This window comes from Jaculus jaculus, chromosome 3 (genome assembly GCF_020740685.1).
Source record: "Jaculus jaculus isolate mJacJac1 chromosome 3, mJacJac1.mat.Y.cur, whole genome shotgun sequence".
Taxonomy (NCBI): Eukaryota; Metazoa; Chordata; class Mammalia; order Rodentia; family Dipodidae; genus Jaculus; species Jaculus jaculus.
In genome coordinates, this window is record NC_059104.1 from 109687573 (window position 1) to 109975930 (window position 288358).

At 38.9% G+C, this 288358-nt stretch overlaps 2 protein-coding genes and 3 pseudogenes across 2 annotated transcripts; 3 read left to right on the plus strand and 2 right to left on the minus strand.

Annotated features, from left to right (window-relative positions):
• The first annotated feature begins 4319 nt into the window (after window positions 1-4319).
• On the plus strand, window positions 4320-81784 carry Alkbh8 (alkB homolog 8, tRNA methyltransferase). The gene is made up of 12 exons (XM_045145690.1): window positions 4320-4536; window positions 9730-9865; window positions 14108-14345; window positions 33364-33495; window positions 34436-34531; window positions 38158-38262; window positions 38658-38728; window positions 57455-57561; window positions 62180-62331; window positions 64534-64790; window positions 71701-71850; window positions 80870-81784. The coding sequence occupies exons 1-12, from the start codon at window positions 4523-4525 to the stop codon at window positions 81425-81427; spliced, it is 2016 nt and encodes a 671-aa protein (XP_045001625.1). The 5' UTR covers window positions 4320-4522; the 3' UTR covers window positions 81428-81784.
• An 11493-nt stretch (window positions 81785-93277) lies between these two features.
• LOC101616093 lies at window positions 93278-96464 on the minus strand (annotated as a pseudogene).
• Window positions 96465-97060: 596 nt separating this feature from the next.
• Window positions 97061-106906, plus strand: LOC101615800 (annotated as a pseudogene).
• Window positions 106907-109140: 2234 nt separating this feature from the next.
• Window positions 109141-208675, plus strand: Cwf19l2 (CWF19 like cell cycle control factor 2). The gene is made up of 18 exons (XM_045146331.1): window positions 109141-109240; window positions 111050-111160; window positions 113032-113154; window positions 121079-121192; window positions 121871-121990; window positions 126404-126497; window positions 137376-137491; window positions 141586-142232; window positions 158124-158220; window positions 163505-163591; window positions 174433-174549; window positions 176437-176574; window positions 187064-187276; window positions 193035-193151; window positions 194217-194372; window positions 197298-197378; window positions 204939-205040; window positions 207827-208675. The coding sequence occupies exons 1-18, from the start codon at window positions 109148-109150 to the stop codon at window positions 207968-207970; spliced, it is 2670 nt and encodes an 889-aa protein (XP_045002266.1). The 5' UTR covers window positions 109141-109147; the 3' UTR covers window positions 207971-208675.
• On the minus strand, window positions 118535-119855 carry LOC101613982 (annotated as a pseudogene).
• Window positions 208676-288358: the final 79683 nt, after the last annotated feature.

Genomic DNA, 288358 nt, shown 5'->3' on the forward strand with positions numbered 1-288358 from the left:
CATCACAGATACATTAAGAGAAGGATCACCTAATTATCAGTCTCTTTTGTGCCTTCGTTTGTCACCAAATATTTCCTTCCTGTTACTACTGCCTGAGTATTTCCTTACTTATTTTACCACTGCTGTTAGTTGTTTCGCTTATAATCTTTCCTACCTTCTTCCACAAGAAGCTTTGGTGATATCACTCCATTTCTCTCATCTTTTTGAGACTTCTGGGCCTATATAGTGTGACAACGGTCTAAGCTGAAGGACATAAGTGATTCCATATTGTGAACTTATACAAGGAAGTTCAGCTTAGCTAGTGCCTCAGGATATGGTCTCACCTATACTTGAACTTTATGCTTGGTTCGCTTTAACAAAATGGGTCACCACAAGACAAGATGATTTTCTTGCTATTGCTAAATGCAAGTTTTAGCTTCTGTATTAACTGCTGCTTGCTTGCAGTTGCAGGAGAGGGAAAATGCAGGGAGGGAAGATTCTGGAAAAATTCCTGTTTTTTCTAAAATAAACAGACATTAACTCTTGTTTTTGTAAGATTATGATTACTGAACTTCTGAACTATGAAACTAAGATGTAAAATCTAATGGTTTTCTCCTATCAAAGGAGCTGACGTACAGCCTGGTACTGCATTCAGGTTCCTGAGTTTTGCTGGCTGGCCAATCAAGATTCCTGCTTGCTAGTTGGTATCCAAATGGTCTTCCCTGAGAGTCCTCACCATAACATCTGGAGGCCTCAGCAACATCCCTAGTTGGGGGTCTAACCCCACCCCCACACTTAGGGACAGTGCTCTCGAGGCCATTCTGAGGGGAGGTGCCACCTGAGATGTTGCAGGTTCCCCAGAACTCTTCCAGCACCCATTAGTCAGCCCCCTTTCACACTTTAATGGACTGATCCTGAGGGAGGGTGTGCAGGCCAGCTTACTTGGACTAGACCACTCTATTTAATGAGGCCCTGAGTGCAGACCTCTTGGAATTCTACCAAAAGCACCCAGGGAGCACACTGCTCCAATATGTAGATGACCTGCTTGTCACCTCTGAGACAGAGGGGGAATGCAGGAAACCACTGAGGGACTTCTGGAAATACTGCAAGCCCTGGGGTATCGAGTGTCTGCGAAGAAAGCTCAACTCTGTTCACCCCAAATGACCTATCTGGGATACAATCTAGAAGGAGGAAGATGTACATTGTCTCAAAGCCACATCTCAGCCATCCTGCAGATTCCTGTGTCAAAGACCAAGAAACAGGTACGTGAGTTTCTGAGGACAATAGGTTACTACTGCTTACGGATCTTGGGATTTGAAGAAATAGCCAAACCCCTGAATGCCAGTCTCAGCGGGATAGAATTAAGATAGACTGAGACAGAACAAGAGGTTTTTAAGACCCTAAAAGAGGGGCTGGAAAGATGAAGCGCTTGCCTGTGAAGCCTAAGGACCCCAGTTCGAGGCTCGATTCCCTTGGACCCACATTAGACTGATGCACAAGGGGGTGCACTCGTCTGGAGTCCATTTGCAGTGGCTGAAGGCCCTGGCGTACCCATTTTCTCTCTCTCTCTGCCTCTTTCTCTGTATGTTGCTCTCAAATAAATAAATAAATAAAAAGTAACAACAACAACAACAAAAAACCATAAAAGAGACCTTTGTGTCTGTGCTGTTGCTAGCCCTCCTAGACGTCACCAAGGCCTTTCATCTGTATGTACATGAAAACAACCACACATTGAGACCTAGGAAGCGACCAGTAGCTTATTTATCTAAAAGACGGGATTCTGTCTCAGCAGGCTGGCCAGACTGTCTGAGAGCTATGGCTGCAACAGCAATATTGGTGAGAAAGGTTGATAAGTTAACTCTGGGACAGGAATGCCTCCTCACCACTCCACACTTGGTTGAAGTCCTTCTAAGAGGTACCTCTGAATGCTGGATATCAAATGCCCAAGTAACTCATTACCAGGCCCTCCTTCTGGACCAACCCCACATAAGGTTCTGCAAAACTTCAGCCCTTAACCCAGTCTGCTGTCAGATGATACGCTTTTGCCTTGGCCCATGTGCATGGGGAATTATACTGAAAACGGGGCTCTTCACTTCACTTGGGAAAGAAATTTAAAAAAAAAACAAAGAAGAGATTTTGGCCCTGTTAGGCCATTTGCCTACCTAGAAGGATGGCCACTGTCTATCGTAAAGGTCATCAAAAAGGTCATCAAAAGGGAGATTCCTCCAAAGCCCATGGAAACAGAACAGAAGGCTTAGCCGCCCCGGAGGTGGCCCTAGAACCAATAGGGCCTCTCAAGATCCTTGTCATGATACCAGAACCAAGTCTGCCTCATAAGCCCACCTATACCTCAGAGGAAGTAACCTGTGCTCAGCAAGAGGGTACCAATTGAGCAGATTGGCTGCTGTTACCTGGTGGGAGACCCATTTTCCCCACAGCCTTGGGAAGACAGTTAGTGACCCAGCTTCACCAGACTGCTCATTTGGGAGTCCCAAGGATGACTGAAGTCCTCAGACTCAGGTATTACATTCCCCGACTGAACCAGATCATGAAGGACACTGTGTCCAGGTGTCTGTCCTGTGCCCAAGTAAACCAAAAAAGGGGGGAAAGGGCTCTGGAAGGAATACAAACAAAGGGTGCTGCACCCAAAGAACATTGGGAATTGGACTTTATAGAAATGAGACCTATTAATTTTTTTTATTACTATTACATACCTTCTAGTTTTTGTAGACATGTTTTCCGGATGGGTGGAAGCCTTTCCTACTTGAACAGAGACTGCTTCTATAGTAGCTAAGAAATTCTTTCAAGAATTAGTTCCTAGCTGTGGCTTGCTCCTTACTTTGGGGTCGGGCAATGGCCCAGCCTTCACAGTCAAAATCTCTCAAAATTTGGCAAAGGCACCAAGTATCAACTGGAAATTACATTGTGCTTATAGACCACAGAATCAAATCAAGTGGAAAGAATGAACAGGGTATTTAAGGAAACTCTCACTAAATTAGTTATAGAAACAGGTGAAAGTTGGGCCAAGTTCTTACCTTTTGCTCTCCTTAGAACCAACTGCATGCATCTCATATCGGGAAGGTTTTACACCTTATGAGAGGTTTGGAAGGTTGCCCTCCATTCTCCCTAAACTAAGAAACATAACTGAGGGAGAAATAATTAATCAATCCTCTAACCAATGAAGATGAGTCTATGATTGGACTCAGGCCCATAGAACCAGTGAGGAATATGACAAGGGCCTAAACTGAAGGACATAAGTGACTCCATATTGTGAACATACACAAGGCAGTTCAGCTTAGCTGGTGCCTCAGGCTATGGTCTCACCTACATTTGAACTTTATGCTTGGCTTGCTTTAACAAAATGGGTCACTACAAGGCAAGATGTTTTTCTGCTGTTGCTAAATGCAAATTTTAGCTTCTGTATTAACTGATGGTTGCTTGCAGTTGCAGGAGAGCAGAAAATGGAGAGAGGGGAGATTCAGGCAAAGTCTGTTTTTTCTAAAATCAACTGAAATGAACTCTTCTTTCTTTTCTTTTCCTTCCTTCCTCCCTCCCTCTTTCCCTTCCTTCCTTTCTTTCTTTTTTGTTGTTGTTGTCCGAGATAGGGTCTCACTCTAGCTCAGGCTGACATGGAATTCACTATGTAGTCTCAGGGTGGCCTGGAATTCATGGCAATCCTTCTACCTCTTCCTCCGGAGTGATGGGATTAAAGGCATGCGCTACCACACCGGCTAACTCTTGTTTTTGTAAGTAAGAGTACTGAACTTCTGAACTGTAAAACTAAGATGTGAAATCTTGTGGTTTTCTCCTATAAAGGGAGCCCTGAAATACAGCTTGGCACTACACTCAGGCCCCTGAGTCCTGGCTGGCTGGCCAATAAACATTCCTCCCCACTAGTTGGTGTCCGAATGGTCCTGGGGGTCCTCACCATAACACTAGTGGAATGGTGTTAGGTCACCTGATAATTTGGAGGCACCCTACCTTCCTTGTCCCAAATGTTTCCTAAACATTCTTGCTCTGATCTTCCTAGTACTCTGTGGCACGGTCACACAGTCAACTTCTTGGCTCCTGTCATTCCCTTTCAGACTTTAAGATCTTCCCTCATACCTCTAATAATTTTCAGGACCAAAGATACAGAGTCCCAGATGGAGGAGGACCACTACTAACGAGAAACGACGGACTCGTTTGGTCTATTTGGGGAATGAGTAACGAAAATAAACCGAACTCTAAGCCGGGCGAGGTGGCGCACGCCTTTCATCCTTCATGTAGGAGGCAGCGGAGTTCCAGGCCAGCGACAGAGTGAAATCCAGGTCAGCCCGGGCCTCAGTGAGACTCTGCCTCGAAAACCCAAAACAACAACAACAAGCCGAACTCTCAACCATTACTATTCACCCACCTAAGGCAGCAGAGTTCTCATTGTTAGAGAGTTCACGAAAATGGTTGGCAGAGAAAGGGTCAAGAAGACGCGGAGGGTGAAGGGGATTGTGGGAGAGCTGGTCGTCCCGCGCAGCCTCATGGGAAACGTAGTTCAAGGATCTCCGACATGGCAGCGCCCAGGTGAGGTGGTGTGGAACGCTGCCCTCGGCTTCCTGGGGCTTGAATGGGTCTGAATGGTGAAGGAGAAAGCAGCCGAGGGCTGAAAACCTTGCCCGAGCCGGAGGAGAAACGCGCGGCACTTCTTGGGGCGGGAGATAGGTCGCGCGTCCTCGCTGGCTCCCGCCCGCTCCCTCAGGTCTCGTCTTTCCTCCCCGCCCGCGGAGACCCCGAGCCTCGAGCGCGCGGTGGCCGGGCCGCGCCCCCGCCCCCGCCCCCGCCCCCGCCGTGCGTGGGGTCCTGCTCGGGTTGACTGTGCGCCGGCTGTGGTGGGACGGTGCCCCAGTGGTGTCGGAGAGCCAAGGGTGTGGAGCTGACGGCCCCGGGCCCTTCCAGCCGGTGTCCACCGGGGAAGCGAAAGGCTCGCGTGGGCCGTAGGCGCGCTCTTCGGTCCTCGCGCCTGTTGGTGGGGTGGCGTCAGTCTCTGGTTTTACCAGTGTTGTGCACTGCTCAAGTAGACGCCAGTCTTCCGAAGCCAACACACACACCTGATGATAGTACAGTGTAAAACTCCGGAGACATATACACTAGGTGTTAATGAAAACGTTCAAAGGGCTGCCCAAGTTGAAATTCTGGAGAATTTTTAGTAGCCAAGTTGGCAATTCTTAGTTTTATTAAACAAATGTTCAGTGCGTGGCTCATCGCTACCAGATTCTGTTTAGGTGCTGAATGCTGCAGGGTAAATAATGTAGAAAAATTCCTGCTTCATGGAGTGTACTTTCTATTCAGTTATAGGAAGAGTAGAATAAGCAAATTAGTATACAAAGAAAAAGAATTCACTACTTCGTGGAGTGTACTTTTCCATTCAGTTATAGGAAGAGAACAGAATAAACATTAAATTAGTATAAGAAAATATGTACAACTTGTTAACATGATATGAGAACTACAATGAATCTTTTCTAATTGCTTAGAACCTTTGCTTTCTTTTTAATAGGTAATGCAGTTTCAATACTACTAAATTCAAAAGTCCTGAAAGAGGAAAGCTTGTTGCAAGAAAGATAAAGCAAGACACTGGGAATGTTCAGGAAGCAGGTTTTATTCAGGCCGCAGCCTGGTTCGGAGGATGCAAGTCCAGATTCTGAACCTTGAGTTGAGGGAACACAATTTTATACTTTGGATTGTGAGTTTTAGCAAAGAGAACATGTTAATTGGCAGAAAAGAAAAGAAAAGAAGAGAAGAAAAGAAAAAGCAGAGGGGAGGGAAGGGAAGGGAAGGAACAGATTGCAAGGAGTGAATTTCTTTTGGAAAGGAGGGAAAAAAATGCAAGAGGTCCCTGTCTGCAATAGACGTGACAGGATGGATGCCTATAGCCAGCTGCAATCCTGTTAACAGACAGCATTTGTTGACAGATGTACAGAAAGAGAAGATCAAATCTGCTTAAGTCTTTGTTTTCTTAATCTTTTCCTGTTCAGTATGTCTTATATCATGCTTATTGTCATTCCTGTGAATATCTAGGCATTTCCCCTCCTTGGAGCCAAAGCATGTCACCATTTCCTCATGTGTTTTAAACATTCCTATGTTTTAGGTCTCATTTGCTAGGGATTTAGGGTCTTTCTAGTCTCTGCTAGCACAAGAATACTATTGTTGTTGGTACTTCCTGTCATGCCTGTGTGAAGATGACGCCCGTGCTGTTGTCACAGAGACAGTGTCTGGTAGGGTGTACGGGGAGGTAAATGCAGCAGAGCCTGTTTCCTCTCCAGAATGGCCTTACCTCTGAACATATGCTCAGGCTGGAGGTGGCTGAACTGGGTCCAGCATGCTAGTGTCCTAGTGAATAGGGACCTGACTCCTATCACACGGTAACACACATGCAAGCAACTCTCTCACATTGGATATCACCAAGGCCTTTTCTTCTACCTTTGTCCCCTCCTTGCTTTCTTTCCTGCTATGCCTCCAGTGTAGATCAAGTAGTATTTCTATTTCTCAAGCTGTGTTTTGCAGGTCTTCTTTCTTCCCTATATGCTGTTCAACTTTTCTGCTTCACCTAACATATGTGCTGTGTTCTAGGAAGCAGGACTGCTGGTCCCCTTGAGACCTTAGCAGCTGTGTCAGCATGCTCCTTGTTGAAGTGACTCAGATCTGCTGTACCATTATATTGCACTGAAGTGGAGGAAAATGAGCCCTAAAGGCTATCTGGATTTGTCTTTCTTCACATGCAGATACATTGTTTCACTGAGGGAGGGAGAAAGGAAAAGGACAGTTCTGGGGCTCCATCTGCTGGTGCCAGACTTACTGGCAAAATTTTCAAATGACGTATGTTACAAATAATCTGTTTTGTTTCTTCCACCTTGCTGTGTTTTTTCATGTGAAATATTGAGAGAAGAAATTCTTCAGTATCCTTGTTCTTCAAGACATATTTCAGAGTTGTTTTAAAGATGGAGCCCTTGGAATGGCTATAGAATAATGCATTTTTAAGATTAACAGCTGGTCCTTGTCTTGTTAAGTCAGCCTGAACTGGCTCTTGAAAATTGACAGTAATGTAATTATAATTTTAATACTCTTAACAAAGCTATCATAGGCATTGTTAATATTGTTTCTATTTACATAAACGGAAGCACTCACGATCATCTATTTAATAAGGGTTGAGGCTGACCAGTGAACATGGCACCTAGACTCCTAAACACTGTTATACTGTCTTGTAGCATTAAATGAGACTCTAGAGAAGCACAAAAATTATGATGTAATTCTTGTTCCCAAAGAGCTTACAGTCTAGAGAAAGGGTACAAATATTAGTAACAATAAATATACCTAATACAGTGTTATAAATCTCTAATTATTCTCTTCTATAGTGTTGACTCTTAAAAGCCATCTAACCTCAGTCTTTAAAAACCACTTCATATTGTCACCTGCTAGCCAGACATTCAAACTGTATGTTTCACCAGTGCCTTAAACACATCATGTCTGACATCTGACTCATGGCTTCTCTTCTCAACCTTCTTGACTTTCCAGTTGTGAGATGACATCACTATTCTCTCAGTCACTCAGTCTTCTGTTAGTCAGCAGTCTTTGCTTCCTTTTTTCTTCACATTTGGGTAGTCACAAAGGCCTGTTGATTCTGCCTGAACTTTTACACATGTGCTCTGTGTTCAGGGAAGCTGGACTGTTAGCGTTTTTCTTCTGTTCTTAAAGACTAATAGAGTTTTGACTGTGTTTATAAGTTTTTTTAAAAAATAATTTTTATGAGCTGGGCATGGTGGCTTTTTCTTTCTTTGGTTTTACGAGGTAGAGTCTTGTTCCAGCCTAGACTGACTTGGAATTCACTGTCTTGTCTCAGGGTGGCCTCCCTCTGCCTCCCAAGTGCTGGGATTAAAGGCATATGCCATGCCCGACTTAGGTGCTACCTTATGCGTCTGGCTTATGTGGAGCCTGGGAATCAAACCTGGGTCCTTAGGCTTTGCAGAAAAGTGCCCTAACTGCTTAAACATCTCTCCAGCCCTGTTTATGAGTTTTGAAATAAAATTTTACTTAATTCTGAATTTATATCTTTTTTTTTTAACTTTGGAGAATTTGAAATGTACAGAATGGGTCAGTAAACAATCTCTGCTCTAAAAAGTTTGTGTCAGCTGGGATGGTGGTACAAATCTATAATGTTGGCACACAGGAAGCTGAAGAAAGTAGATTTTCATGAGTTTGAGGCCAGCCATCACTACATAGGGAGACCCTGTTTCAAAGAACAAACATACAAAATGATGCCTATATTTTACTATTTTTGCTAGACATGACCAGTTTTATTTTACCATCTGCTCTTGATCACCTTACTGAATACTTTTTGAAATGGTGGTTTTATCCTGAGTTCATATGAGGCTCCTTCCAGTTTGCAGTTATCCCAACTTTTTCTGTTACATCAATTTCTCTTTTTGTTTTGGTCACTAGTTCATGTAAGTAACCAACCATTTGCACTTAATAGTATGTGTGATATTCTTTCATTGTTTGTTTTCTTCTACTAACATAAACTTGCTTAAAGCATGTGCGATGTGATGTGGTTGTGTGTTTCAGGGTGCTGAGACCATAACAGGTATGTGTGCTCAATCATTTAACATTCATTAATCCCTTCTACAAATATTTACTGAGCCCCTACTGTGTGCTAGCATTCCTGCTCTACTGGAAGTTACTTTGTGGTAGAGGGGTTAAGCAGCCAGATGAATCATCATAAATTGTGTTACATTCTGTGAATAAGACAAAATTGGCTACTGTGATAAAGCATGATGTAGGGGCTGATTGGCAGTGATAATAAAGGCCATTTGAGAGTTCTTTATAACAACTTAATGACTGATTTATTTCAGTAAGATCAAAACAATTTAAAAAATATTAATTGCAAGCAGGGGGAGACAGCGAAGAGGAGGGAGGAAGGGAGAGAAAGAAAATTACTGAGAATGTGAATATTTGGGTGCACCAGGACCTCTAGCTGCTGCAAACAAACCCTAGATGCATGCACCACATCATGCATCTGGCTTTACATGGGTTACTGGGGAATCAAAGCAGGGTTGTTAAACTTTGCAGGCAAGTGCCTTAACCACTGAGCCATCTCTCCAGCACTCCAAAAAATTTATAGAGTTCTTGTTTCTGTTATTTAAATACTATAAATGTGAAAACATGATATGCTGAGTTCTAAAAATAATAAAACAAACACCTATACTCATTAGATTAAGAAATACCATTTAATATTCCTCTGACGTTTGGTTTATTTTTCTTTCCCTTTTCCATAGAAATAACCTTTTTAAAAAATTGTGATTATCATTGTCTTGCTTTTCTTTATTCCTAAACAATATTTTTTTGCTTTTGGGCTTCAAACTGTAGGATTATAGCATATATGATTTTATGAATTTTTTGCATTGTTTCTTCCTTCTCCTCCTCCTCTTTGCTTTACCTGATGATAGTGAACTTGGACTGTGGATATCTTATGTAGGACTTCTTGAAGAATGCCTGTAGGAAACTGTGACCTTTATGAAGCTAAGACATTAGAGCCCTCAGAGATATCACTAGATGTTTCTACTTCTTTGTTACATTTTTAGGTATTTATCTTCTGTTTCTTCTCACTAGAAAGGTAAAATAAGAATTAAGGAAAATTATCACAGAAATTTTTATGAACTATGGAATATATGAGTAACATTATTCTTTTGGGACTTTGAAGGTTGACCTCTATATTTTATTTTGTAGTACTGCTGTGAACATCAGTAATCACCTTGGTCTGAAGCTCAATAAAACTGAGAAGAAATTTTTAAGGAAACAGACTAAAGCCAAGCATACTTTGCTGAAACATGAAGGCATCAAGGCAGTGTCCTATGCCACTCAGGTGAAATAAAGATGTAGATGTATTGATGTGTGTTGCAGTCAAGTTCACAGTGCTAGTAGAAATCACCCAACCAAGAGCAGCTTGTGGGAAAAAGAGGTTTATTTTGGCTCATATGTTTGAGGGGAATCTCCATGATGGTAGGGGAAAATGATGGCATGAGCAAAGGGTGAACATCACCTCCTGGCCAATATAAGGTGAACAATAGCAACAGGAGAGTGTGCCAAACACTGGCAAGGGGAAACTAGCTATAGTACCCATAAGCCAGCCCCAACAATATAGTACCTCCAGGAGTCATTAATTCCCAAATCTCCATCAGTCGGGAACCTAGCACTCAGAACACCTAAGTTTATAGGGGCCACCTGAATCAAACTACCACATTCTGCCCCTGACCCCATAAACTGGTAACCATACATTATGTAAAATTCAATATATTCACTCATTTTTAAAAGTCCCAATAGTTTTTATGAATCCTAATGATGTTCAAACAACCCCATAATCCAAGATCCTTTAACTGAGCCATAATACCAAAAATTCCGCCCCCCCCAAAGCTTCATAATAGCACAGAATAAACATTCATACTACAAAAGATGGAAATGGGCATAGCAAAGAAATATTCAGCCAGCACAAGATTTAAACAATCAGGGCAAACATCAAACTCTGTAACTTCCATGTCCAACAACTCTAGTCAGTGACAAATCTCTAAGTCCAATAATTCTAACCAGCAACAAGTCTCTGGCATTCCAATTCTGCCCTTCCAACAAGGCTACTCACAGTCCTGGAAAACTACATCAGGCCAGCAGCTCTCCTTGGCAGCCATCTCATGGTTCCAGCATCTCCACTGGGTCTCCACTGCAATCCATGGTTCATCCTCATGGCCCCATGGGGTCTCCATGCAGGCATCCAGCAAACCTGCTTCACACTGCCCAGGGCCATTTCCAAAACACAAGACCATATTGCAAACTCAAAGACCCTCTCTTTCCTGCATTTTTTTACACCACAGTAATAGGTAGGGTGCCAGTTTGTTAATCCAGAGGGGAATAAAGCAGACTTTGAAGAACAGGACACTCCTTGAACACTCAGGGCCCCTTCAAAAGAGTTTTCATTCTTCCTGTTGCCCTAGTGCAGATCAGCTGGCCCTGTCTCATAGGTTGTAATCTGTCAATTGCAGCTGAACAGACAGAAGTTCACCCAAAGAATTTTCTGTGCAATGTCCCTCTGCTCACACTAGTTCATTTCTACGCAACTCTGCACAACTTCTCAGGACATGGGCGTAACAGCCAGTTTCTCCCACAAATGGCTAGCCCAGTCCAAGGAAAGCTCTTTCTCACCCTCATAAGCCAAACCTCACAGTCCATAGTTCTTACTGCATTCAGGTCTTTCAGCTCTGACCAGAATAGTCCATCAAGCTTTATTTCCCGCACTGCAAGGTGTCTTCTAGGCCAAGGTTTCAAATCCGTCCACATTCCTCTTGAAAATTGGCTCCAGGAGGCCCAAACGACACAATTAGGTGTCTAGCAGCAAGATACCACTCCTTGGTACCACTTTAGTGTTGCAGTCAGGTTCACATTACTGGTAGAAATCACCCAAGAGTAGCTTGAGGGAAAAAAGAGGTTTACTTTGGCTTATAGGCTCAAGGGGGAAGTTCCATGATGGCAGGGAAAATGATGGCATGGACAAAGGGTGGACATCGCCCCCTGGCCATCATCAAGTGGTCAACAGGAACAGGAGAGTGTGCCAAACAATACACTGCCTCTAGGAGGCATTAATTCTCAAATCTCCATCAGCTGGGAACCTAGCATTCAGAACACCTAAGTTTATGGGGACACCAGAATCAAACCACCACAATGAGTTAATGCAGCATATGAATATGTTTAAGTAATAGTTTAAGGCTGTAATTGTTTAGTGGATTGTTGCATCCCATAGCAAATATACATGTGATAATATATGCTAACTTCCCACTTGGGGTTTTTCCATTCTAAGCCTAATCTAGAGCTTGAATTTCAATTGTTAGTATTGGTTCAGCTAGAACAAGATGTGTATATGTATTAATAATAACATTGTACAAATCTTTTCAGTTGATGTTATGCTTAATATTCTAAAATTCAGACAGAAAACTATGTTTTGAGAGGTTATATTTCTTAATATAAACTGCTACGTGCTTGCACAGAACCTGCAAGCTAGATCTGTGTTTTTATGTGATCTTCCTTGTTCTTACCTTTGTCTATGGTTTAAGTTTTGTTTGGTGGTATGCCATGAGACACTGTTTACTTACTAGGCCTATTTAAAAGCTCTTTGGTTATCTGATGGCAGTAATTAAACAAGGCAGTAGGAGAGCCTGAAGTTTCCTGGGCTTTGAATCAAAATTCAGCTTAAGGCTTCACTTCTCTTATTTTGATGCAGCACTACTTTAAATATTTGTTTCGTTTTATTTTGTTAGTTAATTTAATTTTATATTTTGTTTCTTTGACGTAGGGTCTTGCTCTAGCCCAGGATTACCTGGAATTCACTATGTAGTCTGAGGCTGGCCTCAAACTCACAGCAGTATTCTCCTATATCTGCCTCCCAAATGCTGGAATTAAAGGCATGTGCCACCACACCTGGCTAATTTATGTCTTAAAAATATATTTTTTTATTTGAGAGAGAAAGAGAAAGAGGTAGATAGAAAGAGTGAGTATGAGCACACCATAGCCTCCTACCACAGCAAAGAAGCTCTAGACTCCACTTTGTGCATATGGCTTTATGTGGGTGCTAGGGAATTGAACCTGAGTCATCAGAGTTAGTCTTTGCAAACAAACATCTTTAACTGCTGAGCATTCTGTCCAACCTGATTTACTTTTTTATATTTTATTTTTAAAATTTATTTATTTGAGAGAGAAAAAGAGGCAGATAGACAGGGAATGGACATGCGAGGTCCTCTAGTCACTGCAAATGAATTCCAGATGCATGTGCCACCATGTACATCAGGCTTACATGGGTACTGGGGAAACAGAACCTGGGTCCTTAGGCTTTGCAGGCAAGTACCTTAATCACTAAGCTATGTCTCTAGCTCCTAATTTACTTTTGAAATAATTTTAATTGAGAGCTTTGAAATATGAACATACTGCAACTTGGTTGTGTTCCCACCAGATTATCTTCTTATGTCCCTTCTTCAAGCCCCACTTCCACTGAGGACCCTCCTTAGTGGGGACCTCCATCAGCACTGTGGGGTCATGAATATACTAGTCAGTTCCTGTGAGACAGGTCCTCACAGTACACATTCCCACCTTGTGGCTCTTACATGTTTTCTTCTTCCTATTCTGCAGAATTTCCTGAGCTCTGGAGGCAAGCTGACTAAATTGCTTTAACTGAATTCATTTTTGTGAGCAGGAATATTTTTTATATTTTGTGTTCAATAGAACCTGTAATTTATTTTTTTGAGCTACTTTCTTGATTTTTACGTCTTGGTAAACATTTTAATAATGGTTATTTTCAAAGTATAGATTCTGGAAAAGTATAGAAATAGTTCTGAAACCCAGCCATCCAGTCACTACCTTAACCTAATTACTCTGATCTTCAATTTATTGTATAAAAGGGGGGGGGGGGCTCATATTACCCAAATCAGTTTACTCTGTTACTATGCTATTTAGGACTAAATAGGTAAAAGAATATGGATCATATTACCCAAATCAGTTTACTCTGTTACTATGCTATTTAGGACTAAATAGGTAAAAGAATATGGACCATTCTCTGGTAAAAACTATTATGTGACAATGGCTCGCTTCTTCCCATTCTTACTTTCTTCCTTTTCATTATGTTAAATTTATATTTTTGAGCTGTGAGTTATCTCCCCCCGACCCCCAAGGTAGGGTCTCACTCTACCTCAGGCTAACCTGGAATTCACTGTGTTCTCAGGGTGGCCTCAAACTCTCAGTGATCCTCCTACCTCTCCCTCCCGAGTGCTGGGATTAAAGGTGTGCGCTACTACGCCCAGCAAGTTATCTTTTAATTTACATTTATGGTTATTAGGAAATGAGTATCTCACTGATATATTGGCTAGTTGAAAATAAATATTTACAGTATAGGAATACTTTTATTTCACAAATATTTAGTATATTGGTGTACATACTTCGACCACCACAAAGAAACCTTTTCCAGTTATGTCTTTGTAGAAATATTTACAATATTCCAAATTATTTTAAAATAAACAGGTTCACATCAACTGCTTATGTTTCTTTCTTTTCTTTCTTTTTTTTTTTTTTTAAGAGCCTGGTTGTTGCCAATGGTGGTTTGGGTAATGGTGTGAGTAGGAAGCAGCTGCTCCTGGTTTTAGAGCCATGTGGGCATGTGGAAGCTCTCTTCATGCCACCTAACAAGCCCTACTCACTTGTAAGATACAAGACTGTGGAAGAGTCCAGAAAAGCCTATACTACCCTCAATGGAAAAGAAATAGTGGACGACTTGGGACAGAAGATCATTCTGTACTTCAATTTTGTGGAAAAAGGTATCTTACAGTCATCATGTAAAGGGTGGCTCATGCTTTGGTGTGGGTTTTCTCTTCGTAGACATGAGGTAGGGTGGGGTTCTGTTACTGTGAAACACAAAGGATGTCAGTTAAGCAGGCTGTATCAAATCTTTTTTACAATTATTTACTTTCAAGCAGAGAAACAGAGATAGAAATACATGTATATACATATATATATGGGGGGGAGAGGGAGGGGCGGAGGGAGGGAGGATGGGAGGATGGATTGAGATTGGGCACACCAGCCCCTGCAAACAAACTCTAGGTACATGGTGCCACTTCTTGCACCTGGCTTATGTGAGTACTGGGGATTCGAACCCGAGCCGTTAGGCTTTGCAGGCAAGCACCTTAATAGCTGAGCCATCTAACTGGCCCTGTCAAATCTTCTTTAAGCACCTGTTTGTGCCACATATCGCACTAGTAGTCCAGAAGTGTTGAATCAAGGCCCCAAGAATGAACTGTAATGGGTTACAGTGCTTATGTGTCAGTCGGCATCATTGTGGCGAATACCTGTAGCTGTGAGAGATCCTTCAAGCCTTATGTGGGGACTGTCCAGCATATGCTGTGAGTGTGGAAATGTTCATATCTATCTAATACATGAACATAAGGGAGTGTAATTGAATGGATGAATAATTAAGGTATTAGAGATTTATTTACACAGTGGCTATAAAGATTATTAGATTTTGTTTTTTACCTCCACCCCATGGGAATGAAGTGCTTTGAGTTGAATTTGATGTAGACATCAAATATCATGTTTATTTACCACTAATTTAAAGCAATAAAAGAGTTCTGTTTGGATATGTTTGGGACAAGTGATTGAAATATCAAATTTATGGTTTTGTAAATGGCATTCAAAGGAAAAACTTTATTTTTTTAGGTTCTGAACTTTATTATTATTATTATTATTTACATCAGGGTCTCTTCTAGCTCAAGTAGATCTGAAACTCACTCTTTAACCCAGGCTGGCCTTGAACTTATAGCAATCCTCCTACCTCAAACTCAGCTTCCCAAGTGCTGGGATTAAAAGTGTGCACCATCATGTCCAGCTTCATGGTTTGTTTTTGTTTTGGTTTAGTTTTTTTTTAATTTTTATTTTGTTTTTGGTTTTGGTTTTTTTGAAGTAAGGTCTTTAGCCTACGCTGACCTGGAACTCATTCTGTATTCCCAGCTTGACGTTGAATTCACAGTGATCTGCCTACTTCTGCTGAGTACTGGGATTAAACGAGTGTGCCACCATGCTTCTTCATGTTTTTTTTTTTTTAAATTATTTAATATGTATTATAACAGGATATACTCTCATCCCCTCACCCTGGATCTTGTTACTTTGGGGGCCCTCCTCAGTGGGGTTATGGTATTCATTGTGGGGTCATGAAGGCCTTAGTCAGTCCCTGTGGGTTAGGGGTAGGGGTGGAGACTGTGCCTTAGGGTATTCCTACCCACTTTGTGGCTTTTAACTGTCTTTCCACCCCCTCTTCTGAAATGTTCTCTGAGCTATAACAGGGCTGTTGGCAGTCTGCTTTAGTGTTGAGTTCTTTGAATCCTCTAGATTTCTTTTTTTTTAAATTTCTTTTTTAATTTTTATTTATTTGAGAGAGACAGAAAGAATGATGCAGGGAGAGAGAGAGAGAGAGAGGGAAAGAGAGAGAGAAAGAGAATGAGCACACCAGGTTCTCCAGCCACTGCAAACGAACTCCACATGCATGCGCCACCTTGTGCATCTGGCTTTTGTGGGTACTGGGGAATCGAGCCTAAAACTAGGGTCCTTAGGCTTAACTGCTAAGCCATCTCTCCAACCCACTTTCTTTTTTTAAATAATTTTTTTAAAGTTTATTTTTATTTATTTATTATGAGCACACCAGGGCCTCTAGCCATTGCAAACATACTGCAGACATATGTGCCACCTTGTATAACTGGCTTATGTGGGACTTAGAGAATTGAACCTGAGTTTTTAGGTGTCATAGGCAAGTGTCATAACTGTAAACCATCTCTCTAGCCATACCTCTGGATTTGTGTTTTGATAGGTTTCGATTGATCACTGTGTCTGTCAATATCAGCGTGGAGCAGTTTTCAGGCTGGCAGTAAGAGCAGTATTCATATCGCCACTTCCTCTGCAATTTCTCCTGGGCCCTAGCAGATGTGGTAGACGTGGAAAGTCTCATGGTAGACAGTTAGTTCTCCACTTGTCTTATGGATAGATCCTGGCTCTCCTCTGTTTTCTCTGCCATTTGTAAGATAAAACAGATTCTCCGACCAGTAGTAAAAGTATCTTGCATTAAAGGGGTTAAGTTATTTGAGAATTTTTCTGGTGTGTAAGCCCACTGTTCTCCAGAGAGTAGTGGGGGCTTCTCTCTGAAGTCTTCATGGGTTTGTGAATTACATTTTTATACATGTATGCCATTGTACTGTGCCCATATCTTCCCTCTTCTGAACACCCTCATTTTTTACCTCTCCCTCTGTATTTAACAGGGTTCTCTTGAGCAGAGCAGATAGAATGAATATATGTATTTGAAAAGGATTTATACAGGCTGGGCAGACCCAACACTGGCTGTTTGCAGGCTGGAGAACCTGGTGGCTACTCAGTCCACAAGGCTGGATGCCTCAGCAGTCCTAATTTGGCACTGAAGGCCTGGAGGAGTCCTGGAGAGCTCCTGGGCTTCTGTCCACCCTGAAAGGCTGATGAAGTGGTTTTAGTGTCTGTAAGAGATGGTGAGAGGGTAGCTGTATTCAGTTATAAGTAGCATGGGCAGCCAGGCAAAAGGCTCTGTGCCCTGAAGTTTCTTTACATATAGTCCACCACCAGAAGGGCTGCCTACTCTGCAGGGGGAAGTTTTTCTCTATCAGTCCTTAGAAATACCCTCATAGAGCCACCAAAGAGGCATATTTCTTACTTAATGCTAAGACTTTAAGCACTACATTGAGTAAGAGTAGAGAGAGGGCACCCTTGTCTCTTTCCTGATTTTAGAAAAAAATGCTTGCAGTTTCTCCCCATTTAATGTAATTTTGGCTGTAGGTTTGCATATGTAGCCTTAATTATGTTGAGGTATATTGCTTCTTTTTCTAGTTCTTTTTTTAAAAATTTCTGGAATTTTATTGTGAAGGAATCTTGAACTGTTAGTGGCCTTTTCTGAATCTAATTTCTTTTCCTAGTTATGGGCTCCCTTATATTTATTGATTTGTGGATGCTGAGCTATACCTAGACTGAAACGACCTTGATCATGATGCATAGTCTTTGTAATGTTGAATTCTGTTTGCAAGCATTATATTGAGAGTCTATATTAATCAGATAAGTTAGAAATTTTTAAAGACTTTCATAAAGATATATTTCTTTTTTTTTTTCTCTCCAAGGTAGGGTCTCACTCTGGTCCAGGCTGACCTGGAATTAACTATGTAGTCTTAGGGTGGCCTCGAACTCTCAGTGATCCTCCCATGTCTGCCTCACGAGTGCTAGGATTAAAGGCGTGCACCACCACGCCCAGCCATAAAGATATATTTCTATGTGGATATGGTCCTGTTATCCCAGCACATAGAAAATGGAGACAGGGGCTGGAGAGATGGCTTAGTGGTTAAACGCTTGCCTGTGAAGCCTAAGGACCCCGGTTCGAGGCTTGACTCCCAAGGACCCACGTTAGCCAGATGCACAAGGGGGCTCATGCATCTGGAATTTGTTTGCAGTGGCTGAAGGCCCTGGCATGCCCATTCTCTCTCCTTCTATCTGCTTCTTTCTCTGTCTGTCGCTCTCAAATAAATAAGTAGAAATATTTTTTAAAAATTTAAAAAATAAAAGAAAATGGAGACAGAAAGAATAGAGAGATTCAGGCTAGCCTGGGCTACATTGTAAGACCCCCCTATCTTAAAAAAAACGGTATCTTTAGGACTGGAGAGATGGTTTAGTGGTTAAGTGCTTGCCTGTGAAGCCTAAGAATCCCAGTTCAAGGCTTGATTCCTCAGTACCCATGTGAGCCAGATGTACAGGGTGGCAAATGTGTCTGGAGTTTCCTTGCAGTAGCTGGAGGCCCTGATGCACCCATTCTCTTTGTCTCTGCCTCTTTCTCTCTCTGTCTGTTGCTTTCAAATAAATAAATAAATAAATGAAAATAAACCAAAATAGTTATCTTTAGAAATTATCTCATTATTCTCTTTATTTATATATGTTTAATTTAAAATCTGACAACCTTTACAAGTGTTAAGAACTAGGTTACTCGCACATTTTATGTACTTCTGGTCAGTTTTTAAACCAGAATGGTTAGAGATTGAGATAGGGTCTTGCTGTGGCCCAGATTTGCCTCAAACCCTCAATCCTGGTGCTACAACCTCTTGAGTAATGGCATTACAAGAATATACCCCCTACCCCCAGCAGGAATAAGTTTTAATTAGAAAATACTGTCCTTGAGCCGGGCGTGGTGGCGCACGCCTTTAATCCCAGCACTCGGGAGGCAGAGGTAGGAGGATCGCCATGAGTTCAAGGCCACCCTGAGATGACAGAGGTAATTCCAGGTCAGCCTGGACCAGAGTGAGACCCTACCTCGAGAAACAACAAAACAAAACAAACAAAAAAAGAAAATACTGTCCTTGGATAACTCAATTGAGTATATGAAACATTCACTATAAAAAAATTGCATTAGCCAGGCATGGTGGCGCACGCCTTTAATCCCAGCACTCGGGAGGCAGAGGTAGGAGGATTGCTGTGAGTTCAAGGCCACCCTGAGACTACAGAGTTAATTCCAGGTCAGCCTGGACCAGAGTGAGACCCTACCTCGAAAAGAAAAAAAAAAAAAAATTACATTAAGTATTTTTAGGACCATTCTGTATATAAAACCCTTCCTTAGATTAAATTACACTTCTAAGACTATACAAACCATCTTAATAAAATTTAATAATATTAAAACAATTGTAAATTAAGAATAGAATCATGGTACTAATATTTTGATATATGCTATCTCCTGATAGCAAACACAAGAGATAGTTTTTAATTCTTCTTTAAAATAATCTGGGGGCTGGGCTGGAGGGATGGCTTAGTGGTTAAGGCATTTGCCTGCAAAGCCAAAGAACCCAGATTTGATTCCTCAGGACCCATGTTAGCTAAACGCACAAGGGGGGCACATGTCTGGAGTTCATTTGCAGTGGCTGGAGGCCCTGGCATGCCCATTCTCTCTCTTTCTCTCTCTCTCCCCTTTCTCTGTCAAATAAATAAATAAATAAAATAGGGCTGGAGGGATGGCTGAGTGGTTAAGGCATTTGTCTGTAAAGCCAAAGGACCCAGGTTACCCAGGACCCATGTTAGCCAGATATACAAAGGGGTGCATGCGTCTGGAGTTTGTTTGCAGTGGCTGGAGGCCCTGGCATGCCCATTTTCTCTGTCTAGTCTCTCTCCCTTTTCTCTGCCAAATAAATAAATAGAAATCTGGGGGCTGGAGAGATGGCTCAACAATTAAAAGGCACTTCCTTGCAAAAAGCCTGATGGCTTAGGTTTGATTTCCCAGTATTCATGTAAAGGCAGATGCACCAAGTGGTGCATGTGCCTGGTATTTGTTTGCAGCAGCTGGAAGTCTATGGTGTGTCCATATTCATACTCATTATCTCTCTCTCTCTCTCTTTCTTTCTCTCTGTTTCTAAGACTCTCGAATAAATAAATATAATACTTTTTAAAGTTTGGGAAACGGAATAAATTACTTGTATAGACTACATTTTAAGTATTTTTTCAAAAGTTTTCTTTTATAATTTTTTTATTAACAACTTCCATGATTGTAAACAATATCCCATGGTAATGCCCTCCCTCCCCAACTTTCCCCTTTAAAACTCCATTCTCCATCATATCCACCCCCCTCTCAATCAGACTCTCTTTTATTTTATTCTTTTATTTTATTTTCTTTTATTTTATTTTATTTTCATCATCTTTTTCTCCTATTATGATGGTCTTGTGAAGGTAGTGTCAGGCACTATGAGGTCATGGATATCCAGGCCATTTTGTGTCTGAGGGGAGCACGTTGTAAGGAGTCCTACCATTACTTTGCCTCTTATATTCTTTCTGCCACCTCTTCTGCAATGAACCACGAGCCATGGAAGGTGTGATAGAGATATTGCAGTGCTGAGCACTCCTGTCACTTATTCTGAGTCATCCCAAGGTCACTGCCATCTGAAAAGAGAAGGTTCTCTACCAAAAGTGAGAGTAGCATTAATATATGAGTATGAACATTAAGAGAAGTGCTTACTGGGCAGTTTGATGAGCATATATATATATACATTTAGCCAAACAGTATCAGACATTACACCCCGAGGGCTCATCACTACCCCTGTTGTAGGTTTTCAGTATCAGGGATGTATTCCCTCCCATGGAGGGCAGTTGGTTTCCACCATGACAGGCATGCCACTATTGCATCCATTGGCTCATTTGGCCTAGCTGGCCAAATACAAGGCTTTCAGTATCCACTGTTGAGTATCTTCACAGGTGATTTTTCTCTCTTCCATTGAACTGCATGCAGTATGGCTTCTTCCAGCTTTCTGTCAGTTGGTCTACATGGAGGAGGTAATCAGCTCAGTTCCAACAGGATGTCTCAGTGGCCTGGCAGCCCAAGTATGTGGAGTCTTCAGCAACAGGGTGTTAACATCTATTCCTGGTGGGAAACTAAGGGCCTCGACAATGGCCTGTAATATATTGGGGGCATCAGAGACCCCCTGGCCAACAACTTGTGGAAGGTATCCCATTCCTGGCACTGAAAATTTTCTAGTAACAATCTGTGGCTTCTGTGTGTTCCATTGTCCAAAAATGTAGGTTTCCATGTGATTTATTTATATCCTCTTAGATTTTGATTAGCCCTCCCTCCACCTTTTCTTTACTCATTCACTACTGCTAACCTCATTTAGGCCTTTTGACCCCCATTAATCTATTCTTCTACTTACATATATACAATATCATCCTATTAAGTAACCCCTCTCTTCCTTTTTATTCCCTTTATTTCTCTTTCCTAGCTTACTGGCCTTTGTCACTGAGTTTCTTCCTACTCACACAGAAGTCTAATCATTTGTAGCTAGGATAGACATATGAGAGAGAACATGCGGCGCTTGGCTTTCTAGGCCTGGGTTACCTCACTTAGTATGATCCTTTCCAGATCCATCCATTTTCCTGCAAATTTCATAACTTCATTTTTCTTTACCGCTGAGTAGAACTCCATTGTATAAATGTGCCATATCTTCATTATCTACTTATCAGTTGAAGGATATCTAGGCTGGTTCCATTTCCCAGCTATTGTGAATTGAGCAGCAATAAATATGGTTGAGCAAGTATCTTTAAGGTAATGAGATGTGTCCTTACGATATATGCCTAGGAGTTCTATAGCTGGGTCATATGGTAGATCTATTTTTAGCTGTCTTAGGAATCTCCACACTGATTTCCACAATGGCTGGACCAGATTGCATTCCCATCAACAGTGTAAAAGGGTTCGTCTTTTTCCGCATCCTTGCCAGCATTTATGATCATTTGTTTTCATGATGGTAGCCAATCTGACAGGAGTGAGATGTAATCTCAATGTAGTTTTAATCTGCATTTTCCAGATGACTAGGGATGTAGAACAGTTTTTTAGATGTGTATATGCCATCCCTATTTCTTCTTTTGAGACTTCTATTTAGTTCCATAGCCCATTTTTTAATTGGGTTGTTTGATTTCTTATTAGTTAATTTTTTTAGTTCTTTGTATATCCTAGATATTAATCTTCTATCAGATGTATAGCTGGCAAAGGTTTTTCTGTAGGTTGCCTCTTCACTTTATTCACAGTGTTCTTTGCTGTACAAAATCTTTGTAATATCATGAGATCACAGTGGTTAATCTGTGGTTTTATTGCCTGAGCAATTGGGGTTATATTCAGAAAGACTTTGCCAAGACTAATATGTTGAAGGGTTTTCCCTACTTTTTCCTCTAGCATTTTCAGTTTCAGGTCTGATATTAAGGTCTTTAATCCATTTGGACTTAATTCTTGTGCATGGAGAGAGAGAAGGATCTATTTTCATCCTTTTACAGATACATACCCTGTTTTCTCAACACCATTTGCTGAAGAGGCTGTCTTTTCTCCAATGACTATTTTTGGCATTTTTGTTGAATATCAGGTGGCTGTAGCTACCCGTATTTACATCTGGGTCCTCTATTCTGTTCCATGTCTGCTTTTGTGCCAGTACCATGCTGTTTTTGTAACTATGACTCTGTAGTATAGGTTAAAATCAGGAATGGTGATACCACCAGTCTTATTTTTGTTGCTCAGTATTGTTTTAGATATTTGAGATTTTTTTGATTCCAAATGAATTTTTGGATTGTTTTTTCTATTTCTGCAAAGAATGCCATTGGAATTATGATGGGAATTATATTAAATGTGTAGATTGCTTTTGGTAAGATTGCCATTTTCACAATATTGATTTTTCTGATTCAAGAACAAGGGATGTCTTTCCATTTCCTATTGTCCTCTGCAATTTCTCGCTTGAGTGTTTCAAAGTTTTCACTGTAGAGATCCTTCATTTCCTTTGTTAGGTTTATTCCAAGGTGCTTTTTTTTTATGATGCAATTGTGAATGGGAGTGATTCTCTGATTTTATCCTCTATGTGTTTGTTGTTAGCATTTAGGAAGGCTACTAATTTCTGTGTGTTTATTTTGTATCCAGCTACATGGCTATAGGTGTCTATCAGCTCTAACAGTTTGCTTGTAGAGTCTTTAGGGCCCATTATGTATAGAATCATATCGTCTGCAAATAATGCTGACTTGATCTCTTCCTTTCCAATTTGTATTATGTGTGTCTCTTGCCTTCTTGCTATGGCTAAGACTTTCAGTACTATGTTAAATAAAATTGGGGATAGTGGACACCCTTGTCTTGTTCCTGATTTTAGTGGAAAAGGTTCCAGTTTTTCCCCATTTAGTAATATGTTGGCTATAGGCTTGTCATAAATAGCCTTTATTATGTTGTGATATTTCCTTCTATTCCCAGTCTCTGTAGGACTTTTGTCATGAAGGGATGTTGGATTTTGTCAAATGCTTTCTCTCTATCTAATGAGATAATCATGTGATTTTTGTCCTTCATTTCATTTATATAATGTATTACATTTATCAATTTGTGTATGTTGAACTATCCCTGCATCTGGGATAAAGCCTACTTCGTCGGGGTGAATGATCTTTCTGATATATTCTTGTATTCTGTTTGCCAATATCTTGTTGAGAATTTTTGCATCTATGTTAATGAGGGAGATTGCTCTGTAATTTTCTTTTTGTTCTATCTTTGCCTGGTATTGGTATCAGGGTGATGCTGGCTTCATAGAAGGAGTTTGGTAGGATTCCTTCTTTTTCTATTTTATGGAAAAATTTAAGAAGCAATGGTGTTAGTTTTTCCCTGAAGGTCTGGGTATAATTCACCAGCAAATCTACCTGGGCCTGAGCTTTTTTTAGTTGGGAGATTTTTGATAACTGCTTGGATCTCCATATTTGTTATAGGTGTATTTAAGTGATTAATCTCATCTTTATTTAATTTAGGTAGGTCATATAAGTCAAGGAAATCATCCATTTCTTTCAGAATTTCATACTTAGTAGATTGTGCTTTTATCGTATGTCCCTATGATTCTTTTGAATTTCTCTGTTATCTGTGGTGATGTCACCTTTTTCATCTCTAATTTTAATAATTTGTGTTTCTTCTCTCTTTCTTTGCATCATATTTGCTAAAGGCTTATCAATCTTGCTTATCCTTTCAAAGAACCAACTCTTTGTTTCATTGATTCTTTGGGTTTGTTTTTGGTTTCTATTTTATTAATTTCTGCCCTAATCTTTATTATTTCTTCCCGTCTACTAATTTTCAGGTTGCCTTGTTCTTCTTTCCAAGGATTTAAGGTGAAACATTAAGTTCTTTTTTTTTCAAAATTTTTATTAACAGTTTACATGATTATAAAAAATATCCCATAGTAATACCCTCTCCCCACCAACTTTCCCCTTTGAAATTCCATTCTCCATCATATCCCCTCCCCATCTCAATCACTCTCTCTTTTGTTTTGATGTCTTGATCTTTTCCTCCTCTTGTCTTGTGTAGGTAATGTCAGGCACTATGAGGTCATGTATATCCAGGCCATTTTATATCTGGAGGGAGCATGTTGTAAGGAGTCCTACCCTTCTTTTGGCTCTTACATTCTTTCCGCCACCTCTTCCGCATTAGACCCTGAGCCTTGGAAGGTGTGATCGAGATGTTAGTCAGTACTCCAGTCACTTCTTTCCAGCACTATGATACCTTCTGAGTCATCCCAAGGTCACTGCCATCTGAAAAGAGAAGATTCTCTACTCAAAGTGAGAGTAACATTCATATAAGGGTATAAATATTAAGAGAAGTGCTTACTGGGCAGTTTGATAAGCATAGTATATACATTTTTCCAGACACCAGCATACGTTACACCCCTAGGGCTCATGACTACCCTTGTTTTAAGTTTTCAGTATCAGGGATGTGTTCCCCCCCCCCCCCATGGAGTGGGCCTCCAGTCCAATTGGAGGGCAGTTGGTATCCACCATGACAGATGTGCCACTATTGTGCATTATGTTCTTTACTTGCAACCTTTCTAATTTCTTAATACAGGCACTTAACATTATAAATTTCCCTCTTAGGATTGCCCTCATTGTATCCCAAAGGTTTTGATATGTTGTATTCTCATTATCATTTGACTCTATGAATTTTTTGATTTCCTTCTTGATTTCTTCATTGATCCATTCATCATTTAGTATTGTATTGTTTAGTTTCCATGATTTTGTGTATGCTCTATAGCTTTTCTTGCTATTGATTTGTAGTTTGATCCCATTGTGATCATATAGAGTTCAAGGAATTATTTCAGTTTTCCTGTATTTGTTAAGATTTGCTTTGTGTCCTAATATATAGTCTATTTTAGAGAATGTTCCATGTGCTACTGAAAAGAATGTGTATTCTGCAGCATTTGGATGAAATGTCATGTATATATCTGTTAGGTCCATTTGTTCTATGACCTCATATAACCCAGATGATTCTGTGTATTTTTTACTGGGATGACCTGTCAATTGATGAGAGTGGAGTGTTGAAGTCTACTACAACTGTGTTATCTTGGTTTGGTGTTATCTGTAACCTTAGTTCTAGTAGTGTTTGTTTGATGAATTTGGGAGCCCCCATGTTAGGTGCATATATGTTTAGGATTGTAATGTTCTCCTGTTGGAGTGTGCCTTCAATCAGTATAAAGTGACCTCCCTTATCTTTCCTAACTAATGTTGGACTGAAGTCTACCTTGTCAGATATTAGGATAGCAACCCCTGCTTGTTTTCTAGGCCCATACTGTTTTCCAACCTTTCACCCTATGATAGTGTCCATTCTTTGTAGAAAAGTGAAGGCGTTTTTTTGGAGGTAGTTGTTTTCCCCCAGAGCAGACATGCCACAATTGCACTTTTCAGTCATTTGGCCTGTCTGGCCAAACTTGAAGTTTCCAGTGTCCACTATTTTCACTGCTGATGACTTCTGTCTCCCATAAGACTGCAGAGAGTGCAGCTTTTTTTTTTTTTTTTCTTTTTCAAGGTAGGGTCTCACTCTGTTCCAGGCTGACCTGGGATTCACTATTTTGTCTCAGGGTGGCCTCGAACTCATGGTGATTCTCCCACCTCTGCCTCCTGAGTGCTGGGATTAAAGGCGTGTGCCACCACTCCAGGCCCTTTTTCTAGCTTTTAGTTGGCTGGGCTATAGGGAGAAGGTTTTCTGCTCAGCACCAACTTGATTTCTCAGTGACTTTGCCTCTCAGGCATGTGAAGTCTTCAGTTATAGGGTCTTAACCATCTCTTTCTCATGGAGAACCAAGGGCCTTGGCAATAGCCTGTAATGTTTTGGAGGCAATGGGTACCTCCCTGGCCTATGACTCACTGGAAGGTATCCCATCCCAGGCACTGAAATTTTTGTAGTAACAATCTATGGCTACTTTTAAGAAAGTAGATTTTCATATGTCTTATGCAGAATATCTTGAATTTTGATTGGCTTTCCCCCTTTGCCCTTTTATACAATCTCTTCTCCTGACCTCACTTAGGCCTTTCCTCTCCCTGTAATCTGTTCTTCTACTTACATACATACAATACCATCCTCTTAAGATCTTCTCTCTCCTCCCTCCCTTATAGCCTTTTTCTAGCTTATGGGCCTCTGTTACTGATTTTTGGTTCCAGATCACACACATCTATACATTTGTAGCTAGGATCCACATATAAGAGAGAACAAGTGACATTTGGCTTTCTGGGCCTGGGTTATCTCACTTAGTATAATCCTTTCCAGATCCACCCACTTCCCTGCAAATTTCATAATTTTATTTTTCTTTTCTGCTGAATAGAATTCCATTGTGTGGATATACCACGTCTTTATTATCCATTCATCTGTGGATGGACATCTAGGCTGGTTCCATTTCCTAACTATTGTGAATAGAGCAGCAATAAACATGGTTGTGCAAGTATTTCTTAGGTAATGAGAAGATTCATTAGGATATATGCCTAAAAGTGCTATAGCTGTATTATATGGCAAATCTATTTTTAGCTGTCTCAAGAACCTCCACACTGATTTCCACAATGGCTGTACCAGATTACATTCTTACCAATAGTGCAGAAGGGTTCCCCTTTTACCACATCCTCTCCAACATTTATTGTCATTTGTTTTCTTGATGGTAGCCTTTCTGATGGGAGAGAAATGGAATCTCAAGGTAGTTTTAATTTGCATTTCCCTGATGGCTAAGGATCTGCAACACTGTTTCAGATGTTTATATGCCATGTGTATTTCTTCTGGTGAGAACTCTCTATTTAGTTCCTTAGTCCATTCTTTGACTGGGTTGTTTGATTTCTTATTGTTCTGTTTTTTGAGTTCTTTGTATATTCTGGATATTAATCCCCTGTCAGATGAGTAACTGTCAAAGATTTCCTACCATTCTGTAGGTTCTCTCTTTGCTCTATTCACAGTGTCCTAGCAATTTCAGAGTTTCAGGTCTGATATTAAGGTCCCTGATCCACTTGGATTTGATTCTTGTGCATGGAGAAACACAAGGATCTATTTTCATCTTTTTACATATAGATTTGCAGTTTTCCCAGCACCACTTGTTGAAGAGGCTGTCTTTTCTCCAGTGAATATTTTTGGCAAAAATCAGATAGCTGTAGCTGCCTGCATTAACATCTGGGTACTCTATTCTGATCCATTGATTTACATGTCTGTCTTTGTGTCAATACCATGCTGTTTTTGTTACTATGGCTGTGTAATATAGCTTAAAATTGGGTATGGTGATACCACCAGTCTTATTTTTGTTGTTCAAAATCGTTTTGGCTACTTGAGGATTTTTTCTGCTTCCAAATGAAATTTAGGATTTTTAAAAAATATTCCTGTGAAGAATGCCATTGGAATTTTAATGGGGCTCACATTAAATGTATAGATTGCTTTTGGTAAGATTGACATTTTCACAATATTGATTCTTCCAATCCAAGAACATGGGCTATTATTTTCTTTGTGTCTTCTGTAATTTCTCACTCGAGTGTTTTAAAGTTCTCATTGTAGAGCTCTTTCACTTCCTTAGTTAAGTTTATTTCAAGGTTTTTTTTTAAGGCAATTGTGAATGGGAGAGATTTCCTGATTTCATTCTCTGCACGTTTGTTGTTAGTATGTAGGAACACTACTGATTTCTGTGTATTTATTTTGTATCCTGCTATGTTGCTAAAAGTGCTTATCAGCTCTAACAGTCTTTTATGTATAGAATCATGTCATCTGCAAATAGTGATAATTTGATCTCTTCCTTTCCAATTTGTATCCCTTTCATGAGTGTCTCTTGCCTTATTGCTATAGCTAAGACTTCCAGTACTATGTTAAATAAAAATGGGGACAGTGGACACCCTTGTTTTTTAGTGGAAAAGCTTTTTGAGTTTTTCACCATTTAGTATTATGTTGGCTGTAGGTTTGTCATAAATAGCTTTTATTATGTTGAGATATGTTCCTTCTAGTCCCAGTTTCTGTAATACTTTTGCCATGAAAGGGTGTTGGATTTTGTTGAATGCCTTTTCTGCATCTATTGAGATGATCATGTGATTTTGTCCTTCAGACCATTTATAATGATGTATTACCTTTATTGATTTGTGTATGTTGAACCATCCCTGCATCCCTGGGATAAAGCCAACTTGGTTGGGGGTGAATAATCTTTTTGATATATTGTTGTATTCTGTTTGCCAATATTTTGTTGAGGATTTTTGCATCTATGTTCATGAGGGAGATTGGTCTGTAATTTTCTTCTTTTTTTTTTTTGTTGTTGTTCTATCTTTGCCTGATTTTGGTATCAGGGTGATGCTGGCTTTATAGAAGGAGTTTTATAGGATTCCTTATAATTTTCTGAATTTCTTTGGCATCTGTTGAAAAGGTGCCTTTTTCATCTCTAATTTTATTAATTTTTGTCTCTTCTCTCTTCTGGTCAGATTTGCTAAGGGTTTATCAATTTTGTTTATCCTTTAAGAACCAACTCATTGTTTCATTGATTCTTTGGAATGTTTTTTGGTTTCTATTTCATTAATTTCTGCCCTAATCTTTATGATTTCTTATCATCCACTGCTTTTTGGTTTGTCTTGTTCTTTTTCCAAGGCCTTAATGTGGAGCATTAATTTGTTTATTTGTGAACTCTTCAATTTCTTAATATAGGCACTTAGAGCTATCAATTTCCCTTGTAGGACTGCCTTTATTGTGTCCCAGAGGTTTTGGTACATTGTATTATCATCATCATTTGATTCTATGAATTTATTGATTTCTTCAATGACCCACTGATCATTGAGTAGTGTACTGTTTAGTCTCCATGAATTTCTGTATGCTCTGTAGCTTTTCTTGTTGCTTATTTGCAGTTTAATCCCATTGTGGTTAGAGTGCATGGGATTATTTCAGTTTTCCTGAATTTGTGGAGATTTGCTTTGTGTCCTAATATATGATCTATTTTAGAGAATGTTCCATGTGCTGCTGAGAAAAATGTGTATTCTGAAGCATTTGGATGGAATGTTCTGTAGATATCTGTTAGGTCCATTTGTTCCATGACATCATTTAATTCAGATGTCTCTGTGTTTATTTTTCGCTGGGATGACTTGTCAATTGATGAGAATGGGTTATTGAAGTTTCTCACTACAATTGTGTTTGATGTTTTCTGTGACCTTAAGTCTAATAGTGTTTGTTAGATGAAATTGGGAGCCCCCATGTTAGGTGCATATATGTTTAGGATTGTAATGTCCTCCTGTTGGAGAGTTCCTTTAATCAGTATAAAATGACTTTCTTAAGCCGGGCGTGGTGGCGCACGCCTTTAATCCCAGCACTCGGGAGGCAGAGGTAGGAGGATCCCTGAGAGTTCAAGGCCACCCTGAGGCTACATAGTGAATTCCAGGTCAGCCTGAGCCAGAGTGAGACCCTACCTCGAAAAACCAAAATAAAATAATAAAATAAAATAAATAAAAAATAAAATATAAAATGACCTTCTTTATTTTTCCTCACTAATGTTGGTTTGAAGTCTATCCTGTCAGATATTAGGATAGCAACCCCTGCTTGTTTCCTAGGCCCATTTGCTTGAAATACCATTTTCCATCCTTTCACCCTAAGGCGGTGTCTATCTTTTATTGAGAGGTGAGGTTCCTGGAGGCAAATGGCAGGATACTGCCTTTTAATCCAGTCTGCAAGCCTGTGTCTTTTGGATGGTGCATTGAGGCCATTGATATTAAGAGTGATTATTGAAAGTCATGCATTTATTCTCACCATTCCTCTTATTTTGTAGTGGGTGTTTCCTGTTTTCCTTTGACTTGTTTGTTTCAGCTGTTATTTGAGTGTGGTTCATTTTCCCCTATTTCCTCCTGTGTGTGTTTAAGAATTCCTTCAAGTAAATTCTGTAGAGTTAGTTTAGTTGTCATAAATTCCTTTAGCCTGTTTTGTTGTGCAATGTACTTCTTTCTCCATCAGTTTGGATAGATAGCTTTGTAGGATAAAGTAATCTTGGTTGACAATTGTTACCTTTCAGGGCTTGGAATACATCATTCCAAGCTCTTCTGGCTTTTAAAGTTTGTGTTGAATAATCTGCAGTTATTCTGATGGGCTTACCTTTGTAGGTGACTTGCTTCTTCTCTAACTGCTTTCAATATATTTTCTTTGGTTTGTGTGTTTAGTAGTTTAATTATAACATGGTGAGGAGATGTTCTTTCCAGATTTTTTCTGTTTGGTGTTCTAAAAGCTTCTTGTACTTGCATTGGCATTTCTTTCCCAGTTTGAGGAAATTTTACTTGTATGATTTTGTTGAAAACACCTATTAAGCCTCTGGGTTGAAATTCATCTCCTTCTGTTATACCCTGAATTCTTATGTTTGATCTTTTCATAGTGTCCCAGATATCTTGAAATTCCCATTCATACCTTCCTATTAGCTTGTCTTTCTCTTTGTTGGACTGTATTAAATCTGCCACCTGGTTGTCTAGTTTAGATATTCTGTTCTCTTCTTCATCCATTCTATTGGGGAGACTTTCCACAGTTTTTATTTCATTTATTGTATTCTTCAGAGCCAGGATTTTAGCCTTGTTGTCTTCAATATTGCTATTTCCTTACTCATGTCTTGTAATGACCTCTTTATTTCATTAAGCTGGTTTCCTGTGTTCTCTTTCAGAAGTTTGTTTTCTTCTTTAATTCCTTTGTTTTCTTCTTTGATTCCCTTCATTTCTTCTCTGATTTCAAACTCTGTAGCTCCAAATCCAACAACTCTAGCTAGCGAATAATCTCCAAGTCCTATAATTCTAACCAGCAACAAGTCTCTGGAGTTCCAATTCCACCCCTCCAACTAGGCTGCTCACAGTCCTGGAAAACTTCATCTTGACCAGCAGCTGTCCTTGCAGCCATCTCCTGGTCCTGGCATCTCCCTTGGGTCTCTACTGCAATCCATATTTTATCTTCATAGCTCCATCGGGTCTCCATCCAGGCATCTAGCAACCCTGTTTCACACTGCCCATGGCTGTTTCCACACACAAGACTATTTTGCAAATTCAATGACCCTCCTTTTATTGCATTTCTTATACTCCATAATACCAGGTAGAACCAATTTGTTAATCCAGGGAGGATTAAAGCAGACTTTGAAATACAGGACACTCCTTGAGCACTCAGACCCCTTCAAAAGAGTCTACATTCTTCCTGTTGCCCCATTGAATGTCAGCTGGCCCAGTCTCAAAGGTTGTAATCTCTCAATTGCAGCTGAACAGGCAGCAGTTTTGGCCTAAAGATTTCTTTCTGTGAAATATCCCTCTGCACTCACCAGTCTGTTTCTATACAAAGCAACCCTGCACAACTTCTTAGGACACAAGCATAACAGCAAGCCTCTCACAAACTGCTCCTATCCCAGTCCAAGCCAAGGTCTTTTCACCCTCATAAGCCAAATCTCACAGTCCAGAGTTCTTACTATATTCAGGTCTTTCATCTCTGACCAGAATGGTCCATCAAGCTGTACTTAGAGCACTGCAGGGTGTCTCTCAGGCCAAACTTTCAAATCCTTCCACATTCTTGAAAATCAGCTCCAAAAGGCCAAAGCCACACAGCCAGGTGTCTAGCAGCAATCCCACTTTCAGTATCAACTATTACTGTTGCAGTTAGGTTCGCATTGCTGGTAGAAATCACCTGACCAAGAGCAGCTTTGGGGGGAAAAAAAAAGTTTTATTTTGACTTACAGACTCCAGGGAACACTCCATGATGGCAGGGTAAATGTTGGCATGAACAGAGGGTGGACATCACCTCCTGGCCAACATCAGGTGGACAACAGGAACCGGAGAGTGTGCCAACAGTGACAAGGGGAAACTTGTTATAATACCCATAAGCCCGCCCCCAACAATACACTGCCTCCAGGAGGCATTTATTCCCAAATCTCCATCAGCTGGACACTAGCATTCAGAACACTTAAGTTTATGGGGGACACCTGAATCAAACTACCACAGATATGAATTGCTTTTGTCAATTTTTTGTTTTTGTTTTAAATATTTTTGTTTAATTAATTAATTTATTTGTAAACAGAGAGAGATAGAAGAGAGACAGATTGAGAGAGTGGGTACGCCAGGGCCTCCAGCCTCTGCAAGTAGACTCCAGACACACACACTATTATGTACATCTGGCTTTATGTGGGTACTGGGAATAGAACTTGAGTCATTAAGCTCTGAAGGCAAGTGCATTAACCGCTGAGTCATCTCTCCAGCACTGTTCTGGTTTATTTATTTATTTATTTTATTTTATTTTTGAGTAGAGTCTTGTTCTAATACAGGATGATCTGGAAGTCTCTATGTAGTCGCAGGCTGGCATTGAACTCACAGCAGTCCTCCTATCTCTGCACCACCATGACCAGCAAATTTTTATACTAAATAATTTGAAAGTGGAAATGGCCTAACTGAAAAAAACTCAGAGATTTTTGTTACATGAATGATAAGATCTGTAATAGTAAATGTGATTACAGTCTTCCTTTTATCTGGTAGAAAACTCTTTTCCTTTAGTTTTTTCATAAGGCCTTTAAAAAGCCAGAATTTCAATTATTTTTATATTAAGATCAGAATGATAAAATGGTGTTTTCATAAGGGTTGCTTATTTTAAATATTTTATTTTGTATTTTTCTATAATTTGGTTATAATAAGAGCCTAAGAAGAAAAATGGGATTTAAGTTCTTATGTTTACTATCTAGAGATAGTCTTGGCATTTTTAAAGTTAGAGATGCATAGTATAAATATGAAACCTTGTTTTTGAGAGATGTTTAAAGAGTGACTCAATCATGTGCAAGCAGAATACAAAAGTACTATTCTGTTTGCGGAAGGGAATTGAAAGGGGTGAAATGCATCATAGCTTTCACCTTGGTCTCCATTTTTACCCTTTGTTGTGTGCCTATCAGCATTATTATTTCTGAACATGCAGATTTGGAGTTTTATGGCTACTGGGAAAAATTGTTTGTATATATGAATTTAGGTTTTGCACTGTGACTACTTTAATTTGGTTTCCCATAGCACAGTGGAAAAACCTGGAGCTTCAAGCCTTACCTCCAGACCTCAAGATAGTAGAAGAAATTATTTCTTCTGAAGATGAGAGAGTGCTTTTGGAAAGTATTAATTGGACACAAGACACAGATAATCAGAATTGTAAGTAAAACTTCCAAGATTTGATAGTTACATTTTTGTAAAATGTCTTATCATTGCTCTTCCTTTTGTCCACACTATGTGGGTGTACTATAATTCTATTGTTTTTCCCCAAGATCATTCAGGGCAGCTTGGACCCAGTGGTGGGCAAATCATACTAATGAGTCTTAAGAATGTTAATAGTAGCTAACACATATATACCTATCATGTTTAAGCTCCAGTTTGATGACTGTTTACTAGCCAGCATTTGTGTAGGTAACTTTTTTTTTAATGTGAGAGAGTGAGGGAGAGAGAGAGAGAATTGGCATGCCAGGGCCTTCAGCCACTGTAATTGAACTCCAGATGCATGTATCCCCTTGTGCACATATGTGACCTTGTGTGCTTGCATCACTGTGTGTCTGGCTTACATGGGACCAGGAGATTAGACCATGAGTCCTTAGGCTTTGCAGGCAAGCATCTTAACCACAAAGCTATCTCTCCAGCCCTATGTAGGTAACTTTTTAAAAAATCATATTTTATTTATTTATTCATTTGAGAGAGAGACAGAGAGAGAAAGAGTCAGATAGAGAGCATGGGTACCACCACATGATGTGATCCATTATAAACTTATAGTTGAGGGTATATGTTTTACTTGTCATATTTCAGCAAGCTTGCAAGATGATTAAACTAAAAGCATTTCAGTTAGATCAAAGGCACAGTTTTATTATAAAAATTCAAACATACAAGGCTCAAGTTGCTGTTGACCACTGTGTTCCTCCCACACTTCTTCCTTTCAGCAGTATGTAATATAATAATATAATTATATATTTTAATTATAATAATAATTATAATTAAAAGAAGTTACCATTAGTCAGTAAATCCTTATCTATAATGTTGATTGAAATCTATGAAGGGCTGCCATTCTTTTTTCTCCCAAGTAGTTTGCTTTTTTCTTTGTATACAGTTGAAAAGTCCTTGAAACACAGACGAGTAAAGCATTTTGGGTATGAATTCTGCTATAAGAACAACAATGTGGATAAAGATAAACCATTACCAGGAGGTAAGTTTGCTAATATACAATAAATGCTGCTCAGAAAGAACAGTGTGGTGCTGGGGAGATGCTGGCCTGTGTTCAGTTCCCCAGTACCTATGTATAGCCACATACACAAAGTGGCTTGCAGTGGCAAGAGGCTCTGACATTTTCTCTCTCTCTCTCTCTCTCTCCACACACATGCACACACATACACACCCAAAACTATTGTGTTACAATTCCCTTTTCATGGCAGAGACAAACATCCCACCAGAAGCAGCTTATGTGGGAGGAAAAGGCTTATAGATTTCAGGAGAAGCTGGCTCACTTTAGCATACATCCACAGCAAAGAGACAAAACTAACAGCAAGCAGCCAGAACTCAAGCTGGCTCTCTGCACACCTAGTAAGGCTGAACTCAAGATTCACCCCCAGTAATGTACCTCCTCCAGCAGGGCTCTGCCTGCCTGCCAGAGTCTTACGTAGGAAACTTCATCTTAATCTAAAATACCTTGGGCTGTGGTGGACATACATTTACATTCAAACCACCACATGATGTGATCCATTATAAACTTATAGTTGAGGGTATATGTTTTACTTGTCATATTTCAGCAAGCTTGCAAGATGATTAAACTAAAAGCATTTCAGTTAGATCAAAGGCACAGTTTTATTATAAAAATTCAAACATACAAGGCTCAAGTTGCTGTTGACCACTGTGTTCCTCCCACACTTCTTCCTTTCAGCAGTATGTGCAGTGATGAGTTTAGCAGATTCTCTAACCTTTTACAAATGTGTTTACATGCCAGTGTATATACCTGTTAGAACACATAGCGTAACACTGATAGTATTATATAGCATGATACAATACATTTCATATATTATATACAATGCAAATCCTATATTACATGTATCCTTTCAACTTACTCTTTTTCTTTCATAATAGGTCTTGTATATCTTATGTAGTTTTTCATTTTACTGAGTGTCCCATGCTAGTTTATTAGTTACCTATTGTTAGACATTCAGGTTATTTTTAGCATACAGGTAGCATTATAGTGAGCATCTTTGTACGTACTTTTTTTTTTTTGAGAGCAACAGACACAGAGAGAAAGACAGATAGAGGGAGAGAGAGAGAATGGGCGCGCCAGGGCTTCTAGCCTCTGCAAACGAACTCCAGACGCGTGCGCCCCCTTGTGCATCTGGCTAACGTGGGACCTGGGGAACCGAGCCTCGAACCGGGGTCCTTAGGCTTCACAGGCAAGCGCTTAACTGCTAAGCCATCTCTCCAGCCCAGTGTACATACTTCTTTTATGTGCTTGCTATGTAAGAGATTCTTAGGAGAAATTTCAAAGAATACTTTGTTGTGTGAGAGGATATGCTTACTTACCAGTGTTAACATATGCAAATTGCTGCAAACTGCAGTGCCGTTATATTCTTACCAGTATGCACCCTTTCCACCTTCTCTCTTCCCAACATGTGGTATTGTACAATGTTGTTTGCTTTCCTTCCTTCCTTCCTTCCTTCCTTCCTTCTTTCCTTCCTTCCTTCCTTCCTTCCCTCCTTCCCTCCTTCCCTCCTTCCCTCCTTCCCTCCTTCCCTCCCTTCCTCCCTCCCTCCCACTTGCTTGCCTGCCTGCCTGCTTTCTTTCTTTTCTTTTCTTTTCTTTTCTTTTCTTTTCTTTTCTTTTCTTTTCTTTTCTTTTCTTTTCTTTTCTTTTCCCTTCTCTTCTCTTTCTTTTCTTTTCTTTTCTTTTCTTTTCTTTTCTTTTCTTTTCTTTTCTTTTCTTTTCTTTTCCCTTCTCTTCTCTTTCTTTTCTTTTCTTTTCTTTTCTTTTCTTTTCTTTTCTTTTCTTTTCTTTTCTTTTCTTTTCTTTTCTTTTCTTTTCTTTTCTTTTCTTTTCTTTTCTTTTCTTTCTTTTCTTTTCTTTTCTTTTCTTTTCTTTTCTTTTCTTCTTTTCTTTCTTCTTTCTCAGTCTAAGCATTTACTATGTAGTCCCAGGCTGGCCTTGAAATCATGGTGATCCTCCTACGTGCTGGAATTACAGGCATGCAGTACCATGAATGGCCTTTTTTTTTTTTTTTTAAGCAGGATCTCACTGTAGCCCAGGATAACCTAGAACATACTTTGTAGTTTTGGCTAGCCTTGAACTCATAGCGATTCTCCTACTTCAGCCTCTCAAATGCTGGGATTAAAGGTATGCACCACCATACCCAGTTCCTACAATCTTTAAATGGGTTATCTAATTGATTACTCTGTATTCTGGACAGTAATCCTCTGTCGGTTCAAATTTGTTTTTTGTGAACTTGATTATATTTCAGGCTTTCATCCAGTGTGAAATCACATTCATAAGTCTGTAAAGTTCCATTTTGAAAGTTTTTAATAAAAATAATCTAAAAATTGGGCTGGAGAGATGGCATAGTGGTTAAGTGCTTGCCTGTGAAGCCTAAGGACCCCGGTTTGAGGCTCGGTTCCCCAGGTCCCACGTTAGCCAGATGCACAAGGGGGCGCACACGTCTGGAGTTCGTTTGCAGAGCCTGGAAGCCCTGGCGTGCCCATTCTCTCTCTCTCTCCCTCTATCTATCTTTCTCTCTGTGTCTGTCGCTCTCAAATAAATAAATAAAAATTTAAAATAAAAAAAATAATTTAAAATAAATAGGATACCTTAGCAAAAAATTGTCTGCATGAATTTCTATCATATATTACTCAGGTTGAACATCCCTTATGTGGACATCCAAAATCTGACTGATCTAAAATCTGAAGCTGTTTGAGAGCTGACATGATGCCACATGTGGAGAATATCCACATCTGAGCACATGTGATGAGTCGCTCACAACACAGCACAGTCAGTAAGGAGATGGCACAGCAGTTAAGGGTGCTTGCTTGCTGGGTTTGATTCACCAGCGCCCAGGTAAAGCCAGATAGCTCATATGTCTGGAGTTTGCGTGTGGCAGCAAGAGGCCTGGACCGCCATGTCTCTCAAATAAATAAATAAATAAATAGATAATAAAAATAAATAAATTAAAAGAACCATAGCATATTAAAGCTTTACATAAAATTACCTCCAGGCTGTGTGTGTATAACGTATATATGAAACATTAATGAATTCTGTGTTCATACTCGGATCCCATCTCTAGGATTTTGGTTATGCCTGTGCCCATATTCCAGTATCTGGAGAAGACTCAAAGTCTGAAACACTTTTAGTTTCAAGCATTTTAGATAGGATGTGTATTGTCTTGTTACCATTTTACAAAATAACAAAGTTTTGTTATTAGTAAAAAATTTCCTTTGGAGTTTTTAGTTTCATAGACTCAATGATCTAAAATCTTAAAGATTTTATGAAGGTTTTTAATTTTTTAAATTCTTTTATGCATGTGGGTTTATCACCATTACTGGTTTTGATGACTGAGTTAAGAACTGCATAAAAGCTGTCATAATGGTTTTTGTTTTTTTGAGATAAGGTCTCACGCTGGCCCAGGATGACCTGAAATTCACTGTGTAGTCTCTGGGTGGCCTCAAACTCACAGCAATCCTCCTACCTCTGCCTCCCAAGTGCTGGGATTAAAGGCATGTGCCACCATGCCTGGCTTGTTGTAATGTTTTTAATTCTTATGTAGAATGTGAAAATATTTTAATGTTTTGCTATTATGTTTACTGATTTTAGGTCTTCCTGATGTTTGTGTCAGCTTTTTGGAGAAATGGTTGAAAGAAGGTTACATTAAACATAAACCTGATCAATTGACCATAAATCAGTATGAACCTGGCCATGGTAGGTAGTTCATCTTTAAAAATCCCAGTTGTCTCAATACAAAGGTTTTCAAAATCCCATTTGTATATTTCATAATAGGACAAAGAATGACTTGTATTTCTTTTCCACAGGTTTCTTCTTGGCTGGGGTTAGGCAAGTGTCCTACTTAAGTACTGACTCCCTAGCCTTGGTATTATAGCTTCAATGGCACTTTAATAGGAAGTTAAGATATATTTGTCTAGATTTAGTTTAATTTTGTTTAGTTATAATCAGTGTTTCCTTTTGATTAAAATTATAGTACCTTCTTAAGAACCAAACAATGTTTCATTGTAATTAGTGTGAGGTTCCAAGTACAGTAATTTCAGATCTGCTGAAAAGGAGCATGAAGTGACCTGTACCTGTGTTTGCCTTCCTAGGAATTCCTCCTCACATTGACACACATTCTGCTTTTGAGGATGAGATTGCTTCTCTCAGTTTGGGATCAGAGGTAACTGTTCAAGTGTTTCATTAGCTTTCAGCATTCCTTCCCTTGTACAATTTCCTTTTCATAGGATTAACCACATACTTAATTAAAATTGATTAAAAATTTTTAATGAAAAGTATTTCATAAGGCACTTTCATTTCTGATAGAATGTGAATTTTTCACAACCCTTCCATTTAATTTATTAACAACTTCCATGATTATAAACAATATCCCATGGTAATGCCCTCCTTCCCCCCCACTTTATCCTTTGAAACTCCATTCTCCATGATAACCCTTCTTCCTCTCAATCAGTCTCTCTTTTATGTTGATGTCATCATCTTTTCTTCCTATTATGATGGTCTTGTGTAGGTAGTGTCAGGCACTGTGAGGTCATGGATATCCAGGCCATTTTACGTCTGGAGGATCATGTTGTAAGGAGTCCTACCCTTCCTTTGGCTCTTACATTCTTTCTGCCACCTCTTCCTCAATGGACCCTGAGCCTTGGAAGGTGTGATAGAGATATTGCAGTGCTGAGAACTCCTGTCACTTCTTCCCGGCACCATGATGACTTCTGAGTCATCCCAAGGTCACTGCTGTCTGAAAAGAGAAGGTTCTCAATCAAAAGTGAGAGTATCATTAATATATTGGTATGAATAGTAAGAAAAGTGCTTAATGGGTAGTTTGATGAGTATAGTATATACAGTTAGCCAGACAGCAGCAGACATTATACCCCTAGGGCTTATGACTAACCCTGTTTTAGGTTTTCAGTATCAAGGCTTTATTCCTTCCCATGGAGTGGGCCTCCAGTCCAATTAGAGGGCAGATGGTTTCCACCATGACAGACTTGCCACTATTGTACCTGTTGGCTCATTTGGCCTGGCTGGCTAAATATAAGACTCACAGTGTCCACTGTTGAGTGTCTTCACTGGTGATTTCTCTCTCTTCCATTGAACTGTATGTAGCTTCTCTCAGCTTTCTCTCAGCTGGTCTACATGAAGGAGATTATCAGCTCAGTTTCAGCAGGATTTTTCAATGGCCTTGCAGCCCAAGAATGTGAAGTCTTCAGCAATAGGGTCTTAACATCTATTCCTGGCGGGAAATCAAGGGCCTCAGCAATGGCCTATAATGTTTTGGGGGCATCAGGGACCTCCCTGGCCAACAACTCACTGGAAGGTATCCCAACCCTGGCACTGAAATTTTTCTTGTAACAATCTATAGCTTCTGAGTGTTCCATTGTCCAAAAAAGTAGGTTTCCATATGATTTATTTATATCCTCTTAGATTTTGATAAGCCCTCCCTCTGCCTTTCCTTTACTCAGTCTCTTTGCCTGATCTCACTTGGGCCTTTTCACCCCTATTAATCTATCCATCTACTTACATATATACAATACCATCCTATTAAGTACTCCCATCCCTTCCTTTCTCTTCACTTTACATCTCTTTTCTAGCTTTTCTTCCTACTCACACAGAAGTCCAATCATGTGTAGCTAGGATCCACATGAGAGAGAACATGCAACACTTGGCTTTCTGGGCCTGGGTTACCTCACTTAGTATAATCCTTTCCAGACTCATCATTTTCCTGCAAATTTCATAACTCCATTTTTCTTTACCACTGAGTAGAACTCCATTGTATAAATGTGCCATATCTTTATTATCCACTCATTAGTTGAGGGACATCTAGGCTGGTTTCATTTCCCATCTATTGTGAATTGAGTGGCAGTAAATGTGGTTGAGCAAGTATCTCTAAGGTAATGAGATGAGTCCTTAGGATATATGCCTAGGAGTGCTATAGCTGGGTCATATGGTAGATCTATTTTTAGCTGTCTCAGGAACCTCCACACTGATCCACAATGGCTGGGCCAAATTGCATTCCCAACAACAGTGTAAAAGGGTTCCACTTTTTCGGCATCCTCGCCAGCATTTATGTTCATTTGTATTCGTGTTGGTAGCCAATCTGACAGGAGTAGATGGAATCTCAATGTAGTTTTAATCTGCATTTTCCAGATGACTAGGGATGTAGAACATTTTTTTAGATGCTTATATGCCATCCATATTTCTTCTTTTGAGAACACCCTATTTAGTTTCATAGCCCATTTTTTAATTGGGTTGTTTGATTTCTTATGATTTATTTTTTTGGGTTCTTTGTATATCCTAGATATTAATCCTCTATCAGATGTATAGCTGGCAAGGATTATTTCCCATTCTGTAGCTTGCCTCTGTGCATTATCCACATTGTCCTTTGCCATACAAAATCTTTGTAATGTCATGAGGTCCCAGTGGTTAATCTGTGGTCTTTTTTTTTTAAAATCTGTGATTTTATTTGTTTTTTCTTTTCACAATTTTTATTACATTTTCCATGATTATAAAAAATATCCCATGGTAATACCCCACCCCCGTACTTTCCCCTTTGAAATTCCATTCTCCATCATATTACCTCCCCATCTCAATCATTGTACTTACATATATAATACCAACCTAGTATGTATCCTCCTCCCTTCCTTTCTCTTCCCTTTATATCTCCTTTTTAACTTACTGGCCTCTGCTACTAAGTATTTTCCTTCTCATGCAGAAGCCCAATCATCTGTAGCTAGGATCCACATATGAGGGAGAACATGTGGCACTTGGCTTTCTGGGCCTGGGTTACCTCACTTAGTATAATCCTTTCCAGATCCATCCACTTTTTCTGCAAATTTCGTAACTTCATTTTTCTTTACCGCTGAGTAGAACTCTATTGTATTATGTGCCATATCTTCATTATCCACTCATCAGTTGAGGGACATCTAGGCTGGTTCCATTTCCCAGTTATTATAAATTGAGCAGCAATAAACATGGTTGAGCACATACTTCTAAGGAAATGAGATGATTCCTTCGATATATGCCTAGGAATACTATAGCTGGGTCATATGGTAGATCAATCTTTAGCTGTTTTAGGAACCTCCACACTGATTAATCTGTGGTTTTATTGCCTGAGCAATTGGGGTTATGTTCCAGAAAGCCTTTGTTGAAGGGTTTCCCCTACATTTTCCTCTAGCAGTTTCAGAGTTTTGGGTCTGATGTTAAGGTCTTTAATCCATATGAACTTAATTCTTGTTCATGAAGAAAGAGAAGGATCTACTTCATCTTTCTACAGATACATATCCAGTGTTCCCAGCACCATTTGCTGAAGAGGCTGTCTTTTCTCCAATGAGTATTTTTTGGCATTTTTGTTGGATATCAGGTGGCTATAGCTACCTGGACGTACAACTGGGTCCTTGTTGCAGTTCGGTTCGCATTGCTGGTAGAAATCACCCAACCAAGAGCAGCTTCTGGGAAAAAGAGTTTTATTTTGGCTTACAGGCTCGAGGGGAAGCTCCACGATGGCAGGGGAAAACGATGACATGAGCTGAGGGTGGACATCACCCCCTGGCCAACATAAGGTGGACCATAGCAACAGGAGAGTGTGCCAAACACTGGCATGGGGAAACTGGCTATAAAGCCCATAAGCCTGCCCCCAACGATACACTCCCTCCAGGAGGCATTAATTCCCAAATATCCATCAGCTGGGGAGCTAGCATTCACAACACCTAAGTTTATGGGGTACACCTGAATCAAACCACCACATTCCGCCCCTGGCCCCCATAAACTGATATCCATACATGATGTAAAATACAATGCATTCAGTCTGACTTTAAAAGTCCCCATAGTTTTTATCAATCCCAATGATGTTCATACATCTCCATAGTCCAAGATCTTTTAACTGAGCCATAATGCCAAAAAATAACCTCAAAAAACCCATAATGGCAGAGAATAAATATTCACACTGCAAAAGATGGCACTGGGCTTAGCAAAGAAACATTCAACCAATACAAGATTTAAAACAACCAGGGCAAACATCAAACTCTGTAGCTTCAAGTCCAGCAACTCTAGCCAGTGACAAATCTCCAAGTCCGATAATTCTAACCAGCAACAAGTCTCTGGCATTCCAATTCTGCCCCTCCAGCTAGGCTACTCACAGTCCTGGGAAACTTCATCAGGTCTGGCAGCTCCTTGGCAACCATCTCATGGTCCTGGCATCTCCACTGGGTCTACACTGCAAGCCACGGTTCATCCTCATGGCCCCATGGGGTCTCTATGCAGGTAACCAGCAAACCCGCTTCACACTGCCCATAGCCATTTCCAAAACAAGACCATGTTGCAAACTCAATGACCCTCTTTCCAGCAATTCTTATACTCCACGATACCAGGTAGGGTGCCAATTTGTTAATCCAGGGGGGCATAAAGCAGACTTTGAAGAACAGGACACTCCTTGAGCACTGGGGCCCCTTCAAAAGAGTCTACATTCTTCTTGTTGCCCCTGCGCAGGTCAGCTAGCCCAGTCTCAAAGGTTGTAATCTCTCAATTGCAGCTGAACGGGCAACAGTTCACCCAAAGAAATTTCTTTCTGTGCCATATCCCTCTGCTCACACCAGTTCATTTCTACGCAAAGCAACCCTGCACAACTTCTCAGGACATGGGCATAAAAGCAAGCTTCTCACACAAACTGCTAGCTCAGTCCAGGCTCTTTCACACCCTCATAAACCACCCCTCACAGTCCATAGTTCATACTACATTCAGGTCTTGCAGCTCAGACCAGAATAGTCCACCAAGCTGTACTTACAGTGCTGCAAGGCATCTCTTAGGCCAAGGTTTCAACTCCTTCCACATTCCTCTTGAAAATCAGCTACAAAAGGCTGAAGCTACATAGTCAGGTGTCTAGCAGCAATCCCACTCCTCGGTACCACTCTACTGTTGCAGTCTGGTTTGCATTGCTGGTAGAAATCACCCAACCAAGAGCAGCTTCTGGGAAAAAGAGTTTTATTTTGGCTTACAGGCTTGAGGGGAAGCTCCACGATGGTGGGGGAAAACGATGACATGAGCTGAGGGTGGACATCACCCCCTGGCCAACATAAATAAGGTGGACCATAGAAACAGGAGAGTGTGCCAAACACTGGCATGGGGAAAGTGGCTATAAAGCCCATAAGCCCGCCCCCAACGATACACTCCCTCTAGGAGGCATTAACTCCCAAATATCCATCAGCTGGGGAGCTAGCATTCACAACACCTAAGTTTATGGGATACACCTGAATCAAACCACCACAGTCCACTATTCTGTTCCATTGATCTACATGTTTGCTTTTGTGCCAGTACCATGCTGTTTTGTTACTATGGCTCTGTAGTATAGGTTAAATCAGGTATGGTGATACCACCAGCCTTATTTTTGTTGCTCAAAATTGTTTTAGATATTTGAGATTTTTTTGTGCTTCCAAGTGAATTTTTGGATCGTTTTTTCTATTTGCATGAAGAATGCCATTGGAATTTTGATAGGGATTGCATTAAATGTGTAGATTGCTTTCAGTTAGATTGACATTTTCAAAGTATTTATTCTTCTGATCCAAGAACAAGGGATGTTTTTCCATCTCCTAGTGCCTTCTGCAATTTCTCACTTAAGTGTTTTAAAGTTTGCATTTAGAGATCCTTCACTTCCTTAGTTAGGTTTATTTCAAGGTACTTTATTATTTTTATTTTTATTTTATTTTATTTTTAATTTAATTTATTAGTTTTCTTTTCAGTAAATACAGGCAGTTTGGTACCATTATTTAGGCTCATCTGTGATCTACCCCTTCCCATTAGACCCTCCTTGTTAATGAAAATGGGTCGTGCATTGTGGCATTAGCCCCCAGTTATTGGTATGATAAATGTCTCTGCAAATCATGACCTAACATGTGACTCTGACATTCTTTCCGCCCCCTCTTCCGCAAAATTTCCCTGAGCCATGTTGGGTTCATTTTTGGTCTGCTTCAGTGCTGAGGTGTTGGGGGCCTCTGAGGCTCTGGCTCTCTGATTTTTCAGAGTTGATTTTTCTCTGTGTTGATCTCCTTCCCCTTTGTGCTGGTATCCTGTTCACAGGAAAACATCACCCTTGCTTATTTCGCCAGTTGTCCTTAGTTTCAGTTGGGCCCCTTTTGAGGTATGTTGGGGCAGCTCTCTTCTTAGGATCTGCATCTATCTGGATGCAATTATGAATGGGAGTGATTCTCTGATTTCATCTTCTGTGTGTTTTTTGTTGTTATCATATAGGAAAGCTACTGATTTCTGTATGTTTATTTTGTATCCTGCTACATAGCTATAGGTGTCTATCAGCTCTAACAGTTTGCTCGTTCAGTCTTTTTTTTTTTTTTTTTTTTTTGAGGTAGGGTCTCACTCTGGCTCAGGCTGACCTGGAATTCACTATGTAGTCTCAGGGTGGCCTCGAAGTCTCGGCGATCCTCCTACCTCTGCCTCCCGAGTGCTGGGATTAAAGGCGTGCGCCACCACGCCCGGCATGCTCGTTGAGTCTTTAGGGTCCTTTATGTATGGAATCATGTCATCTGCAAATAATGATAACTTGATCTCTTCCTTTCCAATTTGCATCCCTTTTATGAGTGTCTCTTGCCTTTTTGCTATGGCTAAGACTTCCAGTACTATACTAAATAAAAGTGGGGACAGTGGACACCCTTGTCTTGTTCCTGATTTTAGTGGAAAAGGTTCCAGTTTTTCCCCATTTAGTAAGTTGTTGCCTGTAGACTTGTCATAAATAGCCTTTATTATGTTGAGATATGTTCCTTTTATTCCCAGTTTCTGTAGGACTTTTATCATGAAGGGATGTTGGATTTTGTCAAATGCTTTTTCTGCAAAGATAGAACAAAAAAAAAAAAAAAAAAAGAAAAGAAAAGAAAATTACAGACCAATCTCCCTCATCAACATAGATGCAGAAATTCTCAACAAAATATTGGCAAACAGAATACAAGAATATATCAGAAAGATCATTCACTCCAACCAAGTAGACTTTATCCCAGAGATGCAGGGATGGTTCAACATACACAAATCGATAAATGTAATACATTATATACATGGACTGAAGGACAAAAATCACATGATCATGTTATTACATGCAGCAAAAGCATTTGACAAAATCCAACATCCCTTCATGAAAGCAACAAAGAACAAGCCCAAAATAGAACTTATTTAAGAATGGCAGGTCTGACCATCCTTCAGATTCAACATATAATTTATCTTGATATGGAAGGTGCAATTAGCACTTCCAATGAAGCCTATATACCAGGCTTATTTGGTGGGTACTGACCTGGTGTAATCCCAGTTACCTTTCTGGATGATTTTGATCTTAGTTATGCTGCACTCCTGCTTGGGTCCCTCTTTGGTGCACTGTGAGTTCAAGTGGGCTTGCTGGGTTGCTGGATCACTGCTGTGGTCACCAGTGCTATATGCCATGATCTCCCTTCCCCAGGTTTCCTGTGCTTGCTGGCACTTGCACTGGTGGCGGGGGAGGGGAGGCTGTGGATGGTGGCTCTAGCTTTCCCGCTGGTCCACATGATTCTCTGTCTTGTGATCTGGCCTCCATTGGTCCCTGTGGTCCTACCTTCACATTTCTTGATTTTGCAAGGAGCTCTGGTGTAAGAGTACAATCCCCTCATCTGGCTTTTGCTGTGGCTGAAGCCAAGCCTTGCAGCTGTGGCCCCGTGGACCTAATGCTGCTGCTCCTGGAGCTGCTTCTGCCTGCCTCTGTGGGCTGCCATTGTTAATTTCTTATACACTTCACTTTTTAGTGGAAGAGTTTTTTTTTTTTCTTTTTCTCCCTTACACTGCTTTAACCAGAAAGTCACAATCCTTCCCTTTAAATGTTTGCACTTGTGTGTTTCATATTGTGAGATGCCAGGAAAACACCAGTCCTTTTTTTTTTTTTGTGGTGGTGTTACACATTTCATTTTAGCATTTAAATGAATTTTTTAATTTTATTTTTATTATTTATTTGAGAGGTAGAGATACAGAAATAGGAAGGTAGAGAGAGAGAGAGAGAATGGGTGTGCCAGGGCCTCTAGCCACTGCAAATGAACTCCAGATGCATGTGCCCCATTATGCATCTGTCTTACGTAGGTTCTGGGGTGTTGAACTTGGGTCCTTTGGTTTTGCAGGCAAGTGTCTTAACCACTAAGCCATCTCTCCAGCCCCAAATCCTGATTGTTTTTAGGGCAACTTCGGCAACCTTACTTTATGGCCAAGTTTTGACCTGATAATACAGCATTGCCACCTGGTGGTACAAGATGGTAGATGCAGAAACTGAAATAGACAAAACCAAAATGTATTTATCTGGAATGCTAAACTTTTTCATGTTGCTTGATTCAGTACCATTTTTCTATAGTTAAAATCCTTGAGTCTTTATTTTACTATTTTCTTCTTCCCTTTCTTGGGAAATTCCTCTTTTAATTATTATTTTTCTTTCTTTCAAGGTAGGGTCTCACTCTAGTATAGGCTGACTTGGAATTCACTATGTAGTCTCAGGGTAGTCTTGAACTCATGGCAGTCCTCTTACCTCTGTCTCCCTCTACACCACCACATCTGGCCTTTTAATTCCTAAATATTCCAGCTCAAGGGATTCCTATGAGGTGTTCTTAATTTTAATGTCTTATTTAAATGCCTTATTATTAGGACTACTCTAAGTATATTATTCATAAAACTCTTGTAATACCCCTAAACAGTAATTCCAGCACTCTGGAAATTGAGGGAGGAGGGTTGGTATGAGTTCAAGACCAGCTTGGACTAGAGTGAGACCCCCTTTTCAGAAAATGTCTCAAAAAAGGAGAGTCACTGGGCGAGGTGGTACATGCCTTTAATTCCAGCATTCAGGAGGCTAAGGGAGGAGCATTGCCAGGAGTTTGAGTCCAGCCTGGGACTATAAAGTGAGTTTCAGGTCAGCCTGGGGTAGAGTGAGACTCTGCCTCAACTCCCTTCCCCCAAGAAAAGTATCATACATTTTATAGAAAGACAAAATAGTTTTTATTTTTGTGTAATATATGTTTGCTTCCATATATAAGTTATGATTATCTTTAGTGTTTTATACCTCCTCATACATAAATACATTTCATAATTTGTATCTGAGTGAGTTTGCTGTTAGCTGCAGGAAAAAAATTAAAAGAATGCTTTTATAATAAACCAGGTTAATATCTCATATCACAAGATGCTTCATGGAAGGCTAGTTCTATACTTTTATGTGTTGGCTTAGCTCAATGATTTTGTCAAAGAACCAAACATATTCTTTCCATCTTAAATTTAGTCTGCTACAGGAGATGTAGTTTAGGTAGATATCCAACAAGAGTAGGATGCATCAGGATATATGAGAATAATATATACTCATGTAGTCAGTGTTGCTTTTGTATGAGGTGAACGTGATAACCACTACACTACGGAAACTGCCCTTAGTGTTGCTTTTGTATTTAGTGATCTTTTACTAACAGCTTTGTTCTCTGTAAATTGCAGCCTGTATCTTCTGTCCAGGTATGTTTTGAGAGAGCTCCTTGTGATGAACTAAGGTCTTTGGGCAGATATCAGTTCACTGAATGCCACAGGGATGTGGTGGATGAGGATGACCATTTAATGTACAAAATAAGTACCAAGTTTCCATTGTAAGCAAAAGGAACAATCTCAACTAAGACTTACCTGAAAAAAAGAAACTAAAATTTATGAAGATGGCTTTAACAGTATTTAGTTAATATCACTATGTACTAATTTTTAGAATACTGAGTTATATGATCTTAGATTTAATATTTTTCTGTTGAAATGTGACATGTAAAAATTCCTTTACTTTACATTTTACAGCTTGATTTTACAGAGAGACTCTTAGCCCCACAAATTAATGAAGTCTTGGTTCGCCTGAGGAATTTGTTATTTCTTTCTGATTTTCAGTACGAACGAGAAAAAAAAAAAAAAAAAAAACACCATCCAAGCATTTCCTATATACAACTTTAATAGAGTCCAGGCTCCAGACACACTGACTTCATGTCCAACCTCAAATGTAGCCTCAGTATTTGCATTTAGCAGCATGTTTACAGCTTTAGAAGCCAATGTTCTCATTTTCAATCTTGATTTTAAGGTTTAACTGGTTTCATTCAAGCTCATTTTCTTGTCAGCCACTTCTCATCCCATGCCATTCTTCTGTGCACTGCAAAGCACGTCTCAGGGTTTGTTCTCTCTGGGCTTCCTATAATGGGAAGTGATCGTTTAAGACCCTGGGAGTATTGTGGACATGTCTTCTTCAGACTGTGAGTATGTGTGGCACTGGGATTTGTGGACATGTCTTCTTCAGACTGTGAGTGTGTGTGGCACTGGGTTTTGTGGACATGTCTTCTTCAGACTGTGAGTGTGTGTGGCACTGTGATTTGTGGACATGTCTTCTTCAGACAGAGTTGTGTGGCACTGGGATTTGTGGACATGTCTTCTTCAGACTGTGAGTATGTGTGGCACTGGGTTTTGTGGACATGTCTTCTTCAGACTGTGAGTGTGTGTGGCACTGTGATTTGTGGACATGTCTTCTTCAGACAGAGTTGTGTGGCACTGGGATTTGTGGACATGTCTTCTTCAGACTGTGAGTATGTGTGGCACTGGGTTTTGTGGACATGTCTTCTTCAGACTGTGAGTGTGTGTGGCACTGGGTTTTGTGGACATGTCTTCTTCAGACTGTGAGTGTGTGTGGCACTGGGATTTGTGGACATGTCTTCAGACTGTGAGTGTGTGTGGCACTGGGATTTGTGGACATGTCTTCTTCAGACTGTGAGTATGTGTGGCACTGTGATTTGTGGACATGTCTTCTTCAGACAGAGTTGTGTGGCACTGTGATTTATGGACATGTCTTCTTCAGACAGAGTGTGTGTGGCACTGAGATTTGTGGACATGTCTTCTTCAGACAGAGTGTGTGTGGCACTGAGATTTGTGGACATGTCTTCTTCAGACAGAGTGTGTGTGGCACTGGGATTTGTGGACATGTCTTCAGACTGTGAGTGTGTGTGGCACTGGGATTTGTGGACATGTCTTCTTCAGACTGTGAGTGTGTGTGGCACTGTGATTTGTGGACATGTCTTCTTCAGACAGAGTGTGTGTGGCACTGAGATTTGTGGACATGTCTTCTTCAGACAGAGTGTGTGTGGCACTGAGATTTGTGGACATGTCTTCTTCAGACAGAGTGTGTGTGGCACTGAGATTTGTGGACATGTCTTCTTCAGACAGAGTGTGTGTGGCACTGGGATTTGTGGACATGTCTTCAGACTGTGAGTGTGTGTGGCACTGGGATTTGTGGACATGTCTTTAGATTGTGAGTGTGTGTGGTACTGGGCTTTGTGGACATGTCTTCTTCAGACAGAGTGTGTGTGGCACTGAGATTTGTGGACATGTCTTCTTCAGACAGAGTGTGTGTGGCACTGGGATTTGTGGACTTGTCTTCTTCAGACAGAGTGTGTGTGGCACTGGGATTTGTGGACATGTCTTCAGACTGTGAGTGTGTGTGGCACTGTGATTTGTGGACATGTCTTCTTCAGACAGAGTTGTGTGGCACTGTGATTTGTGGACATGTCTTCTTCAGACAGAGTGTGTGTGGCACTGAGATTTGTGGACATGTCTTCTTCAGACAGAGTGTGTGTGGCACTGAGATTTGTGGACATGTCTTCTTCAGACAGAGTGTGTGTGGCACTGGGATTTGTGGACATGTCTTCAGACTGTGAGTGTGTGTGGCACTGGGATTTGTGGACATGTCTTCTTCAGACTGTGAGTGTGTGTGGCACTGGGATTTGTGGACATGTCTTCTTCAGACTGTGAGTGTGTGTGGCACTGGGATTTGAGGACATGTCTTCTTCAGACTGTGAGTGTGTGTGGCACTGGGTTTTGTGGACATGTCTTCTTCAGACTGTGAGTGTGTGTGGCACTGGGATTTGTGGACATGTCTTTAGACTGTGAGTGTGTGTGGTACTGGGCTTTGTGGACATGTCTTCTTCAGCCTATGAGTGTGTGTGGCACTGGGATTTGTGGACATGTCTTCTTCAGGCTGTGAGTGTGTGTGGCACTGGGATTTGTGGACATGTCTTCTTCAGACTGTGAGTGTGTGTGGCACTGTGATTTGTGGACATGTCTTCTTCAGACAGAGTGTGTGTGGCACTGAGATTTATGGACATGTCTTCTTCAGACAGAGTGTGTGTGGCACTGAGATTTGTGGACATGTCTTCTTCAGACAGAGTGTGTGTGGCACTGAGATTTGTGGACATGTCTTCTTCAGACAGAGTGTGTGTGGCACTGGGATTTGTGGACATGTCTTCTTCAGACTGTGAGTGTGTGTGGCACTGGGATTTGTGGACATGTCTTCTTCAGACTGTGAGTGTGTGTGGCACTGGGATTTGAGGACATGTCTTCTTCAGACTGTGAGTGTGTGTGGCACTGGGATTTGTGGACATGTCTTTAGACTGTGAGTGTGTGTGGTACTGGGCTTTGTGGACATGTCTTCTTCAGCCTATGAGTGTGTGTGGCACTGGGATTTGTGGACATGTCTTCTTCAGGCTGTGAGTGTGTGTGGCACTGGGATTTGTGGACATGTCTTCTTCAGACTGTGAGTGTGTGTGGCACTGTGATTTGTGGACATGTCTTCTTCAGACAGAGTGTGTGTGGCACTGAGATTTATGGACATGTCTTCTTCAGACTGTGAGTGTGTGTGGCACTGAGATTTGTGGACATGTCTTCTTCAGACAGAGTGTGTGTGGCACTGAGATTTGTGGACATGTCTTCTTCAGACAGAGTGTGTGTGGCACTGAGATTTGTGGACATGTCTTCTTCAGACAGAGTGTGTGTGGCACTGGGATTTGTGGACATGTCTTCAGACTGTGAGTGTGTGTGGCACTGGGATTTGTGGACATGTCTTCTTCAGACTGTTAGTGTGTGTGGCACTGTGATTTGTGGACATGTCTTCTTCAGACAGAGTGTGTGTGGCACTGAGATTTGTGGACATGTCTTCTTCAGACAGAGTGTGTGTTGCACTGAGATTTGTGGACATGTCTTCTTCAGACAGAGTGTGTGTGGCACTGAGATTTGTGGACATGTCTTCTTCAGACAGAGTGTGTGTGGCACTGGGATTTGTGGACATGTCTTCAGACTGTGAGTGTGTGTGGCACTGGGATTTGTGGACATGTCTTTAGACTGTGATTGTGTGTGGTACTGGGCTTTGTGGACATGTCTTCTTCAGACAGAGTGTGTGTGGCACTGAGATTTGTGGACATGTCTTCTTCAGACAGAGTGTGTGTGGCACTGGGATTTGTGGACTTGTCTTCTTCAGACAGAGTGTGTGTGGCACTGGGATTTGTGGACATGTCTTCAGACTGTGAGTGTGTGTGGCACTGTGATTTGTGGACATGTCTTCTTCAGACAGAGTTGTGTGGCACTGTGATTTGTGGACATGTCTTCTTCAGACAGAGTGTGTGTGGCACTGAGATTTGTGGACATGTCTTCTTCAGACAGAGTGTGTGTGGCACTGAGATTTGTGGACATGTCTTCTTCAGACAGAGTGTGTGTGGCACTGGGATTTGTGGACATGTCTTCAGACTGTGAGTGTGTGTGGCACTGGGATTTGTGGACATGTCTTCTTCAGACTGTGAGTGTGTGTGGCACTGGGATTTGTGGACATGTCTTCTTCAGACTGTGAGTGTGTGTGGCACTGGTATTTGAGGACATGTCTTCTTCAGACTGTGAGTGTGTGTGGCACTGGGTTTTGTGGACATGTCTTCTTCAGACTGTGAGTGTGTGTGGCACTGGGATTTGTGGACATGTCTTCTTCAGACTGTGAGTGTGTGTGGCACTGGGTTTTGTGGACATGTCTTCTTCAGCCTATGAGTGTGTGTGGCACTGGGATTTGTGGACATGTCTTCTTCATGCTGTGAGTGTGTGTGGCACTGGGATTTGTGGACATGTCTTCTTCAGACTGTGAGTGTGTGTGGCACTGTGATTTGTGGACATGTCTTCTTCAGACAGAGTGTGTGTGGCACTGAGATTTATGGACATGTCTTCTTCAGACAGAGTGTGTGTGGCACTGAGATTTGTGGACATGTCTTCTTCAGACAGAGTGTGTGTGGCACTGAGATTTGTGGACATGTCTTCTTCAGACAGAGTGTGTGTGGCACTGGGATTTGTGGCCATGTCTTCAGACTGTGAGTGTGTGGCACTGGGATTTGTGGACATGTCTTCTTCAGACTGTGAGTGTGTGTGGCACTGGGATTTGTGGACATGTCTTCTTCAGACTGTGAGTGTGTGTGGCACTGGGATTTGAGGACATGTCTTCTTCAGACTGTGAGTGTGTGTGGCACTGGGATTTGAGGACATGTCTTCTTCAGACTGTGAGTGTGTGTGGCACTGGGTTTTGTGGACATGTCTTCTTCAGACTGTGAGTGTGTGTGGCACTGGGTTTTGTGGACATGTCTTCTTCAGACTGTGAGTGTGTGTGGCACTGAGATTTGTGGACATGTCTTCTTCAGACTGTGAGTGTGTGTGGTACTGTGATTTGTGGACATGTCTTCTTCAGACTGTGAGTGTGTGTGGCACTGGGATTTGTGGACATGTCTTCTTCAGGCTGTGAGTGTGTGTGGCACTGGGATTTGTGGACATGTCTTCTTCAGACTGTGAGTGTGTGTGGTACTGTGATTTGTGGACATGTCTTCTTCAGACAGAGTTGTGTGGCACTGGGATTTGTGGACATGTCTTCTTCAGACAGAGTGTGTGTGGCACTGAGATTTGTGGACATGTATTCTTCAGACAGAGTGTGTGTGGCACTGGGATTTGTGGACTTGTCTTCTTCAGACAGAGTGTGTGTGGCACTGAGGTTTGTGGACATGTCTTCTTCAGACAGAGTGTGTGTGGCACTGAGATTTGTGGACATGTCTTCTTCAGACAGAGTGTGTGTGGCACTGGGATTTGTGGACATGTCTTCAGACTGTGAGTGTGTGTGGCACTGTGATTTGTGGACATGTCTTCTTCAGACAGAGTTGTGTGGCACTGGGATTTGTGGACATGTCTTCTTCAGACAGAGTGTGTGTGGCACTGAGATTTGTGGACATGTCTTCTTCAGACAGAGTGTGTGTGGCACTGAGATTTGTGGACATGTCTTCTTCAGACAGAGTGTGTGTGGCACTGGGATTTGCGGACATGTCTTCAGACTGTGAGTGTGTGTGGCACTGGGATTTGTGGACATGTCTTCTTCAGACTGTGAGTGTGTGTGGCACTGGGATTTGTGGACATGTCTTCTTCAGACAGAGTGTGTGTGGCACTGGGATTTGTGGACATGTCCTCAGATTGTGAGTGTGTGTGGCAAAGGATTTGTGGACATATTTTCTTCAGACTGTGGATGTGTGTGGCCCTGTGATTTGAATCTTGACCTCATTCATTGAAGTTGTGCCACTGAAGTCTGTCCTCAGCTCTATCAATGTGCGTCTTTATTATTGCTTTATTAAATGCCATGCTTTCTTTTTTAAAAACATCTTTGTAGAGGTGACGTTAATTGTGAGCAGCACAGATAGATAAAAGCTCCTGAAAGCTTTACTGCACTCAAGGTAATAAATAAATCTGTTATTTCACGAAGCTGCTCCATGTTTTCCTCAGTAATGTGAGAGAGACCAAAATATTTCTAGTCTGGATTTCCCCATCTGATGTTAGACAGAATATCCAGTGCTATAAAAGCATTTTAGCTTGTTTTCCTCAGGCACTAAATATTTCATATTCTTCTGGCTTATGCTACTGTTCATTTTTACCTTTGGAGGTGACTTTGCCCTCTCTTAAGATGTTTTTTCTTTTATCTTTGTTTTCTTTTTAAAGTTGTTCCTTGCATAGGACCGGGAAGCAGAGCTTGTTTTCTTTCTGTTGCTTTCAAGAGGAAGGTTCCAGATGATGGTTTTTAGGGTTGTTGGTGATGCTTTCATTTTAGTTTCACATGTCTGGTAACTTTGTGTTCTCAACTTTCAATAAATTTAGCCTAAGGAATTCAAACATCTATGTAGGTTTTTGTTTTTGCTTGTTTGTTTTAAATATCCCTTGCTAGTAAATACCAGAAAAAGAAAACCAATTTGTAAGCCAGGCGGGGTGGTGTACGCCTTTAATCCCAGCACTTGGGAGGATTGCCATGAGTTCAAGGATACCCTGAGACTGCATAGTGAATTCCGGGTCAGCCTGGCCTAGAGCGAGACCCTACCTTGAAAAGCCAAAAAAAAAAAAAAAAGAAAGAAAGAAAGAAAAGAAAAAAGAAAACCAATTGTTACAAGCTTGAGTTTTAATTTGCATAAAGGAGCAATTTATATGACATAGATTGAAGATTTAAAGGTGAGTGACTTCGGGTATCAGTCTCCAAACTGTCTTCAGAGGAAAATTATTATTGTTTCTCTGCTGTGGAAAAATATGGCACACCAGCAGGATTCTCTTCCGGCTTTTCTTCAGGTTAGAGATGTGTACTTCTGGGAAGATCATCCTTTACTGAGGGCGAGAAAATGCTCCAGATTCCTTATATCCTCCTCAATGGACATATTCTTTATCTCACAACATGGTATGAATCTAAATTTGAAAATTCAGGAAAACTACATAAAGACTTGTTGTTTTTTTTTTTGGCACAGCTATATTTCTTTGTAAATAGTTTGTAGTTCTCATATCCATGCTTGTTAGACTGTCTTCCTTTTCTTCTTTCCCATTTTCTCTGACATACTAAACATGTCTATAAGAAGATATGTGGAATCCCCTGTTTGCTACTTAAATTTTTTTAAAAAGCTTCATTGGGGTCAAATGAAGATAAAGCACAAGTATAAACAATATCTGGTAGTTGTGGGAAACAGGCTCACTCTGAGTTGTGAAATACTTTCTCTAGTTCACATGAGTAACTTGTAACTGCTCAGTGTTCCCATTCTCTATTCTTCACATCAGCATCACATGCCCACATAGTCTTCATCTTTTCTCTTAAAAAGTTAGTGATCTCAGCCCATTTTTGACAAGTCAGGTTCAGGACTGAGTTTTGTCTTCTTTTTCAGAATATCCCTAGAGCAGGATGGTTCTTCCTTTTTTGTTAGCCAACAGGGTGAACTGTTTACTTGACTAGAAATGTCCTCTTTCCTGGGTGACAGAGTGATGTCTTTGCCCAGGCTCTTTCCGCTACATGTGTGATGTGTAAGGGTTGTACCAGATCAGAATGTCTGCGAGGTTTGTTTGCTTGCTATGAACTGAACATTATCTTCAGTGGTGTCCTGTGAGCTTCCTCTTTTTTTGACTTCCATGTGAGGAAGTGGAGAAAATAGGTAAAGGCACAAAGAGTCACTGGAAAAACCTCCCTTGGAGCACAGCTGTCATGGTGCTGCAGTGGCAGGGGATGTTATTCATTGTGAATCACTAGTGAGGTTTTTTTTTTTTTAAGTTTTTGTTTTATTTTGTTCTGATTTTTTTTGCTTTTTTTGTTTGTTTGTTTATTTGGGGAGAGGGGCGTGGCAGAGAGAAGGAGAGAATGGGCATGCCAGGGCCTCCAGCCACTGTAAATGAACTCCAGATACATGTGGTCCCTTGTGTATCTAGCTTATGTGGATACTGGGGTATCAAACCTAGGTCCTTAGGCTTCTCAGGCCTTAACCACTAAGCCATCTCTCCAGCCCTGTTCTGGTCTTTTAATGAGGATTGTTTAAGTACAAATGTTTGAAGTGGGGACTCTAAAAATATTTTGATGATGGAATGTTGCAAAAAATTTAATTTTCATAGGATATGTACATTTATTATGTATAAAAATTATTTCCTTAAATTAAAAATGTTGTCTGATTTCATGCTAAAATAAATTTTGTAGGGGTAAAGACTTAACTGTAAGGGATGACAGAAAATTTTAAAAAAGGATTGAATATCTAATCAGGATGAAGGTTTTATAAGCACACAAGGAAAGATAGTATGTTTATTTACTTAAAAACAGTTTTCAGCTGGGCATGGTGGCACACACCTTTAATCCCAGCACTCGGGAAGCAGAGGTAGAAGGATTGCTGTGAGCTAGAGGCCACCCTGAGACTACCTAGTGAATTCCAGGTCAGCCTGGGGTAGAGTGAGACCCTACCTCAAAAAATAAACAAAAACAACAATTTTATTTTTTTTTAGTTCTGTGGCATGTATTTTGTTTGTAGCATGCAATCTTCTAGGACAGAGACATTTCCTTCTGTGTTGTATTTCTGCAGGTGTGCCTTTTAGAATAATATTTGTGTATAAGGAAAAGTTGTTAAAAATATTCCATTTTCCTTGATTATTTATTATTAACTAGCATCTAATTCCTGTATGTTGCATGTCTGTCAAAGTGTAAATGGATTGAGACTCTGTATTTAATAGTTATTTTTCTTTGGCTTATTCCTGATTAGCATTCTATGAATAATAAAAAATTGCAATCTTTTGTGCATTTGCTCTGTGCCAGGCACCATGGTTTATATCCACTATTTAATTCATATAGCAATCCTGTATTGGTTTAAGACAAGCAGGGCACACAGAGGGTAAATGGCTTGTCCTGGATTATATGGCTGGTAAGCAAAAGAGCCAGGATAGGAGTGTGTCAGCTCCAAAAATCCTTGTGTGTGGCTACCGTAGGGTTTACCAGGGTATGATCCTCAGACCAGCCGCAGTTAGATCCTCAGACATGAAGCGGTTAATAGAAGTGAGGATTCCCAAATCTTACTACATATTTCCCCAGTCTGAATGTCGGTGGATGCTTTTCTTTTTTGTAATTTGTTAGGTATAGTAAAACACGAGAACCTCAGTGTATGCTATCCTAATATTATGTGTTACTATTGCTAGCCTGGAAAGAAGGCCAGAATAAATGCAGCTTCTTGAATCCTTTGTGTATGACACTCTGCATTGGTCTTTCTGCCTTTGTTCTTCCTTCAAGGTTGTTATGGATTTTAAGCATCCAGACGGTGTCACAGTGCAAGTGATGCTGCCTCGCCGGAGTTTGCTGGTGATGACAGGAGAATGTAGATACCTGTGGACCCATGGGTATGTACTGAGATGCCCTTGGAGATAGGGCACTCAATTTTGTGAGACTTCCCATCTGAATATATCCTGTGCCTGCACATCAGAGCTTCTTGGTCCATCCCAAGTAGAGGCATTAAGGACTTTTTTTTGTCATTATCATTTTATTAAAAAAAATTAAAATTGTAAGCATAGTAGAAGGTACTTACTTTACAACTAAAGTTATCAATTGTGAGACATTTTGCTACATCATTTATTTCTTTTTCCATATGTTATCATTATTGCCTTTTTTGAATTACTTGAGACTAAGTTATATATATGCATATATACACTAATCTTAGTAATGATACAGATTGTCCCCATATGTTGTGTGATTAATTGTTAGTAGTAGTTATTTCTGAGAAGTTATATTGTACATAATACTAATTTTTATCCTTGCTTTAAGGATTTTAAGTTCTTTATAGTAATTTCAGGAAAATAAAAACTCTCCACAGTATTTTTGAAAGTTACCATTGACACCCCTTACCTATAATGCAACTGTGTGATTTGTGTGTTTGTGTGTGTGTGTGTGTGTGTGTGTGTGCGTGTGTGTGTGTGGTATGTTTACCTGCATCCATGTGTCAACAGAGAAGGATGAAATGAGGAAAAGGTGGAAGGCAGAGATGGTGTGGGGAAGGGGAAAGAGGAAGACAAGTACTGAGATATTTGGTAAGATCTTTGGTGAAAGGGAGAATAAACTAAAAAAATGTATTTCATCCACTTAAAGAATATATCAATACAGCAAATAAACTTGATTAAAAACTTTTTGATCATATGTAGAAAAAGAAAAGTTACTAGGTTTACATATTTCCCAAAGTACAGACTACAATTTTCAGAGAGTTGTGGATTTGAAAGGATTAATAATGCCCTGTCATATTAATTCCAAGAACCTCAATCTAATTTTAGTATTTATTTATTTGAGAGAGAGAGGGTGAGAATGGATGTACCAGGGCATCTAACCACTGCAAACAAATTTCAGATGCATGTGCCAGCTTGTGCATCTGGTTTATGTGGGTTCTGGGAATTGAGTCTGGGTTCTCAGGCTTTGCAGGAAAGTACTTTAATGGCTAAGCCATTTCTCCAGCCCATTAAATTTTTAAAATTTATTTATTTATTAAAAATTTTTGTTTATTTTTATTTATTTATTTGAGAGTGACAGACAGAGGGAGAAAGAGGCAGATAGGTAGAAAAAGAATGGGAATACCAGGATCTCCAGCCACTGCAAATTAACTCCAGATGCATGCACCACTTTGTGCACCTGGCTTATGTGGGGCCTAGGGAATCGAGCTTTGAACTAGGGTCCTTAGGCTTCATAGGCAAGTGCCTAACCGCTGAGCCATCTCTCCAGCTCTTAACTTTATTTTTATTTATTTATTCATTAGAGAGAGTGAGAGAGACAGAGAGAGAATTGGTGGGCCAGGGCCTCTAATCATTGCAAATGAACTCCAGATGTATGTACCACCTTGTGTATCTGGCTTTTGTGGGTCCTAGGAAAACAAACCTGGGTCCTTAGGCTTTGCAGGAAAGTTCCTTAACTGCTAAACCATCTCTCCAGATGCTAAATTTTAAAAATTCTTATTTATTTATTTATTTGAGAGAGAGAGAGAAAGAATGGGTATGTCAGGGCCTCCAGCCACTGCAAACTCCAGACACATGTGCCACCTTGTGCATTTGGCTTATGTGGGTATTGTGGAATTGTACCCGGGCCCTTACACTTCACAGGCAAGCGCACCTTAACTGCTAAGCCATCTATCCAGTCCTAATGTCACTCTTTAGATTGGGCCTGCGTCTTCAGCTCCCACAGCTAACATCATACTTAATAGTAGCATATTGGGTGCTTTTTACCTCAGATTTTAAACAAGGCAGAAGTTCCTGATCTCTCCACTTTGTAATGTTTACTGGATACCTTAACCAGTGTAAATAGTAAAGAAGACATATGTAAATCATAAATATAAGAAAAAAGATTAGTAAATATTAGTATAAATTTCTTTCTCTTTCTTAGACAGGGTCTCATCTAGCAGTAAAACTTTATTTGGAGATGAATTTATTGAGGATATAGAAAATCCTGAAGAATTTACAAAACATGTACTAGAATAAGTGAATTTAGTATCATACAATGCCAACAAACACCAAGTTTTGGAAAATGAGATTAAGATACTATGAAAATAGCATCAATACCTGAAAAACACCTTATAAATAAATTGTTTTATAGTTTGAAAAGAAATCTGCTTGAGTACTACAATTCTAACAGATGACATAGAACAATATAACAATGACAAAATGAAATTTAAGAATTGAAATACAGTGTGTGTGTATATACATATGTATATAAAATCTTTTTGTTGTTGTTATTTTGAGATAGGGTCTTGCTGTAACCCAGGCTGACCTGGAATTCACTATGTAGTCTCAGGGTAGCCTTGAACTCACAGTGATGATCCTCCTATCTCTGCCTCCTGAGTGCTGGATTAAAGATGTGTGCCACCACATCCGGCCTATCATCTATCTATCTATTACATTATATTTATTTTTAATTTGTAGTCAAATCCATTTTAGTACTATAGGCAACCCTTTCTAGATCCTCTGGAAGGGAAGAATAACTTAGATTGTTCTTAATGAAGAGGAGTCAACATCTCAGGTATATAAAACTCTGCTTTATATAATTTATAATGGTTCAGGCTTAGTATGTTCCCTGTGACTATGAAACTACAGGCTTTGCTGTAGTAAATCAAAGTAACAAGTTGTCTCAGAAGATTTGAGTCATAGAGATAAATCTTGGAAAGGTACGTAACACATTGAAGTTTTCAAAAATTACTGAGAGGAATACTAGAGGCCCAAGTAAGTGGAGTGGTACAAATGCCATGGTCAGGGATAGGAAACAGTGCTGCTAAGATGACACTTCTAAACCAATCAGTGGATTCATTGTAGCTTCAAGTAGAATCTAAGAGGCTTTTTGTAGACATTGCTGAGATGATTCTAAAATTTATAAGGCAGTATAATAGATTGAATAGTCCTTCTTTTGTGTTATTGTGTAGGTACATAGTCAAAAGAGTATCATTTCAGTTTTCAGTTAAAGTGTACTTTAGTGGGACAATAAAGTCTCAACACAAGTCGATACAACTTAGTTGACTTTTGACAAAACATCAATAAAATAGAATGTGGAAGGGAAAGGATATCCAGTGGAATTGAATGAGCTTTGATCTTCTCATGTAAGTCACAAAAATTAGTTAGCAGTACAGTATTAATTTAAATGTGAAAGCTGAAACTATTTAACATTTGGAAGAAAATAGAATACTCTGAGACCTTTTCATATCCAAACCTTCTAAGCATGTCCCCCTCCCCGTGTTATGTGTGATGTATGGTGTAAACATATGTATGACATTTAGATGCCCTTTTATATGGCTTCTAGGTACTTCCTTGGACAGGATCTTTCTTAGCCTGAGTTGCCATTATGTTCACCAAGCCCTGACAATTCTTTGGTCTCTACCACTCACAGACTAGTATTACAAATGTGCAGCATCACATCTAGGAATCAAACTCAGGCTTAAGCACTGAGTGCTTTTATCCACTGAGCCATCTCTATAGCCCTCAAGTTGTTTTTAGAAAGATTTCACGATATTAGTATTAAAAATTAAGATAGGAGCCGGCGCGGTGCCACACATCTTTAATCCCAGGACTTGGGAGGCAGAGGTAGGAGGATTGACGTGAGTTCAAGGCCACCCTGAGAATACATAGTGAATTCTAGCCTGAGCTAGAGTGAGACCCTACCTCAGAAAACAAAACAACAACAACAAAGTAAGTTTCCTTAAAATTGCAAATTTCTTAGCTAGGCATAGTTGGTAGCATATATGTGAAATCCCAGCATGCGGGAGGCTGAGGTAGGAGGGATCACAAGTTCCCAACTACACTGAGCTACAGAGTAACATCATCTCAAGAAAACAAAAAAGGAAGAAAGAAAAACTTCTGCTCATCTAAAGATTTCACCTATGGAGGAAAGATTTCTGTCTGCATATCTATCACAAAGAAGATTTAAATAAATCTGCCAAAAAAGCCTATAAGCAACTAATGATGTATACATAAAATGCTGTGTGTCACTGTAAACATCATTAGTCATCAAGAGAAATGCAAATTAAAACCACAATTTCCAAGCACTTGCCACTGAGTAAGTTGGCTAAAAGAGGAAACTCAGAAAAGGGGCAGGGAGGAGGGAAAGGATGCTACCAACATGTGATGTTTCTGTTAAAAGTTTTTAGTTCTTTTACATTTAACTTAATTATTGAAGTTGGATTCAAATTTGCTATTTATCTTTGCCTCATCTGTTCTTTTAAAGAAAGTAGTTACTAATTGAATATTTATTATTTCCCTGGAATAATTTATTGTAAAAATCACATGTTCTTTTAATTTTACTAATATCAGTTAATATTTATTATCCTGAAAAATCACTTTCTTAAATTCTTCTTTCTTTACTTTTTCTACAATGTCTAACAATTCAATCAGTAGATATTTGTAATAACTTTTTTTTTCTAGTTTTTTGTCCCCTTAATATTTCTGAAAGTCTGAAATTTTTTTTATAACTACAATAAGTTATTTTGTTTATTGTTATTAGAATCACACCCAGAAAATTTGATACCATTCCAGCATCTGAACAGCGTAAAGGTGGAATCATCACTAGTGACATTGGAAACTTGACTTTATGCAAGAGAGGAATGCGGACATCATTTACGTTTAGGAAAGTGAGGCATACACCTTGTAACTGTAGTGAGTATATAATTTCATTTGTGCTACAAATCTAACACAAAAATCCTTTAAGATTCCATAGGAGACCTAGGAGAGCTTTTTCATACCTTTTCTATTGGCATTTTCTGTATTTTGTTTGTATTATGTACTATATTTTTATAACTTTTTCTGGGCTCCCCTCTTCCATGAGAGTATGTTCTTTGAAAGTAGGGGCTGTATTTGATATCTGTTTTTCCTCAGACTTAGTTCTGTAGCATAGTAGAGTGCCAAGAAAAATATTTTATTGAAGAAATGGTTGAGTGTTAGAATTGTAGGACAATGAAATATCACTTTCACAAAGAAGGATTTTGTAGGAAACAGCTTGTCATGTTTGTAAATTTTATTATCCCAGTAGGGAAGGTGGAGCTGACAGATTGCTCTCTATCATATAACTCTTGGGGAGTAATCAGCAATTATGGGTTTGTCAGCTGGAAATCTAGAAAAGTTTAAAAGTAACTGCACAAACTTTGTGAAGAGGCTGCTAGTTGGAATTGTTTGTACATCATGCTCTGGATTTCCTGGATTCAAGAAACTTCTTTCTAATTTGTGATAACAATAATAACAGAATTCTGTTTATATCTTGGGAGTTTCAATTTTGGGTAGTATTTACCTATTGATTTAGATTTAGTAATAATCTTAAAAACATACTGAATTAAAATATCCTTATTATAAAGATATCCTGTTTAAAACTTGACGTCTCTAGAATGCATATGTCTCTCCAATGTCCTTATTTCATTTCTTTTGGATATATACCAAGGAGGGAGGTTGCTGAATCATATGGTAGTTCTGTTTTTAGTTTTCTGAAGAAGTGTCATACCATTCTGAAATAAGTATCTTATTTCTCTTCCATCAACAGAATGCAAAGGTTCACTTTCTACATCCTTGCTAACTTTTTTTTTTTTTTTTGAGGTAGGATGTCCCTCTAGCCTAGGCTGACCTGGAATTCATATGTATTCTCCAGGTGGCCTTGAATTCACAGTAATCCTCCTATCTCAGCCTCCCGAGTACTGGAATTAAAGGCATGCACTGTTAGGCCTGGCAGAGCGAGAGAGAAAAGGAATATGAATGGGCACATAGGGTCTCTTGGCACTGCAAACAAACTCGAGAGACATGCAGCACTTTGTGTACCTGGCTTTAAGTGGGCACTGGGGAGTTGGAACCCATGTCAGGAGGCTTTGCCAACAAGATCTTTTTTTTATTTTTTGGTTTTTTGAGGTAGGGTCTCACTGTAGCCCAGGCTGACCTGGAATTCACTATGGAGTCTCAGGGTGGCCTTGAACTCACAGCAGTCCTCCTGCCTCTGCCTCCCGAGTGCTGGAATTAAAGGCGTGCACCACCACGCCTGGCACCAACAAGTTCTTTAACTGCTGAGCTATCTCCCCAGTCTCTTTTTGCCTTTTCTTCATAATAGTTATACTAACAAGTGTGAGGCAATACCTTGTTGTTTTAATTTGCATTTTCCTGGTGATTAGTGAGATTTTTCTTTCTTTTTATGTACTTTTGCTCAAAATTTGTTGATCTTTTTGCTTTTTTTTGTTTGCTTTTTTTTGTTTGTTTGTTTGCTTTTATTTTTTATTTTGTTTTTTTTTAATTTATTTATTTGAGAGTGACAGACACAGAGAGAAAGACAGGTAGAGGGAGAGAGAGAGAATGGGCACGCCAGGGCTTCCAGCCTCTGCAAACAAACTCCAGACGCGTGCGCCCCCTTGTGCATCTGGCTAACGTGGGACCTGGGGAACCGAGCCTCGAACCAGGGTCCTTAGGCTTCACAGGCAAGCGCTTAACCGCTACGCCATCTCTCCAGCCCTTTGTTTGTTTTTTTGAGGTAGGGTCTCGCTGTAGCACAGGTTGACCTGGAATTCACTATGTAGTCTCAGGGTGGTCTTGAACTCATAGCAGTCTTCCTACCTCTGTCTCCCAAGTGCTGGGATTAAAAGCATGTAATACCATGCCCAGCATTTTTGCTTTTTCTTTTTTCCTTTTTACTTTTTTAAAAGCATTTATTTACTAAATGCTAGATTTTATGAGGCACTGTCTCACTGTGTGGACCATACTTACCTGGAACTCATTGTATAGCTCATGTTGGCTTTGAGTTCATGGCAGTCCTCTTGCCTCAGCCCCCTGTGGTGGGGTTACAGGCCTGAGCCACTATGCCCAGATGTACTGCTTTGTTTTGTCACTTAGGTTACTCTTCGGTCTGTGACAGCCAGAGGAAAGAGACTCCTCCCTTCTTCCCAAAGAGTGATATGGAAGCATTGCAGCTGGAGCAAGAACACGTCCATCAAGTGTATGAAGAGATTGCCCAGCACTTCAGCAGCACAAGGCACTCACCCTGGCCACACATCGTGGAGTTTTTGAAGGCTTTGCCAAGTGCTTCCATAGTGGCTGATATAGGCTGTGGAAATGGAAAGTACCTTGGTGTCAATAAGGAGTTATATATGGCAAGTCATTGTGCTTTATTTGCCGTGGTTACTGTCAGTTTTTTTTTCTCCTGATATGTGTTATTCAGGCCATTGTAGAAGTTATGACAAATAGGTTGAAAAGGATGAGCACTCTTTTTTTTTTTAATTCCACTAGAAGGGTATGGGCATACAGCATTAGTAATTGTTTTCCTCTGTCTTTAGATTTAGCTTTATAATGTGATTATCTTATCACTAAGCTACTTTATAGTTATAAGCTCTTTATAGACTAGAAAGAATTTGCATAGAGACAGTTTTCCATAGGTTCTTCTAATGTAAGAAAGATAAGACAGGTCTTTTAATCATTCTTATAAGTAAGAAACAGGCTTCAGAGATTGTCTTCCTATTGTCATACAGTTAGAGACGTACTATGACCCATGCATAACCTTCTGTTTCTAAATGCAGTGTTCTTTTGCTCATAGTTAGGGGGAAAAATGTGTGTGTATATATATATTATGATGTGTGTGTGTGTGTGTGTGTGTGTGTGTATGTGTTGGTGCATTACTTTTGAAAAAGATGAAGATCAAATAGATATAAAAATTTACTAGGTTCACCCTGGTAAGCCAAGGGTTGAACTTATTTCTGACTAAAGTACCTGTTTTTCATGATTATTTAGTTTTTTTGAATAGTTATTTTTGTGAACAGAAAGAGAGGGAGAGAGGGAGGGAAGATAGGAAGAAGAGAAAGAGAAATAGAGAAGAGAGAGAATGAGTGTACCTCTTGCCTCTGTAAATGAACTCCAGACACATGTGTGACTTTGCATGTGCCTTTATGTGGGTACAGGTGAATTGATCCCAGGTCAGCAGGCTTTGTAAGCAAGCTCCTTTAACCACTGATCCATCTACCCAGCTGCATTTCTCTTAGTATTGATGACTGTTTTTATTCTGTTGAGCTAGGACATAGGATGTTCTCCTTGCTATAGTTCATTGTTGTGAATATTTATGTTAGCATTATTCTGGGAGGACAAGAGTGTTCCTGTCTCAAGATTGGGGTGGAGAGGACTAGAACAAAGGAGCAGGTAAGGAGAGGGAGGGAAGGCTGTCTACATCTGGGTTATTGAAGTAAGTTTGATTGCTCAAAATCTTGGCCTCTACCACTGTTAGATATTGAGCATACAAAGAAAGGTATTGCTGCACTTGAGGAAGAAGAGCTGAAATTAAGAGACAGATGAAGGGCTGGAGAGATGGCTTAGCAGTTAAGTGCTTGCCTGTGAAGCCTAAGGACCCTGGTTCGAGGCTTGATTCCCCAGGTCCCACGTTAGCCAGATGCACAAGGGGGCGCATGCATCTGGAGTTCGTTTGTAGTGGCTGGAGGCCCTGGCGCGCCCATTCCCTCTCTCTATCTGCCTCTTTCTCTCTGTCACTCTCAAATAAATAAATAAAAATGAACAACAAAAAAATTTAAAAAGAGAGACAGATGAAAAAATAGCTTTTCATCAAGACATGACATGATATTCACATATGGTATCATGTTTACAATTAAATGTTGTTTGTAAATAACACTCTCTAGTAAGTTGTTTGTTCATGCTGAAGAAATCAATTTTGGATGTATCCTGTAAAATCCTGTTCTAAACACAGTTCAAAACAAGGTAATCCTGGTTGTCATGATGGCATGTGCTTATAATGTCAACACTCAGGAGGTACCTGAGCTATATGAGACTCTGTCTCAAAAAAGAAAAAAAATAAAAGAAGCTAAACATATTATCTTCTTAGAGTCCTGTCCAGTACATTTTTCTCAGTAGACTCTGCTTTTGGACCTTTTATTCATAATTCATGATCTGATCTAATCAGGAGTCATTTGCGAGGGTGAAACTAGATTGAAGGTCAGCCACACTGACTTAGTCATAATGATATTATTCTATTTTAATTGAGAAGAATGATTTCTTACTAGTTTTAAAAATCTCATATGTTGTAAGAAATAAAAATGATATAATTGGGCCAGAGAGATGGCTTAGTGGTTAAAGTGCTTGCCTGCAAAGCCAAGGGACCCGGTTTGATTCCTTGGGACCCATGTAAGCCAGATGCACAAGGTTGTGCATGCATCTGGGGTTCGTTTGCAGCAGCTGGAGGCCCTGGCATGCCTGTTCTCTCTCTCCCTTCCTCTTTCTATCTCTCAAATAAATACATATAAATAAAAAGATTAAAAATAATATAATCATTGTTCAGAAAATTCATGAAAGGTACTCATCCATCTATAATCTTATCACCATAATAAATCAACTTATAGTGATGAATATCCTCTAGTTTTCTTAAAAATATTTCTCAAAAATATGAGTTTGAGGGGATGGAAGGATGGCTTAGTGGTTACAGCATTTGCCTGCAAAGCCAAAGGACCCAGGTTCGATTCTCCAGGACCCATGTTAGCCAGATGCACAAAGGGGCACCCGCATCTGGAATTCGTGTGCAGTAGCTGGAGGCCCTGGCCTGCCCATTCATTCACTCTCCCTCTCTCTCCCTCCCTCTCTCTTTCTCTATTAAATAAAAAAATAAAAATAAAAAAATATGAGTTTGATAACTCATATCTCTTACTATTTCCATTTTGATATAAAGTCTTTTAAAGTTTCTTGACTTTATAACATTCTGCTAGGTGAATATTCATGGACATTTGATTGTGTTCAGTTTTGTGATATTATAAATAACACTGGGGCTGGGGAGATGGCTTAGTGGTTAAGCACTTGCCTGTGAAGCCTAAGGACCCCGGTTTGAGGCTGCATTCCCCAGGGCCCACGTTAGCCAGATGCACAAGAGGGTGCACGCATCTGGAGTTAGTTTGCAGTGGCTGGAAGCCCTGGCGCGCCCATTCTCTCTCTATCCCTCTTTCTCTGTCACTCTCAAATAAATGAATAATAATAAAAATAAATAAATAAATAACATTGTAGGGCTAGGGGCATAGCTCAGTGGTTCAGAACTTGCCTAGCATGTGTGAGGTTCTACGCTGAACCTCAGCAACACACATATACACACTGTATTGTATTCTTAGAATCTTGTTAAGAAGGTAGATTTCATATTAAATTAAATATTCATACTATAATAAAATAAATTAAACTGTAAATAACAATGTCATAAGCATGTATATTGACAGATATTATGACAACAAAAAAGAGTGTGCATTTTGGGGATAAGAAACATTAGATTTTAACTCCATGATATACTAAACTACTGTTCAACTTTAGAAAAATTATTTACTTCCTTTGGGATGAAATTTTGTCACCTGTAATGTGGTGACACTACTAAGTCGAGGTGCACTATGAGGATCAAGTGCGTAATCTGCTTTGACAAATTGGGGGAACTGAGAAAAAGTTTTTATTAGTCTGGTTAGCTTTTCTGTATTTCATATTATTGCCTTAAATACATTTTAGAAGAGTAATTGTTGAATTAAAAGTTGTAACATTTTTATCTTAATTAAAAATAGTGAGAATAATTGCTTTTTACATGGCTGAACCAATTTGTACTTTCACAAACATTATAGAAGAGAAAGTTTAATCACAATTCCATCACTGCAGTTTTTTAAAAAATTTTTTGATAGTCTAATAGAAGGAAAGTGGGAGTTTTCCTTGTTTTATACTTTTAATTACTAGGTAGAATACTTTTCATTTTTTAAAGATTTATTTTATTTTATTTGCAAGAAGGAAGAGAGAGAAAGGAGACAGACAGAAAAAGAGTGGGCAAACAGGGCCTCCAGCCACTGCAAACGTACTCCAGATGCGTGTGCCCCCTTGTGTATCTGGCTTACATGGGGTTCTGGAGTATCAAACCTGGGTCCTTTGGCTTCACAAACACCTTAACAGTTCAGCCATCTCTCCAGCCCCATTTTTACCTATACTTTCAGAATTGCATATTTAATGTTTCTGAAGATTTTAAAAATGGGTAAAAGTAGGGCTGGAGAGATGGCTTAGCGGTTAAACGCTTGCCTGTGAAGCCTAAGGACCCCGGTTTGAGGCTCAGTTCCCCAGGACCCACGTTAACCAGATTTTTGCACAAGGGGGCGCATGCATCTGGAGTTCGTTTGCAGTGGCTGGAAGCCCTGACGCGCCCATTCTCAATCTCTCTCTCTCTCTTTGTCACTCTCAAATAAATAAATAAAATAAATTTTAAAAATGGGTAAAAGTCAGACATGATGGTGTACACCTTTAATCCTAGCATGAGGGAGGTTGAGGTAGGAGGATTACTGTGAGTTCAAGGCCACCCTGAGACTACATAGTGAATTCCAAGTCAGCCTGGGCTAGAGCAAGATCCTACCTGGAACACCCCCCCACCCCCACAAACAAAAAAAAGGCAAGTAAAAAACTATACATTTTAAAGCCTAGTATGTGTTTTTATGTCATTGATTTCCATCCAACACAAAGAAATATGCAGCTTTGCAAGTCCTTGAATACATTTAGGTATTTATAATAATCACATTTTTCTGCCCGGTTATTGACATTAGGCAGCATTATTGAAAAGAAATTAAAATAATAGTACTAATCTTAGTATTTATAAAATGAAGAAAAAATATTATTCAGCTATGATGTGGTCCTTAGGATTCAGCAAACCAAGTAAAAGATGAAAGTGCTGAGCAAGACCTGAGTCAGTTCTTGTCACTGAGATCTGCAGTGGCCCGGCTGTGTAATGACTGACATTGCCTGTGCTCTGTTTTGTTGGTTTCAAAAGAACTGTGTGCAAATAGCCAAAAAGCCTGGCAAGGAGAAAGAAGTCTCCTCTTGTTTTAATTGGTTGCTGGTCCTATTTTATTTATGGTTCTAAGGCAATAACTGTCTTCTGAATTACAGTTGAGCCCTGTCTCTAAGGATGTGTTTTACAGTCAGCATGGCCTTCTTCCTCCTAGCTTTTAGAAAGCTTTAGTTATTGTTCACATTTGAGCATACTTGAAACTTTTTTTTCTTTTTTATATAGAGAGAAAGACAGAGAGAGGGAGAGAGAGAAAGAGAGAATTGACATGTCAGGGCCTCAGCCACTGCAATTGAATCCTAGAAGCTTGCGCCTCCTAGTGGGCATGTGCAACCTTATGCTTGCCTCACCTTTGTGTATCTGGCTTAAGTGGGATCTGGAGAGTAAAACATGAGTCCTTAGACTTCACAGGCAAGTGCCTTAACCATTAAGTCATCCCTCCAGCCCTTACTTGAAACTTGATTCTGTGAACTGAATTTAAATGTAAGAAAAGGTATCAAACACAAAAATACAATGTGTAATTCTCCATATTGTTCATGTACTTCTGTTAAAGGCATTTCCCTATAGCTGAGCCAACCAATAAAAAGTCAGACCCCTCTCTGAATACCGTCTATACTTGCCAACATCCCCAAACCAAAAAACAATTAGTTCCTTAACTACAGTTACATGATTACAATGTATTTCTCCACCTGGAACACACCAATCTTGTTAAAGGTCACGCAACTCGGCCTCTGGCTGTACATTGTTTGCCCAGCACCTGGTTCCCAGCACTTGGTTGTGATTTTTCTTTAAAAAGCCTGTGAGCCACTCCTTTGGGGTCGCAGTTCCAGCTCCTGAGTCTGGCTCCTGAGTCTAGCTTTGTCATGCCTTGGCCATAATAAACTTTTTTTCTGTTTTTTGTTGAAAAAAATATAATGTGTATATTATTTGGAAACTGTTTTTTCTTCAGATTATGATTATTGTCTGAGTAAATTAAAATATAGGTGAAAGGGCTAGAGTGATGGCTCAGTTGGTTAAAGGCACTTGCTTGCAAAGCTTGATGGCCTGGGTTTGATTTCTCCAATATCCATGTGAAGCCAGGTATGCAAAGTGGCACATTTATCTGGAGTTCCTTTGCAGTGATGAGAGGCCCTGGCACACCTATTCCATTTCTGTCATTCTCTCTCTCCTTGCAAATAATTGTATATTTGGTCATATGTATACATACATAGTCTTATTATCACTAAACAGGAAAGCTATGTTCAGACACAATAAAACTAGAAGGGAAGGTGGGAAGTCACAGTCCTATTACACTTTCTACAGAGCCAGACATGCCAAAGTGCATTTAGGCTTCACCTACTTGGGGAGATGGATGACTGCTGCTTTCAGTGACCTTGTTCCCTCAGGACAATTTTGCTGTGCTAAAAGGTTTAACTAAACATAACTTTACAAATTTTGAATTTCATACTTAATTCTTGATAAGGTTAGATACTTAATACAAAATAGCTTTAAAAAATAAAATTATTTTCATCTTTTTGTTACTTGATAATAACTGATTTTTCTGAGTAAAAGTAATACATGTTGAAAAGTATAAACAGGAAAGAAAATCCCCTATATTCTTGGTATTTGAGCATTACAATATAGTATATATAGTATGAGAAAGACCGTAGATCATTATATTGTAGCTCCTGACCAAAAAACACAAAACATAAATATCTGTGTTTATTATTTTAATTTTGAACTGGGTAATATTACAGGAAAATCTAATTTTGAATGGTGACCAATTTGAGTAAGTTTGGTCCTCCCATTTTTATCATTATCTTTTTATTTTGTCTTTTTGGTTTTTCAAGGTAGGGTCTCACTCTAGCCCAGGCTGACCTGGAATTCACTATGGAGTCTCAAATTGGCCTTGAACTCATGGCAATCCTCCTACCTCTGACTCCCGAGTGCTGGGATTAAAGGCGTGCACTACCACGCCTGGCTTTTTTTTTTTTTTTTTTTTTGGACATTTTGTTTCCATTTCCTAATTTGAGTTCTGTTTCATACTGGCTAAGTTACTAAATGTTCCTGTAACCAATATCTTCATACTTTGTACTGACTGTAACTATTTATATTATCATGGTCTCAGACCATTTCATGATGAATACAAAATTTAGTAACTTTTAAGATGTGGAATTAACCTATAGCTCTTAATTTCTTGTGATACGTAACTAAATAAGATTTTTTTCTCTCTCTCTGTATTATAGATTGGGTGTGATAGGAGCCAAAGCCTAGTGGACATTTGCAGAGAGAGACATTGTCAAGCCTTTGTCTGTGATGCGTTGGCAGTTCCCATTCGCAGTGGTTCTTGTGATGCCTGCATCTCCATCGCTGTTATTCACCATTTTGCAACTGCAGTGAGTGTTGTTTTCTGTCTGTAAGATCCTGTAACTAATGTTGCAGGAAAAGTTCATGGCCTTTTACTGATTTTGGATGCTACCTTAGCTTTTCATGTCCTTTCATTTCTGTTTTTGTCACACAATTTGTCTGCATTGTAGAACTATGTGTAATGAAGATAGGCCACACTGGAGTCATATTTACTCAAAAAGGCCTGATGGGACTCTTGTTTTTATCGCTACATGCTTTAGCCACTTTTCTACTACAAGTCTCATTCCCCCTTAACATTTATTTATTTGGCAATACACAGAGAAAGATAGAGAGGGAGACAGGGAGAGAGAATGGGCATGTCAGGGCCTCTAGTCATTGTTAATGAAGTCCAGATGCATGCACCACTTTGTGCATCTGAGTTTACCTGGGTACTGGAGAATTGAACCCAGGCTGTCAGGCATTACAAGCAAGCACCTTAACTGCTGAACCATCTCTCTAGCCCTTCATTCCCTTTTAAATGTCTTCTTCATATATGAGAGAGTCACAGAATGTAGCTGGAAGGGACTTTGGGCCTTTTAGGTATTCTCATCTCTCACTCTGATCCCTTCTCTGTGTTCCTTTGTTTGTTTTATTTCATTTTTTCCCCCTAATTTTCATTTTTAACCCATAACTCCCATTATTGTAGAGGATTCTTGCTCCTACTTTCTTTGTCTTATTTACATGCTCATATGTTGACTTTTTTTTTTTACTTTTTAAATATATCCTTAATTTTTAAAATAAATAAATTTAATATTTTACATTTTTTCCTGGGTAGCAATATAGTTTCTCCCATTATTTAAACCAGAGCTTTTGTAGCTCATACTGTGGGTTACTGGCACTTTCAGTAGAACTTACAAGTCTAAGTTTACAACAAAACAAATCAGAAAACTCCCTGTGATTTGTCTCTCCCAACAGCAGCTGTTTATTTTATACTAGCCACCAGAGGTACCTCAGGGCTGCAGCAAACAGTATAAAGGGGAAATTTACAGCACAAGCCACCAGCCACCAGTGCCATTGGGAGCTTATTGCGAACAGACAGGTTTGCAAGCAACAGCTATACTAGTAAATTTTAATGATCCCTTCACTTAGAAAAAGTGTACATTGTGGTTCCTTCCATCACAGCTCACCCAGTGGTGATACAGCGTCTTCAAGTTATAAAAAAGAGTAAAACACACACATATACGTGCATATACAAATGTATATCATTTCTATTTTCTACCATTGCATAAATGTTTTATGTGAAGTTCTATATAATCTTAGAAGTTTATGTTGTCAAGCTAGGCATAGTGGCATGCACCTATAATGCCAGCAGTATTGACAGCTTGGACTACTTAGCATGACTCCGTCTTAAAACAAAACAAACAAATCAGAAGTATCATATTTCCCTTTTTTTTGTCCTTTGTTTCCCAATAATCATTGACTACATGCAAAATAATCATGTTGGATCCTTTTCTTAAGTCATATAAACAAATAACAATAAATTAAGGACTTATAAGAGCTAAACTATAAAACTCTGTAAAGAAAATAAAAGTGAAAGTGACAGGACATTGGATTTGTCAGTCATTTCTTGGATATGATACCAAAAACCTGGGCAAAAGATAAAATAGGTAAATTTGACTTTAGCAAAATTAAAGCCCTGTGCTTTGATAGCATTTGTTTAACTATTGTTAGGCAATGCTATCAAAGTAAAAGTGTAAATCATGGATTAAGAAAAAATCTTTGTAAATAATTTATGTGATAAGGAATTAATATTCAAAATATATGCAGTATCTTTAAAATGCAGCAATGAAACAATACAATTACTAAAGGAACAATGGATTTAAATATATATATTTGTCAGGCATGGTGGTGTACACCTTTAATCCCAGCACTTGGGAGACAGAGGTAGGAGGATTGTCAAGAGTTCAAGACCACTCTGAGACTACATAGTAAATTCCAGGTCAGCCTGGGATAAAAAGCAAGACCCTACCGTGAACCCCATCCCCAAAAAAGAAATATAAATGGATATTTTCTTAAAAAAAAATTTGAAAGCAGAGAGAGAGAGAAAATGGGAGAATGAGTCCAAATGATGTACCACTTTGTACATCTGGCTTTACATGGGTGTTGGTGATTCGAACTTGGGCTCTCAAGCTTTGAAAGCAAGCATGTGAAAGATGCTTCATTAATAGAGAAATGTCAGTTAAAACCACAATGAAATAGCACTATACACTTATTAGGATAGTGATCATTAGAAATAAGGACAGTTAGTGTTGGCAAGAATGTAGAGAAATTGGAACCCATATAATCTACTGGTAGAAAGGTGAAATGTTATAGCCACTAGGCAAGACAGTATAGCAAGTCCTTAAAATTTAATAGAATTACTATATTATCCAATAATTATGCCTCTAGATATGTATCTCAAAGAACCAAAGCCAGAAGTTGGATAGATATGTGTAGACACATGTCCATAGAAGCATTATTCACAATAGACAAAAAATGAAGGGACTAGGAAGATGGCTCAGCTATTAAAGGCACTTGCTTGCAAAGCCTAACAGCCCAGGTTCAGTTCCCAAGCTACCTACATAAGCTGGATGCAAATAGTGGTGCAAACATCTGTTTTGTTTTTGGTTTTTGTTTTGCAAGAAGTCCTGGTACATACACACATGCACACACATGAATAAATAAAAACGTTTTTAAAAGATGGAAACAATTCCAATGTTCATCAGTGGATGGATAAACAAGTGCTCAGTTTATATATTTATTTAAAGTTTAGAGAGGCTTTATTAGATTAAGAGGAGAGGAGAAAGTACAGAGAGCTCCTTCCCATGAGAAGACAGAAGGGGATAAAAACCCCATGTGTTCAGTTTAAAAGGGAAGGAGATTCTGTTACATGTTACAGCATGGATGAACCTTGAAGGCTTTATGTTAAGTGAAACAAATCAGACAAATGCACTAAATAGCTTTTTTAAAAAAATATATAATCAGATTATTTTTTGGGCTTTGGGGTCAGGCTTTTTCTTTAATTTATTTTACTTATATATATAGAGAGAAAAGGTGTGCCAGGACCTCTACCCACTACAAACAGACTCCAGATGCATGCACCTCCTTGTGCATCTGACTTACATGGGTACTGGGGAATTGAACCTGGGTCCTTAGGCTTTGCAGGTCAACGCTTTAACCACTAAGCCATCTCTTCAGCCCAGCTTTTTCTTTTCATGGAGCTGGGGATTGAACCTTTTGCTAGCTAGGCAAGTGTTCTAACAGTAAGTGTCACCTTTGGAGCCTTTGAATGGTTCACTTTGGTGTGACATTGTAGTGCAGAGTTGACATTGAAGGCACCTGAGGCTAGAAAACTGTGGAACTGGAAGATGAGTGTCTTTTTATCCAGTGATTGTCTGTCTTTCTGTCACCTATCTATCTTATCTATCATCCACATCTGTATATATGTTTGTATACATACACACACATAATACATATATGTATGTGTTTGCTTTGTACATATTTTAAAATATTTAAGTTAGTTTTGTGGTGGTTTAAACATGAAATGCCCTCCAAAAGAGACTCATGTGATGAAGCCTGTCCCCAGCTGGTGGCTGTATTGAAAGGTGATTGTATCATAAGTTTACCAACTTCATGAGTGAGTTAATCCATTAACAAGTTCATAGTGAATGAGGATATGGGGCCTGGTTGAAGGAAGTGAGTTAGTGCCAGCATGATTTTGACTGGTATATTTTGCCCCAGGCCTCTTCCTGTCTCTCTGCTTCCTGTATGCAATGAGGTAAGCACCTCTGTACCCTGATGCCTCTCCACAAGCTTAGGTACATGAATCCATGTACTCAAATCTTTCTCCTTTTACATTGTTTCTCTTGGGCATTTTGTCACAGTGATAAAAAGTAACACAAGTCTTTTTGATTGCTAGTTTCATAGTTCTAATATAGTTTGCTATGTTTTCTTGTCCTTTAGCTTCCTGGTTAGTCTTTTATTACTTTTCAGTGGTGTTGCAGTCAGGTTCGCATTGCTGGTAGAAATCACACAACTAAGAGCAGCTTGTGGGAAAAAGAGATAGATTTTGGCTTACAGGCTCAAGGGGAAGCTCCATGATGGCAGAGAAAATGATGGCATGAGCAGCAGGTGGACATCACCCCCTAGCCAACATAAGGTGGACAATAGCAACAGGAGAGTGTGCCAAACACTGGCATGGGGACACTGGGTATAACACCTATAAGCCCACCCCCAACAATACACTGCCTCCAGAAGGCATTAATTACCAAATCTCCATCAGCTTGGAATCTAGCATTCAGAGCACCTAAGTTTATGGGGGACACCTGAATCCAAACACCACATTCTGCCCCTGGTCCCCATAAACTGATAACCATACATGATGTAAAATGCAGCCTTCATCCAACTTTGAAAGTCCCCATAGTTTTTATCAATTACAATAACATTCATACATCCCCATAGTCCAAGATCTTTTAACTGAGTCATAATACCAAAAAATGACCTCAAAAAATCCATAGTGGCATAGAATAAACATTTACATTACAAAAGATGGCATTGGGCATAGCAAAGAAACATTCAACCAACACAAGATTTTAACAGGGCAAATATCAAACTCTTCAAGTCCAACAACTCTAGCCAGTGACAAATCTCCAAGTCCGATAATTCTAACCAGCAACAAGTCTCTGGCATTCCAATTCTGCCCCTCCAGCTAGACTACTCATGGTCCTGGAAAACTTCATCAGGGCCTGCAGCTCTCCTTAGCAGCCATCTCATGGTCCCGGCATCTTCACCGGGTCTCCCCTGCAACCTACAGTTCATCCTCACAGTCCCATGAGGTCTCCATGCAGACATCCAGCAAACCTGCTTCGCACTGCCCATGGCCATTTTCAAAACACAAGACTGTGTTGTAAACTCAATGACCCTCTCTTTCCTGCATTTCTTATACTCCACAATACTAGGTAGGGTGCCAGTTTGTTAATCCAGGAGGGAATCAAGCAGACTTTGAAGAAGAGGACATTCCTTGAGCACTCAGGACCTCTTCAAAAGAGTTTTCATTCTTCCTGTTGTTGCAGTGCAGGTCAGCAGGCCCAATTTCAAAGGTTGTAATATCTCAATTGCAGCTGAATCGGTAGTAGTTCACCCAAAGATTTTTTTTGTGTGCCATATCCTTCTACTCATACCAGTTCATTTCTGTGCAATGCAACCCTGCACAACTTCTCAGGACACCGGCATAACAGCACGCTTTTCACACAAACTGCTAACCCAGTCTAAAAAAAAAAAGCTCTTTCTTTTTTATTTTTATTTTTATTTATTTGAGAGTGACACAGAGAGAGAGAGAGAGAGAGAGAGAGGCAGAGAGCGAGAGACAGAATGGGCATGCCAGGGCTTCCAGCCACTACAAACGAACTCCAGATGCGTGCGCCCCCTTGTGCATCTGGCTAACGTGGGTCCTGGGGAATTAAGCCTCGAGCTGGGGTCCTTAGGCTTCACAGGCAAGTGCTTAACCGCTAAGCCATCTCTCCAGCCTGCAAAGCTCTTTCTTACCCTCATAAGCCAAACCTCATAGTCCATAGTTCTTACTGCATGCAGGTCTTTCAACTCTGACCAGAGTAGTCCAAGCTGTGCGTACAGCACTGCAAGGTGTCTCTTAGGCCAGGGTTTCAAATCCTTCCACATTCCTCTCGAAAATCAGCTCCAAAAGTCCAAAGCTACACAGTCAGGTGTTTAGCAGCAATCCCACTCCTTGGTACCCTTTACTGTTACCAGGTTCGCACTGCTTGTAGAAATCACCCAACTAAGAGCAGCTTGTGGGAAAAAGGTTTAGTTTGGCTTACAGGCTCGAGGGGAAGCTCCACAATGGCAGGGGAAAATGATGGCATGAGCAGAGGGTGGACATCACCCCCTGGCCAATAAAAAGTGAACAATCACAACAGGAGAGTATGCCAGACAGTGTCAAGGGGACACTGGCTATAATACCCATAAGCCCACCCTCAATAATACACTGTCTCTAAGTGGCATTAATTCCCAAATCTTCATCAGCATTCAGAACACCCAAGTTTATGGGGGACACCTGAATCAAACCACCACGAGTGGTTATCGTAGGTGTCCAGTATATATTCCTGATATTGTACTTTACCTTAAATTGGTATGTTTAACCCTTCCTAACAGTGTAAGACTGTCAGTAACAACATTTAGCCCCTTCTGCCTTTTGTTGTGTTATCGCTACATATTTATCATTTTAAATGCTGAGTATTTATTTGTACTTATTTACCTTTTCTGATGTTCTTTCTTTAAAGCATCTTCATGATTTCAGAGTTATTAGATTTCTTTTTCTTCAAGAATTCTCTTTGCTTCTTTTTTTATTGTAGGTGTGTTGGTAGCAAATTCTTTCACCTTTTCTCTCATTGAACTCTCTTTATATTGCATTTATTCTTTAAAAAATATTTTTACTCTGTATATTTATATTTATATTTTTGTTTTGTTTTGTTTGTTGAGGTAGGGTCTTGCTGTAGCCCAAACTGACCTAGAATTCACTATGTAGTCTCAGGGTAGCCTTGAACTCATGGAGATCTTCCTACTTTTGCCTCCCAGATGCTGGGGTTAAAGGCATGTGCCACCATGCCCAGCTCTAGATTTTTAATTGTAAATTGATAATGTCTCTATATTTTACATCCTTTTAACTCTATACTTCAGTCTGGCCTGAATTCTAGCTCAATAACTCTCTGTGGTGATGTGTCTAATAAATACTCTTAAATTCATCTATGGTTTTGTTCTCTTCTATAATTTGTCTGACTTATAGTTGTCTTTTCTGAAATTGACTTTTTTAAGCTTTGTGAACATATTAGTATAGAGATTTTAAAGTATTTGATACCTTTATTTTTTCATTAACAACTTCCATGATTATAAACAGTATCACATGGTAATGCCCTCTCTCCCCGCCCCCCACTTTCCCCTTTGAAACTGCATTCTCCATCATATTCCCTCCCCATTTCAATCAGTCTCTCTTTTATTTTGATGTCATGATCTTTTCCTCCTGTTATGATGGTCTTGTGTAGGTAGTGTCAGGCACTGTGAGGTCATGGATATCCAGGCCATTTTGTGTCTGGGGGGAGCATGTTATAAGGAGTCCTACACTTCCTTTGGCTCTCACATTCTTTCCGCCACCTCTTCTGCAATAGACCCTGAGCCTTGGAAGGTGTGATAGAGATATTGCAGTGCTGAGCACTCCTGTCACTTCTTTCCAGCACCATGATGCCTTCTGAGTCATTCAAAGGTCACTGCCATCTGAAAAGTGATTTGAGAGCTTATTTTTATAGGTGTTTCCTGAAATTTTCAGTTTTGATTGTTTAATTTTTTTTTGTTTATTTAATTTATTTATTTGAGAGCCACAGACAGAGAAAGAGGCAGAGAGAGAGAGAATGGTCTCACCAGGGCTTCCAGCCACTGCAAATGAACTCCAGATGCGTGAGCCCCTTTGTGGATCTGGCTAACATGGGTCCTGGGGAATTGAGCCTTGAACTGGGGTCCTTAGGCTTCACAGGCAAGCGCTTAACCGCTAAGCCATCTCTTCAGCCCATGATTTTTTTTAATATAACTCTTGATTTTTTATTATATGCTATGCATTTTTCATTAAAAGGTTTGGATCCTTTTGTCTTCTTTTGAAGAGAGCTAAATCACAGAAAACAGGTATAAGCCAATCATAATAACTCTGTAAAAGGTTGATTTTATGCTTTTTATGGGTGATTTATTTCTGTTTTATGTTTGTCTCTAGTTAGGAAAGGTGACCCTTTCCTTAAAAACTTGGTATATGTTCAAAGCTGTTACACCTAGCAGATATTAAAATCCATGTCTGTCTCTCCAGAATTGTTTATTAAAATCTGTTTGCATTTTAACTTCCCAATTGCTCCTTTGACAAGTTTCTTGGATTTCCTCCTTCTGTGCTCACACAGCCAGGGAACTGGAATGCCAGTTGAGTTCACACGTAGACTTGGAATCACTTCTGCATTTCCTCCTTTATCTGCAGTTCTGTCCACAAGTCCTAGTTGACTTGATTTTCCTGTGCTTGAGCTTGTCTCCAGGATAGTGAATTGTCTCCTTTATGTTCATAATCTGTCTTCTACACTGTGAACTAACAAGTCCTCTCGATGTTTAGCCTACAGATTTGATCTCTAGTGCCTATAGCCAGATTTTTTTTAACGTACAATTTTGAGCACCAACACAATAACACCTTACACCTGTCCTCAAGTGATGGGACATGGTCAAAACTTAAGCCACACTAAAACCATCATATATTATCTTCAGACTATGTAAAAGGTATACATGGAACAAATGAATTATGTTTAGACATAGGTCCCATTACCAAGATACCTTATGTACATGAAAATATTTCAGATCCAAAAGTATGAAACATATCAGTCAAAAACATTTTGTATACAGGATAGTCAACCAACCAGTTTTTCATCTGTCTTTTTGTTATTTTCAACATAGGGATTAATATAACCTATTTCAATAAGGCTATAAGTAGAAATCCGTACAATATAGTTTATACAAAATGTAATGATTCACTTAAAAGTATCACATAGTACTGCTTAGAAGTACGTTCAGCCCTCCCCCCATCCATCCATCCATCTTAGGGATCAAACAGACCCTGTATATAGTAGATGTTCTGCTACTGAGCTATTGTCCCAGCTTTCTTTTTTGTTGTTGTTGTTTGTTTTTCAAGGTAGGGTCTCACTCTAGCTCAGGCTGACCGGGAATTCACTCTGCATTCTCAGGGTGGCCTCGAACTCAGTGACCGTCCTACCTCTGCCTCCTGAGTACTGGGATTAAAGGCGTGCTCCACCATGCCCGGCTGTCCCAGCTTTCTTTTTGTTTTCTATATTTAAAATGTTGTTCAAGTTTTCTTATTGTTCTTTAGTTGAAAATAGTTCTATATTTAGTTAGGTTTTGATCATTCCTTTGTGTGTCTCCTCTGATTGATAAAGGACAGTAGTTTTATTTTTCTGTTTCTCATTTTCCTTATTTTCTTAGGAGCGTAGAGTGGCAGCTCTCCGAGAACTTGTTCGACTCTTGAGACCTGGTGGGAAGGCACTTGTTTATGTCTGGGCAATGGAACAAGAACTTAATAATCAGAAGTCCAAATATCTTAGAGGAAACCGAACCAGCCAAGGAAAGAAAGAGGAGATAAACAGTGATGCATCCATGGAAGGACTGCTTGTGAAGCAAGTGCCTGATTTGGGCAATGAAGACTCAGAATCTTCTGTCCCCTCCATCAATGACCTTCAAGAGGGAGGATATCAGTCAAGGAATATTACTAATTCAAAGCTGCCTATTCATACTAACAGGACTTCTTTTCATTCTCAAGATATACTGGTTCCCTGGCACCTTAAGGGAATTCATGATAAAGATGGAGTTGTTGAACCTTTTGGCCCAGTACGATCTAGTGAAACAAGTCCTGTGTTTCATCGATACTACCATGTATTCTGTGGTGGAGAGCTGGAAGCTGCTTGCCAGACTCTGGGTGATGTCAGCATTCTGCAAAGCTCCTATGATCAGGGAAACTGGTGTGTCATTCTTCAGAAGCTTTGAGTATTCACATGAGCAAATAATATCCAGAGAAGAAATATCTAGCTGTGTTGGGCTTTTTTGTATGTGTGTGTGTGTGTGTGTGTGTGTCCGTCCTTTGGATATCCTTCTCTTATCAGTCATCTGTCTACTTCCTTGATTTGTGGCCTTTTCCTTAACCTGGAGCTGACATGTTTTCTTCTAAGTCAGTGAGTCCCAGGATTCTTTGGCTCCTTCCATCTCCATCCCACAAAATGGGGCTTGGCGTTACACGGATGCATAGCCATGCCTAGCTTTTTTTTAATGGGTTTTGGGGGAATCAATCTCAACAGTCTGAGGCCCTCATGCTTAAGTGACAAGTACTCTTAACCACTGAGCTGTTGTCCCAGCCCTTGTTTTTTAAAATTTTTTTTAAATTTTATTTTTACCTATTTGTTGAGGGAAGGAGGGAGGGAGAGAATGGGTGTGCCTGGGCCTCTAGCCACTGCAAACGAACTCCAGACACATGCCCCACAGTGTGCATCTGGCTTATGTGGGTACTGGGGAATTGAACCTGGGTCCTTAGGCTTCACAGGCAAGCACATTAATTGCTAATCCAGCTCTCCAGTTCCCCAGCCCTAGTTTTCTTTAAGAGACTAAATTAATTATCGTTTTTATTTATTTTGTTAGTATTCAAAGAATTAGATTTCATTGTGGTGTTTTCAAACAGTTATTTTTAGTTTCCCTTCAGTTATCCTTTTAATTGACAAAACTTGTAGAAAAGTACCAAAGGAGACGTGGGAGAAATTTGGGTATAGAGATTACTTAGGAAACATTCCATGTTCTGTCTTTGGTTGACTTCATAAATGTAGGCTCTCTTACATCCTTACTAAAGAGGTGTTTCAAAGTGACTGTGAAGGGTTTGGGACCCTTTTATAAGAGTATACCAATTAGAAGATAGTTTTTGTTTTAAAATTTATTAAAGAACCTATACTATATAATATCTCAATGAAGTAATTGTGGAACATTTTCATAATGTATCTATATCTGGACATTAGGAAATTATCTGAAGCTTAATCTGCAACTGTTGGTTCCATAAAATTACAATGACTTTATCACTACATTGTACAAGCATAGGGCTTAGCACCTAAGGGATGCTCAGTAAAATTTTAATCAGACAGTACTTGCAAATTAATAAGACCTTCATCCAGCACATATTTGTGCAACCCCACCATGTACCCAATACTCTTCAGTAAGAGGAGAGCAGTGAACAAGAAAGAACAAGGGGCTGTAGCTTAGTGAAAGGTGATGTGTGCTTAAGGAGTGGGAGGCTCTGGATTTAAACCTCAGTACCACAAACAAACAAAAACTAGAAAGAACAAAGCCTTTGTCCTTGTTAGAGCTAACAGTCAGAAGGAAATGCAGTAAGCAACTAAGTATTATGTGCCAGGCAGTGATAAATACTATGTAAAAAAATAAATTGAGCCGGGTGGTGGTGTACACCTTTAATCCTGGCACTAGGGAGGCAGAGGTAGGAGAATCACTGTACGTGTGAGACTACCCTGAGACTACATAGTGCATACCAGGTCAGCCTGTCTGGAATGAGGTGACCCTACCTTGAAAAACCAATAATAATAACAATAATAATAATAATTAAAGTGTGAGGTGGCATTCACCTAGGATAAAAAAAGATTATTATGCATTTACTTTTACTTTTTTGGTGTGTGTGCATGGCACATGTGTGTGTGCATGCATGTGTGTGTAGGCATGTACGAGTTTGGGTGTGGAGGTCAGAGGACAACTTCAGGTGTAATCCTTGCCTTCTACCCTTTTTTTTTTTTTGGTTTTTGGAGGTAGGGTCTCACTCTAGTCCAGGCTGACCTGGAACTCACTAGGTAGTCTCAGGGTGGCCTCAAACTCTTGGTGATCCTCCTACCTCTGCCTCCCAAGTGCTGGGATTAAAGGCATGCCTAACCATGCCAGGCTTTTTTTTTTTTTCTTGAGGCAGGGTTTCTCATTTCATTTGCTGCTGCATTCACCAGGCTAGCAGGCCCGTGATCTAAGTGGAAGATTCTCTTGTCTACTTCCTTTCATTAGCACACGGGAATTACAGGTGCATACCTGCCCTCATCTCCAGTCTCTGGGAATCTGAACTCAGATGCACACCACACTTGTGTGGCAAGTGATTCATCCAGGGAGTCATCTTTCCAGAGCCAAAGAAATTTTTTTTAAGTGCAAAATAACTAGTAATCCTGACTACTTTAGTACCAAGAACTGAAAGCTCTTCTTTTTTCTTTTTTGTTTTTCAAAAATTTTTTTAAAAATTTATTTATTTGAGAGCGACAGACACAGAAAGACAGATAGAGGGAGAGAGAGAGAATGGGCACGCCAGGGCTTCCAGCCACTGCAAACGAACTCCAGACACGTGCGCCCCCTTGTGCATCTGGCTAACATGGGACCTGGGGAACTGAGCCTCGAACCAGGGTCCTTAGGCTTCACAGGCAAGCACTTAACCGCTAAGCCATCTCTCCAGCCCTGAAAGCTCTTCTTAATTCATTGTTCTAAGTGCAGAAGACACCCAAATATGCCCCTCTAACATTTGAGAAGCAAAAGTTAGCATGCTGTCAGCCATACCTAACTTTGCTCTTACAGTCAAAATGGTGGTATCTTTATTGAGTATTTCTAGTTTACTCAGTGTTTGTTCTATTCCAGGAAGAATTGGAGGTATTTTTAAATCTATGTAATATTGTATAGTAACACAGCTAACTTGCCACTTAGATCAGATTTCAAGGAGGACTAGAGGTAGAGAGTTTCCATGATTTAGATGATCATGAATGAGAGAAGGGCTTAATTTTCAAAAACATTTTACTCCCAGGCATTGCTTGTGTAGTAATTACATGTTTAAGATTTTTTAAAAGAAAAATTGTTTTCTGTAAATTATAGATGCCTAGATAATGAAGTATCTTGTTATTAATGTCAGAGATGTTGAATCTGTAATCATCAAACTTTTAGAAATCTATAGTGATTGATAATAATGTGAGACAAGCTGACTACTTTTGTCCCAAAATTTCAGTACAAGATTGAGATAAACTGTTTCCAAATGGATGTATAAGGTTCCTGGTAGAACAAAAAATGCTACAGTACTAAAATAGCTTTATTTCTGATATTCTTGGGTTTCACATCAAAATTTTGACTTTGAAATGTACTAATATTTTTTAAACTAAATGAAATATATGATCTTCTAGAAGTTGAGAAATATTAAAATTGACTCAAGGAAAGAAAAGAAGGTGTTTAAAATGGTGGCACAATTCAGAAATTGGCTTTAAAATCAGTTATCCTGAAAGTGTACTTCTAGATGTATCATTTATTAGCTGACTTTGGACAAATTTATTTCTTGTTTATGCTTCAGTACAAAAAATGTAGTATGCATATTTGGGAAGACCTAGAAGAGTGTTAAATATTAACCGATATACAGTTTTATTATATAATAAAGTACCTGTTTCTATTGATTTTTTTTTGACTGATTGTTCTTGTTAGCTGAGACAGATATGTTCAAATCTCCCACTGTGATCATGGCTTTCTCTCTTCTTTTAAATCTTTCAATGCTTAGTAGTGCAAATGTCCACTAAATCTAAATGAGAGTAAATAAATTACAGTCAATTCATATAGTATGTTACTATATAAATAATTAAAGGGGATAACTACATTTACAGATTACAAATGAGGGATTCAGTAGCACTGAGTAAAATAAGCCATTTTCAAAATAACAGACTACAATTTCTGCAGAGTTCAGAGGTTCCCATGACAATGTCCTAATGCCTGTCTGCACTTCTGACTCAAACTACAAAGTTGAAGACCCCCAAGAACACCATACTTTTGATGCCAAATGCAAGTTTATGGTTTGATAATTCCTTAGAAGTCTCATAGAACTCACTGGTGCTGTTATGCCCATGCTTATACCTTATCATAGCAAAAGAATAAAACAAAAAGTAAGGTGAGAGAAAGAGGGGCCTTGTGTAAAGCTCACATAGAACTTTCAGTTATCCTCTCTCAGTGAATTTGTGGAAAGAGCTGGATTCTGGCTATGCTATATGACAATATCTATGGAGAGCCATCAGCCATAGAAGCTCACTCAAGCCATTCAGAGCTTTTGTTGAGACTGAGTCAAGTAGACATGGTTAACCTTTAGTCTCTAGACCTTCTGGAGCTTGAGTTGATGCTGCTTGCCTCAGGGCCCCCAGGAGAACAGACATATTTACTAGGCAGTACATTTCATGGGGGCAGATCACCTCTCAAGAGCTTAGCACACAGACCAATCTTTTTCTGGACAATGTTAATTCTGTTTCCTATGAATGACAGATTGAGAGCAGGAGGAATGAGCCTTCTTTGGTTTGGATAACATCCTCTTCTTTTCCTGCGGTATTTCAAGTGAGTGTTTGCTTTGTGATAATTCACTGAAGTGTACACTTATGATTTATGTACCCTTTTGTCTGTATAATTATAGCAGTCTATAACAAAGTTCTAAAACAGCATGTGGATATTTAAAATATATTAGTTTTATGAGCTTTAATTTATATATTCAATAGTTTTAATAGTCTTTTTAAAATTAATGTTTTAACAAAGTTTGTAGTATGTCTCCTTTCCCAGTTCCCATTTCCCTGAGGGCCTTCCTCAACATTGTTATTGGAGTTCACTATGGGGTAATTAGGGCCTCTGTCTCTGGGGTGGGGGAGCAAGTGTGGCATTGGTGATATACAACAATTTTAAGTATACAAGTCAATGAATTTTGACAAATGCATATAATCATCTAATCATTGTCAAAGTCATGATAAAAAAATTTATATCACCCTCAAAAGTTCCAGCCTTCTTTTCAGTGTCCAGTTTTATCAGAGACTGCTCTTTTTGTTGCTGGGCTTCTGCTGCTTTTGAATGCCTGCCTGCAGCTTCTTTCACTCATTTCACTTCATTTGTGTCCTTTCATATGCAGTAGTTTTACCCTTTTTATTGGTGTCATAGGTTGGATTGCGAATGTCCCACAAAGGTTCATGTATTGAAGGATTGGTTCCCTGGCCAGTGATGTTATTGGGAGGTAGAATCTTTGTTAGGTGGGTCCTACTGAAAGGCAGTTACATCATTGAGTGTGTGCCTGTTAAGGGGTATTAGGACTCTGGTACCTTCCTCCCTCTCTTTAGCTTCCTAGCTGCCTTGAGGTAAGCAACCCCCTTCACCATGTGTTCCCATAATAAAGTACTGGCTTTCCATAGGCTCCAAGTGTATGGGATCAATCAACTATGGACTGGAATTTCTGAAGCCATGAGTCAAAATAAACATTTCCAGACTGGGTGTAGTGGTGCACACCTTTAATCCCATCACTTATGAGGCAGAGGTAGGATGATCGTCATGAGTTCAAGGCTACCCTGAGACTACATAGTGAATTTCAGGTTGGCCTGTGCTAGAGTAGAACCTTATCTTGAAACTTCCCTCACCGAAAAATATAAATAAAATAAACATTTCCACCTTATAAGTGGAATTATAAAAGTATTTTGTCATAGGTACAGAAAAGTGACTAAGACAGAAATTTGGTTCTGGGACTGGACCTATTGCTGTGACTATACACTGTGACTATATGGAAATGATATAGAGAGGTACCTTTGGAATTGGTGTGAGAGGAGCTTGGAGAAGCTGACTAGAGATAGGTTAGAGTCTGTAAATAGAACTTAATGGGCAATTCTAGTAAGTGCTCTTAGAAAACCAGAATAGTAATAGGAATGCAGACATAACCTGTAGGTTCTACTCATGAATTTTCAGATGCAGATAAGAATTCTATTTAGAACTGTATAGTACTGGGGTTGGAGAGATGGCTTGGCAGTTAAGGTGCTTGCTGACAAAGCCAAATAATGTAGGTTTAGTTTCCCAGTATCCCCATAAAACCAGATACACAAAGTGACACAAGCAAAATTTCTTTGCAGTGACTAGAGGCCCTGGCAAGCCCATTCTCTCTCAAAATAAAAGTATTGTTTTTCAGACTTATTTATTTATTTGGTTTTTCAAGAAAGGGTATTGCTCTAGCTCAGGCTGACCTGGAATTCACTATGTAGTCTCAAGCTGACCTCAAACTCATGGCAATCCTCCTACCTCTGCCTCCTGAGTGCTAGGATTCAATGCATGCACCACCACATCAAGCTAAAATAAAGTATTTTACAAAAGAAAATTGTATAGTAATGGAGGCCCTCCATGATACATCATGGCAGAGAATTTTGGAAGTTATTAGTCATTTCTCCTGTGATATAAGCCAGAACTGTTGCTCAAGGTACTCAGATAATAGGGCTGGGGATGAGGATGGATCAAGCTGACAGTTATTGTTCATTGTGTAATAAGTGAAGTGCTTGAAGCTTTATGTGTTTCCTCACATGATTCATCCAACAAACTTGCCGGTTCTCTTTCAGTAACATATTTGCCAAATTCCCTGACGTTTCACAAAGATGTGCACATGCATATACATACACACTACACACACACACACACACATACACACACACACACACACACACACACACACAGAGAGAGAGAGAGAGAGAGAGAGAGAGAGAGAGGGCGATTTATTTGTGATAAACTAACTTGTTCAAAGTAGCATGCTATGAAGTTAAAGTCTAAGAAAAAATAATGGATATATGGACTTGACTTACGTTTTACATGATTGAAGAATTATAGCTGAGCCTTTGAAAACAGTCATTTGTTATAGTATGGGGGTGACTGTGCTTTGCTGTTTTAGCATCTAACTTCTTGTATACCTTCATGTGTTTGTCTGGCCTGAGGTAATGATTATGCCTTGCAACATTGAGTGTGTTAGCAATGGAGACAGAGTAGACTTTTGGTTTCAAAACTGGAGGTAAAATGCTAAGGATTTCTGATTGAGTTGAAGATGGTATTCATATGTGGGGAATTTGTCTGAAATTTCTAGTCTTTTTTTTTTTTTTTTTTACCTCAAGCTGTCTTTCTTCAGGCCAGATTCAATTTTGACTTTCAATTTTGTCCTTTTCTTTGCCTCAGTGATCTCAGGCATGGGTCTCCTGTGATGTGGCCTGCAAGCAAATCTTCCAGGTAATGCACCTGCAGACAGTCCCAGAAGTTGCTTTAAGCTCAGATAGTCCATGCACTGCTGAGCAGCAAGATGTGCAGCTAATGTGTGAAAACAGAAGTAAACAGAAGGCAGGGCAAGGATTGTGACCATAGATTCCTTAAGGGACCATTAGACCGAGACAAACACACATCCAGGGATTCCAATCCTTGCAAGCCATCTAAAAAGCAGAGATTGATGTGGCTTTATTTTTAGTAAATAGCTAAAAAGACAAGGCTTTCCTAAGAAGAGCCAGGCAAGCATGAACATAACCTTCAAGCACTCTTTGCAAAAGGAACAAATGGTGATGAAGAAAGGTTAGCTTTATTGCAGCCTTACCTTCTATGTGGCTGTATTTACAGGTTTCAAAAACTCCAAAAGGAAATATGAAAAGGAAAAATACAAGGTTTTCTATTACATTGCAAAATCTCATTGATTTTATTCTTGTAAAAGCAATTAAGAGGGGTTTTTTTTTTGATTAATAAGAAATGGGAAGCAAACTTCTAAAACACTTTGTAAGGATATCTACTCAGGCTTTTTAGTTCCCAGCAAGAGAAATAGATTATAAAAGCATATAATATGAATATAATGAATATATGAATTCATAAATTTCATGCAAATCTGTTTTGCTGTTGTTGCTTTGAGCTAGGGTCTCACTCTATCCTAAGTTAGCCTTGAACTCATGGCAGGCCTCCTGCCTCAGCCTCCCCAGTGCTGGGATTAAAGGCATTTGCTACCACACCTGGCTAGAAAGCTCTTTTCTTTTTGCATGTCTGTGTATGTGTGTGTGTGCACATGTATGTGTAGATGCATAAGCCCTATGCCTCCTCTCCCCAGACTAGGAGAGAACTTCAATTTTTTTCTTTTTTCTAATTGGCATGTTTTCCTTGAGACAGAGTTTGTTACTGAATCTAGAACTGTTGTTTGAGCCCCAGCAATTCTTTGTTCTTTGCTACCCATGGAACTGGAGGTTATAGGTGTTTGTGGCTATGCCCAAATGTTTATGAATTGGACCTTCTCAGGCCCTCATGCTTGCTTGGCAAGTGTTCTCACCTAATAAACCATCTCCTCAGCTCTTAAAGCAATTTTTGGAGTATCAGTGCAAAGAGATAAGATAACCCTGTTGAGCTGAGCCAGGTTACAGACCCAGAACTCTTCAAATGAAGAGGAGACTGGTTTCTTAGAGGACCTTGTTATACTGACCAAAACTTTCATTTTTAATTGTTCTCCATAGGTCTATACCAGGGTGGCTATATTAGAGAAAAAGAGATAATCAGACATTTGGTAGCTACTGGACACTGGCTCTAAGCTGACACAACTTTAAGGAACAAAGTTTGTCACCATGGAAAGAGTAGAGGCTTAAGGCATAGGTCACCAATGGAGTTTATTTTTAAATTTTTTTGTTATTTTTATTTATTTATTTGACAACAACAGACAGAGAGAGAAAGAGGCAGAGAGAGATAGACAATGGGCATGCCAGGGCCTCCAGCCACTGCAAATGAACTCCAGACGCATGCGTCCCCTTGTGCATCTGGCTACCGTGGGTCCTGGGGAATCAAGCCTCGAGCTGGGGTCCTTATGCTTCACAGGCAAGCACTTAACCGCTAAGCTATCTCTCCAGCCCACCAATGGAGTTTTAACACAGGTCCATCAAACAGTGACTCCAGTGAGTTTCCAAGGCCATACTGCCCAGTTCCAGAATGCATAATCATAATGGATGTACTCAGCAACTGGCAGAACCTTTGAATTATTTCCATGACCCCCTCCCCAGGTAGTGTCTTACTGTATACCAGGCTGACCTGGAATTTGTTATGTAGTTTTAGGGTGGCCTCAGACTCATGGCAGTCCTCCTACCTCTGCCTCCGAGTGCTAGGTTTAAAGGTATGTGCCACCATGCCTGGCCAATGACCTTAGAAGCTGAGCTACTATTGTAAGGAAGGCCAAGTGGAAGCCACTAGAACAAACTTCCTAATGAAAATAATAACCCCAAATCAAGCCCATATTCCTAGAGGGGTCTCAGAAGTTAGTCTTCAATGATGTAGGGGTACATCATTTTAACCATTTCAACCCATCTTTTTGTCCAGTTTAGAAGACAGTTGGGGATTGGAGTGATAGCTCAGCAGTTAAAGGCACTTGCTTAAAAAAAATAGACATATCTTGGAGAATGACAGTAGATTGTCAGAAACTCAGTAAGATGGTAACTAATTGTAGTTGCTGTTTGTGTGCGTTAATTGCTTGAATAAATTAGTACTTCCCCTATAATTTAGGATGTAGCTCAATTTATTACAAAATCACCATATGTTTATGACTCATTTTTTCTTTTTCTTAGATTGTGCAAACCAAATATATTATTTCAGTAGTTTAAAATATTTTATTCTTTGGTTCTTTTATATAACAAGGATGAAGCATGTTCCAGAAGTCTTGATCTACACTTGAATTTAAGCATAATCCATAACATAATTTACATAGCAGCAGTAGTAGCTCTTTAAGACCTCCCAAAAGACTTTCCCTCATAGCTAGATATTTAAGAGTCTTTGCAGACCTGTTCAGCCTTTATTCATTACTTTCCACTTGGATGTAGTGCTGCATACAATGTCTACCTCAGAATTTCAGACTACATATTGATTGTGTCTTGTACTATTCATAATCACTTTATGTCTTAGTTTACCAAGCTCAGCTGACTATTGCTTCTAAATATTTCATGTGATTTCCTCCTGCCTCAAGCCTCATACCTCTCTGATTTTGTACACTGTTGCCAAAATGAGTTATACAAAATATAAATGTATCTTTCCTTAACTGAACTCTGTCAGTGACTTCTAATTCTTAGCAATGAATTCTGTATATAATAATTTCTCATCTCCTTAGTGCTGTTGTTGGAGAGGTAATGGTAAGAAACTTGAAGAATATTGGATTTTAAATAAGGAAATAATATTTATTATTATATTATTTAAATAAGGAAATAAATTAGTTAAATGGTTATGAAGCATATTGAAGCTATGCTGTGTTTTAAAATTCAGTTTAAGATACTTTAAATGGAAAGTTGGCTGATACAGTACTCTCCTATAGTATACTCGTCCCTTAAGGAATGAGAAATAGTTTATGTGTGTGTATATATCTTCTTTGAACATTTTCTTGGTAAATAAGCAGATTGAAATAATCTTCTTTGACTACACAAAGTTCAAATGTAAGCCAGGGCACTGTCAACATATTTGACCTATTAACATGTTAACTGGCAGTTTCTATCCTGAGTGACATAAAAATAATATTTTTTTCAGACTCCCAATGCTGTAAAATTGTGTCTTATTTAAAATACCTAAGATTTTTTTCCTGTAAAAGTAGATAGTCTTTTTTTAACCTAGGTAGAGAATATTTTTTCCAAGTGCTTTAGAACATTGCCCTACTCAACTGAACAAAATGTCTTCAGAATCCCATGAGATAAATTTGGTTTGAAAAGGCTCAGTCAAATGAATTCCTTCAAAGGCCATCTAAAATGAGAAATGCTTCAAGTGATATCCATGCTTCCCAGATGAGAAATACATAGAAAGTACACCTATCTCATTTGAGAGGGAAGAATCTTGTGTTGATACAGAGTAGACATCTGGTCAACCAATTGCCTGGTGTTTTTTTTTTTTTATTTTGTGTATTTGCATTATTTATTTGAATTATAAACCTAGTTACTCTGTCACACACAGTTCAGAGATGATGTCATGTGTAGGACTCCTAACTTTAAATAGTATTATATGCATGTTTTGCCTTAGAAAACTTTTATCTGCAAGTATATGTAAATAATATAGATTCTGGGACTGTACCCTGAAGGAAGTAAAAACAATTAGAGGACATTTTAAGTAGTGAAATAACCAAAACTTACACCTATTTATAAGCAAATAACTGTGACAGATCTTTTGGCTGCCTACCTTATCCTTGGTTTTAGAACCCTTGCCTGCTTTATATATTTCAAAGTGGTCACATAGATTATATAATCAAACTGTAATATGAAGGCTGAAAATAGAATGTTTTCACATATAAACTTTTGTAAGTACAGTAAATAAAAAGCAACTCAAGAACATGACAGACCAATGTCTTTTTTTAGCTCCATATTCTTGCGTTCAGATCACAGCACATCTCTGCCGACAAATGAAGCAGGTGCACTGAGGGGCCTTTACCTCCTGCAGGCATCATCTCAACTATTCTGTTTACCCATACTTGCAGAGAATATTGTGTAAAGGATCTTACACAATAGAGTGAGCTTTCAGAGAGCTATAGCTGCATATTCCTATGCACATACAATTTCAGGAGTTCATCACTTGATTCACTAAACTTCTTTGGGTTAAAAGAAATAATAGAAAAAAATAGAAAAAAAAAGAAATAATAGGCTTTACAAACGTTTCTTTAACGAAACACCAGATACAAACCAAAGGCAAATTGTCTGAAATCTAATCATCACATTCATTCCTTAAGTTTTCTAGAATTTCTGTGCCTAAAGAAAAAATTACGACAGTAAAACCTATTGCTAAAACCTTCTATGTATGCTCACACTAATTAATGCACATATTATAAACATTTCAAAAGTCAGTTACCATTTTTTTAAGATATATCCTACAAAATAATATTTACAGTCTAAGAGAATAGGCAGAGGTCAACCAGTCTTCAGCAAACACATTCCCAGAGTGCAAGATGCAGACTGCAACTTAGTGAAAACATTTGTAAGTCAGTTTTCTAGAGAGCTCCTATTCTAGGTTTAATTTTGCTGTAGTTTATTCACTCTTATTAAAATATATTCAATTTTTTGGTATGCAGTTCATGTTGTCTTTTATGTAACTTAGAAGTTCGTCTTTTTCCATTTGGTAACCACTTTTTTTCCACTTTTCACGCAGTTTTCACGCAGTTGCCATAACAGTTGCCCCGATTTCCTTCCCTGAAGAAATGCCCGCTCTCCTGATGTCATCTCCACTTACAGGAAAGGGTGGGATGGACCACTGCTGCATCTCCTTGGGAAGGCCATGCTCTCCTTTAGTACTTCAGCAGCTCACACATGCAGACGGCTATGTCAGTTCCCTAGAATTTATAATGAAGTCTTGGTAGGGTCTTAAAGGTTCTGAACTATCTGTTGCTTTAATCAAGTCTTTCCTTTTTTTTAACAATAAATAAACCTAGGTTTTTCTCTTTGAAATCTTCAACCTCAAATCCAGTCTTGTGACATCATCTTGTACTCTGAATAATGAGGCCAAAAGAGTTATTGGCTTTTGTGAAAGGCCTCCAACATTTTTACTAACTTTGTTAAATTCTTCTAAATTTGTATTAGCAGGTAAACCTACATGTGATGCCACATCAAGATCACAGATCAGGTGGATCAAGTGATGTACATGGTCACCAGTGAGAATTTTCTTCAGATCTACCCACATTCTCTCTCCTGATATTCCAGCCAAGCCTTTGGCATTCTCTGCAATTGCTTCTAGAGTCTCAGGGTCATGGTCACCAGGTTTGTCTACAATTCTACCATAAAACCTGAAATACCTTAAAATTCAAAGATAATCTTCTTGAATCCTTTGCTTTGCTTGTCCAACAAATCTAACTTTCTTATTTTTTAAATCTGTTTAACCATTAAAGTAGTCAAACAAAGTACCATCAAAACCCGGAAACATGGAATTGCTCATCTTTCTGCCAGTCAGTTGTGAATTCTACCTTGGCATGTCTCCCATCAGTGGTAACATCAATCCGGAGTGTAGTAATTTCAAAATTTTCTTCATGAAGCCTGGTGGTAATTGTCCCATGCTTCTCTCCTTTGTTGTTGATCATGTGGATGCCAGCTGTGGTGGTTTGATTCAGGTGTCCCCCATAAACTTAGGTGTTCTGAATGCTAGGTTCCCAGCTGATGGATATTTGGGAATTAAGCCCTCCTGGAGGGAGTGTTTTGTTGGGGGCAGGCTTATGGGCTTTATAGCCAGTTTCCCCATGCCAGTGTTTGGCACACCCTCCTGTTGCTGTGAGCCACCTTATGTTGGCCAGAGGGTGATGTCCACCCTCTGCTCATGCCATCGTTTTTCCCTGCCATCGTGGAGCTTCCCCTCGAGCCTGTAAGCCAAAATAAATCTCTTTTTCCCAGAAGCTGATCTTGGTTGGGTGATTTCTACCAGCAATGAGAACCGGACTGCAACAGTAAAGTGGTACCAGGAGTGGGGTTGCTGCTAGACACCTGACTGTGTGGCTTTGGCCTTTTGGAGCTGATTTTCAAGAGGAATGTGGAAGGATTTGAAACCTTGGCCTAAGAGATGCCTTGCAGTGCTGTAAGTACAGCTTGATGTACTGTTCTGGTCTGAGCTGCAAGACCTGAATGCAATAAGAACTATGGACTGTGAAGTTTGGCTTATAAGGGTAAGAAAAAGCTTTGCCTGGATTGGGCTAGCAGTTTGTGTGAGAAGCTTGCTCTTGTGCCCATGTCCTGAGAAGTTGTGCAGGGTTGCTTTGCATAGAAACAAACTGGTGTGAGCAGAGGGATATGACACAGAAAGAAAAATCTTTGGGTGAACTCTTGCCCGTTCAGCTGCAACTGAGAGATTACAACTTTTGAGACTGGGCTAACTGACCTGCGCTGGGACAACAAGAAGAATGTCAACTCTTTTGAAGGGGTCTGAGTGCTCAAGGAGTGTCCTGTTCTTCAAAGTCTGCTTTATTCCCCCCTGGATTAACAAATTGGCACCCTACCTGGTATCATGGAGTATAAGAAATGCTGGAAAGAGGGTCATTGAGTTTGCAACATGGTCTTGTGTTTTGGAAATGGCCATGGGCAATGTGAAGCGGGTTTGCTGATTGCATGCATAGAGACCCCATGGTGCCATGAGGATGAACCGTGGCTTGCAGTGTAGACCCAGTGGAGATGCCGGGACCATGAGATGGCTGCCGAGGAGCTGCCGGCCCCATGAAGTTACCCAGGACTGTGAGTAGCCTAGCTGGAGGGGCGGAATTGAAATGCCAGAGACTTGTTGCTGGTTAGAATTATCGGACTTGAAGATTTGTCACTGGCTAGAGTTGCTGGACTGGAAGCTACAGAGTTTGATGTTTGCCCTGGTTGTTTTAAATTTGCATTGGTTGAATGTTTCTTTGCTTTGCCCAATGCTATCTTTTGCAATGTGAATATTTATTCTGTGTCATTATGGGTTTTTTGAGGTTGTTTTTTGGTATTATGGCTCAGTTAAGAGATCTTGGACTATGGGGATATATGAACATCATTGGAATTGATAAAAACTATGGGGACTTTTAAAGTTAGATGAACACATTATATTTTACATCATGGATATCAGTTTATGGGGGCCAGGGGCGGAATGTGGTGGTTTGATTCAGGTGTCCCCCATAAACTTAGGTGTTCTGAATGCTAGGTTCCCAGCTGATGGATATTTGGGAATTAATCCCTCCTGGAGGGAGTGTTTTGTTGGGGGCGGGCTTATGGGCTTTATAGCCAGTTTCCCCATGCCAGTGTTTGGCACACCCTCCTGTTGCTGTGTTCCTCCTTACGTTGGCCAGGGGGTGATGGGTGATGTCCACCCTCTGCTCATGCCATCGTTTTTCCCTGCCATCGTGGAGCTTCCCCTCTAGCCTGTAAGCCAAAATAAATCTCTTTTTCCCAGAAGCTGATCTTGGTTGGGTGATTTCTACCAGCAATGCGAACCGGACTGCAACACCAGCCAACTGGAACATCTCCTTCATCTGGGCTGATGTGGCTGTGGTGGCAAAATCCACATCCTGAGACTTGACCCCATTGAGTAAGCCCCTCACAGCTCCTCCTGCTATTCTTAATTCATGATTCTCTTTGACAAATAATTCTGTCAGATTCTTCAACCCTTCTGTGAAAAGTGACTGAAATTCTGGAGACTGCAACTTCATTGTAAACAGGTGTCACTTCAAGAGACACAATCTACTAACACTACAGTTCAGAACTAGCCTGTGCCACAGATAGAGGTGATTCAGCATCTGGAGACAGTCAGCAACCACATATCCCGCTGCCCTGTCTGTTGTTTGAGGAACCACCAGATGTGGCTTTAAATAAGCAACTTTGAAAATTACAGATAAAATGTTCTTTGATACAAGGGATGGTTGCTACTGGCCAAAAATATATTCCTCTCTATTCTTAATTATTCTTGAATAATCATTTTACATAGATGAAATGGTTCTTTGGAGGCTTTCCTGCAATCTCCACATAGTACATGATCACTTAGAACAATGTTTTTCAGAACAGGCTACTTACCACTTGCATGATTACATAGCAATTCTGGGGTAAATTTCATGTTTCTAGGCCTGTCCATCTAGAATATCTTTGGCTGGGACTCTGGTGCACGTATTATCACAGGCTTCCTAGGTGATTTTCTTGTGGTATAATGATGAAAGGGGTTTGACACAGAACCTTGGCTGGTAAAAGTGTATAGTCATCTCTCCAGAGAATGTTTCATAGGTGAGTAAAAATTCCCTTAAACATTACCAAAAATGCTATTACAGGAGTCAGGAGACATAGGCTCAGAATGCATCTTTGTAATTTTCCAATTGTGTGAGCTTGGGAAAGAAGCTCTGATATGCCCTCTAGTGAAAAGTTTCCTCATCTGTCACTTGTAAGTGACAAAGATCCTATTACACAATTAATAAAAAGGAAAGAGATATTTGTAGAAGAATTAAAACAGTGTAAGGGCGTCAGTACACATTTGATTGTTATGCCAATAAGAGATTGTGTATGGGGAGGACAAGTTGGCATAGGAGCTGAGAGAAAAGCTATGGTAACACTTGGCTAAGGTACTGGAATGTTTTGTGGAAGAAGTGTAATTTTGGCTGAATATAGAATGATAGAATATTTCAGATAGATAGAAATGATGAGAAAATTTCAAAGAGTAGGAAGCAGAGTCTGGTTTGATGAGAGCAATGGTTCTGTACTTTGTTGAACATAGGATCATCTTGAGAGCATTTAAAAATGCAGAGGTCTGGGTCACCTGAGGCAATTCAAGAAGATTAATTTGATAATGGCATTCATTTATATCAGGGTGGAAAGAGAGGCAAAATAGTGTTAGTAAACCAATTAGTAGGCTAGTGGAGAAATCCATGAGCTATGGTTTGAATGTGCATCTTGAAAAGTTTACATGTTGGAAAGTTAACTTTAAATTCATATATTGATGGTATTTGGAAGTGAGACCTTTAGGGAGTAATAAGAATTAAATGAGATCATGAGTGTGGGCCCCCATTATGGCATTCATGGCTTTATAAAAGGAAGGCAGACTCAAGCTTGCACACTTGCCCTGTCTTGCCACATGATGTCCTTCACCATGTCCATTATAACAAGAAGAACTTTACTGGATGTCTGCACTGGGCTCTTTGACTTTTCACCATACAGAATCATGAGTTAAGCAAACCTTTATTCTTTATAATTTACCCAGTTGGTGGTATTAAATTGCAGGAACAGAAAACAGACTAAGACGTCATAAATTATATAAAAGAAAATATAAATATTTTTTATAAAAAATTGTAGTAGAAAAATAGTTTGTCAGAGCTTTGTAGTGTTTGGCAACTAGATTGGAGTGAAAGGAGTTGACAATGTGAATGTGTTTTTGGTTCTTTTACATTGTGTGAATTGAATTGTAACCTTTTAATTTGAAAAGACAAAATTCTGTAGTCTCATATATCTGACAGTTAACAGTTGCCCCTCCCCCATTGTTTCTTTCCTTCCAACATATTAGAGACCGTTGGTGCCTTTTAATTGTTTTATATGCTTCTTTAACATTATTTTCATAATTATACTTCATAAAATTGTTAATGTGAAAATTAAAGGTGATTTTGAAGTTGTATTAGTTGATTTAAAAATGAAAAACTAGCAGCCAGGCGTGGTGGCACACGCCTTTAATCCCAGCACTCGGGAGGCAGAGGTAGGAGGACCGCGTGAGTTTGAGGCCACCCTGAGACTCCATAGTGAATCCCAGGTCAGCCTGGGCTAGAGTGATACCCTAACTTGAAAAAAACAAAACCAAAATAATAATAATAATAATAAAATAAAATAAGATAAAAATAAATGAAAAACTAAATGTTTTCTTCAAGGGGTAAGAAATTCATATTTTGTGTTAATAAAAATAAAAAATAAAAATAAAACAAAAAATGTTATAATGAAAAAAAAAAGAAATTCATATTTTGTAAATTCTATTTGTTTTTTTTTTTTTTAAATTTTTTATTTATTTATTTGAGAGCGACGGACACAGAGAGAAAGACAGATAGAGGGAGAGAAAGAATGGGCGCGCCAGGGCTTCCAGCCTCTGCAAACGAACTCCAGACGCGTGCGCCCCCTTGTGCATCTGGCTAACATGGGACCTGGGGAACCGAGCCTCGAACCGCGGTCCTTAGGCTTCACAGGCAAGTGCTTAACTGCCAAGCCATGGTGCTAAATAAACAACTTATAATAGTAGAGATGGAAAGTGATTTGATAAATTTCTTTGAATTTTACTATAGAAAAACTCGAGTGATGAAATAAGAAACTATGGTGGTTGGGTAGAAGTGGAAGAAAGAGTAATAGTTGTGAAAGCCCTATAAAAATAGGATTGAGCAAAGTATTTCATATGACAGAATAAGGGCAAAAGGGAGCAGTAATTAATGTCCATGTAAAAAGACCTTATTTGTTGAGGCAAGGTATCACTCAATCTATAGCTCACCATTTTGATTTGTCTAGCTGGCCAGTGAGGCCAAATGATTCTGTCTCTACCTCCTCAGAACTGGGATTATAGACACACTCAACTATGTGCAGCATTTTATGTGGGTGCCAGGGATCAAACTCAGATGCTCATGCTTAGGTCGTCAACAATTTACTCACTGAGAAATCTCTCCAGCTTCTCCACCTTATTATTATTTGTTTTTTTGAGACAGAGTCTCTCACTACACCTGGACCCACAAGGCTCCACTAACTAGATAGTGAGCTCTGGGATCTTTATGTCTCTGCCTTCCTAGCACTGGGATTGCAGGCATGCATCATGTTCCTGGCTTTCACTTGGATGTTAGGATCAAACTCAGATCTTCATGCTTGTGCAGCAGGTACTTTACCCACTGAGCCTTCTCCCCAGACTTTATTTTTAATATTTTTATTGTTGACAATTTCCATCATTATAGACAATAAACCATTATCCCTCTTCCCCTTCACTACGCTCTCCATCATATTCCCTCCCTGTCAATCAGTCAGTCTTTTATTCTGATGTCATCATCTTTTCCTCCTATTTTACTGGTCTTGAGTAGGTAGTGTCAGGTACTGTGAGGTCATGGATATCCAGGCCATTTTGTGTCTGGAAGAGTGCATTGTAAGCAGTCCTACTCTTCCTTTGGCTCTTACCTTCTTCCCGACACCTCTTCTGCAATGGACCCTGAGCCTTGGAAAGTATGATAGAGATGTTTCAGTGCTGAGCACTCCTCTGTTACTTCTCAACACTTTGTTGCCTTTTGAGTCATCCCAGAGGTCATTGCCATCTGAAAAGAGAAGCTTCTCTAACCAAAAGTGAGAGTAGCATTAATATATTGGTATAGGTGAACAATTAAGGAAAGTGCTTACTGGGCAGTTTGGTGAGTATAATATATGCATTTATCCAGACATCAACAGGCGTTACACCCATAGGATGTCATGACTTCCCTGTCATAGGTTTTCAGCATCTGGCATGTATTCCCTTCCATGGAGCAGAGCTCCAGTCAAATTAGAGCTGTTGGTTTCCCCCATAACAGACATGCCACTATTGCAACCATTGGCTCATTTTTTCTTTTTGAGAAATAATTTTACTGTATAGTGCTAGCTCATCTGGAACTCACCATTTAGACCAGGCTGGCCTTGAATTTGCATTATAACCTCCTGCCTCTGCCTTTGCATGCTGGGATTACTGGAGTGAGATAACATACCCAGTTACAAACTTGTTCCACAGAAATACAATAATGGGTTAACATAAAAGAAGATTCTCTTTTGTCTAACAACTGAGCCCTCATCCTCCTTGCTGTGTCTGGTTACAAAACTTGTTATTAGTTATCTTCGAGAAACACGGATTATATATCATGTGTCCAGGGTATGCATATAAAAATGCAACAAATACTGTTTAAGCACTTTAATTTTGATCCAAACCCATCAAGTTTTATGTTTCCCCCCTGTGGCTCATGGTTTTATTTTTTAATATGTAAATATTTCAGATGAACCTCATTTGGCATGATTATGATTGATTAACTCATTTCTGTATCCATTAAAGTGAAGAAAAAATGAGTAATGATTTGTACATGGCAAACCTCTCAGACGTAGAACAAGGCAATGTTTGTTAAGATTATCAAACCACTTTTTATTCAAAATGTGTAAAAGCAAAAAATGCCTCAGTAAAAGCTTATGTTTCTCTTATGTCATTGGAAAGTAATGTAGCATATGATTGAGTACCAACATACAGTGGGGATATGTGCCCTCAGTTCAGATTCTGGCTATCATTGTCTTAATTCCTCCTTTATCTATTTACCCATTATGCTCTGTTTCCTTTCCTCACATGCTTTCCTTGACTCTGTCATTGTGATGACTTATCTTCACTGTGTACTCTGTCTACTTGACTGAATTTAGAATTACTTAGATGTACCTCCAGATATATCTGTGACGGGAGAGTATAACTGAAGAGGGTAGACCCACCTTTGATGTGAGTGGTGCCAGTCCATGATTTGAGCCATCTCTCCAGCCCTATGCTGAATTAAAAAAATATTTTATTTTTATTTAGTTATTTGAGAGGGATATGCAGAAATGTGCAGGGAGACAGAAAGAGAGAGCGAATGGGCATGCCAGGGCCTCCAGGCACTGCAAACGAACTCTAGTTGCATGTGCCCCTTTTTGCATCTGGTCCTGGGGAATCAAACCTGGGTCCTTTGGTTTGCAGGCAAGTGCCTTAATCACTAACCCACCTCTCCAGACCCCTATGCTGAACTTTTTAATGGGAAGGAAAAAGGTCTCAAAAGCTCAAACAATACTGAAGAAAAACAAAGTTGGAGGTGCCAAATTACTCAATTTCAAGACTTATTACAGTAACCAAGACAGCATGGTACTGGTAAAAGAACAAACATATAGGTTGATGGAACAAAACAGACAGCCCGAATATAAACCACACAAATATAGACTTTGATTCCTTAAAAGAAGTAAAATTAATCTAACAGTATTTCTTTCTCATAAATGATGTAGAAACACCAGCATAACTATAAAAATGTGCCAAATATAGAAGCTAAACTTTTCAGAAAAACCAATTCAAAATAGATTTGTAGAGCTAAATGTGAAATGCAAAAGCATAAATTTGGGAAAAGTAAATATAAAAATTATACCTTTTAATTAGCTGCTTAAAAAGTAGGTTTATATAACACTTATTCATATTGTCTTTAGTTATATGTGTCTTTCTCCCTCCCTTCTACCTATCCCTGTGAGACCTTTCCAGCCCCCTGTACTCTGTTTTATGTCTTGACTCTTGTGGTGGTTTGAATTAGGTATTCCCATAAACTCATGTGTTTTTGGATGCTTGGTTCCCTGATGATTGTAATTTGAGAGGTGAGGCTTTGCTGGAGGAGGTATGTTGTTGGAGGTGGGTGTAGGGGTGTCACAGTCAGCTCCCCCTTGCTAGAGTTCAGCTAACTCTCCTACTGCTGTTGTCTACTTGCTGTGACAAAAGTGATGTCCAGCCTCTGCTCATGCCATGCTTTTCCCTGCCATCATGCAGCTTCCTCTTGAGATGTTCTCCCATAAGCTGCTTCTGGTGAGGTGCTTTATCCTAGCAAGGAGAAAATAACTATAACATCTGTCTACTACCCTTTCCCAGCTTCTCTCACTAAGTGTCATTCTAGCTTCTTGACCACTAGTATCTGATATTTACTACAATTTAACACAAATTTAATGATTCCAAGCTAGTCCAAGCAGAGAAGTCCATCTGTTTAGGAAAATGATTCAACTTAGGGTGTTGGAACTTGATGGGAGTGAGGACATGATGTCAAGACTTCTGTGGAGAAGGAGGACAAGGAAGGGGTGAGATGGCAATGATAAGTTGCTTACATATTAGACAATAGATCAAATCAGTCTATAAGGATAATGGGATCTATGTTTAGGCACTTACTGAGAGCAGATTCATAAATATGGAATATAATATAACTAGATGAGCCAGAATTAGAGGCTATCTGTATAAACTCATGGTTTTCACTACAGATGGGGAGATACAGAAATAAGTCGTTATGTATATTTACATCTTTGTCTATAGCTATGTGTTTGTCTTTCTGGCTCTGCAGATTTGTAGGATTTAGGCTCATAGAAAACAATGACTATCAAGAGATCACCCTACCTTTTTGTTCTCTAAGAATTGACAGTTGTCACTATAGTCTAAGAAAGTGTCACATTGCCTGCTCACCCAGTTCCTTCAAACCTGGGATTTTTGAAAGCCTCCCTTACCCTTCCTATAAAAGAAAAGCTGTTTCTGCCTGACATTCCATCTTTATTGGTCTTGGTTTCAGAATGTTCTCCCTATTACAACAATCCCCCTTCCCCATATCATTGATTTTTTTAAATAAATCTCTCCAAATATGGGCTTATTTCTTAGTCTACAGCTTCCAAATGTCAGTTTAAACTTAAATAAAACAGTGATTCTTAGAAAAATGATTGATTTTAGTATCTGAAAGAGAAAATAAAAGACAATCCTGTATTATTTTCTTGTACTTGAAAGTGAGGAAATGATTAAAGAATATATGTCCTTGTGTACAAGACATAGAACTCAGCCTGAAGGACCTCTTACTGGCCAAGTCAGCAACAAACTGAACATCAAAAGAACACCATTCATAACATCTCATCGAACAAAAAACAGGAATCCACTGAGAAGTCATCTGTTAGATATAAAAGAAAACATGTAAAAATTAGACAAAATGTTCTGTGTCCAAGAACTATTTAAATACTTAACTTTACAGTGAGGCAGCTTAAGTGATACCACTTTATGAGACCAGAGTGAGTATCACCAGTGATGCAACAGAGAAATCATGGATACACTACAGAATGTACTAAGAAGATAGGCTATCTAGCTGTACAATAGGATGCCTCATGTCTGTGAGAGTCTTGTCTTAAGAAGCACACAAAGAAATCTAAGAAAACCAAGTGTGAGTGACATTCAAAGTCTCATGTGCTCAGGTTGGTCTTGAACTCACTATGCAATGGAGGATGATCTTGACATCATGATCCTCCTGTCTCTACTTCCCAAATGTTGCGATTATAAAGCTATGTCACCCCTTCTGACTTGTTATCACTGGTAGGCATTCTACAACATAACTGTCCTGGAAACTTTATGTTGTATGGTTAGCTGTGACCATGAAGTTTACTTCTGGATCATAAGATTTAAATGGAAGGAAATGGAATAGACCATAGGGAAAGCCATCATTTACCTAATGTGGGGTCAGCTTAAATGGCATATACATTTTCACTCCTTGTTCTCTCCATTCATTCTTTTTTTCTTTATTAGTTATGTACATATTCATTGTGTAAACAGCCATGTTGGTACCATAGTTAGCCTCCTCCCTGTCCTCCCCCTTCCAAAGGGACCCTCCTTGTTAGGGATTGTGCATTGTGGGGGTAGCCATCAGTTATGGCGAAGAGTCAATGTCTCTTGCGACTCTAACAATCTTTCTGCCTCCTCTTCCATGTATTTCCCTGAACCATGTTGGATTTGTTTTAGGTATACTTCAGTGATGAGGTCTTGGTAGCCTGTGTATCTAGATATCTGGTTTGGTAGGAGTTGAGTATTCTCTGTGTCTACCTCCTTCACTTTTGTGTTGGTACCAGGTTCACCAAGAAAGCAGCACTCTTGCTTATTTCCCCAATTACTGTATGGTGTCAGCAGGGGCCCTGGTGAGGTGCGATCTCTCCATTTATTCTTACTTCTACTAAGTGCTATGCATAGAAGTGGAGGAATATGACACTTTCCTGTGATTATGAAGACTAGGATTGCAGACTTTGATAAAGCAGGGAGAAAACATCTGGATCCTTCAGCAACACCTACACACAAGGTTCCTTATACATTACCCCCTACTTGATTAATCCATATGACTGGATTTCTAGTAAATCTAGCCAAAGGTAGACCTAGTTAAAACAACTTGCTCCCTCACCTGTTCATTTGGCATTCTGTTGTAGGTAGTTTCCATTGCTAGGATGAACATAGAAACCAGGCACAGTTTATGGGAGGAACAAATTTATTTCAAGCTTACAGATGTGGGGAGGAGAAGTTCCATGAGTGGTGGAAGAAGCTGCTTCCATATATTCAGAGAGAGCCATCACCAGCCAGCAAACAGCACAAACTCAGCAGCAAACAGCAGCCACTCCCCTTCCTGCAGAGCTCAAGACTTTTGGCATGTAGTTGGACTGAAAAATCAGATCTGCCCCCATACATACCTTAGGGCTGGATCCCAGGATCTACTCCCAGTGACACTTTCTTCAGCTGAGTGGCTGGAGATCCAAGTTACAAGCTTTTACAATGCAGGAGTCTCTGGGGGAACATTCATTCAAACTACAACATATTCCTATATGTCTAGTTCTTGACTTCAATGCAAAGTTTGTTGGCAATATTTATATTGCATGTTAAAAATCAATTAACAAAGAATTGATTTTTTCACTAGGTAGGCTTTTTAAAGCACTGTGTAGTCCCAGTTTGTTCTAGTCTTCTGAAGCATAAGTGAGACTAAAAGTTTTCAAATATGACTTTTCCCATTTTCAACTGTGCTGTCCTTAATTCTTATGCTGAAATCTAATCCCCAGTGTGAAACTACATGAATGAGATTAAGTGAATTTATGAAAGAGGTCTCAGTTAAGAGTCCCTCAACCCTTTCACATGGCAAAAGTTGCCATCTGCAAACTAAGGTTAGTTTTCATCAGACACCATATCTGCTCACATACTTATTTTGGTCTTCCCAGCTTTCAGAACTATAGGGAAAAAAAAAACATGTGTTGTTTAAAATCCACATAATTTATGGTATTTTTTTTATTATAGCAGTCTAAATGAACAGACATATACAAGTTTTCTTTTTATAAACTTTCTGTTCTGTAACTGATGCTAAGCCAGGTAACCCTTGCATTTCTGAATCCTGAGAGACTTGAAAGACTTTAACATGAGGTAACTGTGACAAAATCAGTGACATATTATATGATTAATAAATTAAAGTTCAAGTTTCCATTACAAATAAGTTAAATTTACTGAATATGAAGTAAACATTATATGATTAAGACTTTCAGGCTACATAGATGGCTTAGTGGTTAAGATGTTTGCCTGCAAAGCCTAAGGATTTAGGTTTGATTCCCTAGTACCCACCTAAGCCAAATACACAAGGTGGTACATGCATTGAGTTCGTTTGCAGTGTGGCTAGAGGCCCTGGTACACCCATTCTCTCTCTCTCTCCCTCCCTCAAATAAATAAATATTTTTTTAAAAGATTAAGACTTTCAGACTGAATCATGGACTTCCCACACTGTAAAAAAAATTCACAGCATCATTTGAAGCATCGATTTCAGGGGAAAGAGAACTCAAACCTTCAGCAATTTCTCTGAAGGAAACAGTTGGGAAATATTCTGATGATAATGAAATGTGAAGTGAAAGTTATCACAGGAAAAACATCTCTTGGTTTGGTGACTTCCCTTTGGCTCTCCTTGGCTTGCATCAGCTAATATAACATGGGAAGAAGTCTGGGAAGAAGGCTGGGGATTGGTATGGACCAGCTGTGGTTGATCACATTTTAAGAAAAGCAGTTGAAGAAGCAAGACACCCTGATTTCCAAGGAATAACTATTTATGTTGCACAAGATTGTACAGTTTATAATTCTGATGTAATTGATAAGCAGAGTGATTCCAGGACTGCTGGTGATGCAAGTGACAAGGCTGTTATTATTTTAGTTCCTGATAGACTTGGTGGAGAAAGAACCAACACTGACTACCTGGAGTTTGTGAAGGGTGTTTTAAGCCTTGAATATTGTGTGGGTATAATTGGTGGGAAACCGAAAGTCATATTACTTCGCTGGATTTCAAGATGACAGTTTGATTTACATGGATCCTCATTACTGCCAATCTTTTGTAGATGTCAGCAGAAAGGATTTTCCTCTTGAGACATTCCACTGCTCTTCTCCCAAAAAGATGCCCTTTCGAAAATGGATCCTAGCTATACATTAGGATTTTATTGTCGAAATGTTCAGGACTTCAAACGAGCTTCTGAAGAAATCACAAAGGTATTGAGAGTTTCTTCTAAGGAGAAATATCCCTTGTTTACTTTTGTGAATGGCTGTTCCAGAGACTATGATTTTCCCTGTGCTGAAGACAGTGGGGAGGAGCTGGATTGGCTCCCAGAGGTTGAGAAGCAAAGAGTCAAAAGGTTCAGTACAGAGGAATTTGTCCTGCTGTGAAGATTAACACACTGCTTACTGAGAAGAGCTTGTTTAGGTGGAAAATGAGTAACAAGTACACTCAGAACTGTTTATTATTACAGATTCTTTATTTTACATGTCTTTACAAAAAAATTGAAAATATACAACTCTAAAGATATTTTTCTGAAAGAGCAATGATTTGATAACTCTTGCTTTTTAATAATAAATAACAAACGATTTTGGTTGCATTCCTATTTATGAAAGATCTGCTGATTGAACACTACCTGTCAGCTTCTCATCTTCAAAGCCTCCTACCTGAGCTCATTGTTGCCCCAGAAGTTTTGTGATATAGAGTTTTAGGTCACCAAATTAATGAAAGAAGATCAAAGGGGGAATCTTCCAGCTACCTAGCCTCCTGTTGCACATGACTAGTGACTGCTTTTGGTTTAAATATCTTGATAATTAAATGTGCATACAATTGATTTTAAGCTTAGGTAATACTTAGAGATAGGATACTGTAATGGCTACTTGTTGGGCTTGCTGTTGATCTTTTTTATGAAGAATGAATATAAAGTATTGTGGATTTCTTTTTATGTGTGGGACTGAACCCAGAGCCTTGCCCATTTTAGGCAAATGCTCTACCATGATCTGTGTTGACAGCCCTAAAATATTGGTTTTTTTCCCAGAGATTTAAAGGCTAGGTTAGTAGTATCTGGATTCATTCAAATCAGGCAAAGGAAGTTACAAAATAGCAGTAGCATTTGTTTTCTATTTCAAAAGTGAAATTTTATGAGAATTCAACTTATTGTACAGCTTATAAATCTAAAGATGAATTATCAGGAATGACATCAGTAGATGCTTCTCTAATTTTACTATTTGTATAAATAGTGAAAAGCCAGTATAGTGGTGTTTAGGAGCTAAGACTGTTTACAGTGTAAATATGCCTTATGTGTGTTATGTGTCACTTTAAGGCAAATTTGTGATATGAAAACACAAGAGTTATAATTGAGCCAAGATTATAAAACAGATACTTTAATAAAGATATGAGACCATAAAATGCTCTCAAATAAAAGATTAAGACTTTCATAGATTAGGAAAGAAGTTCCTGGGAAAGCTTCTTGCACCAACTCTTTATATGTATATGTATATGTATATATATATATATATATTTATTTATTTATTTATTTTAATTTTTATTAACATTTTCCATGATTACAAAATATATCCCATGGTAATTCCCTCCCTCCCCACCCCCACACTTTCCCATTTGAAATTCCATTCTCCATCATATTACCTCCCCATTATAATCATTGTCTTATTTATATTTATATATTTTGGTTTTTGAAAGTAGGATTTTGCTCTGCCCCAGGCTGACCTGGAATTCACTATGTAGCCTCAGGGTGGCCTTGAACTCACAATGATACTCCCATTTCTACCTCTCAAATGCTGGGATTAAAGGTGTGCACCACCATGCCTACTTTTTTTTTTTTTTTAAGGTAGGGTCTTTCTCTCTATCCAAGGCTGACTTAGAATTCACTATGTAGTCTCAGGGTGGCCTCTACTTCACAGCGATCCTCCTACCTCTGCCTCTCAAGTTCTGGGATTAAAGGTGTGCACCACTACTCCTGGTTCATATGCAGCTTTTGAAATCTGAAAAGAAGCATATGTACCCCAACCTATCTGATGGTCTTTTTTGATGTCTCTAAGGTATCTAGTTATTGGTAGTCTGCTTGTCTTTGTCTCTCTTTGAGACAGGGTCTTTCTTGCTGAAGTGGAACTCGCTGAAATCCTCCTGCTTCAGCCTCCCTAGTGCTGAAATTACAAGAATGAACCACTACATCAGGTTTTGGAGTATCTTAGTCCTCATATAATTTAGTTTTGTTTGGGAGTTATTACAAAACAAGGCATTCCCACACAAACAAATTGTAATTGTCCATGTAACAAAACATGCTTGATTGGATAAGTATGTGCAAATAATGAGGTAAAAGAAAAATGTGAACTTCTAAACTTTTAAATGAGTACGGACAAATTATGAAGAACAACACAAAGTTATGTGCCTTTTATGTAGCTAAAAGCCCACCAGAGAAATATACTTACTCTCCAAAGCAATCCTGCCTCCGAGTTACGGTAACACTAGTGGTGACACTCAGGCCTGCGCATGCTCTGTTGGTAGAGCACCGCTCCTTCCTCCTGTCGGAAGTCCCGGGTTTGCGGCTTCAATTACGACAGTCGTGAACTGGCGTTGCCCGACGGCTTTCTAGCTTTACGACAACAACAACGATGGCGGCTTCCTGGGGAAGATTTGAAAGTGCGAAGAGTATCCAGGAGCGGAAAGAACAGACCCGACTTGCCAGGGCCGAGGTTTTGCGCCAGGTACCTTCGTTTGGAGAGTTTGTTTTCTTTTAAGTTGGGCTTTGCACTTAGGGTTTCTCTCGCATGCGACTTATCACAGTTACATCGCCGGCTCTTCAAGTTTTGCTTTTGCTTTTGAGACGGGGCCTTGCGTAGATGGAGTCCTCCCCCTCACCCGCCCCCCAAGTCCTCTCACCACGCCGGTATCTCACCTGGTCTGGGTGGTTCTCATGTGCGCCGTGTCTCCTAAATGCTCAGGAAAACTCCATTTGCTCATTCTTTTTCCAGAGATCTGTTGGTTTCTGTGCCTTTAAAATCCGCGTTCGTGACCCCTGTGGCGCTCGGGCTGCGCTGAGTACTGGAGCTCGTGTAACCTCTGCCGGTGTTCCTCAGCGCCCAGCACTGGCCCGCTGCACTGAGGGGACGTTTCCGTTCTGGAGCCCAAGTGGGGCACATTTGTACACCGACGTTTTCCTTCACCCGTCTTACTGTTGCTTTTAGCTCCAGACTTCATAGTCACCATTTGTTGAGCCCAAAACGACTTAACACAAGGGACTCTAGTTGTGGGTAGTCTCCTTGTCTTTGTCTCTCTTTGGCCTGTTAAAATGGTGACACATTTCATTAAGATTGAGGTGTATCGAGGTAGCATAAAAAGGAAAGAAGTGTTGAATTATTTGATATAAGTATGACAGTATAAGATCAGAGTTGTACTTAGAAAACAGCAATGCTTACAGTGATGATTTTTGGTTTAAGATGACAGTTTTAAATAGTTTAAATGGATATAAGGAGGCAGCAGAGAAGAAATTGAGACGGGAAGAAGGGATAATAACTTCAGACAGATTTTAAAGGGGAGGAGTTGGCAATTAGTCCTAGGTGGTGTTCCCTGTTTAACCATATATGTAATAACTAATACTCATTCTTGTCTCTTGTATTTCAAGTGTGTTTTGGAGGGAGTAAAGTTTCTGAGTGGCGATAAATTTTATAGTTTAGATATGCTTAGAATTTGGCAAAGACCAAAGTCAGCTTTGGAATTTGGGAAGAAGAGTGAGTGTAGAAACAACTTCCTGGGAAACCTTGATTTACATGAAGGATGCTGAAAAATAAACAACATGATCATTTCTTTTTTTAGAAAGATATATATATATATATATATATATATATATATATATTTTTTTTTTTTTTTTCCCTGAGATACGTTTGAAGGCCAGTTACTTGGATACAGACATTTCCTATGGTGGTCAGTTTCTTAATTTTTGGAAAAGTCTAAAGAACTAGCCATAAGAATTACTAGGGGAAAAGAAATTCCAAGATATATTGAGACAGCGAGAGAGGAGAACATCAAGTGAAACCCAGGATTCTGCCTATTTTGGTGGTTGCATTTACTGGAGATTGGCAGTACCAAAGGAAATATTTTGTTTCATTTTAAAAAAACATGTTTTCTACAGTAGTAGAAGCAAATTATTGGCAGGAATAGACCATTTATTTTTGACTATAAATATGAATATGAGGGCTGGAGAAATGGCTTAGCGGTTAAGCGCTTGCCTGTGAAGCCTAAGGACCCCGGTTCGAGGCTCGGTTCCCCAGGTCCCACGTTAGCCAGATGCACAAGGGGGCGCACGCATCTGGAGTTCCTTTGCAGAGGCTGGAAGCCCTGGCGCGCCCATTCTCTCTCTCCCTCTATCTGTCTTTCTCTCTGTGTCTGTCGCTCTCAAATAAATAAAAAAATTAAAAAAAAAATATGAATATGAAAATGGTACCAGTTTCTTCTTTCTCTTTTAAAAAGCAGTTGAGTCTATTGCCAGTTTATCTTTTTATGCCCTTGTGTTGTAGGCCAAAGCCAATTTTGAAAAAGAAGAAAGTCGTAAAGAACTTAAACGACTTCGGGGTGAGGATACATGGATGCTGCCTGATGTGAATGAGCGAATTGAACAGTTCTCACAGGTGAGTGTTACCAGGTTTATTTATGAAAAGATACATATCTTTTGACAGTGATCAATTTTATTTTGAGAGAATAATTTTATATACTAATTTTTATGAGTTACAGATTGATTTTTCAATGAATAGTTTATTTCTCTGGCAAAATTACTGAGTTATAAATATTATAGGTATTGTGGCATTGAAAGACTTTGTTACTTGAGTTTAAAATTTCTGGCCTATTTGTTACATGCTTATAGATGTAAAAGTGGGCATTTTAAGCTTATGTCTTGCTACTTTTTGTGTTTTTATTTTGTTTTTTTGAGATGGAGTCTTACTCTAGTCCAGGACCTGGAATTCGCAATGTAGTCTCAGAGTGGCCTCAAACTCATGGCAACAATGATCTTCCTACCTCTGCCTTTTGGGTGCTGGGATTAAAGGCTTGTACTACTATGCCTAACATGCTTTTTTTTTTTTTTTTTTAAAGGGCTCAAGCCTTGTTTTCTTTATTTTTTTCTTTATTGTTTTAAAATTTATTTTTGAGAGAGAAAGGCAGATAGATAGAGAGAATGGACATGCCAGGACCTCCAGCAGCTGCAACTGAACTTCAGATGTATATGCCACTTTGTGTATTTGGCTTACATGGGTCCTGGTGAATTGAACCTAGATCCTTTGGCTCTGCAGGCAGGTTCCTTAACCACTAAGCCGTCTTTCCAGCCCAACCTCCTTTTTCTTCCCCCGCAATTTCCCTGCTGGCATGTACCTCCATAACTAGCACATTAAATTTTTTTTAATTGGCAGTCATAATTATTTATACTTATAAAGTACAATATGTTGCTTTGATGTATGTATGCATTATTAGGAAGATTCAATCAAGGTAATTAGCATATCTATCAAGTCACTAATTTATTTGGGAGCATGTTATTATCTGTGGCTATTGTCCTATGCTGTATATCACTGAAACTTACTCTTCCAGTTTAAAAGAAACTTTGTATCCTTTGACCATAATTTTCCCTTTTCCTAGCTTTTTTTCCCTTCATCTCTCTTCCAGCTGCTTCCTACAGTAGTAATAATCTTGCAAATTTCTGAGGACTACAAAGGAATAATATGTATGTGTATGGTTATGTTTGTATATGTATGTGCACATACACTTGTATCTGTATATGTGTATTTATTTGTTAATACTTGTCACAGGAATTTATGAATAAATTGAAGAAAATTTTCTTTACAGCCATTCAATAGCAGTGCTTACCTTACAGAAAGCATGTTAAAATTTCTTGAATGCTGAATGCTTTTCTATATATAGTCATGAACTTGATCTATCTATCCTTCCTTCCTTCCTTCCTTCCTTCCTTCCTTCCTTCCTTCCTTCCTTCCTTCCTTCCTTCCTTCCTTCTTTCTTTATTTTATTTAATTGAGAGCGACAGACACAGAGAGAAAGACAGATAGAGGGAGAGCGAGAGAATGGGCGTGCCAGGGCTTCCAGCCTCTGCAAACGAACTCCAAACGCGTGCGCCCCCTTGTGCATCTGGCTAACGTGGGACCTGGGGAACCGAGCCTCGAACCGGGGTCCTTAGGCTTCACAGGCAAGCGCTTAACCGCTGTGCCATCTCTCCAGCCCTTTCTTTTTTTTTTGAGGTATGTTTTCATCCTAGCCCAGGCTGACCTGAACTTCCCTATGCAGTCTCAGGGTGGCCTTGAACTTATGGCGATCCTCCTACCTCTGCCTCCCACGTGCTGGGATTAAAGGTGTGTACCACCATGCCTGGCTTGATCTCTTTTTTCATGAAACATTTAAATATTTTTGAAGCATGGATTTACCCCCTCCCCTCCAAAATGTCTTTATTAAAGTAAGATAAAGCTAAAGTTATTTTTTATTTATTCAAAATTATGTATAGGAACATTCTGTGAAGAAAAAGAAGAAGAAAGATAAGCATTCAAAAAAAACAAAAAAAGAGAAGAAAAAAAAGAACAAGAAGCAGAAATATGAAAAGAACACTGAATCAACTGATAGTTCATCAGTAAGTATGCACTAAAACTAACCAAAGCAGCTATTTCAGAAACATTGTATTTGAAGGATAATATATAGGAACTTAAAATACAGGACATGTTAAAAATACTGCTAGTTATGATATAAAAATATCTGAAAGGCATTGAATTGGAGTTGCCCAGGAAATACTGAGAATGCAGATCAGACAAATGTGAGAGCATGGGGATACAATTTGGTGCTTGTTGCTAATTGGAGACATTAGAATGATGAAATGCCTTATGGAACCTGACAGATAAAAAGTAGTGCAGACCCAGATAGGAAGCAGGAGGTGCTATTTTTTCTTCAAATAGCTGGAAACTTATGAGGAAAAACAGGGAAGATCAATATTACAAAAGCAAGGAAAAGAGGTTCAAGATATTTGAGAATCCATTTTTCTGGTTTTTGTCATTCCCCCCCCCACTCCCCTGTAGAAATGAACATCTGCATCTTTAAAGTAGGATTTGTTTATCTTTTGAGCCAGAATTAAGTGTGTGTTGGGTTGGCTGCAGGATTCAGGAAAAGAAAGAAAGCCAGGTCCTATATACTTGTTTTTTTTTTTTTAATTCTTTTTGCTTATTTATTTATTTGAGAGCGACAGACACAGAGAGAAAGGCAGATGGGGGGGGGGGGAAGAGAGAGAGAGAGAGAATGGGCGCTCCAGGGCCTCCAGCCATCACAAACGAACTCCAGATGCATGTGTCCCCTTGTGCATCTGGCTAACATGGGTCCTGGGGAATCGAGCCTCAAACCGGGGTCCTTAGGCTTCATAGGCAAGTGCATAACCACTAAATCATCTCTCCAGCCCGTTTATACTTGCTTTTGGGAAAAATGAGAGTATGTGTAGAAAGTGATGACTTAGAGTGATATAGGGGAAATCGCCTACCCAGATAAAATTGTATTCTCCTTGCTAGGTAAAAGAGGGACAGCTTAGTCTTTGTGAAGTGGAACCACAGATGAGAAGTCAGCTGCCCCCTGTAGCCTCGAAACATATTATGGATGAGAAATTAGAGAAGGAAGGGAGAACAGGGAACATGAGTCCAAGAGGCTTATTTTGTTTGCTCATTCTAGCTTGTGTAGGTGAGCAATAAGAAAATATGGTTTAAGGGCTGGAGAGATGGCTTAGTGGTTAAGCACTTGCCTGTGAAGCCTAAGGACCTCAGTTCAAGGCTTGACTCCTCAGGACCCATATAAATCAGACGCACAAGGTGGCACATGCATCTGGAGTTCCTTTGCAATGGCTGGAGGACCTGACATGGCCATTCTCTCTCTCTCTTGTCTGTTGCTCTCAAATAAAAAAATAAAAATAAACAAAAATTAAAAAAAATATGGTTTAAGATTCCTGCCTTAAGGATGGAAAGAAGAATGTTAGTTGGGACTTTTTGTTACAGGTAACAGAAACCAAACAAATTAGCTTATGTGAAAAATATGAAAAGATACATTCTTCAACTACAGAAGGTTTAAAATATATCAAGATATAAGCTAGGTATAAGAATCACGTATGGAGAAGGTGGCGAATACAAGCCAGGCTGGTCATGCTTGTAACCCCAGCACTCAGGAGGGTGAGGAAGGCAGATCCCCATGAGTCCAGGGCCAGTCTTGTCTACACAGTATGTTCAGTACAGCCTGTGCTTCATGACCCACTGCCTTTAACAAAAAAAAAAAAAAAAAAAAAAAAAAAGGAGGAGCAGCATCATCTAGACTTCAGGGACAGCTGGAATTAGGATTATGAATGGTTTTACTGGTCTTCTAGCTTCATTTTTATTCTCAAGTACTCTTTCTTTGTCTTCTGTTTTTTGTTTGTTTTTTGATTTTTCAAAAGGTAGGGTCTCACTCTAGTCCAGACTGATCTGGAATTCACTATGTAGTCTCAGGGTGGCATCGAACTGCCTACCCAGTGCTGGGATTAAAGGTGTGTGCCACCACACCTGGCATTTTTTTTCTTTTCTCTTTCTTTCCTTTTTTTTTTTTTTTTTTTGAGGTAGGTTCTTGCTCTAGCCCAGGCTGACCTAGAATTCACTATGTGGTCTCAGGGTGGCCTCCAACTCAGCAGTCTTCCTACGTCTGCCTCCCAAGTGCACCTCCATGCCCAGCTGAGTCTCTCCTTTTCTTGATGATAATCATTTTTGTTCTTTATCCCAGAAGTAGCACCAGCCAAGTACCTTTTCAGTTCATTTTAGTTTCATATCAGCCTGTTCGGACTTGACTTCTAAGACCTGGACAGTAACTTTGTTTTTGAGCATGGGATCAGATTATCTTTCAACTAGTCAGCTGTGGCTAGAGATGAAGATGAACTCCCATGGCATTTATGTGGTGTTTACTGTATAATATATTTGATTAATATTTTACAGTAGAAAACAAGCTTAGATGGGTTTGGTATGATGATCCTGAGATTTCTGAGTTAAGCAAATATATGGTTGATGTTTCCAGATAATAGGAGGATTGTGTTAAGTAGTATAGGAGGAGGAGCAGGTTTTGTGGGTTCATTTATTATTAGTTTAGCATAGCATCCAAATATATTAGATATTTGATTAAGTCATTGAAACTTTAGTTAGACAAATTTGAAAGACATGACTCCAACTAGTGGTAGTTCAAACCATGAGGATCAATTTAATACTCAAAGGGGATGTTTAGAGAATTAAAAAATACAGTAGGCAAAGGATGGAGTCCCAAACATGAGTATGTATGGACTGAACAAAGCAGGGAACTTGAAGAAAGAAAAGGAAGAAGAAATAGTGGGAGAACTGGGAATTGTCTTGGAAATCAAGAAAGTGAGTCATCAGCAGAGTTACATAATGAAGTTTTGGAGATGAAGACTGAAATATTTTGTTGAGTTTGGGAAAGTAGAAGCCACTGATGAATTTTGAAAAATTTTCACTAGATAAATGTGAAAGGTAATTATCTTGAAGAGTTTGGAGAAAGGTTTGAAGGCAGGAGTGTGAGACAGCAGATGTAGATGACTCTTTCAGGGAGGTTTTGTTACAGTGGGTTTGGGAGATGAATTGTTTTTAGAGGGTTATATAAGGTCAGGAAAGCTTACTGTCTCCCCTAGGGGAAAGGGGTGAGACATGCTTTAGCATATTTCTAGTTCATTAGAGACTTTTCTTTGAAACAGAAGAGAAATAAATAATGGGGCAAGATTTAGAGGAACAGGAATACTTGGAACCAAAATCTTTGGAGGAGGACCTGCCGAGAACAGAATGAATTAACAGGAAGTTTGTGTAGGCATAAGTGTAAGTCCATATTTTGGATTATAGGTAGGAAGCTAAGGTTAGAGGAGAGGTTTGCTGATGTGAAGCATGAGAGTTGGTAGAAAATGTGAGGAGGGTGTTGAAGAAGATAACAGTATGTCTAGGAAATGCAATAGATACTTGGTAGTGCAAAGTTGAAAAGAGGGATGCATTTCCTATCACCGTGGAATTTATTGCCTAATGGGATATTAATCAGATAGTCACACAAACCAATAAAAATGATGAGTGAGTGCTTTCAAGGGGAACTAGAAGAAAAAAACTGATCAAGGACCAATAAGGCAAGTTCCTTATTAGGTGAGTCTAGTTCTGTTCAAGTTGAAGGTCATGGTGTAGGAACTGAGTTTACAACTTTCACCCATTGGTATAATGTAATGTCTAAGGTTGAAGTTGTGGTGATGAAGTACCCAGTGGCTATGGTTAATGAATTCGAGTGTTTTTCTCTAATAATTGTAGACAAAGTCCTGTGGAACATTTGCTAAGACAAATTGGTATTTCCTTAAAGAATGAACTAGTATTTCCAGACTATACATTCCTACTTTAGTGAATGACATCAAGAATTAAAAACTAGGCTGGGCATGGTGGCACACGCCTTTACTCCCAGCACTTGGGGGACAGAGGTAGGAGGGACATCATGAGTATAAGGCCACCCTGAGACTACAGAGTGAATTCCAGATCAGCTTGAGCTAGAGTGGGACCCTAACTTGAAAAACAAACAAACAAACAAAAAAACCCCAAACAAACAAAAAACCAGCTCTAGCTCTCCAAACTTATTTGGTAATATAAACATGAGTCAGCTACAAATAGTGATTATCTTAAAAACTGTAACTGTAAATATAAGTCCTAGGGTTTTGATCCAAACCAAGGAATGAATCTGCCTTGTTTGGGAAACTATTGCCAGTGGCAGAGCAAAAATATGGTTTTTTCCATGTGGATTATAGCTTTTGAAAGATGTACCTAGAATTCTCTAAAAAACTGGGGGTATTTTTTTTTCAGGATTTCATGGAATAGAAGAATACTAGTATTACTTAAAATCAAATTCTATTGTTTGTCTTGCTATTCACACATTTCTCCTTTGGCCTCAAAGTTTCCTAGCTATATATTTGAAGGTGGTTTGCACAGGTGATTCTAGGATCTTTTTTTTTTTTTTTTTAAAAAAAAATGGAATTTTATTTTGATGAAAAACTTTTTTTTTTTTTTTTTTTGGTTTTTTGAGGTAGGGTCTCACTCTAGCCCAGGCTGACCTGGAATTCACTATGGAGTCTCAGGGTGGCCTTGAACTCATGGCGATCCTCCTACCTCTGCCTCTTGAGTGCTGGGATTAAAGGCGTGCGCCACCACACCCGGCTTTGATGAAAAACTTGAGTGTACAATCATTTAGTAAATGAAGAGCAAATACTTCATTTTCCAATCCCATAACTCTTAAGAAAAAAGTGATTAGTAAATAAATATCTGTGAAGAGATTAAGGGTAAGGCAGACTGGATAATAAGCCACCCCTGGTGTTCACACTTGCTGCATGTGACTCACTCTAAAAGGGTGAGGCAGCACTGGAGAAAATGAACTGATAAGTTATGAGCATCAATCGCACCCTAGTCATTCAAACAAACCCAAGATAAATATTTTTTTGTTCATCATGGGAAAACTATACACATTTTACTGAAAGAATACTCTGATAGAAGCACTTGTTTAAGTTACACTGTGCATCACAACTCAAATGATTTGTACACAGTTCCATTTAACCACATTTATAAAGCGCAACTATGTAATATTCTGCATTTTATCTGGGGTGTGATGCATCTCATTATACATTGAAAGGACCCCAGCTGCCCACTCCCACCACTTTTTCAGGACTCAGATGTGTGAACAGGGCTGTCCCCCAAACAAAGAACTGATTCCACAAACCTACTGGTAAACAAATACATTTATAGAACTGGAATTTCTTCCAAATGCTGAAGCTGTACTCATTAAAAAGCCATCCAGCTACCTGTTGGTCTTTTAAAAAAAGCCTACACTGCAGTATCTTAAACGTGTGCATCTCACAATGAAAAAGGTGGCCTTACAGTGCAGAACAGGGCATACAACGTCACTGTGAAGAGTAGCATGCTGTGGTTTCCAGTACATCTACATCACAGCATTGGATTCTGTGCATCAGGATCGAGATTGCTGTTGCCTACAGGGGGGTGGATGGGAGGATGTCCAGCTCGTCCACTTGTGGAGTTGGGAGCATGACTACCAGCTGGTCCTGGGGATTGTCTGCAGCAGCTGCCACCAGGTTCGTGATCGACTTACTCTTTACACACTGAAAGTCTACATGCCGACTCTTCCTTTCCTCCTCCCATGACATTCGAATAAAAGGCCTTTGGACATAATTGTAAATGACTTCTGGGTGGCCCCCTGGCCTTTTCTTTACTTTTTCTTTGTAGGTAGGATAACCTTCTATTCCAAATCTAATCTTCTTAAGACCTCTCTCCTTCAAAACTGATTTGGCCACATCTCTGTTCTCAATGTACTTGAAACATCTATTTAATTTTGTGCTATAAATAATTTGTGAGTACTCTTCTCTCATCTGTGGTGGATACTCCTCATCCCAATCCACTACATTGTCATCTGTAAGCAACACTATATGGCATTTGCGTTCCCTACTCTGGGCACTGGCTACCATGAGAGGAAGGATAATTTCTTCCAGATAAAATTCAAACTGTCTATGAGCACCATTATTGGATAGCTCATGCATCAGGGTACTGAGATCTCGACACTTAATTGTACTGTATTCAAAAGAGATACAAAGGTAATCACATGCTTCTCTCAGCTCAGGAACAGATATGCCATCAGGACACAGCGGATTATCCCTGTTTTATAGTAATCCAGAATAGCTTGAAATACAGTGGAACCAATTCCCTCTGCCACCTCATATACTCCCTTCTCAATGGGACAAGTGAAATTGTATTCTCGGCCAGATCCAAACATCCTGCCCAACATTGTATTTGGCTGCGCAGTAAAAATGGACAGGTCTACAACAAATCTTGTGTTATCCACAATCAGGGTTACTCGTTCTGATGTTCTCACACTCTGAGCGCCATCTTTTGCATTTTCATATACAAAGACCATCTCTCCAGAGGCCTTACAGCTACCATCTGAACTTGACTGACTACTGTTTCTGCTGCTGTTCCCAGCACTGCTCGTGGAATCATTTGGGGAGGGTTTTTGAGTACGAGGACTGCTTGGCGAGAGGAACTATGATCTTTTTCTCGTTCAGCATGGTGCTATTGTGTTGGAGAAGTCACGTTTCTAATGCAAGGAGTGAGCTGAGACTGTTCTCTCATGAGATGAATCCTGTGATCTGTCACTTGATCTTCGTCTGTCTTGAGAGCGCTCATGTTCCCCACTAGCACCATGTAGGCTCATTTTGGTGTGGTCAACTCCTCCTTTTGCCACACGTGAAGGAGTACTGCCGTGCCTGTCCCCGTCCCCCACAGTTCAAAAGGCAGTGCCACGGCCAGCGACGCCAATGCCTCCGCTTCTTCCTCCTCCTCCTCCACCGGATCCCCGCCTAGGCTGCGGCTCCACCAGGCTGTGCCTACCCACAGCCACCCCGGGCGGCTTGCAGGCCAGCTCCTCCGAGGATCTTTTTAATGCTAGCTCAGTAGCTGCAAGGAGTAGATTTTAGAATCTGAGAGATCTAGGTTCCTATCCTAGTTTTCACACTTGGATGCCATGTAATATAAGCAATTTTACTTAATTTTAGCAAGTTTTCCTTATCTGTAAAACCAAAATAAGGGCTGGAGAGATGGCTCAGTGGTTAAGATGATTGTTTGCAAAACCTGACTGCCCAAGTTTGATTCCTATTATCCACATAAAGCCAGATACACAAAGTTGTGCATGCATCTGGAGTTCATTTGCAGTGTCTGAAGGTCCCAACACACTCATTCTCTTTCTTTCTCTCTGTCTCTCTTTTTTAAAATTTTCATTTATTTGAAAGAGACAGACAGAGAGAGGCAGATAGAGAGAGAAAATGGGTGCACCAGGACCTCCAGTCACTGCAAACGAACTCCAGATGCATGTGCCCCCTTTTGCATCTGGCTGACATGGGTTCTGGGGAATCGAGCCTCAAACCGGGGTCCTTAGGCTTCACAAGCAAGCACTTAACTGCTAAGCCATCTCTCCAGCCACTCTGTCTCTCTCTTTGCAAGTAAATAAGTAAAAATATATAAAAAATGAAAATAATATTTTAATAGAGTTTCAAGAATTCAGTGTGATAATTTATGTATAAGTACTGTGTGACTTGGAAGAGTAGGTTGATCTCTTTGTTGAAAACAAACTCTAAAACTTTGTACAGTGCTATGGTAATGGAGGAAAATTGACTTACTAGTTAATAATCTTGTATTTGAGTATCATAAGCAAAATGATTCACCAGCCTGGCTGTTTACATGAGATCTGGATTTTTTCTTTTTCTTTTTTTTTTCTTTTTTTTGAGGTATGGTTTCTTTCTAGCTCAGGCTGACCTGGAATTCACTATGTAGCCTCAGGGTGGCCTTGAACTTATGGAGATCCTCTCACCTGTGCTTCCCAGTGCTATTATTAAAGGCATGAGCCACCACGCCTGGCTAAAGTATGCAAATTGTTTAAGTATGCAAATTTTTGAATGCCACATATATGTTCAATATTCTTAGAGCTCTGAAAATGAGTGGGTTGAGGCTGTTCCTGCCCATACCATTGGCAAGGAAAAGGCCTGGAAAGTGAAAGATGAAAAGTCAGAGAAAGAAGATGACAGCCAATATTTTCAGGTAAGCAAACCACCTGATTTTAAAGAACCAAGTGTCACCTAAGAAAAGTTGAGTGTTAAAATGAAAGGTGATAGTATTGGATGCTGAAAGTGATAATTTGGAATTCTTTTGGTAGTGATGCTAATTACTGAGTGTTCAGATTTGCCTTCTCCTGGGCGAAGGTGAGCTTCATCTCTGTTACTGCCTTAGAGGTTTTGTCACTGCTGGTTGTGGGCAGTTTGCTCCTTAAGAGTTTACTTTACACTCTACTTTCTGTCTCAGTTTTCAGGTGGAGAGTTGAGTTGTAGTTTTTCTGTTTTCACTGGATGTCATCAGTGAATATTTCATGGATTTTGGGTTATGGATCATGTGCCTAAAAAATAACTTAATCTATCTACTCTCTTAGCCAAAAATGGTGGGAGAAATGTGGACAGGAACTAGTGTTTGTATGTTTGTGTGTCTCAGGCTCCGAGCTGGCTACTTGTCTTGTTTACTCTTTAAACCTTAAGTATAGGCATTTTATCCTATTTTTTAAGGGAGAGACTGAGGTGTAGAGAATAAGGAACATGCTTAAAATAATGTAGCCATGTAGGATTTAACTCTGAATACTTCCAAAGTTTCTGCTGTTAAGGTGTTCCAATGGGTAAAGATTGAAATGGCTTCCTTTTTGTTTTTTGAAACAAAACAAAACAAAAACAGAGGGACGAGTGGATGACGGTTGATTTTATGTCTGTTAAAACTGTGTCCTCATCATCACTCAAAGCTGAAAAGGAAACTATAAGAAAAATAGAACAAGAGAAAACCAAAGCACTTGAACAGGTAAGAGAATATTCCAAATGCTTTAACTTTTAAATTTGCCTTAGATAAACTAAGACGTTTATGTTTTTAAAATTTACTTGTAAAATAGTTTATCTTCAGTGGTGTTTAATAAAATTGATGAAAACTATGAAATGTAAATTCTTTTTTTTTAAATATGTGCTTTTTAAAAAATTATTTATTTATTTATTTATTTGAGAGCGACAGACACAGAGAGAAAGATAGAGGGAGAGAGAGAGAATGGGCGCGCCAGGGCTTCCAGCCTCTGCAAACGAACTCCAGACGCGTGTGCCCCCTTGTGCATCTGGCTAACGTGGGACCTGGGGAACTGAGCTTCGAACTGTGGTCCTTAGGCTTCACAGGCAAGCGCTTAACCGCTAAGCCATCTCTCCAGCCCAAATATATGCTTTTTTACTGAGAACTTAGATGAACAAATTATAAATTTGTCATATTCTCATCTGGTTATACTTTTTTTTTTTTTTTTTTTCGAGGTAGGGTCTCACTCTGGTCCAGGCTGACCTGGAATTAACTCTGTAGTCTCAGGGTGGCCTTGAACTCATGGCGATCCTCCTACCTCTGCCTCCCGAGTGCTGGGATTAAAGGCGTGCACCACCACGCCTGGCTCATCTGGTTATACTCTTATGTCCCCTCTCCCTTACCCCATTACATTGAGGACCCTCTTTAGTGGGGGTTATTGGTAATAATTATGGTGTCATGAATGCACCAGTCAGTTTGTGTAGGGGAGACTGACAATGCCTTAGAGTACACCTTCCCACCCAGTGGCTCTTTCATTTTTTCTGTCCTGTCTTCTATAGTGTTCTTTGAGCCTTGGAGGGCATGGTAGAAGTCTGTAGTGTTGGGATGTCAGCAGCCTCTGACTTTCTGCTTTGATGAGTGTTGAGTCTCCTCTGTTTTACTGCCATCTCCCTGGAGGAGGTTCCCAGGCTAGTAGTGAGAGCTGCACTCATATTTAATCTATTTCCTCTGTAATGTTTCGTGGGCCCTGGCAGATGTGATAGAGATGACTCACCTCATGCTGTCTTTTCTTGTCATTCTGATGGGTCTTGGGTCTCCCTGGTATTAGCTGCCATCTGTACAAAGCAGATTCTGTAGCCAAGAATGAGAGCAGCATGGATCAAATGAGATTAAATATAGACACTTAGAAGACTTTGATGGGCCTAATGCCTTTTAGCCAAAGAATAGTGAAAACTTCCCTCTAGAGTCTATAAGTTCTTTCTTTTAAAAAAATTTTTTTTTTGTTTATCATTTATTTATTTGAGAGTGACAGACAGAGAAAGAGAGAGAGAGAGAGAGAATATATGGGTGCACCAGGGCTTCCAGCCACTGCAAACGAACTCCAGATGTATGCACCCTTGTGCATCTGGCTAACGTGGGTCCTGGGGAATCGAGCCTTGAACTGGGGTCCTTAGGCTTCACAGGCAAGCGCTTAACCGCCAAGCCATCTCTCCAGCCCATTGTTTTTTGTTTTTTGTTTTTTGAAGTGGGGTTTCACTCTAGTCCAGGCTGTCCTGGAATTCACTATGTAATCTCAGGATGACCTCGAACTCATGGTGATCCTCCTACCTCTGCCTCCCAAGTGCTGGGATTAAAGGTGTGTGCCACCACGCCCGTCTTAGAGTCTAGAAGTTCTTTTAATGCAAGTTTCCTGTGTGAAATGAGTTTAAAAGTATGCTATACTTACAGATCTAGGGCACATGTAGTTGAGTGAGTATTGAGTGTTGCTATCATTGACTTAACATTGAACCCTCTCAACTTTGTTTTCATTGAACACACTGAATTAGTGGCCATAAAAATGCTTCCATTTTAGGGTACCTTCAGATAAAATTAGAAATAAGCATGTTTATTTTATTATTTTCACTTTGCTGATTAGAAACAATGGAAAATTTTTAGAGGTCAAAAGTGAGGAAAAAAAGACAAAGGCATAACTTTTGGAAAGTAAAGATATGTGAGAGCTGTGTCTCTTCTGGGGACATCACACAGTCATGGTAGGGTGGCAAGTTCAGTAGCTGAGGATGACAGAAAAAGGTGCCTTGAGGAGATAGGAAACTTTAATTGATAAGTCCCTGTAAGTCTAGATTCCAAAGGGACATACTGTCAGTGAAAGGATGAACTTGGAAAAAATCCAGTTGAAGGCAAGAAGCCTTGCCTGTCTTACCAGGCATCCTGTCTGGTGGAGCAAGTAAAATTTCTCCAGGGAATATATAGCCACAGTTACCACTAAAGGTTTGTGCTTGATTCATCAGGATTTAATGTCAATCCTTGTTACTTTTGTAGTCTGAAAATCTTAGGATGTACCTTTAAGTTAGTAGTGTGTCAAATTGCTTGGCAGAAATAATCACTAGACCTTTCTGTAACAAAGAATCAAGACTGTAAAACCTTTATCACTGGGATATTTAGTGGCTTCATACAAATCCATGTGAGTATTAAGAAGGTAGATTTGAGGAAGAGTCAAGAGGAGATTCTAGAAATGAAAACTGTTACAGATGAAGTTAGAAAACAAATTGACCATAGCTTAAGAAAGAATTAGTGAACAAAAGCTCTGAAGCTTTGAATGTGACACAAAGGGATAAATGAACAACATAAAAGAGTGACTGAGTCCTATGGTCAGTGTTATTTTTAATTCTGAGAATGTAGGTTTGTTAAATTGTATTGATTATAATCAAGCAGCTATCCATATGGAACATGTCAGGCCAGAGTTTTTTTTAGAATGTCTTAATTCTAGAAAACATCTGTGTATTAGACTTGGAACTTATTGTTTTTTTCCTCCCTTAGGCTGCTTTGGCATGGTTCCTATGCCGCCATCTTAATTAACTGGAAGTGGAACTTATTGTTTTAATGGAGGGGAGGGAAAATATTTCTGAGGATTTGGGGTTAACCAATAGGGAGTGAAGCAAGAAAGGAATTGAATGAAATGTGAGACATGATTCATGTATTACATCTCACAAATATATTACATTAACTTTTGAAAAGTTATTTGCACATGTATGTATGTGTATGGGTGTACTAGGGTCTCTTGCTGCTGCAATTAAATGCCTGTCTGACTTCATATGGGTGGATGGGGATTTTAACCTGGGTGGCAGGCTTTGCAAGCAAGTGCCTTTAAGTGCTGAGCCATCTTCCTAGGCTTAACTTGAACTTTGGTGTATTTCACTTTTGATCATGGTATTTCTCACCTAGAGGTTTTTTTTTGTTTTTGTTTTTTTTTAAAATTCAGCTTTTGATCACTATCTCAAAATGCAGTACAAGGAGGAGAGGCATACTTTGACACATAATTTCAGAGGCTTCAGTTCACACTCACTGGGGCCATGATGAAGCTGAAATCATGGTGGGGAATGGTTGGTGCTCACCTCCTGTCTGTAAGGAAGAGAGAGGGGAGAAAGAGGGAGAGGAAAAAGGAGAGAAAGAAAAGTGAAGAGAGAGGGGATAGAAGAGAGAGAGAACTCTAGTGGGAGGAAAAGAGAAAGAAAAAAATGGATTAGGGTTCCATATTCTTTCAAGAGCATGCCTCCAGTGACATAATTTCCTCTACTAGTCCTGGCCTTCTGTTTCACCACATTCCTAGATCACCTCAGCCTGTCATCCATGTCTTTTGACACATGAGACTGTGGGGGACATCCCAGATCCAAACTATAGCCAAAGTCTTCATTGATTGAATATAAGAGTAGGTTTATCCATTCTTAATTCTTTCTGGTGAGTCCCTAGTGATATTTCTATGCCAAGACCTTATTCTGTCTCTGAGGACTTTTTGCTTAAGTCAACCCATGGATACATTGGAAAACACAATAAAAAAAAAATTAACCAACATTTTGTTCCTAAATAATTTTTAATTGACATATGCTTTTATAACACTTACTTATATTGCTTGTCTTTCACCCTTTGTATATGTATGAAGCAAGGACCATGTCTGTCATTCATTATAGCTTTAGTACTGTGCCTTGTCTTCCGTAAGGATGTCTGTGTTCCCTTCTCTACATCCCCAAGAAGGAAACTAACTTCTGATCTGCTGTATGTCTAAGACTACACTTGTTACTTCCCTTAGGAAGCTTTTGGTCCTTCAGAATGAGAGAAGTTTGAGCTGTTGGTGTGCCATTAGTATTCAGTATTTCTTTCTTTAGAACATGTATCAGTTATTGTCTGTATTCCTTACTGTTTTATAAGCTTGCAAGAATTGAGTTGGGATTATTGACAGTTAATAGCTGCTCTAACATTAGCATAATTATGAGACATTGTAGTAAAATGTCAGTAAAAATATTGAGTGATTATTATTGAGTGATATTACTTCCTGCAAGTTTATAACTATAGCTGACTGTTAACAGTCTCAGCTTTTTTATTTTTTGATAGCTTTTGTGGTGGGCTTATTTTTAAACTGTAACCTCTCAAAATGTTTTGTTGTAGTCCAAACTGCTGGAAAGAGAGCTGAATCCCTATTGGAAGGATGGTGGGACAGGTCTTCCATCAGGAAACTGTAGTGTATCAGCAGTTACTAAAGGTATCCCAGTTTTTTTGTTGTAGACACACAGACATTTCTTGGTTTCTAGTAATGGAGGAGGCAAATATGATCAAAGTATATGAAAATGTCATAATGAAACTCACTATTTTGTACAATTAATATATACTAATAAAAATAAAATATTCTTGGGCTGGAGAGATGGCTCAGCGGTTAAGTGCTTGCCTGTGAAGCCTAAGGACCCTGGCTCGAGGCTAGATTCCCCAGAACCTATGTTAGCCAAATGCACAAGGGGGCACATGCATCTGGAGTTCGTTTGCAGTGGCTGGAAGCCCTGGCGCGCCCATTCTCTCTCCATCTGCCTCCTCCTTTCTGTCGGTCTCAAATAAATAAATAAAAATAACCAAAAAAATGTATATGTACATATATATATATATATATATATATATATGAATGAAAAGCAAAATAAAAAAATAAAACATTCTTATAATTTGCTGTTTCTATGTGAATTGTACATACAACAAAGTATTTATAAAATATTTGCAGCTTTGACATTCCATTTAATTCATTCATACTTGAGAAGTTCATTTTAATTATGTATTTGGAACAAGTTGTTAGGTGTGCATTTTTATGCTTGATAATGTATTCATTTGTGAGTTTCTATTCTAAGTAGGCTTATAGTATGCTTCTGTGATGATATAATACTATATTTGATTAAATTTTAAAGTAACATAAAATTATTCTATAAATATTAAAGATGTGATTTCATAGTATTAGGAATATCTACCTTGTCAGCATTCATAAAATCTGTACTGATCTTCAGAGAGTTCTCTTATATTCCAGTAGGTGGAGACAAAATATTTAAGTGTCACATGGACTTACTATATAATTAAAAACACTTATACACCTACTATTTATTGCATTGAAAACTTAATTCAAGGTTTATTTAATTGCAATTAACAGGATGCAATAATATTATAAATTATGATATCTTTTTGTCTTATCACTATTTTCTTGTTTTTATACTTGGGCTATTTGTTAAAGTTTTATATATATGTATTTTATGCATACATAAGGCTAGCTAGAGCCACCTCATAGGTGCTTTATTGTCCTTACTCAGCAGTTTTACTGATGTTGTTAATAATAACAAGGTTTTTTGGCCTTCAACATGGGCAGAAATGTCTTCATTGGCTAAAAAACAGGAATAGTAGGCATTCAGTTTTCTCTTTGAAATATTGCTATATAGAAATTTAACACTAAGGCTAGCAATAAATTAGCTCAGCCTGATTTTATATTTTGTATTTTTATATTCCCTAAAGTCAGAGTATAGTCAGTAAGTTTGTTTTGGGGAAAACCTAGAATTGACTAACATAGTCTGCATATTTGCAGTCTGTAGGTTCATAACTTTGCTCAATGTGAAAGACCTGGTGCTCTGCCTTAGCTAGTCTCCTAGCTGGAGCAAGAGTAGAATCAGGCAGAAAGTGATGGGATGTAGCCTTCACTGAGCCTTTTCCCTTCTCTTTTTGTTTCCCATATTACATTTACTGTGGAGGAAAATGGTAGAAACCTTTTACATGTCAGAAATTCAGATCCAAGACTTGAAATTAAGTTTTGTAAAGTGATTTACGGATATGACTGCTATATAGTGTTACCATTTTTGTGTACACCAGCAGAGCTAACTATGTAGTCTCGGGGTGGCCTCGAACTCTCGGCACTCCTCCTACCTCTGCCTCTCGAGTGCTGGGATTAAAGGCGTGCACCACCACGCCCGGCTTTATTGTTATTTCTTTATTAGCCTGTCTTCTGAGAGAAATGGAAGACATTCCTAGGATTTACTTGGTTGTATTTTGCTTATAACTGTATAACTTAGAACAGTGTTGGAAGCATGGAATTAATGTTTAATTTTAGAGTTAGAGAGAATATTTTTGATTTACAGATATATAAGTATTGTACAACATTGCATTTTCTATAATCATTTGGTGTATCTTTTTCTCAGAATAGAGCACCAGGACTGTGCCTTATTCATAGTTTTCTATCATACTATGTTTAACAAATTTTCATAGTAGTGGGAAATATTCATTAAATACTTATTGTTTGAATTTGACCATAATAATATAGTTGGTATTTTTGTTCCCTTTTTGAGTATTTCTCATATTAAAAACATTAATATAATTCCTCAGTGTATGATTAATACAACTATTGATATATAATATCAATTAAAGTTGATGACATAAATCTTTCTAAAGTTAAGTATTTAACTCATAAATGAATTAGATAAAAATTATGGCCCAGTATGGTGGCACAAACCTTTAATCCCAGCACTCTGGAGGTAGTGGTGGGAGGATTGCCAAGAGTTTGAGGCCACCCTGAGACTACATAGTGCATTCCAGGTTAGCCTGGGCTAGAGTGAAATCCTACTTCAAAAAAAAAATTAAAAAAAATTCTTATTCCTGTTAATTTTTTTTCGTTTTTGACAGCCTATTGGAATAAAATCACCTTTACTTTTGTTTTTATATATTTTTCTCTGAGCTATGTTAATATATTAGTGATTGTTAGGGAATTTTCATTATAGCCATCCGTATTTTATTAGTTCCACAGATCACTTTGTGGAGTATGTAATTTAATTCTGTAGCTGGGTCATGAAAACAGGTGCTGATTTACTTAGGGTTTCTTTTGCTTACCATCATGTTGATTATGGCTGTAGGCTAAGGTCTTTGAATGGTTATACTATTCAGTTATGAACTCATAGACTATATAAATAAAATAAGCAAAAGAAAAAGGAACTTTTGAACAAAACGTGATACAATTAATTGGAAATTTGTTTTTGAAATACAAAGTATTTTAGATCTATAAAAACCACATTATTTGGGGCTGGAGAGATGGCTTAGCGGTTAAGGCACTTGCTGAGGACCCAGTTTCAATTCCCCATTACTCACATAAACCAGATGCACAAGGTAGCACATGCGTCTGCAGTTTGCAGTGGCTAGAGGCCCTGGGATGCCATTCTCTTATCTGCTTCTTTGTCTCTCTTTTTCTCCCTCCCTCCCTCTCTCTTTCAAATAAATAAATAAATAAACTATTGAATAAACACATTGAACTGAGAGATGGCTTAGTGGTTAAGGTGCTTGCCTGCAAAGCCAAACGACCCAGGTTTCGTTTCCCCAGGACATATTTAGCCAGATGCACAAGGTGGCACATGTATCTGGAGTTTGTTTGTAGTGGCTAGAGGCCCTGACACACACACACACACTCTCACACACACTCTCTCTCTTGCACTCTTACTTTTTAATATATGGGTATGGACATTAAGAGAAGTGAAGTGCTTACTGGGAAGTTCGGTGACCATCATATGCATTTAGCCAGACACCAGCAGGTATTACACTCCTAGGGCTCATGACTCCCCCCATTACAGGTTTTCAGGATCAGGTATGTATTCCCTCCCATGGAGTGGGCCTCCAGTCTAATTAGAGGACAGTTGATTTCTTCCATAACAGACATGCCACTCTTGTAGCTGTTGGCTCATTTGGCCTGGCTGGCCTAACTTAAGGCTTGAACTGTACACTGTTATTTATTTCCACTGATGTGGAGCTGCATGCAGCATAGCTTTTGCCAGCTTGTCTACACAGAGGTGGTTTTTAGCTCAGCTCCAGCAGAATTTCTCAGTGATGCTGCATGTGGAGTCTTCAGCAATAGGGTCTTCCCATATATTCCTGCTGGGAAACCAAGAGTCTCGTCAATGGTCTGTAATATTTTGAGGTCATCAGGGACCTTCCTGGCCAAAAACTTACTAGTAGAAGGTTTCCCATTCCTGGCACTGAAAACTTGTGGTAACAATATATGGCTTCTGGATGCCCTATTGTCCAAAAATTAGGTTTCCATATGGCTTATTCATAACCTCTTAGATTTGTTTGTGTTTGTTTGTTTTGAGGTAGGGTCTCACTCTAGCTCAAGCTGATCTGGAATTCACTATGTAGTCTCAAGGTGGCCTTGAACTCAAGGTAATCTCCTACCTCTGCCTCCCAAGTTCTGGGATTAAAGGCATGCGCCGCCATGACCGGCTTCCCACTTAGATTTTGATTAACCCAACCCCCGCCTTCCTTTACTTAGTTTCTTCCCCTGACCTCACTTCTACTGACATGTATACAATATCATTGCTTAAGTCCTCTCTTCTCCCTCCAATATAGTCTCTTTCCAGCTTACTGGCCTCTGCTACTAAGTTATTGCAACACATATACAAGTCCAAATATTTGTAGCTATGATACACAAATGAGAGAGAACATGGGGTGCTTGGATTTTTGGGCCTGGGTTACTTCACTAAGTATAATCCATTCCAGGTCCATCCATTTCCCTGCAAATTTCATTTTTCTTTACTGCTGAATAGAACTCTGATAAATGTACCACATTTATCAGTTGAGGGACATCTAGGCTGGTTTAGTTTCCTAGCCATTGTGAATAGAGCAGCAATAAGCATGGATGTGCAAGTATGTCTAAGATAGTGTAACGAGTCCTTAGGTTATATGCCTAGGATTGGTATAGCTGGGTCTTATGGTAATCTATTTTAGCTGTCTCAGGAATCTTCACACTGATTTCCACAATGGCTGTACCAGATTACATTCCCACCAACAGTGTAGAAGGGTACCTCTTTTTTCTGCATCCTTACCAACATTTGTTGTCATTTGATTTTTTTAAAAATATTTTTTGATCATTTTTTACTTATTTATTTGAGAGCGACAGACACAGAGAGAAAGGCAGATAGAGGGAGAGAGAGAAAATGGCCTGCCAGGGCTTCCGGCCACTGCAAACAAACTCCAGACGCGTGCGCCCCCTTGTGCATCTGGCTAACGTGGGACCTGGGGAACCGAGCCTCAAACCGGGGTCCTCAGGCTTCACAGGCAAGCGCTTAACCGCTAAGCCATCTCTCCAGCCCCATTTGATTTTTTGATAATAGCATTCTGACAGGAGTGAGATGGAATTTCAAAGTAGTTTTAATTTGTATTTCCCCAATGGCTAAGGATGTAGAACATTTCTTTAAATGTTTATAGGACATCTGCATTTCTTTTTTTGAGAGGTCTCTATTTAGTTCCATAGCCCATTTTTTTTTTAACTGTGTTTTTTTGATGTGGGTTCCTGGGTCCTTGGGCCGGCTGCAGACCTGCAAGGCATCTCAGGCAACTGTGGTGGTGAGCACACGAGAATCACTGTTGGGAGTCTGTTTTGGTGAACAGCTCTCGGTTTATTGTCAGGGAAATGGGTTTATAAGAAGTTGAGGGTGGGAAGAGGGTCCTAAGGGATTGGATGTACAAGGCTGCTTGCTGATGCCTAATTAGCATATGGGGACATAGGCAGTGGCAAAGGGAAAGTATAGGGTATGGGGGATGGGCTGTGCAAAGGTTTCTGGCTGATACCATAAAAGTAGTTTCCCAGGCAACTGGCCAAAGGCCAAAGGGTTATGGGCAAAGCCTAAGTCTTATCCAAATGTCCAGTGTTCTGTGCTTGGAGGAGCAGTGGCCTTCCTTTCTGCTGATCATGGGGTTTGAGATTTTGTCCGTGTGTCCAGGCTTACTGAAATCCCCAAGAATGGGGGGAGGATCCTGGCTCACTGCAACCCCTGAGAATGGGAGGAGGAGCTCCCCTGCCAGTCTGGTCCCCGAGATATGACCTGAGGTTCAGGCTGCCATGACCTCTCCTTAGCCTGGGGTCTTCATGTCAGACAGTTTAGGTTTGCTTTAACCCAGAGCCCTGCCTATCTTCAACAGTTTGATTTCTTTTTACTTGGTTTTTTGAGTTCTTTGTATATCTGAGATATTAATTCCCTGTCAGATGTATAGCTGGCAAAGATTTTCTCCCATTCTGTAGGTTGCCTCTTTGGTCTTATTCAGAGTCCATGGCTGTACAAAAGCTTTTTAATTTCATGAGGTCCCAGTAGTTGATTAGTGGTTTTATTTTTTGAGCAACTGGGGTTATATTCAGAAAGTTGTTACCTATACCAATATGTTGAAGGATTTCCTTTACTTTTTCCTCTAGCAATTTCAGAGTTTCAGGTCTGATATTGAGATCTTTGATCCAGTTGGTCAGATTTGCTAAGGGTTTAGCAATCTTGTTTATCATCTTAAAGAACCAAGTCCTTGTTTCAATAGATTCTTTGTTTTCTTGGTTTCTATTTCATTAATTTTTGCCTTATTCTTTATTATTTCTTCCCATCTACTGATTTTTAGTTTGCCTTGTTCTTCTTTTTCCAAGACCTTAAGGTAAAACATTAAGTTGTTTACTTGCGATCCTTCTAATTTTTAAAATATTTTTTATTTTTATTTATTTATTTGAGAGCAATAGAGAAAGAAAGAGGGAGAGAGAAAGAAAGAGAGGGAGAGAGAGAGAGAGAGAATGGGTGCACCAGGGCCTCCAGCTACTGCAAACGAACTCCAGATGCCTTTGCCCCCTTGTGCATCTGGCTAATGTGGGTCCTGGGAAATTGAGTCTTGAACCAGGGTCCTTAGGCTTCACAGGCAAGTGCTTAACCACTAAGCCATCTCTCCAGCTCCCTAATTTTTTTTTTTTTTTGTTTGTTTTTTGTTTTTCAAGGTAGGGTCTAACTCTAGCTCAGGCTGACCTGGAATTCACTATGTAGTCTCAGGGTGGCTTTGAACTCATGGTGATCCTCCTACCTCTGTCTCTCAAGTGCTGGGATTAAAGGTGTGCACCACCACACCTGGCCTAATTTATTTATTTATTTATTTTTTCTTTTGGGTTTTTCAAGGTAGGGTCTCACTCTAGCTCAGGCTGACCTGGAATTCACTATGCAGTCTCAGGGTGTTCAAGGCGATCCTCGTACCTCTCCCTCCCAAGTGCTGGGATTAAAGGCGTGCACCACCACTCCTGGCCTAAAATTTCTTAATATAGGCATTTAAGCTATAAATATTCCTCTTAGAACTGCTTTCATTGTGTCCCAAAGTTTTATGTTGTGTTCTCATCATCATTTGATTGTATGGATTATTTGATTTCCTTCTTGATTTCTTCAGTGACCCACTCATCATTTAGTAGCATATTGTTTAGTTTACATGGTTTTGTGTATGTTCTGTAGTTTTTCTTGCTGTTGATTTGTAGTTGGACCCCATTGTGATAAGCTAGAGTGCAAGGAATTATTTCCATTAGTCATTAATTTGGTTTATTTTAGAGAATGTTCTATGTGCTGCTGAAAAGAATGTGTATTCTGCAGCATTTGAGTGAAATATTCTGTAGATATCTATTAGCTAAGTCCATTTGTTCTATGACCTCATTTAATCCAGATGCATCTCTGTTTATTTTTTGCCGGGATGACCTATCAATTGATGAGAGGAGGGTGTTGAAGTCACCCACTACAACTGTGTTTGGTGTTATCTATGACCTTAGTTCTAGTAGTGTTTGATAAAATTGGGAGCTCCCATGTTAGGTTATATATTTAGGATTGTAATGTCTTCCTGTTGAAGTGTTCCTTTAATCAATATGAAGTGACCTTTATCTTTTCTAACTAATGCCGATTTGAAGTCTACCCTGTTAGATATTAGTATAGTAATCCCTGCTTGTTTTCTAGACCCATTTGCTTGAAATACGGTTGTCCCAACCTTTCATGCTGAAATAATTTCTTGTCTTTTTATGGAAAGGTGGGTTTCTTGGAGGCAATGAATGGGAAGATCTTGCTGTTTAGCCCAGTCTGTAGTCTTGCATCTTTTGGTTGGGACATTGAGGCCATTGGTATTAAGAGTTATTGAAGGGTGTATATTCTTGTTTTTTAATTTTTCTAGTTTTCTTTTACTCTCTCGTATTAACTATTATTTGGGTAGGGTTTATTTTTTCCTGTTTCCTTATATGTATGCTTTTCTTTCTCTTCAGCATGAAGAATACCTTCAAGTATTTTCTGTAGAGCTGGTTTAGTATTACATATTCCCTTAGTCTGCTTTTGTTTTGGAATGCGCTTATTTCTCTGTCTATTTGGATGGATAGCTTTGCAGATTAAAGTCGTCTTTGTTGACAGTTTTTGTCTTTCAGAATTTGGAAGATATTATTCCAAGCCCTTCTAGCTTTTAAAATTTATGTTGAGTAATCTGTTGTTATCATGATTGGCTTGCCTTTGTATGCCACTGGATTTTTCTCTCTAAGTGCTTTCAATATATTTTCTTCAGTATATGTGTTTTGTAATTTAATTATAATATGACAGTGAGAGGTGCTTTCCTGATTTTGTTTGTTTGGTGGTCTAAAGGCTTCCAATATCTGCCCTGGCATTACTTTCTCTATTTGGGTGAAGTTCTTCTATGATATTGAAATTACCTGCTATGGCTTTGGACTGAAATTCTTCTCCTACTATGCCCTGAGTTCTTATGTTTGATTTCTTCATAGTGTCCCGAATGTCTTGAAATTTCTATTCATACCTTCCTATTAATTTGTCTTTCTCTTTGTTGGATTGTATTAGATCTGCTACCTGGTTTTCTAGTTTAGATATTCTGTCCTCTCCTTGATCCATTCTGCTGCTGAGAATTTCTACAGAGTTTTCTTTTGATTTACTCTGTTTTTCATTTCTAATATTTCTGATTGGTACTTTTCATTATTTCTATTTCCTTACTCATGTTTTCATTCACCCCTTTGTTTCATTAAGTTAGTTTCCTTATGTTTTCCTTCAGGAATTTTTTTTCTTTGATTCCTTTGATTTCTTTAAGTACAGATATAATCATTTCTTTGAAACATTTGTCAGGCATTTCATCTATAACAGACTCACCGGAGGTCATTTCTGATGGAATTATAGTTTTTTGGGGGGGTTGAGATAGGGTCTCACTCTAGCTCAGGCTGACCTGGAATTCACTATGTATTCTCAGGGTGGCCTTGAACTCAAGGCGATCCTCCTACCTCTGCCTCCCAAGTTCTGGGACTAAAGGCGTGCACCACCATGCCCGGCGGAATTATAGTTTTAATGGGACTGTATTGTCTTGATTTTTTTGTTTCTTGTAATGTGGAGATTTTTGCATCTTGAGTTTATTTGATTCTTGGGTTTTCTGATTATCTACAATGCTCTTAGCCATATAAATCTGACTTTATATGTCTTCAGGGTAGGAGTTTAAGGTGCCAAGTATACCTCTTGTACTCCAAGAAAATAGCAGACATGACCCTAAGTGTATTCTGGTATACTGGGTGAAGCAATTTACTGGAAAATTCTAAAATTCACCTGTGCAGTATACAAATTCAGTCCAAACCAGCATAGAGTATTTATGAAGTAGTGAGGATTAAAACAGACAATCTAATAAACCCAATGTCTCTAAGGGTGTGTGTTGTCCTACAACCTTAATCCTGTCAACTGGGAGGTTGAGATTTCAGTTCTGAAATGGGTTCTAAGTCAGCCTGGGTCTGAGTCAGACCTTGCTCCAATGACAGAAGATGATGATAAAGGCCCTATGAATCAAGGAAAATCGAAGGCAACATTAGTCAACACCAAAATACACCTTATTTGAGAATGGTAAAGCCAACCAAAAATATGTAACACATAACTTGCCCTGACATGGAAAGTGAGATTAGCGCTTACAGTGCAGGCCTTCCAGTCTCACCAGTGTTGAGTGCCCACCTTGCTCCTTCTCTATTGCACTATGGATCTGGTGTTTTGATTGGCTGTGCTGGATTCCATGTGGCTGGGGGCTGAATGAATACTTGGGAGGTTCATGGCACTGATGGTTGGGGAAGGGAGGCTATGAAAGATGCCTGGAGTTGTACCATCGCTGTTCAGCTGGTCCAGTTTGTGTTCTCCTTCAGCAGTTGCTCAGCTGGTCTCTGCTGTCTCCTCCTTCAGGTTTCTTGACTTTGTAAAGGATGCTGATGTGAATGGGAAATTCCTCTACCTGGTTTCTGCTCCTGCAGCTCTGCGCTGGGTGGCGGGCATGCAGGGTGGGGCTGCTGGTGGCCTCTGTGGGATTCTGGCCAGTTTCCTGCTTTCTAGATCTGAGTCTCTCCTGCTTCTCTGTTGTGGTTGATAATAACTTATGCACCTTGTTTTTTGTTAGAAGAGTGTATTTTGCTCTTTTTCTGCTTAATTCCCTCCCTAGGCTGCTTGGGCATAGCTACTATGCTACCTACCATATTACCTGAAAGTCCCCAGTAACAGAAATTTGATTTAAGTGATTAATTAAATTCCTGATGCAGATCAAAAGTCTGATATCTATCTATCTATCTATCTATCTATCTATCTATCTATCTATCTATCTATTTTAAAGTAGCTTAATAAAGTTCATCAAAGGCATTCAAATATGTAATGTTGTTAATCATACCTAAAAGAAGTTTGTTTTAGTATACATTTGGCATTGTTTGTTATCCTTTACTGTTTCTCATTTAACCTTTTCTCCTATATGTCCCTTGTTTCTAAGAATGTCATCTATGTGTCTCAATAGAAATCTAACTAATTTTTGAGCTTGCTTTATGGAATTCTGTCTGACTTTCCAGTTAGAAATGATCTTGAACTTTTCTTGTTTTTTGTAACTCTTTATATCTTTTTATACTACTAGGTACATATTATCTTTCCTGTAATTATATCATTTTATACTCAGTATTTTAAATTATAGGCTTTTTTTTTTCAAGGTAGAGTTTCACTTTAGCCAAGGCTGACCTGAAATTCACTATGTAGTCTCAGACTGGCCTCAAACTTACAACGATCCTCCTACCTCTGTCTCCCAAGTGCTGGGATTAAAGGCATATGCTACCATGCCTGGCCTTAAATTATAATTTTTTTAAGATTAGCTTTATCTGCTTGTTGCTTCTTCATAGTGATAAAGCTGTAGCTTAAATAAATAGGAATTTAGATATATTGAATTTTACAACTGTTAAATATTTAATGAAAATATTTTATTTTATATTTTATAAGTTGTAGAAGCAATAAATATTTTCTGGTAATCATGTATTATTGGAATTTAGCTTCAGGAGTAGAGGATGGTGGATTAAGCTGGCTAAGAAAGTCTTATCAAAGAATGAAGGAACAAGCTGAGAAAGAAAATAGAAATTTTGAGGATATTGTGGCTGAAAGATATGGGGTAAGTATCTTAAGTAAATGTGTACTATTTTTGTAGTTATGTAAAAAGTTTAATGCCTTAGCTTTGGTTTCAATTGAATTGATACCATATTTCTTATCTTCATATTCTTAGTAATTTTCTTCTTTTTAGCATGTAAACAGTATAACTGTAAAAGTGACATAATTTTACAAATTGTAAGTGGTAAATTATTAAGTTTAGAAATTATAAAAATTAAATATGTAAAACTTAAGATGTATATGTTGTGATGTAAAAATAGTATTTCTCACTTTCATTTTTTAATTTTAAAATTACTTTAATTAATTAATTAATTTTTATTATTTTTAACAACATTTTGTATGGATACATCATGAATTTGTACCCTCTTTTCCTCCTCATCCCTGCCACCATTTCACTGGGGATGCTCCTCAGTAGGTATTGCTTATGGGGTTGTGGTTTATGAATTTTGGGAGTAGCAGTTATTTTTAGGGGTAAGGAATGACTCTGGGCATGATGTCTCAACCTGTGGCTCTTATAATCTTTTCTGCCCCCTTTTCCATAATTGACTTTCATAATTATAGACAATAAACCATGATAATTCCCTCCCCCCTCACTTTCCTCTTTGCAACTCCACTCTCCATCATATCTACTCCCCCACTCATTTAGTCTCTATTTTGATATCATGTTTTCCTCTTATGATGAGGGTCTTGTGTAGGAAGTACTGGACACTGCAAGGTAAGAGATATCCAGGCTATTTGGAGAGCATTGCAAGCAATTCTACCCTTCCTTTGGCTCTTTCTTTCTTTCTTTCTTTCTTTCTGCTACCTCTTCTGCAATGGATACTAAGCCTTGGAAGGTGTGATAGAGATGTTTCAGTGCTACACACTCTGTCACTTCTTCTCAGCACTGTGGTGCCCTTAGAGTCATCCCAGAGGTCATTGCCATCTGAAAGGTGAAGCTACTGTTATCAAAAGTGAGAGTAGCATTAATATATGGATATGACCATTAAGAGAAGTGCTTATCGGGCAGTTTGGTGTGCATTTAGCCCGACACCATGAGGCATTAAACTCCTGGGGTTCATGGCCTCCCCCATCATAGGTTTTCAGTGCCAGGCATGTATCCCCCTCCCAAGGAGTGGGCCTCCAGTCCAATTAGAGAGTGGTTGGTTTTTTTTCTATAAGAGACATGCCACTGTTGCACTCATTGGCTCATTCAGGTTGGCTGGCCCAATTTAAGGCTTGCAATATCCACTATTTTTTTAAATTTATTTTTGTTTATTTTTATTTATTTATTTGAGAGTGACAGACAAAGAGAAAGAGGGAAAGAGTGAGAGAGCGAGCGAGCGAGCAAGAGAGAGAGAAAGAGAGAGAGAGAGAGAGACTGGGTGTGCTAGGGCCTCCAGCCACTGCAAATGAACTCCAGATGCGTGCGCTCCCTTGTGCATCTGGCTAATGTGGGCCCGGGGAATTGAGTCTTGAACCAGGGTCCTTAGGCTTCACAGGCAAGTGTTTACCTGCTAAGCCATCTCTCCAGCCCAGTATCCACTATTTTAATAATCAAAGAAAAAAAAATTTTTTTTTGAGGTAGGGTCTCACTCTAACCCAGGCTGGAATTTACTATGTAGTCTCTGGGTGGCCTGAAACTCATGGCAGTCCTCCTATTGCTGCCTCCACAGTGTTGGGATTAAAGGCATGTACCACCACGCTCAGATCATTGTTTTATCTCCACTGATGACTTATTCTTTTTCCCATAGAGCTACATAGAGTGTAGCTTTTTCCAGCTTTCTGTCAGCTGGTCTACTGGGAGGAGGTTTTCAGCTCAGCTTCAGCACTATTTCTTACTGACATCGCAACTGAAGCATGTGGAGTCTTTAGCAACAGGGTTTTTCCATTTATTTCTAGTAACAATGTAAGGCTTCTGGGTGTACCATTGTCCAAAAAAGGTTTCCATATGGCTTAATCATACCCTCTTAGATTTTGATGAGCCCTTTCCCTTGCTTTCCTTTACTTAATTTCTTCCCCTGACCTCACTTAGGCCTCTCCACCCCCATTAGTCTGTTCTTCTACTTACACATGTACAATACTATCCTATTAATTCCCCTTCCCTCTCTTTGTGTTCCCTTTATTTCTAGTTTACAGGCTTCTGTTACCAAGTTTTACTCCAACTCACATACATTTCTAAACATTTATAGCTAGGATCCACATATGAGAGAGAACATGTACCTCAATAAGTGGGTCACCTCACTTTCCAGATCCATCCATTTCCTTGCAAGTTTAATAACTAGCATTTTTTCATTTTAAGAAAATTTAAATAATGTAGGAGAAACTCTTTAGTTATACCTCTAGAGATAGCTACTGTTGAAATTTGGGTATATTCCAGTCATCAATATGTATTTTCAAACTGGCTTGCTGTATTTCCTTTTCAGAAATGTGTTATCTATATAGCCCCCCCTCTATATATACATACATGCATATATATATACACACACACATATACATATATATGTATATATATCTTTTCATATACAGACATATACATATATACATATACATGCATATATGTGTGTGTGCGCGTGTGTGTATATGTGTATATACACACATACATATGCATATACATATACATGCATATATGTGTGTGTGTGTGTGTACGTGTGTGTATATGTGTATATACACACATACATATGTGTGTATATGTATATACACATATACACACACGTGCACACACACACTCCATCTTGCTTGCTTGTTTACTGGGTCCAGTCTACATGAAGGATTTTTGTTTTTAGTTTGGTATTTAGGAAGTAAATATTTTTTTTCCTTTTTTTTTTTTTTTTTTTCTTTTTTTCAAGGTAGAGTCTCACTCTAGCCCGGGCTGACATGGAATTCACTATGTAGTTTCAGGATAGTCTTGAACTCATGGCGGTCCTCCTACCTCTGCCTACTGAGTTCTGGGATTAAAGGTATGCACCTCCATGCCTGGCTTTTCTTTTTGCTTTTTTTTTCTCTCTCTCTCTTTTATTTGAGGTAGGGTCTCATTCAAACCCAGGCTGACCTGGAATTCACTATGTAGTCTCAGGGTGGCCTGAAACTCAGAGCAGTCCTCCTCCTGCTGCCTCCAGATTATTGGAATTAAAGGCATGTGCTACCACATCCAGCTCATTAATGTTTTTATCAATGCTTTTCTTCTATTATCTTTGTTTCTTTCCAGAAGTATTAATATATACATAATAAGTTCTATAGAATTTGTGTGTCTTTTTTATTATAACAAATATCTTATTTACTATCATTTTTTAAAATATAGAGAATTGTGTATGTGTATGTGTGTATATGCATATGTGTATCAGCACATGTATGTTGATATGCCCATGCATGTGGAGTCCAGACGTTAACATCAGGTGTCTTCCTCAGTGATTTTTTGAGACAGGGTGTCTCCCTGATCTTAAACTTCATCAGTTTGGTTTGACTAGCTAGCCATTATGTCTCTGTGCCCTCAGCTCTGGGATTACAGGTGTGACATCACTGGGCTTTTTATGCGGGTTCTGGGAATCCAAACTCAGTCCTTCTGTTTATGTGACAGGCACTTTATCTACTGAGCCATCTCCCCACTCCTAAATTCTTTTAAAAACAAGTTGTGTCAGGGCTGGAGGGGTGGCTTAGTGTTTGAGGCATTGGCCTGAAAAGCTAAAGGACCCAGGTTCAGTTCTCCAGGACCCACGTTATCCAGATGCACAAGGGGGCACATGCATCTGGAGTTCATCTGCAGTGGCTAGAGGCCTTGGCGTGCCCATTCTCTCTCTCCCTTTCCCTCTTTCTCTGTCAAATAACTAAATAAATAAAATATTTTTAAAAAGTTATGTCTTCTCTATCTGTGTGATACTGTGTTAGCACTGGACATTTGATATAAGTGTCTCCCTCCTTTGAGACCTTCCTATACTATTCAGCTATTTTTTGATATTTTCTTACCTTTGAAGAAGTATTTGTGTGGGATTAGTGCATGCTTCCTTGACTGGTGGGTATGTCTATTATACTACTTGGTAACACATCATGGCACAGTTGCATGTCAGAAACAAGTCACTGAGCCTTTTTAAATTTTAGATATATTATTTTTTTCCCTTGTAGTCAATGGAGATATTTCAGTCAAGATTAGAAGAAGCTGAAAAAGTTGCATTGAAAAAAGAAGATTATAGAAGAGAACGGTGGAGAAAACCATCATATTCAGATAAAACTCAACATAGTCAAGAAAGTAGAAAGTCAGATTTAGTAAAGTATAATCAATATTCAAAGGATAGACATAGCACAACAGGCCATGCGAGCAGTAGCAGTAATGATACAATCAGAGGTGATGAGAAGGACATGAAATCTGGGTCATTAGAGACATGTCAAAGAGAATCCAACTTCAGACAAAATCAAGAGTTCTCTTCTCCTGGAAATTTGAGACCTAAATTCTTAAGACCCTCTGATGATGAAGAACTGTCATTTCACAGTAAGAGCAGAGATCGTAAACCATCTACTTCATCTTCAGCATTAAGTGCTCAGGCTTCTTTGCATTGTGGTTTTCGAAAACCTACAGATGACAGTGAAGACAGTGTGATGTCATGGAGTTGGTCTTGCAGGAGAGAAGGAGATAAGAAGCATTTAGATCAAAAGCCACTGGAAGCTCATAGCAGCACTGACCACCGACCCCTTCCTGGAGCCATGAGAGAAACATCACAGGCAGAGAGCTTAAGAGATGACTCACCAAGAAGTGGACATTTGCAGGAAACCAGGTATACATTTGCTGGATGTATGTATGTATGTGTATATATATATGTGTGTGTGTGTGTGTGTGTGAGTATATATACATGTATATAATATATGCATGTATATAATATATGTATATATGTATACACATACACACACACACACACATATTTTAAATTTGGGTCCTCAGGTAGGATCAAACATGGGATTATAGAGCTGGCCTCCTTTGTAATAAGAAAAATTGTAATAGATGTATAAGTAGTTTGATTTGTAGTGGGGAGTCTGACAAATTGCTCTGTTAATGACTTCATCTGAAGCAGGAGACTATAAGCACTGTGTGTAACTCAATAGGAGGCACCTGGCAAAGCCTGGACTGAGGGATGGAGCCCATCAAATGGGTGCTAGGTTATGGTAGAGCTTTCCTCTCTGGAAAAATAGAGAGAAATCCTATGGTACTGACTGAATAACAGGGATTAGAGAAAGTAAATTGCTCAGGCTTCATTCCAGATACCTTGGGTGGAATACTTTTTCTAGTTTCCAGTTGCCAATGGGATGAAGCCCTTATTTTCTGATAACCATTAGTACTGGCCTATCATTTGGGCAATTTGCAGGTTCTGGTTTCTGTGCCTGCACCTGAGCCAAGTATGCAAGCAGTCGACTTAGTATTTTATCTGGTTGTATAATTGCTTCCTATTTCTGTGTCTTAAATTGTAAGCTTCTGACAGGTGTACTATAATCCAGGTGCTCACTATAAGCAGTCCTTTGTGATCTTAGGACTGTATACTTTCTTAGCTTTGTTAAGTATTTTTGTTTGTTTTGAGACAGGTCTTGCTCTAGCTCAGGCTGACCTGGAACTCACTATGTAGCCTTAGTCCGGCCTCAAACTCATGGTGATCCTCCTACCTTATAGTGCCGCTGTGCCTAGCAGATTTTTAAAATTTTGATGTTATAGATTTGAAGCTCTTCTTTTCTTTTCCTTTCCTTTTTTTTTTTTTTTTTTTTTTGCTTTTCAGGTTTTCCTTGAATTCCATGATTGAGTGGGGTGAAAAAGAAAAATCTAGGAATCACCTATATGTGTTTAAAAGAAAAATTATTATTATTATTATTTTTAATTTTTATTAACATTTTCCATGATTATAAAATATATCCCATGGTAATTCCCTCCCTCCCCACCCCTACACTTTCCCATTTGAAATTCCATTCTCCATCATAATACCTCCCCATTACAATCATTGTAATTACATATATATAATATCAACCTATTAAGTATCCTCCTCCCTTCCTCTCAAAAATTATTTTTGAGCTGATCTAAAATACTGACATCAAGGGAAGGACACTAGGAAGAGTCAGTGAAGGATTGCTAGAGCCATTTGTTTGTCTGAACATTATTGTGGGATATCTTGAATTTATTAAAAATGTAGGCATTCTAGCAAATTTGAAACCAATGAAACTTAGACAAAAAGTTAAACTGATTTTAGAACTAGAAGAACTCATAGTTTGAGTTCTGCTCTTCATAAATATATATGTACATCAAGGGGATGGGAGTTGTAACTGTCATTATATATAACTGGGATTGCCAGACTTACCAAATAAAAGTTTGTAATTCCTTTGCAGAATTTGGTCATACTTATGACAAAAACCCTTTGTTGTTTACCTGAAATTCAAATTTATATGTAACAACTCTGTAGGTACCAATCATTTTCTAGGGCTATAAATCTTATAAGAGATTGACATCTGATCTCTTATGAGTTTCTTGCATGAGATACATTTTGTGTATGTATGTGAACAAGAAAGCATAGTATCTAGAATGTGATAAATCTTACCCATTACTACTACTGTTATTATTATCTTGTTATTTGCTTTAGTTTCTAGACTAGATTTCATCTCTTCTGATGCTTGTTTAGCTTGGTTTTCAAAGAAGGTTAAGGGGAGAACCATGAATCATCTTTGAAAGGGAATGTTTTATATATTAATTTTGGAAGATTTATTAATAACCTTAGTGAAAGTTATGTTGGCAGTGTATGAGAAAGGCTGAAAATAATACAAATATACTATGTACATGTATAAAATACGTATGTGAGTTATATGTGTGTGTTTCTAAAGAAGTGAAATATTTTTCAGTTGAGGACTAGAAAATTCTTCTAGTTTACAGAAAAGATGGATTTTGGAATGTGATGTACATAAGTCATTGTTCTGTATTGTGGAAAAGTTAACAACTGACAGATTTCTTGGTCTGATAGGAATGGAAATGATTGGAGAGATCATTTGAATTGATTATGTCCATATATATATATATGTGTATATATATATATAATTTAGTATTTTAAAACAAGCTATTTGTAATATAAGTAATAAATGTATGAACAAAATTTAGACTAGAAACAGGTAGACATAAGAATATTAGTATAAAGTTTAAGCTTAAACACTATAAAATAAAAGCAGATTTCCTTTTTTGTCACTTCTTTGCTAGCAGTGTACTTTCAAATGTTTGGTGTATTTAGTGTATTTGAATATTTGTAATATGTATACAATATATAACATAAGTAGATAACATACACCTCCATATAATGTACATACTATTCTGAGCCTTATTTTATTCCAGGCAACATCTTTTAAAGATTTTTCTTTACATTAGCTAAGAATAGTTATATGTAAAATGTAGATATATTAAAAAGGTATCTATAGAAAGGCTCTTAAATATTCTATTTTAATATTAGTATTCAATATTAAAATAATTTAATTTTAACTTAATTTAAACATTTAATTTTAATTTAAGGTATGATGTAGTATTTTTTATTGGTCTCTTATGAAAGAATTTTAGGTTATTTCTAGCTTGTTGCTCTTTTTTTTTTTTTTTTTTTTTTTGAGGCAGAGCTCTCTAGCCCAGGCTGACCTGGAAGTCACTATGTACTCTCAGGGTGGCCTTGAACGCATAGCGATCCTTCTACCTCTGCCTCCCAAGTGCTGGGATTAAAGGTGTGGGCCACCATGCCCAGCATATTGCTCTTTTAATGCTCCAGTAAAGTTGTTTTTTTGTTTTTGTTTTTGTTTTTGGAGGTAGGTCTCACTCTACCTCAGGCTGACCTGCAACACACTATGTAGTCTCAGGCTGGCCTTGAACTCAAGACGATCCTCCTACCTCTGCCTCCCATGTGCTGGGATTAAAGGGGCGTGCACCACCACACTGGGCTTCCAATAAAGTTTTGTGTGTGTTTTAGTTAGCATGCTATTTAAATATAGCTGTATATTTACTTAAGAAGTGGGATTTTTTTTGTAAAAATGTTTGTGTATTTTGATTTACACATTATGCTAATTAATTTACATTAAAAAAGCATATATATACATATATATGTATATATATATATATATATAGTAAATTCCTTATTCTTGGCAGATGGTATCACTGAACTTTTTTTTTAATCTTTTTTTTTAAATATTTTTTGTTCATTTTTTATTTATTTATTTGAGAGCAACAGATACAGGGAGAAAGACAGATAGAGGGAGAGAGAGAGAATGGGCGCACCAGGGCTTCCAGCCACTGCAAACGAACTCCAGACGCGTGCGCCCCCTTGTGCATCTGGCTAACGAGGGACCTGGGGAACCGAGCCTCGAACCGGGGTCCTTAGGCTTCATAGGCAAGCGCTTAACCGCTAAGCCATCTCTCCAGCCCTTTTTTAATCTTTTGTCATACATATACATAGCTGAGAAGTAGAATTTTTCCTTGGTACTTTCTCTTTAAGTATTTATGAGTTAGTTATACTTTTGTTTTCTGTTGTTTTTTTCTTGTTCCTAATTAAATAGTGTTTTGCCTACTTTTAAATTGCTTTTTATTTACAAAGGCTCTCTTTTTTAAAATTTTTATTTATTTTCAAGGGGAGAGAGAGAGAAGGAGTGGGTGTGCCAGGGCCTTTTGCCACCATATACAAACTCCAGATGCATGCATCACTCTGCATCTGGGTTCATGTGGGCACTGGGGAACCAAACTCAGGCTCTCGGGCTTTGCAAGCAAGTTACTTCAAATGCTGATCCATCTTTGTAGCCCCCAAGAGCTATTTTTATTTGTCATGTAATATGAGTAAATTCATCAATTACAGTTTCCTTTTTTTTGGGGGGGGGTTAGTTTGAGGTAGGGTTTTGCTCTAGCTGAGGCTGACTTGGAATTCACTATGCAGTCTCAGGTTGGTCTTGAACTCATGGCAGTCCTCCAACTCTGCCTCCCAAGTGCTGGGATTAAACATGTGCCACTGTGACCAGCTTTTTTTTTTTTTAAAATCCATTCTTCTACTCTTTTCTGAATATGCTCATCTTTATTACTGACTCCTTTATTCTTTTGGGGCCCTATGAATATTTATTTATTTATTTTCAATTTTTTTGTTTTATTTATTTATTTGAGAGCAACAGACAGACAGACAGAGAAAGAGGCAGAGAGCGAAAGAGAGAATGGGTACACCAGGGCCTCCAGCCACTGCAAACGAACTCCAGATGCATGTGCCACCTTGTGCATCTGGCTTAAGTGGGTACTGGGGAATCGAGCCTTGAACCAATATCCTTAGGCTTCACAGGCAAGCACTTAAGCACTAAGCCATCTCTCCAGCCCGCTTTTTATTTTTTTTAAATGTTTTGCAAGCAAGCATCTTTAACTGCTGAGTCATCTATTAAGCTTGATTATTATTATTATTTAGAATCTTCTTTTGGATGCATCATGTACTAGTATCATAATTTCTTCCCTCCCTGCCCCATTCCACTGAGGGTGTTCCTCAGTGGGATTATTGGGATTTACCATGGGATTGTGGGCTATGGGATATGAGAGCAGCAGTCAGTCATTGTGTGTGTGGGGGTGCAGGGCAATGCCTCTGGACATTCCCTTCTAATTGTGGCTCTTACAATCTTTTGGCCCCCTTTTCCACAAGATTTTCTGAGCTGTGGCAAGTTATTTTAAGTCTACTTTAGTGATATGCTCTCAGCAGCTTCTGGATTTCTGCTTGTATGCATCAATCTGGTGCTGATTGTCAGGCTTGCCACTAAAGCAGCACTCTTGCTCATCTTTCCAATTTTTCTGTGCTTTCACCTGGGCCCTGACTCATGTGTAAAGGGTAGTTATCTCCACATTTCTTGCTGCCTTCTGAAAAAGAAAAACAAATTCTTCAACAGAGAATGAGGTCAGCATAGGTTCAGTGGGATAAGTATTGTTGAGAGAGATTTTTATGGGTGTAGCCTGTCTTTTGGCCAAAGACTAATGAGATCTTCTTATTGGAGTCCACAATCTTGGTCTCCATGGGATTCTGATTCAGTTCCCAGGTCTAGCTATGTGTTCCTTTCCACTGAGTCGGTCTCTTAGCCAGAGAGCCATTGGTTACCCACCTTGGCTGGGTGCTACTATTACATAGGCATGTCCATATTGTCAGGCTGGTTGCTTTAGTATAGCAGTGTCCCCAGTTAGCACACAAGATTTTTGGCCATTTTCCCTCAGCACTTCATATAGCATTTTCCAGACGTTTATGCAGACCATCTGGAAACTGACTTCCTTCCAGATTCCATCTGAATCTATGATGTTCTGTGGAGGCAGCATGTGGTGTCTTCATCAATAGAGTCTTACCTTTTACCTCAGGTGGATAATCAAGTGCTTGGACCAAAGCCTGTCTTGTTTGGGGGATCTTGTACATCTCTCTAATCAGTAGTTCACTGTAGGTTGCAGCTGATTTCTGGTACTTGGAGTTACCAGCCAGAGCCAAATGTTTTTGGGTTAGTCTTCATCTCACCCTCTCCAGGGCTCTTCTTACTGGACAATCCCTGCATACTTCTGTTGAGGGTTATATCTTTTAGTCTGAAATCCAGGAGAAAGGTTTCTGTAGTACCAATTTATTCTGGATTTAGTTTTGTATCTTCCCTTGCCCTCCCATTCCCCTTCCCCCAAACACTTATATCCCTATTATCTGTCCCATAGTGGTCCATGTAATGTAATCTTTTAAACTTACTATTCTTAGAGATAAAATGTGTCACTTATGTTTTGGTGCAAAATATATTAGCTAAATATTCGTAGGAGTTTGAAGTCTAGGATAGTAATTAATATGAATAAAACCTAATATGTCCTTAATTTAGAGTTTATAAATTTAATCAACAACCAACCCATTCAGTATGATATTTTATGAAATTTTGAATGTCGTTCTTGGCAGTTTGCCATTGTAGACCAGAGGACAAGAAAAGGATGCCAGGTTCTTAAGGATCTTTAGGCAAGGGAGAAAATGTGAGCTACCTGGCAAGAGAAGAATAATTAAAGTGATCTGTGAGCACGGGTAGCAGGAGAAGAGTAATGGCAATAGACTCAAGGGTATAGCAGTGCCATTGGATTAGAGTTTCTTTAATTATTCCTTCCTGAAGGTTTTCTGTATGAGTGTGTGTGTGTGTGTGTGTGTGTGTGTGTGTGTGTGTGTGTCTGTCTGTCTGTGATAGCACTTTTTTAGTAGGAAAATTGGATTTGCTTTTTAGAAAGTAATCGTAAAAGGGACTACATAAATATAGCTATGATCCAAGAAAATGAGGTTATTGTGCTTTTTTCTTGTATACAGGATAATAACAGATGTTATTGTTATGTTTCTTTCAAAGCATCTGCTCATCATTCTAAATTCTTAGTAAAGTAAGAAGTGTTTGCTTAATTGTCTTCTTGAAACTTGTAGTCTTTGGGTGGATTGCAATATACCTTCTGTTTCTTCTTGACTGAATCTTTATGTCCTGAGACATGGAGGCAGGGAAGAAGGAACATCTCTCAGCAAACAGAAGGATAAAACAAAAATAACAAAGATATGCCTTCCCAATGAGCAATAACAGAGACTTTTGGCAACCTAATCAAGAATACTTGGGCTGGCAAGATGGCTTGGTGGTTAAAGTGCCTGCAAAGCCTAAGGACCCATGTTCGAGTCTGCAGGTCCTACATATACCAGACATACAAAATGACACGAAAGGACAAGGTTGCATATGTGCACAAGGTATGGCACACATCTGGAATTAGATTGCAGTAGTTGGAGGCCTGGTGTGCCAGTTCTCTGTCTCTCTCTTTCTCACTTTTTCATAAAAACCGGGGGGGGGGGGGAGGGTGTCAGTCTCTTTGGCTTGCCTCAAAAACAAAACAAAATAAAACAAAACTTTAACTGCAAAAGCCTGTAGATACCAGCTTTTAATAATACAAATTATAATGATAGCTTGTAAGATGGCAGGGAGTATACATAGGCAGTAGGAGCAAAAGAAGTTTTATCTTTACCGTCACTGTTTCTTTAAGGTGTGGATACTTAAGAAAGCATGTTTGTACTTCAGTGGAAAAGAGTATCCGTTTTTGATTCTTCTTAGACATATGTTTAAAGAGATGGAGGATTACAACAATCAAACAAGATCCTTCAGAGTGGTGTGAGTCAGTGTGGATCAGCCATGAGTAGAAATGTTTAAATGCCAAGGATTGTGTGTCTATCACATGTAGGTGGCAAGGGAGAAAGTTTGACTTTTTTTTTCTTGATGACTTAGTGTTTTTAAACATGTGATCCCTAGAATATTTGGTAGTTTGGGAGGGAAAAGTAATGATGCAACAATTTGGTTCACATACAGCTCACAGAATTGATGTGTATTCTCATTATTAGTACTCTGCTACTGATTTTATTTTACTTTTTAACTCCTAAAGTTTGATGAGCCTCTGGAACAAAGTTACTCTAAAATTATTGACCCCTGTGCATATAATAAGTGAGCCTTGGATACTAAAAAGTTGAAAACAGAGTATTGCTTTCACCCATTCCAATTTGGGGAAATGTTGCTGGATTGGTGTGACAAGAAAAGGACTACCAAAGGGAGGTAATGTGTACATGGAAGGTGTCTGTTGGACTTTTTATATGACTTCATGCTTTTTTTTTTAAAATATTTTTATTTATTTATTTATTTGAGAGCGACAGACACAGAGAGAAAGACAGATAGAGGGAGAGAGAGAGAATGGGCGCGCCAGGGCTTCCAGCCTCTGCAAACAAACTCCAGACGTCCATGATGTAAAGTGCAATGCATTCAGTCCAACTTTAAAAGTCCCCACAGTTTTTATGAATCCTAATGATGTTCAAACATCGCCATAATCCAGCGTCTTTTCACTGAGCCATAATACCAAAAAATCTCCCCAAAGCCCATAATGGCACAGAATAAACATTCACACTGCAAAGATGGCATTGGGTATAGCAAAGAAATATTCAACCAACACAAGATTTTAAACAACCAGGGCAAACATCAAACTCTGTAGCTCCAAGTCCAACAGCTCTAGCCAGTGACAAGTCTCCAAATTCGATAATTCTAAACAACAAGAAGTCTCTGAAATTCCATTTCTGCCCCTCTAGGTAGGCTACTCACAGTTCCAGGAAACTTCATCCGAGCCGGCAGCTCTCCTTAGCAGCTGTCTTGTGGTCCTGGCACCTCCACTGGGTCTCCACTGCAATCCAGGGTCTATTCCCATGGCTCTATTGGGTCTCCAGGCAATTCAGCTGTACACTGCCCATAGCTGTTTCCAAAACACAAGACTGTGCTGCAAATTCAATGACCCTCTCTTTCTTGCACTTCTCATAGTCCATAATACCAGGTGGCGTGCCAACTTGTTTATAAGGGGGGAATAAAGCAGACTTTGAAGAAGTGGACACTCCTTCAGCATTCAGGCCCCTTCAAAAGATTTCATTATTTCTGTTGTCCTAATACAGGTCAGCTGGACCAATCTCAGTCATTATAATCTCATTTGCAGCTGAACAGGCAGCAGTTTACCCAAAGATTGATTTCTTTCTTTTCTTTTTTTGTGCGCCTTATACCTCTGCTCATCCCAGTCTATTTCTATGCAAAGCAACCCTGCATAAATTCTCAGGACATGGACATAACAGCAAGCCTTTCACACAAACTGCTTCTAGGCTAGTCCAGACAAAGCTTTTTCTCACCCACACAAACCAAACCTCACAGTCCATAGTTCTTACTGCATTCAGGTCTTTTAACTCTGACCAGACTAGTCTGTACAACTCTATTTACAGCACTGCAAGGCATCCATTAGGCCAGGGTTTGAAATCCTTCACATTCCTCTTGAAAATCAGCTCCAAAGTGCCAAAGCCACATAGTCAAGTGTCTAGCAGCAATCCTTCTCTGGTGCCAACTTTGCTGTTGCAGTCAGGTTCGCATTGCTGCCAGAAAACGCTTGATTAAGAGCAGCTTGTGGGAAAAAATGGGTTTATTTTGGCTTACAGGCTCAAGGGGAAGCTGAGTGATGGCAGGGGAAAGAACGGCATGAGCAGAGGGTGGGCATCACCCCCTGGTCAACATAGGGGTGGACAACAGCAATAGGAGAGTGCCAAACACTGGCAAGGGGAAACTGGCTATAATACCCATAAGCCCACCCCAGTAATACACTGCTTTTAGGAGGCATTAGTTCCCAAATCTCCATCAGCTGGGAACCTAGCATTCAGAATACCTAATTTATGGGGGGCACTTGAATCAAACCACTACAATACTGTACCTTGAAAATAGCCTCAGAAGTCATGTCTGAGTCGGACAATGTTTTATGAGCAATAATAAGGAAACATCTCAAAGTTTTTAATAGATTGGAGCTGCATTTTAAAAGATTATAATATCTAGAGCATGAAGGTTTGATTGGAAAGGCAAATGCTATTTAGAAACAAGAAGTCCTGAACCATACAGAGGTGTGAATGTAGAGGAGAGGAACTTGAGTGGGCGTTCAGTTCCTAGCAGTGAAGCTTTTAATTCTGTGGTCAATAGAAAGTATTTGGTTATGTGTCTGTGATTTCTCTAGATGTTCTGCTTTTTAACATCTTTTGAAGAGCATAATTATAATTTAAGTATGGAGAATGTTGGTTTGGTTGGGGTTTGGATTGGCAGTCAGTAGCAAAGGAATTTGTAATTATTGAGCATGGGAAACAGGTATTGTGTTTAGAATTATTACATTCCCTCAATTGCTGCAGTTTTATACATTTCCTCATTTGGTTCTAGTAGAGACTAGGTGAGACTAAGTATTCATTATTTTCTTGATTTTTGTAGTTACAGAGAGATTAAAGTGCTTGGTCAGTATCATAAATCTAGTAAATGGCAGTCTGGCTTTGAATGCATTTCATTGTATCTGACTATAAAACTCCTTTTCTCCTAACACAAAGAGGAACATCCTATCTCTTATGAGGAAGAAAGAAATAAGTTGCATTATAAGGAAATGACATCATGAAAAGCTTGCATTAGAAACTCACAGCTGGGTTTGTTGTCTGTTTTTAAGTATCTGTACTTTACTTATATATTGGTATAAATCTTTTTCCATAATGTCATTTGTTATGGTAGTTTATGTTAAATATACCACAGTCTTTCAAAAGAAGGGAAAACTTGATTAATGGCTGTTCTTCATGCTTTTCATTCTGTCAGACTTAAGGCTGGTTATAAGATGGTTTACTTGCTAATGACTGGGCTTGATAGATATCCTGTATAGAATTGTCCTGTATCTGGCTTATAGTAAGCACCTGCTGGAATAATAAGGAAAGGTTTGGAGAAATTTCAGAGGAAGCACCTTCTTACTCATCTTATCTTCTCTCAGTTCCTTCTCTACTCATCTGGCTGTGTTGAGATAAAAAGATAATTTAGACAAACTTTGTTGGAAATGAAAGCCTGCAGAGAAACTTAAGTACTTGGGAAGTGAAGAGAGGCAGACAAGATAAAAGGGAAAGCAACCAAGAAGTTTCTCAGTTAGGAGTAGATGAATCTGAGAAGCACACAGTGGAGCAGGTAAACTGCATGGCACAAAACTGAACTGATTGTCCTTGGACAGGGTGTGAACAGTGGTTGTTGGTTTTGAATTTGTACAAATGTGCAAAAAGTTTGCTAGAGTCTATAATTTCTTCCTAATGGCAGGAACAACACCTTTTTCAAAGCAGAGAATTTAGTTGAATGGGAAATAATATAAATGAGAAAAGTTATTAGTTAAAAGTAAGCTTTCATAGAAATATAATTGGGTTGTCTGAAAATCAAAAGCATATTTATACCATAAAATGATCTATACCTCAGAATTTAATTTGAAAAAACACCTTAATAAAAAAAGTGCAAGTGATACAAGTAATAACTCTGTCCACAGAGGCATATAAGGAGTTACAGTGTTCTGATCATGCAAATACAGTATCCCTGCTGTTTAATTGCTTTTAAAAATATGGTCTGAAAGAACATGAGGCAAAGAAAAATATGTTTCTTTCTAATATTGCCTTTCTTCAAATATTTTAGGATTCTTTATTTAGGCATTGAAATTTTGCTCTCTGAGTTTACCAGTATGAAACAAAATGATTTCAGTAGCAAAGATTGTCTTAAAAAAGAAAAAAAAAAACTAGCAAACTCAAGTAATGTCTGTTAAATTGTTATTTTATGGCAAAGGAATTCAATATCAAACATTCCATACATGGTTATTAGATTAAATTTTGATTTGGTGGTGGTTTATATGTTTTGCCCTGATGGTGGCAAGGAAGGCATGGTGGCAGGAGCATAAAGCAGCTAATCACATTCAGTGGACAGTGCGAAATCAGACAGTAATTTACACTGGTATTCAGCTAGCTTTCTCGTCCAACCCCTGACAAATGGGATGGAATAGGGTCACCCATCATGAGCTCTGTCCCTTTGACCTGTAAGCCGAAATAAAACCTTCCTTCCTTAAGTTGCATTTGTCAGGTATTTTGTCTCAGCAACAAGAAAGGGAACTAGTGCATACTATACATACATACTATAATGTACTAATGGTTGATATAGGTTTAAGAGTATGCATCTTTTTTTTTTTTTTTTTTTTTTCCAGGCTGACCTGGAATTCACTGTGTAGTCTCAGGGTGGCCTTGAACTTATAGTGATCCTCCTACCTCTGCCTCCTGAGTGCTGGGATTAAAGGCGTGCACCACCATACCCAGTGAGAGTGTGCATCTTTATCAGTCCACCTTGAAGTGATGGGGTGCTACTTTTGTATAAGACTTTTAACATACTGTATGTACATTTCTCTCTGCTAGTATTCTCAGACATTTTACTTACACATATTTTAGTACTTTTGTTTAACTAGTTATTTTAGCCTTTTATGTTCCAAAATTATTTTTTCCTCCATCCATAGTGTATTTTAACTGAATATAGAATTCTAGGTTGACATTGCTCAAGTCTTATAAAGATGTTGCTCTCCTCCTCATTGGGCACTCCTGCTGAAGAGAACTCTGCTGTTGTGGTTATTTTGTTTCTATGAGCATAGTCTTTCCCCCATGACTAAACATACCATTGTAGTTTCCATCAGTTTGATTAAGGTATGCCTTGGAGTCATTACATCATGTACTACCTAATTCTTGAGCTTCTTTGTTTTCAACAAGGCTTGAAAAATTTGGCCTTTTTTTCTACCTTCTATTTCTTTCTTTTTTAAAATGATTTTATTTTTATTTATTTATTTGACAGAGAAAGAAGGGGGGAGGGAGGAGGGAATGGGTGTGCCAGGGCCTCCAGCCCTGCAAACAAACTCCAGATGCATGTGCCTCATTGTGCATCTGGCTTACGTGTCCTGGGGAATCAAACCTGAGTCCTTTGGCTTTGCAGGCAAGTGCCTTAACTGCTAAGCTGTCCCTCTAGCCCCCATTTCTTTATTTTAGGGATTTCAATTCCATGTATTACAGGACACTTAAGATTGTTTCATGGCTTATGCTTTTTTTCCATTTTGAAAAATCCTTTTCTGTTTATGTTTCATTTTACATAGCTTTCATCACTTCCACATTCACCAATCCCTTCTTTTGCAGCCTAATCTTGCATTAGTATTGTCCAGTGTGTTTTTTTCTTCTGGAAATAGAGTTTTCATCTGTAGACTTACAAAATACATCTTTTTTGTTTGGTGTTTGGAGTCAGATTTTCACAGTGGTATAGTCCAGGTTGGCCTTGAACTCTGTCTTCCTGCCTTTGCCTCTTTTGAGTGCTGAGGTCACAGGTATGTGCCACAAGCCTGATTAAATTTTAATCTCTTTAGTATCTTTGTTATTTATCCCTTTTTAAACATATGGAACACAGTTATAATAATAACAATATGGGCTGGAGAGTTGGCTTAGTGGTTAAAGGTACTTGCTTACAAAGCCAAAGGACCTTGGTTTGATCCTCAGGACCCATGTAAGCCAGATACACAAGGTGGTAGATGTGTCTGGAGTTCGTTTGCTGTGGCTGGAGGCCCTGGAGCTCCCATTCTCTCTTTCTCTCCCTCTCTCTCTCTCTCTCTCTCTCTCTCTGTCTCTGTCTCTGTCTCTGTCTCTGTCTCTGTCTCTGTCTCTGTCTCTCTCTTGCTTGCTCTCTCAAACAAACAAAATTTTAAATAATAATAATAATAACAATTTACTTGTTTGTTTCTTACCTCTGTGTCAGATGTGGACTAATAGAATTTTCTTCAGATTATATTTTTATTTGCGTGTCTGATAATATTTAGATACTAGGTATTGTCAATTTTATCTGCTGAATTTTATAAAAACATTTTAATTCAACTATATCATATATTTAAATATTTTAACACTATCCTAGACACAGTTAATTTGAAACCATTTGATTTTTAAAAAAAAAAATCTTTAGTTATTTACAAGAGTTACAGGGAGGACAAAGGGAGGGAGAATATGGGCATGCCAGGACCTCCTGCCACTGCAAATGAATTACAAATGCATGTGCTGCTTTGTTCATCAGGCTTTATGTGGTTACCGGAGAATCAAGCCTAGGCCTTCAGGCTTGGTTAGCAAGTACCTTTAACCACTAACCAACTCTCCAGCCCCCATTTGATATTTTTTAAAACTTTTTATTATTTGAGAGCAATAGAAAGAGGCAGATTGATCCCATTTGATATTTTTGTTTCTTGCTTTTAACATTTGTTATGTCCAAAGCAGCATTAGTCTAAGGCTTATTAATTTCTACTAACAAAGCATGACACTAACTACTCTACCATTAATTATGAGGCGTTGTTGTCTTACTTGGACCGTATATTATTTCTAGAGTGTTGAATTTTGTCTTTGTAGCTTTTGGGAGAATTCTTTCCCTGACTAAAGGTATTTTATTGCCAAATACTGAAGGGGAACCCTGTGGGATTCGCTCTGCATCTTCCTTCTCTCTGCTCTGTTGGTCTGTTCAGTGAACTGTAGCTACGTAGTTCTGATACTTTTTATAATTTTTTTTCACTCTGAAGTCTTCAGGCCCTGTCCAGATTCATCCTTCCTGATCTGTAGCCTTGAATCTTCTCAATACAGTAAGCTGGAGGAGCCTGACCTTCATTGTAGCTTCTCATTGCTTCTCCCTCTCAATCTCCTTCTCTCCCCCCCTTTCCCCCTTCCTTCCCTCCCTCCCTCCCGCCCTCCTTCCTTCCTTCCTTCCCTCCTTCCCTACACCTCCTCCTCCTTTTATTTTTTTCCAAATAGAGTCTTGGCCTAGCCTAGGCTAACCTGGAATTCACTATGTAGTCTCAGGCTGGCCTTGAGCCTACAGTGATCTTCCTATCTCTGTCTCTGTTGGGATTAAAGGTGTGCACCACCATGCCCAGCTTCTTTTCTCTTTCCTTCCTTCCCTTCCTACCCTTCCTTCCTTCCCTTCCTTCCCTTCCCTTCCCTTCCTCCTTCCCTTCCCTTCCTTCCCTTCCCTTCCTTCCCTTCCCTTCCTTCCCTTCCCTTCCCTTCCCTTCCCTTCCCTTCCCTTCCCTTCCCTTCCCTCCCCTCCCCTCCCCTCCCCTCCCCTCCCCTCCCCTCCCCTCCCCTCCCCTCCCCTCCCCTCCCTCCTCCTTCCTTCTCCCCCCTCCACCGACCCCCAGGTAGGGTCTCACTGTAGCCCAGGCTGACCTGGAATTCACTATGTAGTCTCAGGGTGCCTCGAACTCACAATTGATCCTCCTGCCTCTGCATAGCAAGAGCTGAGATTAAAGGTGTACGCCTCTGTGCCCGGCTTCTTTTCATTTCTTATGTCAGGTTTCTATAGTTTGGGTTTGGCACATGGCCACAGTTTGAAATTACTTTTGTGTCTGATTAATTTAGTACTTACTTTACAGTGGAACACATCATGATTATTGCTATTATTCTTTGAATACAGTTAAATGTACCATCTCAGAATTACAGTTCCAGATATTATTGGTAATATCACATTGTATGAAGGGATGTTTCCTAAATTTCTAGAATTGTGGTTTGATTTATTTATCTTAATTTGTTTTCCTTTTAGAATAAGGATGGGGAAAATGTTTCTGAAACAAGGTCTAGCCATGTAGCCCAGGATAACCTTAAATTTATGGTCATTCTCCTTCCTCAGCTTCTTAATTCTGGGATTACATGCATGTACATCTGGCAGAGTATGGAACTATTAAATAGTGAAGAATAGCTTATTATTATATTATTTATCTTATTGTTACTGGGACTTTGGTCAGTGTGTTGGTTTGATTCAGGTGTCCTTCATAAACTTAGGTGTTCTGAATGTTAGGTTCCCAGCTGATGGAGATTTGGGAATTAACGCCTTCTGGAGGCAGTGTATTGTTGGGGCCCGGCTTATGGATATTATAGCCAGTTTCCCCTTGCCAGTGTTTGGCACATTCTCCTGTTGCTATTGTTTACCTGATGTTGGTGAGGAGGTGACGGTCCACCCTGCGATTGTTTTTCCCTGACATCATGGAGCTTCCCCTAGAGTCTGTAAGCCAAAATATACCTTTTACTTTTTCCCACAAGGTGCAGTTGGTTGGGTGTTTTCTGCGAGCAATGCGAACCTGACTGCAGCATTTATTATCATAACTGTGACCGCCATCATGGCTTTGAAACAGCCCCTTGAAGTGCTATCTCATAGCACAACATTGAGTTTAAGTTTTGTAGGTTAGTTGGGATAAATTTGAGTCTTGATGTATTATGTCATATTTTCTACTCTTTGTATTCCAGTTGCATCCCAGAGTATAAGCCCACCCACATCCTGAGTGTTGATGAGAAGAACAAGCTGGGAGCCAAGATTATCAAGGCAGAGATGATGGGAAATGTGGTGAGACATGTATATGGGGTTCACTTGAGACTAGGGATGAGGTATTTAACTTTTATAAGGATTTTTGGAGGTTTCAGCAGTTTGAATGTAGCATACTTTGAAGATAACTGCTGCTTTTGAATTTGTTGAGAATTTGTTAGCATTTCTAGAAATACTTCTGGTTTCTTAACTATGTTTTTTTGTTGTTGTTGTTCATTTTTATTTATCATTTTGAGAGTGATAGAAAGAGAAAGAGGCAGATAGAGAGAGAGAGAGAATGGGCGCACCAGGGCTTCCAGCCACTGTAAACGAACTCCAGACGTGTGTGGCCCCTTGTGCGTCTGGCTAACATGATTGAAGAATATTATCTCTTTTCTCTATTTCTGAAGATTATAAAAATTACTTTTATTTTTAAAAGTTTTTGTATTTTCTGTTGCTATATTCTTACATTTATAAATTATAGGACACATTTGAAAGTCACTAAAGATGTCCTGTTTTCTCTTCCATTTTAAGTTAGTTATTAAGAATGTTTACTACTTTATTAAAATGCTACTTAAGAACCTTAAAAATGGTCTTATAAAAAGGGTGGTTATTTATTCAAGGTTCAGGTATTGTGGTTATGCTTGATACTGTGTTTTGAACAAGTTAGCTCCATTTATTCTATAATCATTTTTTAGTTAAGACCAGTTTACTTGAAGTTGAGGTTGGTAGGAATTGCTTCATCCATTTATCTGTTTTTTTTTTCATTTGTTCATTCATTACATTTGTCACATGACCATTATACTAATGTGTGTTAAATTGGACAATGCAGAATGGCAAAGTCAAGATAGCTCTCCATGCCATAACACAGTACATTCATTTGTGGTTATATGTATGGTTTTGTCTCAAATTCCAGCACAAGTAAGTGATTTGTATCTGTTACTTTTCTCATTGCTATAATCAAATACCTGATAAGGAGCAGCTTAATGAGGAAGGATTCATTTTGGCCTACAGTTCAAGGGTACAAATAGTTCCTAATGACAGGGAAGGTAGGAGTGGGAGGTGGCTTGTTATGTTATACCTGAAGTCAGGAAGCAGAAAGAAGTGAATGCTTTTACTCGGTTTGTTTTTTCCATTTTATTTAATTTGTTACCCTCCTTCGTAGGATGGTGCCATTTGCACTCAGGATGAGTCTCAATTAATCTTCCTTTATGAAGTTTGTTTCCTTGGTGATTCTAAATCCCATCAAGTTGACAATCAAGATAAACTGTTAAAAGTTGACCTTTGTCAACTTGACACCCAAACACATGGCTTTTAAATCATCACATTCAACAATGGGTCTTAAAGTCTCATTTTTATCTCGTAATGCAAAATACATTTAGTCTCAAGTCCAAAAGTTCTTAGTCTTTAATTCCATAACTGTTCAAAAGTCCAAAATCCAACGCCTCTTCTGAGACTCAAGGTGATCTGTTAAATATAAGCACCTTAAAATTAAAAAAGTTACTTCTAATATATGATAGCACAGAATTAACATTGACATTCCAAATGAGAAAATTGGAATGATAGCAAAGAAAGCCAACCAAAGTAAGCCTGGAATTTAGCAGGATACACAGAATCCTAGAGCTTCATATCTGTTATCTCAGACTCATGATCCAGGGTCCAAGGACTTTGGGCAGCTCTTCCCCTCAGCTCTGTAATCTCTCCCTGGCAGAATCCACTCTGTGACTATAGCTTCCTTTGGTAGATGTCTGGTGAGTCTGACATTTCTGGCATCCTGAGTGTAACTCCAGCTTCATGCAGTGGCATCTTAGTGCTTCTTTGCAGTGATTCCAGCCCTGCCACACTGTCTGATTTCCATAGCTTCCCATAGGATATGTGGTACAAATCTCCACAATTCCTTTACTGTTGCATCTTTAATGCCTCTAAAACCAGAACCACATGGATGGTACTGTCAGAGTCTGCTGCCAGCTTGAGCTATACCTTTTGACACCCTTGGATAACAGTTGCATCAGCCTGTTTGTGCTGACCCTGGGGAAACTCTTCTCTAGATAGTGGGTTCTCAAGCAGGGAACTCCTTCAGTGACTCCTTTCAAATCAATGTGCATTTTCACATGATGGAGCCTTTGATAGGGGCCAGTCTTGCCTTTACGGTACCTTTCCTATTTTCCCAGTGTAGAGGACTAGGTTTCTCTAATGGGGCTAAGCTTTTAAACAAATACAGTTTCTTTCTCTAATGCCTTGCTTTGCCTAAAACGTTAAACTTTTTCTTTCTTAACGAAATGCTGCACTTACTTTCTCATTGCTGGAAAAGCATCTGACCAGAAGCAGCTTATGGGAGGAAAGAGTTTATTTCAGGCTTACAGAATCCAAGGGAAGAATCATAATGGTAGAAGGAGCTGGCTCATTTCCATAGATCATAGCAGAGAGACGCCATCAAACAGCCAGCAAACATGAATAGCTAGGGCTCAAACTACTCTTTATACACCTAATAGGGTTGGACTACAAGGTCTACTCCAGTGACATCTCCAGCATGCTGCTAGAGGCTGAAGGTGCATGCTTAATCAAAAATACCTCAGGCTATGGGCTGGAGAGATGGCTTAGCGGTTAAGCACTTGCCTGTGAAGCCTAAGGACCCTGGTTTGAGGCTCGGTTCCCCAGGTCCCACGTTAGCCAGATGCACAAGGGGGCGCACGCGTCTGGAGTTCGTTTGCAGTGGCTGGAAGCCCTGGCGCGCCTATTCTCTCTCTCTTCCTCTATCTGTCTTTCTCTCTGTGTCTCTCGCTCTCAAATAAATAAATAAATTAAAAAAAAAGTTTTAAAATCAAATAAATAAATAAATAAATAAAAATTAAAAAAAAATACCTCAGGCTATAGGGGACATATATTTGCATTCAAAGGGCATATTTTTCATCTTTCTATCTCACTTGTGGCTTTTACTATAGACATGGATGAGAGTGATAAGCAGTAGCCATGGCAAAGCCTAAATGTTATCCTATCTTGAAATTTCCTCCTCCAAATAAATTGGTCCATTTCTTTTTAATTTGGCCTCACTCAAGTTCTCAGGGCACAGGTAGAACTCAATCAGATTCTTTGCCAGAATATAACATGAACGGCTCAGTTCCTGTTAGAATCATTATTTCTTTTGAAGCTCAGTGAGCCAGGCCTGCACTGCCCATGGCATTCTAGTTTTCTGAACTTCTATCAGAATGACCCATTAATTTCTTAAAGCACTTAGGGTTTCTCTAGCCTGTAAGTCCAGTCTCTTCTACATTCCTTTTACAAACCCTTTCCCAAGGCCTGTGAACCACACACTCAGGTTTATCACTTCTCAGTCTCAGTTTTCTATATTAGTTACTTTTCTCTTTGTTGTAATAAAAACCATCTGACAAAAGCAACCTAAAGACAGAAAGGTTTATTTTGGCTTGTAGTGTGAGGGTATGTAGTCTCATGTCAGTCTCATGAAGGCATGGCTATAGAAATGAGGGGCAGCTGGTCACGTGCCTAAAGTCAGAAAGCAGAGAAGATGAGTGCTGGTGCTACACTTGCTTTATCTTTCTTTCACAGTATTTAAAAAAATATTTCTTTAATTTGCAAGCAGAGGAGAGAGAGACAGACAAACAGAAGGAGGAGGAGGAGAAGAGGGAAGAGGAAGAAGAAGAAGAGGAGGAGAGACAGACAGAGATAGAGAAAGAGAGAGAGAATAGGTGTGCCAGGGCCTCAAGCCACTGCAAATAAACTCAAGATGCATGACCACTATGCATCTGACTCTGTGTGGGTACTAGGGAATCTAGGAACTTCCACACAGACCTGTTCAGAAATTTAGCTTCTAGGTGACTCTAGATTTTGTTTCATTGACAATCAAAACTAACATAACATGTAGCCAATTTTTTTGTTTGTTTGTTTGGTTGGTTTTTTGAGGCAGGGTCTCACTGTAACTCAGTGTCAACGTCTTAGAGCATTTGGGCCCTGGGTAAGGGTCGTGATGAAATCAGGACACAGGGGATGCAGAGAAGCTGAATCAACTGCAACTGCATCTGCATACTTTATTTCTAGCATTGTTCGTATTTGTACAGAAAGTAATCATATAAGAAAGTCACTTCATACACACCAGGTATTGTTTTTAAAACAGTTTTCTTGTGCACACAATAATTGAGAGATAGTATAACTTCTTTCTTAATAATATTGAACAAAGCAGTGATGGTTTATGTTCCCAACTAAGCTTCAAGGTAACTCAGGCATGGAAAATACCTTTATCTAAGCATGAACCACATCCTCAAGAGGCCTGAGCATAGGCAAAACATTCAGTCTTATGGCCAAGAAGTATGCTTCTTATTGACTTCAGCTTACTGAAGTCCCATGACCTCAGTTCCCATTGCTCCAAGGACACTCTGAGAATTGATTCTCATGCTTAGCCCATCTGAACCTCCTCAGCTCAGGCTGACTTGGAATTTACCATGTATTCTCAGGGTGGCCTCAAACTCACAGCGATCCTCCTACCTCTGCCTCCTGAGTGCTGGGATTAAAGGCATGCATCACCATGCCCGGCCACAGGTGGCCAATTAAAATAAATTAATATTTTGTATAGGCACATCTTACATATGCTGACCATTCTCTTAGAATATGGTCCTTAGTAACAATGAACTCAGAAGTTCGCTGAGTAAGTTAAATAAACCAATAGCAATAATAACAATAATAACAATAGAAAAAGTAAAATATGAGTTTTTAAAGCACAGAGGAATTAGTTGAAGGTACTGTAAGAGAAGCTACCTAGTAGGAGGCTTATTTATGTTAAAAAAGTGTTCTTCCCTTCATGGAAGTATTATAGATTAGCAAGTTATTCTTAGTCACATGTATCTATTTAATTTATTACTTTCTGGTTTATTACTTTATTTATGTGTTGGTTGTTTTATCTAAATTCTTATAGAGTTCCTAAAGTTAAAGTGAAATATCTTCAGAGTTTTTAATATAAATTAACAAAGCAGCATTGACGAAAATAAAATTTTAATTTTATTGCTCTCTTTAATAAATAATTGAAGTTTGAAGTATTAGGAGTTTATTATATCTAAAGAGCTATCAAAATGTCATTCCAAATGTATTTTTTCATTTTCTTGCTTCACTTAGAATATATAGGTTCTTGAAATTATTTATTTCTAAATCATAAACAAGTGCTGCAAGCATTTTAGAAGGTTTAACTGAGAGTTCATTAAAGTATAGTGCAGTAGGCTATGCTATTGTTAGGCTGTTTCTGCTGTATAACTTTGAAATGTTTTATAATGAATAATAAGCTAGCATGTCTTATTTATTTTGCTTGTTTTTCTTTTTGAAGGAATTAGCTGAACAGCTGAAAGCCCAACTTGAAAAGGCAAATGAATGTAACAAAACTGCAACACAGATACCATCCAAAAAGTCAAGGGTAAGTAAGAAAAGTTTGTTTGAAGGCACATAATTACCTTGTTTGATATTACTGTTTTTTAGTGACAATGTTTTAATATGAGATGTTTCTATAGGTATCTGTGTTTACATGTATGTATACTTGTTTGATCATTTCGCATTTTTTTAAATATTTTTTTTTGTTCATTTTTTATTTATTTATTTGAGAGCGACAGACACAGAGAGAAAGACAGATAGAGGGAGAGAGAGAGAGGGAATGGGCGCACCAGGGCTTCCAGCCTCTGCAAACGAACTCCAGACGCGTGCGCCCCCTTGTGCATCTGGCTAATGTGGGACCTGGGGAACCGAGCCTCGAACTGGGGTCCTTAGGCGTCACAGGCAAACGCTTAACCGCTAAGCCATCTCTCCAGCCCCGCATTTATTTTTTTACATTTCACCAGTGTTCCTTGATACAAGCCTGACTTCAGGTCAAGGAATCCTGCTTTTAGTGTAGATTCTGCTGCTAACCTTGTACAAATCAGAAAGGTCCTTAAATTCCTTTCCTGCAGAACAAGAGGCTTGATTAGATATGCATTTCATTTTTTAAAAAGTATTTTTATTTATTAATTTGCAAGCAGAGAGAGATACAGAGAAGAGAAACAAAGAATGGTATACCTGGATCTCCAGCCACTGCACCCAGACTCCAGATGCATAACACTACTTTGTGCACCTGCCTCTTTATGTGTACTGGAGACTTGAACCTGGGTTATTATGCTTTGCAGGCAAGCACTTTAACAGCTGAGCTATCTCTCCAACCCTACATGTACATTTCATTTGAGGCAAATTATTTTGTTCTATGATTCATTCATGTACTCATTACTAAGCAAAACATACACACTTTCCTATGTATAACTTTCATTTGAGTAGGAATAGAGAAACAATAAGTTGATGTAATAGTAATTAAATGATATTTCACATTACAAAGTTATCTATTGTGTGGTAGGAGAGTGGGCTTTTTCTTTTCTTTCTTTCTTTTTTTTTTTTTTTGGCTTTTTGAGGTAGGGTCTCTCTGTAGCCCATGCTGACCTGTAATTGATTATGTAGTCTCAGGCTGTCCTGGAACTCACAGGGATCTTCCTACCTCCACCTCCTGAGCGCTGGGATTAAAGGGGTATGCTACCATGCCCCAGCCGGAATTTCCCAGTGGGAATTTTGAGTGATCTGACACTTAAGTGCTGATTCTGACACATAAGTGCTAATTCTCCCTGAACAAATGAGATGAATCCAAAGACTTTTAAATGACAGTGTGCATCTTTGTATCTGAGTGAAGTGCTCTCCAGGCCCAGGGAATAGAATTGAAAGGCTCATGAAAGGGAACATATCCTTGGGAACAACAGGGAGGATGCCAGTGTTTGAAGTGGAATGAATTTAAGAATGTCATAGGGGATCCAAAGAAGAGACTGTGGGAAGTTAGATCATGGTAAGCTTTGAATGTCATAGTAAGCAAATGGACGTCTTTTTTTTTTTTTTTTTTCTTCAAGATAAGGTCTAGCTCTAACCCAGGCTGATCTAAAGTTTACTATGTAGTCTTGGGGTGGCCTTGAATTCATGACAATCCTTCTACCTCTATCTCCTAAGTGCTGTGGACATGGACTTTTATGCTGACTTGGATGAGAAGCTAATAAGGGGTTTTGGACAGAAAATATATTTTCATAGGACTATCCTTGCTTCTAAAGTATTTTTTAATTTATTTTATTTATTAGAGAGAAAGAGACAAAGAGAGAATGGGTGCCCCAGAGCCTCTGCTACTACAAATGAACTCTAGACACATGCGCCACCTTGTACATCTGGCTTATGTGGTCACTAGGGAATCGAATCTGGGTCCTTAGCCTTCGCAGGCAAGCGCCTTAACTGCTAAGCCATTTCTCCAGCCCTGCTTCTAAATTAAGAACAGATAGGAACAGCTGGTTGTGGTGGTGCACACTTTTAATACCAGCGCTTGGGAGTTAGAGGTAGGAGGATCACCATGAGTTCAAGGCCACCCTGAGACTACAGAGTGAATTCCAGGTCAGCCTGAGCTATAGTGAGACCCTCCCTTAATAAACAAAAACAAACAAGCAACAACAACAAAAAAAAAAACAAATAGGAGAATAAGGACTGAAGCTATAGGCCAGGTAAACTTTTGCAGTAATACAGATAAGAAATGATAGTGACTTTGGCCAAGATGGTTAAAAGTGACTGTATTGTATGTGGTATGGGGTGAGGGGGGTCATGTGTGTTTGTGTGTGTGTGTAGTTTGAAAGGAGAGCTGATAGTACTTTGATGATGTTGTAGCTGGGGGTGGTAGGGAATGGATAATGTTATGAAGAAGGAAAGCAAAGAGAGAATTCAAGATCTTTAACTTGAGCAACTAAAACAATAGGGTGGCCATTAATTACTTGTGGACAAAAGGAAGACTGAATATGGATGAAAGTACTAGTATGCTTGGGATTTTTTGGGTTGGGGTGCCTTTTGGGAGAAGCTATGGCTGGAGGAATTTCTTAGTCATTAGCAAATAGATGACATTTAACTTCCTGGCATTGTTGAAATAACCATGCACATAAATGTAGACAGAAGTTGAAGGGCTGATTTGAATGCAGTACAGTTATATAAATAACTCATTCAACTTTGATAGTAATTCTTCAGGCAATTCATGTTATTATTTGTAGTTTTGTGAATTAGGGACCAAAGGCAGGCACAGAGGTAACTATTTTAGACATAAATAGTGTAGAGCAAATAGTTACACCCATAAAAATGCTTATTTTTCCATGTTACCTCTCTGATATTGAAAGATATAGTCAACAGTCATCTTGGAGAATCAGGTTTAAGTCATAATGAGGTTTATAACTGAATTAAAGGACTGTTCTCTTTTTTAAAGTTTTTTTTTTTAATGTTTTATTCATTTATTGGCAGGTGCGGGTGGGGGGTGGAAGCATCATGCCAGGTCCTCTAGCCACTACAAACAAACTCCGGATATATGTACCACCTTGGGCATCTGGCTTGCTTGGATACTGGGGAATCGAACCTGAGTCCTTAGGCTTCATTGGCAAGCACCTTAACTGCTAAACCATCTCTCTAATCCTAAAGGGTTGTTCTGAAGATTACCTTACATGTTTTGCATAATAGGAGATGAGAATATATAAGATTGAGCTCTTAGACTTTTCTTCAAGCCAAGCTCATTAATGATGTTGGATTAATATGTAAATTATGTTTATGAAGTTGGCTGTCTTCACTGAGTTGTGATAGATATTTTTAAAAAGTAGATAATTGGGGCCAAAATGATGACTCAGAAGATGAGTGCTTTCCATGGTGGGGATGGGGAGGTCTGAGGCTGTGTGAGTTCCATTCCCTAGCATCCAAATAAACAGCTTGGTGTGCCCATGCATGTCTGTACCCCAGTTCTGTGGGAAATGCAGACAGGAGAAACTCTGGGGCTTAAGAAAATGGCAAGCTCTGGATTCAGTAAGCAATTCCGTCTCAAGGAAACGTATGGATAAGCCATGATGTGGGGACAGCTGATGTTCTCTGATCTCCATGCATGCATTAGGACATGAACATCAGCATACACACAGTTTACAGACACACCACACACACATACATACATACATTACTCATGCAAAAAAAATAGAAGTGAAAATTTAAAAATTGCAGATTAAAGAATTGAGATTGAGAAATTAAAAGTAGGATTAGATAGCATGAATAAAGGGGAATTGCTAAAACTAGGCATACCTGGTCTGTTTTATATATTTCTGCAGTTAATTTTGTGTTTTAAGACTTCCATTGGTTTCTTTCTATAGTCTGCCCTTCACAGTATAACTCTATTTTTTAAATATATATTTAAAATATTTTATTTATTTATTTATTTGAGAGAGAGAGGAAGAGGTAGATAGAGAGAAAGAGAGAATGGGCATGCCAGGGCCTCCAGTCACTGCAAACAAATTCCAGACTCATGCACCCCCTTGTGCATCTGGGTCCTGGGTCGTTGGGCTTCATAGGCAAACACCTTAGCTGCTAAGCCATTTCCCCAGCACTAGCTCTATTTTTATACCTACCTCCAAGGCTGTCACACATCTCTGACATTGACACTCAGTTTTTTTCTGAGGGTGCCACTACCCAGAGGCTTACTTTTTAGTGTTAATCTTTCCCTCCCTCATGAAGCTTATTTTCCCTTAATCCTCTCAGATGGTTGCAAAGTTTTCTTTTAAAACCTGGAAGACTATTTTGTTTGTTGTCTGTTTTGTAGTGTTAGGGATTGAGCCCAGGTCCTGGCTCATGCTTGACAAGCACTCTGTTACTGAGCGGAATTCCTGACCCTGGAAACTGTTGTTTTGTGTTTTTCTCCCCATGTTTTTAGAATAGCAGAATTGAGCTGGGGGTATAGAGAGTTCCCAAATGTCTTTGTTTCTGGGCATGTACGCCCTCCTCTGGTATTAGCATCTCCCACCAAATTTGCACTTTTGTTATAATTGATGAGCTTATGTTGATGCATCATACTTTGCAAAAGTCTGTGTTTGCATTAGGGTTCTCACTTGGTATTGTATGTCTCACAGGTTTGGACAAATGCAAGTAATATGTATTCACCACTATAAAATCAAACAGAATACTCCTGCTGCCTTAAAAATCTGTACTCTGCCTGTTCATTCTTTTTTGTTTTACCTCTTGAAAACCACAGATTGATCCTTTCACCCCACTCCATAGTTTTGTCTTTTATGTCATAAGGGATTGTATAGTTATTGCCCTTTCATATTGGCTTCTTTCACTGAGATATGTCCAGTTAAAGTTCCTCATGTCTTTTTTGTTATTGAAATATTTTATTTATTTGAAAGAGAGAGGGAAGGGAGAGAGAAAGAGGCGGGGGGGGGGGACACACACCAGGGCCTCCAGCCACTTCAAATGAACTCCAGATGAAATCACCACCTTGTACATCTCGCTTACACTGGGGAATTGAACCCTTGTCCTTCAACTTTGCAGGCAAATGCCATAACTGGCAAGCCATCTCTTCAGCCTTTTGTCTTTTGTTTGTTTGTTTGTTTGTTTTATTTATTTGAGAACAACAGAGAGAGAGGGAGGGAGAGAATGGGCACACCAGGGCCTCTAGCCATTGCAAACGAACTCCAGGCGTGTGCTCCCCCTTGTGCATCTGGCTAACGTGGGACCTGCGGAATCGAGCCTCAAACCAGGGTCCTTAGGCTTCACAGGCAAGAGCTTAACTGCTAAGCCATCTCTCCAGCTCCCTCCTCATGTCTTTTTATCAACTCATTTGTTTTTGTTGCTGAACAATATTCTATGCTTTGTAGAAACTGTTTTTTAAAAATCCATTTGTCTACTGATGGACTGTTTGGTTGATTAGATATATTTTCCATTTATTGGTGTAAATTCCATAATTATTGGGTCATGTGATTAAAGTATGTTTATTTTTCTTAAGAAAAGTGAAGTTTTGTGTGCAAAGTATGTTTGTGATATGTGATGTATGAATGTGTGTGCCAGTATGTGTGCCCCATGCATGTGTGTGCAGAGGCCAGAGGAGAATGTCAGCTCTCCTCCCTTATTGCTCATCTGTTTATTTCCTTGAAGAGATAGAGTCTCTCTCTCAATGTGGAGCTGGTGTCTGTTAGGTTCACTGATTCCCTGGTCTTTAGCTGTGGACTGAGATTACAGAGATGTATAGCTATGCTCAGCTTTTTATGTGGGTTCTGGGGAGTCAAACTTTGTGGTCTCTGGCCCAAGAGGCCTCCATGCCTAAGTGGCAGTACTTTTGACCAGTGAACCATGCATGTCCTTTGCCCAGAAAAGTGGAGTTTTAATAAAGTGTTTTGTATGACATTTGTCCTTTGAAATTGCATATATTTATGTATTGTTGCTAACTTACACTCTTCTAATTGATACCCATTTCTTTCCTGGTATACTTTTTATTAAATGCTTTTAACATTGTGGTCATACTTCAGAGGATTCCTAAGTCAAGTACATGTTCCCTCCTGTGATTAGACTGTTTGGAAATTATCTTTGTGAGAAAAGTCCTCTTGGTATCAAGTACTCTATTTACAAACAGCCTTTCTACAGATGTTTGTAGAAGGTATGCCATGTCCTGCAGGCATTATGAAGAAACGTTCAATATTGCTAATCATCAGAAAAGTTAAAATCACAATGCCATCTCACCCCTGTAAGAAAGGCTATTATGAAAAAGACTAAAAATGATAAATGCTTGCAAGTATGCGGAAAAGTGGTACTTTTGTACATCATTGGTGGGAATATGATTTAATACAGCCATTATAGAAAATAGTATAGACATTCCATCACCCATGTTGGGTTATTTAAATATGTTATTGTTTGTTTGTTGTTGAGTGTTGCCTGGTCCTTATATACATTGGATATTAGCCTCCTGTAGTTTGAAAATATTTCTCCCATCTTGTAGTTTGTTTCCTCACTCTAATAATTTTTCTTTGTAGAAGCTTTTAATATGGTGATATCTGTCTGTCTGTTGGTCAATTGATTGATCTATCTACCTACTACTTACCTACCTACCTATATTTACCTACCTCCCTCCTGTACATTGGAGTCTTGTCCAGAAAACCTATTCCCTTGCCCAGAGGCCTTTCCTGGTTTCTTGTACTATGTATTGAGCACCGTCACCTTTTCTAATGTGGTAATTGTTTCAAAGTCATGAAAACACACAGAATAATAAGACTTGGTATTTATTGCAAAATTGACAGAAGTTGAAACAGATGTCATAAGACCTTAGTGATGTCATAATTGTGGAAGCATCTACCTCTGGAAGTTCATGGACTACTGGTGATATAATCTGATCTAATGGAAGAATGTTGCATTATTTCCAGAGTGCTACATAAGGTTTTTAAACATCAGACTTTTAAATTTCAGCTGTCATTTAAAGTGATGCATTCTTTTTTCTTTTTAATCAGTGAGTGAAATACAAGTAGTATTAACAGGCCTATGTCAGGTAACTCATAGGTACTGGGCAGTTGTGGCATGGAAGCAGTAGACAGTAAATGTGCACATGGATATGCTGCTGCCTACTTCAGACTGTACTTAGAGCACTGAAATTTTAGAACACAATTTTTTTGTCATAGAATCTTAGAATTTCCCATGAACTGTTTAAAAATGTAAAACTCCTATATCTCTCAGGCTGACTAAAAATAAATAGAATACCACATTTGTCCTATGGACCTTAATTTGCTATCTCTAACATAGATTCTTAAGCCTTGCATTCTATTCAATGTGATAGCAATTGGGAACTTACTATCTTTTCTCAACATTTCTGTCCTTGGTTACTAGAGTAGAAAACTTAGTGTAAGTTTTGTTGGCAGCCTTTAGGAACAGAAAGTAGAAAAGTGGGTATAGAAGAAAGTAGAAAGCTGAGTGGGTTAGCCCAGGTAGTGTAACTAATATGTATGGTGATTTCATTTATCAAGGCTTTATTGAATGCTCACCATAACTTTACACTGTACCAGGTCCTTAGATGAAAAGTGGTATGCAGATTATTCTCTGTCCTGGTAAGATGAGAAACCTAGTTAGTTTTAAATATCTGTTAGGTAAATGGAAAATCAGAATTATTATGCTCTGAGGTACATTTTGCTGGTAAGTAAGATTCTTTGTCTCTGTAAAATTGATAATACACTATGTGGATAAAAATTATTTACTTCTACGCAAATATTTTAGATACCAATAGGGAAAGTTCATCTTTGGTTATATTAGCAAATTGACTTTCTAACATTGTAAAGATAGTTTTCTTTTCTCCTTTCTTTTTTAATATAAGAAGTAATGATTTCTGCCAACTAGAGGACTAACTACTTTACAGATAATGTATGGTCCCAGAACATTTTGAGATTTGTTAGTAAAAATGCCCCTATAAAATATATATTTTTTTCTATAAAGTCCTACAGAGCAAAAGTATTATTGGGAATAACAAATTTAATGCCCTGGGGTTTAGTATTCTTATGAAATAGAAAGCTTTTAACAGTGCCTTCTAGTTATATCAAAAAGTGTTTTTTGTTTTCTTTGGAGAAAAATTAGTATATTTCATGGATAATGAAATGTGCTTATTTTCTATGAAGAATAAACTTCTCATTGCTTTCTTTGGTTTTAGTCAAGCAGACAGTTAAATGCAGACTGCCTTGGGTGCCCAAAAGTGCGATAACTTCAGGTCTTGTGTAGTACAGGCCTATGGGAAAGTAAGTAGACAAAGAAGGGAAAAAGTGGAGGAAGTGTTTTACAAAACTCTTGGAGCATTTTAACTGGCTTGAGGCAACAGTTTGGTAATTTTATTTACCGAGTATTTATTGAGAGTATTATGCCAGGTTTTGCAAAGTAGTGTGGACTTTTGTCATCGGACTGTGAAAAGTGTCAAAGACCAAGAAACACAGACAAACACAGTTGCTCAGAAGCTTATAATTGAGCACTGTGATTGTGCACCACATTGTTCAGGAGCAGAGTGTTGGTTGAAACTACATCTTGGTTTCCTAGTTGAGCAAGAAGGGATGTTTGTGCTGTGCAAAGGAAGTCAAGAGAGGAGCAATAAGCATATCGAGATGAGGAGGGCCTGGGAAAGATGGAAGGACTCGTATACTCTGATAAAGTTCTTGGTTTGAGACCTGCTTCTAGACTATTGTGCAGGATTAGGGCTGTTTATATATTTATGATTTTGTATGTGTGTGTGTGTTGAAAGGTTTTCTAGTCTGTCTTTGGCTTATTATTTTATAAAATGCAGTCCAAATAAATTTAGGGAGCTGAAATAATGAACATATGAACAGTATATCTCAATTTTTAAAACTTAGGCTAGATCAATATGAAATTGTTCTATATGACATAAAAATTTAAAATGTTCAGTTTCTTTGTTTTCCTCATTTTGGATTAGTAATATAATTCTTGGACTCTCACTGGTCTGTGGCCCATGCTTGGTCTCCTAGGTGATATGTAGCCATTAGTGACTAAGCAAAGACTAACATAATTATGTTTATTCTTACTATAATGAGGTTTGGGGACTTAATGAGGTTTCAGTATGGAAGGTTGGAAGGCAAGTAACCCTAGAATTCCTAGCATGTGACAGGAGCTGTGAATGTGGGGGGTGTGTGAAGCTGGCTTTCATTACATTAAAAATGCTTGTGGGGAGCAATTCCCATATGAGGCTATAAACTGAAGGCAGAAACTGTATTTCTTTAAAAAAGAATGAAGGTGCTTAAAAATATTTGCTGATGAATAAGTCAAAAAAAAGGAATTTCAGGTTGGAAAATATGATAAACAGAATAAAATACCTTTTAAGTCAAGGACGATGATCACTTAATAATTATTGATTGGATTTAATGATTTGGAAATCTTTAGGGAGATTAGCTCTGGCAGAGTGATAATGTTAAAGCTAGATTGTAATATATTGCCCATCTCTGTTATCTACCAAGGGAATAAGTAGAGAGATTCTCTAAAACATAACTTTCCATTACTATTAATTCATTGAGAAAGAAAAGAAGTGTGATAATTTTAATCTACATTAAGTGTTGAATGAAAATATAGTACATCTCTGTAAGACCAGTTGTAAGGAAGTATTTTTTCTTGAATAAGGGAACTAAATTCTATTAAATGGAATTGAAATGATTGTTACATTTCATCTTGATGTAAGAAGAAAATTGAAATGTGAATAATTTTGTTGGTCTTGTTTCCAACCAATTTTTAATGAATTTATTGCTTGATGTTCTTTATTGATTCTTTATTAGAACCTTACTAATAATATTACACTTTCATTATAGAATAAAATTCCATATTGTTCTAGGAATGTATTTGGCTAAAAGTTTGTAGGTATGATAATGTCTTTAAAGTGCATGAAGGATCTGAAGAGTCAGAGACATGAAAGGCTTTTTCTTTCTTTTTGTCATTTTATTTTGAGTCAGTTTTGCATTATTACCCATTTTAGTCTTCAGTCACTATTGGTCAGGCAGGTCACAACTTGCTGTCCTCTGCCTCAGTCTTCCCACTAGCTTTCGCAAGGTGTTAATTAATAGTAAATGTGGAGTGCCATTTATAAAAAGGTAACTTGAAAAGTTTGCTTTGTCATTTAGTTGCTTTAGTACAGTCAATTAAATGTCTTATGTTTCTGAAACTTCTACTACACATGACATCTACTACATAAGTGATACATGCTGTCATAGTATGTATGCCTGGTGACTCTTGGCATCTTGTAAAAGTGTCCAGATGAAAACAGTTTGAACTGGGCCTGACAATACAGGCCTTTAATCCCAGCTACTTGAGAGGCTAAATAAGTCAGGAGAATTGCAAGTCTAAGGCCAACCTAAGGCTACCCTGAGCAATTTAGTATGATCTTGTCTTAGAGTTTAAAAAAAAAAAAAAAAAAGGTAAAAGCAAATAAAACAGATTTTTAAAAAAAGGTTGGGATAGCTCAGTGATAGAATGTTCACCTAGGATACGTGGGCCCCTAGGTTCAAACCCTACTGTACTACATCTAAAAATGGCAATGAAAGCCTATTTGAAGGTACATCTATAATTGTATTTTTTTTCCTTTTTTTTTTTTTTTTTTTTTTTTTTCATTTTGGTTTTTGAGGTAGGGTCTCACTCTAGCCCAGGCTGACCTGGAATTCATTCTGTACTCTTTGCGTGGGCTTGAACTCACAGCATGCACCACCATGCTCAACCTTCTAATTGTCATTTTTAATAGCAAAATGAACTTTGGGTGACTCTTTTATTGTCTTCCTCTTTTTTGTCCAAGAGACATAATGAGGCAATCCATAATATCATGTGATAACTAGACTCTTCTGTGCTTTTGTTGTAACTGTGGATGATCTACATTCTCTATAGTTATTTCATATACTCTCTATATCTTCCTAGGATGAGGAGCAGCAAGAAGTGATCCTTATTAGAACAGATGTGTCTGGAAGAGCATGGCCTGTGGATGTACCAGGAGAGCCTCTGGAAGCTAAAGCAGGAAGAAGGAAAAGGCAGAAGGTAGGGTTTGACTTTGTTTATAAATTTAAAACACTCTTTTGGGGGTTCTCTTTCTAGTAGACTAGGGGTTTTTCTGAGCTATAGCTTTCTAATATTACCATTAGAAGGTAGGACACAATGTTACCACTTTCATGTGTGTCTGTTCACTTTATAAGATGGCAAATCATGCAGCTGTTTTTTTTTTTCAAATAAGTATGAACATTGACTATTTCAGGCAATTTTGATTTTAGTGTTTCCCATTTATGTTTTATTCAGTTTCTTTTTAATACTTAACATATTTAATACAAAAAGCTTGATCTCCTAGCTGTGTTATCTATGCTAGAGAGCTAATTGGGTTCTGATGATATACCACACAGTAATGTCTTAATTATGTAGGTGCTAAGAGTCTTTATACACCCAATTTTCTTTTTTATCTTTCAGCTTCAGTAATTAGTTTTTAGCACTACCTTGAGGCTCACAGGATGGCAGAAAAAGCATATGCAGTTTTCCTAAGTTGGGATTTTGTTTTAAATGTGAAGATCATATAAACGATAATTGATTACACCAAAGAGCTGTTTGTTTGGAATTTTTCTGTCAAATATTGGTTGTTTGTCCCTGTGCTGCTAGAGAGACTAAATAATTCTATCCAACAAATAGAAGTGGGATAGATACTTATTCTAATGGAATGGGAGGAACTGGGGGGGTGGTGATAGAGGTGTTGTGTAAGAGAATAGTAAAGGTTTGAATATATGAAATGACAGAACCATCTGGGAATCCATAAACCATTGCTAAATACTACTGAGGTCCTTTTTGAATTGCATATCATCAAGTAATCTAGCTAAGGGAATAGAGAGGGCAGATAGTCATTCAGGACCAGAATTTTCTCTTTTGAGTATAATGAAATGGCAGGAGGGATATAAATTAAGTATCCGGAGCCAGGGAATTATTGAAGTCATGGCAATGAGGTGTGTTCTAGTGAAGGAGATAAGAGAAAAATTAGGATATTTGTTGGGACTCTGGTTCCAAAAATCTCAAAGAAATTGAAGGCAAGATTTTATTTAGATACATAAATACAAAGCAACATTGGGAAATTTGATTTAGGAGGAAATAAATAATGCTTTTCTAATCCCTAGCATGACTGAGGAAAGCCCAGGACTGAATTTGATGGGAATCAGAGTATCACTTTTGTTTCTGGCCAGTCTGTTGGTAGAACCAGTATTTAATGGTTAGAAGTATAGAATAGTTATCAGTCCAGCTGTAAGAGATTGTCATAGATTGGTGGTTCATGTAGTTCTGGAGTCTCATAATTCCAAATCTAGCACTGGTAGATCAGTGTGTGATGAAGGAAGCCTAGATTTGCAGGTAGTATTTATTTGTTTATTCTCTCATGACAGAGAGCACAGAGATTAGGCTGTGTCACATCTTATATAAGATAGTCATTCTATTCATGAGGGCCCCTCCCCATGACCTAATTACCTTCCACTTATATTCCAACAGAGAAGACGTGTTGATTGGGGTAAGGATACAAACCTCAAGTCCATAGGTGTAGGTTTAACATGTCACTTTTAGTTTCAAAATACTTATTCCTTCTCTGGGTAACAACACTCTTCCTTCCACAGTTGTAAGGAACTTTGACCACAGGAGAAGAGCAGAGAAGAGCGAAGGGATAGGATAGGTGTGCTGTTTCACTACCACTCAGATGTGTGATGCTTCCATGCATAGCAAAGAGGAAGTAAAGGGGAGAAGTAGAAAGTATAGTTCTAGAGAAAGTTGTTTGACAGGGAAGCACATAGAAAAGGAATAAACTGGAGGGAAAGATTGTGATTCATGATGGGGTTGTCTACATTTTTATCATATTTCTAGGTAATCAGTAAAATCACCAAATTAATCATGCTTGTTTTGCTGTAGATTGCAACCCACGAGAAAAAAGAAAGGGTCAGATACTTTCATGATGATGACCATCTAAGTCTGAATGATTTGGTCAAGAATGAAAAGATGAGCACAACTGAGAGTCAAAACAAACTTTTTGTGAGAATGGCATCTAAGGTAAGATACATACCTGCCATAACTTTGAACTGTGAGAAGCTGGTTCTTCAGTGTAAGAGTGACATACTTTTAAAGAAAGGTCTGTTTCTTTCTAATCTTAGTGTATTTTATTAAAATTGGGAAAATACTAGAACAAATATCCATTTGGGATTTTATTTGGTTTTAAGTATAGCCTCTAGCTTACTTAGTTCGGGGTTGGAATGTGTATTTATTTAGGCAGGACCTTGCTGCATTGCTTAACTGAATTGGCCACAAACTCATGACCATCTCCCAAGTAACTGGGAACAGAGGTCTCAAACATCTCATCCCTTTCCAAGTAGCTGGGAATACTGGTGAGCACCACCATGCCTGACTTAGAGCCAGGATATAGTGATGGAAAATGAGCTGTTTGTTAAATTAGTGGTCTTCTTTATCTTTATGTACCTCTAATGACGCTGTGAAGAGGTAAAAGAAAATATTTGGAGTAATGTATTGTGTAATATTGAGAAGACATCTCAGAATAATCTTGAATCTATTGGTGCAAGTATCTGGAGTTCATTTTCAATGGCCAAGGCCCTGGTGCCCCAGTTCTCTTATTTCACTGTGTATATTTTGCAAATACAATTTTTTTTTTTTTTGGTTTTTCGAGGTAGGGTCTCACTCTGGTCCAGGCTGACCTGGAATTAACTCTGTAGTCTCAGGGTGGCCTTGAACTCATGGTGATCCTTCTACCTCTGCCTCCCGAGTGCTGTGATTAAAGGCGTGCGCCACCACGCCCGGCGCAAATACAATTTTAATGAAACACACATATTCACATATTATTTAAGGCTGCTTTTGTTTTATGCAGATTGAGTTGAATAATTGTAACAGAGACCATACAGGTTGCAAAGGTACAATACTTATTATCTATCCTTTTTCAGAGAAAGAAAAATATGAGAGCCCCATTGCAGGATCAATTTTCACTTTGGTACTGGGAGATTGAACTTGTATCTGAGAGACAAGAATAGAAGGGAGACCTCTTACTGTGTACATTTTAAAGCTGTAATCTTTTTTGTTTATTTTAATTTATTTATTTGAGAGTGACAGAGAGAGAGAAAGAGGCAGATAAATAGAGAATGGGTGTGCCAGGGCCTCCAGCCACTGCAGATGAACTCCAGATACATGCACTCCATGTGCATAGGGCTAACGTGGGTCCTGGGGAATCAAACCTCAAACCGGGGTGTTAAACTGTAATCTTTAAAAAATATGCAAATATATTACTTGGTCAAAAATGAACTTAAAGGGCTGGAGAGATGGCTTAGCGGTTAAGCGCTTGCCTGTGAAGCCTAAGGACCCTGGTTCGAGGCTCGGTTCCCCAGGTCCCACGTTAGCCAGATGCACAAGGGGGCGCACGCGTCTGGAGTTCGTTTGCAAAGGCTGGAAGCCCTGGCGCGCCCATTCTCTCTCTCTCCCTCTATCTGTCTTTCTCTCTGTGTCTGTCACTCTCAAATAAATAATAAATTTTAAAAAAATGAACTTAAAGTTAAACTAAAGATAACCAAGTATCTCTAAATGTCAGGGTTATAAAACTAGCTTTAAAAAGAAATGGTCATTGTAATAATATATGGGATACACACACACACACACGCACACACATATATATTGCAATTACATGGAATATCAAAATTAGCTTATTGGCATATTTTTACCTTGGCTTATTTTTCAGAATTTTCTAGATATTTTCTGATATCTGGAAATTTATTTGTGAAAAAGAACATATTTTTATGAGACTTTACTTTTCAGAAATAATATTATTTTATATGGAAATCTGATTTAATTACAGTTTTAGTAATCTTAACATGGGACATTCAAATTTGTATATTAAACATATTTGTTTAGAATTGTAAGTTATTTATTGATCAGGCAATTGTTATTCCAAATTTAATTTGTGACAGATACCATTCCAGTTGCTGGGTACTGAGAAGCAATCAAGTCAAAGTTTTTGTCCAGAAAGGGATATTTCTACTAGATGTGACAAAAAAATAATGGCCAGGCGTGCTGGTGCATGCCTTTAATCTCAGCACTAGGGAGACAGAGATAGGAAGATTGCCATGAGTTCAAGGCCACCCTGACACTACAGAGTGACTTCTAGGCCACCCTGGCCTAGAGCAAAACCCTACCTCGAAAACCCCAAATAAATAAAATAGGTCGAATAAAAAAAGATACATAATGTAAAGTATTGTATAACATAAATAATACATTATAAAATGGAAATATTATTGTAGAAAATAAAGCAAAGTAGAGAGATTGGGTGATTTATCAGGTACTTTCTCATTGCTAGTACAAAATATCCAATCAGAAGGAAAGGGAAATTAATTTGCCTTACAGTCACAGGATAGAGTCCGTCATTGTAGGGAAACCCTGTGTCACATTATCATATCAACAGGGAGGAAGCAGAACAAACAGCAAATGGATCTAGACTATAGCCCTCAAGGCCTTCACCTAGCGACACACTTCTTCAGCAGCACTCCACCTTCTAAAGGTTCTACAACCTTTCCAAACAGTGCCATCAACTGGGGATTATGTATTCAAATGCATGAGCCTATGGGGGACATTTTAGCTTCAAATCATACAAGTAATATTTTCAGTAGAGTGCTGGGCAAACTGCTCTGTGGAGGTGGTACTTTGGGGGCCTCTGAACAAATATGGGAGGCAGGGTCCATGTGCATATATGCAGAGGCATATTCCAAATAGAAGAAAAAGTAAATTCAGAGGCTGTAAAGCAGAGACAAGCATGAAGAACGTTGAAAGACACCTGATCAATAAATAACTTACAATTCTAAACAAATATGTTGAGATGGGTGTCCTGGTAGTAGAGGGAGGCAGGAAAGAGAAGTAGATGAGGTAGAAGATCAAATAGTAGTCGATCATGTTGGGTGTTGCAGACCATGTAGTGAAAAATTTTGCTTTTTATTTGTGTGATGTGAATCCATTTGAAGGTTTTTCATAGTGCCATATTATGATCTGGCTTATTGTATTTTGATAGGACTTTTCTGGGCCTTATTTTGAGAAGGTAATATACAGAACAGGAGTAAAAACAGATCATTTAGGAGGGCATTTCATTAGTTTAGATAGAGCCTTGGGTTCATTTGGTAAAAATGGTGAGGATTTTGGATTGGGGTCAATGGTGGTGCCACATATTGAAATGGGAAATATAAAACCAATTTTATGCAAGAAAGGAGGAGCTCCAAAATACCGGTAAGAGCATTTGAAGTATGAAATGCCCATTGGACATTAACATTCTGGTGTGGAGTGACTGCCTTGCAGCCCTCAGTAGATTTTGATTCCCCTATACGAATTTGCTTTCTCTGAGCATTTGAGTAGTATTTCCTGCCATGGGCCTTTCTAATAAGGAGAAACTAAAGACTGAACAGTGGAGTACTACCTGGAAGAAAGGACTCAGCAGATGAGATTGAGAAGGTGCAGTCAGTGAGGTAGGAGGAAAACTAAGGCTGTGGTGTTTCAGAAGCCAGCACAGACAAGGAGGAGACAAAGCCATGGACAACTGTCATCTGCTTCTGAGAGCAAGGATCTTTGATGCTAGGGAAATAACTATTGAGCTTGACAATGCAAAGATTTCTATGGGCTTTGGTAAGTCTGGGGTGTTTTGGTTATACAGGAGAAAGCCTAATAGTTGGTTCAGGAGTAAATGTGAGTATGTTGCCTTTGGAAAGCAGTGGAGTATGCTTTCAGTTATACTAGGAGGAAAGGCAAAGTAGTAGTATACAAATGCAGGTAGGTTCATGGATTTGATAGTGCAAAGATAAACAAATTTTCTTAGTGAAACAAATCAAGATCATTAATTGAAAGTGATAATGGAAAAGGAGTGTTAGAGGTTTGATAAGGTGTAAATGTGTCTGTAAGGGAGCTGTGAGTGAACTAAAGTAAGATTGCCAAGCAGTGCTAGGGTCTGTCTGAAGTTTGTGATTTTAATTTTTCTGCCATAGTTAGGTAGAGGTTTTATTTTATTGATTATATGTGCAACAATCAAGACCTTTTTCTGATTTTCATATTTCAGTGTCATTGTTTATTGCTTTGTGGCTATGAATAACAAAGTGTGTTTGCATGTGTCTTGTATTATTTGAGGAGGTCTTTTAATAATTGTATTTGTAGGATTTAAAAAATATTTATATGTATATTATGATGCATGCATATGGCATGTGTTTGTGGAGGTCATTTCTGGGATTGGTTCATCCCTTCCACCTTGCTTGAGGCAGGGCCTCTTATTTGCCACTGTGTATGTCAGGCTAGCTGGCCTGTGTGCTTTTGGGATTCTTCAGATGCCACCACCCATCTCTCAGTAGAAGTGCTGGGATTACAGATGGAGATGACTGTGTCTGGTGTTTGTGTGGGTTCTGGGGATCTGAATACAGGTCCTCACGATTGCAAGACCAGAGCTTTATCCACTGAACCAGCCCTAGAATTATTTTTAATTAATTAATTTATTAGAGAGAGAGAGAAGGAAGGAAGGAAGGAAGGAAGGAAGGAAGGAAGGAAGGAAGGAAGGAAGGAAGGAAGGAAGGAAGGAAGGAAAGAAATTAAATAACAGAGACAAGAAATAAAGTAAATAAGTAAGTAACAGAGACTGGCCATGCCAGTGTCTCTAGCTGCTGCAAATGAACTCCAGATACATGCACCACCATGTCCATCTGGCTTACATGGGTTCTGGGGAATTGAACCTGAGTCCTTAGGTTTCACAGGCAAGCATCTTAACTGCTAAGCCATCTCCAGCTCCCTAGGATTATTTTTATATTATTTATTTAGTTAATAGTTACAAACTTACATGATTAGTTGTCCTGAACATTTAAAATCCTTTCTTTTAAATTGAAGTTCACTAATCTAGAATACTATGAGATCTAGAGTACTACTTACCAGTGATATTTGTCCCATAAAAACTCTACTCCTTGCCAGGCGTGGTGACATATGCCTTTAAATCCAACACTTGGGAGGCAGAGATAGGAGTATCGCTGTGAGTTCAAAGCCACCCTGAGATTACATGGTGAATTCCAGGTTAGCCTGGGCTAGAATGAGACCCTACCTTGGGGGTAAAAAAATTCTACTCCTAGTTTATATTACCTTAAACAGAAGGTTTTGACTTATAAAACAATGTCCCAGTTTTATAAGATTTTGGACTAGATGAGAAATCTTCCTAGTATATATACTTATTAAATGCTTCTTTTTATCCTTTCCATCATTTGTTTACATGTTCTGTCTTTTATATGATTGGGATGTTTCCTAATAATTTTAAACGCAAGTCAGCTAGCTGGTTCCGATAACATTAATTAAACTCCAGACAAACAGGACAAATAGTTGTACAACTAATAACTAATACACTCTTAATGGAGTTTTGTGTAAATGTGTCTAATTTATATATTGTTGAATTATAGTAGTGTTTTATTAGCATTTTGACAAGAGTGTAGTTTTTATTCAGGTGGGTTTTTTTGGTGTTATTTCATGGAATGTTAATGTAGTAGCCACTAAGGGAAATGAGGCAGTGCCAACCTTTTTCTTTTATGTTAACTTTTTTTTTGGTTTGCCGAGGTAGGGTTTCACTCTAGTCCAGGCTAACCAGGAATTCACTATGTAGGCACAGGGGGACCTCGAACTTACGTTGATCCTCCTACCTCTGCCTCCTGAGTGCTAGGATTAAAGGCATTTGCCACCATGCTCGGCTGAGTTAACTTTTTTTTTTCTTTCAAGACCATGAAGTAATTTTTTTTTTTTTTTTTTGATAGCAGAAGTGAAAAGGTAGGCTTAAATCATGTTAGGCAATTTCCCATTTAAAAAAAAAAAACAGGCTGGTAACATCATTCACTATGTGAGGTGGTCTCCTGCTAAATGATAGTTGTTGAGTCTTGCCTAGATTTAATTGGCTTCATCCAGTTTCTATGTACCATTCATTGGTATTTGAGGATAGTAAGTTGTATATGCTTTGCTCTTTCTTAAAATACATTGTATTGACTTCAACATCCTTTAAATATAAACTCTCCCATTTAAAATTTAAGACGTCAGTGTTTCCTTAGCAACATAAAATTCAGGCACATCTTCATGGATCTATATACATCTTTTCTCATTAATTTTGTTCACACTGTGGGCAGTAATTTTATCCTGTTTGTACTTATAGATCATTAAAAATGGGCTGGTAGGGAGGAAAATGGAAGTTTGACAGAAAACTGCTAAGGGAGAGAAGAAAGTAATTAGGATTTTACTTTAAGAAAATGAAGATTTTTATTCTCTATTAAAAGGAATCTATATTTTTGTAACACTTAATGTTTAATATGGTACATTTTCTGATGGATTTCTTTTACAATTCACATTACATATTTCCATAATAATATACACTGGCATTGAAATTTGTTATTTTTTATTTTTAGTAAACTATAACAATAAATCTTGATATTAAAGCATATACTTTTCTTAAAGGTTTTAGTATGGTTGGGAAATGTTGAAATTGCCAACTTCTTGCAGTATTGTTTGGTCATTTAGTTCTCATGATAGTCATTCTCCTTCCTAGTGTTTCATAAGCAAGGGGTGAAATTACATTTGGAAGAAGATAATATAGGTGTATGGCACCATGTATATGTTCCTGGAACATTAGTACAGGAAAACTAAAATTTGAGTATCTTAAAGTGGTGTGTCTTCTAGCAAACTGCTGCCTTTTTTCAGTGGTTTTAATGTTTTGATTCACATAGGCAATTTCTTTAAAATATAACATGTTCTTTGACCATAGTCACTCCCTCCCATTCCCTTTCTGTAGCCCTCATCCTTTCTCCTCTTGCTATTCTCTTCCCTTTCTCTAGTCTGCCTTTTGCTTTATGTGGGGTATGTGTATGTGTGCATGTGTGTGCACTTGTATTTGTGTATATGATTTTCTTTATAAAGAATCCTAGCTGGGCATGCCTTTATACCCAGCACTTGGGAGACAGAGGTAGGCGGATCACTATGAGTTCTAGGCCACCTTGAGAGTACATTAGTGAATTCCAGGTCTGCCTGGGCTAGAGCGAGACCCTATCTTGAAACCCCCCCCCCAAAAAAAAAGAATCCTACAATAAACAAATGAATGAATGGTCAGGCGTGGTGGCACATGCCTTTAATCCCAGCACTGGGGAAGCAGTGGTAGGAGGATCGCTGTGAGTTTGAAACCAGCCTGAGACCATATAGTGAATTCCAGGTCAGCCTAGGCTAGAGCAGGACCCTCCTTCAAGAACAACAACAAAAACCAAAATGAAAGAAAACATGTCCTTCTGAGTCATTCCTTTTTTTTTTCCCCCCTTCCTTTCCTTTCCTTTCCTTTCCTTTCCTTTCCCTTTTCCCTTTTCCCTTTTCCCTTTTCCCTTTTCCCTTTTCCCTTTTCCCTTTTCCCTTTTCCCTTTTCCCTTTTCCCTTTTCCCTTTTCCCTTTTCCCTTTTCCCTTTTCCCTTTCCTTTCCTTTCCTTTCCTTTTCTTTCTTTTTTCATTTTTCGAGGTAGGGTCTTGCTTTAACCCAGGCTGTTCTGGAACTCACTATGTACTATCAGGGTAGCCTTGAACTTACAGTGATCCTCCTACCTCTGCCTCCTGAGTGCTGGGATTAAAGGTATGTGCCACCACACCCAGCTGAGTCTGCTTTATTTTGCTCAATAAAATGATCTCTAGTTTCGTACCAGGGTGTCTAGCTACTGAAAATGAACACCAGATGCATGTGCCATCATGCACATTTGGCTTTATGTGGGTACTGGGGAATCGAACCTGAGTCCTTTGGTTTTGCTGGCAAGAGCCTTAACCATTAAGCCATCTCCTCAGCCCTCCTTTACCTTTTAAGTATCATTCCCAAATTCTGTCAGCCCTCATCATCTTTAACTCTAAAAAGCTAGTAATCTGTTTTTCTGTCTCTTATTTTATCTCCTGTTGTGAATATTTCATATGAATAGAATTATATAATGGTGTTGTTTTACAAAGCATTTTTCACTTAGCATAATTTTAAAGATCATCCATATTATAATACATATCTGCACTCAACTCTTTGTGGTGTCTGCATAATATGCCAGTGTATAACTACACCCCAGTTTGTTTATTCATCAGTGGGTGAGTGTTAATGCTTTTAGGTTAGCATACAAAATAATGCATTTAATTGTCCATTTTCTTACATTTTCATATATGTATCAGTTCACTTTGATTTTAAGCACTCCCCTTCCCCACTACCCTCCCCTATATCCCCTGGCCCCTGTACCCTTTTGGCTGGTTCCCATCCCTTTCATCCTTCATATACTCCCTCTTTCTACTTTCTTACCGCATGGATTCTATTGTCCTCTGCATTTCTCCCTTTAAGAGTTCTTCTTTCCCTCTCATGATCTCCTTTTTAGTTTCATGACCCTGTCTATATATATGCATATGTGTATATATATGTGTGTGTGTGTGTGTGTGATTTTAAATATAGGTTCTGTATAGAAGAGGAAACATGCAGTATCTCAGACTGATGGTAGTACCTTGGAGGGGTTCAAAAGATTGAGGGAATTTATTTGAGGTGACAGCTAAATCTAAGCCTGAAAATGAACAATGAGTAGATGAATAGCAATATTGAATTCAGAATTGGCAAGAGAGCAGTATGTGCTGAGCTGGAAGGCAGTAGTGCTTTGTAATGCTAAAAATTGTATTGCTAAAACATAGAGTTTGAGTAGAGTTGAGATCACATGTTGGATTAGTAGAGTATAGAGTTTGTAATAGGGTTGTGATCACATGTGTTGGAGAAGTCATTTATGCCAGTTTCTGAAGACATTATAATGATAATGGAGGCTCACATTAACAATTCCTTCCCACATACTATGCATGTTGGGAGTATAGCCCCAGCAGACAGCATTATTATAATCATTGTAAGATGAGAAAAAATTGCTACAGAGCATGCTCAAAGTTACAAGCTGGGCGTGGTGGCGCACGCTTTTAATCCCAGCACTCAGGAGGCAGAAACAGGAGGATCACCATGAGTTCGAGGCCACCCTGGGGCTGCATAGTGAATTCCAGGTCAGCCTGAACTAGAGTGAGACCCTACCTCGAAAAACCAAAAAAAAAAAAAAAAAAAAAAACCACACAAAAAAAGTTATATAGGAGCTAGAATTTTACCATGATTAGTTTAGTTGTAGGCCCCAAGGTTTTCATTATGGTTTTTCCTCATCTAGAATTATGTAGGCTATACCAGAGATTGAATTTAGCACACGATAGGGAGCTCAATAAGGATTTTAAACAAGAACATAAATAAAATTAGTGTTTTAAAATATCAGTCTAATCACAGTAGATGTGTATATTCTGATGTTTTTGTTTGTTTTTTGGGTCTTACTCTAGCTCAGGCTGATTTGGAATTCACCATGTAGCCTCAGGGTGGCCTCGAACTCATGGCAGTCCTTCTACCTCTACCTCCCATGTGTTGGGATTAAAGGCGTGCATCACCACTGCCTGGCTCTGATTTTTAAAGTGAAAATGTGGGGGGTGCCAGAATAGGCAGTTAGATTAATTAGGCAAGGTCAGGATGGCTCTTAAAGGGTGGGACCTTAAGATGCCACACCTATCTCAGCTTGCTCCACTTTCACCAATCCTAGGATTTGGTGTTTATCCATCCCATCCAATTAGATTCCTCTCAAGTGCGCACCTTGCCCAGGTATGGGTTGATTTCTCCTCTAATCCCAGGCCGATGGGCTGGAACATCTGGTATAGGTGTGCCTGGGTGGGATAACACAAATCCCATATCCCCTGGACTCAAGGAGAGAGAAGCCCAGTTTTTCCTGTCTCTGGAGCTGGCAGTAGTGATTTTCTGATCTTCAGACAGTTAGGAGCTCTTTCCCACCCTGGCAACCATGCTGGGGTGAGAAAAGATTCCTTTTTCCTTAATTACTATCTTCACTTTGGGTCCTTCTCAAAAGTGCATGTTATTTTTAAAATTCCCTTTCACATTTTTTTTTTTTTTCCTGAAATCCCCGTCCTATATGGGCTTTTGGGCTCCATGTGGTATACTTCTCTTCTCTCCACTTTATCTCCTCTTACCTCCCAGCTTTCCCCTTTCTGCACTCCTTTGTAAAATCTTAATAAAATGTGGTATTTTAAAAGTCATTCTCTTGAATCTGGAATTTCCAGTTCTTTGGTTACTTTGCAGATATGAACTCAGAGCTTGGGGTTCCAAGAAGCACCCCAGAACCTCAATTTCCCCATTACAAAAATACTTTCATAGCCTTAAGCAGAAATGATAATGGTCCCCATCACATAGGATTATAAAAAATTCATCAAATTGCATGGAATTGTACATAAGTATTCAGGAAGCTTTTGGTGTGAGGATATTAATGGTGACAATGAAAACAGTAGATTCATTCACTTTTGGGGATCAAGCTTTTTATTTTTAATGTATGCAGTCTGTTGGAAGTTGCAGATATAACCTTTGGATACCACTGTACAATAAAAGGTTAACTATTGCCTTCTATTCCCCATTCTTCTCACTTTGATTTTTCAGTTTATGGGAAAATCAGATGGAGACTATTACACTCTGGATGACATGTTTGTGTCCAAAGCAGCTGAGAGAGGACATCTTGGTGAACAGGAAGAAAACCAGAGGAAAAGAGCTATTGCTGAGCATCAGAGTCTCACTGCACAAATGGAGAGATGCCTGTACTGTTTTGACAGTTCTCAATTTCCCAAACACCTGATTGTTGCAATAGGTGTTAAGGTAAGAAGCAAAACATTTATTATTACCCAAAGTAAAGATTGATTAGATTTGCCTCTTCAAATGCTTACCTATTTCCTCAAGATCTCTCTCTGTTCTGTTTCAGATAGTTCTCTTCTCTAAGTAACTATAATCCATAGTCTTTTATAATACAATTATCAATAATGAAATGAGGTGATTCTGTTCTTGTGAGAGGTCCCTGAAGTAATGGTTAAGGCCCTGGATTACAAAACCATGTTTCCTGGATTCACACCCTAGCTCTGCCATTTACTAGTTTCATGAGCCTGTTATGGATGTGATTTTCAGCACTAAAATCACTCCAGACAGTCTTAGTCAGAAATAGCATTGCTTCTTTGTGTACTTCCTCATAGTACCTGTTTATTTTTTCATAGACTCTATCACAGTAGGAAAAGTTAATAGTTTCTTTGTTTTACTTGTTTATTGGGGCTCTTCCATCAACAGCCTTTAGGCTACAGAAGAAAAATCTTTTGCTTAACTTTCAAGAATGAGATCCTGTTCATAATACTGCAAAGTGATTTATTTCAATAAATATTTATTAATTGTTATTTTTTACATTGATTGATTTTCACAGATGTGATTGATCAAAATTCTAAATGTTATGGGACAAGTAGAGAATCAGATACCTTTGGGGTGTGAAGGAGCTGCTGGGGATGGAACCCAAGGGACATTGGTTAGGTAAATGCTCTATCACTAAGCCACATCTCATGCTCTCAGACTTTGAGCTTGAATTCTTAACTATATAGGACATATAAAGTAAGCAGATTGACAATTGACATGTTTGTTAAAACCATAATGAATCTGATTCTTCTTTTAAAATCCTAAATCTTATTTATTTATTTGCTGCTTTAAAAGTTTTTATTTTATTTATTTTTGTGTGTGCTTGGGCATGCCAGGGCACCTTGAAAGGGGCATGCACCACTTTTTGCATGTGGCTAACATGAGTGGCTTGGGAATGGAACCATACACTGGCAGGCTTTGCAAGCAAGCTCCTTTAGCTGCTGAGCTATCTCAACAGGTCCATTATTTGCTCTTTTGCACATATTTTATTAATAATGTATTTTGATCATAATTCCATCCCATTACTTTCTTTTGTGTCATTTCTTCCACTACTTTTCCATGTAATCCTTTATTTTTTTCAAAATGGTCCCTCCCTTTTCTACCTTGGTGTGGTTCTTTTCTTTTTTCTTTTTTTTTTTTTTTTGCTTTCTTCTGTCAATTCCTGACAACATTTTGATGATGGGCCCAATATTATGCAGGTCTTGTGCAGGCAAGCCACTGTCATGAGTGTACCTGTCACTTTGTGTCTGGAGGACAACATTTCAAAGTATTCTTTCCCTTCCTTTGGCTCTTTCTTCCTTTCTGCCACTGTTTCTGTAATGCCCCGGAGAGTGTGGTAGAGATGTCTCATTTAGTGCTGAACACCCAGCTGCCACTTCTCAGCATATTGATGGAGATTTGAGTCACCCAGGTAGTCATGGCCATCTCTTCTCTATCCAAAAGTTAGAGCAGCACAGCACTTATAGGGCAGTTTGGTGGCATAATATATCCATTTAGCCCTTCTTCTTTTTTTTTTTTTTTTTTTTTTTTTTTAGTCTTCTGGTTTCTTTCCTTTGACACTTCATCAAGAACATAAATGTAGGACAGGAGAGATGGATTAGTGGTTAAGACGCTTGCTTGTACAGCCTAGGGACCCATCTTTGACTCCCCAGATCCCACGTAAACCAGATACACAAGATGGCACATCTGGAGTATGATTGCAGCAGCTGAAAGTCCTGGCATACCCATTCTCTCTCTCTCTCTCTTTTTCAATAAATAAACAAAATACCAGGTAAATGTAAAAATCTAATTTAAAGTTTAACTAATTTTAAAGAAGAAACATTCCAATTTTGCAAATTATTTGTAGAAATTTCTCTGAGCTTTCCAGGCTTTACCATAAACACATTTTTATAATTATCATCTTAGGTATAAACATTTCATCCCCTTTATCCTTTCTTGTCCATGGTTTTGTAAATAAAGGAAACATCAAGTAACTGAAGTTTTTCCTGTAATGCCTTAGGAGATATTTGGGAATTATTTTCCAACAACTTCATTTTATCTAATGTACTAAAGAGACTCTTCCTCTGTGAGACACGAAGGTTTATAATGTACAGATCATGTCATAGACCTGCATAAGTATGTCTTAGTTTGTTGTTTTGCCGTAAGAAAATACACAAGGCCAGCTGAGTTATAGGTTGTAGTTCTAGAAGCAAGGAAGTTCTTATAATGGCACCAAGCATTTGCTTGGCTTCTGGTGCAGGCCTCATCCTGTTCTATGCATAGTGGGAAAGCATAAAGTAGAAAAGAGGGTGTAGAAGACAACTTCAGGTTCAGTCAGATCAACGTCCAGACCAGGCACAGTTATGGAGGAAGGGATTTATTGAAGCTTACAAATCCTGGGGAAGTTCCATAAGGGCAGAAGAAGCTGGCCTATCAAAGGACCAAGCACACAAGCCAAAAGCCACACAGCATAGCACACTTTAGAAACTGCGTTAGGCTCGCTTTGTATATCTTTAGATTGAAATCTCAAACCCACTACCACATCTTAAGATCCACTCAGTGATACTGCCTCTAGCCAGGTAGCTGCAGATGCAGACTACAAACTAATAAAACGCTGAATATATTGGGGGCATTCTATTCAAACTACCACAGAGGAGTCAAGAGTATGGAAGAGATCACCAGGTGAGAATGGAAGCAAGACGGAGCCAAGGAAAGCCCAGCCTGTGTGCAGTTAAAACAACTTGCTCTCATGAGAATGACATTAATTCCCTGAGGGTGGTGCTCTCATGACCTTCTGTAAGTAGTAACTTCTGTCAGATCTGTTACATTGGAAAGTCACATGCACTGTAGTCAGGACAGATCACATACATACCATTTCAGACTGTGTTCAATGTACTTATTTGTTGAATTGCTAGCTAGTGAGAACTATTAGCCAGCAACAGATATTTCTATTCTTCAACTGTCACTGCTGTCTCCTACCCCTTTCCTTTCTGTCATGAGGCAATCCATATTTTCCATCCAGTCATTTCTTTTTAAAAAATTTTTTTGTACATTTTTATTTATTTATTTGAGTGACACAGAGAGAAATAGGCAGATTGGGGGGGGGGGGCACTCCAGGGCCTCCAGCCATTGCAAGTAAACTCCAGACACATGTGCCCTCTTGTGCATCTGGCTAACATGGGTCCTAGGGAATTGAGCCTTGAACTGGGGTCCTTAGGCTTCACAGGCAAGTGCTTAACCGCTAAGCCATCTCTCCTGCCTTAACCAGTTATTTCTAATAGTATTAAGTTCTTCTCTTTACATGTATCCTGAGAGCTGGCTGATTGGCTTCTTCCCTCCCTGATTAGGCTCTTTGAAACCATTTGAATTTCTCCCATCTCACCTGTGCTTCATTTTGCTGTTGATCTAAAATCTGCCATCCACCTTCATTCTGCCTGGCATCTGTGAATGTTCCAGTGAATTGATTAGAAATAATTCCTCAGTGTCCTCCTGTGGTATTTGTATACCTACCGCACACAGCTGTAGCTCATAAATCATGTTCTTAATCTGAATAAGCGTCAAATCATTCTACTGAGATTTCTTGGTAAGTCACATGATTGTATTTCTAAGGAATTACTTTCACTCAAAGCTGAAATAATAAACAGTATTTCAACCACTTCAGTAATTCTCACCCCATTTGAATTTTTAATAAATAATATCTTAAATCCAAATATAATAATGAAACTATTAGAATTCATTAGTTAGACAGTTAATAACAGTCATCCAGCCATTGCTACCTCCTACCTCCTTTTTTAATACATGTATCGTTATCTCCTTGTCTTAATACAATGTTTTACATTTTTTCAGTAGTTTTTATTGTTAGAGCAGTTTAAAAGCTGTGGAAAAATTGAGACTGTCATATATAGAAGTTTCCTATATTGACAGCATCTTATAGTAACATTTGTTATAGTTGAATAATGGTTACTATATTGTTACTGAGCAGTTTCTCAGATTTTGTCGTGGTGTCCTCTTTTTCTCCCAGGATGCTACCCAGGACACCATATTGCATATGAGAGTAGTCATATCTCTCTGAGCTGCTCTTGGCACACAAGTTCTTCAATTTCCTTGTTTTTGTATACCTTGACAGTTTTAGGTAATACTGGTATTCTCCCTCCTGGAATTTTTATGATTTTTAACCTCATGATAAGATTAGCATTTTGTTTTTTTAGAAGGAATAATACCACAAAGCTAAAATAATAATTTTCATATCATCATTTCAGTGTTACTTACTGTCAGCATGACAGATCAGTGCTGTGTTGGCATGGTCTTAATGTCCTGGATGAGTAAGTGCTATTTTTTGTTTGGTTTGTGCACGCACGCACACACACACACACACACACACACACACACACACATTGCATGTCACAGTGGAAACGTAGAGGCTAGGGAACAAGTTCATAGTTTTAGCCCTTGCTATCACCTTGTTTGCAACAGGGTCTTTTGTCTCTGTGAACTTCACAGAACTGGCTTGTGAGTTTTGCTTATCTATCTATCTATCTATCTATCTATCTATCTATCTATCTATCTATCTATCTATCTTTGGTTTTTCGAGGTTAGGGTCTTGCTCTAGCCCAGGCTGACCTAGAACTTACTATATAGTCTCAGGGTGGCCTCAAACTCATGGTAATACTCCTACCTCTGCCTCCCTAGTGCTGGGATTAAAGCCATGCGCCACCATGCCCGACTTTTTTATTTATTGTTTTTTTCTCCTATATCTTCATCATTTCAGCTGCTATAACAAAAGTATGTCAGGTTGGGTGACTTAAAAACAACAGTTAAGGGCTGGAGAGAGCTTAGTGGTTAAGGCGCTTGCCTGCAAAGCCAAAGGATCCCAGTTTGCTTCTCCAGGACCCATGTAAGCCAGATGCACAAGGGGGCGCATGCATCTGGAGTTCGTTTGCAGTAGCTGGAGGTCCTAGTGCACCCATTACCTCCTCCCCTCCTTCTCGCTGTCAAATAAATAAATAAAATATATTTTTTTAAAAAGTTTATTTCTCATAAGGCTAGAGTCTGGGAAGTGGAAGATCAAAGCACTGGCAAATTCAGTATCTGGTGAGGGCCTGTTTCCTTGGCAGCTATCCTCTGACTGTGTGCACGTATAGCATGCCTCTTAATTCCTGATCATCTTCCTTCTGCCTCTTTAGCAATTTCCTACCACCATGTCCCACCACAACATTAAACTGTATGCTCATATGGTAGAAAGGGCAAACCTGTGTTGATATGCACACTTACGTGCTTGCACCACATGTAACATTCCACATGTACCGCACACATGTGAAATAGGACAATTTGTATAAAATACAAAAAATTATTATATTACATAAACGAACAGTTTAACTTAACATGACCATGAGGTTACTTTCTCTCCCTCTTACTTGGGTTAATTCTGTTTTCAAAGCTAATGAAAGAAGCAAGGCTTGATTCATAGCCATAATTTAGGTTATTTTACTATTAGTAGGCCCTCTATATTTTAATTGTAAAAATTGTGTTGTTTCTAGGACTTGTGAGTGGATAGCTTCCTCAGATCAAGGATATGAAGAAATAATCATTTTTGTCCTTTCTTGGGCAGTCTTAATGTTTGTCTGATATATGACAATGAAAACTGAGACCTTTGGTCTCATAACAAAGAGTAAATATCATCTCACCTTTGGAATTTCCCTCATAGGTGTATTTGTGTTTACCCAACTTTTGCTCTCTTACTGAGGGCCACTGCCTCATAGCCCCTCTGCAGCATCACCGAGCAGCGACTTTACTGGATGAGGATATCTGGGAAGAGATTCAGGTCAGCATCATGGTGCTCATTATCATTGGAAAGTTTATGAGCAATTTTTGCAAACTACTCTGATAAGTTCTGATAGATTTTATACCTTTGTTCAGTGATTCTGCATTTGGAACTCAAGTGGTTTATATATCTGTAGACCATTGTTTTCTTTCCTGGTTATCTTTTGTTTTCTTCACCTTATTCATGTTTTGAAATCTTTTCCTTACTATTTTAAATAAACTTTGACAGAGTAATTACTATTTTTACTTTAAAGATAATCAGTCTAAGATTTCTAACTGGTGCCATCCCTCCAGCCCGTTAAGGTCATTTTTGAAGAATTACTCCATGAAGGGAGTAGAAATATGTCTTCTATCCTATTTTATAGTAGTTACTCTTTCATAACAGTATTTAATGTTGTATTTAAACGTGGTGTGGTTATGCATACCTATAATCCCGGCACTTGGAAAGTAGAGATAGGAAAGTTCAGTGCTATCCTCAGCTGTATCGTGATTTGAGGATAGCCTGGACTTTATTAAACTTACATGAATTGTAAAGTTAATATAATTATCCTAAAGTTGCCGTTTTAAGAAAAATAATTATAATTTCAAAATTATTTATTCCTTTATACTTTTGGGAAACTACAGCATGGCATTATAGCTTATTTTTATCATACTATCAGGAATCTTGGTCTTGTTGCATTAATTAATGGATATTGGACAGTTAGATAGATGAGTAATGATAGTTTTAAAATATGGAAAATGGAGATTACTTCAAGAAGGAATTATAGTGAAGCAGAGATATGGGAATTTCTTGTCATAGCCACTGTTTGAATCTCTACATCTCCCTGAAGTGTAAAATAGTTCTGGTGTATCTTATGATAACAGATTGTAAAATTTTCTACGTTGTTCTATTGTTACCTAACTTGTCACTAAAACACATGCAGTATATTTTTATGTTGAATTTATAGAGAATTTTGTTTTTAATAGAGTTGATGACCTCAGATTATTCCATTAAACTGAGATTTTTTTGTATCCTTGGAGATGTACTTGAGCATAAGTGTGTCATCATCTTTGTTTCTTCCTGTAGATGTTTAGAAAATCACTAGTAAAAATGTTTGAGGAAAAGGGATTGGACTGTGTCTTTTTAGAGACCAACTTGAGCACAAGGAAACAGCATCACATGGTTTATGAATGTATTCCTCTACCAAAGGAAGTGGGAGATATGGCTCCAATCTATTTTAAGGTATTTATAGGCAATTTGTGTATGCATACTTTTGTTTGCTATAGTGTTGTATTGCAAATACAGTTGTCTTTAACCACATATTTCTTGTTGTACATGTATAGAAAAGTTCTGAAAATATTTCTGGTGAAATGAATTTGAACCTTTTTTATTTTTTAAAAAGGATGCTTACTAGAAGTAAGGTATGCTATTAAATGGTGACTTATAATTTCTCTGTGAAATCAGTGTTTTACCAAGAGCACCTCCATGTCAAATTTGTGGTTGTATCTCTAAAAGGTGATCATTCAAAAACCGTAACTAACTACAACATATAGACAGTATAAATTATAATAAGTTATTGATATAAATGCCAGCATTTAATATCTCCTTATGCTACTTATAAAAAGAAAATTTTCTAATCTTAAAATTTTTTTTTATTAGTATAGAAACAACATATGTTAGTACCATTCTTTCCCTCATCCCTGCCCCTTTTCCAAAGGGGCCCTCCTAGTTGGGGATGCCGGTTATACCTATGGGTTGTGCATTGTAGGAGCACCAGTCAGTTAGTGGAGACAATGCCTGTGGGCATAACATACCAACCTGTGGCTCTATCTTTCCGCCCCCTCTTCTGTAAAAATCCCTGAGCCATATTGGGTGTGTTTTAATTCTGTTCAGTGATGAGCTCTTAGGCGCCTCTGGTCTCTGCTTTAGTAGGTGTTGAATGTCCTCAGTGTCTTATCTCCCTCACCCTGGTGCTGATTCACTGAGAAAGCAGCATTCTAGCTCATCTCCCAGTTTCTCTGTGGTTTCAGCTGAAATTTCTAATCTTGAGGTACACTTTTAGATATGTAACAAGTACTAGAATTTTTAACAAATATCATTATAATATCCAAGTAATTTAGTAAATAATATGTGTTTGGTGCTGACCTGGATATACTATATGATTTGTAGACTAATGTAAATTTGTAATACAGCACCACTTGTGAAATATTAACTTGTACAAGAAGAGAAGGCAATAGTCTGAGAGTTGGTATAGGATGTTGCATATGAAATGTTTACTTCATTTGAGATGGCAGCGTTTATTAATAAGGACTGCATCTTCTGATTCAGCAGATTTTGAAATATTTTAATATGTTGATCAAAGTAGTCTCCTTTCTTTCCCTTTAGAAATCTTTAAAAGTATCTGATTATGAGGTTTAAAGAATTGTGCTGTAACAGTACAGGAGAATAAGCCAGATCACTGTAAAGGCCCTTTCTAGTTTTGTGTTATCTACTGTTAGTTAAGAGATAAAATAATAATTTATATTTATTTATAAATATTTAAAGATATGAAATATTTAAGATACACACATGTATATATTATATATAATTTATGTATATTATATATAATGTATGTATGTTGTTTTGTTTGAGTCAGGGTCTCACTGTAGGCCAGGATGTCCTAGAGCTTACTCTGAAGCCTAGGATGGCAGCCTCTTGAGTGCTGGGATTAAAGGTGACGTATCACCATTACTGGCTCTTGCCTCATCTCTTATTACATTGGGAAGTTATTTAATTAATTAATTAATTTATTTTGGTTTTCTGGTCTCACTCTGGCCCAGGCAGACCTGGAATTTACTATGTAGTCCCAGGCTGGCCTCAAACTCATGCTAATCCTCCTACCTCTGCCTCCCAAGTGCTGTATTTTGATTTTTTTAATTTGAGAGGGTGGATGAATATAGGAATGGCAGTGCATCCTACTGCTGCAGACTCCAGACATATGCATCACTTTGTGTGTCTGGCTTTACATGGGCATAATCGAGCCCAGTCTGTCAGGTTTACTCTAGCTCCTGACTATATTTATTTGAATGAATGTTACTGGTATTAGCACTCCTAGAGGATTGTGACTAGAGGCATTTGAGACAGACAGAGGAGCAGCCACCATTGCTCATGTGTGGTGGTAGAAATGTCTACTCTTAACAAAATCATATACTTTTTTTCTTCTGTAATAGATCTTTTGTTTCATCAATAGATACCCATTTATTTGCAGTGCTGGGGATTGAACCCAGGATCTCATGCATGCTAGGCATTCTTATAACTGGGCTATACCTGCAACCCTCTTTTTTGTTTTTATTTTGAGACAGGGCCTCAGTAAGTTGTCAGGGTGGCTTTGAACTTACTTTAGTTCAAGCAGGCCTTGAAATAGTGATTTCCATGTCTCAAGCTTTCTTGAGCAGCTTAGGTTATTAAATGCTTCCTCCACTGGGACTAGCTGGGCTTCAGTTTGTATTGAATATGATACACTATAATGGGAAGCCAGACAACCATGGTTGTAGATAGGACACTGTAGCATTTTAGGTATATTTAAATTGTACTTACTGTTTGTTAATTTTACAGCTAAAACTTGCTTCAGTAATGATAGTACAAAACTGATATTACATTATAATTGGCATGTACATTAGTTAACCTAGAAATTCTTAAAAATTCCATCTCTATGCACTTTTCTCTACCTTTTTTTTTTTTTAAAAAAATAGACTTCAGTTTTTAGAGCAATTTTAACTTTGTTATAAGGTCAGAAATAGTTCAAGATTTGGTAGCCACAAAATATATGTATTACTCTTTTTGGTATTTGGAAGAAAATCAGTAAATCTAAATTTATTAAAAATTGAGTAGATTTTTATGATTGCAAAAGGAAATTTGTAAAATTTTATATCTATAGGTCATATTCTATGCTTAACTGCCCAGTCTTATCAAGGATTAATTTTTGCCATGTAAAGTTGAACTGAAGTCAGTTTAAAAGTTAAGAATGAGTAAAAGAATATTGTCTTTGGCTAAAGGTTTAATTAGAGTTTTCATCTATTCAGAAGTCTAGTCTACCACATGTACTGTTTCCTGTGTTAGATTCACTGTTTCAAGTTTTGAATGCTCTCTTGGCATTTCCTGTTCACTTATCGAATGGCTGTTTCTTAGAAAGCCATAATGGAATCTGATGAAGAGTGGTCCATGAACAAGAAGTTGATTGACTTGTCTTTGAAAGATATCAGAAAGTCTGTAAGTATTCATTTTTCCCTAATTTTGCTCTCTAAGCAATCTCTAAGATTGCTCCAGTGTTGGGTGAGCAATTAAAGGGAAAGTAGTTATTTTGTACATATGTAACAATTGTCAATAAAAAATTAGGTACTAAAGGGATGGCTCAATGGTTAAATGTGCTTGCTTGTAAAGCCTGATGGTCTGGCTCAGTTCACCAGTACCCCCTTATAGCTAGATACACAGAGTGGACCATGTGGCTGGAGTTGGTTTACAATGGCAGGAGGCCCTGATGCACCCATTTATATACATATATACATACACACACATGCATGCACTTGTGCATGCATGCATGCGCAGACACACACATGGGTCTAGCTGGAAGAAAGGGACTCAGAGGAGGAGGCATGGGAGTGGAGGAAAAGGGAGGGTGGTGGGAGGCGATGATGATCATGGTATATTTGTATAGATGTCAATAAAAGAAAGAAATTAGTTTCTTTTTATGTGGTCCATAAAGTTTTTATTAAATTATTTATAGAGTTTTTAAATTTAAATAAAAATTAAATTTTTATTTGAGAGGAGAGAGAGAATGGGCACGCCAGGGCCTCTATCCACTACATAACTCTAGATGGACGTGCCACCTTGTGTATCTAGTGTAAGTGGATCTTGGGGAATCAAACCTGGGTCCTTGGGCTTTGCAGGCAAGCACTTTAACCACTGAACCATTCTCTCCAGCCAGAGGGTTTTTATTTGTTCAGGTGAATGTTTATTCTTGGCCTTCAGCCTACTGCCATTATTTTCCCCATAAGTGGTTATGGTGGCCACAATAATTTTCATGAAGACATCTGTCTCCTTGTGGGACAAAAATAAGATGGGCATCTTTATGAGAAAATTTTTATATGACCTCCACTTCGAATTTGTGACTCCCTCCCCTTCTCTTATTTCTTTCCTGTCTCTCTTTAATTTCTTTTTATGTACTGCTAAGGATATAGCTCAGTCAGAGTACCCTGCCTAGCATGCACAAGTCCCTGGGTTCAGTCCTTAGCACTGCATAAAACCAGGGAAGGTGACAACTTGCCTATAATCCCAGCACTCTGGAGTGGGAGGAGGCAGGAAGATCAGAAGTTTAAGACCATCTTGCTATGTATATGTATGTATATAGATTTTTTTAAAAATTATTTATTTATTTGAGAGCGACAGACACTCTAGAGAGAGACAGATAGAGGGAAAGAGAGAGAATGGGCGCACCAGGGCCTCTGCAAATGAACTCTAGACGCGTGCGCCCCCTTGTGCGTCTGGCTAACGTGGGACCTGGGGAACCGAGCCTCGAACCAGGGTCCTTAGTCGTCACAGGCAAGTGCTTAACCGCTAAGCCATCTCTCCAGCCCGTATATAGATTTTTTAAAGCTAACCTGGCCTATGAGACCCTGTCTAAAAGAAAAACACCAACTAAAAAAACCCTGTTTCCTGTTATGTTCTATAAAGCAGTAGTATCTTATGAATTTATTACTCTTTTTAGGGACTTGCTTGCATAAGTATTATTATTTAATTTTGACTTGCAGATCAACTTTCAAATATAAGTATATCAATTTCTATAGTGACTTTTCCTTTTCAGAAATATAAATTAAGTTGAATAGGCATTTAATAGTTTTCTTTCCATTTCATATTAATGCTCTTACCCAGGCACTGTTTCAGGCATGTTTCTTACATAGTAGAATAAAATGGAAAATATGCTTGCCTTATGGAGTGTATATGACAGTACAAGGGTTGGCCACTCAAACTTACATACTGAACTCAGTCCTCTGCCTGTTTGTGTGTATTGATGCTCTTTTGGAACACAACCATGTCCATGTCTTTCTTTGTCTTTTGCTTCTGGACATGTCATGCTGGAAAGTGTTGAGCAGTGCCAACAAATACCAGATGACCTGCAAAGCCCAAAGTATTTTAGCATGTGGCCCTTTTACAGAAGTTTGTCAACCCTGTTCTAGCAGGTGACACAAGAATATTTGTCTTCCATTTCTTTGTTTAGAAAACTGGACTTTGTAATATAAGACACATAGACTGATAGAATTACTTATTAATATGCTTTTAGCCGAAAGATTAAAGTCTTGTTTTATTATTGAAGGTATATAGTTTTAATTTAGATATAAAATGTTACATGTCTGCAGTCGTTTTTTTCTTTGCTGATAAATTGGCTCATGTTTTTAATTTTAATTTTATTTATTTGAGAAAGGGAAGGAGGCAGACACACACACACACACAGAGAGAGAGAGAGAGAGCAGAGAGAGAGAGAATATGGGTGCTCCAGGGCCTCCAGCCACTGCAAATGAACTCCAGACACATGTGCCACCTTGTGCATCTGGCTTACGTGGGTCCTGGGGAATCGAACTGGGGTCTTTTGGCTTTGCAGGCAACCACCTTAACTGCTAAGCCATCTCTCCAGCCCTGGTTCATATTTTTAAGAAAAAAAGACAAAAATAAGTCTAATGTCTCATTTACTTTGCTCCCTTATTAGCCTATAAAGTAAAGGTTTGGTGAACAAACATTTTTTATGCCCATGTTTAACTTCTTCAATCATAATTTCATTTGCAAATAAAAATAAAACTCTAATTGGTAGACAAATATATTTCCTAATTGAAATTTTAAAAGAAATGTATTTGCTTCTATTTGTAGAGAACTTGTCTATTTGCTAAATGCAAATAGTGGAACATCGTGTGTGTGTGTGTGTGTGTGTGTGTGTGTGTATGCACACACACACGTGTTGGTATGGAAATTCATTTATGTGTGGTTTACATGTATGTGAGGGTGCCTGTGTGTGTGGAGGCTAGACAACAACTCCTATCTTGTCCTCAGGAATGCCATCATCCTCCCTTGAATAAGGGTCTCTCAGTGGACTGGAGCTCAGTAGCCAGGGAGCTCAGGGATCCTCTTGTTTTCACATCCCTATCACTGGGATTACAGGCACACTCGCCAGCCATATTTTACATGAGTACTGGAGACTACTAAGCTGCCTCTCCAGCTAATACTTGTTTGTCTGCTTTAAAACCAAGGCAGATACTTGATGAAGTAGTGAGGAGATCTTATTAACTAATATGGGAAATAGGCATAGCTTTTTATAAGAATGGCATTGATTCTTTGTCATTAAAGCATTCTGAAGATGGGACATGTTACCTTCACTAAGGCATCATGCTGTTATGTATCTAAGATTACTTAAGAGTCACAGTGGATGGGGAGGAAAACACGACCTCTTTGGATGCTTCCGAGCTTTAGAATTCTGTAATCTGCGGGTGGAACTGTAAAGAGAACTTGTCTAGAATAATTCCAAAGGAGACCACTTTTTAGGTTAACAAGCTTTCCAGTGGCTTTTAAAAATGATGAGTGTTTCAGAACAATGAGTGAGCAAATACTGAATAACTTAACATTTCTATGATTGAAAAGCCTAACATTCTAAAAGCTTTATGTTCTTAGTTCATACACTTTTTTTTTTTTTGCCTGCCTCATGGGAGGTAAGCTAATTTTTTCTATGGAGCGTGTTCATAGCGTACTATAGAGATTCAGATGTTTATAATTTTTTCTAAAGTTTTGAATTTATCTTTGCCATATAAATCCTCCCTTTCTTCTCATGTTCTTTACTTTCTCTGGGTCTTTTATTTGTTTGTTTGTTTGTTTGTTTGTTTTTGAGGTAAGGTCTCACTCTAGCTCAGACAGACCTGGACTTTACTATGTAATCTCTCGGTGGCCTTGAACTCATGGTGATCTTTCTACCTCTGCCTCACAAGTGCTGGAATTAAAGGCATGTGTTACCATGCCCAGCTGTCTGGGTGTTTTGATTTCTTGCAATGTGGTATGATGCCCATGACCATAGACAAAAGAAATAAATCTAAATACTCAATGCAGAGAAATTATCTGATAGTAAAAACTTGTCATGAAAATAGTCATTTTTATAAGGCTAATCTATTTTCATGAAATTTTAACTCTTTTAGAAGATGTTTTATTTATTTGCAAGCAGAATGAGAGAGAGAATGAATGAATGAATGAAAATGTGCATGCCAGGGCCTGTAGACACTGTGAATAAATTCCAGCTACATATGCCACTTTGTGCATTTGGATTTTATTTATTTATTTATTTATTTTGGTTTTTTGAGGTATGGTCTCACTCTAGCTCAGGCTGACCTGGAATTCACTATGTAGTCTCAGGGTGGACTTGAACTCATGGTGATCCTTCTACCTCTGCCTCATGAGTGCTGGGATTAAGGGCATGCGCCACCATGCCTGGCAGCCTTCTTCAATTTTTAAACATGTTTTGAGATGAACTTTGTTGGAACTGTAGATATTAGTACTAGGGACTGATTATTTTTATGTTAGGGAAAATGCTACCCATGGGAAATTTGAGTTAATCAGAGATCAGGAAACTTATAGAGAGTTACAAATTACAGCTGGAATAAAGTGAAAACTTCGCAAATCAAAAACCACTATTTAAGCTGGGGGTAGTGGTATACACTTTTAAACCCAATGCTCAGGAGGCAGAGGTAGGAAGAGAGCTGTGAGTTTGAGGCCAGCCTGGGGACTACCGAGTGAGTGCTAGGTCATCCTGGGCTAGAGTGAGACCCTACCTCAAAGAAAAAAGTAAAAGAAAAACAAAGAAAATATACTGTTTGTAAACTCTCTTGCTGTAGCTCTATTTCTACCTTTAAAGAGTGGCACTAGAGTTCCAGCAGCTATCCCTGTGGTTGCCATGGCAGGACCAGAGGATGTCAGATATGTATGCATTCTGCTTGCTGCTAGCCCCTTTGCAGCCTGCCCCCCCACAGCTTTGCTGGCAAGTTTGCAGGCCTACCTGCTGCAGCCTGAAGATAGAATCAAGGGGAAGCCGTGACAGCAGCTGTCTTTGGCAAAAATGCTATTCTTTCTGGAGACTCTAAGGAAGATTCTTGTTTTGGTGATACTAGTTACCTAACTCAGGGCCTCATGCATACTAGGTAAGTACTGTATAACTGAGCCATAGCTCTAGCTCTCATTTTACTTTTTATTTTCAAACAGGGTCTCACCAACTCACCCAAGCTGGCTTTGAATACATTCAGTAGCTAGGCAGGCCTTGCGTGTAGTATCCTCCTTTCTCAGCCTCCCAAGTAGCTAGGGTTACACTCTAGGAAAGGTTTGATTTCCTTATTGTCTCCAGTTACTAAAAACAATGGCTTGGAGCTCCTCCTTCTTTCATCTTCCAAACAAAGAGTGTGCTATCTTGCAGTGTTTCTATGATTGTAAGAATCTTAGTGATTATATCTAGTGCATATAAATAACCCAGGATCAAGATTCTTAGTTTATGCTAAATGCCCTTGAGGTCCATCTGTCCATATACTCATGGCAAATGCGAGACTAGGGTAGTGACGTGTTAATGGACATATTATTCTGTCTACCAGAGTATAATACAAAGAAAAGGCCAGGCTACCATCAAAAATTTCTTCAAGTTGTTTCTGTCTCTTAAAATATTAACATTCATTCCATACAGCCCTATAGCCTCTATTTAGCCATCTAGATGTTGCTTCATGGTGATCTAGTTGAGATGACACAAATGTGCTAACACATTTAGCCTTCCTCCCTTTGTCCTTTTCCATTGTGCACAGAGCATTCTTGAAGGTAGAAATGGAGATAAGAATCTTGATTGCCAAGGTTTGGTCTGGCTACTTTATATATGTTCTGTTGGATCTTTTCAGAAGACTTCTGAAGTCATCATGCTTTTCAAGAGACTCAGAAATATTAAATAATTTTCCTGAAGTCACACACTTATAAGAATCAGAGATATATGTAGAGTCCTCATCTTTTCTTACCTTATTTTTCATAACTGTTAAGGTCATATATTATTACTATCTTTAAAATATAGGGAAAATAAGTATATAAAGTAGCAACCCAGCTTTTGAATTTTACCCTATTTTGTAAAATTTATTTTTTTCTTTTTGGTTTTTTGAGGTTGGGTTTCATTCTAGTCCAGGCTGACCTGGAATTAACTATGTAGTCTCAGGGTGGCCTTGAACTCATGGCAGTTGTCCTACCTCTGTCTCCCAAGTATTGGGATTAAAGGTGTGTGCTACCATGCCCAGTTGTAAAATGATTTTTATTCACTCTTTTCCTATAAAATGAATGATTTGTTTTTTAGTCCTTATTTGATTTACAGTGACTTAAGATGACCACATTGTTTTCATCCTACAATTCTGCACCGTTCCATGTTGTGTCTTTCTGGGGACACAGTACAAAATGTGTATAGTTAAGTAGGAATGTGTGATGATTCGGTGTCCAAGTGAGTAAATACTAAATGTATAAGGGGATGTGCAGGACAACATCACTATAAATGGACTAGTCTGGATCATTTCTAGAGGTAAAATTGGAACTTAAAGGAAAAACTTTTGAAGATAACTTCTTTTTGGTTTTTTGAGGTAGGGTCTCACATTAGCCCAAGCTGACCTGGAATTCACTCTGTAGTCTCAGGGTGGTCTCAGACTCACACTGATCCTCCTACCTCTGCCTCCCAAGTGCTGAGGTTGAAGGCGTGTGCACCATGCCTGGCTAGAGGAAAAACTTTGTAAGGATACAAAAATGTACTTAATAGAGAAAGCAAGACATTGTGGTCCTTTTAACTTTTTTGTTTATTTATCTTTTTGGTTTTTAGAGGTAGGGTTTCACTCTAGCCCAGGCTGACCTAGAATTTACTATGTAATCTCAGGGAGGCCTGGAACTCATGATGACCTTCCTACCTCTGCCTCCCAAGTGATGGGATTAAAGATGTGTACCACCTTGTCTGGCTTAAAAATATTTTATTTATTGGCAAGCAGAGATACAGAGAAGGGAGACAGAGGAAGAGACTGGTTGTGCCAGGGCCTATAGCCATTGCAAACAAACTACAGGTGCACATACCACTTTGTGTATCTGACTTTATGTGGGCACTCAGGTCCTTAGGCTTTTGCAGGCAGGCACCTTAACTGTTGAGCCATCTCTTCAGCCCTATTATAGTGCTTTTTGATGAATATATAGCTTAAAATGCTGTGTGTGTATGTGTGTGTAGAAGGAAGGACAACAGAGTTTATCTTAGAGGTATTTTGAACTTAGGTTGACTAAATATTGCTATACTCATTTCATCAGGTAATAAAAATTATTTATGTGTGATAACTACATCATAGAAAGCAGTTTGAGCATATTATAATCAAAGCTCCAAGTTTATGACTAAGACCCTTTTCGTTGTCTGCTGTGTGAATAAACTGAGGAAAAAAAAATCTGTCCTTACTGTTTTGTTTGTGTCATGTAGAAAAATTATTCTGTATTTGTGTGAAAATATATATGTACTCTTTATGCACTTCAAGGGCAGGAAAATATTTGGTTTTGATTGTAAGTTACTAGCTAGGTATGATGAAGAGCTGTCTGGCTGAAAGGCTGTCAAAATGAAACTTTTACTTAGGAAGCCAGGTTACACCTTCAGGCTTGAGTTGGGAGTTCATGTTTGTCCTGGGGATGGTTAATTACTATCATATCAGACGACTGGGACAGATTAACCCTAGTTTTCTGATTTCATGTATGATACCTCTGTTTATTTAGGTACCCAGAGGCTTACCTTACTTCTCTGTGGACTTTGGTCTCCAGGGAGGATTTGCCCACATCATTGAAGATCAGCACAAGTTCCCTCATTACTTTGGAAAGGTATACTTACAAAGTTGATAAGATTCTACAAGTTAGCAATCTGGTTAACTGTTTTCTTGTGAAGAGAAATCAAAAGTTTGCACACAATGTGCAATGAGTTTGATGAGTACTACTTGACACAAGTTTTATAGAGAAACCAGAAAATATTGGTAAGACTTACTCTACAATGTTTATGAGTCAGAAATATCACTTTTGTAACCAATGGTAATTTCTACAATGACTATCACATTTTTCTTTGGCATTAGCCAGCCTTGTCCTGAAAATGGTGATAATTGCTAACACTTATTAAGGGCTTCCACTGTGCAAATAGTCATAAGTCTCTTGGAAGATATGGTGGCAGCTTTCAATGTACGGGAATGAACAAACTAAACTACTGAAAGATTATGTAATTGGCCCAGGGTTGTGTGCCAAGTGAGAGAGCCAGGTACATCATTCATGGTCAGAGAATTCAGAGGACAGATAATCTTACTTCTCCATTTACAGCTAAGGCACAGTCCAAGAGGATATGTGGCTCAGTTTACATAGATAGTCTGCCACATATTAGAGTCCTAATGACTTCATTGCCAGTACTTCAGAAAAAATCGTACCTTCTGGAGTCTATAAGTTTGTGTTAGGAGCTGGAATGAAATTAATGCAGCAGCAAACAAAAGGAATCTGGCCTTTCAGCTCATGTTGTCTCTGAGCACCACGCCTCTAAATTAGAAGGGTCTTGCTAAACTCTGCTCTTCTCCATCCTGCTCCCTTCTTTCTCACTATACCATGCATAAACCCGTCTTTTCCAGTAAGTAGGGATGTATTGAGAGGAACTAAACTCCAGTGGTTTAGATTCAGAACTTACTGTGCTGCTGTTCTTGGTGCTGAAGTCCAAAATCATATTCCCTTTGAATTATTGCAATATGTTACAGAAGCTTAAGAAGTTTCCAGAGTTAACTAGAAGGAACTTTGTTTTCTGTGTTCTAAAAAAAAACTCTGTTGTTATTCTATAGAGCTTTATAACTAGAAGCCCTATAAATCTAGATTCATGTGTTTTTAAACTTGTTCTAGAAGAAAGAAAATAAATATTTTTTACTTGTTTAGATTTCATTTTGAGAACTACTCCCCTTCAAATATTCTATTTGTGTTATCCCTTATATAACATGGTTTTAAGGTTAAAAGGGAAGTTTCTTCAGGTAGCACTGTGCCACTGAGACATTTTTCTCAAAATATGCTTTTCAAGAAACACTTTGTGGGCCAAGAACTCCCTTTAGTGTGATACCCAGGTAATTGTTAGAAAACAAAGAGATTTTGGAAATAGTGTCTTTTCATCGATGGCTCCTGCAGTGAGACAACAAAAATCCATCCTCTATGGTACATGTAAGATAATACTTGATGTTTTCAAGAGACAATGTCAGGTAAATGTATAAAACTTTCTCAAATTATGTTGCTTATTTGGACTGCTACCAAGAAATTTATGGTTTAAATCTAAATTTGTCCAGTTTCTCCTCAGCCCCTTTACTTCCCTTCCTAATGATAGGTGGTTCTTTTTTCTTAAAATTTTTCCTGATTTATCCAACGCATAGAATTTTTCTTCTTCTTGAATTTCTTAGTGGTCTGCTTTGCTAGAGACCTTTTTTTCCTCTGCATAGCTGAATAATTTATAGCCTGGTTCCTACCACAGCCTCATGTCCTTCCATGAGCTCGCTAAAGACAGATAGGTATGCATAATTACCTTTACATCCCCTGCAACACAGAGCCTTTGCAGGTGTGTAGTAGGTCTTTATGGTATATTTTTTAAGATGAAGCACCTGTCTTGAGAGGTTATGGTATCTGTATTAGAGCTGACCACACAGCAGCAGAGCTCAACTAAATGTGTGGCTCTTACTCCATTGACTTTCCTGTTAGACCGCAGGTATTCTGCCTTCCCACTGGGCAGTACAAGCATCCTCCTTTCCATATGTGGACACTCACCTGCATTACTTGAATTTTTATAGCTAACAGCATAGGAGGTGGATCATGAAGGAAATATTCTAGAGTAATAAATGAGACCAAATAGACATTTCTTTCAGAGTTTGAGAGTGACTTTAAATGAAAGTTGATTTATAATTTTAATTCTATATTTAGTTAGAATAATATTAAAATATTATTTTTGTTTCTTGAAAAGAAAGATCTCTAGGTAATAATGAAAGAAACTGGTTTATAAACTGCTGGTGTCAGAGACAACATGAACTTGTATTCAGCTGTAGTTTAGTAGCATAGGTATTTGTTGCATGTTAACTTTTCTGCAAACTACTTACCCGAGCATCTAAAATGGACCAAGCTAATTGAATTTTACTTTTTTTCCCTGTCTTTTGCTGTTATGTGGAAGATATGTTAATGAGCAAGCAGGTAGACAAAGTGCTTGATAGAAGCACAGTTAGGTGTCTAAGAATCATAAAGTCTACATAGTTAAAATTAAGCTCTTTGGGAGCCTGGCGAGATGGCTCAGCAGTTAAAAATGCTTGCTTGCAAAGCTTATTGTCCTGGGTTCAGTTCTTCAGTACTCATATAAAATCAGATGCATAAAGTGGTACATGCATCTGGAGTTCATTTGCAGCAGTAAGAAGACCTGGCATGCTCATTTCTCTATCTATCTTTCTCCCCCTCATAAATAAAAATTTTTTATAAAAGATTTTACTTTAAGCTCATATGTACTATTTAAACCTTGTCACAGAGAACTGCTCACTGCTCTATTTAATAGCAGAATAAATGAATAGCTTCAATCCAAATTATTTTTTACATATGCATGCATTTATATTTTTCTGTAAAAGGAAATCATTGGTGGCATGCTGGACCTAGAACCAAGGCTTTGGAGGAAGGGGATCCGAGAAAACTTTGAGGATCAGAGGAAGAAAGCACTGCACTTTGCTCAGTGGTGGAAGCCCTATGACTTCACTAAAAGTAAAAATGGTTGAGGTGCACTGCCTACATTTTATTTCCATCTCTACTCAGTTTTGTATCTTCTGCACCTAATTGAATGCTGAGCAACAACCCTTGGGAAGAAGCGACAGCACTAGACTGCTCTGTGTCTCTGACAGCTGCACACTGCTCCTTCAATTCAGTTTCCTTCTCATGGCGGGACTTTTTGCTAACTGTGGAGTAAGAACAAGTATATTGGGATGACTTGATCACATTCCTCTCCACCTACATCTTGTTCCAAATTATTCAGTCAAGCTAAAGAAAGACTTGTTTGAAGGAGTAGCTCTGAGGCTATCAGTTTTTGAGGAATGTGGTCTGTTCCAGGTAAAGACTATTGCCTGGCTCCTTTGTGTATTTTTTTAGGATAAGACCTAATACATTCAGTAATAATTAATATTTATTCTTGCAAAATTTAATGGAAGAGCTCTTCATTTTTTACCAGTAGGATATACTATCATTGTGTATTTCCTTTGTTAAAGAAAAGGGAAAGATATTTTAAAAAATGAAATGATAATGTATTCATAATTCAAATTTGTTTTTATTTCTGGATATGGTTTGGATTTGGGGGAATCATAAAACTAATTTTTCTTGGGGCTGGGGAAATGGATTAGCAGATGAAGGCTCTTACTTGCAAAGTTTGCTGGTCTGGGTTCAATTCCCTAGTAACCAGGTAAAGCCAGAGGGGTAAGAGGTCCTGACACACCCATACTCTCACTGTTTCTCTGTTTTTGTTTGCAAATAAATACAAATATTTTTAAAAATTCAAAGGTAATTATTCTTGATAATGCAATTCTCAGTTGTTTGAAGTTTTTATGAAGTTAAATTTGTAGCTATTCCAAATGACGGTTCCTAGACATAAGAGGTGGAATATAGCAGTCTTATAGAGTGGGGTCTGAGCCCCAATACTGGTACAACCTCATTTTGCTGCATTATATTGGTCAAATATGTTTCAAAGACTATCCACATTCAAGAAGGAGGATCATAACCTTGCCTTTCTATGGGAAAAAAATATGAAATAATGTGTGGCTTTTTTTTTTTTTTTTTAGTTTTTCGTGGCAGGGTCTCACTCTGGCCCAGGCTGACCTGAAATTCACTATGTAATCTCAGGGTGGCCTCAAACTCATGGTGATCCTCCTACCTCTGCCTCCCACGTGCTGGGATTAAAGGCATGCGCCACCACATCTGGCCCTGTAGGGCTATTTTTAAATTCATTACAGTTTATCCTCTGCCCATGAATTTACATTTGTCCCATATGAAAAATATGTTCCAGTCCTCCTAAGAAAGTCTCATCTCTGGGGCTTTAGGTTTAGGCTTAAGGTTAAAGGTCTCATTTAAATTATGTCCAGATGTTTTCCCATTCAATCTGAAGACCTGTGTACTGAACGCCATCTCCACACACATGCACAGCTGCACCTTACAGTAGTGAGAGTTACCATAAAAGAAAAGAGAAAAGGTGGCATTTGCATTAAAAAGATAAGCCATCAAATAAGATAGAATGTGTACAAATGTTTTAACCCAAATATTGGCAGTAGGAGAGGAACAGAAACACATGAAAAACTAGAAAACAAAGAGCAGAAATGATAAAATTCAAACCTAAACACATCAATAACAGCAGCTTAAAGCAACTTACATTTGTGACCTCACAGCTAGTGTGTGCCAGAAGTTCAGGTGCAGCTTAGCTGAATCCTGTGCTTAAAGCCTCTTGACCTGTAATTGGGGTGTCATATGAGATAGGATTTGCATCTGGACACTGAAGTGGGGGACAGTCTACTTCTGCATTCACAAGGTTGTTTACCATATCCACATCCTTCTTGCTGGGACTTAAACCTTCATGTTTTTCCAGGCTGTTGATGAAAGGTTATCTTTTTAGCTTTTATCGGGCATTAAACATTCATTCCTACATGTTTCCCAACATGACCTCTTGCTTCTTTACAACCAACAAGTTAGAGGGAGAATCTTTTATAATGGGCACTGAAGTCTTCTGTAAGGTTATCACTGAATGACTTTGACAGAAAGGCGTACATCCTGTCGCCACTACCATGCATTGCTGGTTGGAAACATGTCACAGATTCTTCCTGTACGCAGAATGAGATCACACAAAGACATGTAGAAGAGCATCAAAACATGGTCCAGGAAACCTCAAGTCTGTCAGTATTTAAGAAATTCTTGAAGGTGGTGTACTAGGTACTGAGTCAGAAACATCTGGGACCCTCCCCCCAACTCCTCAAAAAGAACAAATACAGGACACTGATCACAAACCAGAATAATCCTGTTCATTCTCAGCAACACGGTAGAAGAAAAAAGAAAAAGAAGAATATATTTACACAGAAAAAACTGGTGAGGTCAGAGTTGCCAGGAGAATAAAGAAGAAATGCACTGTACAGCTGGGCAGTAGGAGCCATGTTGGTCCCCCTAGAGGCCTGTCCATGGAGGACACTAACACTTTGCAACTGAATTAACCAACTGCCTTATCTGCCTTAAAACCCCAGAGTTGGAAACAGAGGAGCATACCTTCTCTTCCCCAGAATGAGCTTCTCTTGTATGTTCCAGTTCTGGAGCTGCCATCTCCCTACTCCACACATGCCTTGACCTCTAAGTGGTAGGAGGGTGTGCATGCCTGTGCCTGACATTAGAGCTCCAGCACAGTCAGGGCCTGGTGTCAAAGCTGTCTGTATATGGTGTATCTCTGTTCCTGTCCCAGGCTTCCCAGTTCCCTGGCTTTTTCAGGTGTCCCACTACAATGGAAGGGTACTTGAAAACCAGTACTGGTACCATTAACATCCAGCTGTATTCCCTCCCTGTGTGCCCATGTTTCAGGCCGTGGCTTCACTGCTATTTTTCAGTCACCACTCACTAGGCCTCACTGAGCAGATACTATCCCCACAGTGGTGCCAGAACCATCATACCCCACCCAGCAGGTGCCCCATGACCTTCCTGTAAGGGAAGATCTTTCCCATTGAAACCAGCCCAGGCAGTCCAGAAGAGATGACTCCAAGTGCTTAAGCAGCGACTTAAGCCAACAAGAAACCTAAAATTAAGGAGACATATCACCACCATAAGAATGTCATAATTCTTCAGTAGTGGAAACTTCAAGATATGATCAACAAACTACAAAGAATTTAAAATAATAAATTTATGGAAACATGATAAACAGCAAATTGACTTTTCAAAGCTTGGGAAAATAAAGAAAATGACATTTTTAACAGATTGAAATCATTAAAAAATGGTAGCTCACACAATGAATGAAATTTCAAAGTATAGCAGAGAGCATCAACAAAAAGAATCAATAGAGCAGAAGTTAAAAAGAAAACACAAATTATGTGAAATTACAGAGCTAGAAGAAAAATAAAAAATGAAAAAATGAAGATTGCTCATGAGATTTGGGGAAGAGTATAGAGAGTTAACATTTAAGTCATAAGAGAATAAAGAAGGGAGAGAGGGACAGAAGCTTATTTAAAAAAAAATAAAGTTTCACAGCAGGGTGTGGTGGCACAAGCCTTTAATCCCAGCACCCAACAGGAGGATCACCGTGAGTTTGAGGCCACCCTAAAACTACCTCGTGCATTTCAGGTCAGCCTGGGCTAGAGTGAGACTCTACCTTGAAAAACCAACCAAACAAAAAAACTTAGAAATCTGAGAAAAGATATAAATACCCAGGTATAGGAAGGGCAAAATCTTCCAATCAGTTTAAATCTGAACAAACACAACAAAAATCGAACAAAAGCAAGTCCCAGTGAAGAACAGCCAGCAAAACTGTCCTGAAGTGAAGGAAAGATACTATTTCCCAGACAACAAACACTGAAGCTGCCCACCACCACTATACAAGATGTACTAGAGAGGCAGGGTAAATGGCTCCATGATTAAGTCCTTGCAAAGCCTGCCAGCTATAGTGCATGTATCTGGCATCCTTTTTTAGTGTAACAGATCCAGGTTACCCATGTGTGCATGCATGCTATCACATGCAAATAAATAAATTTTTGAAAAAGAAATGCTAAAGAGAGTTCTTAAAACTGAAGGGTGTGGTGGTACATGCCTTTAATACCAGTATTGCTGTGAATTTGAGGCCAGCCAGAGACTACATAGTGAATTCCAGGTTAGCCTGGGCCAGAGCTAGACCCTACTTTGAAAAATAATAAAACAAAACAGCTAGAGGAGAAGGATGCTAATTAGTAAAATGAATGCACAAAAGTGTAAAATTTACTGGTAAAAGTACTAGTCAGTTTTAGTATATTTAGATAGTATAAAACTGGTATGTAAATCACATTTTTTAGTATGGTGGTTAGAACACAAAAGCATTAAAATGACAAAATATACAATTTTATGAGGCTTAATGTAAAATACAAGTTCACATAAAAAACACTGTAAGAGTGTTTTTTTTCCACATGTCAAAGTTGTTATTAGTTTAATTGTTATAACTGTAAGGTACTTCATGTAAGCCTCATTGTAACCACAAAGCAAAAATCCTTTCCTGATAAAAAGGACTCACCAGATTTTAGGTATGGAAGAGTCATTCCTCAACATACTAAAGTCTATATGTGACAAACCCACAGCTAATACACTAAGTGATGAAAAGCTGGATGCTTTTCCTTTAAGATCAGCAAGAAGACAAGGACACCCACACTTGCAGTTCTCAATAGAACACTAGATGTCTTAGTCAGAACCATTAGGCAAGGAAAAGGAAAGACATCTACACTGGAAACAAATGAAAGTACCCATATGCAGATAATATGACTTTTAATTTTCTGATAACCCTAACTCCTCCCCTGCCAAAAGGAAGCTTCTGTTAGAACTAATGAATGTATTTTGTAATGTTTCAGTATATAATCTCCACATTAAAAAATTTCAGGTATTTTATACACTAACAACGAGGTGCCTCCCAAAAAATGTAAAAAAAGATGAAAACCCCACTTGTAAGTCACCAAAAATAAAATAAAATACGTAGAAATAGCTTTGGCCAAGAAGGTGAATAGCTGTATATGAACACTATAATACATTGATAAAAAAATGAAAAAAAGATGAGAACCCACCAAAAATAAAGTAAAATTAAATGCTTAGAAATAACTAACCAAGAAAGTGAGTATCTGTATACGAACACTTTAATACATTGATGGGGAGATATTTGATGATCATAGATTAGAAAAATTAACATTATTAAAATGTCAATAGCACCCAAAGTGATATCCAGATTCAATATAGAATTCCAATATCGGTTTTCTCAATAGTTTTTTTTTTTCTTAATCCTTCAATTCAGTATGGAGTCAAAAGGGACCTAAAGCTATGTTGAGTAAAAAGAACTAAGTGGGAGATAAAGTAACTATTTTAAATGTCTACTTTAAAACCATAGTAATAAAAATAGCATACAACCATACACAAAGAACAATGAAAATGAATAATCTAGAAGTAAATTAATTGACTTTTGATGAAAATGCCATGACCAATGGGGAAAGCAGAATCTTTGATAAATGGTGTTGAAATAATGTGATATCCACATTCAAAAGAATGAAATTTGATCTATAACAAACTATTCTAAACTCATCCCAAAGACCCACAGAATGGGAGAAAATATTTGCTGAATATCCAACTAATAGAGGCCTAATCTTTAGAATCTATAAAGAACTCAAAAACCTAAACAGTAAAAAGTCAAACAACTCACACAGAAAATGGGGCAAAGAACTGGACAGGTAGTTCACAGAAGAAATACAAGTGGCAAACACACACTTGAGAAAATGTTTGGGAAGCAATATGGAGACCCCTAAAAAAGCTGACTATAGACTTACAAACAGACCCAGTTAATCCCTTACTGGGCATGTACCCTAAAAGCTCCACACCTTAGTTCAGAGAGATTTGCCCAACCATGTTTATAGCTGCTCAATTCACAATAGCTTAGAGCTGGAATCAACCCAGATATCCATTATTAGATGTATGGCTTACTAAGATGTGGTATATCTACTCAATAGAATTCTACACCGCAGTAAGGAAAAACAACACAATGAAATTTGAAGAAAAATGGTTGAACCTGAAACAGATCATTCTCAGTGAGCTCACCCAATCACAGAAAGATAATCGCCACATAGTCACAGTCATCTACAGCTCCTAACCAGAATCTACCCAAGTTGCCCAAATTACCTAGCAAGTATCTCAAGGAATGGATAATAGGGTGGGTGGGGAGGGTAAAGGAGGAGGCGGGGGACACAAAATTGGACCCAAATGGCAATGGTGCCATAAAATTCTACATCCTAAAAGACCAAATGGTTGAACCTTCACCAGGCCCTTAGAGGGAACACCTAATTCACAGGCCCTGGAGAGGTAATGATGAAAACTGACCTTTATCGCCTCCTGTTTCTGTTTCTTTCTCTCTCCCTCCCTCCCTCCTTTCCTTTTCTCTCTCATTTCTCTATCTTTTTTATATCACTTATTATTTTTCTTCTTGGGTGCTGACCTGTAACTCCCAGTACCAGCAGGTGGATATCATACACAATGAGCTTTTGATCAGAGAGATTTACAGGGTGTCCCCCCTAAAAAGACAGATTTCTGTCAGAGCACTTGATGACCACCATAGGTTAGTTAAGACTCTACTGCTGAAGACACCATATGCTGTTGACATGTAACATGGAGTGACATGGCTGGAAGCTGGAAAAGAGTCAGTACCCAGAGAGTCAGTGTGTCTAGTGCTGGAAGGTGCTACATGAGCAACTGGGGAATAATGACCAATATCTGCCCAAGCAACACATGGTCTAACTTACATAGCAGCAAACAGCCTGATGTGATCCTCATACAAGTGCAATGGTGGTGCACAGCCATGGTGGGAAACCAACTGCTCTCGATTTGGCTAACTGATCTGCTCAGTGGAATGGAACTCATAACTGGAGCTGGGATCAGAACCATATCCCAAAATGAGTCCACTCTCCATTATCAAGCTACCACCAATTGTGGGCTACAAGTGAACCTACACCTATTAAACTCTCTATAAAAAATAATGGTTATCACATTTATTTGGTCCTAACTTTACTCTCCACCAGAGAATCTGTTTCTTTTTTTCAGATAGACGCAGACCCTAAGGAGGGAACCACCCCATCATACCTCAAATGGGCCCCAGCTGAAACTAAGAATAATTGAGGAAACATGCAAGAGTGCTGTTTTCCTGGTGAACTGGGAACCAGCACAAAGGTGAAGGAGATAGACACAGACAACAAGCAACTCCTACCAAACCAGATATCCAGAGACACAGAGGCTCCCAAGATCTCAACACTGAAGCAGACCTAAAATGAACCCAACATGGCTCAGGGAAATTTGTGGAAGAGGGGGTGGAAAGAATGTCAGAGCCACACGTTGGGTCATGATATGCAGAGACATTTCCTCCTACAGGAAACTAAAGGCTAACCCCACAATGCATGACCCATACACCCCAACTTGGAGGGTCCCTGTGTAGGGCGGAAGATGAGGAGGAGGCTAACAATGGTACCAACTTGACTGTATTCACTGAGTACAAAAATTATTTTATATATATATATATATATATATATATGTATGTATGTATGTATGTATGTATGTATGTATGTTACACACACATACACACACATAGTTACATATATATATACATATGTTACATATATATGTGTGTGTATATATATGTATGTGTGTGTGTGTGTGTGTGTGTATGTGTATATATATATATATATATATATGTTAAAGATTTAAAACATGAAGCTGTAAAACTTCTAGAAGAAAATTGGAAAATTCTGTGGTGTTAGACTAGGTAATTTTCTAGATATGATCTTAAAAGTCCAAATAACAAAACCAAAGGTAAATAAATCAGAGGATTGTGGAGATGGCTCTGTTGCTGAAATGCTTGCCAATCAACTATGAGTACTTGAGTTCATATCCCCAGCACCCACTTAGAATGCCCCCATGTGTCAGGAACTGTGTCATTGGAAGTTAAGGTTAATGGGGGAGTGGGACAGGTAAATAATCCCCCCACATGCTCATGTATACAACCCTAATTAAGCTCAGTGGGTCACACAAACACACAAAAAATAAAAGACATCAAAGTAGAAGAAAGACTACTTGGGAAGCAACTAGTGCAGTTTATTATACATTGATTGGTTGACAAAAGTCACTGACCAGAGGCTTACGAGAACCGAGCTGTACTTCCCCTATGAGCAGGGGCTTTAAGGTTCTCTAATTTAGTGTTACGGTTCTGTTTATGGACTATAACTTCTGTGAATAATGACGACCAACTTAATGACTACACAAACACACACTGAAAGAAATCCTTTCTACCTTATTCATTGAAAAAACCTAGAGAAAATGGCTATATAGGAGCAGTAAGCACTTCTAGTGGACACACTATGATCTCTAATTCTTTTTGCCATTTGACAAGAATCAGGCTTACCAGATAAACTTCTCATGCGCTGGAGAGATGGCTGCAAAGCTAAAGGACCCAGGATGGATACCCCAGGACCCATGTAAGCCCAATGCACAAGGTGGCACATGTGTCTGGAGTTCAGTTGCAGTGGTTGGAGGCCCTGGTGAGCCCATTCTCTCTGTCTCTGACTCTCTCTCTCTCTCTCTCTCTCAAATAAATAAATAAACTTTATAGTGTCAAGAAGCATGGAGCTATTAAAAACTATCAGAGCTGGATCAACAGAACACAGGCTGTGACCTGAGGACACTCTTAACCAAACATGAAAATCTGAGTATCAGTAACACAACAAACTGCTATGGAGTTAAGTATATCAAATATCTTTAAATACATGAGTGCATAGAGACATATAAACGCAACAAGAATGTCATTAGTCATCTTTGGAGACTTCTAAATAATGGAGTCATAATTTGGAAAACTGCTGTATTAATTACTTTCTCACTGCTGTGAATACTTAATCAGCAACTTAGGGAAGGAAACTGTTTTGTGTTACAGTTCTAGATTACATTATGGTGGGGAAAGCTTGGCAGGAATGGGAAGAGTGTCACAGTGTAGCACTAGGAGTCGAAACAGAATAGCAAGTGGGTTCAGGCTATAATACCTCAAGATCTGCCCCTAATGACACACTACCTGCAACAAGGCTCCACCCACTAAAGGTTCCACAACCTTCTCAAACCGTGCCACCATCTGGGAATTAAGTATTCAAACACATGACCCTTATGGGGGACATTTTACATTAAACCCACCATATTTTCTCCTGACTCCCATAGGTTCCATCTCATATGCAAAATACATCCAACTGATAAATAAATAGAAGCAAGAATTTACTATGAATTGTATTTCACACTAGTCAAATAATTGAGAAAGCTTGTTTCTTACAGAAAAAAATGCTAGTCAAATAAGAAAGATGGAGCTAGATCACATTTTCTGAACCCTGGTGAATTAGTGGGCTTTGACAAAGATGGTTGAAGGTACAAAAAAACTGCCTAGGGAACCCAAAGAGTAAGTACTTCTTAGTGAAAATAAATCTGACCTGTGAGGTAGTCTTGCAAAAACAAAAGAAAGCCACATGTCTGATGAAGCAGTAACTCTACTTGCCACACTATGTAAAGCACAAAAGATTGAGGAGCATTTCAGCTAATACCAAGATATGTGGTCAAATAAGTGCATGAGTGGAGCGTGCAGGACAAGTGCATCACTTATTCAACAAAAGGTAAAGGGAAATACAGAAAGTGAATAAAGTAGGAATATGCAAATAATTAAGCTATATACCAGTCAGTCACAATAAATGAATATTATCTGGATCCTAATTCAAGCAAATCATTATAAAATTAATAGCACTTTGAGAAATGCAAGCATTGTTTGCATGATTTATTAAATATGTATTACCATTTTAAATGTTATAATAGTGCTATGGCTATGTTTAGAAGTTGTTCATGATCATGAGCCTTCCCATGTAAGTGCCAACAACTAATTCACTCCAGGAAAACTGCACCCTTCACCCTACACAGTGTGCAGGATTTGCCATCTTGACTGTACCTAATATACACGTTTCAGTAACAACTGACTAGTAATGGTCTCCTCCATGAAAAGATCTAGACTAACAGCCTGGACCAGAAAATAGTTTCTATCCTTTTGTTGTCTTCAAAAAAACTTACCTCATTATCAAAGAGAGATACTGCTTAAGGGAGAAAGGATGAAAAAAGATATTCTAAGCAAATGGAACTAGGAAACGAGCAGGTGTGGCTATTCTAATATCTAACAAAATAGACTTTAAAGCAAAATTAATCAGAAGAGGCAAAGAAGGATACTTTATATGATTAAGGGAAAAATTCATCAAGAGGACATTACCATTCTAAGCATATGTGCACCAGATTTTATAAAACAAAATCTTCTATACATAAAGTCAGAGATAAATCCCAACACAAGAATAATGGGTGACTTTAATATCCTACTATCACCAATATAGAGATCATCTAGACAGAAAATAAACAGAGAAAGAAGGGATTTAAAATATACCATAGATCAAATGGATCTAACAAACATTTACAGTACATTTCAAACTATAGAATGCATAGTCTTCTCAGCTGCTCATGGAACTTTCTCTAAAATAGATCACATATTATGAAATATAGCAAGTCTCAACAAACTTAGGAAAATTTAAATAACCCCTTGTATCTTACCTGATGAAAATGCAATAATATCAAATACCCACAAGACAAACTACAGAGAACATAAACTACAGTGGAATGGCACACGATTGAACACTGAATGGGGCTGTTGAGTAAATCAAAAGGGAAATTAAAAAATTCCTAGACTGGAATAAAAATGAAAACCATAATGAAGGCAATCCTAACTGCCTACATCACAAAAATAGATCCCAAATAAATACCTTAATGAACCACCTTAAAGTTTTGGATAAACAATAACAAACCAAACCCAAAAGTAGCAGATGAAAAGAAATAAGATAAAAAAGAAATAAAAATTAAGAAAATAAAAGATTGATGAATCAAAGAGTTGGTTCTTCAAAAAGACAAACAATATTGACATTTAGCCAAGTTAACCAAGAGTAAGAGAGAAGGCCCCATTCCAGAAGATTAGAGATGAAAACAGAGATACTGCAACAGATACCAGCAAAATCTAGCAAGTCATAAGAACATATTTCAAAATCTTTATTCCACCAAACTGGAAAACTTAGGAAAAATTGATGAATTTTTGATACATTTGATCTGCCAAAGTAAAACAGAGAGAAAGTAAAAAATTGAAATACACCGATAACAAATCATAAGGTTGAAACAGTATTTAAAAATCTCCCAACTAAAAGAAGCCCAGGCTCTTGTGCTAGAGCCTGGTGATAGAATTCTTTCAGTCCTCTATACAAGAACTGAAACCACTGCTTCTCAAGGTATTTTATAAAATTGAAAAGGAGGGAACATTCTTTTTAATTTATGACTCAAAACACATCAAAGCTGAAAATAAGAGGCTGTTGATCACCCAACACTAAATGAGATATTTCCATCATGCTCACCAAGGCTTAGGAAACGCTGTGAAAGAGGTGGTGAAAGAATGTAAGAGCCATAGAATCACAAGGAGTATTTTGGGGCGCTGTCCTTTCTGGTCATGAACCTGCTGGTGCATTCATGACTTCATAGAGTTGTCATTGCCACAAGACTTGCACAATTCTGAACCCATCAACATTTAAAAAAAAATTTGTTGTTGTTGTTGTTTATTTATTTGAGAGTGACAGAGAGAAAAAGAGTGAGAGTGAGAGAGAGAGAAAACGGGCGCGCCAGGGCTTCCAGCCACTGCAAACGAACTCCAGACGCGTGCGCCCCCTCGTGCATCTGGCTAATGTGGGTCCTGGGGAATTGAGCCTGGAACCGGGGTCCTTAGGCTTCACAAGCAAGCGCTTAACCGCTAAGCCATCTCTCCAGCCCCCATCAACATTTTGACATAGAGGTCAGAGGAGGAAAAAAAAGAAAGAGACATCAATTCAGAAGAAGGACTACTTGGAACACGACGTGTGCTCAGGGGAACATGGATGGGGAAGAGGGGCCAAAAGAGGGCAAGGGGTCAGAAATAGGATTAAATTACAGTAAGTTCTTGTTCTAAAATCTCAATAAAGTGTTTAAAAATAGTTCATACCTTTTAGAATATATACCATAGTTGAACAGATGAAGTGATTTGAATCTAGAGTTTGGTACAAAGTAATTGAAAGTTAGGGAAGCAGATGTAGTTGTATGAAACCAGATTTGCAACTGATCAGTATCAAAGCTAGCAGACTGGTATGAGGAAGAAGGGATCATTCTAATTTAATTATTGTTGATATTATGCATTTGTTTTTAAATTTCTCCCTTGAAAAAATACTCCCATGCAAGTGTGGTGGCCACACCTTTAATCCTAGAACTTGGGAGGCTGAGGTAAGGAGGATTGCTATGAGTTCAAGGCCACGGAGACTACATAGTGAATTTTAGGTTAGCCTGGGCTAGAGCGAGACCCAACCTCAAAAAAAAAAAAACCACCTCACTGAAGAAACAGTTTAAATCCACAAATGTAGTTAGTGTTGCTCTCAGTGCAAAGAAGCTGTCTTAAAAATTTCTTCTTGTGCATTGTTAAGTGTTTGCTTTTGTGCTCCATTGAATTGGTGTTGAATTTTACAAAATGTTTGTTTAGGCTTTCCTTTTCCCCTCCAGGTATAAAGCAGTGAGAGGGCAATAGTTTTAAAACATACATATGTGATTTCACATATACACATTTATACAGAAATATGAATTCATGAATATGATAAGAGGTACGAAACTACAAAGACAAAAAAATGTGAGCTAAACATTTGCCTGAAATATGTGACAAAAGTCTTTAACATGAGACAGAGAGAGCATGGGCACACCAGGGCCTCTAGTCACTGCAAATGAACTCCAGACACATGAGCCACTTTGCGCATCTGGCTTACATGTGTACTGGGGAATTGAACCCAGGTCATTAGGCTTTGCAGGCAAGTGCCTTAACCGCTGAGCCATCTCTCAAGCCCAGTTTTTTTTTTATTGTATGTGAATGCAGATTCTGACATGCCATGGCTTGTGTGTGGAGGTCAGAGGCTAACCTCCAGTGTCAGTCCTCACCTCCCACCTTGTTTGAGGTCGGATGACTCCTGTTGGTTACCACTGCATACACTAGGGTACCTGGACCATAGCTTCCAGGTTCTGTCTTTACCACCCTTCTTGCTGTAGGTGCTGGAATATAGACGCTATGTGTCTAGCTTTATGTGGATTCAGCGCACTGGAACTCACTTGTGCAGCAACCACTTTACCCCTCAGCTTGGATTGTCAGTTTGAGGAGACCCTGTCTCAAAAGAAAAAAAAAAAAAACCTTAAAAGTTAATAGTCCATTATTTATACCCTTCTGGACATTATAAAGTATTCATTAATTATTGTTTTCTATTATATGGTCACCTAAAGGAATGGGACATTTTCATAAGCAAATTGAAAAACACTTATAGCATAATAAAATGTATATTTGAGGAGTCCACAAGCCTTGGCTTTAAGCCCATCAACTTTGTGAGCCAGAAGTTTCTTTTCTCTGTCTAGTTTTCTCATCTAAAAAACAATCATAATGATTATAATTTATATAATTATAATGAAAAGTAAATGGATCAAATGAGCCTACACAAATACTCAAATATAGGACATTTAATTACAAAAGCAAAAATTAAAATCTGAATGTATTTTTCTTGCAAGCAAGCACCCATGACTGCTGAGCCATCTTCCCAGTCCTGTGAATGTATTCTTGTCTGTCTTTCCACCCTCTAAAGGCTTATATACTGCTGAAAATAATCTCTTATGTTCCAACCTAAGGGAAAACTGATTGGAATGTTTTCAGACCTATTTCATAGCATTCTTTATGATCTGTTTGATTTAATACTGGATTTAAGCTCAGCAGAATTTACTCATTCAGGTTTTGATAGTTTCCAACAAGAAAGGAAGCTGGTAATCAGGTCAGACCTTTTGACATTGAAACATCACTGTGGTGAACTGCTGAATTTCCACTGTAAAACTGCATTGTTGAGTTACAAAAAAGTCACAAAAACATCTCAATGTTAAGTAAGTTTGCAACTCTGTGTTGGGCCATAGTCATACCATCCTGGGTGGGATGTGGCTTGTGGTGTTGGTTAAATAACGCCTGTTAGAGTGCAATTATATGTAGGGATATGGCTGTCGTGAAGGAAAGCTCATGAGGTAACCAATCATTACATAGAATTGGAAGGTTCTGGGAGCTTAAATTACATTTTAGAGTTCAGACATTGGTTTGGTTACATGTGAAAGACTAAAAAGGTTACATTGGAGGTGAGACTTAAAGGATTTGTCAACTAATTCAAATGTTACATGAAGTTGATTATTTTGGCATATAGTTTCATTTCAGCTTTTTTCTCAAGTAAAATTATGTGTCAAAGTCAAATAAACACATATAAAAGTCTCTAATAAAAGAACTTATGCTTGGGAATAAGGAATAAGAGTTCAATCCAGGATACACATGCACAGCAGAGGAGACCTCTAATGCATCTAGGAAACACAAAACAGATGGTGGGCTTTATTGGAGCAGAGAAATCTACCCAGGTTGATTGAGTGAGCTGGCAAGTTCTGCTTGGCAATTGGAAGCAGTTACTATTGCAAAGCTACTTTCAAGGGTAGGGTTGGCAGTTACATCAACAGTTGCTAAGAGGAAAAGTGTAGTCTTAAAGATAAGGCAGGCTGTTTCTGGTTTGGCCTGGTGGAACACTTCCTGGAACAAACATTTATGACCTTGGTATTTTCTCCCTATGGCTTCACAACTGTATTTTTGATGGATATGACCAGAATGCCTTTATGTATATGCTCAATTTCCACATACATAAAGACTTTTATTATTGTAGGTATCTTATTCTACAAAACGAAGGAGTGGATTACAGCTCAATATATACTTTGGGCATAGTAAGTTTCAGGTATTTGGCAATGAAATCTGTACTGCATTCTGAAGAAATGCATGTCCAGTAAATTGAGAAAAGTAGCAAGAATCTTCCTTTCCAATTTGTTTATACTGATACAATATCATTTTTCTCTTTGTGTAGAACCATGATTAAAATTGGGCAATTGGCCATTTTGTCCATAATAACTATGTATATACTTTTACATCTTCAGTTCTTGTCTCCTGCCAAGAGCTTCACTTATTTCTAAAACTTCATCCACAGAATTTCTTTTTTTGTTGTTTTTTTTTTCAATTATTTATTTATTTAAGAGAGAGAGAGAGAGAGAGAGAATGGGTGTGCCAGTACCTCTAGCCACTGTAAATGAACTCCAGATGCATGCACCATCTTGCGCATCTGGCTTATGTGAGTACCGGGGAACCAAACCTGGGTCCTTAGGCCTAAGAAACAAGTACCTTAACTGTTAAGCCATCTCTCCAGCCCTTCCCTGGAGATTTCTTGCTCTGAGAAAGAAGTCTCATGTCATTTCTTTTTATTTATTTATTTTCTTTTCTTTTTTGGATTTTCGAGGCAGGGTCTCATTCTAGCCCAGGGTGAGCTGTAATTCACAATGTAGTCTCAGGGTGGCCTCAAACTCATGGTGATCCAACTACCTCTGCCTTCCAAGTGCTGGAATTAAAGGCATGTGCCACCACACCCGGCTTCTCATGTCATTTCTGTTTCCAAGTAGATCATGTCCTGGACACATGAAAAGCCTGTAATTCACTATGGAGTCTCAGGGTGGTCTCAAACTCACAGCAATCCTCCTACCTCTGCCTCCCGAGTGCTGGGATTCCAGAATTTCTTGTATACCATTATGCAACTTCAATTTTATTTCTTCACTTTTTGTTATATTCACTTTGACACCTGATGTTAATTGACTTCTCTGCCAATGTCATCTATAGGAAATTACATGATGTTGACTTCAATCCTGTGATTTCCATAGTACCGTTTGGAGACATTTGGATTGATATTAGTGCCAAGTAAGTAATATCCATCACATATTCAGCTCCAGAAATTTGATATCTCTACTATTTGCCAAAAAATCCTTGCCAATTATCCTTTCTAGAACATATACCTGAAATAATTTTTTAAGGTAATTAACTTGAAAGAGTACATGTAAACTTCAAGTTGGTCACTGAGTAGGTGTTATCGTCATTGTTAGAATTCAGTAATGGCTGGAGTAAGTGTTGCAATTCTGATCAACAGTCCATGGGAAGGAGCAATGTTACAAAAGTGCCAAGCAGGCAAAGACTTACAGGACTCTCCCTGTGGTAGTTTGATTCAGGTGTCCCCCATAAACTTAGGTGTTCTGAATGCTAGGTTCCCAGCTGATGGAGATTTGGGAATTAATGCCTCCTGGGGGGAGTGTATTGTTGGGGGCGGGCTTATGGGCTTTATAGCCAGTTTCCCCATGCCAGTGTTTGGCACACCCTCCTGTTGCTGTGGTCCATCTTATGCTGGCCAGAGGGTGATGTCCCCCTTCTGCTCATGCCATCGCTTTCCCCTAACATCGTGGAGCTTCCCCTCGAGCCTGTAAGCCAAATAAACCTCTTTTTCTCAGAAGCTGCTCTTGGTTGGGTGATTTCTACCAGCAATGCGAACCGGACTGCAACACTCCCAGAGATACGTATGCATTTCCTTGATACATGCACTATTCTCTCTGTCAAGGCAAGGCAGTACTAGGGCATGGATTGTGGTCCAATTTTTTTTTTTTTTTGAAATAGGGTCTTGGTATATAATTTAAGCTGAACTTGAACTTGCTGTCCCCTTGTTTCAGTCTCCTAAGTGTCATGATTACAGGTGTGTATGTACATGCCTGGCATATAAAGAGTAGCAGGTAAATGAAATGGAACCTCTTACACTTTGCTTTTTCATTTCCATTTTGCATCACCAAAAGGAGTCAGTTTATATTACTAGAGAGAGAATCCATAAACTATTGGCCACAACACAATTGTAGAAATCAGCTTTTGAATAGAAATGGTCATTTTCCTGCTCGAGTTAAGTAGTCTTAGAAAATCTTGACCTCTTAAACATCTTGATAAATATAAAACTTTGGAATATTTATCAATAACTTCCAAATATCACAATGTTTACTAGTAAATTGAACTACTCTTTTCTTCATGACTTGTTGCTATTAATTAGGTCCTGAATGATTATCTTGGATTTATCTGTATGAAATATACAGAAACAGAATTTATTACATAGTGAATACCTTTCATCACTTATCTTTCAAATAGGCAGTGTTCATTAAGGCATGCTAATCTTCTATTAGTTATCTTATATGTGCTGAATATGAAGGTGCTGATTTTCAGAATGATCATATTTCATTATAATCACTATCATTTTGTGCCACCCAGAGTTAGATTTCACATTGGCTGCTGTGTTTAAATTAACAAATGAACATAGCTGTGTGCATTATATATAGGCTTTTAGATTAAAAAAGTATGCTCTAAAAAGTATTAACTTAGAAAGGAACAGCTATGGAACTCTCTTCCTAGACATGGCATAGCCATTTCTCTTATGAATCATAGCAGCTGTGGTTACCTACACAAGACCTGATAAGGCCAGTCACCATTCCATCTTGGTGACTTATGAGTGCCCACTCATTCTTGAAGAGCTACTGGTAGTTATTAGATGCTGGTGGAGAGGAGCCCTTCAATAATGTATCCACTAGTAAGTAGAGGGGAGGAAGGGGTTCAGCTAGAATGAGAGGGGAATGAGAAAGGGTAATGGAAGGGTCTATGTGATCAGATTATAATATGTATGCATATTAAGTTGTCAAAGAACAAATAAAAAGCAGTACAAAAAAGTCAAAAATGAAAAATAGTATTGAACCATGCATGTTGGCACATGCCTTTAATCCCAGCACTTGGGAGGCAGAGGTAGGTGGATCACTGTGAGTTCTAGGTCACCCTGAGAATAAAGAGTAAATTCCAGGTCATCCTGAGCTAGAATGAGAACCTGCCTCAAAAAGAAAGAAAGAAAGAAAAAAAGAAAGAAAAACAGAATTGAATTTAAATTTGTGATTAAATATATATATATATAAGTGTAATATATAAGTGTGGCTGAATGCATATTATTTAAATGTTCAGGTATACTTTTCTTTTTTTTATTATTTGAGAGCGACAGACAGAGAAAGAGGTAGATAGATAGAGTAGATAGATAGAGAATGGGCACGCCAGGGCCTCCAGCCACGGCAAACGAACTCCAGCTGCATGTGCCACCTTGTGTATCTGGCTTACGTGGGTCCTGGGGAATCAAGCCTCAAACCGGGATCCTTAGGATTCACAGGCAAGCACTTAACTGCTAAGCCATCTCTCCATCCTCATACTTTCTATGATGCAAACATAGTACAAGGCTGTGGTAATGGGACACAAAGAAGCTAGAACCTGGATTGAAAGTGCCTGGGGTCCAATGAGAGTAGAACAGTAGAGATGTGTCAAGCAAATTCTCAGAAAGTTGTTGGAACTAAATGAGTTAAATACATTCAGTGCACAGAGTAATGGAAAAGTTTGCATATTGATTTTTCTTTTCAAACATCAATTTTCTTTCTTTGATGGAAATTCTGCAAATATATAGTGATATTTTGGTATAATTCCAAGTTGTCATGGAGGTGGAGTTTTGAGTGCAAAGTCTTGCTTGAGTCAAGAATTTGAGACTGAACTGTTCCCTCTGTGCATTGTCTTTATTATGACTCCTGGATGTTACCACATCCACAGGGCAACAGTTTTAAATGTCTGATAGAATTCTTCATCTCCTCTTTTGAATGTAACTCAAGGAAGGATGAGCAAAGCATCTTTGAGGTAAATTAAATTATTAGCTGGCATCATTTTGAGAATGTATAGAAATACAAGGTATTCATTATGGTCCAAGGAGATTAATTTTCTACTAAGTAGGAAATAAAATGCTAACTTTTAAGATTTTACTTAAATATTTCAAGCTATTATGGTCTGTTAACTTTCATCTAAATGAGAATCAAGTAGGCCATAAGCAAATCAGTAATCAAGGAATTTGAATGCTCACAATAGCATGTCACATGCTGTTCAAAGATAGTAACTTTCTCTCAAGGTGTTTATTATGCTAATATCTTTGAAGTTCAAAGACTTGCCTTTAGTGAGGTATAATCTGTGAGCAGTTCACACAATAATTTACTTATCTGGTATTCTTTTTTTTTTTTTTTAAAGGAGACTCCCAGGTTTGCTCCTGGCTCCTGATTTTTTTTTTTAATTTTTAATTTGTTTATTTAGGAGCGACAGACACTGAGAGACAGATAGAGGGAGAGAGAGAGAATGGGCGCTCCAGGGCTTCCAGCCTCTGCAAACGAACTCCAGATATGTGCGCCCCCTTGTGCATCTGGCTAACGTGGGACCTGGGGACCGAGCCTCCAACCGGGGTCCTTAAGCTTCACAGGCAAGCGCTTAGCCGCTAAGCCATCTCTCCAGCCCTTATCTGGTATTCTTAGGCTCAAGGTGTGCCTTGGCTATAAAGGAATTAGACATGTATTAATATAAAATATAGCCACATTTGTATGAATAATCACCAAAAATGCAGTTTGTGGTAGAAAATGGAGTTTATCAGCATATAAGAAGATGTGCCTATTTAAGTTTTATCTACCATGCATAATTAAATGTCACCCTTTTGGAACTGAAATTCTATTTTTCAAATACATAGTAATTGAAGACAGTCATGTGGAATATTGTTAGGGAAAGGTACTAACCATATCTAAAACATCAAGCTTCTGGAGTCTTCATAACAGCAAGCATAAAGTAGATAAGAGAAGATACATTGTACTTTTATGCTAACATTTGATTTCCCTCTTTAGAAGTACATTATTAAGATTCACAATTGTGTGTGTGTGTCTCTGTATGTGTGTGGGAGAGAGAGAGAGAGAGGGAGTGAGAGAGAGAGGTATACTGGGTCTTGAAGAGAGAGACAGAGTGAGAAAGAGAAGTATACTGGGTCTTGAAACTCTTGCACATGAGAAATATGTGCTATATTACTGAGATATACTCATGGCTTCACAATTTAAAAATATACAAGCAGTACATTTCCACAAAACCCAGTAATATTTCAAGGGCAAGTATCTGATAGGTATTTTCATAACTAAGTGTTCAACTTATCATTTCTATCCTGAGAGAGTTACATTTTTTCTTTACAATTGAATTTGATACATTGAGAAGGTCAAAACATATAAAATATTGAAAAATATTTTGGCCTGAATTAACTCATGAGAAAACCATAAAACAAGTAGCCAGGCCCCTTGAAAAACACCAGTGACATAAAAGACAAAGGAGATAGGAGTGTACTGATTCGGTTAGGAGAGACTTGAAGGCTGCCAATTAAGTTCAATGTGTGATTTCTGATTCATTCCTGCTAAAGAACAAAAAAGTAAAGAAAATAGCAATGAAAAGGACATTATTAGAATATCTAGAAAAGCTTGACTTATATAGACTGTTAGATACTGTTTGCTTTCTTGATCATAATTAATATTCTTGAATGTAATACAACTTTGTGATTGTATAGAAAACCATTTCTTTATGGATATATTTAGAGATAACGTATCAAAGACTGCAAATAGCTCTTAAATTATTGAAAAACTCATATGTATTAGTGGGTACTTGCATTATAGATACAGTATGAACAGGTGTGGTAGTTTGAATGTAGGTCCCCCCCAAAAACTCAGGTGTTTTATTAAAGCTTGTAACTTGAGTGTCCAGCTACCTGGCTTGAAAAGGTATCACTGGGGTCAGATCATTGGGTCCACCTCAAAGGTGTGTTTGGGGGTATATCTGAATTCCAACCCAAAGGTATGCAGATAAGTATGAACTCTGGGGTTCCGCTTCTTGTAGTTTTGTGCTTGCTGCTTTTGTTTTATTCTGGCTGTTTGCTTGTTTCTGCCTGCTTGGATGTATGGAAACAGCTTCTTCCACCATTGATGGAACTTTCCTCTGGGTTTTTTTAAAGCTTGAAATAAACCTTTTCATCCATAAACTTTGTATGGTTTGAATGTTCATCCCAGAAATGTGGCACTGTCTACTACATAAATTGGTACCAGAAATGGGGTTTTGATGATATGAATCTGACCATGTGGATTTTGTTCTTTAGGAATTTGTGTGCTGGAGTAGGAATATGTATGGACTTGGTGCTTGTTACTGCAGAAGCCTTACAAAGTGGTTAACCAAATTTTATAGCTATTCTGGTGAGTTTGAAAGTGTTAAATGCTTAAATGCAGAGAGAATTATATTTGGAGGTTTTACTTCTGAAATTTCAAAGGGGTAGGAAAGGCAACAGAGAACTTTGTTGGAACTGGGCTTTTGGAATAAACACTGGCTATGTTTTTCTGCTCATGCCCAAAGAGTTTGATCAAGGTTACATTTGAAAGTAATGGACTAGTATGCTTGGCTGAAGATATAGGACTGACAGATATAAGATCTAAAATTGGAAAAACTCAAACAGATTTTAAGTTACTGGCACAGAAACAGGTTTTATTTTCAAGCAGATTACTATCATTAACTGATTTACACTGGAACAATAGAAAATATGCCTGAGATAAATTCTACCCAGGAAAGACTGAATGGAGAAATGCAAACTCTTTAGAAGGGAGATGACTACAGAAAGAAATCTACTCTTTCAGTTCACAATTTATTTCCTCCCTGTATTAACAAAAAAATGGCTGTGATGCTGCATACCTGGTATTTGTAGCATGAAAAGTACATGGAAGTGAGTCATGGCATGCACACAGTTCCAAAAGCCACTGCTGAGATGCAGCATGAGAAATAGGGTGATGTTCCTTTGCAGAGAGGCCAGTGAGGCTATTATTATAACCAGATAGACTCTGGTTTTCAATGAAGACCCAAAGATGTTGTGGATATATCAGGAATGTGCAAGGGCTATAGGGAGCACTGATGGCTCAGGATGAAAGTTTTCCTTGGCTACTTAGCCCAACTGGAGGGATAGAAATTGGAAAGCCAGAGACTGTCATCACTGGTTATGGGTATCATACTTGAATGCAGATGTTTGATATTTACCTGATGGTTATTGATTTTGCATTGGTCTAGTTTCTCCTTGTTAGTACTTACAGAAATGTTAATGTTTACTTTGTGCCATTATATGTTGGAAGTATGTAACTTGTTTTTGTTGTACAGGATTCACAGTTAAAAGACAGTGTTGAATCTTAAATAAGACTTGGGCCTTTGAAACATTCTTAAAGTTGGTAAAGACTATGTGGACCTTTGAAGTTGGACTGAATACAGTTTGAAATGTGATGTGGTCATGAATCTGTTGGAGGTAAGTGGGTGGAATGTGGTAGTTTGAATGTATTTCTCCCATAAATTCAGGTATTTTATGCAAGCTTGTACCTTGGGCCTCCAGCTGCCTGGCTGAAGGAGGTGTCCTGTGGTGCAGTCCAGAAGGCATATCTGAATTCCAGCCCAAAGGTATGCAAAGGTCTGTGCTCTGGCATTCTGCTTTCTGCAGGTTTGTGTTTGCTGCTTTTATTTGGCTGTTTGGTTTGTTTCTCTCTGCTTGGATATATGGAAGCAGCTTATTCTGCTATTGATGCAATTTACCCCGGATCTGTAAGCTTTAAATAAACTCTCACAAACTGTGTCTGGTTTGGATGCTTATCCAGTAACATGAAATTTTCTGCTGAAACATGGATATAGGGTATCCATCTTTTGATTTATTTACCATAGATTTTGGTTTTGAAACAGGGTCTCTTGGGCTGAGAGATGGCTTAGTGATTAAGGTGCTCATCTTCAATGCCAAAAGACCCAGGTTTGATCTTCAAGGATCCATATAAACCAGATGCACAAAGTGGCACATGTATCTGGAGTTCATTTGCAGTGGCTGGTGGCCCTGGAATTCCTATATTCATTATTTCTCTCTGTCTCTTTCTCTCTCTTTCAAATAAATTAATATGAGTAAAATATTTTAAAAAATTAAAATGAAACAGGGTCTCTCTGTGTGTCTAAGCTCTCATTTGAACATTTCATCCTCTTAGGTTCTTGGGTAACAGTGCAGTGAGACAAGGGATCTGAAGGTGATGAAGTTTTAACTTTTAATTTTAGATTCCATGACTACCTTTGTGATTTTGGGAGAAGCTAATTAATCTGTTTTTAAAATAAAGGCAATCTGCTGATACCTTTTGATTTTATTGTTAGTAGTACTATGTGAGTCATCTAGGCCATAACATAGTAAGTAATCAATAACTTGCAGTTATTATGATATCATTGTTGCATAGAAAAAGGTCTACTTTGGCCTGGAGAGATAGCTTAGTGGTTAAGTGCTTGCCTGTGAAGCTTAAGGACCCCAGTTCAAGGCTTAATTTTCTAGGACCCATGTCAGCCAGATGCACAAGGGAGTGCACGCATCTGGAATTTGACTGCAGCAGCTGGAGGCCACTGGAACGCCCATTCTCTCTCTCTCTGCCTCTTTCTCTGTTGCCCTCAAATAAATAAATAAATAAAAATAATCAAAAAATAAAAAAATAAAGGTCTACTATGATACTTTCAGGGTTTGCAGATCTGGGGATAACAAAAGATATTCCCTTCAAATGGATATTTACATCTTATGTAGGCACTCAATATTACAACCTTGATGATGTGCACTCTTTGGTTTTGTAGAGAGCAGTCATAAGTCTGAAATCTGGAGAAGAGGTGATGGGGTAGACTTTTCATATTTGTTAGATAGTTTGAGATACATAACTGAGTGAAACTTTTTAGGGGCAGAAGTTCTGACTGATTCTCCTGGGAGAAATTCCAGTGAAATGTGTACTCTTACCGAAAAGGTAAATCAGTTATTCCCACAGCCAGTGATCCAAAGTGAAGAGCAGAACTCATCAAATTTCATACGATGTAGAGTTGTGCTTTCTCTTCTGAAGGGAGAAATACTGAAATGGCTAGCATGCTTCCAGGTACAAGCAGAATACATAGTAGTGACTCACAGAGTACATTTTCTTATTGAACATAACAAGAAATTTGGGAGAAGGCAATCACTTGAGTTTTAACATTAGAACATGATGTTCCATTGAGCCTCTTGGCAACTCTTTTAGCTTCTCATGTTAATTTTCTAGTATTTTTCATGAACCATGTCTTTTTATTTATTTTTTTAATTTTTATTTATTTATTTTTATTATAGTTTATTTATTTGAGAGAGAAAGAGAAAAAGGCAGCAAGAGAGAGACAGAATGGGCACATCAGGGCCTCCAGCCATTGCAAATGAACTCCAGATGCATGCACCCCCTTGTGTATCTGGGTTACATGGATGCTGGGGAATCAAACCAGGATCATTTGGCTTTGCAGGCAAAGGCCTCAACTGCAAAGCCATCTCTCCAGCCCATGAAACATGTCTTTATTAGAGATAGGAAGAAGTAAGAATGGTTAATTTTTGCTATCCCTGTCTTGCCAAAACATCTCAAGTTTTATAGAAACATTTCCTCCTCTACCAAGATTACTGATTACATCTTCTTCATGGGGATGGTCAGAACTAAATTTCAAGGAAATTTGGTGCCTCTTTGGTGAGTTGGGTAAGAGCAAGGAGGTTGGATCAAGGCTTGTATTAGCCAAGCTTCATAATCTGCATGGTTACATAAGCTTCATTAGGGGTAAAGTATCATTCTAGATATTTGAAAGGGCCAAAGCCACAGCAAATCCAGGCAGGCTTTAGAAATTCTCTGAGAACATATAGAGATATAGAAGAAAAGCTATGGGAAGAAAATCAGTATGGAGTTACAATTTAGAAATTCCAAAAGACTGAGGCAGATGGAAAAGTAGTAGTCAGTTAAATAGTAACAAAGTTTCACTGAAATGCACATACATTACCAGCCCAGAGCAGCTTACCTGTAATGAATGTTAGCTATATTTGACACTTTAGAATTTCAATTCAAATCATCAAGCTAGAGGAAAGTATGGAATCAACAAAGACGAAAGCCTGTGGGCATGAGACTTCAACATGCTGAAGACTCTTCATAGGTATTGTGGCATATATCTATAGTCCCAACATTCAAGAAACTGAGGCAGGAGGATTACAAGTTTAAATCCAGCCTGAGCTGCTTAGCAAAACCATGTCTTAAACAGAAAGCAAAACAAAAACAAAAGTTTAGGAATCAGTGGAATGACAGCTTCAGAATTTTTTTTTTAATTTTTATTTATTTATTTGAGAGCGACAGACACAGAGAGAAAGACAGATAGAGGGAGAGAGAGAGAATGGGCGCGCCAGGGCTTCCAGCCTCTGCAAACAAACTCCAGATGCGTGCGCCCCCTTGTGCATCTGGCTAACGTGGGACCTGGGGAGCCGAGCCTCGAACCGGAGTCCTTAGGCTTCACAGGCAAGTGCTTAACCGCTAAGCCATCTCTCCAGCCCCAGCTTCAGAATTTTGATGACAATAATTTCTAATATCTTTAGTCTTTGAAAGTGATTTTCCTAATCAAGGGTTTGAAGTAGTTCATTCTCATTATGTCATAAAAACATCCAAAACATTTCAAAATTAGTAAGAAATACAAAAAATATAAATAAAAGATCATGCAAAAGAAATAGTACTGGCAATGAAGTTACTAAAAGTTAAGTTTATGTAGCATTAATATATGTGCATAAACATAAATATTTACAGAGCAGTTTGGTGGGCATAATAAATTCATTTAGCAAAACAACAGTAGTTATTTCCTCCTCATGGCTTATGACCTCCCCAGTCACAGGATTTTCATTAGCATTTATGTCAGGCATGAATCCCCTCCATGGAATAGGTCTAAGATCCAATCAGAGAGTAATTGGTTTTCCCTATCACAGGCATGCCACCAGTAGGCACATTTGTCCTAGCAGACCAGCTATAAAACTTGCTGGGTAAACTTCTACTTAAAATTGCTGATGACTTTTCTCCCCCAACAGGCTGCATAGGTCTTTCCAATATCATGATAATTAGCCAACAGGGAGGAGACTTCTAGCTCAGCTCAGCTTGATTTCTTAGTGTCTTGCAGCCCAAGCATATGGTGTCTTTAGCAATAGGGTCTTACCATATAGTTATGATAGGCAATCAAGAGCTTTGACAATAGCCTCTAATGTTTGGGTGACATTAGGGCCCTTCCTGACCAACACTTCATGGAAGTTATCCTACCTACACTTGGCACTGAAATTTTCTTATAACATTCTATAGTTTCTGGGTACAGCTTTATCCACCCCCACAGGGTACTTCAGTCCAAACTTTCTCTTGTTTTAATATATATGTTATTTACCTAGCGAAGAAGCAAGTTTTAATATGGATTATTCATAACATCTTTAATTTTAATTTATAAGTATTCTTTAAAGACTACTACCTCAGCCAAATTCTAATGAACTATGCTTTATAAAGCTGTGTGGATAATAAATATTAGTGAGTACTCTTAGATGGGGTTATACCTGGGGGAATGTCTAAAACTGGACTGAAAGTGCATCTCTCAGTCGTAATTTAAAATGAAGTCCTTGCTTTGTCACCAGTATCAAGAACACTTTATTATCACAATTAATGGACTTTGTAGGTAATGGGAGACAGCTATAATGTTAACTGGATGACACTAGAAATGTCCTAGACAATGGATTGAAAGCTAAGTTGTAAATGATGCTTCACTTGGGAATGGATATACCAGCTACAGATCTAAATTTATGTCTTGCGCTGGAGAGATGGCTTAGCAGTTAAGTGCTTGCCTATGAAGCCTAAGGACCCTGGTTCGAGGCTCGGTTCCCCAGGTCCCATGTTAGCCAGATGCACAAGGGGGCGCATGCGTCTGGAGTTCGTTTGCAGAGGCTGGAGGCCCTGGCGCGCCCATTCTCTCTCTCTCCCTCTATCTGTCTTTCTCTCTGTGTCTGTCGCTCTCAAATAAATTTAAAAAAAATTAAATTTATGTCTTACTCAGTGAGTTCACTAAAGTTAGAAAGGCCAAAGCAATATTTCAGAGAAAGGTCTAGTGAACATTATTTTTAAGTCAATATTCTCAGATATCCCCTTATCAAGCAGCTAGACTACTAGGATCCCATATAGAAGGCCACAGGCAAGTCTAAATGATTCCCATCTTACTTAGATGACCAACTTCTTATGGCAGGACTGGGCCCCATGAGGACAAGACAATGGCCATATTGGGTGAACTTAGAATTATTGTTAGACTGTTTCCCAGAAATGGAAGTAAGGTGTCAGGGATTTGAGAAAATCATTTTACATTATTGTGAGAAAAGGTTCAAAGATTTGACATGAGAGAAGGGTTTCTATACAAAGGTCTCTTAAAGATGGCAACTGAGCTGTGGTCCAAAGACTAGCCCCCTGGGTCATTGCTTTAATGGGGTTACAGGTGCTGTCTTATTTGGGATGCTGACATATAAGTTACATTTAAAGATTTTTAGACCATTAAAAATTCTAAACTGAAAATGCAAGTAGGTGCATAAAATCACTCCCACTAGCTCTTGATGTGAACTAATATGGCTTAGGCTGATTCTCTGTGAATACTAATACCCACTTGGGTCATCATGAAAAGTAAACAGAGTAGGAAAACAGTAACTATAAATTCCAGAAAAGTAGAACTCAAATAACAAAAAGACTCCATGTGGAGTTCGAACAGCAACATGTTCTTTTTACTTTATGCTGATGTGATCCGGTCTACCTTACAAGTGGGTACTTGGTGGTAACTATATGAAAAAGTCTGGTAAAAATACATTCTTTTTAGTTTACTAGTCCTGAAAATGTTACCTGATAGGTTAGTGATGAATCTCAGAATACAGTGCTTACCAATTACATGTACCATACAAGGTTACATATATACTTTATATAAAAGTTTAATCCTATATGATATATTGACCAAAATTAAAATATAAAATTCTAAATAAAATAAAAAATTCGAAATAATTTTAACAAAAATGGCTCTGAAGTTGTGCTCAAGTACATGAGCTTTGATTAATTATAACATATGGAAAGGTCAATGTCTCTGAACTTTGGTTTCCTCATCTGTGACCTGGAGGTAATATGTTCTTTGCATGTGATCTACAAAGATGTATGTGATCTACATGTGAGTATATGTTTATGTGAATGTATGATGCATATAAGAGAATGGCATTTAATATATTATTATTGTAAGTAACATATCTTAGCTATATAGCATTGTTAAAATTGAATTATAAAAGAGTTTATAGGCTAACAAGTATTTTATTTTCCTTATGAAGAAAAGATTTGGGGATGGCAAGAAACTTGAGGAAGATAGAGAAAATGTGAGCAGATAGAAGGTGTAGGTATAGATCAGTGATCGTTCTGATCAGAGACTTAAAAGTGTTGAGCTGTGGAGATAACTCAGTGGATAAAGTGCTTGCCTTGCAAGGGTTAGGACTGATGTTTGTATCACCAATGCACCTTCTAAATGCCAGACATGGCAGCCACCTGCAATCCCAGCACTTGGAAGGCAGAAATTGGATTCTCAGGGCAAGCTGCTAGTCAGGCTACCTGAATCCACTAGCTCTGGGTTCAAGGGGGAGTCTCTACCATAGTAAATAAAGTGAAAATTGATTGAAAAAGACACCCAGTGTCAACATCCAGATAGCTGCTGTGTACCACACATACATACACATGCAAAAATTAAAGTATTAACTTTGAACTGAAATTGAGAGGAGAGGTGCTTTCTGGTGGAGAGGGATGATGAATGTCAGTGTGTGTACAGGTATAAAACTAAGCAGAATGGATTGTATTTGGGCTAAAATTGTTCAAGCTAGAGAGAAGGGTGAGTAGCAGGCTTGAAACCTCACACAATGGAGTTCTAATTTCCCTGGTTTAAAATTTTTTTTTGTTGTTATTTTATTTATTTTAGAGCGACAGACAGAGAGAGAGAAGCAGAGATAGAGAGAGAGAATGGGCACGCCAGGGCCTCCAGCCACTGCAAACGAACTCCAGACGCATGCGCCCCCTTGTGCATCTGGCTAACGTGGGTCCTGGGGAGTCAAGCCTCGAACCAGGGTCCTTAGGCTTCACAGGCAAGCGCTTAACCGCTAAGCCACCTCTCCAGCCCATTTCCCTGGTTTTATATGTTAGTATTTGCATTTTTTTTTCTTGAGGCAAGCCCAACAGACTGGCCTTTTTTTTTTTTTTTTAATGAGAGAGAGATTGGGAGAGAGAGGGAAAGAGAGAAAGAGAATTGGCATGCCGGGGCCTCCAGCCACTGTAATTGAGCTTCAGATGTGCGTGCCACCTTGTTTGCATGTGTGATCTTGCATGCATGTGTCACCTTGTGCATCTAGCTTATGTGGGATCTGAAGAAACAAACATGAGTCCTTATGCTTTGCATGCAAGTGCCTTACTTACTAAGCCAGCTCCAGTATCTTCATTCTTACAGTGCTCAGCATCTCTGGCTCTGAATTTATGTTGCTGTAATAGAATACCTGAAGATTGGTCATTACTGCTGAAGTGTAGAAAAGGAACGTGCATGGTGAAATAGGGATCACTTGGTGTGATATCATGAGAACTATACCAATCCAAGAGCAGTGTCCTCATGACCTGATAATAGTCTCTAAGTCTCACTCTTAATGTTGTCTTACTGCACTGAAGACAGGTGGACTCCTCTTTGAAACTCAAATACTGTGGATTTTTTTACTTTTTTTTTTAAAGAGGCAGATAGAGAGAAGGAGAGAGAATGGTCGCACCAGGGCCTCCAGCCACTGCAAATGAATTCCAGACGTGTGCGCCCCCTTGTGCATCTGGCTAACGTGGGTCCTGGGGAGTTGAGCCTCGAACCAGGGTTGTTATGTTTAATTCTATGTTGCTGTTAAGGGAAAAATTTTAGGGAGAATCTGTTTATAATGAAAAAATAACAGAGTTGAAATTGTATGTATTTTACCTCAGCCTATTTGCTATGAGACTATTGAACCTTGAGATAGTTAGAAATGAAGTGAATGTGTTCTTGTAATTTTTCCCATCATATTTTCTGGTGCTAAATCTCTGCCCTTTTATTTAACATTAAACGTAACAGTCTACACAATGCCATAACAGCATTAATTGTATTTCAAAGCTAACAATAGACAATAAAAGGTCTGTCATTTTCATCAGAGATTTGCCTTCATGTGTATTTTGGTGCCAATCTAGCCAGGCTGAATAACAGATGAGAGTTTGATCTGCCTTCAGGCATCTCCAGCCTCCAATCACGTCATATCAGACAACACAGGCATGCAAAAGAATTTTATTCATTTTACTTCTTAAGCTGTGCCTTAGTATTCTTTCTCTATAGCTATTCCAATTTATTGTTTTCTCTTCTTTTGGCAAGCATAATGATGCTTGTCAGCAGAGTACCTGTTGTTAACACACAGATATTTTCTGAAATGTTGGCATTAAAATGAGGTAATAAAATAACAAGAGTCCAATATCTTAAACAGTCTTCTCTTCCTTCTTTCCCACATGTGACAAGTGGGCACTCCTAGGAACTTGGGACCAGATGACATTTTCCCCTTCAGAATATGGACCTGAAGAGAGGAATTCATAGGCTATTGCTTTTGGTCAACTTTCACCAAACATGGGTATATCATCTGATTAGATTTGATTTTTAGAGGTCTAGAACATTCAGGCAGACATTTCCAATGGCTGAAAGGACCTCCGGAGAACAGTGATCATGTAGATTACTCTAAGCACCAACTTGTTGAATCCAGAAGCTACATGAGGTAAATCAGGGAGAAAAAGCCAAGGTAAAGCCATGAAGAATAGCATGGATGAGGAGAATGAGGAGATATTTTAGAAACATATCAATCACTATAAACAGTGGTGTTCAACATGGCCAGAATTGTGTAAGAGCACATAAAAATTGAAAAGCATTTGAATACTTGTTAGACTTAACAGCACTGGTCATATATACAGTATTTCCATGGAGGGCTTTTTTTTGTTGGGAAGTAAATAAGAAGTAAAAGGGTCAAGATTGTGACTACTCAATATTTCTAAAACCTTGACTATGAAGAAAAAGTGAATAATATAATAAATAAATGGATAAAATAGGGAGATAATGTGCTATCTTCATTTAACAGATGATAATACAAACCCGGAGAAGTTTTCATCTTCCTAAAGCTGACCAGTGGTTACTAACAGAGTAAAACTAAGTCTGTAGCCTTTGGATTTCCAATTCAAGTTATTTTCCACTTGCTTGCCTGGGTATTTGAAGATCACACAGGAAGGGGACATTGTCATAATAAGACAGCGAATTTGTGACTTTATATTTCATCCAATGGTTAGGATACTCTGGCAGAGAAGGGAGTAGGAAAAGGCAAGAATTATTTTCCCTCTTGTTCTAAACTTATGAAACTTGGACAGGAAAACTTCATTTTAAGCCTCATTTGGCATGTTTTCTTGGTTGGGTGTGATTATTCCCTGCAGTCAGCTCCTGTTTTTCTCTTTTGCCTGAGGCCTTGAGAGCCTGGTACTCCCACTGAGATTTCAATTCATGTCCCAACCAAGGTTGATATAAAGTAAATTGCATTCTTAGCTATATGCCTATTACGGACCAATTACTTAGCTGCCTGAAACACTTTATCACTTAGACAGCATGCATCCATAGAACCTTATTTTCTTGATTAAAGAAATGCATTTTATCTGATATTTTCTTTAGAGATTAAAACAACTGTTTTGCAATGATGCACATGCTGCTCCAGTAAGAATGGTTGTCAGTACCAATCAGAATGATGTAAACATCTCTTGCTCTTATGTGAGGATAAATCTCATGCTCAGAAACAAGGCCCTGTTCCTGACTTAGATCAGCAGTGTTAGTCCTCCTCACTGTGGACATCAACTAAGAACAGCATATCATACCTGCAAGTCTTGATGACAAGCCTCATCTGAGAAAGGAGTAGGCCAATGGAGAACATAAGATCATTGTGTTATAGTATCATTAGAGCTTGTGAATGATCCTGGTCTGAAAATGGACTTTTGGTCAGAATTATCCAGACCCAAATATCTATGCCTCAAGACGCCTGTTTGCCTCTTCCTATAAGAACAAGCAGGTCTGGCGGGGGGTGGGGAGTGGGGTGTGGACAAAGATGATAATGGGAGGGGATTTTGATCAAATTACAGTATGTTCATATGTTAAAATTCTCAGCAAAATAAAAAATAAACAAGTTTAAAAGAAAGACACTTCCTGGAGTTACTCAGCCATAAGGAGGAATATAATATTGTCTTTGTAGAAAAAAATAAATGAAATTAGAGAATATCATGTTAGCTAAAATAAACCAGATGCATAAAAACAAATATTGCATGTTTCTTCTCACACATTGAGTCTGGGGGGAATAAAAGAGGACATGAAAGTAGAAGAGAGACTCTTAGAGATGAGGCAGGACATCAATGGGAAGATAAGAGGATGACTAGGGAGGGTAAAAGGTGGATAGATAAGATCAAAGTGTAGCAGATGTATAGATGAAATATCACAGTAATTAATGTGTACTAATAAAATGACACTTCTTGGAGTAAATACTAAACTTAATGTTTTTGCATGTATATGTATGTGTATACATGTTGGTGTGTGTGTGTGTGTGTGTGTATGTGTGTGTGTGTAGGCCAGAGGTTAATGTGAGTAGTTGTCCTCAATTGCTCTACAGGACCTTATGTTTTTAAATTTTTTTTATGAGTTCATTTTTATTTATTTATTTGAGAGTGACAGACAGAGAGAGATTGAAAAAGAGGCAGATATATATGTATATATATAGAGAGATGGGCACGCCTGGGCCTCCAGCCACTGAAAATGAACTCCAGATGCATGCGCCCCCTTGTGCATCTGGCTAACGTGGGTCTGGGGAAATTGAGCCTCGAACCAGGGTCCTCAGGCTTCACAGGCAAGTGCTTAACAATTAAGCCATCTCTCTAGCCCAGGACCTTATGTTTTTATACAGGGTCTCTTACTAAACCTGGATTCATCAATTAAGCTAGACCAGCTGGCCAGCAAGACTCTGGAATTCTCCTGTCTTCACCTTCCTAGTACTAGGATTATAGATGTACAGTGTTACGCATGGCTTTTTATGTGGGTGCTGGGGATCTGAACTCAGGTTCCCATGCTTATAAGGCAAGCATTTTACTGACTGAGCTATCTCCCCAGCCTCCTAAACTTTTTAAGAGTAGAAATCCCATCAGCTATTTGTATAATGATTAAGATTAATAAATGATTTTTATGATAGCTAAAGTAAATAATTTTATGAGTTATATATTTGTTTAGCATATTGTCATTCCAGGAGGTAGTTGCTGATTTACTTTCTCCTGCTCATATAGTCAAAGGAGTACAGACAAGCTTCCAAAAAAGCTGCCTTTAGGGGGGCCTTTGAACAAAGAGCAATGTGAATGTGATATGGCTATGAATTAGCAACAAATGATGAGTGTCTCCCTTCAGAAATTTTAATTCATATTTTAGATTACTTTCCAGTTGCATCTGATATCAGTGAGAGGCATAAGTGAAAATAATAGAAGCTCATGAGCCTTGTTGAATTTTTTCTCAATTATTAAATTACTTTGTGAAATAAGAACTTAGTTTTGAGATTTTTCTCCAGCTTTCTGACTTCTGAAGCTTAGCCCTAGTGTGACTGATAAATATTCTTTAATTGATGCTGGGATCTCTCCCCTTTCTTTTGAATCCCTCTATGCTAGGACAAAAATGAGTCTGATATTTAGAAATACTAAGTAGAAGGCAGGATGTTGTCCTTCTTTGATGAACGTAAGTTCTCCTGAGCTAGGGCCCTTCATCAGTTTTTTAATTTTGTGAAAAAAATTCTTTTCTACAGTGTTATCAGCCAGCCTTCTGGTCTGACCATGGCTCTGTATGAACACATAGAACTTGGAGTTTGCATGACTAATGAAGCAAGATTTTAGTCACAGTGGAGGTGGCTTGGCTGTTCTTGAGGTGATCCCCCTAAGTTCTTTCTGCCTTAAAAGTGAACTCAAAATATTCATAAGCTTCATATTCAAGCAAGGACTACTAACCAACTAAATACATTCTCAGATCTCACTGGGCAGCGTGGTTTGAATCTAAATTCCATTCATTGCTTGGACATGTAGGAAAATCATGTCATTCAAACAACAGCTGTAAAAGTGACATTGCTACTGAATGAACACATCTGACAATATTCAAATCATTTGGTCAGTAGGCTACAAGCATAACATTGTACTTAACAAAGCAGGTGCTTAGAAATATTTGCCACTTGAATAATGGACATACCTTGCTTATGGCATATCCTGCCTGCCCCAGCCATTCTTTTAACTTTGTAAGACAGACACACTTTCACATCATCCCCATAACCTTTTATGCTGTTTCCAAGTTATTTTTAATGCTAAAAGTTTCAAAGAAGGGGAAAAAGCAATAAATTTCTGCTTCTTTTCCTACAATTAGCTTATACATAATTTCAAGTTAGTTACCAGTACCTAGCAAAGATAGAAAGGAATCTCTAACACTAAACCAATTCTGGATTCTTTTTATTTTCCATTCCTAAGGAAAATTATGAAAATCCCAAAGGATTTCTGGACGCTTGGCAGTTAAGATCAAATGAAACACAGAGAAAATGACTTGTTATTTTTGGAATGATATGTCATTTCTTTTCTGAATACACTAAAGGCCTATTAAATTGAACATATGCTGTTACTTTCAACTTCCAGCTAAATCCTCAAAGAAGAGGATGATAAAGGAGATGAACCCACATTTTCTTTAAGTGTTGCCAGATGCATCCATGCAGGGTTGCAAAACGATGGCTGAGAGGTAGCGAACATTCACCTCCCATCTGTGAAGGAGAAGACTTGGGATGTAAAAGATGTGGTGACATGTTATAAAATGAACAAGAAGACAGAGCATGATGTGAAGCAGTAAAGTGAGAATAAAGTCAGTCAAAATAAGAATGCAAAATTAAAGACGGAGAGAGTGTAGTGAAAGAACTGGATGTTACAGGTCTGGAGAGATGGCATAGGTTCGATTCCCCAGGCCCCACACAAATGCACAAAGTGGTGCATGCATTGGAGTTTGTTTGCAGTGGCTAGAGGTCCTGATGTACCCATTCTTTCTGTCTCTCCTTTTCTCTATCTCTCTCTACGTGCAAATAAATAAATAAAAATATTTTTTAAAGAAAGAAATGGATGTTTCACCTTTGGAACTGTTAGGTCTCCTATGCAGAAATATAATGGTTATGGATTTTTATAAATGAACCTGACATATTCTGCAGTGTTACAATCATGTGTGTTGTATTTGACATGCTTATGCAAATTCATGTTTGTGAATATGTGAATGCATACATGTAACCTCTGTTTATTGGGCTTCATGTTTTACACACTATGGTTAATCAAACACTTCTTTCCTCTCAATCAAAGTTCTGAGCTACAACAGGAGGAATGTTAGAATATAATGTCCTTAACATTTTCAGTGCTTATGAAGCTTTTGAAAACTATGGTATATGAATATATACCATATATATATGTATATATTATATATATGTGTGTGTATGTATGTGTATATGTGTGTGTATACACACACACACACACACACACACACACATGAGTGTCAAGGAAACTACTGTACAGGACATTGTGTGAGAATTTTTTTTGTGTTGTTTCCAGACTTCCAAGTTAGGAGTACAAAAGTCCAGTATACAACATTCTAAATCCAGAAAATTGTCAGAATTGGCAGTAGCCATTTATCAATGTATCTTAACTGAAAAAACAGTATAGTTCAAAGAATTGACTGGATATCACTTCTCTGTTTTCCTGATGCCTTTGCTCTTTTCTGCTCCTCATGCTTAGTTTAAGAAGAGACCCAAGAGAGGGTAAGCCAATGTTGGGAGATGGGATGCATCCCTTCATGTCCCATTTGCCTCCAAATGATACATCTTACAGTTAGCTGCTGAGGTCTGTCATTGCTGGTGAGAAGCACTCCTTAATTAGATAGATGGAAATAACCACCATTCCTTTACACTGTATCCTAGAAACACAGTCTTGGACACACAAGAAGAGAAGTAAAGTTTTCCCTTGGCTAGAGAAGGAAGGAGACGTCTGTCTTCTCTCTTTGCTCGTACTCTAGCCTGGGAGAGGGAGTAGAAGGTGGTTTGTGTACTATCTCCAACCCCAGGTGCCAGAATCATAAGGTGGTCTAAGTCAGGCCTGGGGAGTAAATAAGAATGAAAAACTGTGAGTCATATATGAAATTGAATCTTGCAAATGGATAGGAGTGGAGCTGGAGAGATGACTCAGTGCAGGGGCCTCATAAGCATGAGGACCTGAGATCAGATCCCCAGCACCCATGTAAAAGCTGGGCAAGGTAGCACACCTGTGATACCAGGGCTGGGAGGTGGAGACAGGAATATCCTGTGGTTTGCTGGTCATCTAGTCAAATTGGTGAGCTCCGAGTGCAGTGATAGACTCTCTCTCTCAAACAAAAAAAGAAAGGAAAGGAAAGGATGTTGAGCCCACATAAGCAAACACCTAAGGTCCATCTCTGGATTTTATATTCAAGCATACATTTGTGTATGTCCACCCTCACATACAAGTGCATCCCCCCCCACATGAACATGTATACACATATACATACAGAAAATGAACAAAGCTAATTCTCAGTTTAGAAATATCTGAGACATTTGTGAAATCGAGTGACTAAAATATTACAGAACCTAGTCAAGAGGAACGATAGTTTGACCTAGCATCATCTGGTGGCTGTTATTAGGAAAAATTGTTTCTTTCATTAGGCTCAATCATTGAGACCCCTCCATAATCTGGTTTGCACCATTTGACCGTCATCTCGATGGGAATCCACCCTGTCTCTCAGGGAAACCAGTCTTTTCCCTCACTGATCTGTAAACAATTGCTAATAGGTGACAAATTCTGCTGTTCAGGGGACAGTCTTAAAAAGGTACTCATTAGCAGTTGATGTGCACTGTGAGTGCTTTCTTATGTAAGTTCATTTAGTGCTATTTTTATTTAATGAACCCTGGAAAGCTGTAATGAAGTAACACACCCCTACTGTTTCCCCACAATTCCTGTAGTAGAGAGATAGTACAGCTCTGGCATTTCAGCAAAGCCTCTAGAAAAATGTGGCTGAAGTTGGGCTCTAGCCAATAGTGGTTGCTTGTCCACTGAACATCATAAAGGCATGGTGGGGTCATGAATATCCAGGCCATTTTGTGTCTGGAAGGGTGCATATAAGTAGTCCTACCGTTCCTTTGGCTCTTACATTCTTTTGCCACCTCTTCCACAATGGACCCTGAGCCTTGGAAGGTGTATAGAGATGTTTCAATGCTGAACACTCCTCTGTCACTGCTTCTCATCACTAGGGTGCCTTTTGAGTCATCCCAGAGGTCACTGCCATCTGAAAAGAGAAGCTTCTCTAACCAAAAGTGAGAGTAGAATTAAAATATGGGTATGAATATTATGAGAAGTGCTTACTGGGCAGTTTTGTGAGCATAATATATGCATTTAGCCAGACACCAGCAGCTGTTCCACTCTTAGGGCTCATGACTTTCCTGGTCATGGGTTTTCAGTACTAGGAATGTATTCCCTCCAAAGGAATGGGCCTCCAGTTCAATTAGAGAACAGTTGGTTTCCCTCATAATACAAATGCCACTATTGCACCCATTGGCTCATTTGGCCTGGCTGGTCAAACTTAAGGCTTGTTGTTGATCTACTCTGATGACTTCTCTCTCTCTCTCTCATAGAGCTGCATGCAGTATAGCTTTTTCCAGCTTTCTGTCAGCTGGTCTCAAGGAAAGAGATTTTCAGCTTAGTTCCAACAAAATTTCTCAGTGACCTTGAAGCCCAAGCATGTGAAGTCTTCAGCAATAGGGTCTTATTATCTATTCCTGGTGGGAAACCAAGAGCCATGGCAACGGTCTGTAACGTTTGGGGGACATCAGGGACCTTCCTAACCAATAACTCACTGGATGGTATCCTAACCCTGGCACTGAGAATATTCTAACAATCTGTGGCTTTTGGGTGCACCATTGTGTAAAAAAGTAGGTTTCCATATGGCTTATTTATACCCTCTTAAATTTTGATTAACCCACCCCTTACCCTTCCTTTACTCAATCTCTTCCCCTGACTTCACTTAGGCCATTCTACCCCCAGTAATCTATTCATCTACAAAACTCCACACTGATTTCCATAATGGCTGCACCTGCTTACATTCCCACTAACAGTATAAAAGAGTTCCTCTTTATCTTCATCCTCACCAGCATTGTCATTTGTTTTCTTTATGATAGCCATTCTCACAGGAGTGAGATGGAATCTCAAAGTAGTTTGAATTTTCATTTCCCTGATGGCTAAGGATGTAGAACCTGTCGTTAGATGTTTATAAGGCATCTGTATTTCTTCTTTTGAGAGCTCTCTATTTAGTTCCATAGCCCATTTTTTAATTGTGTTGTTTGATTTCTTATTACTTAGTTTTTTATGTTCTTTGTATATCTGAGATATTAATTTTCTGTCAGATGTATAGCTGGCAAAGATTTTCTCCAATTTTGTAGGTTGCCTTTTTCCTCTATTCACAGCATCCTTTGCTATACAAAAGCTTTTTAATTTCATGAGGTCCCAGTGGTTGATTAGTGGTATTATTTCCTGAGTGACTGGATTTATATTCAAAAATCCATTTCCTATGCCAATATGTTGAAGGGTTTCCCCTATGTTTTCCTCTAGAAGTTTCAGAGTTTCAGGTCAGGTTTGAGCCATTTAGACTTGATTCTTGTGCATGGAAAGAGATAAGAATCTATTTTCATCCTTCTACATATAGATATCCACTTTTCCCAGCATCATTTGTAAAAGAGATTATCTTTTCTCCAATTATTGTCTATGGCATTTTGGTAAAATTAGATGGCTTTAGCTGCCTGGATTTACATCCGGCCTCTATTCTGTTCCATTGATCTGTATGTCTGTTTTGGGCCAGTACCATGGTGTTTTTGTTACTATGGCTCTGTAGTATAGGTTAAAATCAGGTATGGTGATAACACCAGCCTTATTTTTGTTGCTTAAAGTTGCTTTGGCAATTTTTTTTGTGCTACCAAATAAATTTTAGGATTTTTTTTTCTTCTATTTCTGTGAAGAATTCCATTGGAATTTTGATGGGGATTGCATTAACTGTGTAGGTTGCTTTTGGAAATAATGAGATTTTCATAATATTGATTCTTCCAATCCAAGAACACAGTATGTCTTTCTATTTCCTAGTGTGTTCTGCAATTTTTCTCTTGACTGTTTTCATTGTAGAAATCCTTCACTTCCTTGGTTAGGTTTATTTTAAGGTACTTTTTCTTTGAGGCAATTGACAATGGGAGTGATTCCCTGATTTCATCCTCAGTATGTTTGCTGTTAGCATATAGGAAGGATACTGATTCCTATGTATTTATTTTATATTCTGCTATGTTGCTTAAAGTGTTTATCAGCTTTAACAATTTGCTGGTAGAGCCTTTAGGATCCTTTGTGTATAGAATCATATCATCTGCAAATAATGATAATTTGATCTCTTTCTTTATAATTTGTATCCATTCATGTGTGTCTCTTGCCTTATTGGTATAGTTAAAACTCCCAGTACTATATTAAACAAAAGTGGGGACAGTGACACCCTTGTCTTGTTCCTGGTTTTAGTGTAAAACCTTCAAGTTTTCCCCCATTTAGTATTATGTTGGTTGTAGGTTTGTCACAAATAGCCTTTATTATGTTGAGACATGTTCCTTCTAGTCCCAGTTTCTGTAGAACTTTTACCATGAACAGATACTGGATTTTGTCAAATGCCTTTTCAACATCTATTGAGATGGTCATGTAATTTCTGTCCTTCAGTCCATTTATGTACTGTATTACATTTATCAATTTGTGTATGTTGAACCACCCCTGGATCTCTGGGATAAAGCTTACTTGGTCAGGGTGAATGATCTTTTTGACACAGTCTTGTATTCTGTTTCCCAATATTTTGCTGAGAATTTTTGCGTCTATGTTCATGAGGGAGATTGGTTTGTTATTTTCTTTTTTTGTTCTATCTCTGTCTGGTTTTGGTATCAGGGTGATGCTGGCTTCATAGAAGGAGTTTTGTAGTATTCCTTCCTTTTTATTTTATGGAAAAGTTTGAGGAGCATTGGTATTAGCTCTTCTCTGAAGGTCTGGTAAAATTCACCAGTGAATCCATCTGGGCCTGGACTTTTTTTACTTGGGAGTTTTGTTTATAACTGGTTTGATCTCCATACTTGTTATAGGTCTATTTAAATGGTTTATCTCATCTTGATTTAATTTTGGTAGGTCAAATAAATCTAGGGAATCATCTATTTCTTTCAGATTTTCAAACTTAGTGGAGCATATGTTTAAAATATGTCCTTACATTTTTTTCTGAATTTCTTTGGTATCTGTTATAATGGTGCATTTTTCATCTCTAATTTTACTGATTTTTGTCTCCTCTCGTTTTTCTTGTCAGATTTGCAAAGGGTTTATCAATCTTGTTTGTCCTTTCAAAGAACCAACTCTTTGTTTCATTGATTCTTTGGATTGTTTTACTGGTTTCTATTTCATTAATTTCTGCTCTAATCTTTACTATTTCTTCCCATCTACTGATTTTTAGGTTTCCTTTACTCTTCTTTTTTCCAAGACATTAATGTGAAGCATTAAGTTGTTCACTTGCAACCATTCTGATTTCTTTTCTTTCTTTCCCTTTTTCTTTCTTTCTTTCTTTCTTTCTTTCTTTCTTTCTTTCTTTCTTTCTTTCTTTCTTTTTTTTTTTTTTTTTGAGGTAGGGCCTCACTCTAACCCAGGCTGAACTGGAATTCAGTATGTACTATGTAGTCTCAGGTTGGCCTCGAACTCACAGTGATCCTCCTACCTCTGCCTCCTGAGTGCTGTGATTAAAGGCATGTGCCACCACACCTGGCTCCTGATTTCTTAATATTGTCACTTAAAGCTATAAATTTCTCTCTTAGGACTACCTCCATTTTGTAACAAAGATAAAAATCTTGTTTTGTTCTCATTATCATTTCATTCTGTGAGTTTTTAAATTTCCTTCTTAATTTCTTCATTGACCCATTCACCATTTAATATTTATGTTTGATTTATGTATGCTCTATAGCTTTTCTTGCTGTTGATTTGTAGTTTAATCCCATTGTGATCAGATAGAGCACAAAGAATTATTTTAATTTTCCTGTATCTGTTAAGATTTGCTTTGTGTCCTAATATATGGTTTATTTTACATAATGTTCCATGTGCTGCTGAAAAGAATGTGTTTTCAGCCAGGTGTGGTGGTTCACACCTTTATTCCATGCCTTTAATCCCAGCATTGGGAGGCAGAGGTAGGAGGATTGCCTGAGTTCAAGGCCACCCTGAAACTACATAGTTAATTCTAGCAGCCTGGGCCACAGTGAGATCCTACCTTGAGAAAAAAATATAAAAAAGAATGTGTATTCTGTAGCATTTGGATGAAATGTTCTGTAGATATCTGTTATGTCCATTTATTCCATGACACAATTTAATCCATATGTTTCTCTGCTTACTTTTTTTTTTTTTTTCCTGGATGACCTGTCAGTTGATGAGAGAGGGGTATTGAAGTCACCTACCACAATTGTGTTTGGAGTTATTTGTGACCTTAAGTATAATAGTGTTTGATGAAATTGGGAGCCCCCATGTTAGGTCCATATACGTTTAGAATTGTAATGTCCTCCTATTGGAGTTACCTTTAATCAATATAAAGTTACCTTTTTCTAAATCTTTCCTAACTAATATTAGGATAGCAAGTTATGCTTATTTTTGCTTGAAATACTGTTTTCCATCCTTTAACCCTTAGACATTGTCTGCCTTTTATGGAAAGGTGAGTTTCTTAGAGGCTACAAATAGAAGGATCCTGATTTTTAACCCAGTATGCAAGCCTGTGCCTTTTGTTTGGGACATTGAGGCCATTAATATTAAGAGTTATTGTTAACAGGTAGGCATTTATTCTTGCCATTCTTGTTTTGTAGTTCTTGTTTTCCCTTTAATCTCTTGTATTAACAATCATTTGAGTATGTTTTTTTTTTGTTTTCCTATTTCCTTATATGTACTTTTATTTCTCTTCAGCATGAAGGATCCTTTCAAGTGTTTTATGTAGAGCTGGTTTAGTATTCTTATATTTCTTTAGTTAACTGTTTTTGTTGTGGAATTTAATAATTCCTCTATCAATTTGGGTAGATAGCTTTGCTGGATAATCTTGGTTGATAGTTGCTATCTTTTAGAACTTTCAGTTCATCATTCCAATTCCTTCTGACTTAAGGTTTGTGTTGAGTATAATCTCTTGTTCTCCTTATGGGCTTGCCTTTATATGCATCTTGATTTTACTCTCTAAACTACTTTCAGTATATTTTATTTGGTTTGTGTATTTTTAGTTTAATTATGACATGGTGGTGAGAGATTCTCTCCTAATTTTGTCTGTTTAACATTCTAAAGTCTTGCTGTATTTATATTGGCATCACTTTCCCTATTTGGGAAACTTTTTCTTCTATGATTTTGTTGAAAATACCTACTATGGCTTTGGAATAAAATTCTACTCCTTCTAATATGCCCTGTGTTCTTATTTATATTTATTTATTTGACAGAGAAAGAGGGAGAAACAGCAAGAGAATGGGTGTTCCTCCAGCCCCTGCAAATGAACTCCAGACATGTGTGCCCTTGTGCATCTGGTTAACATGGGTACTGGGGAACTGAACCTGGGTCCTTTGGCTTTGCAGGAAAATGCCTTAACCACTAATCAGTCCCTCCATTCCTGTGCCCTGTGTTCTCATGTTTGAACTCTTCATAGTATTCCAAATGTCTTGAAATCCCCATTCATTCCTTCCTATTAGTTTGTATTTCTCTTTGTTGGACTTTACTAGATCTGCCACCTGTTCTTCTAGTTCAGATATTCTATCTTCTTGATCTATTCTATGGGTGAGATTTTCTACAGAATTTTCTATTTGACTTTGTTTTTTATTTCTAATATTTCTGATTGATATTTGTTTATTATTCCTATTTCCTTACTCATGTTTTGTTTTAAAATCCTTATTTCACTAAGTTGTTTTCCTGTGTTCCCTTGGGATTCTTTCAGCAGTTTGTTTTCTTTTTTGATTCCTTTGAGCATAGATATAACTTTTTTTTTTTTTTGAAATCTTTGTCAGGCATTATACTGGTCTCTCTGGAAGTCATGTCTGATGGATTTATAATTTTTGGTGGAATTGTATTGTCTTGTTTGTGTGTGTGTGTTTCTTGTATTAAAGTATAGAGAGTTTTGTATCTAGAATCAATTTGATGCTTGGGTTTTCTAATTATCTGTAGTATTCTTTGCCATGTATATCAGACTTAAAGTCCAAGTCTCTAAGGTTGTTTCACATTCGTAATCCTTTCAACTTGGACGCTGAGATTTCTGGTTTGAAATGTGTTCCAGGTCAGTGTAGGGCCAAGTGAGACCCTGCCCCTAAGAATGACAGAAGAAAAAGACAAAGTCTCTATAAATCAGGAAACATCAAAGGCAACAGTTGTCAACACCAAAATATAGCTTATATGAGAATGGTAAAGCTGACCAAGAATATATCAATCAAATCTAACGCATAACTTTTCTTGACATGGAAAGTGAGATTAGTGCAGGCCTATTGTGGTGGCTTGATTGAGGTGTCCCCCATAAACATAGGTGTCCTGAATTCTGCATTCCCAACTAATCGAGATTCTGAACTAATGCCTCCTGGAGGCAGTGTATCATTAGGGGCAGGCTTATGGGTATTATAGCCAGTGTCTCCTTGCCAGTGTTTGGCACACTCTCCTGTTGCTATTGCTCACCTTATGTTGGCCATGGGGTGATGTCCACCCTCTGTTCATGTCATCATTTTCCCCTGCCATCATGGAGCTTCCCCTTGAGCCTGTAAGTCAAAATGAACCTTTTTTCACACAAGCTGCTCTTGTTTGGGTAATTTCTGCCAACTATGTGAATCTGACTGCAACAGAAATGTTGATATCGAGAGTGGCATTGCTGGGAGACACTGACTGTGTGGCTTTGGCCTTTTGGAGCAGATTTTCAAGAGGATTTGAAACCTTGGCCTAAGGATGCCCAGCAGTGCTGTAATTACAGCTTGATGGACTATTCTGGTCAGAGTTAAAAGACCTGAATGTAGTAAGAACTATGGACTGTGAGGTTTGGCGTATGAGGGTGGAAAAGAGTTTTGCTTGGACTGGGCTAGGAGCAGTTTGTGTGAGAGGTTTTCTATTATGCCTCTGTCCTGAGAAGTTGCGCAGTGCAGGGTTGCATTGCATAGAAATGGACTGGTGTGAGCAGAGGGATGTGGCACAGAGAAAAAAGAAATGAAATCTTTGTGTGAAACTGCTGCCTGTTCAGGTTTAATTGAAAGATTATAGCCATTGAGATTGGGCCAGCTGGCTTGCATTGGGACAACAAAAGAATGTGGATTCTTTTGAAGGGGTCTGAGTGCTCTTGGAGTGTCCTGGTCTTCAAAGTCTGCTCCCTCCCAAGATTACCAAATTGGCACCCTAACTGATATTATGGAGTGTAAGAAATGCAGGAAAGAGAGGGTCATTGAATTTGCAACATGGTCTTGTATTTTAGAAATGGCCATGGACAGTGCTGGATGCCTGCATGGAGAGCCAGTGGAGCCATGAGAATGAACTGTGGATTTCGGTGGAGACCCAGTGGAGCCCAGACCATGAGATGGATGCCAAGGAAAGCTGCCTGCCCTGGATTAAGTTTTCCAGGACTATGAGTAGTCTAGCTTCAAGGGAGGCATTGGAACTCCAGAGACTTGTTGCTGGTTAGAATTATCGGTCTTGGAGAGTTGTCACTGACTAGAATTGTTGGACTTGGAGATACAGAGTGGGATGTTTGCCCCATTTAAATCTTGTATTGGTGGAATATTTCTTTGCTATGCCCAGTGCCATATTTTGCAATGTGAGGGTTTATTCTGTGCCATTTTGGTTTGGGGGGGATGTTTTTGGTATTATGGCTCAGTTAAAAGATCTTGGATTATGGGATGTGTGAACATCATTAGGATTGATAAAAACTATGGGGACTTTAAAGGTTGGACTGAATGCATTGTATTTTACATCATGTGTAGATATCAGTTTATGGGGGTGATGGGTGGAAGGTGGTGGTTTGATTCAGGAGCCCCCCATAGACTTAGGTATTCTGAATGCTAGGTTCCTAGCTTATGGAGATTTGGGAATTAATGCCTCCTGGATGCAGTGTACTGTTGGGGGTGGGCTTATGGGTATTATAGCCAGTGTCCCCTTGCCAGTGCCTGACACACTCTCCTGTTGCTATGGTCCACCTTATGTTGGCCAGGGGGTGATGTCCATCTTCTACTCATGCCATCATTTTCCCCTGCCATCATGGAGCTTCCCCTCAAGCCTGTCAGCCAAAATGAACCTTTTTTTCTCACAAGCTTCGCTTGGTTGGGTGATTTCTGCCAGCAATGTGAACCTAACTGCAATACCTATGTTCCTGGATTTGTGTAAGTAGGCCCTGTTACATTTTAGAATGGCTTCTAATTTCACCTTGGTCCCTCTTTGTTATGCTGTGGGTTCAGTTAGGCTGCTTGGGTTTCTGGATCTGGTGTTCTGATGGGCTGTGTTGGATGCTTTGTGGCTGGAGGAGGGATAAGTTCTCCAGTGGTTTACAGCAGTGGCAGATAGGGGATGGGAGGCTATGCAAGATGCCTGGAGTTGTGCTGGATCTGCTGAGCTGGTCAGTTTGTCATCTCCTTTAGCAGCTGTTCAGATGTTCCCTTCAGGTTTCTTGACTTTGCCACAAGGCTGATGTGAATGGAAAATCCCTTCATGTGGCTTCTGCTCCTGCAGGTCTGCACTGTACTGGGCTGGGCAGACACACAGAGTGAAGCCTCTAGTGTTGCAGCAGAAGCCGCTTTTGTGCTTCCTGCTTGCTAGAACTTAGGGTTTCTCTTCTTTATCTTTTTGGTTGTTAATTCCTTATACACCTTCACTTTTCAGTAGAAGACTGTATTTTTCTGCTTTTCTGCTTATTACCAGCGGCTACTATGCTGCCATCTTACCTGGAAGTCACTCATTTTTTAAATTTTTTTGCAATATTTTTTTTCCTTTATTTATTTACTTGAGGGAGAGAGACAAAGAGATTAAGAGGGACAGAGAGGGAAAGAAAGAATGGATGCACCAAGGCCTTCAGCTACTGCAAACAAACTCCAGATGCATGTGCCACCTTATGCTTCTGGCTTATGTGTGTACTATGAAATTGAACCTGGGTCATTAGACTTCACATGAAAGTGCCCTAAACACTAAGCAATCTCTCCAGCCCCCATTTTTAAGTTTTCTTTTTCTTTTTCTTTTTTTTTTTTTTTGAGGTAGGGTCTCACTCTGGTCCAGGCTGACCTGGAATTTACTCTGTAGTCTCAGGGTGGCCTTGAACTCACAGCGATCCTCCTACCTCTTCCTCCCAAGTGCTGGGATTAAAGGCATGTGCCACCATACCTGGCTTCTTATTCTTTTTCAATAGTAAATTGTGTGTCAGGCACTCAGGACATAGCAATAAAAAATAGTAGGCATAGTCTATGTACAAACTACCCTGAATGCACCAGATCTCCTCAGAAAAATAGGCATAGGCGCTTACAGCATACAAGGCAGACATCATTAAAATAGCCCCAAGGATAAGAATGCAACAAGTATGTATCTCAGTCTATAACCTCAGCACTAACCATGTCTTTTAAGCCACTGTAGATTTAAATTAAAGTTGTCATCTTGATCCACAATGAGTAACAATCTGAGCAATTTTTTCCTTCTCTCCTTATGCCAAAGGATACAAATTATTTTGTGATACCACATAGGGAGGTAGATCCCAATCATGCCATTTGGCAATCTTTGCCTTGGCTGATGAGCCACTATTGTTCAGGGTCTCCTGTAGTTTGACATTCTATACTCAAGTTTGGGGATTATTGCAGTCAGGTTTGCATTGCTGGTAGAAATCACCCAACCAAGAACAGCTTGTGGGAAAAAGAAGTTTATTTTGGCTTACTGGCTTGAGGGGAAGCTCCATGATAGCAGGGAAAACGATGGCATGAGTAGAGGGGGACATCACCCCTTGGCCATTATAAGGTGAACAATAGCAACAGGAAAGTGTGATAAACACTGGCATGGGGAAACTGGCTATGACACCCATAAGCCCTCCCCAAATAATACACTGCCTCCAGGAAATGTTAATTCCCAAATCTCCATTAACTGGGAAGCTAGTATTCAGAACACCTAAGTTTCTGGGGACATCTGAATCAAACAACCACAGGGACCTATGGGACAGGCATCAGAGCTCCAATTTTCCCATCAAAGGTTTGGATGAACTTCTGAGTGCTGGCAATGTGGAGTCTGTGCCAAGCTTCCTCCTTGTTTCTGGCTACTGTTCTGTTCTTACTCTAGGTCTGTTCCTATAATCTCTGCAGTGCTTCAAGCTTTAAGAAACAAATGAAACCAAAGCAATAACAACAACAAAGGAATTACAAGGCAGGAAGGCCTTGGTCTTTTTGAGGAACATGGTAGGGGAATTTTTTTTTTTTTTTTTCGAGGTAGGGTCTCACTGTAGCACAGGCTGTGGTGGTTTGATTCAGGTGTCCCCCATAAACTTAGGTGTTCTGAATGCTAGGTTCCCAGCTGATGGATATTTGGGAATTAATGCCTCCTGGAGGGAGTGTATTGTTGGGGGCGGGCTTATGGGTATTAAAGCCAGTTTCCCCTTGTCACTGTTTGGCACACCCTCCTGTTGCTGGAGTCCACCTTATGTTGGCCAGGGGGTGATGTCCACCCTCTGCTCATGCCATCGTTTTCCCCTGCCATCGTGGAGCTTCCCCTTGAGCCTGTAAGCCAAAATAAATCTCTTTTTCCCAGAAGCTGCTCTTGGTTGGGTGATTTGTACCAGCAATGCGAACCGGACTGCAACACAGGCTGACCTGGAATTCACTATGTAGTCTCAGGGTGGCCTTGAACTCACGGTGATCCTCCTACCTCTGCCTCCCAAGTGCTGGGATTAAAGGCATGTACCACCACACCCGGCTTAAGGAAAAATTTTAAGACAGAAACAAACATAAATTAATGTTTTAATCAATTTTCTTGGCACCAATAAGTAAATATATGTTATGAGAAGTAGTAGGAAGGACTAGGATATGGGCTGGCTACAAGAGTATAAAGAGACTTGATTTTTTACTTTAATTTTACTTATTTATTTATTTTTATTTTTTTTTTTTGGTTTTTCGAGGTAGGGTCTCACTCCAGCCCAGGCTGACCTGGAATTCACTATGGAGTCTCAGGGTGGCCTCGAACTCTTGGCGATCCTCCTACCTCTGCCTCCCGAGTGCCGGGATTAAAGGCGTGCGCCACCACGCCCAGCTTATTTTTAATTTTTTAATGTTTTGATTTTTAACTTTTTAATTTGAGGCAGGCATGGGCATCAGAGAATGCTCTCTAAGGATTTGGGAGAGCAACGAACATCCCAGGCTCTTAGATTGCATTCATTTTCTTACCATAAGAAATGGTCACAAATTTGCTGGCTTAAAATGACAGAAATTTATTCTCATTATTCTAGAGGCCAGAAGTCTAGAATCAAAGTACTGAGAGAGCTGAGCTATTACCAAAGGCCTCAGGGAATAAACTGCCTTTTCTCCTTTTCTAGGTTTTTTTTTTAACCTTGATAGGTTATGTATTTTATTTTAAATTTTTTAAATTAGTTTTCTATTCAGCAAATACAGGCAGTTTGGTAACATTATTAGACTCATCCATGACCTACCCCCTCCCCAATGGCCCCTCCTTGTTGATGTATATGGGTTGTGCATTGTGGAGTTAGCCCACAGTTATTGGTACGATAAATGTCTTTGCAAATGACCCAACATGTGGCTCTGACATTCTTTCCACCCCCTCTTCTGCAAAATTTCCCTGAGCTATGTTGGGTTCATTTTTGGTCTAGCAATAAGACAGGAGAAGGAAATAAAAGGGATTCAATTTGGAAAGGAAGTAGTTAAGTTAGCTCTATTCACTGATGACATGATTGTATATGTAAATGACCCAAGAGACTCCATCCCAAAACTCCTGAAGGTGATTAACTCCTATAGCAAAGTAGCAGGATACAAAAATCAATGCACAAAAATTGGTAGCTAGCCGGGCGTGGTGGCGCATGCCTTTAATCCCAGCACTCGGGAGGCAGAGGTAGAAGGATCGCCATGAGTTCAAGGCCACCCTGAGACTAAAGAGTTAATTCCAGGTCAGCCTGGACCAGAGTGAGACCCTACCTCGAAAAACCAAAAAAAAAAAAAAAAAAAAAAAAAAAATTGGTAGCTTTTCTAGTTTTTGATGGTTCCATCCATTCCTTGGCTTGTGGCTACATCACTTCAGTCTACCTCTGCCTTTATAATGCCATATCCTCCTCTTGTCTCTAAAAGCATGGTTGCCAGTAGATTTAAAGCCTACCCAGGGAATCCATGATGATTTCACTTCAAGATCATTAACTTGGACTTCCAGTTAAGATGGTGGCATATGTACCATGCCAAAGCAGCCTGGGGGGAAAACAAGACTAAAAAAACTCAGCAAAATACACACTTTTACTAAAAAGTGAGGTGTATAGGAAGTTGAAGTGGCAGTGGAGAAGTAGAAGAGATCCAGAGCATCCAGAGTCTGCACAGGCCGGCAAAAGCAGCTCCGTCAGTTCCACCAACCGAGGCGGCGGCACACCAGAAAGCCACCAGACATGGCTCCAGCCACAGGAAAAGCCAGGTGAGGGGAGCTTCCACTCACACCAGTGCTCTCCGCAACTCAGGAAATGTGAAGTGAGAGTGGCAGTGAGCAACGGAGGAGCAGACCTCGAGGTAGAAGAACACGTGGAGCAGCGAGAGAACCAGAGCAGCTGCAGCTCCCTCCCCCACCACCTGAGCCCAGCTCCAGCGAACAGAGCAGTGGTCCTGGGACCGGCCAAGCTGACATGGGCCGACAGTGGGACCCAAGCAGGAGCAGAGTCCGGCAGCAACATCAGCGCCTCCAGCACCGGTAACAACGGCCCCAGCAGCAGCAGACACAAGAGCGACAGCAGCGTCAGACCCAGCAGCAGCAGACCCAGTAGTGACAGCAGCTGCAGATCCCACAGCAGCAGCTTCAATAGCAGCAGCGGCAGTGGACCCAGCAGCAGCAGCTTCAGCAGCAGCAGTGGCTCAGGAAGTGGCAGCTACAGCAGCAGCAGCAGCAGAGGCAGCAGCAGCGGTGGGCCCAGCAGCAGCAGCTTCAGCTGCTGACAGAACCAGCAGAGGCAGCTTTAGCAGCAGCAGTTCGTGCTGATCTGCAGGGCCACAGTTGCCAGGCTTGGTTTGCCCCGCAGGAAAAGCCAGTGCCCAGCTCCAGAAATCAGAACAGCAGCCTGATGACACAGGCAGCAACTTGACTGAGACCAAAATCATCCAAGGTAACTGGGTTTGCACCAGGGAAGGGTCTCACTTGGTCACAAGCTGACTTGGATCCCTCAACAGACCAGAAATCTTAACCTCTATGTTGATAGAGGATCTGGTTGTTATAATAACTACTCTGGCATACATACTTGGGGCTGTTTTTGATTGAATGGGTACAGTGTTTAGTTAACTTTTAGAATCTACCTGTATTTTATTCCACTCAGCCTACTTGAATACTCCCATAGCAGGGAAACTCAACCCCTAGGAGCACCTTTGTAGATACTCTCAGAGTCTTAAGAGCCACACCTAACACCTTAAGCTCCTACCCTGAAAATATATAACATCAAATCAATTGCTACAGCTAAGAATACCCAGCTAGCTAGAAAATCCAAGCATTAACTTAATCCAAGATGCAAAAATATATACATTATAACACAAGAAACACTAAAAAGCAAGATGATATAAATCCACCTAATAGTATTAATGCATCAGAAATGACCTCCAGTGAGAACGAGTTAGAGGAAATGCCTGAGAAAGATTTCAAAAGAATGATTGTAAATATGTTCAAAGAAGTCAGAGAACAAATCAAAGGAGTCAAAGAGGAACTTAAAGAGGAAATCAAAGGAATCAAAAAAGATGCAGGACACCAATTTCATGAAATAAAGAAGGCAATACAAGACGTAAATAAGGAAATAGAAATAATGAAGAAAAACCAGTCAGAATTACTAGCAATGAAGAACACAGTTAATGAAATAAAAAACTCTATAGAAAATCTCACCAGTAGAATGGATGAAGGAGAAGACAGAATATCTGAGCTAGAAGACCAGGTGGCAGATCTAACACAGTCCAACAAAGAGAAAGACAAACTTATAAAAAAGTATGAGTGGGGATTTCAAGATATTTGGGACACTATGAAAAGATCAAATATAAGAATTCAGGGCATAATAGAAGGAGAAGAATTCCACTCCAAAGGCAGAGTAGGTGTCTTCAACAAAATCATAGAAGAAAATTTCCCCCAAATTGGGAAAGAGGTGCCAATGCAGATACAGGAAGCCTTTAGAACCCTAGCTAGACAAAACCTAGAAAGAATCTCTCCTCACGATATTGTAATCAAACTTACAAACCCACACACCAAAGAAAAAATATTGAAAGCAGTTAGAGAGAAAAATCAAGTTACCTACAAAAGCAAGCCCCTCAGGATTACAGCAGATTATTCAGCACAAACTTTTAAAACCAGAAGGGCTTGGAGTGATATATTCCAAGTTCTGAAAGATAACAACTGTCAACCAAGGTTACTTTATCCTGCAATGTTATCCATTGAAATAGACGGAGAAATAAGGACATTCCACGACAAAAGCAGGTTAAGGGAGTATTTGAAGACAAAACCAGCTCTACAGAAGATACTTGATAGAATCCTCCATGCTGAAGAAAAGGAAAAGCACACATAAAAGGAACCTAGAAAAAACAAGCAATAATCAAATACTAGTTAACACAAGAGAGCACAGGTAGAACCGGAACCACAAAAAAAAAAAAAAGGCAAACATAAATACACACCTTTCAGTAATATCTCTTAAAATCAACAGCCTCAATGCCCCAACGGAAAGACATAGGTTTGCAGACTGGGTTAAAAAGCAGGATCCTACAATTTGTTGTCTCCAAGAAACTCACCTTTCTACAAAGGATAGACATTATCTTAGGGTGAAAGGTTGGAAGACAGTGTTTCAAGCAAATGGACCTAGAAAACAAGCAGGAGTTGCTATCCTAATATCTGACAAGGTAGACTTTAGTCCAACGTTAGTCAAGAAAGATAAGAAAGGTCACTTTATATTGATTAAGGGCACACTCCAACAGGAGGACATTACAATCCTAAACATATATGCACTTAACATGGGGGCTCCCAAATTCATCAAACAAACACTATTGGAACTAAGGTCACAGATAACACCAAACACAGTGGTAGTGGGTGACTTTCACACCCCACTCTCATCAATTGACAGGTCATCCCGGGAAAAAATAAACAGAGAGGCATCTGGACTAAATGAGGTCATAGAAGGAATGGACCTAACAGATATATACAGGACATTTTGTCCAAAGGCTGCAGAACATATATTGTTTTCAGCAGCACATGGAAGATTCTCTAAAATAGACCATATATTAGGACACAAAGCAAGTCTTAACAAATTCAGGAAAATTGAAATAATTCCTTGCATTCTATCTGACCACAATGGAATTAAACTACAAATCAGTAGCAAGAAAGGCTACAGAGCATACACAAAATCATGGAAACTAAACAATACACTACTAAATGATGAATGGGTCAATGAAGAAATCAAGAAGGAAATCAAAAAATTTATAGAGTCAAATGATAATGAGAACACAACATACCAAAATCTCTGGGACACAATGAAGGTAGTTCTAAGAGGTAAATTTATAGCCTTAAGTGCCTATATTAAGAAATTAGAAAGGTTGCAAGTAAACGACCTAATGCTTCACCTTAAAGCCTTGGAAAAAGAAGAGCAAAGCAAACTAAAAATCAGTAGGCAGGATGAAATAATAAAGATTAGGGCAGAAATAAATGAAATAGAAACAACAACAAAAAAAATCCAAAGAATTAATGAAACAAAGAGTTGGTTTTTTGAAAGGATAAGCAAGATTGATAAACCCTTAGCAAATCTGACCAAAAGAAAGAGAGAAGAGACACAAATTAATAAAATCAGAGATGAACAAGGTAACATCACAACAGATTCCAGAGAAATTAAAAAAATCATACGGAAACACTATAAAAGCATATACTCCACAAATTATGAAAATCTGAAAGAAATGGATGATTACCTTGTTTTATATGACCTACCTAAATTAAATCAAAATGAGATTAATCACTTAAATAGACCGATAACAAACATGGAGATCCAAACAGTTATCAATAATCTCCCAACTAAAAAAAGCCCAGGCCCAGATGGATTCACTGCTGAATTTTACCAGACTTTTAAGGAAGAGCTAACACCATTGCTTCTTAAGCTTTTCCAGGAAATAGAAAAAGAAGGAATTCTACCAAACTCCTTCTATGAGGCCAGCATCACCCTGATACCAAAACCAGGCAAAGATAGAACAAAAAAAGAAAATTACAGACCAATCTCCCTCATGAACATAGATGCAAAAATTCTCAACAAAATATTGGCAAACAGAATACAAGAGAATATCAAAAAGATCATTCACCCTGACCAAGTAGGCTTTATCCCAGAGATGCAGGGATGGTTCAACATACGCAAATCTATAAATGTAATACATTACATAAACGGGTTGAAGGACAAAAATCACATGATCATCTCATTAGACGCAGAGAAAGCATTTGACAAAATCCAACATCCCTTCATGATAAAAGTCCTACAGAGACTGGGAATAGAAGGAACATATCTCAATATAATAAAGGCTATTTATGACAAGCCTACAGCCAACATATTACTAAATGGGGAAAACTGGAAGCTTTTCCACTAAAATCAGGAACAAGACAAGGGTGTCCACTATCCCCATTTTTATTTAATATAGTTTTGGAAGTCTTAGCCATAGCAATAAGGCAAGAGACACACATAAAAGGAATACAAATTGTAAAGGAAGAGATCAAGTTATCATTATTTGCAGATGACATGATTCTATACATAAAGCACCCTAAAAACTCTACTAGCAAACTGTTAGAGCTGATCAAAAGCTACAGCCATGTATCCGGATACAAAATAAATACACAGAAATCAGTAGCCTTCATATATGCTAACAACACACACACAGAGGATGAAATCAGAGAATCACTCCCATTCATAACTGCATCAAAAAAAATATAAAGTACTTTGGAATAAACCTAACCAAGGAAGTAAAGAATCTCTACAATGAGAACTTTCAAACACTCAAGTGAGAAATTGCAGAAGACACTAGAAAGTGGAGAAACATCCCCTGTTCCTGGATTGGAAGAATTAATATTGTGAAAATGGCAATCTTACCAAAAGCAATCTACACATTTAATGCAATCCCTATCAAAATTCCAAAAGCATTCTTCATGGAAATAGAAAAAACAATCCAAAAATTCATTTGGAATCACAAAAAACCTCAAATATCTAAAATAATACTGAGCAACAAAAATAAGGCTGGTGGTATCACCATACCTGATTTTAACCTATACTACAGAGCCATAGTAACAAAAACAGCATGGTACTGGCACAAAACAGACATGTATATCAGTGGAACAGCATACAGGACCCAGATGTAATCACAAGTAGCTATAGCCACCTGATATTTGATAAAAATGCCAAAAATATTCATTGGAGAAAAGACAGCCTCTTCAGCAAATGGTGTTGGGAAAACTGGATATATATCTGCAGAAGGATGGAAATAGATTCTTCTCTGTCGCCATGCACAAGAATTAAGTCCAAATGGATTAAAGACCTTAACCTCAGACCTGAAAGTCTGAAACTGTTAGAGGAAAAAGTAGAGGAATCCCTCCAACATATTGGTCTTGGCAAAGACTTTCTGAATACAACCCCAATTGCTCAGGCAATAAAACCACAAATTAATCACTGGGACCTCATGAAATTACAAAGATTTTGCACTGCAAAGGACACAGTGGAAAAAGCAAAGAGGCAACCTACAGAATGGGAAAAAATCTTCGCCAGCTATATATCTGATAGAGGATTAATATGTGGGATATACAAAGAACTCAAAAAGTTAAATAATAAGGAATCAAACAAGCCAATCAAAAAATGGGCTATGGAGCTAAATAGAACATTCTCAATGGAAGAAATACGAATGGCATATAAGCATCTAAAAAAATGTTCTATGTCACTAGTCATCAGGGAAATCTACATTAAAACTACATTGAGATTCCATCTCACTCCTGTCAGATTGGCCACCATCATGAAAACAAATGATCATAAATGTTGGCGGGGATGTGGAAAAAGAGGAACCCTTCTACACTGCTGGTAGGAATGCAATCTGGTCCAGCCATTGTGGAAAACAGTGTGGAGGTTCCTAAAACAGCTAAAGATTAATCTACCATATGACCCAGCTATAGCACTCCTAGGCATATATCCGAAGGAATCATCTCATTTCCTTAGAAGTACGTGCTTAACCATGTTTATTGCTGCTCAATTTATAATAGCTGGGAAATGGAACCAGCCTAGATGTCCCTCAACTGATGAGTGGATAATGAAGATGTGGCACATTTATACAATGGAGTTCTACTCAGCGGTAAAGAAAAATGAAGTTATGAAATTTGCAGAAAAATGGATGGACCTGGAAAGGATTATACTAAGTGAGGTAACCCAGGCCCAGAAAGCCAAGTGCCACATGTTCTCTCTCATATGTGGATCCTAGCTACAGATGACTGGGCTTCTGCGTGAGAATGAAAATACTTAGTAGCAGAGGCCAGTAAGTTAAAAAGGAGACATAAAGGGAAGAGAAAGGAAGGGAGGAGGGTACTTAATAGGTTGATGTTGTATATATGTAACTACAATGATTGTGATGGGGAGGTAATATGATGGAGAATGGAATTTCAAAGGGGAAAGTGGGGGGGGGAGGGAATTACCATGGGATATTTTTTTATAATCATGGAAAATGCTAATAAAAATTAAAAAAATAAAAATTTAAAAATTTAAAAAAAGAGCATTAACTTAATTATCTCTACACTGACTCTTTTCCCCAAATAAGGGAAAATTCACAAATCCTGGGAGATTAGACAGAGACATATTTTGGTGGGAGTACTTCTTATAGTGTTACATAAATTGGCAGTGAAGAATTCCTGAGACTTGTTTCTGAAGACTCAAGAGTAGTTTAATCCTGTAGCAATCCTTTAACATGAGATATAGTACTTATTTTGGAAATATTTTTGTGTTGCTGGAGTATAAATTTGCTTAAAGCAAGAACTTTGCCCCTATTATTTCTTATGTGGATATATTTGTGTCATGTGCATATGTGCATATGCATGCTTGCAGGTTTGTGTGTGCACACATGTGTGTTTGGGGGTACACACAGACCTAGATGCATGTACATGTGGCGGCTGGAGATCAATGTTGAATGTTTTCCTCAATTGCTTTCCACTTTGAGACAGGTCTTTCACTGAATCTATAGCTCACTTATTTAGCTCTAGTAGCTGTCAGGCAAGCCTCAGGTATCCTCTTGTCTGTCTGCCAAGTGCTGGCATTATGGATGTGTGCCACCACGCCTGCCTTTTCACATGGGTGTTGGGACTCTGACCTTGGGTCCTCATACATGTGTGCTCAGTGTTTTAAAGACTAAGCCATCCCCCCAGCCCCTGTACCTACTATTTTTATGCACTGATCTTCCCCTTTAGTGATCAGAACAACATGTGCACATAAGATGTTTAAGATGATTAAAATCACCTGTAGATTCAACATCATGTACATTCCAACTATTTGATGACAGGGTAAGAAAATGACAAATTTGAAATGAAAATTAATAGCAGAATCATACACAAATGGGATTGCTTATATAGGGAGATAGTTTCAGCAGAAAATGATTCTGACAAGTTCCCCTGATAAAATTAGCGAGCTTTTCTGCTTCCAGCCAGAGATTGAAGGTGCTCTCCCCCAAAGCCAAGCATCAATTTAAAATACAGCTAGTGAAAAGCAGCCTGTCATTTTGGAAGTAGTGGCATGTCTTTCTTGAGGGCATGTTATAATGACAGAAGTCTTCGGTGATTTTTAAGGAACATTGGAAAAGCAAGTGTTTGGTGAGAATATGTTATTGCTAATTTGTCACTGTCAGAGGCACAGAGCACTGTGTTTGGAGGCTGTGAGTTTTCTGGTCATGTTCAAGTGGCACTATCTAGTGAAGCAGGGATCAGTCCCATGACCTCTTCTGGGTTCCTGTGTTTGACTTGAATGCTCACCTCAAGTCTTCTGATGGCAATCTGAGTTCCCATGTTATTTGGCAGCTGCAGAAGAGGTGAGAGGAATAGAGGGAGGGTGTGCCAGTGACCAGTAAGGCAGCCTGCTTTCAGTCCAAATGAAATCTGTGCTTATGGCAACATCTTGGTGAATGTAGGTAGCAGAAACCCATTCCCTGAATGTTAATGACTCCCAGGAGAACAAGTACAATTACCAGCATTTGTCATGTCTGGGGCTAGACATTTTGAAGTCTTGGTTTTCCCTTATGTGAAAGCCCATCCTTAGGTATCCTTACCTCTCTCTTCTTCACCAAAATGTTCCCTATTTGGATGGTATGATAGTTAATCTTGAAGACTGGATTTAGGATCACCATGGAAACAAATCTCTGGGTATGTCTTGGAGTGAGTTTATAGATGATATTAATTGAGGTGGTTTGCATCATCCCATGGTCTGGGTTCTTGGACTGTTATAAGGGAGAAAGTGAGCTGAGAAACAGCATTCATACTCTCTGCTTCCTGACTGAAGATTTTGACCAGCTGCTTTGTGCTCCTGCCTTCAAGCCTTCTTCACCATGATGGACTGTAACTCTCAAAGTATAAGCCAAAACAAACCCTTCCTCCTTTAAGTTGCTACTTATCAGGTATTTGGACACTGTATGAGAAGTGTAACTATCATAGAAGGAAATTGGGAAGGAAATAGGGGAGGAAATATCAGACTGTGGATAGAGCTTACTCCTGACAGTTGACACAGTTGACTTTGTTGCTAAAGAAAGGATGAGTCAAGTGGGGAGGAAAGAAAGGAAGGTGGGTGTGTTTTAAGTGGATGGGCACATGCAAGTAAAGTTTCAGATGTTGTTTGGGTGATTGTACAGTCTTTCTCTTAAGGCTCCAGACAGAGCATATCAACCCAGATGCAGACTGACAGCAAGAATCTATGGTAACATGGTGGTTCCAGGCATCTCTTAAATTTTCTTTAAAAAGCATAGGTGCTTTGGTTCCATTGGATTCTGTAGTCATAAGAAAAATGCTTGGATATATAGTTAATTTTTTTTTCTACTTAAAAGCCAGGGGAAGAATGTTAAAGGACAAAGAAAAAGAAAGAAAGCACACTTGGCTCTCACACAGCCATTCTGCTTTTAAGCAGATGCACATTTGATTGCAGACTTTGTTTTTTCCCCCAATTAGTGTCCAAATGAGTAACTCACAATTTCCATTTGCATGCTTCATTCTGCTTCCCAATGAAGTAAATGATTATTTCTTGGTTCACAGAAAGACTTTTCAAGGACAGCAGAGACAGAGAGCATTCTAGTCCTTTAGAGCTTAAATACTTCAGCTGCAGTAGTAACATTGATACTTTATGTTTGATTTTTCTCTTTTTACCTCTTAAAGGCCTCACTTTTGTAAATGGAATTATGGTCTTTATGAAAGACGGTTCATGAAGCCATGCCTATCTGGCCTATGTATTATTCTGTTGTGAGAGGACATAGCTTTCCTCTCCCAAAACTCATATCAACAAGGTGCTACTTCAGAAAGAGACACTGTGGGGCTGTGAATGTGGCCTGTCTTCACGTGTGAAGTCCTACCTTTCATCCCCAGCGCCACATACACTGTGCATGATAATACATGTCTGTAATCCCAGACTCACGTTAGAAAGTAGAGACAAGAAGAACTCAAGATCATCCTGAACAAGATCACCTTCAACTACATAGTTGGTTTGAGGCCTGTCTAGGCTACATGAGATCCTCAAAATAAAAAATAAAAAAATAAAAGTTAGAAGAGACTGTGCCCTTCATCAGACTTGCAGCCTGTTAGCACCTTCAAGTTAGACTGCCCATCCTCCAGAGCTGTGAGACTTAAAGTTTTCTTCTTCCTAAATTATTGAGTTAATGATATTTTCTTCCAGTAGCAAAAAGAGACTGAGATAGAAGCACTGTTTAAAGAAGACAAAGCTGGGTTGTTTAGGCTCCTACTGTATGCATACTGAATGGGGAAATATGGAACTAATTAGGTAGTCACTGTTGGCATCTGAAGCTGATGACTAATACAATATCATGATGGGCCATGATAAGTATGTCATCATTGTAAATAAAGTTGCACAGAAGAAATTCTACACAGGGTTGAGGACAGGAAAGCCCGTTGGAAATGGGGAAACAGCATATGAATTGCTGGATTATTCAAGGGAAGGGACATTGGTGTGAAGATCCATGAAACTTGTGTGGCCTTTGATTCTCGATTATCTTGCATTGATAGGCTCCATGAAGCCTGTGGCTCACTCTAAGATGGCTTTTTTTTTTTTTTTCTTGAGGAGAACAAATCAGTTTTCTTAGTCACTTGGTTCTGCATTAAGTTGGCAATTTAGCTGCCACATTTGTTTTTTGCTTGTTTGTTTGTTTTTTCTTGCAAATCTAATTTGTTGGCTTGGGTACCCAGGGAGTCAACAGATGTGGTAGGCTTCAGAGGCTTTCCAATGAAAGCAATACTCTAAATCCCAGTCTTCATTTTTCTGCCCCTACCAAAATCCCGTCCTCTGCTTTTATCCTTGAAAAGACTTCCTTATGATGGAAAAATAATGGCCAGTAAGTTTGGGGGTGATGCATGCTTCCTCAAGCAAGAGAGATAACTTTCTTTCCTCTAGCTCCTGGGGTCCACTCTGATTTGACTAACTTAAGCCATCCACTCATTGGGATCAGGAGTCAATAACTATGACAGTATAATATTTAGTTATTTTTTATATATTTTTAATATTTATTCAGGGGAGCTAGTAATTACTAATGAGGAAACAGCAACATTCCTCATTCTTATATTTACTGCATCCTTTGCCATGCTTACCACCACCAATGGCTTTCCTTGCCATGATAATAAAATAAACCTAGGGCTGAAGAAATGGCTTAGCGGTTAAGCGCTTGCCTGTGAAGCCTAAGGACCCTGGTTCGAGGCTCGATTCTCCAGGACCCACGTTAGCCAGATGCACAAGGGGGCACATGCATCTGGTGTTCATTTGCAGTGGCTAGAAGCCCTGGCACACCCATTCTCTCTCTCTCTCTCTCTCTCTCTCTCTGTCTGTCTCTTCCTCTCTCTGTCTGTCGCTGTCAAATAATTAAGTAAAAATGAACAAAAAAACCCTTTTAAGATAAACCAAGTAGATCCTGCATGATTTGACTCATGCCTACTTTCTAAACATATCTTTAATCCACCTCCTTTTCCTCTTTGTGTTTCATTCATACTCACATGGTTAGTGAACTCTTTCTCTGGTCTCCTTTTAGTTCCCTGATCCTTATGTTCTTTGTCAAAGAATTCAGATGAGATACAGAGTGTAGTATAGAAAATAGGTAAGAGTTTATCATGGATAAGGTGTAGCACTTTTAAGGGTGAGAGTGGACAATGGGCAAAACAAACATTACAGGGCACAACACTCTCATGGGGAGAGAATGAGCAGTAGCCAGAGAGATCTTTGTGCAAATCTACCTAAAAAAAAAAAACTTTAGGGTTGGAGAGGTGACTTAGCAGTTAAGGCCCTTGCCTGTAAAGCCAAAGGACCCAGGTCCAATTCCTCAGGACCTCGTGAGCCAGATGGCACAAGGTGGAACTTGTGCCTGGAGTTCGTTTGCAGTGGCTAGAGGCCCTGGTGTGCCCATTTTCTTTCTCTCTCTCTCCCTCTTTCTCTCTATAAAATAAATAAAAATAAAATATTAAAAAAATTAAAGAAATAACTGTGTGTGTGTGTGTGTGTGTGTGTGTGAGAGAGAGAGAGAGAGAGAGAGAGAGAGAGAGAGAGAGAGAGAGAAAGAAACACCATGGCATTACTGCTCCTGCTTTTATGTGGGTTCTGAGTATCTAAACTAAACACTTGAGCAGCAGGTGCTTTTAGCCACTACACTATCTCCTTAGCCTCCTCATTTTAGGTATGTTTCATACTATTTAAAAGTTTTTAGAATATGCAACTTCCTGATAGGTATTTTCCTGTCCAGTGGATTGGCAGGCCCATTTTGATTAACTTTTTTTTGGTTTTCCGAGGTAGGATCTCACTCTGGTCCAGGCTGACCTGGAATTCCCTATGTAGTCTCAGGGAGGCCTCAAACTCATGGTGACCCTCCTACCTCTGCCTCCAGAGTGCTGGGATTAAAGACGTGCACCACAAGGCCTGGCTTTGATTAACATTTTTTTTTTAATGCATGAAGTGTGTGTGTGTGTGTGTGTGTGTGTGCGTGTGAGTGCATGCATGTACATGTGCACACATGCACATGCTTGGGTATTGTTCCTAAGGGACACTGTCTATCTTCTGGGACACAGGCTCTCTCATTTGTCTAGAGATTGCCAATTAGGCAGGGCTGGCTGGTCAGTGAGGCCTGGGATCCACCTGTCTCCACCTCCCCCACACTGGGATTATAATCACATGCCACCACATCTAACTTTTTCACTTGGGTCTAGAGATTGAGCTCAGTTTCTCATGCTTATGAAGCAAGCAGGCAGGAACTTTATCTACTTAGTTGTCTTCCCAGCCTGTCCATTAACTCTTAAGTTATCCTCTATAGGTGTGTTTCTTAACAAGCGGCAGTATTTTTCATATTATCTCTCTTATTGAATAATAATATGAGCTAGTAAAACTCTCTCTCTCTCTCTCTCTCTCTCTCTCTCTCTCTCCCTCTCTCTCTCTCTCTCTCTCTCTCTGTGTGTGTGCATGTGTGTGTAGTATATGTGGTATATGCAAGACATGTACCTGTGGTATATGCATGCAATGTGTGTGTGCAGATACATGCTGTGTTTATATGTGGGATGGCCAGAGGAGAATTCTGGGTGCCCTGCTCTATTCCTCTCCCAGGCACTTTCTTGAAAGGGGGGAGGATATCTCTCTCAACCTGGAGCTACTGTTTTCAGTCTGTAAGACCCAGTGTTTCTCTAGTTTCTACCCCCTATGGACTGGTGTTATAGATGTATATGATCATCCTCTCCTTTTTATGTGGATTCTTGGGAGTCAAATTCAGGTGGTTTCAGGCACCTTCTAGGCTTTTATGCTTAAGTGGAAAGTGTACCTAACTGCTTGATCCATCTCCCCAGATTCCTCTTGATTTACAAGGTTGTCTCTGTTATTTTCAAGGACATCATTTATTTTCTCGTTTTGCCTATAAAATATAAGATATTACATATAAATTTATTTTATATACATACATAAATATAAGCTATTATAAAGTTTGATGAAGGCCTTGTAGGTGTTGGTTGTCTAAACATGTTAACCAGTCAGGTATGGTGGCACATACCTTTAACCCCAGCACTTGGGAGTAAGAAGGTTGCTGTGAGTTAGAGGCCAGCGTGGGACTTCATAGCCAGTTCCAGATCAGCCTGTGTAGAGTGAGGTCCTACCTCAACAACAACAACCACAAACATATATTAGCCACCCTCGTGTTCTGATGGACTTCTTATTACTTCCCTCTTCCAGCTTGACCTGTTCACATGAATGAATAATGAATTGTTTGTCAAATAAATAAATAAATGCAGCAACAGAGAAAAGTGAACTCTTAACACATCCTACAATCTTATAATCCACTCTTGGTCAGTGGAATATAAACCAAGAAGGTTTACTGCATGGGGTCAGATGACTCATTTCTTAAGCTTGTCTCCTGGCAGACACAGCATGATCAGCAACCTCAGGAATGTCTGGCCACTTTGTGAAATCCTGGGCACCTAATGCTCAGGACACAGGTCTAATATGTGTCTAGGGTGGGCTGGTTTCTTTGTGCTGTTCTATGGCAGACTCTGCATCAGATAAAGCAAGGCTGTGGTGCAGAGGGTGTCTTCTCTTTTACTTCCCAGAAGTCAGCCTTCTGAAACTAGTCCTGTGTGATGCCTGGCTGGAAAATGTCCTTGTTCTACTCATATTATGACACTGAATGAAAATATAAAGAAAGCATCGTGATCATTGAGAGGCAATGTGCAACACATACACCCCTCAAGCCTCGCGGGGACAACCTGACCAATTCTATTAGTCAAAGAGAAATAAAACCTTAAAGATTACTGTCATTTATTTTATAGGACTTTGTTACACTTGTCATTTAGAGAAGAAAGGAATCTCTAATGAAACCTCTACAATATTGAATTTAAATGACTCATATTTCTGCCTAACTATTATAAAGCTTTTTGGTACAATTCTGTCTGGCCTAATTGAAGTTTATAAAACCTTTGCTTTCAAAAGCAATGCATCTGTCATCATCAGACCAGCAGTTTTTACCTGAGGATGCTGCCTGGCATTGTAATATGGGGCTGCTGTTCTGAAGGAGAGGCTGGGAAGGGAGCTGGGATTAATGTTAGCACTCACAAACACATAGGACACAAGCTGTTCTCAGCCCCAGGTGAGGTTAGGGCTGTGGTGTGGTCAGAGTGAGGTCTTCAAGCAGGAAGAAGAAAGCCAGACCTTGCCTCACAGGACTTCAGGACTCCTTGATTAGCCTTCTCAGTGAGCTATGTATCTTAGCAACTTTATATCATCAGAGTCATTTTTCAATATAGTAAATAAATGAGTGGTAGTTCTAATTAGGTTTGAATGTCCCCCATACACTTATGCATTCTGAATGCTTGTCTCCAGCTGGTGCCAATTTGGGAGGTGGAGACCCAGGGATCTTCTACAGAGTTATGAAAATGATTCTGTTTGGTGGTGCAGGTCTGTGATCCCAGAACTCAGGAAGATGAGGCAAGAGGAATGCTATAATTTCAAGGCCAGCCTATGGCTGCAGAGAGTTATGTAAATTGGAAAGTAATTTCTCTGAACCTTCTAAGCCTATCCTTCACAACAGAGTGAATTTTTTGCTTGCTTGCTTACTACCTACCAGGTTTTAAGAAAAACAGGTGCTATGTGAGAAATTTACTCCTTTACCTTGGGATGTGTCTCTACCCTCTTCACAGCCATTAAATAGAGCCTAGGAACACATTTAAGCTGGTGATAGCAGAGGAAATGATAGCCCTTCCAGTTCTGAATGAGTCAACAGGGGCTATAGGGCTTGGTAATTATACCAGCAGGAACTTGGAAGAGGAAGAATATGAAGCCTTTTAAGGAAGACTATAGAAATGGGTGACTTCCCTTTTTGAGAGTTAATACCCTTACATTGAGAGAGGGCTCTCTCTATGATGTAATGGAGCATCAGCGGCTTAGATTACTATGCAGATAATTTTTATTACAGAAAACCTAGAAAATACAGCATTATTAAGAAGTCCTCTAAAACACTCTATTTTTTGTTCCAAGAGATCAGTATTGCTGGTGTTTGGACAAATTCATTTCTATATGTGTCTTCACAATAGAGTTTACTAGATGAATAGAACTAATATAATGTAGATATATTACAAAAAGGGATTAATTAGGTTAGCTTATACAATAAGTCAACAGTGGCCATCTACATGCTGGAGAGGCAAAGAGGCCAGAAGCTGTTCAGTCAATGAAGCTGGATGCCTCAGCAGTCCCAATCCACTGCAGGAGACCTGTAAGTTCCCTGGACAGTTGCTGATAATTGAGTACATGCTGGGAGGCCAGAGACACTGGAGTCTCATATCAGTGGAGGATACAGCAGCAGCAGTGAAGAAGAAATGAAGGCAGACAAGTGATGTTACTTTTTCTTTGGACCCCTTTATATCTTGGCAGCCTGTTAGAAGGTATTGCCATGTCGGGACTGGGTTTTCCCATGTTTAGTTAACCCTCTTTGGAAGTATCCTTGCACACACAGCCAGAGGAGTGTCTCCTGGGTGATTCCAAATCCTGTGAAGTTGGCAATAAAAATTAAACATCACAATGTATTTCAGTGTATTTATTTTTGTGAAAGAGTTTCTTGAAGCCCAAGCTAATTGATCTTGAACTTTCCAGAAAACCAAGGCTAGTTTTGAGCTTCTGGTCCTTCTGCCTCTATCTCCAAAGTGCTGGAATTATATTCATGTGTCACTATACCCAGGTACTATGCATTTTTTCAATGTTCTCAAATGAACACAGACATATTAAAACTATTAGTATAGTGTTGGGTATAGTGGTGCATGCCTTTAATCCCAGCACTCGGGAGGCAGAGGTAGGAGGATCACTGTGAGTTCGAGGCCACCCTGAGATTACATAGTGAATTCCAGGTCAGCCTGAGCTAGAGTAAGACCATACCTCGAAAAACAAAACACAAACAAAAAACAAATCCCCCAAAAATGAACAAACAAAACTGTCAGTATAATATTACTATAATGCTTTATTTTATCTTACTTTAAAAATAAATCAACGTTATATTATTAGCATAGTTCTCTAACACAAATATTTCTGTAGAGTATCACTTTTAGTTTTAGAAAAGTATTTCACTATGTACTCTAGGATTTACTGTGGATAATTCTCCACACTGTTCAATTAGGCCTGAGTTATTAAGTCTAGCATCAATAGTTGATTCAAGGGGCAGGAGTCTGACACAGTTTGGACCAATGAGATATCAGGAGAATCTCTGGAGTCTCTGGAGAAGAAATTTCCTCACCTACAAGAAGGGGCCATTGGTCCTTTCCTTGATGGATTGGAAGGGCCAATACTGCTGTAGACCTTGAAGGAAAAGAGCATAAGAAAAAGGTTGAGACATGGATAAGGGTCCAAGGGCAAAAGCAGAAATGAAGCCAAAACCCCAAATAAACAATGCCTAAACCAGAAGTGGCCATGAAGTAGATTAGAACTCTTTGTTTAGGTCTTTTGGCCAGGTAACATCATCTCTCCATGGCAGCAAAGTTCTACTCCACAGATGGAGTGTGGAAAGCCTACCCTTCCTTCTGATGCAGGATTTGGGGGTCCTGAAAGGGATTAAACGCTATAAAGATGCAGGAGACAACAAGACTATGGACCCCAATTTTTGGGCACTTATCTAATTTAGCAAAGAATTGAATAAAATGATCTCAAAAAGGATAAATTATGAGTTGTGAGGTTTATTTTAGAGAGAATTAGGATCCAGGGAAAAGGCTAGCTTAAAGACTCACACCAGAGAGGAATTCACCCCCTTTACAGCTGGGTAGGGAATGGGGAGAATGGAGAGAATCATCTTCACATAGAGAAATCTCCAGGGAAGAAACCTCTGGAAAGGACACACACACACACACACACACACACACACACACACACACACACACACACAGAGCAAAACATGAGAGCCCAGGCCAAAAGATTTCCTTTACACCACAGTCACACAGGAGGTCAGAAGAGATTAAGAAATAAGACAGTGAAGGAGTCAGGGCTTAAAGAAACATCACACATATAGCAAAGCAAGAAGGAAGTCAACAATGAGCCAGCAAAGTCCTGGGATAAGAAGAAATTCCTGCCCCAACGTGGCTGGGAATGGGGAGAGAGAGAAAGACACACCCTTGTGTTCAGGTGGAAGCACAGGATGGAGGGGGCCAAGATGAAGATTACACATTTAATTAGGCTTACTTAAATGATTGAAAATCTAATTAGGATGGACCTCATCTTTAGACTCAGGTGTGGAAGGGAGACACCTGATGAGTTGGTGGACCCAAGAGGCTGACTTAAGATATACTAGCCTATCCAGGTGTGGCAGGTCAGGAACAGCTTGAAGAAAAAGCAGGAAGTTGCTTCTGGGGAGTGTTGTTTGCAGCTCTCTTGGATGACACTGGATCAGACGTGGGTTCTAGTGTTGCCAGCACTGGCAAGGTGGAATCTTTGTTCTCTTTGGACCTCTGTCCCTGGCTGACGGCCTATTGAAAGCATCTATCTTGTTTTTGTTCCTTCTTCATTACCTATTCCCAGCAGCAGGGCTCCAATAGTCTCTTATCTCTAGGAGCTGGGAGATATTTTTTCCCCAGGGCTTTATGGATACCACTCCCAGGGGAATAGAGTCCCTTCCATACAATTAGAACCATTTATAAGAGTCAATGGAAATGCAACAGACAGGGGCTGATTGTGTTGTATTAGTTTTCAGGCAGTAGAATTTAGCACAGTAAAATGATTTTTTTTTTTTTTTTGATGCTTATTAGTATGCTGGCAAAGCCCATAGATACCTCCTACATAATAAACCTGCTGGAACAATCTGATCCAGGGATCACACATCTTGACCCTGCATTGTCTGCTTGTGAATGGAAATCCTTGGTGGTTTCAGAACTCAATTCAGTTTGGGATTGTTCTATATTTTTATAGCACAGAAGCCAACAAGTACAGCCATGTACAGAAGAATCAGTCTGGAGAATTACCACTTACATGAGAGATGAGGAGAAAAGACCTGTTATCTGCCTAAGGGATCATGATTTAAGTGGCTGAATGGGTCTTTTTCCAAAGACTTACATAATCACCAAACCATACAGGACTACAAAACTAGCTTGAAAAGCTGGGTTAACTTGACACCAAAACATTTTAAAATTAATCTTTTCTTTTAACATCTTACCTAACAACTCAAATGCACAATATCCTCATTCTCATTAACTTTTGTTCTTTCCACAGGCCATTATATTACTATTATTATATATCATTATTGCTACTCTGCCTTGGAATGAGTTTCTCTCTCATGTTTGTATCACATATCCTACCTAACACTCAAATAATGTTTGAGCTTAAATGTGACACTGCAGGGGGTGTCTTTAACCCTTCAGGTTGTATTTTGCTTGCACAGCATTCTGAACTTTCTTTTATAGCAAAAATCACATATATTACTTGCTTGAGCAAGAATACTCTACTTTAAAATATATATGTACATTTTTTTGTAATTTGTAATTGTACCTTATTTTGAATAAATGTTTTAAGCTAAAATCATTCAGATTAGTCAGAGACACCCAGTGGCATTGGCAATCCTGGGTGTGTTGATGAGCATGTCAGTGAAGAAAACAGGAAGGAAAACACTCAGTGGATTTATTTATCCCATTGAAAACAGGTCTGCTTCACGCTACTGTCTGGGATGGCTCTTTTTGGGCAGAAGCCCATGTATTTATCTTTTAATCTCTTTGGCTAATAGTAGGGAGGAAAAGCTCACCATTGCAGACATTTTATGAATTTAATACTCAATTTACCTCTGCTCCATTTCATCAGCCCAGAGAAGGGAGTGAGCTTTGCGGCCTAAGCTAAGAAACAAGTAGTGCTGATTGGGGTCAGAAAGGTTGTTTTCCTGTGTAATCCATTTGGTTGTTGCCTTTGACCCATTACTTAATCTTGTGTGTCCTTGAGATGGAATATGTGTACCTGAGAGCATGAAGTGGTATCCTGGGGTTATGGGAAGCATCTCCCTCATGCACCAGTCTACTTGAAAAGTAATTCTAAATATTATTGCTTTAAAGTTTTTTATTATTTTATTTTATTTGAGAGAAAGGCAGAGAAAAACAGAGAGGGAGAGAGAGAGAAAAATGGGTGTGCTAGGGCCTATAGCCACTATAAACAAACTCCAGATGCATTTGCCCCCATGTGCATCTGGCTTACATGGGTTCTGGGGAATCAAACCTGGGTCCTTTGCCTTTGCAGGCAAGTGCCTTAATCACTAAGCTATCTCTCCAGCCCTAAATATTATTATTGTTGTTATTATTATTTTATTTTTTTGAAGTAGGGTTTCACTGTAGCCCAGGCTGACCTGAATTCACTATGTAGTCTCAGGGTGGCCTTGGACTCATGGTGATCCTCCTACCTCTGCCTCCTGATTGCTGGGATTAAATGTGTGTGCCACCACACCCGGCCTAAATGTTATTTTTTAAAAAGAATTAGAAAATTATTTATTTATTTGCAAGGGGGGGGGGGAAGGAGGGAGGGAGGGAGGAGGAGGGAGAAGAGAGGCAAACAGAGAGATAATGGCACACCAGGTCTCTAGCCACCACAAACAAACTCTAGATGCATGTGCCCCTTGTACAACTGGGTTATGTGGGTCCTGGAGACTCTAACCTGGATCCTTTGTCTTCTCAGGCGAATACCTTAACTGCTAAACCATTTTACCAGCCCCTAAATGTTATTTTTAATTAAAACAATCATATAATAAATATCTGGCTAAAATTATGCATATGCTAAAAAATTGGTGACCCTTTTCCCTAAGAAATTTCATATTTCCTTATACCCTGGCTTGAAAACTTAACACCTTAACTTTTTTTTTTTCTCACTTATTAAAGTTATTGTGAAGGAAGGTGGACCAATATTTAACCCTTGAAATCCATTTCTAGTTACCTATTTTGGAAACCTTGTCCATGTTTTTAAAAAGTCAATAAAAATTGTATGTTTGTGGTGTACAATGTTATGTGTTTATGTATGTGTGCCTTGTGGAATGGCTAACTCTAACTACTTGCCTTAATTACCTCATGTACTTTCTTTTATGCTGCTAACACTTAAAATTGATACCAGCTTACAGGTATGCAATATATTGTTATCAACTCTAGTCACAATATCATATGATAAATCTATTGAATTTGTTCCTCCTCGTTAATAAGACTTTGTATTCATTGACCAATAACTTCCAATCCCTCTGTCCCCAGCCTCTGATGACTGCCATTCTACTTCCTGTTTCTGTGAGTTCAACTTTTGACTACCACATGACTCCATGTGGCATCTATCTTTTTTTCTTGGCTCAGTACACTTACTACAATGTCCTCTACTTCTGATTGTAAATGACAAAGTGTCCTCTATTTAAGGCTGAACACTATTCCACTGTGTATATCATATTTTCATTCATCTGTGGATGCATTGATTCCATATCTTGTGTAATGCTGCAATTATCATGGGAATAATATATCCCTTTAGCATGTAGACTTAGTAACTGAATAGCTGGATCATGTGCTAGTTCTAATTTTAGTTTTTTTGGAGGAACCTCCGCAATGTTTTCTGTAGTGGATAATTTTCATTTCCACACAGAGTGATAGGGTTCCCTGTTTGCTACAGCCTTACCAGCCTTTACCATTCACATTTTTTATAATGGCCATTCTTCCTGGAGTGAGGTGAAAATTTCACTGTACCTATGATTTTTCCTTCCCTAATACTTTGTGATAAGCATTTTTCATGTATTCATTGACTATTTAGATTACCTTCTTTAAGAAACATCTGTTCAGATTTGTTGCCCAGTTTTAGTTGGTTTATTTCTTTGCTGTTTACTTGGGTTCCTTATATGTTTTGGATATATTAGTAACACAGGTTACTGTTGCTAGGTGTATAATTTCTAAATATTTTCTCCCATTCTGTAGGCTTTCTTTGAGATCTAGAAGCTTCTAAGTTTGATTCAATTCTGATTGTCCAATTTTACTTTTGTTGCCAATACAGTCAGTTTCAAAGATTGTTTTCTTATAGAAGTGTCCATTCTGTCAAATGATAATCATTCATTAGTTACACAAAGATATTTAATTTGAAATTGATTAACATAAAATTAGAAATTTAATCCTTAGATTTCATTAGCCATATTTCAGGTATGTAATTACCCTAACATGGTTGATGGCTGCCACACTGGGATTCCTGCTAGGAGGAGGATCCAAATTCATGTAGGCATTCAGACTCAAGAATGTGAAACATATTAAATCAATCACACATGACAATTGATAGACTGAATGAGGGCATGTCTGGGATCAGTCTGTGCTTGGAGGGTGATTACCAGATAAGTTGTAGTAGTGCCATGATTATAACTGGACATATAGGTGGGATACAGATAGGCAGGGAAATTCATGCATTCTATGAAATTCAATTTGAATTATATTAATTTTAAAATGCTTATGGGACCTCCTATGAGCATACCTTACAGGTAGTTTGATGAATGAATTTGATGTTCATGGACAAGGATGAGCTGGAGATCAAGATTTAGAAGTTATTAGCTTAAAATGGTAACATGAGGACTGGAGAGATGGCTTAGCAGATAAGCGCTTGCCTGTGAAGCCTAAGGACCCGGGTTAGAGGCTCGGTTCCCCAGGAGACACGTTAGCCAGATACACAAGGGGGCGCACGGGCCTGGAGTTTGCAGTGGCTGGAAGCCCTGGCGAGCCCATTATCTCTGCCTGTTTCTGTCTGCCACTCTCAAATAAATAAATAAAAATAAAAATAAAAACAACAACAGCAACAAAACGGTAACATGAGAGTATGAGATGTTTTAAGGTGAGTGTGAGCTGAGCCAAGTGACAAAAAACCAGTTTCTCTGCTTTGTTAGGGAAGAGACACGAGGGGATTGCAAATTCTGCTCTTCTCATAGAGCTTTCCTCTGGCTCCTGGGACAAATTCTAATCAAGTTGAGCAGGAAGGTGGAGAGAATTTCTTGTTCAGGTTATCACTATACAATATTATTCTACAGGTTACTGACTCTGATGTCTGTACTCTTGGAGAGGGAAACTTTTACTTTTTCTAGGGAGAGAATTCTATTGGATAGAACATTTTATTATATGATTATTTGTAGTTTGCAAAAGTAGGAAGAATAGCATAATTATGCCAAGTTGTGGAATATTCATTGGGTAGTATTTTTTCCTGGGGTCATGAAGAAGAGGTAATGCAAAATAACTTGAGCCTATTCCTCAGTCTTTTTCTTTAGTTGTTATTTGGCTATTGATTGTGTTTGATTTGCAGCTAAGTTCTCTCCAGTGTCTCCCAGGTACAGCATCTGGGGTTATGAAGGTGTAGATCTCTAATTAGTTCTCATATCCAAGCTGCATTTTCCAGGCCAGACTGTCCTGTCCTATGAGGTTCTCAAGTACTTTCATGGCCAGTTAAGGCAGTCAGTGTTTTCATTACATCTACCAGTATTTTTTTTTTTGTGTGTGTGTGTATGTGTTCTCTAATAGCTAGAACCCTAATGAGGATGTGGGATATGAGAACTCTATTCTAATTATCAACAGGAGATTTCTAACTTGCCAAGTAACACTCCTATTCCTTGCATATTTTAGTAATGTATAACTCACTGACATTACTCACTATTTACTTTGATCTTCAAAGGAGCTTTGGTAGCTGTCTCTTCTCACTGTGGCTGGTATTTCAGACATAGAATTGCCTGCTATAAGTAGAAGTGAATCAAGCATTTATAAGCCCAAAACTAAATAAATGATTCACTTGGTAACTTAAGCTAAAGGTAGAATTAGATTGCATTTCACCAAAATAACATCCTAATGGATAATAATGTTATGGAGCATGATCAAATTATTGAATAAGACTCTTATAAGGAGCATTGTTATATTTCTGGTACTTTTGTGCATCTTAGAAGTGGCAATGAATACACATTCTTTGGGTTTAAAGAATAGAGACGTAAAGTTCTTGCCCATGAGGTTTTTGGCAGCATCTCAGCATCTGTTATGACTTTATTATGGTATGTGCTCCATAGACACATGTACTGAAGGCTTAATTCCTGATGAAGCAGTGTTTACATGTATTACTTTGGACCATGAGGGTGCTAACTCCATCAATGGATTAATTCACTGATGAATTCATAGCTTAATGGACTACTAGAAGCTGAGAGCTAGTTGGAGAAAGCATGTCACTGAGAAACATATTTTTGAAGATATTTGGAAAATCTGGTTCCTTTCCACCTCTTTCCCAGTTTCTTGGTAGCCATAAGGCAAGCAGTTTCTTCTATCAATAACTCTCCTGCCTTCACATTCTTCTTTTCCTCAGACCCAGAGTCATAGAGACAGCCAACAATGGACTGAAATGTATGAAACCATACACTAAAACAGACCATCTCTGAAGTTGTTTTCCTTTGGTATTTTCTCACAGCAATAGAAAGCAATACGGCAGACACAAGGTCCTGATTTTCCCTTAAAAGCTAGGTGGTCAGGAACCAACAAAAATCAACCAACTGTGGCACTGAGAACAGTTTTGAGTTGTCTTTTGATATAGCACTGTTATTAATGGTGGGATATATATATATATAATATAGGTACAACTGCATAATCTGTAAATTCAACCTTCTTTCACAGATAGCTGGAATCCATCTACTTTATATCTTCATGAAACACTTAGGTGAAATGACTCCCACATTTTATTTTCACTCCCAGGATCTGCCATTTTCCAACCTAAGAAATCTTAAGAAGCATAAACTCATGGGGTTTCTCTGACCCAGACCCATCAGTGACTTTCCATTTTGTTTAGAAAAATTGAGATTCACAGGCCTTGTATTGCCTCCTTTCTAATTTTTCCCTCCTTCCATCATGTTCTAGTTTCATTGTCTTCCACACTATGCCTAAAAGTGGGGAAGACAGGGCTAAAGTGTGTGTGTGTGTGTGTGCGCGCGTGCGCGCACAGCGGGAACAGCTACTGAGAACCAGGGCTATATGAACAGAGGTCAGTATAAACAGTTTTCAACATACCAGGTCACTTTCTGAGGATGCCAGGGTGCTATAAGCTTATTGTTTCTTTTTACTTCTTATTGCCTCTGATAAACTACTTAAATTACTGAGAAAGGGAAGGAGCTATTAAAGAAGAGTTTGAAGACCTAAAATTAATCAAATATTCAATCTAGAAAGAGTGATTTGGAGCTTTAAAGCATAAATAATTGAATTTACTTTGAATTGCAAAGACTTGGCTTTATGCCATTAGTAAAAGCAGGTCACTGGATGCTGACAAAGTCCAATTATAAGAAAAGTAAGCTATAGTCTTGCAATTCTGAGACTTGACTGTATTAAAATACATATTTCATGAGATAGTCACCTTACAACCAGGGTGTTTACAGCATGAAGAGTGTCCAGAGAATTGGCCTTGATCCTGTCTGCTTTTTTTCTGCAGGTGTTTAGAGGACTTTATGACACTAAATGAAAGAACTAGGTCAGGCTGCTTGTTCACAGTGAATGCCAAGATTAAGGCAGTCATTGACTTGTCTTTATCCTAAGGCTTTGGAAAGAGGGAAAACACTTTTTATGGGATTTAGAAACATGATGTAGGAAGAAATTATTTCCAGATAGCTCTGTTGTATTCACTTTTTCTTTAGAAAACTTAGTTCACTAAGTAAAGGTCAAACTTTATCAGAAATAATGAAAGGAGGGAGTAACAATTTGAATTAGAAAATAATTTTGGCAGTACAAAGTCAGTCCCCACTTTTATTAAGTGCTTGCTCATGGATCATTAGCCACTTGACAAGGGAGATTGAAAGAAAAACTAAAAGCTAAAGCACTAAGGACATGTGGCCTATTTGAAGATCAATCATAAAAGAGAGGACCTTTTGGTAATTGCTATTCATTGAGAAAATAGAATTCAATTTACAAAGTTATCAATTTAAACTCATTTGTTGCAGAGTGGTAGAAAGGTGACCTTTTGGTAATGTTACATATTTCTTATTTTGAGATTCTAAAATGTAAGGAAGTCTTTATACTATGATAAGTTCAGATATCTTACACCATCTTCTTATTGGACCTTGTAACTATGGCATAGTACTGGACCACCCTGGAAAATATATAGGAGTCCAAACAAGAGTATTTTTTTGTTTGGTTTTTCAAGGCAGGGTCTCACTAGCTCAGGCTGACCTGGAATTCACTATGTAGTCTCAGGGCGATCCTCCTACCTCTGCCTCCTGAGTGCTAGGATTAGAAGCATGCACCACCACGCCCAGCAAGAGTATTTTTTGTAATGGACTTTTGTACTAATTCTATAGCTTGGGTTATGGCAATGTTACAGGTTTTGTCTGCATATTCACTTACAGTACTCTCACCTGAGTAGTTCTAGTCCTAAATCTTGTATTGCATAATTTATGCCCTGAGTAAGTGGTGACATGTACTAAGTATTCAGAAACCTCAGTAAAATAGCATTCTGCCTTGAACAAAATAAAGCAATTGTCCATGTTCCCCTTGGTATGCTCTCTCTCTCGTCCCCCCTCCCATATCAGTACCAGGTAAATGCCTGTCCTACTCAATAGGTGGTAGTTCTGATGGGAATATCAAAATCTTAGTCATTCTTGGTTGTAGAGGGAGTTTGAGATTAGCCCATGCTACATAAGATCCTGCCTGAAAGCAGATCAGAAGGGGGAGATTGAAGAGAGAAGATAAGAGCATATAGATAGGTGGACAGAAGACCTGAAGAAAGAGAATGAGAAAGAAAGGAATGCTGAAGGAGGAAAGAGGTAATATTCAGACATAATTAAATATATAGTCTTTCAACAAGGGGAGGTGCAAAATTTCGTTTCTTCTAGATATGAGGCAAACTAAGAAAGGAGATTTTGGTTGGGCTATTCTGGCATGACCAATTAGATAGCAACTTGCACAAAAATGGGAAATGTTTTATAAAAACACCAAATGCTTCCCCCCTCTCTAAGTGTGGGCTATTGTCACCTATAATTGTGTGACCATCTCTGTGGCCAATCCAGGGTCCTTGTACCAGCTATTACTACATGGCTTCTTATTCCCAGTTATCTCTTTCCCTTTCTGTCTGTCTTTCTCTGTCTCTTCTCTCTCTCTCTCTCTCTCTCTCTCTCTCTCTCTCTCTCTCTCTCTGTCTCTCTCTCTCTCTCACACACACATACACATACTCACACAGACACAGAGAAAGACAGACAGACAGAGAGAGAGAGAGAGAGAGAGAGAGAGAGAGAGAGAGAGAGAGACTTGGATTACCTTGGAGCTTCTACTTTTATTGTATGGGTGAATAAGAATAGAATTAACTCTTCATTCTAGAATCAAATATTGAGGTTTACTTCCATGACTTTACCTTACTGATATGGTTAGGAAAATTTTAGGAAAGTTGGAAATCTGTTTTGGCAAGATATATCCTGGGAGATGTGATATTTTTAAGCCCTAATTATTATCATTCAAGGAAAATTTTTTGTAGAAGTCACAGAAGGAACTGTATTTTTGTTAGGTGGCTTGTCAGGCATGTGATGCTTACAGAACCTGGCTTCTCTGCAGACACTCTCAGAAGTGGCACGTGAGGACTACAGGCACTTAGTTTGCTCCAGAGACTCAGTGGAAGGTGCATGCTGGCTTCAGGTTGGAAATGGAAACAGGCAGTGGTTGCTTTGCCAATCCAGCTATGTAGTGGGTACTGTGATTCTAGCTGTAATCTTGGAGAAATCTCTACACTGTTGCATGGGAAAAACATGCAGAAAGCAGATTAAAATTATTCAAGGTATGGTCTGCTTGTAGAAGGAAAAAGTCTGATGAGTTTTAAGTTTATTTTTCTGTAGTCTCTTACTTCACCTTTAAAAAAAGATATAATTTATTTATTTGAAAGAACAATAAGGAGGCAGATAGAGAGAGAGTAAGAGAATGGGCACTCTAGGGCCTCCAGCTTCTGCAAACAAACTCCAGACATGCATCTCCTTGTGAACCTGCCTTACGTGGGTCTTGGGCAATTCAACCTGGGTCCTTTGGCTTTGCCAGAAAGCGCCTTAACTGCTAAGCCATCTCTCCAGCCCTCACTTCATTTTGACACTTGCTGGGATCATACTCCTTACTCCCCCCATCAGCTCACTCTTGCTCTGTCACTGAATGTTTGCATTTCTGGAGATCATGACTACAGTCAATATATTTTGTAGACAAAAAGATGTTGTATGGTTTAACTATCTGCCATCTATCAATCTATATACACATAATAAAATTATTATAGGGCTGGAGAGATGGCTTAGAGGTTAAAGCACTTGCCTGTGAAGCCTAAGGAGCCAGGTTCAATTCTCCAGGTCCCAGGTAAGCCATATGCACATGGTGGTGCATGTATCTGGAATCAGTTTTCAGTGGCTAGAGGCCCTGGTGCACCCATTCTCACTCTCTTTCTCTGTCCTTCTTTCTAGCTCTAATAAATAAATAAAACATCAGAAAAGATATTATAAATAATAGTGTAAATGTACCCAAATTCTGATTAAAAAAATATTCTTTTCCTTATCTCCTTTTCACTCTTACCAATGAATTTATTTTCCCTTAATCTACTAGTCTGACCCAAAAAAGAGATTAGATGAAATAATGCAAATAAAGTGCTCTTGGCTGATAATCCCTAGTATATAAAAAACACACAACATGATTCTTTGCGTGTCTTAGGTCATTTCCTTCTGTGGAAGTCTTACTTTTGTTCCTTTTAGTGGCTCACTTTCTGTCCCCCCTACCTATAGGCACATGAACTATATGGTAACTTGGAGTCTCTTTTCCTTTTCTCTTTTTATGACTCCACTCCCTATCTATAGTGACTGGTTTGAAGATAACTACCTCTTTAAAGTGGCCAGTTGCAATCTTCTCTAGAATTCTCTGTTCAGTTTTCAGTGACAAAGTGGTCTCCCTCTTCTCTGCTTCTTTTGCTCTTTGTGTATGCATTCATGTGTGTGAGTGCAGGCACACATGTGGAGGTCAGAGGACAACCTTGGGTATTGGTCCTCATCATTTACCATTTTTTGTGTTCACAGTGCCTATGGCAGAGTAGCTCATTCATGAGCTTCCAGGATTCTCCTGTCTTTGCTCCCATTTTGTCGTAGGTGTGCTAGGATTACAGATAGATGCCACTGTGTGTGTTCAGCTTTATGTGGGTTCTGGAGGTCCAAACTCAGGTATTGTTCACTGAGCCATCTCCCCAGTCCTTCTCCAATTTTTGTTGGAGAAAGTCATCTAATCCCATTGTTGCGACTGTCCAGGCTTCCAGTTATAGACGCTCTACTTAAGATCAATAAGTTAGCACAACTGAGGGTTGGGTAGAGTCCTACTGACCCTGCTTCCAACTGACTTCTGGGCTTAGTTCTATCCTTGACTTTCTGGCAATTTTCTTATATTATTCAATATGTATCTTTTCCTCCTTTTTCTATTTTCCCATTTTCCTTAAATAGTAGCCAGAGTTCTAATATATATAATTTATTTATTTGGGAGAGAGAGAAAAAGAGAGAGAGAGAGGGAGGGAGGGAGGAAGGGGAGGGGAGGAGAGGAGACAATGGGTATGTCAGGACTGTAGCCACTGCAAACAAACTCCAGATGTCTGCACCACCTTGTGCATCTGCCTTTATGTGAATCAAACCTGGGTCATTAGGCTTTGCAGGCAAGCACCTTAACTGCTCAGCCATCTCTTCAGCCCCAGAGTTCTAATATATTTTAATAAGGAATTAAATCTAAGAAATTTTTGTTTTCAAGAGGACACAGCTAGTAAAATTTAAAGAGCCCATTTGGTGGCATTTGAGGCAGTATGACAAGTGAAAGAAAACAGCTTGTGGCAGAGTGACCTTCCTGATGGTTTTCAACCTCCACAATACTGGAGGCTAGTCTGTGTCACTTACTAGAAAGGTTAGCTTAGCTAAGGATCTTCAGAGAAATTGGAGGATGATGAACTGATGACTGACTGTAGAGGGTCCAATGGTGTGCAGCTGCTTCCTAAGCATTCTAGAGGATCTCAAAGGAAAGTAGGTATTAAATACATTAAATGGTGTTTGTGTACTCTGTCCTGTGAGTTTAATCTCCTTAGTAGCTACATTTGGGCCTCATGAAGTTAACAGCAGTGTGTGTGTGTGTGTGTGTGTGTGTGTGTGTGTGTCAAGATCCTGGGAAGAATCTTTACACTGTCATAGAGGGAGATGTTCTGGACTTTCCCATGCCCACAATTTCCTGAGAGTCATGCAGACTTTCCATTGAGCAAAGCCTGGGAATTGTTGTATTTTTCTCTTTTTCTCAAAAGGAATCTCAGAGCCAGATGGCTCATGGTACCAAAACTTTTCAAGCTTATGGGCAGAGAGTATTGGAAACCACAAAGTCCTTTATAGCTTCTCAATCTTTGAAGATGACCCCTAGAACAGCAGAAGTCTTTGGTTTAGGTTATGGGGTGAGCAGAAAAAGATGTACTGATACATATCCTCCTAAGGGCCACATTTAATGATTTGAAGAGTTTGTTGAAATTCCTTTTCTTGACTAGAGGTCTAAAGAGTGTGACTGGATGAAAAACATATTCATCAAACTCTACTAATAGCTGAGCAGAGTAACACAGCATGCTCAGCTATAGTCCTTTCACTTGAGAATATGAACAGGAGGATTGTGAATTTGAGGCTAGCTTGGGCTGCACAGCAATTCCTTATCTTAATAGATATCTTTTCTTAAAAGTAAATGCTTGAGTTTGTCTGTGGTGGGAATGAACCTCACAAGAGAAAACAGAAAACTTCTGGAAAGCCTTTGTGAAGTTCTCTGTCCAAAAGTCATCATGGCCTATATAATGGTCTAGAAGCAATATAAAGTATGATTATCCTAGTGCCTAGCATGGAGTGCTCTAGAAAGAAGAACAAGAGTAAATTTTTACTGAGCACTTGCTATGTGCCAGGTGTCCATGTTACTTATATTCCTCTATTTAACTTTACAACTGCCCTATGGAATAGACACATTTATCACCTCCATTTTCTACAAATGAAAAAAAGAGGCATAATATACAATAATTGCAGATTTCCCATTCTTAGTATGGTAGCTCATTTCCAAGTTGAATTTGCTAATATGCCATGTTCTTGCTACCTTGAATGTTTCTTGGCTCTATGACTAACCTTTGGCCAATAAAATAAGGCACAAATGATATCACATGACTTACAGGGTTAATTATCCTGAATTTTTCTACCTGATGCTCTTGGAAAATTGGCTCATGAAACCTTTCTGTCAGAATCCAGGAACCTGTATAAGGCTCAAGAATTCCACAGAGAGCCGGGCATGGTGGCTCATGCCTTTAATCCCAGCACTCGGGAGGAGGAGGTAGGAGGATTGCCGTGAGTTCAAGGGCACCCTGAGACTCCATAGTGAATTCCAGGTCAGCCTGGGCTAGAGTGAGACCCTACCTCGAAAAACCAAAAAAAAAAAAAAAAAAAAGAATTCCACAGGTCCAGGTGACTGTGTTCTGGTTGATAGATCTGGCTAGGAGTCTTCTTATACATTTAGCCCAGTTGATTCTCAAGATGACTGTAGCCCTGGATAATACCTGACTACAACTCATGAGAGATTCTACTACTTGCCCAGCAAAACTAATTCCACCCACAGAATTATATTCTCAGCAAGGAACCACATCTCAAGGTGTAGGATGGAGAATGAGAGCAGCCTGTGGGAGGAAAGGGTTTATTTTGGCTTCCAGACTTGAGGTGAAGCACAATGATGGCAGGGGAAAATGATGACATGAGCAGAGGATGGACATCGCTTTCTGGCAACAGGAGAGTGTGCCAAACTCTGGCATGGGGAATCTGGCTATAATACCCATAAGCCTGCCCCCAACAATACATTCCATTCAGGAGGCTCCAATTCCCAAATTGCTGCCAGGTGGGAACCTAGCACTTATGGGGGATACCTGAATCAAACAATCACAGAGACTAAGACTTCCAACTTTGACCTCTGGCCTACACACACACTTGCACCCACCCACCCACCCCCACACACACCTGTACCCACATATATATGAACACCCA

Excerpts from the sequence above, each read along its gene's own strand:
- Alkbh8 (XM_045145690.1), top strand. Across the intron at positions 9,866-14,107 it reads CAGTGTCCTATGCCACTCAG|AGCCTGGTTGTTGCCAATGG; the intron begins GTGAAATAAAGA and ends TTTTTTTTTAAG. Across the intron at positions 62,332-64,533 it reads GCATACACCTTGTAACTGTA|GTTACTCTTCGGTCTGTGAC; the intron begins GTGAGTATATAA and ends TTTGTCACTTAG.
- Cwf19l2 (XM_045146331.1), top strand. The coding sequence starts at position 109,148 with ATGGCGGCTTCCTGGGGAAGATTTGAAAGTGCGAAGAGTATCCAGGAG. Across the intron at positions 176,575-187,063 it reads TTGTGAGAATGGCATCTAAG|TTTATGGGAAAATCAGATGG; the intron begins GTAAGATACATA and ends TTGATTTTTCAG. Across the intron at positions 197,379-204,938 it reads TGAAAGATATCAGAAAGTCT|GTACCCAGAGGCTTACCTTA; the intron begins GTAAGTATTCAT and ends CTGTTTATTTAG.